The sequence below is a fragment of the Pseudochaenichthys georgianus genome, chromosome 7 (genome assembly GCF_902827115.2).
Source record: "Pseudochaenichthys georgianus chromosome 7, fPseGeo1.2, whole genome shotgun sequence".
Taxonomy (NCBI): domain Eukaryota; kingdom Metazoa; phylum Chordata; class Actinopteri; order Perciformes; family Channichthyidae; genus Pseudochaenichthys; species Pseudochaenichthys georgianus.
The window spans coordinates 19,410,235-19,632,746 of NC_047509.1; the positions used below are offsets into that span (position 1 = coordinate 19,410,235).

Consider the following 222,512-nt stretch of genomic DNA (forward strand, 5'->3'; position numbering starts at 1 on the left):
TTGTTATATATGTGTGTGTACAATGACGTTTCCACATGAAATAAAAGCTGTTTTTGCATGTTGTACTTTAAATGTAATTGAAATAAATAATATGCAAAAACCGATAAAGAGTGTATTTCATGTTATCTCAATGACCAACATCCTACAGATTTATGAAATAAATAGGGCCATTCATAGCTAAATATGAAAAAAGCCTTTTATATAGAGGGATGTATAACTTTGAGTGTGCAGAACATGTTCCTCTTGAACCCTTTTCAAACTAAAAATATAACACTATAAAACTGGCGTGTTCCGATGAATAGGCCTTATATTCCTTACAAATATTATTTGGAGAAGGACCTTTTCCCTCCAAATAATATGAAAATCCTGAAATAAAGGATTATTAAATAATTCTGACATATTTTATAATCCACAGACGTTCTGATTTGTGTGGGATTAGTTAATAAAACACACCACCCAATATAGTATACAAACTCTTTCACACACAAAATCTGCTTTATGACACATTCACACTTCGACTCAGCATATAGCACGAAAAAGGCATGCACATAAAAACAAATTATATACCACTTTTCAAGAAGCACAGAGCTCGAAATAACAACTATAGGCCTACATTTCAAATGAGACGCAGAGAGCATATGCCCTGCTATTATAATCCTGCATGGCGGGGCAGGTAAATAGGTATTATTATACCATGCCTGTAATGACGAGTGGGACAGTATTCTTGTTGGAATTTCACACACATGAGAGAATTAGAGAATAAATATGGCGATGTCGCAGTAGAGTGTGTGTTGTGACGGCACATTTAGTTTAGTTTCAGAATGTCCGTCGCAATTACATAATATTGTGATGTCACTGACCGAATGTATTGGCATTGTGAGGCCTCAGACGTAGGCGAGTTTGATATTTATCAGTATTGCCAGTATAGAATAACCATTATCATGGCACATGCATAATAAAAGAAGGCATGAGACTGTAACACGCACACGAGATTGTGTATCGGCAATACACAAAGTATTATGACACAGGGTTGAGAATAGCTAACAGTTGCTTAAAAAAACGACTTTGATGGTGTATGCTCAATAGCGGGCAATTCGTGAATATATATTTGAGTAGATGGGGCTTGTTAGCTCTACAGTTGTATATGATGAGTTATAAAAACAACACGGCTCTTCCCAAACTATAGAAAGGTTTTGACTGAGCACACAGCTTTTTTCTCCATTGTACTTCAATCATTGAAACACAAAGTCATGTATACCACAAGTCCATTCCTACACAATTCGTAATGTGTTTTCCTTGCAGATGTGGTGTTCAGTAAGCGTTAAGTAAAGTTTAACACACACACAGACACACACACACACACACACACACACACACACACACACACACACACACACACACACACACACACACACACACACACACACACACACACACACACACACACACACACACACACACACACACACACACACACACACACACACACACACACACACACACACACACACACGACTGTATTTTACCACGGTCTTTACACTTGTCTAAAGAGCCAACACTTTCGCCACTAAATTGTCGACCAATTGATTGCAAACCTGGAGGCTGTTCTTATATTGCAAACAGGTATGGGTGTTGAATGCTGCAGGGTAGAAGGATGTTGTACTAATCAGTATCCACTGCGACACAACAAATTTGCTCCTGCATGCATGGCAGCCACTTTGAGATATATTTGCAGTTGGACGTGAGGAGGTTTTGCTTTGTGTCCTTTTTCATGCTGTTGTCCACTCCATGCACAACTGCAAATGTATGGTGCCAGAATCATGTAAGTTCTTAATTAAAACCCAGAGTGGTAACCGCCTTTAAAGTAGAGCATAGCCTACTACATTATTGCCACTGACGACCACACCAGATACACACAGCAGCCGCCATATCTGACTTAAAACGTACACAAATTACAGTCACACTAAACTTGGTAGCAACCATAAATAAATAGAAGCGTACAAATGCACCAATGTAAATTCAAGGGTTTTGAGTTATTTGGTTGCAGCAATAGCAGGAGCTCGTTTTACAGCGTCGAACTGTTTTATGGCCCTATAGAACAGGATAGGTGCTGAGATGCGAATAGTGTATAAAACCATTCAATAGCCTATAACCCTTTTGATTAGGACGCGTAGAGAAAAATAAAGGAACACCCCTACATTTACAACACAATAAAAAAAAATTGAAATTATAACCGATGAATAGTTTCCTCAAATCAAAGAAATATAAATGTTACAAAAACGAAAACACTTCACATGTTTGCAGATTCCCCCTATAATCTACCGTCTTTTGTATTTATTTTCGAGATATTTTTTATATTTTAATATTTATATGTATATAGTTTATGTTTTGTATGTATATTTAAACATTTGGTTTTTTCTATTGCTATGGAAACAAATTCGTTTTTATATTCAGTTAGTAGGCCACACGTTTATAATTCTTAATGTTGCCATACCATTTTTGTTATATTGTAAATTATCTTACACATTTCAATATAAATACACACCTTTCCCTTGACTCAAAAAGCACATATGTTTTGTTTATAGCCTAGTTAAATTCCCAAATATAAAATAAAGTCTTATTGATAGTTTATAGCATCATATCGAAAACTGAGATTCTTTAAAACTATTCCTCAGATTTTATGGAGCTGAATCAATCAATTTTCCTTTTGCATTTTAATGGCACCAGGCTTCATCTTTCCCTCCTGGCTCGCCTCATCTAAACACACCGCCATTTTCCTTCACCACCCCAACAACTAAACAGGAGTGATCTCATGAGCTGCATTCCAGCAGAGTGGACTGTACTTCTGTCACAAAACACACCTCGAAGTGAGTGTTTCGAGGACTAATAATACTACTGTGATGTCACCGAGGCATCCATCTCAGGAAACACTTTCAAGATCCCGTTGAGGAAACAAAACAGTGCAGAGGCCGGGATACTCCTGGCCCTCGTGTGGTTGATAGACAACATTTGCAGGAGCCTCTGCAGCCTTATACATTAGTGACGTTGTGTGTTGCTGACACCTATAGGCTACAAATTACCCACGTCACCGTCCCAGGGCCAAGGTTGGTGGGTCTGGCGAAATGGGGGCTCCTATAGCCTTGATCTCTGCTAGTGTGCATCGCCTTTCTTTTGTCAGAACAGCCACCTGTCCTTCCTGATATTACACCGACATATGCAGATTGAGCCTAACCTTAATTCCTGTAACATTTCTGCCAGGTGTTCATTAATGCATGCACTAAAAGGTGTGTATTACGTGGATATCCACCAGTTTTCTTTCCCTTTTATCTTTTCTTTATTTGCATTAAAATAATGTAAAACCCTTGGCCAGCACCTTGACCGAGCCAGATCTAATTAAACACTCGGAAGTAAATAGAAAGCCATGCAACAGTCTGCGCTGTAAAATCCACTTGATCCATGCACAGCAGCATGAGCAGGTTTCACATCTAAAGACAGATATCAAAGGATAGGCTGACTCACGTATACCCACGCACGCACAAACCGTCATGTTTGCCTAGGAACCACCCATTATGACTTAGCACGGTGCGACAGACCCACAACAACAACAAATTGTCTTTAGCAAAACAAATATCTACAGTTTACCAACATGTTTTAAAACGTCTCATGCGTGAAAACGTATACATTTTACAAGGACAATAAAGTGTATTTACTGGGCGTGCTAAAGCTGGCCAAGTTACCTGTTGTAGTTTAATGCGAGGGGTAAAAGTTGGGCTCTGTACACATTCCATTTTCTGTTCCCACTCACTCCCATTGGCCCATTCCGCTGCTGCACACATTTCCGGGCTAAAGGGGCTCCTTGATTCCACTTTATTGCAGCGGGTTAAAGGTGAAGGCCTTGACATTATTGAAGTTCAAAGACTACATTTAATTATAAATTGTAGTTAGTGCACACGTGCAATCATCATGCACATATGTTGGGGAACACATAGGATATACACATGCGCTCAACCCAAGGGACACACGCACACATATTGCATAAAAAGGACATGCTAATTTTGATTGCCTTTCCCCTCGCTATCTCGTTTTAGAACTTTTACTACGTGTTCCAATTAGTCGACAATCATTTATTCATAGCTGGTGTGTTGAAATAGGCTGAGGTTCGATGTCAGCTCAGAAAAATAGGCTACTATCTCAAATGCGTGGCTGAATCGGAGCAGCAAAATATTACACAAGTACACGAGGTCTCTAGGCCAAATCCAGATAATTCAATAAATAAATAAAATTTACTCAATGGAAAATCTGTCCTCTGCAAACACTGGATTTGCCGCGGTTGTCCAATATTGAGATTAGAGGAATAGCGGATATGCATGGCGGTTGTGAGCAGAGGGGGTTGGGATGGTTTGACGTTACAGACTACACAGACCTAGTTCATGTCGAAACCTCTTTCCCCCCTCTTGGACATCCAGGGTTGCTTGTTTACTATTTACTGCGGAAGTGGACGCCATGTCCTCCGAACAGACGGTGCAATTAAGAGAAAAAAATAGCCATTTAGTGCCTGTCTTTATGGCAGTGTCTAGACTACAAGAGTGGCGATTCCATTTAGTGGGCACTAAAAGAGGTTATCATTCTAGTCTATTTCTCTACATTTCTAAGATCTGAGCTCTATCTATAAATTTAAACATGATCTTCCAGAGTGTTGTTATCTTAAAATCGTCGAAAATCTGACAAGTGTATAGGCCCGCCGGACCTTTTCCTCAGTTTCACAACCGCCACCAAATCTGCCACAGCAAAATCGTGTATCGCCATGAACTATCCTGAACACAAGTTTAAAGTGTGCTATTGTTATGAGGGCCAGTGTTAAGTGAAACAGTTATGAGGCAGTTGCTTTTTCCAAAAAGCTCCGACTCACGAACGAGTAAAAGCAGCGAACATTTCGTGCTTTTATGAATAAATACATATTGTAATTGCAATTATGATGGCACAAAAAGCACAAAGTCGTTGAGTTTTGCCTATATGTTTTTGTTTATTTCATAGGTATTATATTAATGATACACAGGCCAATAATCTGTTGCTCCTCTCTGAAATCCAAAGCACCAATGTTTAAGCAAATAATGTAACGAGTGTTGGCGTTAAAGCTGTTAAAGTTGTATGGGCAGTGTACTGAAAAATAGCAGCAGGGATAGGGGAAAGGAGATTCAACATATACGCCTATTTACAGTCACCAATGCACATAGGCTACTATGTACAGGGGGATATACTTTCACAGATTGGACGTCACAGTTGTTAAATGGTGAAACAAATGTAGCCAGTATATTTGCTATAACTTGTTCATACTCTGGTCAAGAAATAATTAGATAATGATATGCTATACATATACCAGAGGGACGGCGAAGAGCTAAAAGTTGTCTGCGCAATAAGGATTTAAACTGTTTGTTACATTTGATATTTTAACAACAAATATGTCTATATGAACAATATAATAACACAATAAAGAATCGTGATAAATAGAGAGACATATTCAAGAACAGCATAGGTATAAATGATTATTCTAACCATGTAGGCCTTTCTGGGGACCAGCAAGAAATGCACCGCCGCCCATGGGGCAATAAGAAAATGGCGACTTTATCCCATGCAGGCTTATTACTCCCACTGTCCACTTTAACATTGCACTGTTGGTGATATGGGCTCCTTTATAAAATGGTTATGCCCACAATTACAATTCAACGAGATAAGAGTGGGCCTCAATGTCACTGACAAAGATTGTGACACGTTCTGCTCCTGCTCACAATAGGGGGTTTCCAGAGAAGTACTGGAGGCGATCTCTGCTCAGCTTCTTTTCTTTCATTCTTCTATTCTGAAACCAAATTTTAACCTGACGGTCGGAGAGGTTTAGCATTCGGGAAAGCTGAAGCCTTTTCTCTTTGTTGATGTAAACGTTAAAGAAGAATTCCCGCTCCAGCTCGCGAATCTGAAATTTAGAATAGGGACACCTCTTCTTCCTTGTGCGAGGAGTGCCTACAAAAAAAAAACATTTAAAAATAAATTATTAGTATTAATTGCAACACATCACAGGCATTAACGATAATAATATGTATACAACGTAGGCGACTTTAGGTCTGATGTGACTAGGCTCACCAGATGCATATATAATTCAGTTTCAGTGACATTCGTAATAATAACATTTCTGTCAACATTCACAAGGCAAAGTCGCTGAGGCTATCACATAAACCAGCCATAAAGAGTGTTAAATATCCGAATCGCTGAGAGGAAATAATATCAACTTACAGGCTCTAAGTACGTGTTTATCTGTTATAAATATACAACAACAAAAGTATTTCACCGCATTATGTCCACCACATTCCTCTGGAGCTAAACTAACTATTTACACAATCTTTTGGCAGTGAGTTAAAATGCATCACCAATGGTTGCAATAGCCTATGTAGACCCCTGTGGCCTTATAACTTCGTATCAAACTGGTGACTTGGGAAATAGATGGAGTTTTTTTATGTTTTCTGTGGGGAAGAGGGTCAGTCTCAGTTTGCTTGTGTCTGCAGCCTGGTTGGGCTAATGCAATGTCCATGAGACTGAACACCAATGTCTAACAGCTATTTAGGAATTTTTAAATTAAGCATAATTTTACTAAAATCTTGCCATTGAAGTTAACAGTGAACCCAGTTTACATCAAGGGAAGTCATATTGAATGGGGACATGGATTTGGAATTAAGATTTTTTTAAGAGGCTAATAATGTAATAGTTTAAATTGCAGACACATGCATTCTTCTCATGGACGATGCAAAACACTGGATTAACACTGATTCATTTAACCTACTGTAAACGGTTTCTAATCTGTCATTAGATAGATGGTTATCTAGATAGATGTCTATAAAAGGACGCATTTAACCGTAAAGTCAGTGATACACTGTGTAGCATTTCTTTTGCGGGCAAACCCAGTGCTAAAAGAAAATTCACAAGACGCCAAAAGCAATGTTCTGCCCAATTGGTTTTACTCTCGACAGCCCAACGAGAAAATCCTTTAAAATGCCCAACGCAAGTTCATGATCAAAGTTAACATTTGTCACAATAGCTCTCTCTTAAAAATTTCACAGACTCTCACCATAGAGGCGTCTGTGTATAACATCCTCTTTTTTTCAAAGCGCTTTCCCATCGTAAAAATTCTTCTCGTAGGAAGAAAGAGCTTTGTAGGGTTATAATAAAATCCTTTGAATGCTTATAAAACTCCACATAAAATCTGACCGACAAAACACCGGGCTAGTCCCCTTAACCTTCCCCCATTTTACAGCTTCGGTATACCTACTCGAGTGGCTGCTCTTGTTGGCGGTGCCGTCCTTGGTTGTTGCGGAGGAAGACCTGCATGAGCCTGAATTTGTATGTTCCTCCTCATCGTCTGGGTCCTTTTCCTGCTCCGGGGCTCCGGCTACAGAGGCTATGGGCTGCTCCTGCTGCTGCTGGGAGTCGCTTTCAAGCTTCCCCCCCTCGCCCTTTTGTAAACAATTGTCTGACTGATTGTCCGTGCTGCTGCAGTATGCGGTCTCAAAAAAGCGGTCGAAACCTTGCGGGAGGACGCTGTTTTTCCCCACGCCGGAGTAAAAACCCGTGGAGGGGTGATTGGAACCCGGATGGGTGTGATGGTGATGGTGGTGGCTGTACACACTCTCGTTCTTCATAAGCATTTCTGTCATGGTGGATGGTGGGAGACAATCCCTATGCACCAGATCCTCTCCCGAGTAGCACGATGCATAATTGCTTCTGTGGTGCCATTTACTAGCAGGGTCCAAGCCATATGAAACTTCCCGAACCGGCTGCACTTGAGACAGATTTGTAGAATAAGGGTAGCTGATTTGCCGGGACGGGGCCTGGGGAAGAAACGAGGAGACGGCTGAAAACTCCGGGACGTAGTAGGTGCAGCTGGGGAGGTAGATGTTGGACGCGCAGCCCGTCCTGTCCCCAAACTCGGATGTCCGGTCTTTGCGCGTCTGGGAGCAGAAGTTGCCCAGATTCACCGAGTTAAACATCTTTCTCTCTCTCGTACTCCGTACTATAGATAGATGTTTTGGATACGAGCTGCAGCAGAAGGGGGAAATTTGGGAAGGCGAGATGACGCGCAATCCGTCTAAGTCGCCCCGCAGACACGTGATCGAAAGTAGATATTGTCATATATCAATTTGGAAGAGTTGGATGTGTAGGAGTGGTTGGCTTTAGGTAAGATCGAGGAGGTTCAAACGAATAATTTTCAAACACCACAGGCACACAGAAAACCAGTAACAGATTCCTGCTTGCTGGGTTATGACAATTAGAGAGATATGTGCTGTGTTTATGTTTATGGGCTGGAGGTATAGGCTAGCTAAACAGCTACAGCTCCTTAAACAGGCATAGCACAAACTGCAGGGTGCACTCAGTGGCATGCATTTCATAGTGTTATGGAATTTTGCAGGTAAGATAATTATTATTACTATTATTAAATTAGTTTTATTCATTAATATTATCATCATTAAGATACATTTCCAAATCACAAACTATTGTAATTTCAATATTTTAATAATAGAATGAGAAATGTTATATGACACTGTTACGCACAGTACAACATATGCAGTAAGAGAGTATGGATTGAATCGAAGAATCAATGAATGTACAGCCAATAAAGTATAAGCCTGTTAAAAAAATAAATCCCAGGAGCCTCATCATAGTTTCACTTTTTACAAAAAGTTTAACAAATCACAGTGAATGTGTAAAAAGTCGTGTTCTTCTACAACTTTTTACACTGTGGTCTGTGAATATGCATGATATTTTTTACAAGGGTTATATATATATGTGTTCTCCTATCTCCTGTTATTCCCTATACCACACGAGTCTGCTGTACAAACGATTATCAATCAAATAATATGCAACATATGTATTAATCATCCGTTTTTCAGGGTCTTCTCTTTTACACTAAATGACACATCTTGCAACACTAGTTGTGTACAATTAGGCTGTGAAATTAAGTTGAACCAACGGTTGGGCAATGTAGGATGCACAGCATGCATGTTGACTGTAAATTAAAGTAATCGGCCAGTTTTCATTATTCCCTTTGACTTTGGATCATGACAGAGTCCATTGGAAACCACTGCGCAATTCAAGACCACATTGCAGGAGTTTCTGCCAGAGTATACTACCAGTGAAGCCCTGGGACCTTGTATCTCATCTAATGCACCCTGACGATATAAACACAAACTCAGAAAAACGTAATTACTCCCCTCAAATTGCTGGATTCAAAGTTATTCCCTTTGGAGTGGTTATTGACAACACCGCCCAAAAAATCTCCACCCTCTTCTTCTGAAAATATTCAAATTGATATGTTGGGATATGTCGTCTCATTGGACTCACTAGTTGATCTAAATTAAATGTTTTGGGTTGCATCTTAAGTCGATAAGCTTCAAAGCAGAATAACAATTAGTCTTCTTGTAAACGGCTACTTATACGCCACTCAGAATAGGCCTATTGAACAAGCACAATGAATATCCGACATTTGCCTCTAAAATGAAATAAGTCCGAGCTGATATTCCAAGCTGATGTGAACATTTTATTTCTATGGTATGTCTTTTGAACTTTTTTTTGTATACATTTATTTTAAATAAAATGTCATAAATTAAAAAGTTTGGTGAAAAGGTGCGCCTGCGTGTTCTTTCCTGCGTCATTGTAAACTTTTAATTGTACTGTTGAGGGCCATTTACGATTTTTTATAGACTAACTGATACTATCACAAGGTGAACTTAATATGATGGCCCATTGTTTATGATTATAGGCTATTTCCTAAATGTTGCAATAGAGTTTTGAATTATTATCCAATAGTTTAATAACACTATCGTGTTTTATTACAATCACTTATGATATGTGTTGTTTTAAAGAAAATGGAAACCAAAGTTTGTCGTCAGTGACTTCTAACAGCAAGGACAACAACAAGCAACATTATTAGACCTCAGGATTGGACATGAGAGTCCATTGCAGGCGTATTTGTGAAAAAGGTGGCATTGGCATTAGCTTGTTTACTACCTGTACAGACAAAAGGTTGTCTCACATGATGCATCCTGCATCCAAGTACAAAGAAAGCAGACAGCTGTCCAGACACAGCACTTGAATTTGACCACTAAAATCCTCTACGTCCACCATAAAACCCCGAATGGCTGTAGTAACGCTAAATCCCTTTGAATCCCTTAGAAAACCATAAACCTTGAGAATGAAAATCATTTGTATTTCAGCAACTAGATATTCTACAACTTTAATAAAAAAAACACTAGTCAGCTACATTTCCAGACCGAACAGAATAACGCTTTTCTGCAGCTGGGTTTTGAAACTATTAAAACTGTAGCGATTTTGGCTAAACTAATAGCCTAGCCTCAAATTATGTGTTTTGACATGTTTTGCATTGATACACATTTCAGTCGAATAAAATAAAGAGATCATGAATGTGACCAAGAATACGAAAAAAAACAAGAAAATACAAGTGTGTGCAGTGAAGCACAGCTACTGGTGTAATTTTAAGCAGATTAATAACCGCAGCTATATAAATATTTGTATAAACATTCTGGCCTGTGGCCTTTATGGACACATGCTCGACACATGCTGCGGCATTCGTGTTTTGTAGTTACATAACAATAATAATTGGCACATCAAAATGTCAGTTCCTTCTAACATTATAAAAGATAAAGTGCACTTTGTAATTAAAACAAAATAAACGTGAGGCATGCATTTGCAGAATTGAAAGGCCGCCATAATAATTGGCCTATAATTAAGGTTTTAAATAATGACATTTAAACGTATCAGTATGTCAACATTGCTCTGATCACAATCTCATTTGTAGAATGAAATACAAATAAAACATAACAATAAACATAAATTACAAACTTTTCTTCCAGCAGACAGATAGTCCAAAACCATTTTGTCAAATCATTTCCTCATCCTAATCATTCCAATTATGCGTATTAGCACTAAGTAATGTGAAGATATGAATAAGTGATAAACTAATAACATTTCAAAGTGAGGGCTTAATCAAGACAACTGAAAAATGCTAAAGAGAAGTTTAAAGGCGTACACAAGACGAAATAAAGCCTTTAAACGAATGGGAAATACCTGGCTGCCTTAAAGTTGCAGGGTTTGTCATAATGTGACAAAAATGACCAGACCAACGGCCATCACTTGGAAATATCCGCATTCCGCTGGTTTAAACACTGGCTATTTTTGTCTTGGTGCGCTCAGACCATGAGTCAAAAAATAAGGTTTACCATGTGTTGATTTCCTGAGATGGACTCGCAGCAGCTGATATTCTGCTAGCAGTAGGACCCAGGAAAGTTCAATTTGGTTGCACCAAATAAGCCGGCTAAGTATGCAGAGTTTGCACGCAAAAGTGGCTGCATCTATGTTAGAAGTCCTCTACTTATTATATTTTTAAATGACTCATACAGTGATAAATACTATTGTAAATGTATGTTCTGGCTATTCTAAGTAATAGACAAAACGTTCTGCGTTGTGCTCCAAAAAGAAGGTGTTGCAAATATTTACCATTCTTTGCTTGAATATCACTGTTGGAGCTCTAACTTTACGACTGTGTCTGTGGAATTCAAGCTATGGATTACCTAGAAACATAATTACAATGGTTAGGTGTCACCATCTTGTTTAAAAAAACCTCTGTTAAAAAATGGCGCTCCTTAATATTGCAGGGTTTTGGCTCCGTCGATAAATCCTGTGCCAAACGATATAACACTCAGCACACAAACACACACACACACACACACACACACACACACACACACACACACACACACACACACACACACACACACACACACACACACACACACACACACACACACACACACACACACACACACACACACACACACACACACACACACACACACACACACACACACACACACACACACACACACACACACACACACACACACACACACACACACACACACACACAATGGGTGCAGTTCACAAAGACACTGCTTCACAGTTAGCTGAAGTCAAGGCTAAATGCAGGAAGCCCGTGTAATCATATTACTGTCCCCTCATGGCCTAGATAAGTTTAATTGGATGTAAGTCGGGCAGTTAAACTTGGCTGTATGAGCTGCGAACAGTTTCAAGCAACACTAAAGAGCCCTGTTTTTTTATACTGAGGTCTCATTGAATGCACCTAGCGTGCAGCGACTGAAGTGGCAACAATAGCTTATAAGATAAGGATGTGTGTTGCTGTTACATTTAGAGCAATCTCTAGAGTGTATTTCTCTTTCAACCACCAGGACATAAAGCTTTCACAACAACAATGTGTTAACTTTTTTATTAGAAGTATTAAATGATATCACATCTCAAGAAATTTCAATAGTGCTGGCTCCAGCTCCTGTGTGTTATTTAGATGTCCTGGAAAAACCTGGAAGTCCTGGGCAAAGGGACCGTAAACACGGAATTCATGTTTGAACACGTTCTAGTTAACTAAAAATAAGCTTGTGTGTGATATTTCTCTCTAGGGGTTCTTAGTTCATGCTTAATACCACTGTGCAAAAGTCAAATAAAGAGCATTTTGTGCAGAATGTACTTCAGGCTATTGCTTGTCATGCCGATATATTAAAAAATATATTTGCGCTGCCTGTTTTAGACCTCTTTTATTTGCACAATTAATCTTCTAAAATATCGGAATCACCTTTAAAATCAGCAAGGATAATATTCCTAGTGTTTGAAAACAATTCAGGGTCGACTAACTATCCAAATTAAACAGTTTTTCCAATGCTTTGGAAATTACGCGTAAGAAGGCACAGCATTACGCACGAGCTGAAAACTATTACCCAATGTTTTTTTTCTTATGTGTTAACATACAAGTGATATAATTAGTTTAGTTACAATACAAAAAGATCACAACTATACTTTGATCATATTTTGAAAGTATTTTGTATGTGCAGCAATTCTACAAAGAGATTTTTGACGGGATCAAGCCTTCGCACCTTGATGGTATTTTTCTCCTTATTTGGTCAAATCTTGTCGAGGACTGATCAGGGTGCTTAAACTACTATAACGTGTTTTTATCAATGTGTATTATGAAAATATATTTAATTTGAGCCAAAGCGCTCACTGGTTGGTCTTTCACGCACTGGGGGTCAACATGCATTATTTTAGTTTGCGCTGGTCTTGCAGTGATGTGGACCCAAAATATATCTCTGAGCCTCACGGTACAGACTCAGGCGGTTAAACACACTGGGAAACTACATACAAAATGTTGGTATTCTTTTAGATCAGATAAACTGAAAGGGCAATGAACCGATACAGGATAAACTTGAACAGGTGGCAGAGAGTTTTTCATCTTTGTAAATAGTAAGAGCTTTTAGCAGGCAGCGCCAGTTGTGCTGCTGTGTGCTGCATACTTGACCTTCAGCGTCTTCCTGGAGGGGATAGCCCACTTCCAAAATACTACACATTAAATACAAAGTCCTATGTGCAGCAGAGGGAAAGGGAATTCTCTATTTTTATACAAAACATTGAAAACACGATTGACAAACTAAGAATAAATTAATACTCTGCATAATAAGTACATTATTTACACTCACTGACGAATGTCTTATATACGTTGTCAAAATGTGGCCACATGATTTAAAAAAAATGCTACAAAAACAAACACAAATGGAAATGGATTGATGTGCAACCTCAATCCATTTGAATCGATTCTGGACTCGATTCTAAAAAACGGATCTGAGAGAAGTCCGGCTCTTCAAAGGCATACATGAAACATTTACGCCCTGTATTAAGGGGTTGTTTGACGTGCGATGCTAAAACAAATTGATAAGATAGTACATTTCACAAAAATGGAGCCCATAGTGAGCGCATTTCAAATCATGTCAAAATCAATATATAACAGTTCTGAAAGAGAGAAACTATCTTTCATGTTAAGCTGCCTTCTTCTATCTTTCTATATCACATTAGCATTTTCCTTCAAAGCACACACACTCTACCCCAGACTCTCACGCACATCAACACACTCTACACCGCCCGACACAACACACTCACACTGACTTTAATAACATTGCTTTCTATTTCCCCAGCAAGCTTCGTACCATAAACGGCAGAGGGGTGGCGAGGGACGCAGACCACATGCCACACAAGTTCTCTGCGAAGGGCACTGTGAAGCTCACTGACCTTTGGGACGCGGAGACAGGCCGCCATAAACAGATTTAGCCAGTCTCAAAGTCAAAAGTGCTCAAGAGCAGTGAAAGACCTATTGTAATGACCTGCAAAGCCAACAGAGATTTGAATCCTGTTTTACAATCCAAATATCTCGAGGTTCTTGGCAATGGTTTCTTTGAGGTTGTTTTTTATTCCCTCCTTTATCCTGTAGAGTGAATTATACCGTTTATAATTAATATAATGCAGACAAGGCAAACAACTGAAAAATTATATTAGCTTTTACACAGGATTATTTCTAGATTTTGAAGAGAAGGGGTGGTATATGGAAAGACGCATGTGTGTTGTTGTATATAATGCAGTTGTATTGTTTGTTGGAAGTCTTTAAAAACGTTTCCAGCAGAAGGGTATTTGTCCTAAGCAACATGAAAGAGTATATCCCAATAAATAGGATCCAGCATAAAGTTTTCCTTAACATAGGAAGATAAATCTAGTTTGAAGTTCAAGTTAAAACTACTTAAAGGCAGACCGCCATGTTGTTCAATCCAAATAATCTCACCGTTTTACACAACAATAACCTAACTAGCCAGTAAAAGCACAACGAAAGTTTGTATCATGAAATGTAGGACGCGGTTCACGCTGTGTTCATTGTTGTGAGTGGTTAAGATGATTACAATAATTTCCTCGTTGTCAAAATACACGTGTATTAACACATTATGCACATTATTGCTGCTGTGTTTTTATGTTAACACTTTCCTCAGTGAACGAAACGCTAGAATTGTATAATAATATAGAAACAAACAAATTATGGATCCTGGATAATATATATCTCCCGCTCTGTTGTTGCACATCGCCAGATTGTTTGGGCATGTTGATAAGCACACAGGCGTATACAACTAGAAATATAAATAATTGAACCTAATTAAGTTATTACACATATTGATGTTTACATTGCAATAGCGTGTAAACGGAAGAGTTTTTTTGACAATATTATAAAACGTTGACCTTGTAGATTTATTTTACAAATAATGGCTGCGTTACAGGACAGCGTCATGGAGCATTTTGCATCCATTATTCTTCTCTAACCCATTTAACAAGGCAATACACACAAATAACACACTAGTCTATCTTTTTTATAGTCAACAGTGCGTTTGATAGGCTAAAAAGATTGGTGTTGTTATGAATGATGTCATCTGGATGGTCTAATTCAACACATGTAATTAAATATGTCCTCAATATTATTTCATAGTCTTGGTAATTATCATACGGTAGATAATACTTTGTACACTTACTGGCTATGCTTTTCATTAGCCGGACACTACTTTAAAACAAATGTTAACATAGTCTTTTCCTCGAATTAAAAACATTCAGACATATGTTGACATCGGTGCGTAAAAGGGTTAATATCCAAACATTACGCATGTATTTCGCTTATAATGCAGAGGAAACACCTGAAGATCCAATGCCTTATTTCCTCTGATATTCTTGTTCAAATTCCAGGATTTCATTTAGTAGAATGAATCTTCAAACCACCTTTAATCAGATGCGTAAATGCACATAGCGTTTTCCAAAACATATAACCAGCGGATGTCATTATTATATCCTGTCTCATTTTGACTATACGTACATTGTATGTTCAGAAATAATTTGACTTATTGCCATGATTTGTTTGGTATATTTCCATGCATTTTACAGTAATTTATAATGATTACTTTTCGGTATCTGCAAACTAAGGCATGTTCGAAAAGCCGCGCGTCCAGGCGGATTTTTCTCTGTCATGAAGGGTATTACGCAGTTTTATATTAATTCCATACATATGCTGTTCACAAATAACTATAAGGTATTATGTTGATGGATGGAGGACATGTGTAGCCTATTTGGGGAAGCTGCAGGTTTGGAGTAAGGCAAACAGTCACATATCAGAGGCCACTTATGTTACCATCAGTATGAGAGCACACTCAGCTAAAAGCCTCGCCGTAAAAACATTGAATCTGAAAAATATATATAATTGACAAACGTTCAATCGATTGGTTAATACAGCACCAAGAGGACTGTGTTAAGTAATGAGCTCACGTTGTCTTACATGTGTGCATTTGTCTTGAAGATCAGACAGACCAACCAAGGAAGGCCGGTTGCAGGAGCAGCCGTTCACAGTTCACTGAAAAGGCAACATCTGATCTCAACATTGAGACAGCACAAGAGTTTCCAGTTGGACCTATACTTTATCTAACTGAGAGTGGAAGCTGGTGAGGACAAACGCATTCATGGATTGTAAATCATATGATATGAAAACACCGCATAGCCCTGCATGACTTTACACTTCCTTGCCAGTATAGGGAGGGTTTTGCGGATTAATGAAAATAATCATGTGTAAAAATGAATTAGTGTGAAAGCATTTCATTCAAGTGTGTTAAATGACTGAGTTTTGATGTGCAATTATAACGTGTTTAAATCCCTAGTGCGAACCATAAGACACAGGCTGTACAGCCAGTCCAAGAGGGCTGACGGAGCAGTGTAGCCTACAGAGCTATTGCGTGTTTAGCTAAACCGTATAGGCTTGTAGCATAGCAGTGACATTGATTATGTTGAACTTCAAGGGAAACACCTTCAAAATACTTAAGAACATGTGAAAATAAACATGTTGCTTAAACCAATGTAGTTGTATAAAGTAGTAATAATATCCAATGCAAGACGGGGTTCAATATGCACCTGGCCGCCATTTTGCATGTAAAAATATAATATAGCCTATACCTTTGTATTCGAGCATATACAACCAACCTGTGTGGGCTCCTATTGATTGTAGTTCAAAGCGTGTACAATTATGTGCCAACAAAACACCCTCTCAAATACTTCCAAATGTCCCATTAATGTTAATTTCATTGTGTTGGACACATGTAGCCTGTTTTTAAACTGTGTTACAGGTCACTAATAAAATAATCCCACCAGTCAGCACTCAGAAAACGGATTTTTAAAGCAGGTCATTCACAGAGGCAACCTAATGACAGACTGAGGAACACCAATAAACGTTTCAATATTCTGTTTATTGAAGACCTTACGCATATACATTCATATCATTATTACTTTTACAAGACAATGTAGCAATCCTTACAAGCGCAAAGAAGGGAATGCAATGAGGGACGAAATGAAAGAACGACAAACAACTACTACACTGAAAAGGGGTTTGTTTAAATGCCATGTATAGTGACACTTCGTCCATACTATTTCTTATATCCATTTTATCATAGAATAATAGTATGATATACTAGGCCTACATTTCCAACCCTTACAACCACAAAGAGGTTTTATGGAATGCGATGTAAAAGACGATCAAAAACATAAAGCACTATTACATAGCGATAAGGGATCCTCAGGCTGGATGCAAGTAACATATGTAATTTAATTTTACAAAGTTATACACGAGTACAAGTTAATGAAAGAGACAACATTGAGCACATTGCAAGGAGCAAACATATAGGCCTAAGCCCTCCGTCCTTTCATCTTAATAATAATAAACATTATCATAATACATTCTTTGTAGACATTTGTGTCAAAAATGTTTAAGGTTTTGTTCAATTTTGGATTGTTTTCAGGAAAAAAAAGGTATAAAAAAGTCACCTACAGAAAAAGTGGCCCGCAGAACATGATTTATAGCTATTTCACATCAATAACATGCTCATAATACATTTCACTGTTATATCTTACTCGTTATACATTACAGATGATGCACTGCATTCGCCCAATATTAAGAGAGCACACACGTAGACCTATGATTAACTTTTTCTAAATGTCTAGCACCAAGTTTCAGAAATGCTCTCTCGGGCCTAAAAACGTATCCCCAACCCCAGTGCCCACTATATGCGGTTTCCTTGTTTAACCGAGTTGGCCTAAAATGTACTGCTGAACATTTCCAATACAGATCCTGGCGGGTTTAATGATTAATACGCTATTTTAACGGGGAAAATGGACATAGAATTTTAATAGCAGCTCAAAGCCGTATTTAAACGATGACCTCACTCAACTAAGGAAATACAATCCATGCAGGATTCTGGGATTGTTGTTAATACAAGGTAATACAAGGATGAACAAATACCTTTAAACTTGTTAGCACATGAGCAAAGTCATGGCAATTCATGTTTGAATGCGCAGTCATGACGATATTGATACGGATTACATTGCGGTGTTAGCCCTCCCTCTTCTAATGCAGACTTGCAGACTTCCTGCCCGTGACCGTGAACGTGCACAAAGCCTGGAGAAAACTATAGGAGGGAGATAAGGATTATGTTCCTCTTACCCAACACATTGTGGCAGTGGAAGTATTAAGCAACCGGGAGGGAGATCTTAATTATAAATTCATAACCTCAGAGAAATTATTGCGCGGATGCGGCTGCAACTGAGCTTCTCTGTCTTTCTGGCTACACTGTTATTTCTATGCCAATTTTAATTTTAATTTTACCAAGTTGCCTCCGTTCCTCCTAATTTCTCTGACAAAAAAAGTAACAGAAAGGATGTTTTCATAATTTGTCATCCAAAACGGAGCTATTGCCCCGACAGCATATTTCTCATGGTTTGCATGTGACTAATCTCTTGACCAATCAGGACAGGCAAGAGATGTATCCAATAACACATTCTCACATATTTGTGTGCGATTATACCAGACATGAAGGCAGTCTCATGACATGTAGATTATCGCTTTGACTGACAGATATTGGCTGTTTGTGGATTTACGCAGCCCGCACCTTTGAAAAGAAATAATATCAGAACATTTCGTAATAATTGTTTGCAATCTAAAAGATGGATAGATGAGTGCATGCATTGAAATAAGACCTATGGGGGCGTAGAAGGCTTTTACTGCCTATCGATTCTCCTTCTGCCGCATCTCTAAAAGTAGGCCAAGGCTTGCTCCCTCATCATGAGTCTCTTCTTCTTCATCCTGCGGTTCTGGAACCAGATCTTCACTTGTTGGTCGGTGAGGTTCAGACGGTCGGAGAGCTCCCTCCGCCGCTGCCTGGTGATGAACTCATTCAACATGAATTCACCTTCCAGCTCAGCTAGCTGAAGTTTGGAATACGGTTTACGCTTCTTTCTGGTCCGAGTGTGCATCGGGTACCATGGGGCACCTGGAGGAGAGGGGGGAGGAGGAGGAGGAGGAGGAGGAGGAGGAGGAGGAGGAGGAGGAGGAGGAGGAGGAGGAGGAGGAGGAGGAGGAGGAGGAGGAGGAGGAGGAGGAGGAGGAGACGGTTAAGTCACCACAGTTGCAAAATCACGGTCACCTCCAAGGTTACGAGGGGCCTATGGGGCGTCAGTTGTCCAAGCTTGGGTAACAGCCTTACTTTGCAAGTGAATTGAACATTAACTTGAGCAGTAAACTGGAGGGCAATATAACAAAGATATCTATAGGTCTGATTACATTATGGAGATAAAGCAATTCCTAAATATTTCTCAGGGAGCGCAAATGTAGACAGTGTGATCCCTGCCAAATATCCCAGATATTATGATTCAGAGAACTGACGCCCCTGGAAGCTGTCACTTCCTCCACACAAAGCCAAACTGGATTTGTTTTGGTCTCTGCCTTGACATATATGACATATCAAATGCATTAGTGCAACCAGATCTGGCCCAATTCTATGCATTTTGTTTATCATAGGAGACTTTAGTGCATTTTTCAGCTCTCTATTTAGAGAGTAAGAGTATATAACGACTTGTGTCTCAATACTTTTTATTGTAGTTAAAGTAGCATTAACCTGATAATTAAGCCTGCTTGCAAACACCCCTACTTATTTGCGAGTTTCAGAGGATATTAAATGACTCTTGAGTACACAGCGACAGATATTAATTCTGTTTACGAGTCATTAAAAAGAAAACTCTCTCTACTCAATGCAGTCAACCAAAGCGCAGCTCCTCTTTAAATCACAGCGCAAATTTGTTTATATAAAGTATAACAATTTACCAACCATATATATGCCTGAATCATATTTTTTTCGTTTAAGGGATGGACATGCAATGAACGGACAGATCATGTATTCATAAACTGGTGGGCATTATGGTTTGGTGAGATTATCTGTAACTGTATACAACCACATGGTGTGTGAGGCATTTTAGGGCAACCCCTAGCGGCGTTTGCACACCACGCAAGTACCCTGCAGACTAATCATGTTGCACATTGTGCATCAAGATAACGAGATCTAATCACGATGTATATGCAAGTGTGAGATATGTGTAAGTCTCTAATACATATTGTGAACATGCGTTTGTGATAATGTTGGTAGAAAAAAGGATCACCCACCTCCGCCTGCAGCTATGTTGCCTGAATGGCTTCCCGGTGACACCAGGGTCTGTGTGTCGGTGGATGGAGGCTTGCTGCCCTCGTTTAGCAGAGAGGAGCTGGAGTCGGATTCCAGTGACTGACAGGATGGCGGATCTTGTGTGAGCTGCTCGGTCCCATAATCGTATTTGGAGAAGGCGGCTGTGTTGCCAATTCCACTGTGCATCCCGTGGTCAGATGTTAATGATGATGTGTCTCTCGTCCTATCCTCTCGTTTGAGGCTGCTGCCACCAGAACAGGTCTCCCTGTTCCCGTTGCCGTTGTTATAATAACATTTGCCATCTTCTGGTCTGCTGATTTCACACGACCGATTGAAAGAGGGGTTGATAGAAACGGGGCTGCCAAAGTAGGATTGAGAGTATCCATTGCACGGCTCCGAAGGATTCCACGGGAGGGAGCAAACATTGTCCCTTCTCGGGTAGGAGAGCGACGGTAGCCCCGCCAGTTGTCCCCCTGAGGCTCTAAAATTCGGAAAGTAAAATGTGTCTCCAGTGTGGATGTTTACCAAAGGTCCCACAAACCCTGGATTAAGGAGATTATGCTCGCCCATTTCCGCGGGCCCGACCAACAGCTTCTAGTTTATTGCAATCTGACATTTAACATAGTTAAACCTGGAGGGGCTCTTGATTGGTCCGCCCCAAACCACGTGTCCAGGCGAACTCCTGCTACACATGGTACCACCCACTCGGTCCTTCTCAGACAAAACAAAACATTAACTTCTGTAATACAGAGGTTTATATGCTTTTTAAAAATACTATAAACCTTTTATTAAAAATGTAGGATCTTGTTTTTCTGCACTTGAATCACACTGAGTCCAAAAGGAGCCCAGGCTGCTTCTCCCTTTTCACTCGTGGAACTGTCCATGGCCTCGTTTAATATCTTTATAAACTGGCAAAAGTTTTTAAAATGCTATTGCTTATGAAAACTATTTTTCTTGAAGGAGAGGTTGCATGTGACATCTTGTTTTCTATCAAATTATGGTTGAATCCCATGTCATATAAACCTGTGATGTCCCAATTTTACAAGCTTGTTTTAAGAAAAGACTGATGGTCATTGCCGCACTCTACTCATATTTACAGAAAGGGGGTCAGCAGGTTGAAGCCACTGGCTCTGTAAAAGTGAAGTATATTCTACAAGGTTACTTTAAGAGGGTATATTTCACATAATATTCCCTAGTACACCTCACATGAACAACTTTAACAGATACCTCCAATAAACGTTCACAGCCAAACTCTGGTGGGATTGTTATACCTCTCACAATTCTTTTATATGAATTTTACAAGCTATCAGAGGGCAACTAACTGATTCAATCAGTCGAGAGTCTCCTGCTTTATATCTGGCTAATTAGTTGATTTGTAGATGCAGCTCTGAAGACACTAAACAAATATAGTACACTGTAGTCACGCCCTTGTTCTGACAAAAAGGCCTCTTTTTACCAGACTTTTTTTTCAGGGACTACAGCACACTTTGTTTGCAGAAAACTTCTCCGTGATGTGCAAAGGATTCAGGCATGTTGCCAACAGCTGGCGTAAGAATTTCTAATGTGGTTTTTGGTCATCAAACTGCCCAACCATCCTCCTCTAACATATCCTTATGTCTGACCCTTGCCTTTTGCATTCCTCCCTCTACAGACTTTGCATGAAATGAAAAAAATCTTGGTTTTTTTCACCCAATCTTTATAACTTTCTATTATGTTATATCACTCCATATTTTGCTATGCCGTCCCTCTCATTTTAAATTCATTATTTAACACATCCCTCCTCTTGACTGCATACGAAAGACAATATCAATGTATTGATCTCAAAAGTTTCCACAACACAGCAGTGCAGTGCTGCTTATGTCTCAATTATGGAAATCAAAAAAAGATCGGACTGCGTCAAGGACATCAATGCACGGTTTCCCAAAGAACCATGCACACTATACGACTATGCCGCCTTCAATCCACCCAAGTTCACAACACAGTCACGGTGGGTTGAACTTGATATTGAACTCAAATATACCCCATTTAAATAAATGAAAGAAGAAAAATGACAATAAACAAAAATAAACCTATTAGTTTGTGGCAGGTTAAAGTAAGTGCTATCAGCACGAGTTAGGCCTATATAATATGAGTATATTCCAATATGCTCACCTGGCTATTTCACTCATTTAAAAAGCACATATCATATTCATGAACATGAAACTCTGAAAATAAAATAATTGAGAAGTTTCCAAGTACTAAAATTAAACAAGTTGTTTAAATTAAATATTAATGGATAGTGTGGAGTTAGGGATTACAAAATGTACAGGGTTACAGCTGCTTGCACATGCGTGGTGACGGGCGATGCTGCGTGCAAATTCGCCAATCAAGTGTTATGTGAGTACATTCATTTAAACATGGGTTTGTGAACGATTTGCAAGTCAGCCGATATTTGATAGCTGCACCCGTCACCAGTGACCATGTATCCTGTTTACCCAAAGGCACCGAACCTTGCTCCAGCCTTAAATAGAAAGACAAATATCAAATGTTTAAACTGGAGAAGCTCTCAGGGATCCATTGCAGCTTCTTTCTGTCTCTTTGACTCATTGCCTCTCATATCACTTCACATTCTTGCATCTAGAGCCTCGCAATGCAGTAACAACAATCCAATATAATATGTTGTGCTTTATTATGAGGAGCAATGGGGTGTCGTGGCAACACTTATCGTGATATTATAACGGCAACTACAGCAAAGCATTGCAGTGTGATATTTACAACAAAATGACCCGGATGCTCATCCAGTGAATCGCCACTTTACCTCGGAGAAAGAGGCCATGTGTTGCGCCTCCTTGTCTCGTCTCCCCACGCCTCCGATCCAGTCCCACAGATCCGCATTTCACATCCAAACAACTGATCGTCTGTTCAGTGCGTCTTTAGCTCAGCTAGCGATTGTCTCATGGGGTATTGTGGTATCATTTAGCAAAATCAAAACCTGCTTCTTTTAAAAAAAAGAGTTTTGTAAAACGAGCACTGTCAAGGTCACTGTCTAGTACATCGTCTGCTCGATATTGAAATTACCCTCCTGGAATCCACTGGTCCTGTCCAGACAGGGCAATAGCCTAAACAAAGGGCTTTTATTTCCCTATTCTCTCTTTGATTCTCTGCAGGCAGGTTGCCACAGTTATGGCCTTGTGCGACCCTTTTAAAGCTTCCTTCAAGGAAAACACACCGCCCAGGGAAGCTTAAAGAAGCCACAAAAGTGGTACCGTTTAAGTTGAAAGGGTTGGCTGATCTTTTTTATTTGTTTACAACAGACAATATTTCATTCGGCAGGAAAAGTTCAGGAAAAAACATAAATGAAAATAATAACTGTATATAATAAAATAATATACATGTCTTAAATGTCAAAGAAAAAATTCAAATGTCATAAATGAAAATAGCCCCTCACTTTGTACAATTTCTATGTCTACATGACAATGTTTATAGGCTATGCAAAATATACATAGCAAACTAGCATTAGTAAAACCTTTGCGTCATTTGAATTGGACGGTCCTTAAGTAAGAACACGTTATGCCATGAGCAGCGACAAGATTTGCCAACATATTTAATTTACTTTATTAAAAAAAAAATCCAATTCCAGAATTAAAAATGTGTGTGTGTGTGCGCGCGTGCGTGCGTGCGTGTGTACACGTGTGTGAGCGTGTGTGTGTGTGTGTGTGTGTGTGTGTGTGTGTGTGTGTGTGTGTGTGTGTGTGTGTGTGTGTGTGTGTGTGTGTGTGTGTGTGTGTGTGTGAGCGTGAGCGTGTGTGCTAACTGTTGTCCAGATTGGATACGTTTTATAACCCTTTCACTGTCACTTTTCAAACTACAGTGTTTTCAAATGTGTTAATTATACGTGTATGACCTCAAGCCAGCTATACGCAAAGACATCAAGGAAAAAAATCAAAACATAAATAAATCAAATTTGAAATCGTTGTAATCTGTGTTCCCTATCTCCGACATTTGATCCCACAATATCGGATATATTTCCACAGACCACCCATTATATATAAAAACAATGCCTTGATTGCTATAATGTACAATTAAATATAAATAAACAACTAATTGAAAACATTTTAGGACTCGTGTGGTTTCAGTTGTAATGTATGTATTTTCTGTATCATACACCAAGCAGGCCTTACTGTAACCGATGTAAAACACTTTCAGAAATTATTAGCATTGTCAACTCCATATTTGATTAACAAATATATATTATCAAAGGCACTGGGAGAAAAGAAATCCACCACTGAGCTTAATGAGTCGTAACAATGAAACAACAAATCAACGAAACGACAACATCCCCAATTTAGAGACTGTTGCAGCACTTCCTGATAGTTTCCCCTGGTCACCACCAGAGGTTATCAGCCCCCCGTCTCATGCGTCTGCTCACAGCGGCCATAACGCCTCCACACACACAGCCAAAAGCAATACAACTCTTCACACATTTTACATTTCAAGGTAAAAATCAGCAGCTGAAGATGCGTCCAAAGAGTCTAAAAAGTTGTGTTAATCTTGTGTTTGTATTTGAAAAGATGCTGTCCAGTTTAGCATGAATTCCGTGTTTTCTATATAGTAACTGTTAATCCCGGGAAAGTAGACCATTTCCTTATTTTAGGTGACAGGATAAACCATTAAAACATTACTTTCTGGAAACTGGATATTGCAGTGCTGGGATAACGGAATATAATTCTATATTTCCTTTTACCATTGAATATAGAACTATTTTAAAGATGCGTATTTGGATATTTTTGTGATAACCCGTTGTGAAATGTTACATTTCTAAATACATTTCAAATTTAAATGTAATATCCATTCAAATTTAAAATGAAATGTGACATTGTAATTATAAATGAAAGATCATTTGCATATTCTTACAGTTTTATCTCATTGTTTAAGATTATTAATGTTATGTGGCAGACGTAGGTCATGTTGGACGCCATAAACACAATTATAATGTATGCTCTAATATCGTTAAATGTAAGGAGTTCAATTGTAATTAAAGTAAAAATATTTTTTTTTCTCAACTATCACCGCATCGCGCTCTTTACTTTGACAAAAGTAATCACTTCTAACATGAAATACAAAATATTACTCTAAATTAGTTTTGTTTGTTCAATGAACAGCGAATTGTGTAAGCTAAACAGCCTAAACAGCCAAAACTATCCACGTAGGCCTACCGCCAGTAGGAAGAAAACGGCCATACCTTTAATCGTTATATTGTGGCGACGTCGTATTATAATTTCCTCTCGCTGTGCAGACAGTATGGCTGCTTGCTGTGGGATGGTGTTGGTGTGAGACGTCAAAAGTCCTACCTGTCCTCCGTGGTCAATAACACACACCTCACGATGTGTGCATGAAACCATTGGCGGTTCCAGAGTGCATGGGCCACAGCAATAACTTTTTGGCAGACTTCTGCAGAAAACACAGAAAAAGAACAGAGCCCAAATGTTAATGCTCTGAGAGATGGTCAGAAATGCAGGTCAGAGGATATCGCTACACTTCCCCTTTTTTATGTATTTATGGCATGTCATTAAGCTTGGCTGTCTAGACAGGGAAATAACACCTTGTTTGCCTACAAACAAACCGCCAACGTTGGTGTCCAGCCCCCTATTTATTATTCACAATCTGCTGTGATGTCAAGGTCAAAGTGACTGCATAGTCATGGTCAAGGGTAAATCAGGAGACCCAGAACTTTCCACAATGATTGAAAACCCAGAAAGCAGACAAACAGAAACTTGAAGTCCGACGGCTTGGATTCTAATCAACAACCTCCGAAGAGCTGGACAAAGTGATAGGCCTGCCAAATACTGACCTATAGAACAAATTAAACTACAAAAAACACCAGCACACTTACATATATATTGCAAATGATACTGTATGATGTTTTCGAAAAAAGCTACAACATTAGACCTGTAGTATGGCTAGGCCTCAGACGTGATTCATTTTGACAAAAGCACAGGGGCCGTATTTATTTTTATTTACATCTAACCTTAAGACCAACCTGCGTTTATTAGAAATGGAAACAAATTATTGACTTGAGATAGATAGTCCTATAGTCGGTTAAAATGAACCATCTTGAATTTGAATCTCATTTTTAAATGTAAATCCTATATTTATTTTTTAACGTAAGTAACCCAACTTGCCTTTAGGACTATAAGGTCTTAATACTCAATAACACTGGTCGCATGCATTCAAAAACACGTCCCGCAACCATACACACACAATCTTCAAATATTAAATACACTATATCTCTAAACCAAACTAGAAGCTCAATCTGCAGTGCTGCTTCGGACCGATATGTGTACTCAATGTGTGCTGTATCGTATGTATTTCCGTTATTAGGTGTTTAGATTATTACAAATAAGGGGTTCATAAGATTATAAAATGTATCTTCAAGTTCATTGCTAAACTCACCTGCTTTTTAACAGTGATAACAGGGTCTAACTTACATCCAAATACGTTCGGGTGATGCTCCACCACAGGCATTGTGTGTTTCAAAATGTATGAAAATGCTTTGCCATTTTAAATTGAGCATTAATTGTTTATAAATGCAAAAAGCAGAATCAGCTAAATATGTGTGGGCCTTAAAGCGGACAGGTAAGTGTAAGGAGAAGTCCACGTGGAACTCGTGTATTGTGCGGGAACAATTCTCGTAATTTGAACAAATAAATTGTACCTATGGAATATCAGAATATATGAAAATAATATTGTGCGGTCACAAGTTACACGTTTCCGTGATAGCGGACAAACCCGTCTCTTTTAATTTTGGTTTGTTTGTGATGATTCTGAAAACTGCAAAGTATCCGAGCAGGTAAAACACCTCTGACATTCACTTGAATAAAATACGTTTGGATGTCAGGGAGGATAGATTCGGACAAACAACACGAGTTTCTCTCAGCCACCGACTGTGTTCCTCTTAACTGATTATTTTTGAAAGATCCAACCCTACAAGTCTTCATATATAATATCTGGAATATAAATGTAATAATACCACCAATAACAATAGGTTCCTCGCACTTCGTGCTAGGACGCCGTTGGGTCCTAGCGCTCCGTGCTCGGGCCCTAAATATTATGATCCATTTTGTATATTGCAATGTGAGAAATGCCGCCATGCTGTCCACCAACGACGCGCAATTACTACATCGTCTACTTTCGCCATTAACAACACTCCAGGATGCCCAATAAGTCTTAATCAAGCACTCTGCAGCATAAAATCCGCACCCACCCATCCGCTGCTGATGTTATGAACCTGAAGAGCAAAGACGACATTACTTCGAGCTTCTGCTGCTTAATGACACCAGTGTAACTTGAAACGAGAGGAAATGCTGCAAGGATGGTTGATTGACTTGAATATTTAAGCATTTTCATAATCATCATTTATTTATGAAACACGTTACCAGTACGTAATTCAACACCACAATACAGTTCACATACTGCACGAAAGTAGAAATAGACAGGCTTCGTACACGGCGTGTGATCAGCTAATGCTACACTAACATTAAACAAAGACGAAAAAGTAATAAAACGATTGTGCATTTATGTGTAATACTCACTGACTTTTTAATGGTTTACAATCATTCCAGTTGCATGACAGAATCCTTCACTGATAAAGGAAACACATACAGGTCTTGGGATATTCCAGTTACAGTTCCGCCATACAAGATAATATGAATTAAATAAAAAGGCATTGCACTATACAGATTAACAACATAGGAGCCTTTGTTTTATCACAGGCTTATTAAATGATTCCCCCACACAGAGAAACATAGCGTTTGAAATTAAGTAATATTTTTTAAAGAAAATCATTCTCTCTTTCGAAAGTCCTCTTTGTGAGATTTTTGTTGAAGAAGTCTCAAAGTCAGCGCGTCATTGCTCCACAAATTATGTCCATGTGGCGATTATCTTTCTAAAATGACAGCAAAAAGTCTCCTCTGTTCTCATATACTCATCGCAAGTTTAGAAATCAGTCCTTTTTTGAGATTTGGCTTGAAGAAAAAAGAGAAGAAGAATAACACGCAATACTTGTCTTTGAAATACAGATATCGTTTTAAATATTATATATTTATATATGTACATTCATATAAAACAAATGTGAAATGGATTTTCAATATTTTCACAGTTTTTAGAGCATGTACTCTAACTTGAAAACAGGGGACGTGGTAGCATGGTCGATGGAGATGACGGAAGTTAAATAAAAAAGCACTGCCAAAAATGTTCTTCAGCCACGATTTTATATGCAAGAGGTAAATATATGGCATGATGTTGGAAGGTATGAGTTGCAGTTTCAAGAAGGTCGATGATCTTATCAAGTGGTGTGCATGTGATTGCTTTTGGATTTACTGACAAATTTCTTCTCCTTGACTCGCCGGTTTTGGAACCAGATGGTAACTTGACGCTCAGAGAGGTTGGTGCCGGCCGAGATGCGCCTTCTCTTGTCTTTGGTGATGAACTTGCTGGCTGCATACTCTTTCTCAAGCTCCTTCAGCTGCATCTTGGTGTAAGGGACACGTTTTTTACGCCCGCGGCGGTAACTGCTGACCTCAGGCTGCAATGGCACAACATCTAGAAAGAGGGAAAATGCCAAGCAAAATGTTAATGTTGCGCAAAAACACCGCAATGTGCAACTTCACAACATCAGTAGACATTGTATTTGACAAAACTGGTCTATTTCTGAACAAACAGGGTTGATATATAATTACTGACTTTAACTGATAATAAATAGGAAACTAGTTGCAAGGCAATTCAATTTTCAAGGTCGAAACTCGAAGGTGTGTGCGTGTGTGTGTGCGTGCGTGCGTGTGTGTGTGTGCGTGTGTGTGTGTGTGTGTGTGTGTGTGTGTGTGTGTGTGTGTGTGTGTGTGTGTGTGTGTGTGTGTGTGTGTGTGTGTGTGTGTGTGTTTTGGGGGGAAGGTGGAGGGGGTCATAACCAAAATGCAGTCAGGATCTCAGGTGTACTGCACCTGACATGTAAGAGCACAATTATAGAATCGTGGCATAGAGTTCACTATGTAAAATATACTCTTTTGTTGCAGTGTTGAGCAAGCCTATTTTCGTACATGTACAATCAGTATCATGTTATAGCCACTACCATTGTCCTTCGTTTAAAATGAAAAGTGATCAATGTTGTTCCTTAGGTGCATGTCGATACTTAATCTACTATTAACTATCTACTACACAACCATCCTTGTAAACGCTATCTTAGGTCAATCTCTCACATGTGTAATTGAACTGGGTACGATTGTGCAAATATAAACTGCAATAAGTCTCAATGTGGGTGCATTTCACACTAAAAAACGTTTTGAACCATAATGCATTTAAAATGTGTTCTCTGAATTGTCCTTTAAAAAATAGATACATATTTACATACATATTTTGTTCCACTATGTGTTTTAGAAAGCCCCAAAACCGTCTGGCAGTGGCAACGGTTTTTGTTCAAGTAAAGTTCTGGGATTACACCCTTTCGCCAAGACTGGAGTTTAGTGCAAGACAGCCAATGAAAAACAAGACAGGACAAGCATGGCAATACCTTGTGAAATAGTGGCAAGCTGTGACTCATTAGGCTTTTTAATCCATGTCATTTTAAATTCAAGAGTTGTGGATATTTCACCAGTTTGTGTGAATACAACATTATGGAAGTTCTTGATTTGGTAAATCATAATTCAAATATTATCTTCAAGATATTCTTATTGTTCTTAATTTAGTTGTACGTACGTTAAGGATATCTGGGTTACCGTTTTATTATCTTAAAGCAAAAATAGTGTAGGCCTATGTCTGTTTTTGTGTATGTGGTTTGTGAAGCAATTCAGAAATACATGGACAGCGCGCTCTTGTGTTTTGTGCATGTGTGCGCGCGCATTTGACTGCGTGCTCGTGCTTTCGTGGCTTGCTCTTGTGTATTTTCAGGGCAAATGTCGTGTGATAGAGCCAGTAGAGGTCTGAGAACTTCCCTGTTGGAAATAAAAATTCCCACAGATTTCACATACTTAATAAACCCTTGTGGTAAAAGAAGCAGTGTAGTAAAACTCTGTAAACTGCATACTGACCGGGCCTGTGTGTCTATTAGCATATATCGTGCATGTATGAAAGTAAGCAAGGCAAAAGGAGAGCTTGAATATCAAATATTAACTGATCAGTGGTTGTGAAGTACTACAAAACTGATGTCTTTGCAATGCAAATATTGAATAAATGAATCCTTATACAAGCAGAGGACTAAACAGGTCGCTGAGATGCTTGGTACCACCCAGTCACTATATTGTCAAACAGGGGGCAAAGGTATGCACTGTTGTACCTTCATTTTCTACGTGACTGAAACTATATTCATCATATGACTTCCGAAGAATTAGAATACAGGCTGTCGAAAGGAAATGCTCCGTTAGATGTATTATAAAAAGGGGCCATTCAACTGACATTTCCTTTAACTCACAATTATGATTTTTACGCACAGTTCTAGTAGAATGCATATTCGTTTAATGTTAAATGTAAGAATAACATTACCTCTCTAACAGAGTAGGCATGGACATATGATAACTGACATACGACTTGACAGCTGTATTTGTATTCAGCAAACGTATAGTTTCCAGGGAGGTATTTCATAAGTAGATATTGGCCCTTTTACGCAGTAAAATAGATAAACTAAGCAATAACATCAAAGCGGAAAAAAATGTCTAACTACATTTAAATGGCTATTTGGACGTGATGACACGTGTATTAAAAGCATACACGCGGTGGGACTAACGTGAATAACAGCCTAAAGACAGCTTTAAATAACTTAACTGAATTTGTACATACCTGGAAAGGGTGATTTCCAAAGATGAGATGACTGCGTTTGTTCTTTGGAGCAGTACACCTGCCCATCCCAGCCATTGGAGAGAGCCCAGTGTTGGTAACCATCCATGGGGATCAGGGCGTCGTGCCTTGGTTCGGGGTGGGCACTGATACCGGGGACCACTGACATGTCGAGATATCCAGGGACAGCCTGATATGAGCTGGCGAAACTCGGGTAGAAGGCAAACTCTTTCGCCCTGGTGGACAGTTCTTCCGTGGGCAGCGCTGTGCTGGTCTCGGCATATTTATCTGCGGGATGGTACGAGCAGGGCTTCTGCTGCAAGTTCACGTTGTGCGAATGAGACAATCTACAGCCGTAATATGGGTTTCCAAACGGATAACCGTAGCTCAAAGATGCACTGGATGACGTTTGAGGAGCGGGACACTGACGGCCGGCGTCTGGAGAAGAAATATCCGAGTAGACGGAGCCCTGGTGGGTCGCTATGGAGCCAGAATGTCGTCCCAGCGCGGGGTGCGACATTAGGTCCCTGCAGTGGGTCGCAGGGCAATTACCGCTCAGTCCCTCCATTGTTTGGCTTTTATTCTGGTTGTTTTCATTCGGGCTTTTTTCATAAACGTACATCAAGGTGTCCGCCCAGCGTGGATGCAGAACCAGCGAAGTCGTCATATCAGGGGCTGCCGATGCTTTTTAAAAGTCGACTACTCCAAGACGGACACCTCATTTCCAACTACATTTTACACCAAGCGCATGCGCACACAAGACCCCCGTGTGTCCACTTCATTAAGAATCTGGCACGTGATACGCTAACAAGTCCTACGAGATCGGGCTTGCGAGTTGGGGCAGAACAGCCCTTTAAAGACCCACTGCCTCCCATGTCACCGTTTTTTCCTACAGAATATCGAGACATATCATTGGTTTAAATCACCTAGACCCACACCCTTAAAGGGGAGTATATGGACACTTTTAAGATCGAGGCAAACTAAAACAACCTGTGAATTTTGGCCGACTCCGAAGACTGCCAGATAATATGATAACATATGAGACATGTTAGTTGTTACATGGAAAGGAGAACAAATAATATATTTCAATTGAATCGCTCAACTGAAATATGCATTTGTGCAGGCATTTTGTGTTTCACTCGTTACAGGGATATGTTCGGCTGAGCTTAAATTTCACTATTTCATATTATACATATAACGTGATTTAATCTGAAATGCATGCAATGTAGTCAATTGGATGTATATCATATAACAAAGTATTCAACATTAATAAATACAGTGCTCTCAACGCATATGTATCCTTCCAATCTTATCCAAACTCCTTTTTGAAGGACGCATTTCCTTTAAACCCGTAATACACTTCCATGGGTCAACTATTAACATCCTGAGATGAGATTATGTGACTATTACTTTTCCAAAAGGACTAATATTTATGTTTTCTACTAATCTTGCCTTTCAGAGGTTGATATTGTGTAGCCTAAATATAGCGGAATAAAACTCTTGCAAGTGTAACCATTCAGTCAGTCAGAAATAAAATCTACTTAGTATCTACAGGGTGTATGCGTGTGTTTTCTGTGGTACAACCAGAACTAAGACTTTGACAAAGATAACTGTGTTCAATGGTTGTCGTTGCACCTTAGCATTAACAGCCACAGGACGAGGTGAAAGCTCAGGTAAAATACTGTCATTTTTATTACCGTTCAGTAGCCTACACAGTATATTCTGTGAAGGGATAATTACAGTAATCAGCTATGAATCATATATTCTTCTAGTTTATACAGGTTGCATCTACATGTGAGCGAAGACATTTTCAGTAGTATTCTCGATTAGGCCCAAAAGATTTTTCAGCGACAACGTGACCAATTTAAATGAGGATAAAACGACTTCATGTGATGTTTTTGTATCACTAAGCTATTCATTCATAACATTGAGTAAGAGGACGCTCTAAGGCGAGAATAAGAACAATGGTCGCTTTCAGCAGGAGTATATTTACAGATATCACTCAAAAACACTTTAATTGAAATGCGGACCTGTTTTCCATAAACTCCTCTTTTATGCACGCATCGTCCTTTAGATTTTAAAATCTGGTTATAGCTCTATTTTGAATCCAAAATGTATTTTTAGTTCATCTAATTTCAGGGCGTTGTATCACAATGGTATATCCATCTCCTTTTACAATAAACACTATAAGATATTATTTAAAACTGTATTTTTAATTGAAATTATTAGATTGCACAGGCCCAGTTGTCCGTCAAATTGAGTTTTAGCTATGCCTATATGAGTCACTCATAAAGCATGCCGTGCGAAGGGTTCCTAGTTTATCAACGTTATTGCACTGCTGAGTTTCCTTGGGAATAATCAGGCCACCGTTTGTGTACCAAGGAAGCTAGACCCCTTTCCCCCCTCGGACAGAGACTATAGTTCTTTTGTCTCAAGGAAATACAACTAAGAAGGGCTCATCCAAACGGCAGCTGCACGGAAGTCCAAGGTCAAGGTAAAAAAAAACGCAGACAAACAGGGTCGTAATCAGAGTCTAGACAGACAAGAATGAACTTCACACTAGAGTATGCATGCAAACTAACTGTTATTTAGAGACCCTTACTCTAAAATATCTTCGGTGTGTGAAGAGAGAGAGAGAGAGAGAGAGAGAGAGAGAGAGAGAGAGAGAGAGAGAGAGAGAGAGAGAGAGAGAGAGAGAGAGAGAGAGAGAGAGAAAGAACTCTAAATAATGCCTTGTGGTTTGATTTTTTCCAAGGATCAGGAATTTGACAGCTTTTGTGCTGCAGGAAACCGTGGCTCTTTCAAAACGAACATTTTCCATGAAAGCTCAGACCTCAACACAAAGTTCCATCATCGTTTACCAGTTTTTAAAATGATAGTAGGCCTATATTATGTTTAGTTTGTTGCATTTTTTCATTCAGCTTAACTTCCACATCAAGCCAAAGTGTCTGTGGTCATAGTTTCCCCCCGTGGGATATACGGACCATGAAGCTTTGGTCAAACAGGCGGCATAGTCTTAGTTATAAAGTTGTTAAATAAAAATAAATACCAGGATTTGATTAAGTCAATTGTAATGTTGCAATGATCATAAATGACACGTCAAACGTCTTTAGGAATCTCCAAATGATTGAAAATATGGATAACAAAATACATTCTCATAAATTATGTTTTACGAAAGAGAAATACAAAGAAAGTACTATCTAATATAAAAGGGACAACTAAATAATTCACAACGAAACATTTTCTATTTTGCAATAATTAATAGACTAGAATTATTCGCGTTTGAGCCAGAAAATTAATAATTAGCCAAATATGAAATATTTAAGCGTCTGGCGCATTTCCACATTAGGCCAACAGCAAAATGAGCACTGCAGCGGCCAAATCTAAAACCAAATATATTCATGCGGTGCTATTATCGAATACACATCCTGCTAAAAGAAATTCACAATTAATTATAATACATCCAACTAACTACTGCTAACGTTAATTATTTTTCTTCATTAACATGTTCAAGTCACACAGGTGCATTCTTAAAGGATGTTTTTCTTTTCCAATTTTCACATTCCAGGGCTGTTTTGTATTTTAATGTTACCACCTATATACTGCCTATCAGGATGGTATTTAAAAATAATCCACCTAACAGCCTATTGTTCTTTTAAAGGCAGCCAATGGATATGTAAGATTATATTTTCTAACCATCTAAACTATTTATTGATGCAGCGTTGGATGTTGGGTGGTGCCTTTGATGTGTATGAATTAAAATAGTATGATGCGTAAACCGAAATGTTATTAATTAGAAATAATTTGTTGGGTTTACATTTAAATGTATACACTGTATACCAATTCCTAACACTCAAACAAGTAGCCATGGGCGAAAGGACACATAATATTCGCGTGCAGCTGTCAGTATTATTTAACCACATTCGAAAATCCAAGTCCACTAAAATCAACCAAAATCCAAGACAGGAAGGAAAAGAACTGCACACTGTTAGCCTGCGTAATTAAAGGAAAAATACATCACCGACAGATTTCACATAATTAAAAAACACTGCTGCAGTGTCAGTTTGTGCATTAGAAGTGTTCAAAACGTCAATTTGTTTGCTGGTTATTACAACTATTCATACAGTGCTCTGGTAAAACTTTACTGGAAAAGGATATGCTTTTAACGAATGTGTTCACATTTCACTGTTTTACGCTCTTAAAAAGCGTAAAACAAATCTACCAAAATGATTACTTTTTCGCTGCAGTTTCACTTATTTCAGGAATTGTTAATTGAAACCACTACCAATATCTCCACAACCAGCCATGATTTGCTGCTTTAAATATCTTGACAACCAGACATCATGTCCTTCCAGACAGGCCCTGTCAGACTGAGAGAGAGAGCCCGTCTGAGGCGGAGGTTTGTGGGGGAGGGGAGAGCACCAATCCCCATACAAATACTGTCTACCTGCGGCTTCCGCTCTCAGGAACTGACTGCATATGCACATGAGTGAGCCGATGGATTTTATGTAATCAAAATATGCTCTTCTATACACACAACGTGTATACAAGTAGCATCTGCAGAAGCCTATGCTCCACCCTATTGAAATCATTCAAACATAGTTCCTCTTTTCCACATTACTACAAAAAGACTCCAATGGAAACTATTCAACATTGTCATTTCTTTGCCTTAATTTAAGGGAAACCTTTTGGCTACACTTTCTGCTGTGAGAGCCCTCCATAAAAAGGACTCCGTGTTTTGTTAAACGCCGCTAAAATGCCAGTAAAAAGCAATACTATCACTTGTCAAACATTGTCTCACCGGTCTTGAGAATGATGCAAATCCCTGGGCATAAAACAGTCTTTGAAGAGGCGAAGTAGCGATCCAAGAATGTGTTGACAGCTTGCAGGTAGACTCTGCGCCATGCATGCTGAAATCAGGCTGCGTTTATGTTTACGAGTTTTCAGCCAGCTTCAGGCTTAGCTATGAGAACTGTTTTTTTATAATAATCAAAGTACACCAAGTGGTAACATTGACAGTGGACAAAGTGAACCAAAGAAAACAAACAAATATATTCTCACAGCAGTATAAAGGCCAAGTGTATTTTCAAAATGAGAATTGGAAGATTTAAGTGAATGAACATGTCACATTCAATGGAATAAACTTTGGACCCATTAAGTGTCTGAACTAATTAAATGGACACACATCTGACTGTAGTGCATATATAAATCTCATAATAAATCAAGGCTGATTTGAAAGTTGCGCATGACTCATGTGCGCATGGTCTGGCGTAACATGTATTTTGCATTTTGGTTCATGTCCTGCAACACTTTCCACAGCAAAATATGAACTTTCGCTTCTTCATACTTCACGTGGCGTCTGTGTGCGTGTGTGTTTTAAAAACAATTGGCCTGTTGTCCAGCACGACGGAGGGAGAGCAGAGCAGTCCACTGTCATGAAAACATTCCTCCAAAACTAAACAGCATCTGAATCTGGTGTTTTCCCTCCGCCTGGCTTTAATTTACGATCAGAAATGTTCATAATTGCATAAAGCAAGACCACTTGCCTTCAATGCCAGCCGTCAGGGTATACGATGTTGGCAATAACATACTAAAATGTTGTCTAAAATATACATAGAGCAGTGCAGTGTTGATCCGTAACAAACAAGAAGAAATGGCTTCAACAAGAGAGGGACATTTCAACACAATCGTTATGCGTAAATAGAGTACTATGGACAGTTCTGTTTTCCATTTCGGCTAGCCACAATCCTAACGTATTTTCTAGTTGTCACTTTACTCACAGAATCTCACTGCATCTGCAGGAACGCATTTCCAACTCAGGACTGACACAAGCATGCACCATTTTGGACTATTATACAACAGAAACTAGAGCAAGGCAGCCCTCAAGTTAAACAAAAAACATCTATTGCAATTGTGCCACTGGTTGAAAGCTGTGTTTGCAAACCACACCGACATTATCTTAAGTATTCGTGAAACGACATACAGTGAATAGGGGACACAAAAAGTATCGAGTTTTAGCGTATGGAGGGAGTAGCCCCCCTCACACTCATTTTACACCAACACTTTCTTATGTCACTCTTCTTAATGTCATCGAAGATATGCAGTGCCGCACATTTATCAAAGTAGATGCTTTAAATTAAGACATTAGGACTCCTTTAAAATTCAGGAGATTTCTGGATTGTTTCTGTATGATAATCATTACGAGGTAAATACATATTTTCTTATTTACCACTGATTATATATATTAGTCTATAGCTGTTGAAAGCCATGCATGAAATAGATTAACTCCAATACTGTTTAAGGCTAATTAATGTTGGATTAACTTTGGATTTGACTCGTTTAACCTCATCCATGCAGGTAGACTAGAGGATGGCTATGGCTAAACCGCAAAATGAAGCAGGCAGGCGGAGTCGCGCCCACAGGACGGAGGGCAGGCTGGCACCGCTGCAGCTAGGCCAGACTGGATCTACGAAATACAACACATGCTTTACAGCTTTTATATTCAGTGCACTTATCATATTGTTATTACACCGTCAGTTGGTCGTTACTCGATGCGCACTGCCAGATTTGTACCAAATTTGAGAGGAAAATATCTATGTGCGTGTCTGGTGGATTATAAAGTGGAATATCACAATTTCGAGTAATATTAAATTACAAGCTACTAGAATAGAAGTGCGGATCACTGGCAAGCATTTTACTCTCTCACCCTTGCAATTAAAGCTTACGTAAATAAATGATTGACTTTAAGATGAGTCTTATTACAATTTTTAGACAGCAATAGACAACTTTAAACAAATACATATATTTTTGTATCCTAACATGAAGTTGGACATGCGCGACTGCATGAGATAATATGCATATGTTGGTCACTAAAGGACTGTGCATACAATGTTCATATTCTAATGTTTTGAGGTTGATACCTTATTACAATATATTTACCTTTAATAACATTTGAGGCCCTAGCAACAATTGAACAACTAATATCTTGACAATATTGTGTGCCTCAGCATACCCGATCTAATATCTTATCAATAAAGAACGTGGCTTCTTATTGTTTAATGAAATGGGGTCAACACGTCACGTTATCCTTCTACAATTAGTCATAACGCAGAGGATTATTCTTGCTGCAGTTCGGTTGGTAAACTGGTGAGAAGCAGACAAAAATAAAACCACAGTTGGACACGTCTCGTCGGAAGTCCAAGTTCAAGTTAAGAGAGGCGGTCGCTCCATCCGTCCAGACAGCAAAACAAAAGACCCACACGTCCATCATTAATCATCTCACTTCTTCTCTCACAGAAAAAACAACCCTTTCAAAACTTTCAGCGCATATTTCAGACAATGTGCATGCTTGCCTAAACGGTACAAACATGCGTTGATGTGCATTTTAAAAGGTTTTGGGCTTCAATGGAAAACTTCTTGTGATGAGGATGTATTTCTAGAATTAGTTTGAAAGTTATTTATGGGATAACATGTGTATTTTAAATGTGATTATCAGTTATAAATTGATAAACACAGGGTCATTTAGACCATGTGAATGTTGAAGGTCACCCCAGTTTCATGCGTGAGGAAAAAAAGTCCCCTAGAAAATACAATCTGTATCACAATAATCTTCTTCTAGGATATCTTCCTAAATCTCACAGCTTGAGTTTGGGTCATATTTCAACGCCACTTAATGTGAATTACAGCCTGTAACACAGTGCAGCTTTCAAATGTTCACAAATAGAAAATGTGTCAAAATGCTGAGGACACGCGCTTTGCATCGTGTGAGCTTAACACGTCGCTATATCTCCAACTGAAAAACTCTTTGGACAATAAAGTTAAATTATAAACTTGTTTTATTATAGTATTAAGTACAAAGGGCAAATACTATACGTTTAAATCATGCCTGAAAAATGAATGTGTATGCATGTGAACGAACTTCAATTGCAGCATTACCACAATTCTTTCTCTATAATGACTAAAATTAAAATAGCACATTTCTCGACTCGTTCCTGAAATCACATTGTAGACGTATGGCAGGCACATTTACACCATATTTTATCTTTAAAAAAAGAAAAAAATGCGTTAATGTTCTTTACATTTAATCAGGCCAAATTAAATTTACGTAAAGATTCTAAGGAATCAGTAAGATATATTACTTTCTTTACACTATCCTTAATAGTTGTTAATAGTGCAACACCTATACGAGCTGTTTTGCTGTTTAAAACGTAAATCATGAAGCTTATATACTTGGTTTAGGAAAATGGTTTATTTATATATCCGACGCTGTTAAGACCACTCTGCTCAAGGACCTCCGAGAAATGTACAGAAAGTGAGCTTAAGGACAACAACTTCCTCATCCTGCAGTGAATGGAGAACCTAAAGTCAACACGTTTTGCAGGGGGGAAATGCAACAAATAGCTAATATGAGAATCTTCGAGAACACACTCTGGTGCAAAGAACAGCACGATAGGCCACATCAATGTTTGGAGCTTTTAGCAAAGCAGCCATGTTATGATTTAAAAGATTATTGATGTATTTGGTAAGTAGACATTTCCAATCAAACGGATCAGAAGAGCTGCTACTGGAACTTGCGGACCGTGCCTTAGCCAACAAAGTATACCATGGTGAAACAAATACAACTCTGGGGCGATGGGGGCTCTAATGTATATGTTGTAAACTGACAGTGAAGCTATAAGCGAAGCTGAATTCAGTCAGATGAACATTTTATTTTAGACAGAGTCCAGAAACAGAAGTAACGGCATGTGTTCTACACTATTTAGTGAAGAAGTTTAGAGATGGCTGCGCTATTAAGTTGATAATGTAGGTCTAGTCCACATTGGAGGGTTATTACAAACAATAACAAACAGTTTGACATAGCTCCAGTACTTTGTGTGTGCAATGTGATATTTCTCAGTGCACCTATACCTGCAATCAAACACATGTGGTACTTACGCAACGATTGGCTCAAACCTGTAAGATCACGTCACCCGCAGGATGTAAAACCAAATATTTGTATTCATGCATGTTCAAACATTTGCCAACTGCTGTCCTCACATCGGCCCATTGATGTCGTTTTCACGCGATATTTCCATCAGAAAAGGTATTGATGTGAACTTGCAAGTATTGCAAAGAAGTCAAGCTTAATATGAAATACAATACATGTAATGATGTGAAAATAGCATTAAGTGAATCCTAATATAATGAACACATTTTAGAACACTTATTGAAAAGATACAATATTATTAATTGTGTACACAGTTTCAGCATATGTTAGAGGTATTATTTCTGGATTTAAAGTAGATTTGCTAAAGTGTAAATTACTTCCAAGTCTAAGATCCCTCCCATGGTCTTTTTGGACCTATTACATAAACACGAGTTCTTGTCCTGAGGACTGAGTTTTTGGCTTAAAAAGCGAAAGCAAACATAGGCCTTCATTCTTCCGTATTTTTCAAATATCTCGTTTAAAAGTCGCCCGGGTCACTACTGTTACGCAAAAAACAAAGTAGCCCAAAGCAACCAGAGCTCGAGTTAAATGAAAGGCCGAGAGGAAAACCAAAGTGGATTATGGTGAAGTTTGTGTGTCGCCTGCTCTCTGGTGAGTCACAGCTCATTCTGCTCTGGATGTCTTTTGGTCTAAATGAACGGAGATTGATAGGCCAACGAGGCGCGTTTCACGGACTATAATTAGTGCAGGTTCACTTGTGCCAGTGAATTGCAAACATTATGAAGATGAGCAAGGCGAAGTTCAAGTTCAAAGTCGCTGCTCAGACAGAGCAGGGTGAGCAGAGGACTCCCCTCACCTCTCTCACCTCGGCCATAAATCGAAAACAGTAGCCGTTTGCAAACACGGGGTCCAAATCCAATTCTAATGAAAAAATAGCCGAGACTCCGATTCAACCTGTGAGCCAACAACGAAACATAAACTGTGAATAGTCTTATCAACCTCTCCAGAGCGAGTTCCAGTTACTGACAAATCACCAGGCATCTTTTTTTTCAATTGACTCCCCATGAACCAGCTTTACTTTAATCTATACATAATAATGTTAAAGCAGTTGTCTGTCCACAGATCGGGCTCTTTATTAACACTGCGCGAAGATGCGTATCTGGTCTTGTGTTTATTTAATTGTGAATGACACATCAAATATATAATGTGTGAGATTTCCTTTACTCGGGAAAAACGTAAGCAACAAAGCATTGGTTTATAAATCCGATTAATTTATATTTGTATATCTAAGTGTTGGTAGGCCAACCCAAACTATTGTGTGTTGTTGATCACCGGAAGAAAGGGATGTGAAACTGCGGCTTGACTGTAGATTTTCCTCTGAATTATTAATACTAATGAATTATTAATATTCATATGGATCTGGACACACATCTGCCACACATCAATGCAAGAAAGACACAAATTCAGTATTTTGTTGTTGTTATTTGAAGCATAAAAATTAATAGAAATACTCCAGATTTCCAAACCGGTCCCGGCTGTTCCGTGTTTTCTATTTTGTTAGTGCTTTTGAAAACCTGTGCAGGGTTTTTCTCTGCATATTATTCTATAAAGAACACTTTAGTACAAACCAGCACTTTTATTAACATATTCAGAGGAATAATAGGGCGATGAAAAACCTCATTCTCTTATTTTTTTCTTCGTGCGTGGGATTTTATGGAAAAGCCAACAAAACTCCAAAACTTCAGACCCTGACTTGTGATAGGCTACTGTACCACCAGAAAAGTCCATCGGCGCTTCAGAGATTTCATTAATTTTCTATATAATTGCATAATTAACGATTGAAGGGGCTGTAAATATTCCGCATCGGAAAAATATAAAATGCGTTAGAGGGTTTTACATGAAGTTATGTGGCAATCTTTTTTAGAATAAGGTACAGGGTACAAATTAATAAGCAACATCGAGCAATCCTGACCGGACTGAACAAGACAACAAAAACGCCTTTATTAAATAAAGTCAGATATATCAATATAATATAATATATAATAATAATAATAATAATAATATAATCAGTACATTTCTAGTGGCATAATACCAATCAAAATAATACAAAAGACGAATACTCATCATCAAATGAAGTAGCCTATATTTACACAACATTACACAATTTGAGGAAAAGTTTGAATTATTGACCGTTTAGACATGCTTAAATAATAACAGTGCATCTTTTAACGGGAGATATGTTGCCATGTTAAACACATTTTTTTTACATCACTACAAACAATGTTTCATATACTCGATAAATCCTTCTTAATGTGAGAGGTTGTTATAGTTGTACATTTTACCATATGAATATCCTAAATGGCTAGGTGTATATTTTCAGATTAAAGGGTAATTCAATATAATATTTTTGCATTTTTGCAGCAAACAACATATCTAAATGAGAGCAGCTGCATAATTTGATTCAAATCATCTATTCAGGGGTCTTATTAACATTTAAACATTACATTGACAAAGTAAACACTGTCACAAAATGGAGAGCGAATACAGAACCTTAAGTAGATCAAATGTTTTAATAAATCATAACCTTTTTAAAATGAATACTGGAGGTCCACAAAACACCTCCCTAGCACAACTCCCATGACCGTTGTGGGATCCGGGAAATATCCAAGTAGAAATATTTGCTCATGACCCTGCTTAAGGTCACAATTAACACAAAAAGACCATTTAACTTTTGCAGAATTGGGCCAAGAATCTGGGTAAATCCATTCCAAGAACTGGTAGAGTTGGGGGGGGGGCGTTTTAAGCTGGAGCCAGATGTGACCCGCAGGCTGCTAAATGAGCATCACTGTTTTAAAGCAATTATGCTGCAGTTTGAAGCATTAATTCTCACTGCAGTTAAAACTATGTCTTATATCTATAACAGCATTTATTAAAAACACTATTAAGTTGTGTTGAGAATTGTGAGTGCACATGAAGAACCTTTCTGCTGCACCCAGACCCAGTATAATTTCTGTAGTTTTACATTTTTTATTTACTTTGTTGGGAGTGCTGTATACCTGGCTAAAGTTATAAAGTAATAAACAAATCTTGACCAAAATATGATGCGATGTAAACATGTCACCATGTTTCTCATAAAAAGGTAATCATCATCAAGGCAATCAATCTGTTTTGCCTTGAGCCTTAACGTTATGTCTCCTGCTAATGAAAGACAGCAAACTCATGAAAGACATCACATAGGATTCAGTTCAATAGTGAGCATATAGTTAATTTGTTGGAGAAATACTGTTTTTTGTCGCAGATCTGGACTTTGTTCCTGCATCATCTAATTAATGCAACACGCGAAACTGAATGAGGAAACCTATGCGAGACAAACAAATATTTGAAAAATGTTTCTTTAGTGTTGAAAATAGTTTCCCTGATCTGGCATACTGGACGCAACATCTTTAAAAAACTAAACCCTAGGTGCCTCTAGCTGCATCCAAACACTCTCCAGCACCATCATCATTAAAGACGTATAGCAGAAAATGTGAAATTAACTTCAAGTTTTAGCAAAAGATTAGAGCAGCAATTATATATCACAAAAGAAAACAGTCTATGAAGACTAGTTTTTGTATTTAATGAATCAATTCCGCACGAGAGAACTGATTTGTGAATGTAGGTCAACTGTTCACAGGAACATCTGTTTTGTTGCAAACTATTTACTATTTTACTTCTTGTTAAATCAAACATTTTCAGAACTTCTATAAGTAAAAGAGAGGATAATTATTTTCGGAAACTGTTGTCTACAGTCGGATATCAGATTTTAATTCAATAAATTGATGACTGTCTCTTTGAGGTGTGTTGCATAAGCATTACAGCACATTGAAGTAATTTCTTCGAAAGACAACTAATGGGATCTGCATAGATTCTCAGTCATCTCTTTTCAGACTACGCTCTCGTGCAAACGCATCGACTTGACTCAAAGCAGTTTTATGGAGAGTGATGGATACTCTGGGCAGAAAGATTTTGTTTGTGTTTATTTATGCATACTTAGGCCACTGAGCGAGGAAATGTCACTTTTATAACTCATTCCCATAGTGCTTGTGGGTAAAATAACCGCAAGAGAGGAGCTTTTCCAACACCGGATATCTACCAATTGGAAAAAGTCTCACAGTCTCAATGTCTCTGAACATGTGCGATTTTCAAACAGCCGAGCAGACCAAAACACCACTTCTTACAAGTTAGGACCAAACAATAGTTTTTACCCATGATTACTTTTGTCCGTTATATTTTAAGAAGATCAAAAATAAGTAATTGTACTAATGAGTTCAAGAAAAAGAGGAATTATTTTACACTTTAGACAAAAACATTTGTATATGTCTTGTTCATTTCCATCCTTCCCATGTTTCATGAAACTACTATATCTCAATCTCAATCTTTATTTATTTATAAAGCACATTTAAAACAACTCAGTTGACCAAAGCGCTGTACAGGGAATACATATAATATAAAATAACACAATGGGAGTAAAATAACAAAACAATGATTAAAAACATGATAAAAGCACAATAACTAGAAACATATAAAAACACATACAAATGTTCAAAGTTCAAGGTTCAAGGTTCTTTATTTGTCATACAAACATAGCGAGTAGTTATGTCGATGAAAATCTTAGGTCACAGGCTTCTCCAACAGTGCAACACAATAATACAGAAAAATATAGTGCAAGTATATGTTATGTTCAACTAGTGTTAAAAGCCAGTGCAAAGAGGTGCGTTTTTGGCTGAGTGTACTTTGTACATGATTTATAAATAATCCTTTTTTAAATAATTGTTTTATTATATTACAGTAGGAGTATATATTTTTCGAGTCTATGTCTGTTATTCGCTGCTATAATTTATTTTCAAGATCATTCATGTTACATCTCATGTTTTTTTATGATTTGGAAACTATATATAGTCTATCAGAAGTTGGGGGAAATGAACTTCTAGTTGCATTTCACTAGACAAATTACATCAAACTTTTAGGTACTACGAGCCACGCTGAGTCAGGCTCACTGACAACAACTTTCAAGTGGCTACAGCATGCAGGTTTTACATCCATGTTATGGCTAGAAGGCAAATGAATCCTGAATGATTTTCCCTTCTCTTCACCTTTCCTCCTAATCCTTACTCCAATGCTTTGGATTCTTCTCTCTAATAGATGCAGATGCTTCAAGCTTGCAAGTCTGCCTTGTTAGCCACAGCTTTTCTGGGCTGTGGAGTTTAAGGGGGGGATTTAAAGACATAGCTTTTACTACTAAAAGAATACCCCAAAAGTAGAATTCTAGCCACAAAGTGTTTCTAAATCCAGGACCCTGACTTCAGAAACTGTGCAAAAACTCAAAATGTTTAAATTAAGTGGCTTATGCTTTACGTTAGTGTCTGGAATTAAACAAATCAACAATTTATTTCCACTAAAAAAAGAGATATGAACATGAACACATACATACAAAACTAGAAGTTATCGAAATTACGCACACTGAGACCTTAACAAACTTTTTTTTTTCTGAGACTTACCATGTAGTTACACCAGGAGCAGCATGTTTCATTCATGTGATTGAACAGAGGGAAAAAAACACATAAAAAATGAATGAGAACATCTGCATTAATCCGAAAGAACTATCACTGGATTGAAAATAACTTAATGGTTATAATTTAAAGTAATTTCAGAGGCAGTTACCTGCAGGAGCTGATGGGAGACTGCACACATGGCGTCCCAGATGCCCATGACTGGCCTTGGACTTCAGCAATAACATCAGCAGCTAGGAGACAAAATCAAGAAATTATTCAATGAGTACAGATTTATATATTTAGATTCTTGAACTACTGGGATCCAAAAAAAAGGAAGACAGATATGAACATATGTGTTTGTTTGGCCTAAGCAGAATTAATTTGCAACAAAAAAAGGGGCAACCTCAGCAACTGGAAAACAACAACTAAATAAAGCAAATAAAAATATTTTAATACCAACAAATCATGTAACACGCTAGAGGCACCTAGGGTTTAGTTTTTTTAAAGATGTTGAGTCCAGTATGCCAGATCACAGAAACTATTTTTAATACTAAAGAAACATTTTCAAATACTTGTTTGGCTCGCATATGTTTCCTCATTCAGTTTTGCGTGTTGCATTCATTAGATGATGCAGGAACAAAGTCCAGATCTGCGACAAAAAACAGTATTTCTCCAACAATTTAACTACAATATAAAGTAAGTAACTTAGAGCAGTACAACTAAAACAAATATACAAAAAATACTAAACAGATGACAGCCAATCGGCAGCGTCTTGACTTATGGTATATGGACATTCTCCTGGCTTATTCACTCGCTATTCATGGGCATTTCCACTGTGCGGGATGTACAAACCAACAATATAAGGTTTCTGCTGCAGCAGGACTGATGCCTGAAGGTGCCCGTCTGCAACAGAGCCTTTACAGACTCATCTGTGATTTGGATTTTATTTTTTTCACTCTTTAGATGCTGTGCTGACATTTATCTAACAAACAGGAACCTCAACATGATCGCCCCTTTTTCCTGCGCCATCAGTGCTGCAGTAAAGCCAATCTATTAAACGCGGTTTAAGCGTGCCGTGCCCAGCCCGTTTTTGGTTGCGTTTCCACTAGGGGTAGTTCCGGCTAGCGGGTACTTTTTCACAGTTTTCTGGCTCTCCAAAATCGAGGTTCTTTCCGGGCCAACAACCGGCCTGAGTATGCTAAACTAGTGAGAGAATCGCTGGCAAGTACAACAAAATGAACATTTTTACCGTGATTTAATTGTAATACACGTTTCAAAATGATGCCGAAGTAACAACATACTGATACCGGTTAGTAAACACTCCATGAATTAATGCTTTGACAAGTCTGCAGACAAGACAGCAGGCGAAAAACCTTTTAAAATGCGTGTTTTCTGAATGGAGCTAAGCTAACGGAGTATATGCTCCGACCGTCCACACTCTCAACAACGGCCTATACAGACATAAATAAAGCAGCGACTGTATTCGCCATGACACAGACAGTCTGTGGTTTGTACTTGATTAACTTTTGTCTAGTTTCTGAACAGATATGAGGAGCTGTGAGCTCTGAGGGCTAACAGCTAACGGCTGATGTTGGTTTTGTGTTTCGCATTAAAGATGACGTCACGGCTCCGCCTACACTGCGTTCTATTTTGTCCCTACTGACCGCCAGAGGCTGTGCTTTAGCACTGGATATGTCCATTTCGCGCATGCGCAGCTCGAGTACCAATAACAACAAAGTCACCTTTGACCCACGTGACACCAGCTATATCAGCCGGTGTCGTCAGAGGATCTGTTCCTTTCATCTTCTCGCTGCGCGAGGGTACCGTGGCTACATTTTTGTAGCCTACAGCGTTCAAGTTTGAACGTTTGATCTGAGGGATTTCTCTGCAAGCAGCTGGCCGCGTGCAGCTTCGCGACTGACAGTCGGAGCTACGGGTCGTTAACGCGTCCTCCAGGAGTTGTGGCCGGTTGTGCGCTGTGCAGAGTCTCGACAGACCGGTTTGTGTCAACTTGTTGCTGGTGATGACTGTATCCCCGCACCCTCTCCCAGCCAAGTTGTCCTGATTGCCGTCTTATTTTTTGTTTGGCTTAGACTTTTTGGTGACGACAGTGTTCCCGCTTCCTCTCCCATAAAGTTGCCCTTATGCTCTTTTGAAAGTTCTGCTTGTGGCGTTGCGCCCGAGCTATCATTAGCATTTGAGTCCCAGCTAATTATCTGGTCTTAACATTTGTGTTCTGACTTGGTTGTTTGATTGTTAGCAGCAGCCGCTTGGCTAACACCTTGCATGTACTGTTAAGCTTCATTATTTAACTCAGCCGGTGAGGGCAGTGCTCTCGCTCCCGCTCCCGGTAACGCATGGTTTTGATTGCAGTAGCGCTATATCGTTGTATTTACTGCTCCTAGTACTAGACTCCTAGCACTAGGATGATATGCAGAGAACAATCTTCACTGTGTGTGCTGTGTGCTCTGCATGTGTGGCCATTAAAGAGGATTTCATCCTCCCAATATTATATTATCTAGTGTGCAGCCGTTTGGCTGACACTTTTAGGCACCGGCCACAGTTGCTACTGTAACTGCGGCTCTATGCTGTGTAAGTACTGGCCATAGTTACTACTGTAACTACGGTTCTAAGCCATGTAAGTACTGGCCATAGTTACTACTGTAGCTACGGTTCCAAGCCGTGTAAGTACTGGCCAGAGTTACTACTGTAACTACGGCTCTATGCTGTGTAAGTACTGGCCATAGTTACGACTGTAACTACGGTTCTAAGCCGTGTAAGTACTGGCCATAGTTACTACTGTAACTATAGGTTACTTACGTAACCCCAGAGTAACATGAAGTGAGATGTCTCACTATGGGATGCGCCTCAACGCGTATGCAAACAGAAGCATCAATCTCATTACGCCAATCCTGATTGGCTGGTGATCTTGACGTCTACGTCAGGGAATCCACCCACCCTTTAAGTAGCTTGCGCTACGACGCAGCGTCATTCAAAATAAGCACCTCTTCTCGCTTCGCCTTAGCAAGAAGGGCCATCTGGTGAGACATCTCACTTCATGTTATTCTGAGGACTGGGGTTACGTAAGTAACCTATAGTTCTCATTCATAACACTCCGTTCGATGTCTCACTATGGGATATTGAAACTCCCGTATTGCTAGATAATAATTAGTTTTCTTTGACTAAAATAAGACTAAAATGCTCAGACATTTAGTCGACTAAATCTTGACTAAAATGTTTACTGTTTTAGTCGACTAAAATAAGACTAAAATGCTCAGACCTTTAGTCGACTAAAACTTGACTAAATAAAAACAGGACAGTGACTAAATATGACTAAAACTAAAAAGAAAATGTAACACAGGACTAAGACTAAAACTAAATAAAAAAATAGCTGACGAAATTAACACTACCCAGCACTGCGCGGGCCACACTTGGAGCAGAGACATCTAGCCTGTAAAAGCGGACAAAAGTGGGCGGTGAGGACCAGCTCGCTGCTGCACAAATGTCTTGGATGGAAACACCCTTGAACAAAGCCCAGGATGTAGCCAGTCCACGAGTAGAATGAGCACGCAGGCCCGTTGGTGTCTGCAAACCCTGACTCGTATAAGCCAGAGCAATCGCTTCCACAATCCAATGGGAGAGCCGTTGCCTGGTAACGGGCTTGCCCTTCTGAGGGTTAGCCCAGGATATAAAGAGTTGGTCATTACAACGAAACTCTTTTGACCTGTCCGTGTGTAAAGCACAAACTGGACACAGCAAATTTGGCCGCTGTTCCTCAGAGGAACACAGCGGCGGAGGAAATGCCACAATGTCAATGGGGGTACATGAGCCAACCACCTTAGGTATAAAGGCAGGGTTGGGCTTCAGCAACACTCTCGTTTTCCCCGGGCCAAACTGAGTGCATGAAGGATGTAGAGAGAGCGCATGAATGTCACTGACTCGCTTGGCAGATGCCAGAGCCAGTAACAGCACTGTCTTCAGTGACAGGTGTTTCATGTCAGCTTCTTCCAGGGGTTCAAATGGAGGTCGAGTGAGCCCATCTAAAACCACTGCCAAGTCCCATAAGGGCAACAGTGACCTGGAGACAGGGAGGAGCCTGCGAGCCCCTTTCATAAAACGGCAGACCAAAGGATGTTGGCTAGCCGTCTTTCCCTCAAAGCCCACATGGCATGCAGCAATAGCGGCCAGGTACACTTTGATCGTAGAGAAAGCTCTGTGTTTATCAATTAAGTCCTGTAGAAATGATAAAATCACCCCGACAGGACATTGAAAAGAGATGTGTCCTTTTTGAAGGCACCACTCCTCAAACACCCTCCACTTACAGTCATAGAGAGACATGGTGGAGGAAGCTCTTGCACTCTGAATAGTGTTTATCACCTTCTGAGGGAGTCCCACTGTATTCAGATTGTACCACTCACGGGCCAGGCCCATAGTGCCAAGCGCTCTGGGTGTGGGTGAAAGATCGTCCCCCCCGCCTGAGACAGTATGTCCCTGCGTAGTGGGAGCTGCCACGGCTGCCCGCACAGCAGCTGATATATCTCCGCCAGCCAGTACATTGCAGGCCAGTGCGGAGCTATCAGGATCAGTGTGTGGCATTGTTCTCTCACTCTGGCCAGAGTTGGGGGTATCAGAGCCAGGGGTGGGAATGCGTACAGAAGGACCGGAGGCCAAATGTGCGCGAGCGTGTCCACGCCTAACAGTGCGTTTAAATCGCGCATTGAAAAGAACAGCTGACATTGAAAAGAACAGCTGACATTGAGCATTTTCTTTTGATGCGAACAGATCTACCGCTGCTCGGCCGTAACGCACCCAGAGCTGACTCACAACCATTGGATGTAGAGTCCAGTCTGCATATAGTGGTGCACCTCTGGACAGCAGATCCGCCCCGAGGTTCATCACTCCTGGTACGTGCGTCGCTCTCAGAGAGAGGAGACGTCCGCAGCTCCATAAAATCAGTTTGCGTGCCAGCATGTGTAACGGGAGAGAACGCAAACCCCCTTGGCGGTTTATATACGATAGTGTGGTTGTGTTGTCTGTCCTCACGAGGACATGATGTCCTCTGAGAAAAGGCAGAAAGCGTTTCAGGGTGAGGAACACCGCTAAAAGCTCCAGATAATTTATGTGTGACCGTTGGAGGTCTCTGCTCCAGAGACCCCTCACAGGTCGACCTTCATATATACCCCCCCAGCCCGTCAGACATGCGTCAGTGGTGACCACCTTCCGCGATAGGACAGCACCCATAGGCACGCCCCGTACTAGAAAAGTCGGGTGTAGCCAGTGGCGCAGTGCCATTACGCATTTCATAGTGACCATCACTCTCCGCACGCCATGACGCGCGGGGTCCAATCTGAGAGAAGCTACCCAGTGCTGAAACTCCCTCATGTGTAAGCGTCCCAGTCGTACCACCAGAATGGCTGACGCCATGAGCCCCAGCAACCGCAGACATGATCTGAAGAGAACATATTTGCGTGGCTGGAAATGAGCGAAGCAAGTCCTGAAGGCTTTCACTCTCTCTGCTGACAAGCGGGCTGTAAAGGGCACCGAATTCAGGCGTAGGCCCAGGAAGAGTACAGTCTGGGCTGGAGACAACATGCTCTTTTCTGTGTTTATTACAAAACCCAGGTCGAGCAGGTGTTTTACGAGGACATTCGTCTGCGTAATAGCCTCTTGCTCCGACTGTGCGAGAAGGAGCCAATCGTCCAGATAAGTTGCCAGGCGAATACCCTGTTGTCTTAACGGGGCTATCGCGGCTTCCGTACACCGTACAAACACTCGCGGGCTGAGAGACAGACCGAAGGGAAGTACTCTGTACTCGTAACAGACACCCTGAAAGGCGAACCTCTGCTGCTTCGGTATCTTGAACCGGGCAGGACGTGAGGCAGCTTGAGTGAAGGACTGGACCCTTCGAGGGAGACAGAGCTGGAGAGCCTCGTCTCCCTTCCTTTTTGATTCGCATCTCAGCTGCATTGAAGCTAGAGCAGAGCCAAATATGCCCTCGGGAACAATAGGCATGTCCAGAACATCCTCTTTTTCCCGGTCTGGAAGGTTCGTCAGGTTGAGCCACCTGGCTCTCTCCTGTACCACCATAATTCCCAGTACTTTGCCCGTGGCTTGGACTGCACAGCGCTGCACACGGAGGCAAATGTCGCTGCGATCTCATCCCACACGGCAGGCTCAGGTTAGCTCGACAAGTCTTCGCAGAGCTCCGCCTGGTAGGCGGTCAGCAGCGAGGAGACGTTGAGTGCCCTGGCGGACAAAGCTGCGGCTTTATTGGCCCGTTCGGTCATCGCTGACTGGAACCGGTCTGCCTTTGCCGGTAGAGTGGGGTTCCTGCTCGGTGTCGAAGCCAGCCTCGGTTGGAGGTGGGCTGCCACCAGCGGTTCCATGGGATGTCCAGCCTGGACGCAGCGCGTTGACACATGGCCTGCAAGTCCATACTTAGGAAGGGCGAAGCTGGTGTGCTTTCGCCCGTGAGAGCGGACATCGCTCCCGGCTTTGCAGCCTGAGCCGATGAAACGAAGATGTCATCCTCATCCGAGTCGGACAGGAGGAACTCAGAGGTATCCTCTTCGTCCTCCATATAGTCCAACTCCAGGACATCCTCCGCGGGTGGAACCATGGTGAGGTCCAGTTGGGAGCCCCAGCTTGACACAGCGCGGAGCTCCGCTCTCGCGGCTCTTGCCGCCACCGGGCCCCAGCCTGACACGGCGTGGGGCTCCGGTTCAGCGGCGGACGCCACCATGTCTTGATTGCCGGCCGGCGAATCATCGGACATGAGGGGGTCCTGTCCCGACAAGCTAGCTTGACGTGCTAACCGTCGGCAGAGGCTCTTAATTGTGAAGCAGGCACAATGCCCGCACGAGCCGGGGTTATCGATAGCCTCCCGTGCGTGTTCCAGCCCGAGGCAGGACCTGGTGTGAGTCTGTGCCTGAGATCTTAAACCCGCAGCCGCATAGCCGAGCCTCCGAGTCCCTGACTCCTCTGGTGTGAGGGAGAGAAGGGTCCATCTTCGTTCGGCGGGGTGTCGGCGTGGAGTGGACACGCTAGTAACAGGTACGTTACTGAGAAAAAAATCCAACCTTGCCGTTAGTCCGAAAGGAAAAAAGCGACGGTGTAGATTTTATTCTTTAAAGAATATTATCTGGTGTGTTAATACTTTTTTTTATCTCCGTCTCCTCTGGTGTGAGAGAGAAAAGAGAACGTCCTCGTTACCGTGGTGTCGGTGTGGAGGGAAGAAAAAACTAGCAACAGGTATGTTACTAGCTTGAAGAAAAAAATCAAACCTTACCGTTATTTCGACAGAAAGAAACGGCGAGGCAGATTACAATATTAACTGGTGTGTTAATATTGTTCAGTCTTCTTGCAAAGCAAAAAAGTAACCGGTAAGCGCCCGTCGACCGAATGTTAGCTTTGGGTTCAGTCTGTGGACCATTAAGCTAGCCCGGCTACTGATAATTCGAGATGTGCTCTGAAGCGAGAAGAGGTGTTTGAATGACGCTGCGTCGTAGCACAAAAGGGTGGGTGGATTCCCTGACGTAGACGTCAAGATCACCAGCCAATCAGGATTGGCGTAATGAGATTGATGCTTCTGTTTGCATACGCGTTGAGGCGCATCCCATAGTGAGACATCGAACGGAGTGTTACTCTGAGAACTACGGTTCTATGCCGTGTGAGCACTGGCCATGGTTACTGCTGTAACTACGGCTCTGTGCTGTTCTCTTCTTTAGAAGCTAGTTATCTGGTCTTAAACATGTGTGTTATTTGACTTGATCTCGCTTGATCGTTAGCAGCAGCCGCTCGTCTTGCGTGTACTGTGTACTGTACTGCTTCTTTATTTTACCCAGCTAGGTGAAGGCAGTGCTCTCGCTCCCGCTCCCTCTGCCGGTAATGCGGGTGTAGCTACATCCCTTTTTCTGTTTGGCGAGTAGCAGCACCGCTCTACTCTTCCCGTTCAGCAGGTAGCTGGTGAAGGCTGTGTTCCCGCACCCGCTCCTGGTTACGCTGCATCTGGCATTCGTCTCTAACTCAACCAGTGAAGGCAGTGTTCTCGCCCCCGCTCCTGGTAGACGCGGAACTGCCTTGTTTTTCCGTTAAGCAGGTAGCTGGTGAAGGCTGTGTTCCCGCTCCCGGTTACGCTGCATCTGGCATTCGTCTCTAACTCAACCAGTGACGGCAGTGTTCTCGTCCCCGCTTCTGGTAGACGCGAAACTGCAGTGTTTATTAATCCAGCCAGGTGAAGGCAGTGCTCTCGCTCCCGCTCCCTCTGCCGGTAACGTGGTTGTAATTACATTCCTCTTTCTGTTCGTCGAGTAGCAGCAACACTCTACTCTTTCCATTAAGCAGGTAGCTGGTGAAGGCTGTGTTCTCGCAGCCGCTCCCGGCTACGCTGTATCTGGCTACCTACATAATGGCTCATTCATGTAGTGCCTGTATGGCTTCTCTTGAGTCCGAGGACGGCCACGACCGCTGCCCCCTCTTACCTCGGCCGCAACATTCGAGTATCTGAAGTAGGTTCTCACGGTAAACGCCTGCATGAGCTGTAGCTGCATGCCTCAGGCTCTCAGAGTGGCTAGAATCACTGTTGGCTGCTGCCAGACGTTCCACCTCAGACATCTCTCCTTGTCACATCCTCCTCCAGATCAGTTCGGCCGTTCCCGGAGACTTGAGGGAGCGATGGCTATGGGTGCTCCCCCCAATAGGAGGACTAGAAACAGGCTGTCCTCTAAAGTGGATCAGCTAGCTGCCGATATGGGCATGAGGAAGTCGCCTCTTGGCCCTTCAGCCTGGGCGCGGTATAGGGGCTGCTAGCGTGCCGCCTGCCCCTCCTTCGGTTGACGCCCCTCCTTCGGTTGTCGCACCTCTGTATGAGGACACCTTGTCGCTAACGGCTTCGGCTAAAACTCTTCAATGAAGAGATGGAGGACGAGGTCCGGCTCGAGGAGGCTTCCCTCTCCTCTGCTCAGGGTTCTCTGCAGGGCGTGGAGGAAGACTCCATGGCGGCCACTATTCATACGGCCCTGGCGCACTTGCAGATTCCGGTTCCGCAGGCCGACTTGGCTCAGGCTAGCGCCTTGGGTCGTATCGGCAACTCCCTCTCCCATCTAATGCTGGCTGTCTCCACATCTCTGCAGCAGGCTCCGGCCGAGCCTTCTTTGCTGGGCCTCAGTGAGGCATCACTGCAGGCCATTGCCCTAATGGCTAGGGAATTGGGACGAGTTATGTCCTTTCTGGTTCAGACTCGTCGCCAGGTTTGGCTGGCCCAGTCACCACTCATTTCATTTCATTTCAAACCTTTATTTATACAGATAAATCCCATTGAGATCATTGATCTCTTTTTCAAGGGAGACCTGCTCAAGTAGTTCCACATGAAATATAACAACATAAATAGAACAACAAAAGGACATCATACAGCATCATTTACATAATTATCCACATAAACAGGTACCAATAGCTTCCGATTGACTAGCATCCAACCGAGCTTTAAAAACATTTAGTGGCACCAGATTGTTCAGTTTCCATTTAATTTGCAGACTATTCCAAGACAGAGGAGCTGCGCATCTAAAGCTGTCTTCCCTAAGACAGTCCTAGCAGTTGGCACATTTAATAAAACCACAGCATTCGATCTCAGGCAGTAGCCACTTACAATTTTCTGTGAGATCAGGGAGCAGATATAAGATGGAAGTTTCCCTAACATGGCTTTGTATATAAAAATGTACCAGTGACTGAGCCTCCGTACAGTAAGTGAAAGCAAACCAGCCCTTGCATACAGGGTACAGTGATGGGTTAATGCTTTACAGTTTGTCACAAATCTTAGTGCACTGTGATACACAGCATCTAACTTGACCAGACAATTGGCAGGTGCATTCATATACATCAAATCACCATAGTCCAGCACAGGTAAAAAGGTCACAGTGACTAGCCTTTTCCTGGCCTCAAGCGAGAAACAGGACTTGTTCCTTTAGAAAAAACCTAGTATAACCCTCAGTTTTTTAAGCAGGTTATTGACATGAAGTTTAAAAGTGAGACAATCATCAAGCCAGATACCAAGGTATTTGTAACAGGTAACCACATCAAGTTTTATTCCTTGCGTAGTTACAATATCTAAAACAGGCTCTGGTGTCTTTTTAGCTTTAGAAAAGAGCATTACCTTGGTTTTCTCAACATTTAAAAGAAGCTTTAGTTCAGAGAGCTGAATCTGAATAATGTTAAAAACAGCCTGTAATTTAACACCAGCCTCCTTAATGGAGGGACCTGCACAGTACATCACGGTATCATCCGCATAAAAATGTAAAGTAGCTTCATCCACATTTTCACCTAAACTGTTGATGTAGATGGAGAATAAAAGTGGACCTAAAACAGAACCTTGGGGAACACCATTTGCAATGTTCAACCACTCAGAAGACAGCCCATCAAAATGAACACATTGGGACCTTTCAGAGAGGTATACAAACCACCCTACTGCATGGCTGGACATGCCTATACTGGCTAGCCTCTGCTTTAAAATGTGATGATCGACTGTGTCAAACGCTTTTGAAAGGTCAATAAATAAACCACTAACGGAGGCATGTAGGAGAGTCCTCCATAGCGTACCAGTCGAGCCAGGGGAGCTGTTTGGGTCAGCTGCCCTGGAGGCACTGGAGTGTGCTGTCCAAGCTAGGCAGACCAGGCAGCAGCTCTCGGGTCTTCACAGACCTGTGCCCACTCCCAGCACGCCCAGGGGCCGCTCTAGCAGCCGCCGGATTGTCTCTCAGGGTGGGGTGCAGTGCGGCAGGGCAGGACCGTTCAGGGTCAGCGGTCTGCCCAGGAGGGTGCGTGCCATGTCAACGTGCTAGAGCTTCGGGCTGTGCAGCTTGCACTCACGCACTTTCTACCCCAACTGGGGGGCAAGAATGTGCGTGTTCCTTGGGACAGCATGTACGTTGTTGCTCAGACAAGTGAGACAACAGTCCCTTCTAGTTAGTGGACGTTCTCACTCCACTCTGAATTTATGTGGCTGCTTTTTCTGCAGGACATGTTCGGGTCGACAGCGCCACGGCGGGGTGCCATAGGTCGGTGTCCCTCTTTATGAGAGGGGCTTTACGGCAGCGTCCCCCTAGCACCCCGAGGGCTCCGGCTTGGGACCTGCCCCTGCTGCCGGATGCCCTATCATCTCCTCCCTTCGAGCCCCTGGCCCAGGTGGGGCTTAGGTGGCTGCCCACGAAGGCAGCATTTCTGCTTGCCATAGCCTCAGGGAAGCGATTTGGGGAGTTGCATGTCCTCTCCATAAACGATACATTCCCGAGGTGGAACTCTCAGGTGTTGCCCTTTGGGCAAATGTGGCATTCCTGCCCGGGGTCCTTCCACAAACCCACTTCAATCAGCCTGCCCAGCTGGCACGCTTTGACATTCAGGAGTACAGCACGTCGAAGTTGCTGTGCCCTGGGGGTGCCCAAAGGGCGTATATCGAGGCTACTGCCTGTATACGGCAGTAGGAGCAACTCTTGATTTTGCCATGGCGGCACTAAAGGAGGTTATGCCCTCTAACCAGTGGCTGCCCCACTGGGTATTCAATACCATCTCACAGGCTTATCGGGCTGAGATGCCACTCTACAAGGAGCATCTCAACATCTTGGGCTGCCCTGAGGGTGGTGCCCCTGGAGACCATCTGCTCCGCGGCGTCATGGGCGTCTTCCGGCACATTCTCCAGTTGTCATCAGGTTAATGTCGCCACTCCCCATTCTTTGGGTGTGGTCCTTTTTCTGAGCTCCGCTGCTTCCAGTGGTGAGTAAGGGCTTGGATTCTTCATGACATGGTTGGTATAGGTCATCCAGTGCTAAAGCACCGCCTCTGGCGGTCAGTAGGGACGAAATAGAACGATAGTTACGGCTGTAACTACGGTCCTATGAGTCCCGGATGACCGCCAGAGTTTCCTGTCACTCAGAATTATTGTGTGCTCGCGAGAAGATTCTGGGAACAGATCCTCTGACGACACCGGCTGATATAGCCCGTGTCACGTGGGTCACAGGTGACTTTGTTGTTATTGGTACTCGAGCTGCGCATGCATGCGATGGACATATCCAGTGTTAAAACACCGCCTCTGGCGGTCATCCGGGACTCATAGAACCGTAGTTACAGCCGTAACTATCGTTACTATAGATACTACCCCAGTTCCTAAACTGTAATGGAAATGCAGCATAAAGTGAGCCTGGCCTACCAAGGCTCAACTATACCGTACTAAGCCATGTGAGGCCCTGCAGTGGAAATGCGCCATTAGTAAACAGCACTTTGGTACAGATTGAAATATCTCATCAGTTATCAGATGGAGTACTATGACATTTGAAAATAGATCCACGGTATGGAGCCCTTCAATCACTCTTGTGTTAGTCTGAGTTTTCATATAGCCCCAAGTTTTGAATTATCCACTGAAACATCTCAACATGCTACTCAGACAATGAATTCCAATAAATGTTAGCTCACGTTTGCTTTAAACAACTCTGCAGATAGTGGTCCATAAATATTATTAGAGAGCATTGTAATAAAATAAATTTAAGCAGTAGAAGTCTATATTTGTCTATTATTTTGGTCAATACATCTCCACTAATACTACCCACAAACCAAGAGGAGTTTGTCAGCTTGGCATTTAAATGTTTTCCAAACGGACACCACTATCATTCCCAATTTCCAATATACTGCAAGAACATGTGCTTGGTGATAATCCTTTTTATTGGCATTGGAAGTGTTTAAAAAAAACTTGGCTCCACTTTGGTTACCACATATATCCCATAAAAATAATCAAACATTAAGATCATTTGCATATCAACCGTTTTCACCACACTTTAGGATTTACTAAATAAAGTAAAGACACTTGGCAAGAAGCGCTGCAACTATACATTTATTAATCTATTAGTCTTTAAACATAATACATCTGCATCTTTATTATGCATTAAGTATTGGAGTCACTTTTCAAGTTAAAATATGTACATTTAGTTGCCTTTCACTTGTTAAGTAAACCAAATTCTTCTGTTTAACCTGTTAAGCACTGAGCCTGTTTTTCAGGTCTCAGGCTCGAAAATGACATTTCCAGAACAAATGACCATAACTACACTTCTAAAAGGGGAAAATTAATAATCTTTTTTCTCAAAGTAATGATAAACCTGTGAGTTGGATGTAGAAAAGTCAGAATCAATATAGATGTTTTTTATTTTAAAGAAAATTCAGATTGAACATAGTAAAAAACTGTAAATTAGTGTGCATCCAAACATTATTTTTTTACTTATAGTGAAAACTACCCTTGCATGACAGTAAGGTAGACTAAAGGCTTTAGGAATCCAAAGTACAATATATAATAAGTACCCTGTATCAAGATTGATGCAAAACAAGTGACATTTGACCTTTTTAGAGAGGTTTAGCTAAAACAAACTCCACCTCTGAGGTGATTTGGGTGGAAATGGCCGTTTTTACCGTTTCTCTGGAACCCATTGGTCGATTTTGGTTATTTACATCTCTTTTTGACCGTTAGAGCCAATAGAATGAGGGGAATTTCCACATACACACACATGGTAAAAAAAAAGAAGGTGGGGGCCAGAGATGGGGTCGTTACTAAAAAAAAGTAATATATTACATATTACATATTACTTTAAAAAAAAGTAATATATTACACTACTTCGTTACTATCTACATAAAGTAATTCGTTACTTTACTCGTTACTTTACTCGCAGGGCCGGCCCGCCCCTCCCTACAGGCAGATCACGCAGACTGCTAAAGTTTCAAATGTTCTCTTTAGTTCAGTTTCCATTGTCGCATAAGACTGATCCAGATAGCTCCTGAATGTTTTCCTATCTGACCATGGCTGTCCTCTGTCTCCTGCTATCTGACCGTGGCTGTCCTCTGTCTCCTGCTATCTGACCGTGGCTGTCCTCTGTCTCCTGCTATCTGTATATTTTGCGCAGTCTATCTCTGCTCACACTGTTGCGTCAGCGTGTTCTCCTGCGTGTTGGCCATGTGTTGCACTGGAGCCAGACTTCAGCCGAGCACGTACGAACTGCGCATGCGTGAGTGGCAATAACTCTCCTTACCAGCAGGCAGCGGTAGTGTGTATTCGTCATTCAAAACAAGCAACAACCGGAAAACAGAGAAGAAGAACTACGTGTGTGTGTGTGTGTGTGTGTGTGTGTGTGTGTGTGTGTGTGTGTGTGTGTGTGTGTGTGTGTGTGTGTGTGTGTGTGTGTGTGTGTGTGTGTGTGTGTGTGTGTGTGTGTGATATAAATAAACAACAGCTATGTGCGTTAGCTTCACCTAGCATGTGTTCTTTGCAGGTGTTTGTTGAGGTTTGATTATGACTGATTTTAGAAAGTAACGAAGTAACGCGTGTCGGGGCAATGTTAGTAACTGTAGTGTGATTACTGGATTATAAAAGTAGCGCGTTACACTACTCCGTTACCGACAAAGTAATAGTATTACACCCAACTCTGGTAGGGGCTTTGCACATGCAGGTTTGCATCAGAGCGAACCTGCTGAAGTTAATCCATAGGCAGGGCCGGACCTAGACTTTTGGGGGCCCTAAGCGAGCTTTGGCTTGGGGGGCCCCCTCACTCTAGCGCGTTCTCACTACACACAACACGGAACCAACTTCTGTCTTATGATGTTAGCATAAGCACACATATTGTATAAATAAGCATGTAAACACGTGGACCTAACCTCCTCTAGGGGGGTCCGGGGGCATGCTCCCCCGGGAAGATTTTTTTTTTTAAATGTGGATTTAGCAACATGTAGTTCATGTAGTTCTCCATGTCCACTTGTTGCTGATGATTGTGGTAGAGGAGCTGTAGATGTTGCACTAACATCTGTAGCAGCAGAGGTGGGGCTATGGCTTCATCGTTATCAGGAAATGATCGTATAGGACGTACACACGAAGCCGTTTGGCCCCCCCAGAGCGTTCCGTCCGCAGATCTATCCACCTTGGGACCCGTTATCGTTTTAGGGGTCCGTTTCCGCGGTTCCGTTACGGCCTTGTGTGAACGAACGGGCTATACGAAAGAGAAAAGTAGCGGATACAACCCGTTCCGTTTCCGTGTAAACAGCACCGTACATGCATAGAGCAAATCTTTAACTCTGTCTCGCTTTTAACTAAAGATTAATGCATTGAAACAATTACTTGATCAACATTTTATGGTCCCCACATCGAGGCTAGCACAAGCCTTTTAGATGTTAATTATACACAATCATACAACTTCAATACACTTATAATCTTCTGTCTGGCGTTTTTTGTAATTAAAGTCTTTATGCAGCCTTAACAAAAACTCATTTTCATAAACAGTGCTGCTTCAAATGATCACAGCAGACAGCCTTTTGTATCTGATTCTACAGGAAAGGCGAGAGCCCCGCTGTTGGAGTAATACTTTGTAATGGTATTAGGAGGGCTATAAAAGTGTCGGAGCCCTGTAAACAGGCAATAAGAGAGTGAGCCATGGTCTGTTGCTTTTGCAGGCATCAATCACTAAGTAATGTATATGAAGTCTGAAAAAAACTGCTGGGCAATTGGCATAATGTGATAGGACTACTTTGTTTGGTATTACTAAACAGTAAAACTCTTATTCGCATAAATGCACAAGCATATGTGTAGATAACTATGACCCAGAAAACAAGACATCCCTACAAATACTGATATGAAATTCGGAAGGAAACCGTGTTATCTAGAATTCTTGCAATTCCTTTGCCTTACGCAACACATTTATGAAACATCAAAACTGATCAAACAAACAATATTTTTATATCTAAAGATTCACCGTTTCTTGTTTGACTTGCAACAATTTGGATTTGAAATGAGAAAAAAGCAATTACATTGATGAAGTATATCTAGCTGTGTTTCCGGTGATCTTTCACAAGGAAATACAGTATAGAGATATATAACAATAGAGATAGATATAACAATATTTAAGCTGCAGGGGAGAATTCAGAAGTGATACGAGATAAGAGCACGGGATGGGGATGATAAGAACACCCAAACCGGGACTTTGTACACATTATGCCAACTGAAATTGAAAACTGAATTTAACTAAGTATGCTACTATTTAAATGATCCTTTGCAATCACTGATATTGGATTTTCTTCTCTCATTGTAAATAATTAGATAACTGTTTCTTAACTTCCATGTCAAACACTTTGGTTTATTACTAAATATCTGCAACATTAATGACATTCCCATCAGCCTCAGTTGTTTTTGTGTTGCCAATTAATAAAGGTTACCATGCTTCCATACTAACTGATATGGTTGACATGCTAAATGTTATTCCTGCTTAACATCAGCATGTTACCATAGTCATTGTGAGCATGCTGTTGTGAGTATGCTGTGCCTCAGTACAGCCTTACAGATCTGCTAGTGTGGCTGTGGACTCTTTGTGTTGTTAATGAATGAGGCAACATCAGACCTGTTTATTGGGCAAAGGAGATACTGGAATTATGAGTAGAAGCACTTTACTATTCTGTAGCGATGGTGCTAGCTCCAGTTGTGTAAATGATTTGTGTGCTCCACGCACCTCTGACTCAGTGATGCAGAGGGTGGGTTGGCTGACTCAGTTTCAGAAGTTATGGAGGACAAGACATTTCTTGAAAGGTTTCAGACCACCCAAAACATAAATATATCTGAAAACAGGTGCTTGGGCTGCTGAAGAAGAGAAGGAACATTGTTCAAACTACCCATGTAACATAAAAGGTACATACTTCTAGCTACAGTGTGTCACTCCTATCGATTCCCTTTGTGTCTTATGTCTCTTTTCTAAAGATGGTAAACAATGGATCTTTGAATAAGTCTTTGAATTGCAATAAAGTGAAATGCAATAACATCAAATGTCCAATGATCCCTTTCAGACACTTTCTATCAGCTTTGTTCATTTCTGCTTCTCTGATGCATGCTTTTGAAATGAGACAAACTTTTCTATTGTATCTATTGAGTTTCCTTACATTTTTTAACTGAAAAGCAAGTGTACTAAAGGCAATACTTTGATTATTTTCCCACATTATTTTTTAAAGGCTAGTTTTACTTGAGTATCATTATAATTGTTTTAACTGTAAGGTCATAATAGACAGCTCTAGTTTGAGTACAGAGTTGAAAAAAAAGCTGTATCTAAAATGTTCTTACAATGCTGTTTCCGACCATATACCAAACCCACAGTGGAAGATCTGAGTAAACGTAAGGGCACATTAAGTTCAAGGAATCTGCAATACAGCAAAGCAGGGCGATCATGAGCTTTACTGTATGTACACACAAAATGACTACAAAAATAATGTTTTTGATGTAGTTCAGCTGAAATGGCAGTGAATAAGCTGTCTTTTGTTAGTTTTAGTCACAAGTCTAGCATCAGAATATCTAATTAGATGTAGCCTCTTAATATATCTTTAGGAAAACCAGTGAATAAAAAGCATAATATATATAAAATGCAAGACAAGAAGATTTTAATCAGATTCCCTGCATCTTGATGGCGTAGGAATGGCCGTGTGGTGGAGCTTAGAGCTAAAAGCTAATGTCAGCATGGCAACAATGTTAATGACGCTACACTGATGTACAGCAGCCATAATGTGATCCATGTTCCCTTTCTTAGTCAGGATGCTAGCATGTTTAACCAGCCATAAACAGTAACCTATGGATTGTGCAGAATTCCATCGTAAGAGTAAACGTGAATAGCCTCAATGAGTGGCTTAAAAAGCTATCTAGCTTGAAATCATGGAAAAGTAGAGTACAATTTTATAAATAAAGGAATTATTATGTACCAAAGCACAGACTCACACAATGTTGCAATTTTTAGCAGCCACAAAGGCGATGTGTATGGGCTCAGAACACTCAGTCTCATAATACACACATGCACACAGAAGGATTCACACTTGTATTTCATGATCCGCAAAAGGATTCACACTTGTATTTCCGGATCCACACTTGTGTTTGTTAATGCACAAAAAAAATGTCATAACACAATTTCCCGATTTTGGATCAACAAAGTACATCTTATTATCCTATACTAACAGAACTACACCATAAATGTGTACAGCGCCCATAAACTATGGCGCACCCCCCCCCCCCAAAATCAAGTTGAACTGCCCCAGCTCCAGTAAAAACCAGGGGTTTATGTGAAATTGTTCTTTTTTTAAATAATGGTTTTAGTGTGTAATTATAGGTTTTAATTTTGTATTTGTGTTAATTTAAAATAAATCAAACTCCCAAAAAACGTATACAGCTTCTGTGTGCTTTTATTAACATTGGAATTTACGGTGTAAGCGGCCGCAGGGGGGAGAGCTTTAGAGAGCTCTCTCCTGAAAAACTGAGAGGCTCTGATAACCTCAGCTTGAGGTAAAGGCACACCTTTATATGATCATTATAGTAATACAAAAATAAGAGAATAGATGAAAAACAGGTATAAAATATTATATGACAGTACAAAAAAAAAAAAAGGGGAGTGATTTGTAAAATATCCATAAAGAAAGATAAATCTGCTTACAGTTCTGTTTCATATGGATGTTGAGAGATGTATCCATAGATCTCCTAATGTTGCTCTCAAAGTGCACCAGATTGATGCTTTTAACTTCAATATTACAAAAAAAAAAATGTATCCGGGGGTGCATGCCCCCGGACCCCCTAGAGGATGTTAGGTCCACCCCCCACTTAAATCATGTTCACATGGATAGGATACTAAATACAGTTGCACACATCTTGTGTCCATATATTTCTGTTTTGGTGGTCATGCCACAACCGTGCATTCACGAGTCATAGTGAGTGTCTGCATTTGGGGGGGGGGGGGCTAAAATCTTGCCTAGGGCAGCAAATTGGTCAGGGCCGGCCCTGTCAATGCACCCACAAATGTGTTCCGTTTCATATACATGTAAATAAAATCCAACTACAGAAAAAAGTTTTACATAATGTATTTTTTATCCTCACAAATTTGTTTTCCGTTTAAATCCCCTGAACCTGCAAACACAAACCGCTTTCTGTGCACGGATCGCTGTGCATTCGTTTGTGGGTTTTTTGAGACTCCCCTGACAGTCACCCGATTCGTACTTGTAATTGTTTCTATCTATAGCCAATCAGATGTCTCCTTCATTCCAAGCCAATCACATGAGCGCGCCCCCACGAGGGTATGATTTCTTGCGTTTATGACACACATGTAGCATTTTGCGCTGTCCGGTCAGCTCGCTAAACAGAGGGCGGAGCATCAGGTGATTATGCAGAGCTGCGTGTCTCCGTCAGACTCAGCAGCTGATCTGATCTCTCTCTCGTCCGGTTATACTTCACTCGCGTTTATGTCCATATCGATCAGATCCAGCTCTCCTGATCGGCCTTTATAGAGAGCACCGATCAAACTATTAAGAGTGAATATCGGCCCATAATGACCGGCGGGGCTTCCCCCGTTGACAGTTCACTGTCTAGCACTGGCTTCGTAGTGCACTGATCGATCGCGGGGAGATTCCCAGTCGATCGCGAGATGTGTCTAAAAATAGAACAACAACATTCTGTTTTATCGTTAATGTCCTGTAACATAATCTTCCTGTGCCAGAATAATGCACTTGAACGCATCAAAGCTTTGTGATTGGCCGGCGTGACCCCATGTGTCGGGCCGTGGCTGGTGGGCGGGCACTAGTTCGCTGACGTTGTCCGTGTCAACAGGAGTGACAGTCCGCACACACACAAGACCGCAATTACGTCAGAAGCAAAAAAGCCCAAAATATATAATTTTGGGCAGCTAAATGCACAGTAGTTCATTTTCACCAGGCCAGGCATCCTATTTTAAAAAGGCATTTCTTTTTATACTCTACTAAAATGCTACAAAAAAGGGTTTGATTCTATTAATTTTGTCTTTTTTATTGCACTTTGGCAGCAGATTCCTGTGTAGCTTCAGATCTGAGTTGTCTTATTAGTAAGCCTAATTTATACTTTTGTAGCAACACTATTGTTATATAATGGCAAAGAAAGTTGATTACAAGCGGCCGAGATGGGTTTTCCACACAGCAGCTTCAGAAGAAACTTCCACCGCTTCCAACGCTTCTCTGCCCATTGACTTTGAATGGGGATGACGTCACTTTGCCTCGCTTTTCGCCGAACTGCATTGTGGGGGAGCGAAGCGAAGATTTCCAGGATGTCCAGGATGTCCAGGATTCAAAAGTTGAGCAATGTTCAACTTTTGAAGCTGAGCTGGAAGCGCCAGCCAATCAAACACGTTTATGCAAATCTGACAGTAGAAGCGCTAGCCAATCAAACCGCGTGTAAGCAGGGAGAACCAGACCGCAGTTCATTTCCTCATATTCCAAACGAGAAATTACGGTAGCAAATCACCCGGTTCTTTACGACCAGAACTATTAACGGGATACAAACCGGAGGAACCAGACATGGAGGGAGGTGGCAGAGACAGTGGGTGAAACTGGTAGGTTTTCGCCTGTTTGGGGAGTTTATATATATATTGCTCGCATAAAATCCCCGGGGTTTTTTGCTTTGTATGTCGGGGGCGGGAGATTCATGTGATTGGTTGTTGGTCGTATTGCTCGCAAAAAATCCCCAAGCTGTCAGACACGCCCAGCTCCAAGATTTTCAAGATTTTTGAAAAGCTGCTGTGTGGACATACCGTTAGGCATAAGGTGAGAAGTTCGGTCATCAGGGAGGGACTCGGAGTTGAGCCGCTCCTCCTTCGCGTCGAAAGGAGCCAGTTGAGGTGGTTCGGGCACATAGTTAGGATGCCACCTGGGCGCCTCCCTAGGGAGGTGTTCCAGGCACGTCCAGCTGGGAAGAGACCAAGGGGTAGACCTAGGACCAGGTGGAGGGATTATATCTCTTCGCTGGCCTGGGAGCGCCTTGGGATCCCCCAGTCAGAGCTGGTTGATGTCGCCAGGGAAAAGAAAGTTTGGGGCTCTCTGCTGGAACTGCGGGAGAAGATGGATGGATGGATGGCAAAGAAAGGGTTCAGAGTCTTTTCTTTTTTCCCTGTGTCATATGTGGCAGCACTGTTCAATGTTTCTTGAAAACATTACCCACTGTAGTATGTGACGTGTGAATAAACTCCAACTCTGTATCAACAACACTGTTGTGTAACTTCAGTTAAATACTTGTATGTGTGTAGATTAGAAAGAGGTAAGATAAAGGATCTGCAGTATTTTATGAAGTATTAATCGTACAAAGGTCAGTTTTATACAAGTAGAAGTGTGTATTTACCTGGTAGTAGGCTGTCAGTAATGGCTACGCCTCTATATGGACTGGTAGATCTCGGCAGACTGGTAAACTTTAAAAGTAGCTCTCGGGTTCAAAAAAGGTTGGGCACCCCTGGATTAGGCTAAACTAACCTGTAGCTGCTCCCTCCACACTCACAACAACTTCATACATAAATAAAGCAGCTGTATTCGCCATACAGGAAACACACATTTAAAACGGTTTTGCCTGCCGTTTTTGTGTACACAAGCATTCATCAATGGTTCGGAAAGTGGCGCTGTACCTTAATAATATAAAGGCTTGTATTTGCGTGCATTTCCTGTTCGGAAAGTGGCAATGTACTGTGGACTATTATGTACTAATGACTAATGTAATGTAATTAGTCTAATGGACTAATGTACTAGTGGAGGTATCCTGAGATTAGCGCCTGCAGGCAGGCTCCATGGACCTGTCAGCTCCGGACAGCGCAAAATGGGTACATGAAGCGCTACGTCATGAACGCAAGAAATCTACCCTCGTGGGGGCGCGCTCATGTGATTGGCTTAGAATTGAGGAGACATCTGATTGGCTATAGATAGAAAAAATTACAATACAAGTATATCGGGTGACCCTCAGGGGAGTCTCAAAAGACCCACACACGAATGCACAGCGATCCATGCACAGAAAGCGGTTTGTGTTTGCAGGTTCAGAGGTTTTAAATGGAAAACAAATATGTGAGGATCAAAAATACATATGTAAAACTTTTTTCTGTATTTGGATTTTATTTACATGTATATGAAACGGAACACATTTGTGGATCCGGAAATACAAGTGTGAATCCTTCTGTGTGCATGTGTGTATTATGAGACTGTTCTGAGCCCATAGGTGTCGGTATTGTTTTCAGTTTGTGAGTCATAGTGGCAAAATGTGGTCCTGGAAGCACCTCCTGTAAACTGAACTACCACCGCAGCCTTGTTGAGTACTTTGCCAGGTGTTTATATTTCAGTGTGTGGAAAGATGTTATCACCGTGAAAGCGTCCCAACGATGCAAGCAGCAGTCCCAAAACACAGGCGTGTAGTTCAGATCAAAATGAAGGCCGAGTTTTAAAGAAGGGCATTGTCCCAGCAAGGGGGGGGGGGGGGGCATTGCCATCCTTCACTAAAATTAATGTTCTCTAAAAAAAAGAGTGTCCCATCTGTGATACATAAAAGTATTTGTTCCTTAACATAATGTAATGTTAACCAAGCCGTTAACAGTTTATGTTTTTGTAATTTGAGGCGTTGAGTTCAAAGCATAATACTACAAACTACACTTCTTTTGGCAAGGACAATAGTGACATGAACATTTTCAAATTATCTCATGGCTCTCCATCAAAAATCATCAAGAAATGTCACTAAAAGCCAAAGAAATCATTTGATGGTGGTTCTAGACATTAACAAAAATCACTAAATTCACAAGGAGTCTCAAGGACTCAGAATTTCACAGTAAACAACTTGATAGTGGTTAACATACAGTACTTCAGTCTGGACCAATGGACAGACAGAGCCTTCACTAGAGCCATGCCACTTGTATTGACAAAACTCTAGAGCTCCACACTGCATGTGAAGGATTCACTTATTCACCTTGTAACAAAAGAAAAGTGTGTGGGAGAGAAACTCCCTCTGGAGCGGACTTTGGGATTTTAACCTTTGCAAACATATACAATACATTACAGGAGAGGGAAAACCCTGTAAAGCATCATAGTAGGGACCGTTTAAGAGGAAGAGTTCAACATTTTGGGAAACTTACCGACTTGCTTATTTATAGCTTGCTAGAGATCGATGAGAATTCAATGTCATTTTCACTCTCTTTTGGTTAATTGGCAGGTTAGCCGAGGATTTTTTTAAATGATAAATGCATCTAAAATCATATTTAGTCTGCCACATCACTGGTACAACTATTACATCTGAAAACTTTTATTTTTATTGTAATGGATGTCACAGAGAAGTAAAATGTGGGTTGGAGTAAGTCTTTTAAAAAGATCCCGACAAACGCAACAATTTACCAAAAGACCATCATATCGCCATATGGGCCAAATAACAGTAGTGCCAGTACTTCAAATGCATACATCCAAGCAAGACTACATTATAGAAACAAATCAAGACATACGCACACAAAGCAAGATGCCCATAAATGCACACAAGAGGACTCAACCGCAGTGACAATCATAAACCAAGAAGAATGATTTAAATGGTTTGCAGTACAGATAGCAAGACATAATGAGATCAAAGAAACAGATATGGAATGAATGAACTCCCTATTTTAAGGCCAGTTTGCAAAAATATACATTGGCTAGCTTTGTAATTTAAATGCTACATTTATGAAAATGGCCACTCTCAATTTTGAGAAGTGATGCCGTTGCAGAGGGGAGGAATCCCAAAAATAACAACATAATGCAACAAAATACATTATGATCCAATTTCCATGGAATTTATTAGATGGAAAGGTTACGTTTTGGAAAGAAAATATGCTTTTTAGTTTTGTTTATTATTCACATCAAATGAGACTTCTTAAACCAAAACAAATAAATGTTCTCTGTTCGTACTAGCCTAGGTCTTTAGTTGTATCTTTCTAAATGAAAAGTGCTTATTTTATGTATGTCTATTTATTTCTATAATACAAATGAACTGAGCAATTGGTGGCATATGTGCAACTGAAACACAACACTGATTAACATTTCAAACTTAAAGCATCACATTCATTGCCAACTGGGTGCTTTTCCCTCAGGTTTGGGATCAAGAAAGTATAAATTATCTTATTTCTCTTATAGGTTTCTGTATACTTAAATGTCTACGGAGAAGCACAATATTGTCTTCTTCTGCAGTGATTGAGCAAATGCTAAGGAGTCTATTTGATTGACGCATACATGGAGTATAACTTGGAATATGTGTTTTATACGTGTTCTCATTTCAAATTAGGTGTAACAAAAACTATTATACAAAGCTTGGGCTCAAAAGTTGGCTATATTATGAGTATTTATAGATATTTCATGAGCCATAGCTTTTCACAGTTTTTTCATCACATCGTAACTCAAAAATAAAGGTCTTCTTTACTAGACCTTTTACAATCAATAAACAGTTTTTTTTAATCTTGTTTAACAGTCACTTTCTGTCAGTTTTTGTATAAAGAAGTCAGGCTGTAAATTTAAGAATGAAATGTACTCAAATCGCTTGTTTTAACTTTCGGTGGGAGGTTGTCTGTTCATTTATGATTGGAGTTGGCACGGTTCCTTAAATAGTCTACGACTGCAGAAGCTGTGACTCCGATTCACTTTCTGTGGTGCATCGCTCCCAACTGCCACTGCTGTACCTCTACAGTTAATCACATACGGTCATTTGACAAGGTCTTTAATTCCCTTCATCTAAGCAGTTTTCCCTCTACTTCTCTGTTTTCCATGTCTGCATGAGCACACACCCATGTCTGGAGCCTTAGTGTGTCCCTGTGAATAATTACACGAGTATATGCATATATCATTGTCATAAAATCCTTGCAAAAGGAAAAAAGTATTATTTATAATCAGACCGCAAAACCCTTTGCTCTGCATCAAAAGGAAGGTGGAGTATAGCGTGGCTTTTGGGACTTATTTGGTCATGTGGGTGGAGTTCAAACTGCACTACAGAAAAGGAGCCATCTTTTCTCGTCCCCTTCTAACCAAATGGAAAAACTATCCCTCTGCACAACATGGCTCCTCCTTTCCTGCCTTCCTTAACAAAGTTTCCATATCAATTATTCATAAATGTTTCCTGTCGTATTGTGACATGAAGGAGTTCAACCTCACATTCCATTAGGGCAATGACAGATACTACTTAATTACACTTAACATGTTTTCAGTTACATATGCGGATGTCCCTCTTCTTCACTTAAGCCTTTAACTCTACGTCTCCACCACCATGTAGTATTTCAGATCCACATAAAAGCCATTAGGTGGCCTCTCCTCAAATAGCCAAAAGCATTTGTCCCTATTCATTTCTGGCTAGATATTGAATGGGTTCCATGCAAGGACTGTACTTATAGGTTATAGGGCAAAATATTTTGCAAAATGTCAGAAAGTGTACAAGTTTCCACCAAATTGTACATTTAAAAAGTCCTTATCTAAAGTATTGTGGATCCCATGAACATGGTAATTTAAAGCTTGAAAATGTTACTGTTTTTCAGTTCTGATGGATTTAAGTGATGTGATTACATCTAGGAAATGTTTTATCTCTCAGCAGCTAATGTTTTGTTTGAATCGGAGATGCTTGTCTTAATCCTTTTTCCACATGTTAAGCTTTGCTTAGGTACTGACATCTGGGCATTTATAGTGCTGGCAAGTACTGGCTGCTGGCTGAGGTTGAACATACTTCAAGCCATACCTTAGAGGGCTAAGCAGGGGTTTGCTCAAACAGACGGATATTACAGCTCTAATTTGAGCTAAACATAAGCCAAAGGTTTCCCAGTTTGAAGTAAACTGGTTGAGATAACAACCATGTAGTTATTGTGCAGAGGTCTTAGTATGGTCTTTGAAGGAATTGCTTTAACTGTCAAAATGTAGAAATATCCTTAGTCAGCAAAAAGACTATGTGGATTCAGCCATATATTCATAAACATTAGAGATGCTTGTGTCACTTTGTCATCAGAGGGAAAACTATATTTGTGTTACTTCAAATTCAAACTTGGTATAGATACAAAAGAAACCCTGTATTACACAGTGCAGTTGAAAAGAACGTACCTCTGATGAATACTAACTATCCAAGCTCATTCTAAGAGCAAGTCATATCATTGTTGGTTTAAATAATTCATCAGAATTGTGGCATTGGCTTTGCATCTTATTTTAAGGTGTAACTTAAATATCAGGAGATGAAATAAAAAAGACAAGTATTTGTCAGGGGGTACAAAAAAGTCGGTGTGTAAGGGAAGACTTTGTGTGACTCATTTGTGTAATTTGCTTATATTGCGTCAAGCTTCTGTATTCCACCACATTGAAGAAATAAATCCTAAATGTTGAATAAACTTTGACACAGACAAAACCATCATTTTAACAAAGATGTATGTTCGCTCTAGCTTTTTGTCGGGTATAAAAACCCTCTTAATGGCACGACATTCATGCATAGCCTCTCTACTGTTTTCTTTATTGTGGTGTCATCCCCACAAGTGTATAATATAACAATAAATGTGTTTATGGCAAGACATAACATTTGAATGTATACATGTCTTGGCCAAGTTGGCCAACACACAAATAAATGGGTATGCCAGTTGACCAACATATGCAACTAATTATGAAGTCTTTTTTTGTGTGTTTTAACAAGAAAGTGAGGGAGGAGAGGAGAGATGAAGGGGGACACGACAGTTAATCTTTCGCTGTTATTTTACTTGGCAGTAGTTTCAATGTCTAACATGTGCATTCTTACAGAAAATAGAAAGTAAAAAAGAAGCAGAACGATGTGCACGCAACTTAGTTACTGTGATATTAAATAACTCGGCATGCAAAAAAGATGATGCCGTGCAGGAACCTCCACATATTCTTTCATTTTCATATACTGTTTTATAATTACCCTGACAGCTTTCCAAATCTTACTCTGCCTCAATGAGAACACTTTGTTCCTGTGTTTAATCACTGGTAACTGGCAGCGAGAGACGACTGTGGTTGTAAAATGCAGCCAAACATTTCAGGGAATGCACCAGTGAGGAATAAAGGCTTTAGACACTCTCCTTATTTTACATGTTAACTTCAACGGTATTCAGATTCCTTTGTGCAACAAATAACCAGTCAATCATTAATGAGATTACAAACTCAATTTTGAGACTTCTTTGGTGGCTGATTGAGTTGTCCTTGGTCCAAAGAAACAAAAAGACCTAAGGGTGAGCAATAAATCAATGCAGACCTCGTTTCCCCTGGGCTATTCAGCCACTTGGGGTGTAAAACACTCAAAGGCAATGAACACTTGAAAGTCTGGAGCTACGGCCAGTTTCTGCCCAGCAATTATCCTGTCGCCGTGCCTCCTAAACACTGCATACCAGATATGTTTGGGCCTCTTCAGCAACAGTTCCAGTTATGGAGACACAGATACTAATGACACCATATTTTCAGAGCTGCAGAGACAGAAGGCCTCTGGCCATCACTTCTCAAACACATGCCACACAGCCTGCACCACCCACACCACACAGACCTGTTATTGATGACCATTGACGGCTCCTCTTCACTTGACTCAGGGTGGCCGCCATAGGCAACAAAGCAGTAAATACAACTTGTCTACTAGGTAATGCAACTTATTCGTGACTGCTTATCATTTACTTACACGTGTCTTGTTAGTGAGGATAGATATCCTATAAAGATGTGTTTCTATTTTGACACATTAGCTCTTGTTTTATTACTGTTGTGCTGTCTAAGACTTTGTGTTTCCTTTTTGGGATGCTGCCCAGTAAGAAGCAGACTGACAAGCACCTGTCACATGGATTGATGTGTCCAGCTGGTGAGCGAGAGGTGGGCTAAGAGACACAGGAGCAGCACACATTAAATGCGATGGCCGAGACCAGAGGGGTGTGGTTCAGGCCCAAGCAGAAGGTTTGAAGGTGATAGAAATATGAGGTAAGATGGAGGGGTGGAAAAGAGGGAGGGGAGAATCAATGAGGGAGAAGTGACTCTACCTTGGATACCTTCAAGGTGACTCAGTACGACAGAACATTCCCAAGGGTTTACTACTGCAAAGAGAGACAGTCAGGGAGGGACAATTTCAAGGTGCAAAAGCTCTTTGCAGATGTCCAAATACGCAGTAAATCACTCTAAGGACCTGAGGGTGCTCAAATGCTTTTTGACTGAATCTGTCTCCCAGCCCAGCGGCTCCAGAATGACTAAAACATTAACAGGAGTCTTCAGGGTAGGGGTAGCAGCAGCAGTCCACCCATCCCCCACTAGCGCATGCACAATCCCAAGGCTGTGCAAACATAAGGCCAAACCAAAATGGCCTCCATTCAGATGTCCAAATGCACTTTTTGTTTGAAACCAAAGGATTGCTCAACAAGAAGATAGGCTAGTACACAAACTAGCTATTTAGCCGTGTGTCCCCATACGAGTGAGTCATAAAGTTGCCCCTGGCATTTGAGTAGAGAAGTCTGTGTGTCGAGTTACAGGTGTTCTTTTTAACACGGTTACTCGAAGAAAAAAAAGATTTATGACTTTTCTTCTATGGAGGGCTGAGGAAACAGAAGTGACATTGGGCTTGAAAAACAAGTTTAAGCCTGGGATATAATCAACTTTATAGCACAATAACAGATAGACCTGCACAGTGTGCTATGCAACCATACTTTTGCAATGAAAATACTTTTCTGCAAACACCCGCTGAGCTAAAGCAGCACATTTTTAATCGCACGGACAGTCAAAGTGCTGAGAAGCAGGAAACAAATGACTTGTGAATAAAAACAAACAGCAAAAAATTGTTTAACTATGTCCGATTACAAAACACATAAGGAAGCATTAGAAGAAATATAAATAAGGTTGCTTTCAAAACTTCATCATTAGTGGCCTGGAATCATTACTTGGTTTTACTTTCCTTGGTTTTGAATAAAAGGAAAAAAACAAAAACCATTGTGTGAATGTTCAGGCAGAAGTTTAGTACAGCAGCATTATCCTTTGCAATAACATTAATGTATCTATTTCGTATTGCTCATAAATGGGCCGTGTAGAGAAATAAATGAAATTCTTTTAACAGTTTTATGGGCACAAAATTACAACTCCACATTTTGAATTCATTGAACTGTAACTGGCAAGCTTACTTGGGAGAGTGAATAAATGTTCTTTTTATGTACGCCGTTTACACTTTTTAAATGCTTTAACATTAATATGTAATAGTCTTAACATTTCCTTTTTCACCAGACATCGTCCTATAGATAAGAACTTTTCGCTCCATACCTCATTTTGCCTCCTCTGACCTCCAAAATAGAAAATGACTGACATGATTTAATGCTAATGAAGAGAACATTAATGGGGGATATAAACCAGTGAGTGCTTATAATTACAGCAGAGCTTAACAGAACTATATTCACGACTCAAAATAATAATTCAAATAGCAGCAATAATCTCAACAATGATTCATACAACATTACACAGATATGCTTAATTAGCAACTTGCTTTATCTTCTGATAGAATGACAGAAAGAGCAATCTTGCCACAAAGGGAGAAAAGGAGATCTGCAGAGGCAGGACTCTCTCACTCTCTGCTGCCTTCGTGTGTGTGCTCGACTGCCCCCTGGCAGATGCAGCTGTCATTGAAAACTAACATTTCACCAGAAAGAAAAACCACTCCCTACAACAGAAAACCAGAGAAAAATGCTGCTGCGCCTTCTCATTTCTGCCATCTGCATTGTTCGGAGTTTGCTCCTAGAGACAACGCAATTGACCGATGATCCAAGAAAAATGCAGGGAAGCACCCTAACACTTTACTCAAATAAAAAACATTGAGCTTTCAAACATTAGTAACCGAATGGTATTCAGAGCTTTGTAAAAGTGTACGCTTAAATGAAGGCCAGTATGTGGCAGCTCCCTCTTTAAAAAAACTACACATTTAGGCTGAATGAATGACAAATTAAATTAATGCAATTTATGGCAAATTTCCAGATTGTTGGTCTTGTGTAATAAAACATCAAGGTGATCCACTGCTGAGCGTAGCATTTCCTTTACATTCTGACTTTACTAGCAATGGCTCACCAGATTTTGGCTGGTTTGCAGTTACACAGTTTACATTAGAGAACAGTATTAATATGAGCAAAGGACCACTGTGTATCAACTTTGTGGAGAAAAGAGCATTTCCACACATTTAGCAGCAACACAAATAGATAGCAATAAGTAACATTCCACGGGTAAAAAAGAAAAAGACACCCATCAACACATATGTAAAGCAAAGTATGAGAATGGTAAGGGTAAGGCCGTATAACTGCCTCAAATGCATGGGAACACAGCACTTCCTCACGGATATCATGTCTAGTTTTTAAACATTAACAGAGGGTAGAAAGCCTAACCGCAATTGGACAGTATATTTTTGTAACAGTCCATTTTACATAAACCCTGCATGTTCACTGGTGCAGTAGCTTTAATGCAGTAAGGTTAGATGTGTTGTTAAACTACCCTCTGTCACAAACACATGCTGTGTGACTGAACTGCAGAGCAGCCCACCAAAACTGACGTGAGGATTGGATGCTGCATTACAGTACCTCAGTCTGACTACGGGTGGCAGCACAGCCCCTACACAAGCCTTCGCTAACTTTGATCAGAGAGCATTGCATGTCTCAACATTAACTACCAGGACCACAGAGTAACTTCGGCAAACAAAGCTGGCGTTGTGGCAGTCCCAAATGAACATTATAACATAATTTACTCATCAGAATTATTACGACTAGCTCTGTATACTTAATCAATTGTCCACCACTGCCACCATTTTCATGTGAGAAATACAACGTTGCCACTTTTCACTTATTAAGGGCTGCTTTGTGCTCAGTAACACCTTCCCCTGATAAATGGACACAGGGCAGGATATACTGGAGGGGCCACTGCAGATGAACATGCATCACTGCAACCATTTCGCAGTGCTTATAGTCTGCTCAGTGCAGAATGACATCAGTCAACCAAGACTGGAGCCGAGGCAGAGCCTGTAAGGCTATTCAAATTAATTAACAAATGACCTTAGATTAAAGGGGGAGTCACAGATCAGACAATGAGGGCATTTATCAATTCAATAGGCAAGACTATTCTCACATAATACATTTATATCATTCCTCCATGCTACAAGCTAACACTCCTTTGCACTGAACAAGACACTCACACACACTACATTATAGTAAAAGCTAAAAAATAAACAGCTATGTGGTATAATCAATTTACGCTTGCCTCGCAGCCACTTCAATGAATCTGCCTTGTATTCAAATGCCTTTGGATAAAAAGAAATATCACCGGTTGTTTTTCTATTTGGAGAGGAAAATGCCACAATAAAGAAGCAACCAGGAATCATGTCACAGTGCTGGCTGATAAAGTGTGAATTAAGCGTCAGCCCAAATGGTATTTTCTTTTATTTCAAGTACAGACTATATCTGAACCATCTCACAGAGACGAGTCAATCTCAAGGTTTGCTAATACAGTCCCATGGACAGGGGATAAATCCATGGTAGGCAACAAAAATCGGATCAATAAAGAAAGCATGTAAACAAACCACAGTGGAAATGAAGTTGAGATGGATGGAGAGTGGGTTAGTGAGGGTGGCCAGCATATGGCTGGGGACTGAAAAAGGGAATTAAAAAAGGGCAGAAAGTCAGAGAGGGGCATCAGGTGGGGGAGCAATGGGAGTGCAAATAAGGAGAGAGAGATGCACGGCCATGAAGGATAAAAAATAAACAGTGAAAAAGGGAACGAGTGGGTGAGGGAGATGAGGGAAGCGAGAAAATGAGGGAGAGAGAAAAACGGTAGTTTAGAAGTGATTTATGCTAGTTGTATAATTTTCTACAACACCCCCAACCCACCCCCACCTTCCCCAATGGCTCTCCTTTCCTTCTCAATATCCAACCCTCCCACCAGGGTGTGCTCCTCCTCACTGTCACACCAAGGAACAGTCCCTGGCCACACCAACTAGTGATTAAGATTCTGCCGTGATGCGACTGCAGCACTTCGCAAATGGAAGACTGGACATAATTTCCCTAAAATGCTGTTTTTTATCACCTATTTCCCCTTCATCAGCTTGCCGCACACGATTGATAGCTGATGGCACCTCTGACAACTTAACGTTTTTATGGCTAGATTTATGGGCTATCTGCTCCTCTCCTTTTACAGCTCAAACTCTGTAAAAATGCTTATTTCTCAGATAAGGAGAGGGAGGGTGTGTCTATGTGCATGAAATGGTATCACACCCAACTAAATGTATGTATGAGAGAGAAGGGCCCCCCTCACTGCATTGCAGTCCAGACCTTTGCTAGGCTGCCAGGGCTTTATAGCAACTGAGACTGAAATTACCTCTGCATAGCACCATGGATTAAATAATACTTTTCACTCCTTGGATCGTATTCCACCAAAATGTCACGATCTCCTTAGGATCAAACATTTGCCTTCATCATCTTTTTAGGAAATACTAAACGGATAGTCCTCTCCAGGAATACAATGTGTAATAGATTTCTATACTCTCCCCTACAGATATAGGCATCATTTCAATTTGTTTTTACAATAGAGAAAAAAAGACACATCGGCATAAGGGATCGACAACAAAATAACTTCAATTTCATCTGCGAAACATGTTTATGCCTTTCCTTTATAGAAAAAAGATGTCCTGTATACGCATGCTGGTTGATTATGTGAAAGAATTGTAAAGCTATAGAATGAGAGCTCATTATCACTCTCAGGATAAGACAAGTTTAGCTAATTGCAGTGACACTAAGATAGTTGAGCTTTACTGGCAGTGAACACCTGGGTGAACACTACCTCTGGGAGTATTTGTTGTCATGTGTGTCTGCACATGTTGATGCAAGTACGAGCTTTTCAGTGTATTAGGGCTTCTGGACTAGCTGGTCTGCAAATGTGGCCACTGCAGGTTCTCCTCCCTCCTTGGTCAGATTTACAGCCAGGACGGACTCCCAGTTAGCTTCTCCCCTCCTACACTGATGATCCTGGCAGATCCCAGACAGACGCCCCAGGGGACTGGTGTGTGACAGGGAATGGGGGAGGGGAGTGAAGAAAGGGAGGAGAACGAGAGATATGTGAAGATTAGGTAGGAGAGAGAAGGGTAGAGAGAGAGAAGGAACCCGTCTGATGAGATCAGTGATTCATAGATACCCAGGAGGACACACCCTGGAACGGGGTAATACCACACATGTTTTAACTGGGCTGGCCCATAATTCATTAGGGTTACCAAGGCTACAAGAAGCACCTAAGAAGAGAGGCCCCAGAAATCATCTCTGCATGTTGTTAGATGCAGCCCGTATAGGGGATGGGGGTTGGGATTAATATTCAGGGCTACAGTATGTTCATCTCTCAGTGGAAAAACCAATCTGTTGAGTAGGGAAAACCAGCCCATTTGATGTCTGCATATTTCCACTCCATGTTGCTCTGAATTTACCCAGAGTCTTTAAGTCTTGGTTCCGTGTCTGCATCTGAGGGTGTCAGTGGAAATGTTATGACGTAAAATACCATATGTAACTGGAAAAAGTACAGCTATAATGTGCTTAAATACAGAATTCCTCCCGGCGCAATAAACCCAGTATGGTGCTTACCTCTTCCAAAATGTTAAAAGTATTAAATGTTGCAAGTCCCATTGTGCCCCATGCTTTATAAAGGAGATAAATATAGTAATCACTGTGCAGTGTGCACCATATAAAAAGAAGGCTGGTCCTGATTACCAAGTAAAAGGGAATTACACACCATCATCTTTGTTTATAAAGGTCTTCTAATAAAGCAGACTTAGTAAATCACATCTCTTTTTAAATGTAAAGCTACCACACCAAATCTCCGGACTATTTATATCTGCACAAATAGATACTGAGTTAGTAAAGAACGGCTCCCTAATAATATTCTCTTAATTCTTAAAAATATTAAGTCCACAATGGATTTAACATCTTAAACAAGTCATCCTACTGTGGGATCCATGTTACCGAGAGTTTCCCCCAGGTCTTTCGTTTCTTCAATAAAAGGTTTTGTATATGTCTGGATTAAGGCCATTTTCAAGGATCTGACGATACACATCATATTACAGGGTTAGGATTCATTATATTGATATATATATATATACGTTTTTGTTTTAGGAAAACTACAATAGTATATAGAAATAGAAATAAAAATGTGGGATCTGCATTTGCGTTTATCCCAGTCCCTTTAACAGTATATCAATATTTTCTTACACCACTAGTTGGAATTACACCAAAGCACATTATAGTGAAGTGGTGGATTCATGAGTAAAACTGTGAAGTACTTCACCTAAATTCAGAGTAGGTGTGATACGAGTGCTATGAGTGTGAACAAAACACTGTACTTCAATAACACCCATTCAAAGCCTTTTCCCATGAGGCCCAAAACAGCCTTCCGCTCAGAGCTTAATTATTCAGATTCTTCCCTGTGATAGCTGTAGCTTTCTGTCTTGAGTTTTAGGAAGCAATTAACAGGTATGGTAAGTCAGTAAACACAGGTCAACACATAAATGCCCCACATTTTAGATAAATGTATCATTTATGTATCATGCTTTGGTTCACACATCAAATTAATTCCTCATGTTCATTTACCTAAAACAGGATAACGCACTAAAAGATGGCGATAGTGAACGAGGCCATTAAAACATTACTCGTCACCTGGGAGGTCCTGTATGACTATACTGCTCTGAGGTTTATCATCACCTGTTTTCTACCACAGCATTGCTGACATAATACTGTGAAATTCTGAACATATGTGAAGTACTGAAACAAATTGAGAAATACCAGGTAACAACATGACCTCAGTGCAGTCATAAAGAACTCTTCATCTTCTAAATACAATTTAATAGACGCCTATTAATCACATAATGTAAAGCACGGTCTCTTCTAAAAGTCTACAAACTGGGTTATCCATTGAAAAATGGTCCCTTTCTGATTAAGCAATCACATTGCAAGCTCACGCTGGCCAGTTTTCATAAATCACTTAAAACATACATGGCATTTGATTAGAACCCATTAGCAATGAGCAACAGTGTGTGTATGATGTGTATGTGGGGAGGCATGCGCATGCTTCTCATCTCACATTTTCCATGGCCTGCTCTTTAGGATGTTCCTCATTAGTGTGAATATTAATGCGACCAGAAAGGGGGAAGAGAGGAAGAAAAATGTATAAGGAATTTGGAAGAGCTTTTTAAAGGGGCCATTTCATCAGAATCGTTATTTTTTGCGGTTCTCTGAAGGCTCGTAACTGGCGGTCTATGAAGAGAGACATGCCGCAGTGGGGCTTAATTTAAAACCAGAAAGGTCACTGTGCTAAGAAAGGTCCTCAGCTCAGCCAAAAATATAAAATGTGGAGGAGAAAGAGAAAGCAGTGGGGGAGGAGGAGTGGGCCAAGAAAGAAAGCAATATGAAAGAACATCAGAGGATGCCGATTGGGAAGGGGGGGCCCAGGCGGGAGGAAATACGTTCAAGTAATTTGGAAAGACAGTGTTATGGAAGAGTGTACCAAAAGGCAAAAATACTGAGGAAAGAGTAAAACAGAGAGGATAATGAACTGAGTTGCATTGAACTGGAACGAGCCTAGCATCAAAACAGATGCAAGAGGTTTTTTGTTTACTTTAATGGTGTTTTTGCAAGTAATTTGTTATAATGGCCAACAATTTCAGTGGAAAACACTGCATCCATACACAGTGAAGGATTTCCAATCTGTCCGACAATCTGTGTTGGCATAAACACAACCCTCCCTGAGCCTTTGCAGAATTGTGCTTGGTACTGGACCAGAGTACTAATGGTCAGATGGGAAATTAGCTTTGCCATATCAGCACAAAATAGGTTCAACTTTGAAAACAAACAACAATTCCCCAGATCGGTCGGTGTCATGTGTTGGACTTGGACTTGTTAACAATAGTAAAACGTTCAACAATGAAGTTACCCTCCCCCAACTCTACCTTACATTCCACAAACGAACATCCCTGTCTTCAATAATTTGTTTATCTATCAGCTCACTTTAATTGTCCGCTGGGTTTTTGACTGCACCACATTACATAAAAGCACACAGGAGCCTCATGGCAGCAGCACGACAGCCTCTGATGTAAAGCCTCACGCTTTGCACAGATAAGACGGGTTCAATTTTAATGTTGCTTGCACACCGAGACGCACCAGGCTCACTTGTAAAACAGAATGCCCCCTTCGCTTGTAAACGCAGCAGCCCAGGAGGAGGGGAGAGATGGGGGTTGGGCCGGCTGAGGTGGGGCTGAATTAAAAAGGAGGAGAGGAATTCCACTTGTCCAACTCCTGCAATCCATCCAGTGGATCAATTTCTTCACTCAAATTCCCAATCCATTCCCCATCTCTTTTAAAAACGAATACCCAATTCCAATCACAGCTGCAGTAAAGCATATCTTGTAAAAGGTCATAGTGTGACCTCTGAGTTCTCTAAATTGGATGCTGGTTGGCCCACTTTCCTTTGAAATACTGCACAGCCTGAAATAAAAAAAACGGCCATGTTCACAATCACACCACCAGTGGGACCTGCATCCTGCCCATCTGTAGGTTCATGTTCATTTTGATGTGAAGTGTCACAGCACAGGCAGTTTAACAAGATATTGGTTGTCTGTGTTGAAGGGAAACAGGAACCAGAACTCAAACCTAAAGTAGAGCGTGGGGACCCAGGGATGATTTTGGGATAGGTATATCTGTGTTTGCTTGCCATAGGCAGCAGTCATATAGTGGAGCATATCTCCTGCAGCCAGCCAAGGGAACTGATCAGATGGACGATCAAACACTAATCATTCCCTCACGGCCCATACCGAGTAAAGCTGTCATTAATTTTGCGGAATTACATCAAATCTGAGACATTCTTTATGTGGCCCACGGCCTGTAGACAGTTATACGACAGGGACTGCTGCGCTAAGCAGATGGGGCAGCTTGGCCGTGCATACTAAATACCACCGTCCCCCATTTCTCCATCTCCGCCCTCCCAACACTCTGCTCTCCTTCCAGGCACTCTGCTCCCACTCCCTCTTTCTTTGTTTTCTACCCTTCTAATGCCTTTCCTTGACTGGATAGTCACACATCCCTCACTGCTTACATCACTCACTACGATGATGGGTAATATTTAACTCAAAAGTGCTCAGATTGGTTTAAACAATATATCCATCATGGGAAAATTCATATCTAAAAGCTCTGTTTACACACTAGACACATTACACTTTAATTTATAATGATGAGAAAATAAATTGTTTACCGACATAAATCTTTTATGTTTGTCTCTTGGAGGTTGACAACTTTAACAGTTTACTTGCCTACACACAACAGAAGGTCATAATCCCATTCGAGATTTCCTTGGCAACTGATTACTGCTGAAGGCAAGTTACAATTTATGACTAGTGACACATACCTGCCATTCCCTTTGAATGAGACATGTGGTAAGCTATATTCAGACAGACCACCTCAGGTAATAAAACTGCAGTAGCACTCAGGGCTATACCATTTTCTTATATTGAGAGGAATTCCATGCCAGGCTGCTAGAAATCAGCAGCCGACAGGGATTACATTTGTGCGGAGTAGTACTGCAACAGATAAACAAACAGCCTGCAGAAGCTTTTGCCAGAACAGTTGTAGTGGGTTTTTCCAAGTAATGCATACAAGTGTTGATATTAGTCCAGCTTACAGTTTCCAAACTAAAAGTATGCATCCATATGGTGTGTGTGTGTGTGTGTGTGTGTGTGTGTGTGTGTGTGTGTGTGTGTGTGTGTGTGTGTGTGTGTGTGTGTGTGTGTGTGTGTGTGTGTGTGTGTGTGTGTGTGTGTGTGTGTGTGTGTGTGTGTGTGTGTGTGTGTGTGTGTGTGTGTGTGTGTGTGTGTTCCTGTGTGTCTTTGTGTGAATGTGTGTGTTTGCCTGTGTGTGTCTGTTGGGGTGGGGGGTTATGACAGACAGAGGGGCCATAACAGCAGGCAGCTAGGTCAAGATCAAGCAGTTTCATGGACAATCCACTTTGAGTCTAGTCTCTATTAGGGTGAAGCCTCACATTCCTTCAGCACAGCCATCTTCTAACAACTTCAAAGTCAAGGCTAACTGAAGTCTGCCTGCCATACCATTTTCTAAAATGACAGTGGCAAAAATAACACCAAACAATTAGCATAACAGGAGCAAGAAGAAGACAAAGTATAGTGAATCATTATATCGGTGTTTAAATAGTGATGCATACTGGTTAACTGAAATAAAAGAAAGAGCAAGACACTTATAATAAATCTTTTGCCACAAAACTAAAATGAAGAGTATTCTTTTACATGTCCTCACATTCTAGCCCTAAACACATATGCAAACAGTTGTCACTGGTCTGAATAAGCTAGTCATTGCGGTACAAGCTATTTAATTATCCTATTGCATAGAGAGCCACTACTTCCAGCACCGCTTTGCTCACACAGGCTCAGCACACTATTAATCCACTTAAATACAATTTATAGGGTCTCAACATCGACTGTCCGTCGACATAAAATTACATGAAGCGTCCTTATAGTGTCTTCAACAGACCAAATTAGCCAAACTGGACTTACTAATTGAGAAGAGTAAAGTACTATGTGACTGGATGGACTCATCAATGAGCAGAGATAAATAAAAAGGCTAGGGGAAAAACATCAATAACTTCAGTAATTTAGGATGACCATTATTGAAACTGTGGTTACTGAGGCATTATAACCTTAAATCTTAAATACTCATTTAAATGTCCACCTCTATGATGTTGGTTCCTGCAGCCAACTGACTCCTATTGAGTTCACTGCAACAGAGATGTGTGTTGACTCTCTTTATCAATATGTTTGATTTAAATAATTTTAAATATAATGTGTGTGTGATTAAAAAGCCATTATTTATAGTCAATACAAACTTTTAAAAAGAGTTCCAAGACAATCAATTAAACAAATAACTGTAGTAGTAGTATATCACTAAAGGGCTTTGCAGGGATATTTCCCTCATTCTGGGCTACCCACTTTTACTTTTGCTGTGCGGTTGCAATATTTGCAAAACCTTAGACTCCTCCAGAAGCCTGTGGGACAGTATGAGGAGGCTGAAGATCATGCACTGTGTGTTATAGATGCTAAGAAATATATGCTGCAGCCTGAATGTAAAGCATAGGATTATCAAGATGGTATACTGCCATCTGCTGTCCGGAGCCCAACCAGAAGCTGAATATTTGTACCCCCACATGTTATGAGGCAATGTCTCTCCAAACCCATTGCCAAATTGTGACTTTCTTCTTTGAAAAAATGACTGAACATGACTAATACCTGAAGACTCCATCAAATGCAGAACATAGTTTTGTACAAGATGAAAATGTAAGGTTATACAGGTAATCAGTGGTGTTAAGTAACTAAGTACATTTACTCATTACTGTACTTGAGTCCAATTTTGAGGTATTTGTACTTTACTTGAGTATTTCCATTTCATGCTACTTTGTACTCAGGTAAATATTGTACTTTTACTCCACTACATTTATGTAGTAAGTTAAGTTACTTTGCAGATTAGTGATAAACAATATGATCAACACTTAAATTAGATTTGAGTTACATCTATAAATTATCATTCAACCCAGCAGTAAATAAAGGGATTCAAATGAGTTCCACCTTTACAAGTTTTATAAACATATGAATACATCAGTAACTATAATTAAAACATATCATATATATATATGATTGCGAAACGGGCCAGTCTCAATAATAAGTACTTTTAGAAATGTAAGTATATTTAGATGCCAATACTTTTATACTTTTATATGTAGGCCTACAGGACTTTTACCTATAGCAGAGTATTCCTACACTTTGGTTCTACTATTATTTAAGTACAAGATTAGACTTCTTGAACCTCTGCAGGCAACTATGAAAAACCTTCATAATTCACTTTTACAGAACATCGATTCATATGTTTAGCAAACATTTTAAAATAAAAACATTACATTAAATACCAGTCGCAGAGAACATACTGTGATTCAAATTAAATAGCCTTATAGTTGAATAGGAAATTTGCGAAATAATAAAGTTAACATTCAAAAGATTCTCTGTAATATATGAGATATAAGGTTGCAACAACAACAACAACAACATAAATGTAAAGGATCTGCTTGCTCTCTCTCATACTGCTCACATCCGTTTAGCTGCATCAACCGCTAATCGTTGTTTTCCTCATTGCAAACCGGAGATACTAATTCCCATTGGTCAGTATGCACAACTCTGTCAGACAGCCAGTGGCTCTCTGAGCTTTGACAAGCGATGAGAAAAACAACGACAGTCGATGAGAAGCATCATATTACGTCCAGTACGACCTCTACTGTTCTGCTCTGAGCCTGGGAAATGTAGTTTAAATTCGGTGTTTCAACGTACATATAGCCACATGATGAACAACAGCTCCCATAATTCCGTAGTGGAAGTGAAGCTGTCATGCTTGTGTTTTGCTTTGTTTTTTTTGTTATTGTTTCGGGTTATTGGAGCAACTGAGCCTGAAGAGGAAAGTGCGTGTGTATCGCTCATGTTTTTGTTGTTGTTTCTCCCACATTGTGACTCCTGTATCTAATAGAGAGACGGCTCGTCTAGACTGTTTACAGAGACGCGAGGGCGATAAAGGTAAGCAGGATAACCGGCCGAGACGGTGGAGCCATAATGTGCGCAGATGTCTTTGTAATTAACAAAGCCTGTTATTGTCTTGCCTGACGTGCACGCACAGCCCACTAACTAATGATACGTCGATAATAATTGCGAGTAGGCCTCCAGGTTCAGATCCACCTTTAGCTGCTTTGTTGACATGTTTGTCTTCCTATGTTTTCATCGACGTGCACGGACACTGTTTTCACTACATGTGCTGCTACTGTTGGGCCTCGTGCCCTGTAATGTGAACCCTCCGAAAGCTAGTGTATATTTTTGTCACCGATCCATGTTTTTTGAAGACATCTGCAAAACGTTTTTTGAAACAATAAAACAATATAAGTTGTTTTCCTTATTGCAAAGTTTAGGAAGATGCATTACAAAAATAGAAACTGTAGGCTACACCTCTATAGTTATTTTTGGCTTATACAATACAACACAGCTTAAGTACAGCTTTAAGTACTTTAAAGCCTCCACACCAAAGTGATGTAGCCTACAGAGAAACAATTAAATGAATAAAATACAAAAATCTAACAGCTCAGTTCCCAAACCATACAAATAAGTGAAAAACTAAATGAACAAGAATACAAATTGATGTAACACGAGAGAGAAATATAAAATATGGGAAAGGTACAGTTAATCTACAACTGCAGCATATGTACACTTTAGGCCCAAATAGTGCCTTTAGAATCCCCTCTCAAATTTAATTTATTTGCAATTGTTGTCACCTGAATGTCTGTCAGGATGACCGGGCGCATGCAATAGTTACTCACACTCAACATATGGTGTGTTGAACACCCCACACAATACTAAATGAATAAATAATGCCTTCTCTGAGCCACAAGTGGTTTAATGGTTAACTGCAAGCAGGAATTCCTCAAAAGTGCATTTGCCAGTGAAATTTGAGCCCTATACAAGCTGAAGGTTCTAGACACCTTGTCCTTCATGCTTACACGTGCACGGTGTACAATAGCAAATTATGTTGACGATGACTGAAATAACCCTTGTGACAAACATGTAATGTCATGATGCTCAACAGCAGTGCTGTCACTGAGGTTACATTCTAATGTTCTCTCCTCAAGTTGGCACAAATTAAGGATATCCACTTACACTAAATACACGTTCACAGACTACAGGCTCTGTCTTGCTTGTCTTCCTAACAACATTGAACATTGTGGTTTTTTTCCTGCATGTAAAAAATAGCCTGCCTTCCTTTAGTGTTGCCATGGAAAACACTTGGCAGGTCGAGTTCAGAAACGTGGGCTGCAGTTACTTCCCTCAGAGCAGAGTCGATTGCCACTACACACTGAGCTCACAGCACAACTGGGCCAGCAATGACTGGATAGGACTCTTCAAGGTACAGTTATCCTAAAGACTGTCAGAAAAATAATGTGGATGAAGAGTATTTAATGGAAAATAACATTGTGCATATTTTGCTCCTCAGGTGGGATGGCTGTCAGTGAAGGACTACCACACCTTTGTTTGGGCACTGGCCCCGGCTGACTATCTAGAGGGCATGGATGTCAACTGCTGTGTGCACTTCCAGGGTACTCATGCCCTTTTTTTCTAATTGTATTTTATTTCCCATAGTTAGCCAGAATCTATACTGGTACGGTGCTTAGATCCGCATATAAAACCTTCACTAGGAGATTGATGTTTCTGTAAATTGAATTTCTCTCTAAGTCACAAAAGGCTAGCTTCTACTCTATGGAGTGGAAGAAAATGTTATTTGTACCTTTTTAAAAGAGTGTTTCCACTGAACTTATCCTAAACAGAAAACAAATATCCCTCAGCTTGGACTCTAACATGGGACGAGGCTGTATCATGGTTACAATACTGAGTTATTATGAGGATGACAAGCACAATGCCTCTGTTGAAGCCTGCTCTAACTACTACTAAATACTGAAGAAAACTCTTTGTACCGTTTATCAAAGGCAGCTGATAAGCCCATTCAGCGAGGGCCAGATGTACAGCGGGTGCAGCATTGACAGCATTTTCACTAAGTTAAGCGTACTGCCAAGAGCAGAGGGAGAAAAGTATAAATAAACTTCAGATGTTTCCTTATCATCAGCATTGTGACCTAAGCCGGTGCTGTAAGATATAATACAGCTCATAAACTTTGCTGTATGTCATTCTTCCTTTTCTGTTTTCCATCAGGCCCTTTTACTGTACACATTTTGTAAAATGGCAAAGTGTAGATCATTCTAAACATGAAGCCTGTGTTAGATAAGGATACTATTATCTTAGCTTTATGGCCTGGAGGAAGTCAAGCTGGCTGGCTCCTTACATTATGCAAATAAATATTCGTGCTTCAGAGCAAAATTAAAAATAGCATAATTTTTTTGAAACGCAGCGTGTGGAGGCTTCCTCACAGCCCTTTCGCTCTAGGCCCACCTTGGGTTGCCTCACGGGCAGCGGTGTGGCTCGTCGTCATGACTACCACAACACATCTCGAGCATGTGCGGCCGCCCTCAGTGTTTCTCAGAGTGGCAGCGCGTGTGTCTGATGGACAGATAGATGAGCAGGCTGATCAGCAGTTTGCCTGCCCCCCCCCCCCCACAGTTCAATGGGAACATCCCGGGAACAGTGTCTTGCGCTCTAGTCAGAGCTACGGGAACTCCTGTTGAAAGAGGCTATTTCCAGGGTTCCTCAAGGGGAAGAAAATCAGGGGTATTACTCCCGCTATTTTCTTATCCCGAAAAAGACAGGGGGAATGAGACCCATCCTCGATCTATCAGCTTTCAACGAGGCGATAATGAAAAGGCCTTTTCACATGCTGACGATCAAAAGGGTGCTAGAGTGTGTTCACCAGGGAGACTGGTTCACCTCTATAGACCTGAAGGATGCATACTTCCACGTACCCGTCATCCCACAACACAGGAAATTCCTGCGGTTTTCATTCCAGGGAATATCGTACCAGTACAACCGTCTGCCGTTCGGTTATTCCCTGGCTCCTCGCACCTTTTCAAAGTGTGTAGAGATGGCATTGCAGCCTCTACACAGAGGAGGGATGAGAGTACTGTTTTACCTGGACGACCTGCTGCTGATGGCTCGCTCCAGGGAGGAAGTGGCTTTACAGACGGTACAACTCATATCGCATCTGTCAAAGCTGGGTTTCATAATAAACTGGAAAAAGAGCTGTCCTCTTCCCAACCAGTATTATTTACCTGGGTGTGGAATTAAACTCAGCCCGCATGAGAGCGTGACTCTCACGGCAGAGAGTGGAGACACTGACAGCTCTCCTTCGACGCGTCACACCCCGCAGCGTGGTGACAGCCCTCTCTGTGATGTAGCTGCTTGGCATGATGGCAGCCGGTCACGTGGTGATTTCCCTGGGTCTCCTTCACATGAGGAGACTCCAGAGGTGGTTTATTCGCCTACGCATCGACAGAAGAGACGCATGGTGGCCATCCCTCCTTCCGTGGGTTCAGACTTAACCTATTGGAAAAATCCCAGGTTTGGAGCCGGTTCGGGAGGGCAGAGGCGGATCTATTCGCCGCACGCGGGAACGCACAATGCACCCTCTGGTTCTCCCTGACAGCGCAACACCACCCCCCTCTGGGGGTGGACGCGTTCGCACATCGCCCATAGCCCAGGGGACTGTTGTACGCTGTCCCACCAGTCCCGCTGATCCCTCGGTTCCTGGACCGAGTGCAGGAGGAGCGGCTGTCAGTGATCCTAATTGCCCCGGAGCGCACGGGCGCTTCCTGGTTTCCATGCCTACAGCGTACGCTGTAAACGCGCCACTTTAATGTTGCGCTTCCATTACAATTTAGGAACTGGGGTAGTTACTATAGTAACGCAGTGTAGGCGGAGCCGTGACGTCATCTTCAATGAGCGCCCCAAAAAACAACACAGCCGTTAGCTCTTAGCACTCAGAGCTCACAGCTCTTCATATCTGTTCAGAAACTAGACAAAAGTTAAACAAGTACAAACCACAGACTGCCTGTGTCATGGAGAATACAGTCGCTGGTTTATTTATGTCTGTATAGGCCGTTGTTGTGAGTGTGGACGGTCGGAGCATATATAACGTTAGCTTAGCCAAGCTCCATTTTAAAAAGGGTTCTTCGCCTGCCGTCTGTCTGCAGACTTGTCAAAGCATTAATTCATGGTTTTTACTAACCGGTATCAGTATGTTGTTACTTCGGCATCATTTTGAAACGTGTATTACAATTAAATCACGGTCAAATATGTTCATCTTGCTGTAGTTGTAGCCCCCTTGCCAGCGATTCTCTCTCTAGTTTAGCATACTCAGCCCGACTCAGCCTGGTTGTTCCTGGCCCTAGAACCACGATTTAGTCGGGCCAGAAAAAAGGTGAAAAAGTAGCCCCGGGCCAAAACTAGGTCAAGTGGAAACGCAACCAAAAACGGGCCCCGCACAGCTCGGCACGCTTAAAGTGAGCTACCCGCTGCAGTGGAAACGCGCCATTAGAGGGGTTGGGTCTCTCTCAAGTTGTTGTACGTACCATTCAGGGAGCCAGGGCCGCGTCTACCAGAGCGTCATACACAGCCAAGTGGGCAGCGTTCCAGCGTTGGTGTGTAGAAAGAAGCCTGGACCCAATTACGTGCCCCCTGCCTCACGTGCTGTCATTCCTCCAGCTGTTGTTGGACAGAAATTTGGCTTTCAACACAATCAAGGTATATGCGGCTGCCATATCATCTTGTCACGTGTGTTTCGGGGCTGGGACGTTGTTCAGTCACCCCCTGACGAAGCGTTTTCTGCGAGGAGTACGAAGACTCAGACCGGTATCACGTGCACTGGCGCCTCAGTGGGATTTGGCTTTGGTGTTACGAGCACTAAGCAAAGCCCCATTTGAACCTTTCGAGCAGGTTCCCCTTAAAATGTTATCAGCCAAAGTAGTACTGCTTTTGGCAGCGAAAATGTACTTATTGTAAGTCGCTTTGGATAAAAGCGTCAGCTAAATGCAATGTAATGTAATGAAAAGGGTGAGTGATTTGTCTGCTCTCTCTGTGGCTCCGTCATGCCTCCGGATCCAAGGAGATGGCAGTTCGGCTGTGTTACGCCCTAACCCAGCCTTTATGCCAAAGGTCATCACAAGCTCTTTTAGGTCAAGAGTGATCACCTTGGATGGGTTTTTTCCGCCGCCTCACAGGTCGGAGGAAGAAGCATCATCTCCTCTGTCCGGTGCGCGCGCTGTCTTGCTATGTGGCGCGCACGGCTGCCTGGCGCCGTTCTCAGCGCCTGTTTGTGCACTATAGAAAGTGCTCGATTGGGCAACCTCTGTCTGCACAACGGCTGTGTGAGGCGGTGTCACAGGCATATGTCTCCTCTGGGGTGGAGCCCCCGGAGAACATCAATGCGCACTCCACCAGAGGAATTTCCTCCTCCACGGCTTTGCACGGGGGAATGTCAGTGGAAGACTTTTGCACTGCTGCATCTTGGTCTTCCCCCTGTTCATTTATTCATTTTTATTTGAGGGATGTCTCCCATTCCTCTCTGACACACTTTGTACGGAGTGCCGGGTCAGAGTGAGTGACGTCAGGGATCCAGCGGGACGCTCTCCTACCTGTCTGACACACAGAGAGCTGCTGTTCCCCCTCTGGTCGCTGGGCAAGGTGGGACCTTGGTCTCTACTTTCTCACAGCGGCTGGTATGTATTGTTCCCAGCCTTCATCCCTTCAGGGAACATAGGCATGTTTTGCTTTGTTCCAGGTACGGTGATGCGCCATTACGCATGGCACAACAGGCATGGGGTGTTATTGAGCAGGTGCCTGTGCTTCTAGTGCCGGGCGGACCACAGTGGGGCGCCCGGCGCTTAACCCAATAGCGATAGCCTAATGGGGCATTTCCACTGCAGCGGGTAGCCCCGTTTAAGCGTCCTTAATCGTCCTCAAGCGGCCAGGCCAGTTTTTGGTGGCCTTTCCATATAGCATAGCACCAGCTAGCGGGTACTTTTTCCGGCCCCATAAAATTGTGGTTCTATCAGGCCAGGGCCAGGGCTGAACTAGTGACGTCAACACTCTCGACTATTGATTGGTCAGAGAGAATCGTCACAAGATTGCGCACGAGATCATCCCTAGCGTCGCATATATATCTAGAAGCATTTTTATACACAGCATTTTTATACACAGCATTTTTATACACAGCATTTTTAAATGAATCGCTTCCACATCCTCCATTGTTGTGTGTTTTGTGAGTTGTGTCGCATTGAAGATGACGCCACTGCAGTTTTACCCAGCGTCACTCCGCCCAAAAAGCCGAGATGGGTCTGGCTGCAGACCGCAGCAAGGAGGCGGATCGTATAGGGGCGTTTCCTAAAAATCTTTATCCAATAGAATAATGACACTCAGCAGAAATACATAGGCTACTGTAGGTGGCAGTAATGCAACTTAAGGGATTCCATCTGCTTTTATAAATCCTCGCAGAAGAAGTCATTCGTTCTAGAGATGGGAATTCCGGCTCTTAAGCCGGATCATTTGGCTCGGCTCACCAAGAAGAGCCGGCTTTTTTGGCTCCCAAAGGGCTCTTCAGTTTACCACATATTATACCTTTTAATTTAATCAAATGTAGCCCTGTTTCGACTAATGATTTATATGTGTACACATATATCACTTAAATTATTCAATACATCCTTTGTACTGAAGTATTCAAAAGTAAATATTACATGTTTAATATAAATTATTTGCTGTGGCCAATTGTTTTCATTGCATTTACCGACCCCTGTAACTCTCTGATACCACCCAATGAATGCATTGACTTGCTTGTAGAACCACGCTACACAAAACAGATAGCAACACCTATAAAAACTATTTTAAAAAAGGGGCTACTGTATCAACCTATATAAAGTATATAAATATAGTTTTTCTCCCTGCAGGAGAGGGGAGCGTGCTTTGAGATCAGCTGCTAGGCTGCAGCGGGGAGAAGAGGGGGACAAAAGAGATCTCCGTCCTCCGTGTTTTAGTCTTATAGAAGAAGAGAAGTAATGGGGCAGAAACCCTCATTTTTACGCAGCGGTCCAGACATAGACATCAAACGGCGACACATATTCAGTTGCCAGTTACTTTTGGCATTAGGGCAGGGATATCTAGATACTTTCCAAGGTTTGACATAATGAATTGTGCTACTTTTAAAGCAAGCAACGATGTTTTCAAATCTGTAATCAAAAAGCTCCTCAAAAACACTATAGAAGCAGTTCCTGCCGTTGTTACGTTAGTTCAAACAGTAACAACGGACTACTTTTCTTAGCGGATGCATGTCAATTTAAATCAATACATAAAACTATTTTTTAAATCAATAAAATATTTTTCTAAATCCATAAAAGCATTTCAATTATTATTGGGAGTCATGTCGTTACTTTGTTGAGAATGTGGCCATGTGTAATAAGCGGGATAATGTCCACATTGCATAATGTGCCTTCATGCCGATCTAGATCCCTCCGCAAAAACAAAACAAAAAACGGCTCGTTCGCGGGCGAGAGCCGGCTCCCGTCGTTCACTATAGGATCCGCCCCTATACGATCCGCCTCCTTGCTGCGGTCTGCAGCCAGACTCTATTGAAAAAGCCCGCCTACACTGCGTTGCTACCCCAGGTCCTAAACTGTAATGGAAATGCGCCACAGCCTCGGACGGCCAGCGAGGCAGCCCGAGGCCTGAGCGAGGACGCTTAGGGACGCGGGGCTACCCCGCTGCAGTGGAAATGTGCCATTAGAGGGCGAAGCCATATATGAAATAGAACTGAAGTTACCTACTGTAACTCCAGCTTCTATGAGTATTGGCGAAGCCCTCTAAGTGCTGGGCCCCACTGGCTCCAGGAATAGCTGAAGAAAAGTTATTTTGTATGGGAGCAGATTGTCGGGCCTCCTTCCTATTTATACCGGAAGGGAGCCCGAGGGTGGGGCCCACCTTGCGGGTGGGCGTGGACTACAAGTGTTTCAGTGCTGCGCGGGGGCGCAGGGGGATTACTCAATAGCGATAGCCTTAGAGGGCTTCGCCGATACTCATAGAAGCTCAAGCTGGAGTTACAGTAGGTAACTTCAGTTTTGTTTAGATGTTTTGAGGTACGCAAAGGCGCGTCGTGACACAAGTGACGTTACGCAATTCAAAGATTTTTGCCGCGCATGCGTACCTGCGTACCAGTTATGTGCACCCCCCTGGCTATAGACAAACATCCGGTGTGTAGGCCGCTCCTCAGATCACCTGTCCTCACAGAGACGTGTTTTACTAACTTTATGAAAGATTAAACTTTATATTTTCATCTAAATTAACAGACAGAATAAACTCTCATCTGACAAAATGTTAGTACTTTGATGACAACACCTGAAACAGCCCTCAAACGGGACAGATTAATGTACCTGCATAGGGAAAGCTATCTGCGTTCATAAGTATAATAAAGGTAAAAGAAAATGAAAACGTACTCAAGGCAAGGTAGACTTCTTGAAGATATATCAGGATGGACAAAGTATTTTCCAAGTCGGTGATCAATAACAAACCATCGGTTCATTCTAAAGGAGCCCGCTAAAGTGTTTGCGAGCGTTGTGAATCAAATGTTTTGCTCTACGCCATTTATTTTGGCGCTCACCTGGTCTAATTGACGGAATGCTGCCGCTCGTGGTGGGAAGCTGTATTGCAGCAATCTGCTCATGAATCAATGTGGCGATACAATACATTTTTTTCTTTTTAAATTGCATTAGTAAATGATTTGTTTTATGCGTATACATTTACATTTAAAATCTAAACCCTTTAAATCATGTTATACTATTTTTCATAAAGACTGTTATTATAAAGGAGATTTGCTCTCCCAAAATAAGAGGGAGTTAAATTATCTAGCCATCTAAAATGCATTAAGACTCCTATGAATATCATAATGGTAAAAAAAAAAAAACACTGAAAACTGAAATGTAACATCTCATGTCTCATCTTTTTACCACCACTTCTTAGCCTCCTACCTACCCAAGACCAGCTCCCAAGATTATGAGTTTGTATACATCGACGCAAAGGGGGAAGTTTGCTCCCGCAGCTCCACATTTAGTTTCTGCGCTCCAAAGCCCCTTGAGGATCTGGTGACCTTTGAGGAGGAGCCCCATGGTGAGGAAGGAGGCACAGGCATGCTGCTGGTAGTGCCCAGGGCTGAACTGCTGCAGGTGAGCATAACAATAATAGAATATATTTACAAAATAAAGTAGCAAAGTATTTTTGTTTTACTAAATTAATGAGTGATGATAAAACAAATATGCCGGAACATTTAATTTTTTATTTCCCATCCGCTTCCTTCTGTCTCTCGTCAGAGTCGACTGCAGGAATGTTTGCGAGAGCGCGCTGAACTGCTGCAGGCGCAGGAAGCAGAAAACAAGCACAGGGAGAAAGAGATGGAAGATTACAAGAGGGCCAGGGAGGCCTGGGACAGACGACGCAGAGGGCTGGAGAGTGAAACCGCCAGGCTGAAGGACGAGCTGAAGCAGAGTCAAGGGATGCTAGAGGAGATGGAGACGGAGCACAACGTATGTATAGAGCTAGGCAAATGACGAGGGAAAGTACATTTGCTTATGACCGATTCGCTTTTGGACGTTTCCATATTTTTCTTCTGTATCTGTGCCTTTATTCTCAGATGCAAAGCATGTCTTTGCTCAAACGATGTCATGTCTTTTTCAATTTTAAGTACTAATGTAATTTAATAAAATGCCTGGGCTGTTATATTAAAATATAAAATGTAATATATTTTTATATGGGTTGCCTAGTGTATGTCATAATAAAATACAATTCCTCGTAAAAATTAAAAATGCCTCTGGTCTGTTAGGAGAAGCAGGCTTTTGGAGAATCACTAGCCCAGGAGAAAAGTGCTTTATTGGATGCGAGGGAGGCGAGCAAAGTGAGAATCAAAGAGCTGGAGGAGGATATGAAAACCCTGACACAGAGAGCCGTGGAAAGAGAGACAGAGTTGGAAAGGTATGACGTTTTTTTCCGCTCTGTCGCTTCTACATTAAGTTTTATGTGGGTTTCATGAGTACTTTTGATCATCAGTAACCAACTCTATGTGTGCAGGATGAAGGAAAGAGTAAAGAGGGCAGGAGCTCAGAAAAATGAAGAGGATAGTGAGAAAAAGAGCCTGCAGGTAATTTCAATGCAGATGAATATTGCTGTACATCATAATAAAAGCGGTGTCTTAGTTGTTCTTTCTTAAACATCGCACTCTCTTTCCCCATCTGTGTCATGTTTTTCCTATAAGACCAAGCTTGAACAGACAGAAGGTGAACTCCGAAGTCTGTCGAAGGAGTTTCAGGTGCTGAGGACTTCGCTGGCTCAGAGAGACACGAGTGTTCTGCAGCTCCAAAACAGCATCACCACCCTCACCCAGAAACTCACCACTGCACACAGGAAAGAGGTTGGAAATGAGGGTTGACAATAATATACGGTTTGATCATTAAAGCTGGAATCGGCAAATTTGTATGCGAGGGGCATTAAATTGTCTTTGTGTTCACAAGACAAGAATAATGCTTCACTGATGTTCAAAATACATGTTGTCCTTTTTTAATGCATCACCTCCTTTAAGCACCGGCAAACCAAATGTATCTTAACACATGGGCTCAATTACCTATTATATCTCAACTTATACATGGGTGCATTTCCTAATTAACACACATAGCTTTAAATAATAATGAAAACATCCTAAAGTTTTACCAGACATACTTGAAGAACTACTTTGGCTTTTCATATTCTGTATTAGTTATAACCCCAACTGGCATTATTTGGGAAATCATCTTCAGATATGGAGCCAACATGCTTTCTTTTCCCGTTATTTCCAGGCAGAGAACGAGGCAACACTGAAGGAGATGTGGAGCCTGCGGGAGCGTCTGAACATGAGCGAGCGCGCTGCAGAGGGCTTAAAGAGTGATCTAAATGCCATGGTGGCCCAGAGGGATCATGGGCAGGCGGAATTGCATCAGGCTCGTCTGCAGGCTGCACAGCTCACACTTCAGCTTGCTGATTCCAGTCTGGCCATGAGAGAGGGAAGAGCCCGCTGGACCCAGGAGAGGCAGCATCTCCAGCGCATTTCAGAGGTACATATAGCTGCTAGAACTAAAGTGCAGACTTTAAATCATTTGTGATGGGGTAGAGTTAAAGTTTGAATATAACTTCAATAGCAATGTTTTAACACAAAATATGATGTATTTAAGATCTAAATGTTCTTGTAGTGACTTTTTAACCTTATCTATACTTAAGCCACTGAGGGATGGGAACGGGAGAACTTAGTTCGGACGCGTGTTCCAGATGATAAAATAATGTCCATACGAGTGTATATCCTTGATTATCCTTTATTTTGTGTTCCATATATTCACCATATTGATTGTATCCATATTGCCTTTCTGTTACCATTCAGATGAACAATATGCCTGCCAGTCACGCTCTGATACATACAAGTTAACACAGCTCATATCAACACAGCTTCTGCCGACATGGTCAAAAATAGTTTGCTTCTGTCCCACACACCTGAATCCCATCACCCATTGATTACATATATATACACTCACAAGTGAATGCTCCATCTTGTGTTCAATGTTGGAACTGCATGATACATTCAACATGCAGATAAAGTAAAACAAACAAAATACATTACGGTTCCAACAGTTCCTTAGCTCATACATGTTCCAGTGAACCAATGAAGAATGTTATATACTGAGAAAGTGTATGTGTGCTCATCCCTGACAGAAGAACCACGAGAGTCTGGAGAAATACAATGCTGAGATGCAGAAGATGGAGGAGAGGCTGCAGGACGAGAGGATGGAGAGAGTGAAGCTGGAGGTCGAGCTCGGCAGGGAAAAGGATTGCAACCGGGTGGGAAGACAACTCGGAACTTACTGCATTCAGGGTTCCTTGTAATATCTGGAGGGAATGGCTGTAGGGGTTCCTGTACACTTTGGCACTTGTGACTTTTAGGACTGTGTTTTATTTTGTCTGTGAGTGAATGTCCTTTTTGTCTGTAACTTTATTTTGTATTGCTGCTGTTTCTTAACCATGTTTCTCTTTAGCATCAAAACCTGTGTCCCAATAGATTACTTGTATAAATAAAGGTTATTTAGCTAATATTTAAAACACTTTTATTTTGTGTGTTTGCAATAAACACAACGACATTTACCATGAATCAGTAAGATATTCTTATTCATTAATTTCTAAGTACAGAAAACTTAAGCTATTCTTTATATATATATATATATATATATATATACTTTGTTTGCTACACAGTTTTATTTTGTAGAAGAGTATTTGTTTTTTCTGACATACCCTGTCCTGTGTTCTCTGGCCTTGCAGGTTCAGCTGGGGGAAACCCGCAGGGAGCTCCAGGAGCTGAAGGCCAGCCTGAGGGTCGCCCAGAAAGAGAAGGAGCAGATACTTGCAGAGAAACAGGTCAGAAACTCACTTTAATTAAACATAGGGGACAACTTAAAGCTGAAGCCTACCGAATATGTCCAAAAAGGAGAAGCTATACTGTTTTGAAAACACGTGCCTGTATAGTGTCACAGTTACTAACTATATGTGTGCTGTTCATTATCAGCTGACAAGGTCTCAAGGCCAATAAATGGCTATGGTATGGTATAGATTAACAAATAAAGTGTAACAGTGTTATCCTAATCAGCCCATAACTGCAGTACTTTAGTCATTATTAGCTTTAAAGTTAAGTTACAATTTGTACCTCTCTCCAGCTTGAGTGCATCTATAAATACGTTTTTATTCCCTAAATGCTCGTTATTATTAATGTATTCATATCCTAAAGCTTACCGATGTAACATATATGCAAGTATAGGGATTGTGAATGTCCCAGGTGTTGGGAATCTTCGTCTGTTGTTGTCTTCTTTGTTGTTATTGTGCAATATAAATGGTTTATAGCGTAATATAAATCAGTGGATTTCAGAGCAGTCAGTGCTGCCGCTGTTAAAGTGCCTGCAGAGTTTTTGTTGGATAACCACCATCACAATAGCCCGCTACTGGCAGAGTAGATAGTCAATGTTTTTAAAATCAGTGTCCAGCTTAATTTTAACATCCGCCACATGGGAGCGAAGCGGCCAATCTGGCACATGATAAATCAAACTAATGTTTAAATGTTTATTGAACAGAGATAATGATATTTATATAATAACAAGTGTTGCGGCTGTGCATTTTTTACCAGTTTATGTGGCTTTGGCTGGAAGAAGTGGAACATCATGAGGGTTACGAGGGTGATGGCTGCTGAAGCCACGATGAAAGTCCTGCCCAGGCGTGTGATATGATGGCTGTATTTTCCACTACAGGAGTTGATGGAGTACATCTGTCAGCTGGAGCAGAAGATGGGAACAATGGTCAGAGCCAAGTGGAGTGCTGCCCCGATTGCCTCTACAGGTGAATGGAGCCACACATTAATCTACTATATGCCCTGTAGATAAAAGTGTAAACCATCATATAACAGCAGCGCTAAATATCCCTCCGAACAGCCTCTGTAGTGGGGGCGACAGGAGCAGTGCTTTGAGGAAAACTGAACACTTTTTCTTTGTCAATTTCTGTCAATCTGGCAGGGCGGCCTGGTAGTGCGTTATCCGACTCTGAGGACGAAAACCCAGAGGCTCTGCAGCCCCTCCGCCCAGCAAGACCTCTGGGTCACTACAGGTTGTGTGAGCAGGGCCAGTCAAACTTCCTGCTCCTTGCCCCCCCTCCTTCCTCCCCAAGGGAGGCAGAGAGTTGTGCGGTGGTCATCAACCAGCCAGCCCCGCTCTCCTCGCCACACCAGGCCGACGCTGACACTTTGCCGCACAGCTCTGATTCGGTGAGACACGCTATTCGAGCCATTCAGCGTCAACATAGTATAATTGCATGCAATACTGAAAATGAGGTATGTCTTCATGCTGATAGGCGTGCACACCAGTTAATAATGGGCAGTGAATCGTTTGATACGGACATTATCTCCTCAGAGCAATTAGGCCGCTAGTGTGCCAGGAATTAGACTGTAATATCTGCTCTGTGTGTGTGTGTGTGTGTGTGTGTGTGTGTGTGTGTGTGTGTGTGTGTGTGTGTGTGTGTGTGTGGTGTGTGTGTGTGTGTGTGTGTGTGTGTGTGTGTGTGTGTGTGTGTGTGTGTGTGTGTGTGTGTGTGTGTGTGTGTGTGTGTGTGTGTGTGTGTGTGTGTGTGTGTGTGTGTGTGTGTGTGTGTGTGTGTGTGTGTGTGTGTGTGTGTGTCTTTGCGTGTGTTTGCTATGTGTGTGTATTGTTCTCTGGTGTAAAGGAGGAGGAAGCTGATACACTTCAGTGCGGAAGGCTCAGCTCTGAAGAGGAAAGAGCACTTTTGCTGCCAGAGCACACTGCCACTGTTATCAGGTAAAACACACACACACACACACACACACACACACACACACACACACACACACACACACACACACACACACACACACACACACACACACACACACACACACACACACACACACACACACACACACACGGAGCATTACCAATTGGTATATACTGTAGGTATTGCTATTAAAAGCTTTAGGGAGAAAGTTATTTTCGCCTGTGCTTAATATAAATGATTTAGTACAGTACAGTTTTAAGGTAATTGTGCTTTACTATTACTATTAGAGGGGAGGACATTGCCTGAAGCTTCCACTTAGTGTGTTAAAGATTGTCAAGTGGTGTTAATCAATCCCTATTCACTTGTGACCCTTTTAAAACAAGCAGTGTTTTGCTGAGTTCTTTAGTAATTGTTTAAATGTCTATAGTTGTCTCTGAGCCTTTACTAGTAATGGAATATTTGTGTCTTGTTTAATTGGTGTTGAAATCTAAATGTAGGTTTTAAGTGCTTCCACCAGAGCTACTTATAACACTGTGACACATGCAAGAATCAAATGTTGCTAGAAATGTTAAAGCTTCTACAAATAAAAATATATATTTAGATGGGCACATTCATATGAGACTAGTTTTAGATAAACAGGTTGTACTGTAGGTAACGCACATCCCAAAAACTTTAAAGGTGCTACGTTAAAAAAAATCTAACTATGGCATGAATCAGACAAAAGATTAAGCTTCCAGAAATTTAAATTTGACAAACATTTGATCAAACAGACCAAGATCTCAGTTAGATCATAAAATATCACAATCAAAATAGCTAGCTCATAATACAGTATGCATATCTTTTTACCTAATAAATAGACTTGTCTTCCCTTGAAATATATTCTAGGATTCAGGTTAGATTAATGCAGGGTAAGGCAAGTGACGACAACACAATTCAGCACAGCTGAAGATTTGATGTTCAAAGATGGGGCTCTGCATTACTGCCTGCATGTTAAAAGGACATTTTCTTTAAAGGCCAAACAAGCTGGTCTTAAACTCTAGCAATGCATCATATTTTATGAGCTCATGACTTGATTTGTGTGTACAACCTTACTCTGCAGAGCAATTAGTGAACACAGCAGCCAGATAACTGCAGTCTGGCAAAAAGTGTCATATTTCTTTCTTAAATGCAGAGAAGTAAAAGCCCAAAGTATTTCAAAGAGAAAGGAATGAAGTAATTGTACTCGTGCATAGCACCTGAGTGCAGAGTTTCCACTTCAGGTCTCAAAGAGAAATGGTTTCAGGCGCACACAGTGAATTCAAAGCTTACTAATGCACCCAGACACATGTGACCAATTATTTATGGTGACAGGGTGAGTATGGCTGGAAGATGGAAGTTTTGAATATGTGGTCGTAAAAGAAGTTGAGTCAGGGTGAGGCGGGGGGGACTGTGTGAGACAGAGCTGTGGTGTGGGAGGGGCGAGATGGGAGGACAAGGGGACAGATAAGTTGACAGCAAGCTGTAGGAATGATTTACCTGAGGGTTGTACTGCAGTCACGGGCCAATTTTCAGCATCATTAAAGCTCTCTCTCTCCCATTCACCCGCTCCTTCAGTCTAACCTCCTTTTTCAACCAGAACGTGTGTTTTCTTTCACCTTTTCACACACACACACTCTGCTTTGTCTCATCCTGCAGTGATCTGGCCGACACCTCGCTATGGTAACCAGTGGACACTAAGCCAAGGCGGACGATCAAAAAGAGAAAAAGGGTTTTTATTTGAGTTAATGTGGTTCCACATTACTTCCACTAACAAGCACATATACAGCTCACTCACTACACACACAAAATGTTAATATGCAATTATTGTATCTGCAGTGAACCTTGAGTTTCCCCTCTTAGACTGTTGTGTTATCGCCCTTGCTGTTAGTTGTTAGGAATGACATAATGCTCGTGGTGGCAGGTCAACACCGTGTTTATGACGGACATAAGGCTGGTGCACAGTATGAAACGGCGTGCTTTTGGGCTCAGGCGTTTGAGAGTTTGCAGGCTGTAGCAGAATGATTTCTGTTGAATCATTGCTATGTTGAGGGCTTTACGATGGATGTTATGTCGTTTTTATGACTTTTGTGATCAGGAGTCATGACAGGCACTGTAATTATGATGTTTTGTGTGGGCCCGGCTCCTCTTGAAATCATGGCAAAACTCTCTTCCAGCATTAAATTCTCCACAGCAGCTTTGAACGCTATTCACGGCAGCATAAAGTTATGATACAGCATCGTGCCAGAATTATATTGCAGTAATGTAGGTTCATGGCATCATATTTCTCCTCCATTTACCCAGAAGTAAGATTTTATATGCACTTTCTTGTACGCAGTAGAAGTTGATTGTTTTCATGCAGATGCAGTTAAGGAGATATAGTGATGCAGACGCGCTGTCGGTGGAGATGCATTTGAAATAGAAAGCCTATTGAACAGATTGTGTTTAAAGTCTATTAAATAGATGCCAGATGCAACTTTCTACTTCAGTACCTTTATTTCACCATTATTATAATATTAATGCTCATAAGCTCTTTACCATTTATCAGCTGCTGTTTTTACTTTGTAATGATCTTGGATTCCGTAATTATTTAAATTAAATGCTAATTTACTAGCTGGCCGTTTAGATATTTAGTGTTTGTATTGTACAGAAATCATGCAGTTCTAAATTTGTGCCTAGAATAATTTTAAAAATAATCAAGAAAAAAAGCTTTATAGATCCCGACATCATAACATGGTGTTGGTATATTTCCCCTAGCCCTATGGCAATATACTGCCTAATAAAAATCGCTGCCTACCTTTTAATCAATACTGTATACATTTTTCATGATTTTTCTATTTATAATTAACTTGGGCTATGCTGCAATGAAACTATGCAGGTTTAGTTTGACAAAGTCTTTCACGCAACTCTGTGCAATGTGTGAAAAAGTTTTCCATGCTTGGCTAAAAATATTTGCTAGACACTTTGATGCTTGATGATTTCATCAGCTAAATTTGCACCCTATTTTTACTATAGAAGAGTTTTTAGATGAAAAGTAGATTTACGGATACTTTATATGTCAGTCGTGTGTCCTTTCATCATTATCTTAATCATTACCATTGTGTGTTGTGTTTACGTATATTTTATTTACACATTCTATTCTTGCATTCTGCTTTTAAAAACGTACTTTGACTATAAAGATTTGAGTTATATTGTTTGGAGATATTGGTGCTAATGAAAGGGAATGAAACCGGCATGTTGAGTTTAAAGTGGAGGAAATTAATTGATTGATTAAACAGGATTATGAAAGTACTCGAAAGGAGTTCATGTCTGTCCAACCTCTCACTTACCTTGTGTCACTGTGTACTCTGGTGTTGCAGTACATGTTGATTCTCCTTGTAAAGAAGTGGGAATGTTTTAAGGAGCCTGGTGTTCTTTCCCAGAAGATAGCACACTACACTACATCTATCCTCCATAGTCCTTGTTTGTGGTTGTAATCTGACTTTATGTTTTAGGGAAGTTATTCTTTTGTTATCCCACTGAGAGTTTAAGGGGCGAGTGCTCTTCATCGGGACACGTCTCCGGTTGCAATAAAGGTTATGGTTTGTTTTGAAGTTTTGTGTGTGAAGGTTATCCCACATGTACATCGCTGTGTTTTCTTATCAGTCATGTACCGGGGTTTGGGTGGGGTTACGTATAATAAAGAGGTTTATGTATCCATTATCGTGTCTAATGTGTCTTTTTCTGGCCAAAGATCATAGCAATATTTGGATCCTCACATGACATTTCACTGGTAATTAACTATGCCATTTCTTTTCACACAGCTATATAACCTATATTCCCCTTTGGCTCATTGCCTGTTTCACATTTCTCATTCTGGATTTTCTCTCCATTCACCTTTGGCTCTCCCTCACTCTCCCCTCAGGCAAGAGCTCCTCATCATCTTCATCCTTGTGCATGAACACTCCTCCGGCGGTTCTCCCGCTCCCTCCACCACACTCCCTCCATCTTAAGTCTGGGGTGACGATAGCTAATTATAAAATCAATGATGCCGGGCTGCCTAGTTTACAGCCCCCTAAAACCTTAACTGGAAATCACTGTGGGATTGATGACTCCCTCACTCTTTATCTCTTTTAATTAGAAATGTAAAAGATATGAAGACCCAGAGGCCAGAACACATCTCCGTGTTTTTATGACTCTGACACCCGCCTTCCACAGCTCTCGCTTCCCCTCCCCAATTCACTCCTTCCTCTACCTGGCCTTGTTTATTCCCTCCTCCTCCTCCCTTCTGTCCCACCCTCCATTCACACTCTTGTCACAGATACCTTTACCCGTTTCTTCATCACGTTCTCCATTACCCTTCCTTTAAGATCGCCCGCCTCCCTTTCTGTTCGCACATTGAAAGGTGTTATAATTGATGGTCTTTGCACTTGAAAACGTTTGTCACCTTCCCTTCACCTCTTCTTTCTTCCCTTGACTGATTCCCAAGCCTCCATTGATTTACTGCATATGTAACAAATGAGGAAGATGTCCTTTTTGTCCGTTCTGACCCAGGTAGGAGACAAATAATGTGCTGTGTGGCCCCGCTTCCAACTCCATGCATCCTGCACATGACACGTACGCCTCTCTGTCTCGTATATAGCTTTAGGTCCACGTTATCACATCAAACCCAGGGCACATGCACCTCCACTCTCTGTTTTTATCACACCCTGAGCCCAGGCTCTCCCCCCCTAACTGCTGCCAGGAGCACTTGGGTTCAGTGAGCTGTATCCTCCCGATCACTCTGAGGAGCGAACCTCTCCTGCTCCATTATCTCTCCTGCGTGTTGACAAAGGTACCGCTGCAGTTTGCTTATGTTCAGAGCAACCTCAGCAGATGTGCTCTCTCTATGTTTAAATATTCAAATGAAACTATTTGGTATGCCACACTCATGACCTACTTCATAGATTCTTTACTATTTTATTTGAATAATTGATATATAAGTATATTACATGAGAGATTTTTACCCTTTTATTTATTCATTCAACAGTTATACCTTCTTTTCCAGAGGCCTTTCATTACATATTTTTTTTAAGTTCTAGGGAATAAGACTTCCTTACTCATGTAATTGGTTAATCCAGCATCATTGATGTGGAAGAGTGAGTATATAGAAATCTGGCCTGGCTCCTTTAAATTCCCCCAAGCACACCCAAACCCTCCCTTGGGTTCCCATGGCAACACCGTCCAGGAGCTCAGTATATGGGGCCATTTGATTGTTGCTTGTAAAATAGTGTATAATGTATGGACCTTATTTTAATTCCAGTCTGCCGTTATTGATCTGTTTTTAATGATAGTTAATTAAAGCAATCATATAATTGATAGATTATCATCTCTGTGTATCACCCTCCTCTGATTCTCTCTCTCTATTCATAAAATCAAGGTGAGGCAAAGTATCCCACACTGATTCGTGTGATGAAGAAAAAAAAGAAGCTGTTCAGTATCAGTGTTCTTTATCAGGATGCCAGGAGAGCTGCTCTTATCAGTGACTGATGCACTTGTGATAATAAATGTTGGGACAAACGTATAACTCTAGATTTGTTGTGACATTTATAAGGAATCTGAAATATGTGTAGGGTTTTTGCTTATTTTATTAATGTGCTTGTTTTAAATGAGTTAACTTTGAGTTGTGTTAACAGACCCAATTCAGTTTTAGATCTCTTTTCTATGAGATCTAATATGGCACGAGTCCAATACATATTGCGGGCATGTTTGACCATGAACATGTAAGTGTTTATCTGGAAGCATCACTTTCATTTTCCTTAGCAGAAGTTCAATATAGACATGACTAATATCTTGGGTTTATCTAACGATTTTCCAAAATATCAATTCATCTGCCAGCTATCTTCTTGATTAATGGCTTAGTCTATGAAACATAAATAATTGTGGAAAGTCATTTGCACAGTAGGAGAGTATCTTCAAATCTCTTATCTAAAAGTCGAAAAACAATATATATTACCTTTACAATAAGATGGAAAGAAAACATAATTTCTACTTGAAAATGTATTTTTAATTGACTACTTGTGTACTATTTTTCATTCCTTTTCATGTTTCTTTAAATGAGATACAATAATTATATCTGATCTTTTTGTTTTCATTTGTTGTGTCGTATAAGGATTTTCTGATTAGTCTGATTTCTCAGTTCTATAAATAAATCAAAACGGAATGATTTACATTGAAATTGAAAAACTATAGGTTCTTTACCTCCTATAGTTTACCTCCAACTGCAGAGTGAACAGACCTTTATCTGATGTCCTTGTTCAGCAGCAGGCTGTAATTTATTGGCCTCTGCACCCACAGCCCCCCGTGACCCATCAGGCCCTGCTTTCATCCTGCATGCACGGTGAACACCGCTGCATGCAGAGCTCCCTGCAGTCATGGTGCAAGAGCTCCCTCTACTGATACATCTGGTACTGCATGGTAATACTCACTCAAAGCTACTAATTTACTGTGATTGCATTCATATCACCTGGTTAAATAAAGGCTACATATTTGTTCCCTTGCATGAGTGGCAATTCTGGTGTCACTTCTGATGCAACATAGATTATTTTAATGCATGAAAATAGACTACACTTTACTTACAACCAACAATAAAACGTGATGATTAAGGTTGCTTACTCTGGATGTTTCAATGTGCGGAGGCGTGCATCAGAAAACTCTATGTATGTTTATGAGCTATGAAATATTATATATGCATTATAATGCACTTTGATTACCCTCTTATAGACAATGTTACCAATATTTCTGCAGAGAAATGTAATTAACAAAGTCCAGTAATCTCGCAAAAGTAGTTTATTGTGCCTCTTACTGTTTATATGGCTTTTCTTTGTATGACAAGAGTTGACATAAACAGAGGGTAGACAACACCTTGGCCATGTTGAAAAACAAAAAACATGAAACAACATAATCTCAATGTTCTGCCTGAATTGACATCATGACAGGTTAGCAGAGAGAGAGAGCGAGAGAGCGCGCGCGAGAGAGAGAGAGAGAGAGAGAGAGAAAGGGATGAGGTCATCACAAACGATCTTCTGTGGGACAGCACCGTGCTGAAGAAATTCACACAATGACTCACAACATGTTAAAGCATTCACACACGCACGCACGCAGACATACACACACTGAGGAGACCTGCACATATTCAGAAAATGGGACCTCTCACCGCTACAGAAAGAATGTTCATATTGCTTCAAAGAGAGACAGAAAAAACCCTCTGCGCTGTAAAGCAGCCAAGCTCCCACAGCTGATCGCCTACTGAGACATTTTGGCAATAAAGACAGGATACATGAGAACTCGTAATCCTCCATAGCTTCTTTAAAAAGAGTTGACGATATACACAAGAAGACAAGATGATATAATGGCTTTTGGGATGAGAAGGCAGTTTGTTTGCATGGAAGCCAGCGCGAGCAGAGGCGGGGCAGTGATGATGACCATGATGATTCGTCCCCCTCTGGGAGAGTCACGCTGGCCTCCATGCTGTTTCTCAGACTTGTCACCTTCTATGTACACGCAGAGGGGTTGAGCTGATAAAAACAGAGTCAAGAATACACACATAAATATTGCCTTTTTCTAGCTGGCTGAAAGCAGCTAGGGTTTGGTCCTTACTGAAAAGCCCTGAGTCTGATTCCAAAATGTCTTCCATAAAGATTCCTGCTTTTTTTGTCTTGCATATGTTTTTGTTTGTTGTGTTGATGCATGATGTTGCTACTGGATGTTTTTTTCTCCGTGCTGTAAGTGTGCATTCTTCTATTGACATCATCGGGGAGTGCTCTAAGTTTGATTGTATTCTGTGTGTTGATGTTGTCATCAGTTTGGACATGCTAATGGGAATATTGTAAGCTCACAGACAGTTCACTCTCAGTGGACAGGATGTGCCTTTCATTGAATTGAGGCTCACAAAAGTGCTACATATACGGTCTAATGTAAACCTCTGATGATGCCAGGTCGGCGCATCTGCTACAGCTGAGGGTAGAGCCAACGGAGTGTGTGTATGCTTGTGTGTGTGTGTGTGTGTGTGTGTGTGTGTGTGTGTGTGTGTGTGTGTGTGTGTGTGTGTGTGTGCGTGTGCGTGTGCGTGTGTGTGTGTGTGTGTGTGTGTGTGTGTGATATCAGGGTGTGTTAGTGCATGTTTGAATGAGCGCGCTGCTGTGAAGATTGCTGGATCAAGGCTGGTGTCCCTGCCAGTACTCAAACTCATGCTCCAAAGATGACTTTTCCTAACTTTGGCACAAAATTATTTCAGCATTGACAGCACAAGTCGGCTACAATGAGAGCTTAATATAATAATGCCAATTCCCTGATAACAGAAACTGATTAAGTCACTGCAAAATAACAATAGTCCTCTGGGTTGATTATCATTGACATCCACATTGAGCCATAGTGCCCCCAAAAGCCCCAGCTAAGCATATGTAGCTGATGAGGAAGACCCAGCCAGTTCAGATTACCCTTCTTTCTTTAAGAATATCTTCTCATGAAAGCTCTTCAAAGAAAACAATGTCTAAAAGGATTCATATATAAAAAACCGAATAACAAACAAAGGCAAAAATATAATGGTATATAGATATGTATGGACTTATTCATAAATTGAAACAAATAAGAAAAGTAAAACTGAAAACAATATTCAAAAGCAATAACCACAAAAACAAAGGTTAGCATACTCGATTTGGTTTTGCCCTGTACTCTTGTTGTCTTTTGAGAGATGTGCTTGTTGTAATCCATTGGAATCAACTGCTCAGTTCTGGTGTCTGGTTTGGCCGTTCCCCTATTCAGATACAAACAACAATAGTGGGGAAAAAACGGCATTAAGCTTTCTCAAAAAGATTCTGTTCTTATTGTCACGTTAACTTCCCTCTCGGCCAGGAGTTCATATGGTCTACTGTCATCTCTCCTTTCCTTTATTTTCTGTAGTTCAGTTGTCATGGACCATGAGGCCTGAGTTAGAAGTGTCTGTACACATAAGGCTCTGCTGTGCTCCGCTGAGGAGGACACAGTGATGTGCAGTAAGGAGAGACAGGGGGCGGGCCAGCATTTTGTTGAGGTGGAGAGTAGGTGAGGTCGTGTTGTATGTCTCTATGTATGTTTGTGTTTTAACCTGTATGTGCATGTGTATATGTATGAAATGCTTGGTTCACTGCGCCCTCCCAACAAGGCCTTTCCTCGCCCCATCGATGGCATCCAGAACCCCCCAGGGCTCCCCATCACTGTCCGAGCCCCTGTCTCGATCTTCATCGTCATCATTGTCTTCGTCTTCCTCCTCCGGCGATGGCTCGCTGCCGTTCTCTGTGGCCCAGCTGTCGTCCTCATCCTCGACCTCCTGCTTCACCTGGGCGGGCGGTGGAGGTGGTGGTGGCGGAGGAGGGGGGGGGCGGGCTCTCTTTGCCCTCTGTTTGGTCTTCAAAAGCCTCTGGGTTCTCCAGCATCTCCCTGATCAGAGGAGGCATTGGCCCTGGGATCTCCATCTTCAGAGTGATGGCTCTCTCTGCACCTGAAACAAAGGGCATGGCGATGGTAGATAATAAGTATCTTGTCTTTAAAACAATGCTCCCCTGCTACAAAGAGGATACAAAATAAACACCAAAAGATTGAATGTGGTATGATTAAGTTTGATTCCTTAAATCTTTCTAGGAACAACTCTCTTTAAACTTACCCTTAGTGCTGATGCCCCTGAGGTCGGTGATCTTCATCAGCATGCGGGGGAACATGTGGAGTTTGTTGGGGCGACGGCGCCGGGCGTAGATCTTCAGAGCTTCAAGTAGAGGCTCTTGCAGCTTATCTACTTTCTGTGGCTCCTCTAGATCCATACGGTCTAACCAAGAGGGCAACAAATATATATATTTATCAGAAAAGTACATTTTAGTAAAAAAAAATGTAATTCAACATTTTTACAAAATCACAAATCATGTCAAATCAGAGACATGAATGCTGAAACACAGATTTACTAAACCCACTTCCTCTTTATTGATATTTGCACTGTGTATGTGAATGCTGCAGTACCTCCACAGATGAGGCAGATGGCGCTGAGGAGGCCGGTCTCTGTGTCGTCCATCTCCAGGGGTAGAAGCTGGCCAGCGAAGGCAAACACCAGGTCTGTGAGAGGTCCGAAGCCAGCGTTGTGCATCTGGGTCCGGTTCAGAGTCAGGCCATCTGAGAAGGTCATAGTGTCCTGTTCTGGGGTGTAGCGTGTGCAGATTCTCAACATCTGTGAGCAAAACAAAAGGGAAAACAATGTAAGCATTTAGCAAAACATGACATAATGTTGATTTAAGGTTTTCTACAAATATCTTCAGTAGATAAACACATGTACTTGAGTTATATAACTAATCTCACACAGCACAGAATAGAGTGGCAAAGTCACGCCCATCTACTTCCGACCCATGGGACCTTATTTCGGAAAAATTATGTATTGAAGTCAATGGGAAGAGAAAGATTATCTTTCGATCCCGTTTGAATTGTGCCACAAATTACACATATGATGTTTGTCAATCTTAAAAAATAATTTCCATGTCAAAAAAGTCACAGTTTGTCGTAAAACTGTTGAAATATAAGACTAAGAAAAATACGCAACTAGAAAGACTACAAATCCCAGAATCCCGGTCCCGCATAGTGGCTCTTACGGAACCGACTAATTCCCTTTTGTGTAGCTCTCAACACGCCCAGACTTGGAGTGATTTTCACCTCGTTTTATACTTTGCCTCATTCTGAAAGAAAGAAGTGAAATGTGCCAACGTGACGGAGGTCTTGGTGTGTGGTGCGAGACGGGAGAGGTAGTTTATTGAGCGGTTTCACACAAAAAAAAGTGTTACTTCACATTTTTACGACACAGTTTTATTTTTTTGACTTGCAAAATTATCTTTTAAATTGACAAACATCATATGTGTAATTCGTGGCACAATTCAAACGGGATCGAAAGATAATCTTTCTCTCTCCATTGAATTCAATACATACTTTTTTCGAAATAAGGTCCCATGGAGGTCCCCCGGAAGGGGAGGGACTTCGCCACTCTATAAGGAGGCTTAGTTGTAAATTCAGCACTACCTGTTTTCACCACCAGAGGCCAGTATTACCTCATGTGTCAAGTTGTATTTGTAAGAAGTGAAGAGGACAAAAGGGAAAAACAAAGAGCATAGCTCCTCACCAATATTTCCAGGCAGGCCGACTTCAGTAGAGTGATCTGGTCAGCGATGGTGAGGGTGGTGAAACCCGGCAGACGTTTGGCGAATTCCACAATCTTGATGATGCATTTGGTGGAGAGCTCACTGAACTTGTCCCATAAACCCAGATCCAGCTGGACACGGGTGTCTGAGCTAGAGTTCTGAACACACACAGAACAGTTTGTTGGTACAAAGGTGGCATGCAACCCTGTTTGCATCAAGGATGAGCGTGTCCGAGCCCCACAACACATTTACATTTTACATCAATCAAGGAGAAAAAATCCATTTACATGTTACATCAATCATTCAGAGGCCACACAGATGGCTTAATGGGGAACTGAATTAGTTAAACCACCACTATGTTGGGAAAGCTACGGTAAATGTACGTCTTTGCATGCAATCTGGGAGACCTTAGTGACGGCATAGCATGAAGAATGTTGCCACATTGTGTGTGTGTGTGTGTGTGTGTGTGTGTGTGTGTGTGTGTGTGTGTGTGTGTGTGTGTGTGTGTGTGTGTGTGTGTGTGTGTGTGTGTGTGTGTGTGTGTGTGTGTGTGTGTGTGTGTGTGCGTGCGTGTGTGTGTGTGTGTAACTTACGGTGTGGTATTTGCCCAATTGGATAAGTGACGGGAAGGTTTCTTGGTGAGCTTTGCTGACTTTATTGACCAACTCCTCTAGCTCTCCACTTAGCTCATAGCTCTCTGGAAGCACCAACTCCTCCTTCACATCCTTCTTCTTCTTGTTTCTGTCATTACGCACCGCTTTAAAAAAAGAAAAACAAGATGCTACACAGATCAGTTACAGAAAGTTCCTCTTCTCTATCTGTGATCACATGAAAAAACATCCACAGCACTCATGCTCTGTGTCTTTCACCACTGTCAAGGACATTGTGCACGCTAGTGGAAACCGGGACACGGAAACAGCGGAGGTTTGCTCTTAACAGTATTAACATATTTCCTCTAGCATGGGACGGACACTAGCAATCTCTTTCTTATCACCCGTCCTCTTCCTTGTCCATCTCTCTATCCACTTGACCGGTGCACATGAGCCAGTCTTCCATTCGCTCCCTCCTCTCCCTCCTCCTCCCATACTTTCCTTCCTCTCAGGATATCCAGTAATAGCAGAGGCACAATGTGATCCCGGTCTTAACACACATCCCACACAAACATTACACCCACATACATGTCCCATGGGCTCTGTGAAGGGCAAGAAACTGCCACTTACACACACAAGGTCAAAGTAAAGAGGTCACAAAGTGGGTTGGATTAAACCCACTGCATGAATCCTGGCGCCATTAGTTTTATCAAAACCCCAAATCTTGTTTTGTGCTTGGTTGTCTTTATCAATGAAAGCAGTGTCTGTGCTGGCCGGAGGGGCGAGGCACTGTGGTGAAACATTATTTCGTAAAGTGATTAGTCATGTGATTGGTACAGTGCCCAGCCGCGCCCGGATCACCACCCCTGGTAGGCTCATCATCTGCTCGCGTCTCTCTGCTGCATAGTTTCCCAGAGTCTCTGTCGCCGAACATTAATAAATCAATACGTTCACCCTGTGTGACCCAGGGAACATCCATACTTTGGTGGTATGTTTGGAACTGTTTGCCATTTTCTCTAAGGCATTCTGGTATATTATACTATGTCTTGATCTATGTCTGAAATATTTGAAGGCTGCCTTGTGATTGTTTGTGTGAGTAAATATCCATGTTTTGGAAGTGGGTCACTCCAGTGTTGGAGGGCTCACCTTCCTTGGACATGCCGACCTCAAAGCACTTCTGCAGCCTGCAGTACTGGCAGCGGTTGCGAGTGACCTTGTTAATCTGACAGTTCTTGTCTCGGTGGCAGGTGTACACCATGTTCTTCTGGATACTGCGGCGAAAGAAACCCTGAAGCACCAGGAAGAGAGACACAAAAGGGGAGAGGGCAAAGAAAGCATGTTTTAGTCAAGTCATCAAATGTAGGATGTGACTTTTAGTTTGTGTTTCATAATCAATCTTCTTTCCTCTTTTTATACAAGCTTGAATCAAGAAGAGAAAAGCATAACATTTTAACTCTTTGCGTTATTATGATTAGACCTGTTCACTTTATTGATTCCATTGTTCACACTACGATCTAACCCATGTTGTAGAAGTAGCCTGCCTATTAGGCTCCTTTACTCTCACCAGGTAACTAAAAGTGATTGAAACCCAGCATTTCCCCCCAAATGTATGATATGAATTCAGACAATGCAGAACTCAAAATGCTATGGCAGGTTCTTCTCACCTTGCAGCCCTCACAGGAGCTGACCCCGTAGTGGTACCCCGAGGACTTGTCCTGGCACACAAAGCAGGGCTTGTAGACACGAGGTGGGGGAGGTGGAGATGGAGAACTGGGTAACATCTCCTCTGAGCTGGTGCTCTGGGTCTCCACCGCTGTTGGAGAAGAAGAAAAAAGACAGCGGAGCACATGAGCACATGATTTGTGACAAATCACTGTCCTACGGCTAGTCAGAAATGTCAAATGTCAAAACATGTAGCAGATGCGGGTAATCGAGACTTTTCAACTGTATTCAAACAGGACATGACAGCTGACAGCATTTGATTGTTCCATTTGAGTTGTGAGGCCAGCAGGAAATGCTGAGTATTGGTTGTGTTCAGTTTGCCTGGAGGTGGATTTAGATTTCTTTAGCTTCTCTCTCTGTGGGACAGAACTGATCACATAAGCGGTGAATAGAGTATGAACAACACACAACTGTTTCTGCTTGCAGGCAGCAATTACCAGGAGCAGCATTCAGGTGACTGTTTGGTTAGATTACTGTTTAGTGTGACACAGACACACAAAGGAGGTATGACTGCCTGACAGCAGAGACAAAACTGATTTTTACAGCAGCAGCTCCTGATTGACAGCTTGTCTGATAAGGCCGGGTTACAGAATGAGCTGCAGCCAAGAGTCCAAGCTGGCTCTTCCTCATTCCACAGACTGACGGCAGCTCATGATGACATCTTGCACGCACAGTAGACAAATGTCAAACACACATGCGTGCAAAGCCCTCCTTCTACCTATCAAACTGGAACTGTGATGTCAGCGCAAACTTGAGTCACATGCTTGCTATGGTGCATTAAACTTCACTTTATTCCTAACAGGAACACAAACGGGCTCTTTTGGACTTTTAAGTGTGCTGTGTATGGATTCCATACTTCCCCTGAGAAACATAAGCTGCCGCACACACAGGACACACCAGACCCCTGGACACACATGCTAGCCTGCACAAGTTCATAGACACACATGTTGCTCGAGGTAAGTATGGAATCCATACGCTGCACACTTGAACATCCACTTACCCAGCAGCACCTCTTTCAACTTTCACCCTTAGTTACCCTCAAACCTCAACCCCCAACTCTGCATCCCCTGACACACAAACCCTATTTTTCTCTTGTTTCCTGGCCCTAAATTCCTCAGTGCAGCCCTGCCAGGTTTTAATAGAGGCCTATGCTCATAAGGCGGCCTATAAAGGCGGTCCCATGGCTGGACTGGAGGCCCCAGCCCGGCTGGCCTACACTTTATTGGGACTCGGTCACCTTGGGCAGCTATTCACACCACCAGCTGTAGCTCCCAGCCCGTAAAAAAAAGCCAATCATAAAATAAAAAACAGGGAGGCTCTAAAATTCTAACTTTTACTACCCCCGCCTCCCCCCAGCACCTTCAATGGAAAGCACAGAGGGCTAGCCTAAACTTAACCTACACCCCTCCTCCTCCCCTCTCTCACACCCAAGGCTGAGGCAAAAACCACCAGCTTGGCTTTTTACAAGAGAGGGGAGACTTCAAAAAGAAGAAGAAAAAGAAAAAATAGGGGGCATATCAAAAAGAGGAATTTGATAAAAAACAGAGAAAGGGGCAGAGGGGGGGGGGGGGGGGGGGGGGGGGGACACAGTTGCTCTTGAGGGCAATTCTTGTTCAAGACCAAGATGACCATTACTGCCATTTCCTTCTACAGCTGCTGCGACTGCCCAGCGACGGCATTTTTCATTAGTTGCCTGCTGCTCAAACATCTGTTTTTCATATGCATTTTTATATTTAACTATTCAGAATCCACATTCAAATTCCTGCTTTGAAAGCCTAACTGTGCTGGAGGCGAAGATGTTTTCCATTCGTTTTTTAGGAGCGATCTCAAAGCCAAATGTGCAAATCAATCTGAAACCTGACGTTTACACCCGCTGAATGTTTCCCCAGTATCTTCCTGGCCAGAATGTAACAAAGCAGCAGGGTCAGTGGGAGAGCAGAAACCCTCTGAACGTGCCATGAGCCTCTGTGTTTATGCAATAATAACAGCGGCAAATGAGGCTCCAGAGCAAGCGCTGACAACCCCTTAGAAAAGGACAAACCATATGTGGCGTCAAGTAACGAACACTGACTGACAGCGTCTAAATGGAGGAAGAAAGCTCGCCAAAGAGAGAATGGCCATCCCGAAGAAAACTCGGACAGCGGTGAGAGAGAAAATACATCAGGCTCCGTCAACACGTTGAACCTGGTTCCTGCCAGAGAACATGACTCCTGTACCCGCCTCCCAGACCTCACCTCTTTCAGCCCACTCCATCCAAATCCCCCGCACCCCAGGGCGCCAGAGTGAGAGGGCCCATTCAGGCAGCCCCTTTCCCTAGTCTCCTCAACTCAGCTCATCACTGTTTAGAAAACAAAGCCCTGTGAAATGAGAGGCCCTCCTTATCAGTGCTCCGAGGCCCGGGGCACCATTTGCATGACAATCCGCCGGCCAAGGCCTGTGAGCCGATGACGGACAGATGAGAGGAGAGGAGTGGGATAGGTGGGTGGCTGCTGTTGTTGGGGGAGGAGAAAAGGAGAAGAGAGGCAACAAGGAGGGATAGTTGGGTTACCAGTAGCCACTGTTCGTTTCCTGCCCAGTATCAGTTTACTCCCTAATCCCCTTCTCTCAATGCTCTCTGTACACAAGTGGCCCAGCTGCACTGACCAGGCCTAATCCCCCGGTCATATACACACGGATACTATTCAATGGCTACACACTAGCAAACACACTCACATAACAATCTGCCCTCCCCTACATTACACTAAAGTGCTTCAGCGTGAGTGGGATCATTCTCCACAACCTCATTAGATCTGAAATGTTACTGCACACGACAGAAATAGCTGGTTAGCTGAAGGTGACTTCAACTAGGTCAATTACATTTAATTCTAGGTCAGGTCAACTGGGCCACTTGACGTCCCTTTAGGTTCAACAGATACAGTGCAATAAGAGAGAAAAAGAGCGAATAGGAAGAGATTATAAAAATAAAACACTAAAGCTGCCTGTTGTTCACTCAACTGGAAAAGGGAGTGCTCCTACAGTAATGTATGTGAGTAAAGGCCGTGACTATGTGGCTCGTGTTTTGTGTTGCAACACACTCCTTTTAACTGAGCAGCATAGGACATTCTGGCAGAGTAACACGTATTCTTTCACAATAGGCCTGCAGAATTTGTCTATGTGACTCGAGTGTGATTGAATCTTTAGAAGGACACTGTTCCAGAAGTCTAGTCTTAACATGTGAGTGAATGCCCAGGCTGTGTGAGGACAGTGTGTGTTCAATACAGGACGTAAGGCTGAGACATGTCTGTGTTCACGTTGTGTGTGTAACTCCAGCCAGCGCCGCTTGGCCACTCTCTGAAGCCTCGATTTGATTTGCAAATGCAGGACTGTTCATGGTAGTTTGTATATTGAGCCTTACTGTTCCCCATTAAAATATCTTCTTGTCTGCGTATTTCTTTTCCTGTTCATGTTAAGCTGCAAGCAGGGGCATGTGGGGCCTTTGTCTGTGTCTCTACCTTCATTAAACAGCCTGTAAAGCTTGCGTGTTCTTGTCAAATGCACTGAGCAGTAAAAGAGTGTGTGAGACTTGGAGGCAGTGTGTGAGAGAGGGCCACACAGTAGGCCTCACTGTGAAAAGAGGGGTGGGCACTGGGCAGAAAGCAGGGGCAGAAGGGGAGCAGATTGAGAAAGGATGGTGAACAGTGGGCTGGAAGACTTGCTGGCACACTAGGAGGGGCGCCGTTGGCCCTCTACCCCATGGCAGAGGCTGCAGCACTACAGGGAGCTGACTGAGTGACCAGCAACACACCGAAAGCTTTCTGTGAAGAACTGGGTTTCATGAAAGAGGAAAAGAAAGTACCACACCCTTGACAGTAGTGCCAGCATGTTTCACTCTCCTTCTCTGTTTCTCTGCCCACGTCTTCCTCTGAGGCTTCTGCTACAAGGTCCCACACAACACGCTCGTTTCCTTCCTCTTGTCAGTACCAGTCTTTCCGGAGGATCTCCGTCACTGCTTTTGTGGCCACTTCTCGAAGTCCCTCGCTACTTCACCTTTCTTACGTATGCTGTAATTCCCCACAGGACGAGTGATACCGCTGCTCTGTTCAAGCACTGTTGCACACAGTTGAGTCACCTGCCTTTCGGTGCGAGGTCTATCAAGTCCCCATTGTGTTGAGTTACACAAGCACTCACCATGTAACCTGCCCACTACGGAGAAAGAAATGGTTTGTATGGTGGGGAAGTCGAAAGCTGGGAGGAATGTGTGTGTGTGTGTGTGTGTGTGTGTGTGTGTGTGTGTGTGTGTGTGTGTGTGTGTGTGTGTGTGTTGACAAGGAGGGGGGGATGCTTTCATTAAAAGGTGCTGAGCAGTAGCAACGCCTTTCAACAGCTGTCAGAAAGCTCATTACCTGGGCTCCTACAGACACACACACGCCTGTAAAGAGGCCCCGCTAAGCTGCCTTTAAAACAAGGTCTATGGTCAAACTTGGCCGCCGACCAGGACACACACACACACACACACACACACACACACACACACACACACACACACACACACACACACACACACACACACACACACACACACACACACACACACACACACACACACACACACACACACACACACACACACACACACACACACACACACACACACACACACACACACACACACCTCCAGGAATTGACACCTTTCTGTCAGAACCAGCAGAAAGCCACAGAGAGAGATGGACACATGTGAACGCGCATGATGCAGGCCTGAGGGATATGGTGAGTAGAACATGTTGGCATGTGTTCATAGCTGCCACGAGTTCTAATGAAGAAAACTCTTTTGAGGGTGACACAACGTGACATGTCGCACAAACTCTTGCCAACACACACTTCCCACTTCTTCATCTATAGTTCCCCCCCGAAGAAAGCGTACAAACCGAGCAGAGCAGGAAAGGCAGCAGGTGGGATAAGCCTGTATCCTCAGGGCACATTTTAAAAAGTGGAATTACCCTTGCAGTCTGGTGGCGCTCTCAAAACGCCCTTTCTTCTTTACAGCACCTCATAAAAGGGCCTTTTGATATTTTCTTGATGGAGTTGGCCAAGCTAGCATTTGGCAGCAAGCACTCCCCTTTTCCTGCACCACACAACCCTGTCAAGACACACACAAGTTGGCTTCAAACACACAAGCTTGCCCACCACGCTGCCCGTCCCCCATGAACCCGACAAAAAAAAGGTTTCCTTCAAATGTCCTTGGAAGAAACCTGAGGAAGGAGGTTGTAAACTGAGAGGGGAAGTTAAAGGAAACGTATTTCCAATGAAGAGATTTTAAATGGTGGCCCTTTTATGGCTAGTGCAGAACAAATCTGACAGTCAAGTGCAGATCTGTGGAATAAATGTGCCCTCTCATCCCTGTGGCGAGCTCCAGCTGACTCTTCATCTGCCCACCAGAAGACAGAGAGAAACACAGCTCTCTTCCGCTGACTGCAGAGTGAACCCAAAACCTGGCAGTCTGGCGAGGGCCTGGGCCATTGATCATGTCAGGAAGACAGAACAACTCACGGTGGGCAGGCGAGGAAGCAGACAGAGAGCGGAGGCAGGCAGACAGCCGAGGTGAGGAGAGAAGAGTCATCGAGGCAAACCCTGAGTCCTTTGATCCTCAGGTTGTTTCTCGTCCTCCCAGACTTCCTCTCACCATCTGTAGCCCGAGCTCTCACCTGTCTCTGGCAAGGCCACTAGCGCTCGTTCAATTGCTATTGCTTCCTCCCCGCAACAATAGAAACCTACAAAAGTAGAAGTAGCCCAGCCCCAGCTGCAGCCTTACTCTGTCAGAGGAAGTGAGGGGAAAGGAGGATAACGTAAACAACAACAGTAGTATTCACTCCTGCTCATTGGGGAAGCACCGCAGACCAGAGCGTAAAAAAGCAAACCTCTTATTGGAAGGAACAAGCACACCCACAAGTAGTAGCACACCGTTCATTCCCACTCAATATGTGAACGCACAAGCATCTGCACACACTACGCGTTTCCCTTTGCTGTATTCCTTGGCCGAGCCGTCTGTCTAACGTTACAATGTAACTATTTTGAATTTCACAGCAACAATTTTCCTTTATATTTTGACTTCAAAGGCAGCACTATGAGAGACTGGCTCAACAAAGAAAGTGAGTGTGGCTTCCTGAGAAGTGAATGATCACAGTGCGAAAGGATGTGGTGATATTTGTAACACTGGTACACTCCCTTCGACAGATACACATTCCCCTAAACTGGCACAAACTCACAGTCATACCAGCGCTGAGGAACTTCTGCTTTTAGTGTTTCATGGAGCAATGATGCATATCAGAGTTTTTCACTTTTGCCTGGCAACCGACCACAAACAGGTTGCCCAACTCTGCTTCTAGGAGGCTGGGTACTGAGAAGAAATGTAGATTAGGGGCCTAGAATGATTCATTTGCTTCTCTGTAGGAAGTTCCATTTATATATATTAAACAATGCGTCATATTTTTACATTTACACTATAACCTGTTAGAGGATACAAATATGTCACTTAGAGAGTAAGCAATGCCCATTCAGCCCAAAGCAGAAGTGCACCCTGAACTCATTCAGCATTCCAAAACAAGGCATAAATCATCCCGAGCAGCCCCCGACTCCTCGGCCGGATTGCTTCCTGTCTAACCGGCTGTCTGGCTGGCTCTCTCTCATGTGAGGTGCTCAAACAGTGGAGAAGGAGCTGATCAATCCAAGCCTACTGACAGGAGGACTACAGCTGACTCTCATTCAATCACAGGACATGCTACGGTGAAGACAGGGACATACTATCTGCTAATGAGAAAAGAGCTTTGGTTTCATGCATACTGTGTGTGTGGCGTGTCAGGGAGAATTCATTGAAAAAGTGGGTGTTTACACACACTTCAGTAACCTGGTGATTGTGAGTTTTCTGAAGTAACCCGATTTATTTTCGTTTACAAAAAAATGATTTAATTTCCTTCATGTCTAGTGAAGGGAAAACTGATTCCATAGCCGTGTTCACATAGGTTTGTAACAGGGTGCCCACAGGAAAGAGTCAGCATCAGGAAAGTATCGCTGTGATTGCAAAGCTATGGAATAAAAGAAAGGTCATTACTGCAGCTGTTTATTCCTTTATCCGACATACATACAACATCTGGCTGAAAACAGAAAGCAGTATAAAGAAGTCAGTTTCCGAAGGTGTACAGTCAAATGAGAAAGTGTGGTCTGAGTCTGGGTTCAAAAATATGGCCATAGGTTAGATTGAAATGTGATAACTGACCAGCTGTATGTAAGGTTTTTAAGATGTGAACAACTTCTCCTGTTTCCTGTCTTAACCTGATTCTCCAGTAACCTGGTTTTATGTGCGCGTGTAAACATGCTCAGTGAGTAAACACAGAGACACACACAAACACAGACACCCATGCACACAGGGGCCTCTGTGAAGTTCTTCATGGACATTTATGTTTTCCCTTTTAAAACTGTCGAACATTGCACCTGCTCCCTTTCAGTGATCACAAAATATGCACACAAACAAATGGATTAACAGAAGTATATACAAATGAACTGATGTACATATTTCAGGAAGAGTGGACATGGCAGTTGCACACATTGGCAGAATTTGACTAATGTCCAAGTGAAAACAACACCAGCGGGAGTCCGCCCCCCTCCCCCTCCCTCGGACAACTTCTCTTCCATCACTCTCCACCCCTGAGCCCAGATAATAGCTGCACTTCACCAGCCGCCCACCACTCCCTGCCAAACACTGTCGGCTGCGTAAACAGAGCCCATTCACACATACACACAGGGAGGACAGTCGGGCTCGTCTGGGTTTCTAGTCCCGGCTTGCCTGTCCGAGCCCTCCGCTTCTCATAACAGTCAGCCCCTAGCAACCCTCGAGCCAAGCCGTCAGTCAATAACATGGTGGTACCAGAACTGCTATCTTCACACTCAACTCACACATGGCCCTGAGCTGACATACACACACTCCTATATATACGATACACAAACACACATGGGCAACCGTACATTGCGTGCTCACCAGTGGAATAAACTCTCACAGGTGCATGCACGAGTACAACACGCACACACAAACGCCAAGGTGCGCACACATAAATACACTCCCTGCCAAAAGCCCACGCCTTTGCATCAGGGAAAATGTGCCTGGCAGGCGAAGAAATGTTCTCAGTAAACACTTACACTAGTAGCAGTCAGACATGAGTGTTAGGGCGGGCAGCCACAATACCCCTGTCACCAGAGAGCTATTGTGAAAGGACTTACGAAATTCCATTTGTATACACTGCTTATGAAACAAATGGTTCATCTTGTTATGCGTAAGCACTCTTGTGAAATACCTACTACAAATCTCAAAGATGGACAGAAAGTCTGAGGGGACAGATTCAGCCGCCACATGGTGTTAGGTGAGTTTTATTTACAGTGGTGTGACTGACGCTGCCGAGGGGCTATAAACTGCTATTAGAGCAGAGCTGGATTCCAACACAGGCCTGTGGAATCCAGCCGGCACATTGTCCGTCTCTGGCTTTGACACAGCAGTCTGGGTGCCCAACGCCAGCCAAACAGGCACGCAAACACTACATACATTGACATATAGGAATTCACATACAGACTCCACACTCGCAAGCGCTGGCTGACATGCTCATATTTATGTACAAGCAAAACCACGCATGAAAAGAGGGCTTGTGGAAATAACTTTAAGCAACTGCAGGGATTCAAATTGTTTATTTATAGGCGGCACTGCCTATTAATGGGCTTGGCTCTTGCTGCAGAGCTGAGACGGATCTGTTAGCAGGGAGGTGTGATACTGCAGCACAGCTCGTCCCTGTACTGAAAATGGCTCCATGCTATGAAAATGTTTTCCAAGGTATAATGTAATATAATAAGGTAAATATCTTACAACTATTATATGGTTAGAATTAACTTCATTTTCATTTCATATTCAGTCATATTCAGAATTCAAGTATGAATAACTACACCTGTCCTCATTGCCAATTTGTATTATCAGTAGTAATTATTATAGCTAATTGTTATATTCCTGTAAAACAAGATGCTGTCTGAGGTACTGCAAACTAAATTATTAAGATATAAAGTATACACAGACGCAAACAAACACACTTTTTATTCTCTACAGATGTGCATTGTTTTGTAATTTATTGTATGTATGCGACCTGATTTTATCTGTGTAAATAAAAGGTAAATTAAATAAATAACAAGATTCATACATATCAGCTTTCGCATACACATGTATGCATACACATTCCTAGAGAGTAATGCATATTTCCCAGTAAGCAGCTTAACAAAATAGGGCTTCTCATCCATGAACTGCACTCTTTAATGAAGTGCGTTTTGGATTACAGTTTGGAATTAGAGAACAGAAAAGGTTATTCTCATGTTTTCAAACAGCTCATTTAGTTGCATTGGCATAATTGTTTTCAGAGACAAGTGAAGGCCCTTCCCTCAGTCGTATCAATTACGATTCACTGACCTTGGACCAGCTGACTACTTAAGCCTTTTAACTTCAGCACATTCATTTGACATGATCTTGAAAGGATCAACAAGGTGTATGTATATATAACAGCACTGACAAGTCCTCGATAGAACTGCAACCGTGGTGCTATAAGTCTCCTTCATATTCACACACACACACACACACACACACACACACACACACACACACACACACACACACACACACACACACACACACACACACACACACACACACACACACACACACACACACACACACACACACACACACACACACACACACACACACACACACACACACACACACACACACTACATAAGATACCACTATCTATTCCCAGTCCTGCCCCCTCAGGCCTTCTAATCTTTTAATTGAATCTTTTGTAATTATAATGAAATAACTGCGGACTTCCATCAGAGGGAAAATGATCGGGGGCCAGAATGTGCCAGCGGTCACTGGAAGCTCTTACTTCTCTGCCGCCGAGATATACCCCCATTTTCAATTAGCCCCTCAATTCACATTTGAACAGCACATTAAGGGAAAACAAAGAGAAGAGGCGTCTGTGTGTGTGTGTGTGTGTGTGTGTGTGTGTGTGTGTGTGTGTGTGTGTGTGTGTGTGTGTGTGTGTGTGTGTGTGTGTGTGTGTGTGTGTGTGTGTGTGTGTGTGTGTGTGTGTGTGTGTGTGTGTGTGTGTGTGATTGCCAAGTGATTGATCACTCTAGCAATCTCTCAGTATGATGTCACCCTCTTGGATGTATCACTTGCAACATCACAATTAATATCCAAGCAGTGATCCAAGAGATTGAAAATAAGAGTGTATTTTGGTGAGAAAGACACTCTTCTCCTTCTCCTGACCCTGGAGAACGGCTAAGCGTAATTGCCTCATTCTTCTACGTAAATGAACATTGACAGAGGGGGGATCGGTCTGCATAGGCTCTCTGAAATGGCTTCCCTGGCAGTTGACTAATTCAGTTCTCATTGACGTATGACTAAATCAGTGTCCATTATCCTTACGCGCAGGGCAGCTCGGATGCAGTACCAGCTCCGTGGTATAAGGCACTTAAGGGCATTACACAAGCAACGCTGGTTGAAAGGGTCTCCTTTTCAGCACGCTGACAAGGCCGCCCGCCACACATGGTGTGGATCTGACATTGGCCAGGCCGTAGCCTCTCACTAACCTCTGACATTGAGGTCTCCCACTGGTGAACAGAAAAACAGGAAAACTGACCACACACTTTCAAGTCCTCGGACTGTCCCGGGCTAATGGCCAACAACAGTGACACTTATCACCACGGGAGATTTACTGCCACGACAATAGGATGTACTCATTTAGTGGAAGATTTAGGGACACACACATTTTCCAGACTTCTTAAGAAATAGTGTCCGTTTTGATTTATTTGACAAACATTCATGCTTTCACGGAATTCCCCTCCAACGCACATTTTCCCACACTATTGAACTATTGTTTCAGACATTAAAAGGCGTAGCTTGACCACAGTAATTCATTGTTGCGTATCATGCCAGAGCCAGGTGACTATTTATTAACCCTGTGGTTATTTTGGTGTGCAGAGTGCATGCTTGTGTTAGCGCGTCTTTAGAAGCGAGACAGGTCCCTCTGTTGTGCAGCTGGGGCGGCTTAATGAGATATCAGACTCAAACATCAATTCATCAGCCTCATTGATGAGGACAATGAGGGGCAACTGCTTCTGCAAAGAGAGGCATTATGGCTCCTCATGTGGGGATAGGGCTGCCTTGTTTACAAAGGTTATTGGGCACAGAGGGCTTGAAACAGTACACCACGCCAGCCTCCACTTTGCTCTGCGGTTAGTCTCGGCTCCCATACCCTCGGGGCAGCTTCTCTGGACTTTTTTTAGCTCTTTGATTTTTTTTGAAACAAAGAGCCAATGGAAAATGTTCTTCTGGAATCTAGAGGCCTAATTTTCTAAATGTGTGTGAATGGGCTATAAGGAGAGGCCATAGAAGTGTGATTGATTAAATAAATAAATCTCATCTTGTTATCATCAGGGCTTCCCTAGCTAACAGAGCAGGCTGAGCAGGCTGGAGTCCCCCCTGGCCTCGGCCTCCAATGACAGGGCATCTGTCTTCATTAAAGCTCAGCCAGTGTGCATGACAGCCACTGAAACGCTGGTGTCTTCACGATTAATGAAGACAGATGACTCCCCCCGAGAGGCAGCGAAAAGGAACAAAAAGCAGGATGACGAACAAACAGGAAAATACCAAACAAAAAATTCAGAACTAAATTCAAAAGTCTTTCCAAAAACAACAACACAGTCGTGCTGTTATTCCCACTGCTCTATCTCTTCGTGTGTTCTTGATTGTTTTTCCACTGTCATCTCTGGCTTGGCTCTCTCCACCATACCATGCATACACACCCCCACTCCTTTTCTACTCTCACACGCTCTCTCACAACAGTTGCGGCCCCCTGTAAGTGTATGGAAATGGACCCCAGTTTTGTCTGTCCGGAGACAGGCCTGTTGTTAGACTCAGAGACTTGTCTAAAGTCAGAGGCGGAAGCAGAGCCAGGGAAATGAGTCTGACAGAGAAAACTGGAGAAAGAAAAGCTTGCTAGAATATCCCTCTGCTTATTTAGACTACATTTCTAATTTATTCATTTATACTTTAAATAATTCATCTACTTATTAATTCATGGCTCCAGAGGAATATCATTATCCATCTTGTATCCAGAAGCATAAACAATTCTCTGGCCTATGAGGACTGCGGCAGGCTGAACAAAACTTTCAACATCTGTATTATTAAACAGGAAATATTTGCTAATAACTTTTTGTGAGAAATGAAAAGGAAACCAAACTTTGAAGTGTCAAAGATGAAAAGATGAGCCAAACCTGTTTGTGTATACGAAACGTCAGTGTTTTCTCATCCTGTCACACACACATAACTCTTTTACTCTTTCATCTGGGTACACTCATAGTTTTGTTTTTAGTATACAGCACCTGGCAAGGTCAAACCTCAGGTGGCTTCACATTGTCATTGAAACTTGACTCCATATGCTTAAACCCAGAAGACACACACACACACACACACACACACACACACACACACACACACACACACACACACACACACACACACACACACACACACACACACACACACACACACACACACACACACACACACACACACACACACACACACACACACACACACACACACAACACACACACACACACACACACACACACACACACACACACACACACACACACACACCACACACACACACACACACACACACACACACACACACACACACACACACACACCATATCATAGCAGAGTTTCTTTCAGATGGCTGAGCAGCTCAAACTGGCTTTGGGGTGTGTGTGTGTGTGTGTGTGTGTGTGTGTGTGTGTGTGTGTGTGTGTGTGTGTGTGTGTGTGTGTGTGTGTGTGTGTGTGTGTGTGTGTGTGTGTGTTGCGGGGGGGGGGGGGGGCTTGAGGAGGAGAGGAGACTGTCTGTCCCAGTCTTTTCCTGTGCTGCTCTGTAGCCCCTGACAGCAGCCCCCCTTGGTTGAGCCCTGAGGGGTAAGCAAGCCAGCAATAAGGCAGAGAGAGAGAGAGGAAGAGCGTGTGTGTGTGTGTGTGTGTGTGTGTGTGTGTGTGTGTGTGTGTGTGTGTGTGTGTGTGTGTGTGTGTGTGTGTGTGTGTGTGTGTGTGTGTGTGGTGTGTGTGTGTGTGTGTGAAAGAGAGAGGGAAAGACAGAGAAAGAAAGACGTGACCGTGTCATACAAGAAATCCAAACAGGATGCCACTTACACTGAACACTGGCACTGCCCGTCCAGGCGAAGGGGTCCAGCCCGGCAAAGAAGGGGCTTGCCTTCCGCAGCATACATGCACCGCGGCTGGTGACATCATAGAGCTGACGGGGACCCATTCCCAGAGCCTCCATACAGTCAAACATGGCACCCCCCCCCCCCCCGCCCTCAGCAAAAATCACTAAGAGCCCACAGTCCTGCCTGCGTCCTGCCCTGCTTCCAGCGCTCACGTCACTCGCTGAGGCAGTGACAACAACAAACAGCAGCAGCAACAGCTAGCCGGATCGGCTACCTTCCCTTCCCTGCCTCCACTTATCTGGCTGTCACTCTCTCTGCTGCCCTGTCCTGCCGATGCTGGAGTTTCCCCTCTCTCCCTCTCAGCTGGAATGCAGATCTGGTTCCTGCCTGGCTGAGCGGAGCGTTACTCTGACTCTCTCTCTCTCTGACTCTCTCTTCTCCCCCTGCCCTTGGGTGAGCTGCTCCCTGTGTGCTGTAACAGACCTAAATAACAGCCTCTCACAGCTCTCGCTGAGCCCCAGACACGGCGGAGCGAACCAACTGCCTCGGCATGACGCTCTGAAAGGGGGTGGAGAGAGAGTGAGAGAGAGAATGCCAGAGAGGGAGGGCCAGAGAGAGGGACCCAGGAGGAGGTGGGGGGAGCAGGGAGGGAGAGGGAGGAGAGGGGGCCAGGCCAGCAGAGCCTGCACTAGAGAAAGAACTGATCTGGTTAGAGGACAAAACTCTATTGCTATTCTTCTTTTGCTTTTTTTGTCCGTGCTGCTTTTGTGTTTCATATTTCAGCACAGAATGCAAACAAACATGGTCCCCCTCCCCTCGTGTCCCATTCAGATCTGGTCCCTGTCTCTCTTTCCATCGCACCTCCCCCAATTCCCCTGCAGTAAATATGAGCCCCCTCCCCTCCCTCCCCTGAGCCCCCGTCTCTAATCATAACCATATTAAAGTCCAGCCACTGGCCGGGTGAGTATGTGTGTGTGTGAGAAAGAGAGCCGGAGAGAGAGAGAGAGAGCGAGACAGAACATTGTGTCGTGGTTGAACCCAGAAACCAGATGCCAGGGTAAATCCCTCCTCCACTCACTCTGTCTGTTCGAGGGAACAGAGGATGGGCAGTGCGCTCAGTCTCTCCCCTGGAAGTGCTTTAACAGTGATGAATGAGGGCTGCCTTGCTCAATCCCAAAGACAAATACCCCCAATATACAAACACACCATGTGCTGGACACACTTCTCACATGTTCTCTTGACCTTGTTTGTGATAAATCTCTGAGCAACCATCATGAGGAAATACAGATGCAACGATGTAGATGTGATGTTGTTGTGTAAGTATTCATTTGAATGTGCCCCCTTAATGTATCATGGAGCCAGAAAATGTGCCCTTCCACATTTAGCCCTTCTTTAACACAGGCTGTTCTTTGTATATCGAAAATAATTCAATTTAAAACATAGCAGTGGCGGTAAATCAAAGGAAATCAATAGGCGGTCTGCGGTCAATAAAAACGCCTGCCACTGGTCCTAACTGTTGCTCAGCAGACGGATAGACTCTGGCCGGGCTAAAGCAAACAGCTTGATACAATGGGAGATGTATGATAATAGAATGGCTTTGGTTTGTGTGCCTCCCACATTCATCTCCCCCTGTCAGGCAAGCACAAGTGGTACAGCCCAGCAGGCAAAAAAGACAACATTTCCTGTCAATCTGTGCTGCTGGCTACGCTCTCCATAAACACACACTGCCCTCCCTCTTCCTCGTCCGTCTCACACTTCACTCTTTTTCCTGTCTCATGAAAAAAACTGTGCCTTCGCATTTCGGGCTATTTTGAAGGATTTTGATCAAAATGTTTATTGACCTTTAAGCTTTTGCTTCGGTTGGGATCTTGTGTTTATTTTGTTAGGCTGGCACACCCATACACACATTCAGGTTGATACAGCTCACACACTCACTCACTCTTTTGTTGCATCCAACAGTAAACAACATCAGTAGTTTGATGTGTTTCTTCATACAGCTGTCAGGTCATAAAGAGGAAGCTTTATGACAGCAAGAGAGAACAGTGGGTCAAGAAAACAAACCGTTATCTATCAAAGATGCCCCTGCTAACAGTTTGTTGCTAAAGGTTACTCTCTTCCTTTTCGCTCTCTACCCAATTACACAATCATTCAAAAGAATGATCTTAATGCATTTCAGATTAAATCATCACTGCCACGAGTCACATTTTTATGATCCACGGGAATTCTTCTCACACTCGTCTTTCGTCTGTTTCCTGTGTTGTTTTTTTCTTTCTTTCTCGCAGCATCCTGGAAATGTTAAACTGGCTCATCCCCTGGTGTTCAAATGTTCCTGTTGTTTGCCAGGGCTGCTCTCTGGACTGATGAGGCCAATACAATCGATTTATAATATCACGTATTTACACTTGAAAATTATTTAGTTTTTGGAGATTTATGGATCCGACTCTCTCGTGGTTTTTACATGTCATTGTTACTGTGTTTGTAATTCAGACCACTAACCCCAGGTGTCCCTCTTATTGGCACAGCACTGTGAGCCGAGAGTCTTCCAGTGCTTCAGAGGGTTTGCAGAGTAGGTTTAGACATCTAATCTACACATACTCCATACTGCTGCTGACCCAGGCCGGTCCCTGCCTCCCCTCCCTCCTCCTCTTCCTTCCCCAGCCAGAGAGGTTGAACTCTAGAAGAAACCCCCACTGGGCCACTAACTTTCCCCCCAAACTTATCCTGCCCTCCCTCCCTCCCTCCCTCTCTCGCTCACTCTCTGTCTCACAAGTCTCTCCATCACTCTCCCTAATACTCTCCCCCATTTCATCAAGTTTCCTATGGCCATTTTTTACCCATAACAGCATGATTTGTTTTAGTTGACAAAATGCTCTGCTTTTGTTTCTGCTTTTGGAAATGTTTCATTTTCAGTGGCTGCCAACTCACTGGCCCTTTTGTGAGACTGCTGCATTTAATCAAATGTAATTGCTCTGATTAGACCAGACTTCTGCTCTCATTCAAAATATTTGAATGTTTCTTTTGTGATATGATGTTTCATGTCTTTATCTGTACAGTAGATAGCTCACTGAGCTGCTCCCAGACTGCTTATAGTTCAACGTGGGCTGGAGCCCTGCAGGAAAATAAGGCTTTACTACTGTCTGACACTCTGATGCCGATTACAGATAAGAGGTATACAACACATTGTTGCCACTTCCTCTTCTAGGTTCTAGCCAGGCAGTCAACAACACAGTGGTGTGTGAGGCAATAAAGACTGCTTGTTTATAAATGCCTATGCGCTAAACGCAGCACGGTGATTTTGAAAGGAATGTAGAGCTTTTGCAGCGCTGATGTGAACATATGTGCAGTGTGTGGACGTGCTGAAACAGATTGCCGGTGATGATAGAGACACTGAACACCAGCACAGAGCGCCTCTCACTGCAGACAGTTTCAGGTTACTCAGGAACACAGGCAGAGGTCCTATACTGTATAGGCTGTGCTTTCTAAACAAAAAGAAAAATTAGGTCCATACACCCAAAACCAATTGCCGTTTTATAAATGATGAACCTCTTATGAAGATGAGTTATGTTTGTTGTAGCACAATCCAAGCGTTCTCACTCATCACATCCATCAATTGCTCGACCAGCCGCGGGTTTTACACATGTTCAGCTCTGACAAGACATGTAACCTTATCCACTCATCTACGCACTCACAATCTCAAATCTCTGAAGATACCTGATGTGTCACAGATGAGGGATGAGAGGAAGGTGAAGTATGACATGGGGCGGCGGCCATGTTGGCCTCTGTTCAGGTGCTGGTCCCAGCGAAGGCCTAACAGAGCTACTTTTCAGAGCTCTATCACTCTTGGCCATCTTTCAGAAAGTGTTTTTCACTCTCTGTCCCTCTCTCTCCCTCTATCTGCACTGTCATGACATTTTGCTACCCGTGTTTTGTGGGGAAAAAAGAAAGATCTGTCAGTTGTGCGGCCAACAATATACCCAAGCCCCCCCCCCCCCCAAACCCGTCTTGTTCTCGTAGGCCCGCCCTGTGCCTATGCGCCCTCCCACGTCTTCTGAGAGACCACCCCTCATTTCTCTCGCCATTCCGTGCTCTTTGTCTTGCACGTGCCCACGAAGACACATCTGAAAACAGACCCCTCCCACTTTTAATAGTAGCCTCTTTATCTTCATCTGTCATCATGTCAGAGCTGTAGTAAACTCTGTGGCCTCTCCCTTACCAGCAACCTTTGCTGACTTTCCACACACGCAGGCATGCAAGCACAAGCAAGCGCACGCACACACACACACACACACACACACACACACACACACACACACACACACACACACACACACACACACACACACACACACACACACACACACACACACACACACACACACACACACACACACACACACACACACCCACACACACACACACACACACACACACACACACACACACACACACACACACACACACACACACACACACACACACACACACACACACACACACACACACACACACACACACACACACACACACACACACACACACACACACACACACACACACACACACACACACACACACACACACACACACACTTTCAGAAAGTTTCCAGCACTTAGGGCAAATTGGCTCAAACTTGCACAGAGGGATAACGAGAGGAAATCCAAGGTGGAGGCTGAGGAGAAAGAAGGTATGAGGAAAGAGCAAGGGAATTCAAGAGAGCATAAGCCTAAAGGGTTTAGGTGGATATCATCGGAGGAGCAGATATTCCACCCAGTTTCACAAAACCTCTGTCAGTTGGTGCTTTAAATTGACTGGGAAACAAAGTCAGCCTTTGTGCTCAGCTCATTCCCCCCTCATCTATTGAATCAAGGCCAGTGCTAGATACAAAATAGAAAAGAGCAATGTGAGGGGAATCGATTTCCAAAAAGAAAGGGGAGCGCCTTGGAGAGCTGTCATCTTGAAGCGAGCAGTCGCCAAGGGAGATGAAAGCGGTGATGTCAGATGATGCAGGGCTGTTTATTAAAGCAGTGGAGGCTCCGGTCTCACTGATGGATTAAGCCAAACAAGCGCTGAACGTGCTGTCATCACACACAAGTACACAAATGGTCCAGTCAGCGATGCTAATTTGCTATTTGGATCATGGTCACAGGAGCAGAGGTGCCAGCGAGCAGATGGCTCCTTATTCCTTAATGGCCCTTTTTTTTACTAATTATGTTTTTGACACTCGTAATGATGTACCAACTGGATGGTTCATCATTTAATGTAGTAGTATCTTTACATTGATTCAAATATACAAACCCGTTGAAGGATAGAGATTATATTTGTAGTCTTATCCACAATTGTACCTATACAATAAATCAACAAATGTATGTATATACTTTATATTTAGACTAAAGATGTTGTTCTTCGTTAAAAAGAAATACAACATTGTTTTTATTATTATTAATCACTTCCAATGTTTTATTTCAGTCTTTTAAATGATTGTTATCCATATGCAACGAGAACATAATAGGCTACTATTAATCCCAAATATATTTCTCTCATTCCTGAAATTCTCCTGAAATTCTTTGAAATCCAAAATGTTTTCACCCCAGGCTCACGCCCCTTCAATACATCGAACAGAGATCACAAATGACAGAGAGATGAGGTCAGAGATGGATCGGCAAAGTCAAACTTTCAGGTGTCTCTGAGGGACTTTCACAGTTTTTAAAAGAGCAAACGGGGAGAGAGAAAATTAAAGAGGGACTCTTTCTGTGCTTGTACGGAAGCTTGTGACTTCAAGGAAGTGAGGGCCAGCAGGGCTGAGCTCCTCATTTGAATATCCATACACAGCTCACTTTCTCTTTCGTCCCCCTCCCTGCCTCAAATATACAGTATACCCACACTCACAGTCAGTCACGTACCCACCGACAGCACCTCCATCGAGGCTGGGCTGAAACCCGGCACTTCAACCTTTATGAAAATAAATACAGCCGTACAATGTGCTGTTTGTGCTCTGCCCATATCCAGCGGAGAAGGCTTCACTCTGCTGGTGTCCCTATCCTCCATTTAAAGTTTCGCTTTAACATTCCCTCTCATTCCACATTTCCCACCAAAATGGCTCCTTTACGCAACTCCCCGAGCCCCCTAAGCCAACATGACCTCCTTGTGTGTGTGTGTTTAAGAATGCAATGAGTGTTTTTAATTATGTCATGAGGATATTCTTTTCTGCTGGAACATCTTGGTCCTTTTCATAGTCTGTCTGACTTATGTGTGTGTGTGTGTGTGTGTGTGTGTGTGTGTGTGTGTGTGTGTGTGTGTGTGTGTGTGTGTGTGTGTGTGTGTGTGTGTGTGTGTGTGTGTGTGTGTGTGTGTGTGTGTGTGTGTGTGTGTGTGTGTGTGTGTGTGTGTGTGTGTGTGTGTGTGTGTGTGTGTGTGTGTGTGTGTGTGTGTGTGTAGATGCATGGCTCAGCAGCCAGCATGCTAATGTTTGTGTGCGCGAGTGTGTGCGTGTGTGTGTGTGTGTGCGTGTGCGTGTGTATAGATGCATTTGGCTCAGCAGCCAGCATGCTAATGTGCGTGTGCGTGTGCGTGTGTGTGTGTGTGTGTGTGTGTGTGTGTGTGTGTGTGTGTGGGTTAAATCCATTCCCAACACACACTGTACATAAACTAAACATATGTTCGCTTTATCTCCAGCAGAGGCACCACTGAGCAGACTGATGCAGCGTTTACACAAGTTTCAACATGCTATTCATTCCTATCTATTGATACAATGCTTTTAATTTCATCTCACTGTGATGCAGCCAAAAACGTTCACAGCTGAGCCCCTTATGAGTTCATCACTCAACATAATGCGCACAATTGAGGTCTGGATGTGAAGTCCAAGCACAGAAAAGGACTGCAGATTTTGGTCCAAGCCATGTGGGCTGTAGGAAATGACCTACTAGCTTTTCAAAACATCCCTGTGCGTGGCTTTGGGGCCAGGGCTCCGGCCCTGATTGGTGAAAGCTTATAGAGGTGTTTCAGGGCTCAGGGGTGATGTTATCACATAGTAAGTGGCCTTAATGGACTTCCAACTGTTTGTTTGAAGGGCTCCCATAATGACAGGGATCAACTGATAACAGCCTATGCTACACACAGAGAGCCGTCAGACCCTCTCATGGATGAACAAACTCCTTTGAGAATTTATAAAGACATGGGTGGTAAGGGTGGGAGTCTTGCAGGACACCCACATGGTCAGTGAACCTCACCCACACGTGTTGAAAATAAAGCACTAAGGTTTTCTAGGGCCACTTCCTCCATGTATGCATTAAGAATAAAGACAAGCCTTCTATCTCTTCATGTGCAAACACAACCATCCCTCCCCTCTCCTGTCTCTTACCACCTCTGTGCAAAACAGGTATTTCCAAAGACACTGTGGTGCCAAAACACAGCGCCGCCGTGGGAGGCGCTCCAACCTGTCGGCACGCCCAACAAAGGTAGGTGTCACCTGGGCTGCCTTTCTAACAAAAAATTACGCAAAGAGCCCTGTAGCCGGGCAATAATGCAGTCCTATTTACTGCACACACACAAACACACACAGACAGCCCTGACAACAATGAGCAGGCCTGTTAACTCATGGAGAAAAAGTAGAAGGAGAAGAAAAACAGGGCCTGGGGAATGTCCAAACCAAGGCCTTTTGTCTTCCCCGCTAACGTTTAAGAGAGTGGGGAACAAGACTGCTGTCAGTAAAATAACTTGTAACATTCCTCTTAAAGCGATACACCAAAATAATGTTTTAAAAAGGCGATACTAACAGCTAATAGTTTTTGGTCCACTGGCCAAACCCAAACTAATATTCACACATATTTATAATATATAACAGCTTTAGCACAAAATAAGCTGTGGGCATGTTTAGTGCCAAACAGTTATTCCAATAACTGGTTATTCCAAAATAAAAAATCTAAAAAGCGTTAAGAACATCATTTTGCTCTGTGATCTTGCATGTCTCACTATTTCTTAAAAATATTATTACTCCAATAATCAAAACAGCTATGATTAAGAACTTATTAGTCACCACTCTTGATATATTTTTTAGAGGTAATTAAGTGTGTAAAAAAAGATTAAATTAGTTATTTGAGACTTCTAGGAAAATAAAACTGTCTTTATATTCACAGTATAATATAAGTCCAATATTGACATTGATTTGATCAGCCAAAATAGAGGTCGAACGAAGAAAAGTCCACTACAATACACACAGATAAAGCTGAGTCATCACTAATTGTTACTATGATCCAGACTTAATCTTTGACCCCAGCCTTGTTTAAGCTCTGACACAGAACTTAAACCAAATAATTGCTGTCTTTAACCCTTGTGAACGATACTACTGCCAGCGTGGATGTGTCAGTACAGGCAGTCATGTGTGAGGGCCCGGTGCAAGTGGTTGCTTGCATCTGTTTATGCTTTGATGCTTGTTTTTGTTTTAACTCATTCCAATGTAAAAAACAAAGATAATCCATCTGTCAGTGCAGTGGGGTTTCACTCAGCGTCAGAGGTATGTTTCTAGTCTTTAGATGAAAGAAGGGCCCTATTAGTGTACGGGGGGGGGGGGGGGGGGGTGTGTGTGACGGAGGGACGGAGAGAGACAGAGTGGGAAGAGTCTCTGGTGGTGTGTTTATAAGTGTGTGTCTGTGTGTTTTCCTAGCAGGGTGTGTTCTTGGATTCCACCACACTGAGACATTACCTCTAGGTTCTCTCTCTCTCTCTCTCTGTGTGAAAATACCTTGAGGATTAGGTGGGCAGCAGCGACGAGGAGGAAGGGGGGGGGGGTGAGGTAGTGATTGACGTCTGTAAGGCTGGAGAGGTGCTCAGGCATGCTGTGGTAGGGGAGAGAGGGGGACTGCACACACAGGCAGGGGGGCTCTCAGGATCTGCACTCAGCTGTTGCCACCCACACCCATTATAGCCCCTCCACCACCTACCACCCACCACCACCTGCCGCCCCTTTAACACTGCGCCCAGATAACATTTCAAATAACTTCCTGCTTACCTTTACCTCACACCCTAACCTCAACGAAAGTCTCTCTCTTTCTGTCTCTCACCCTCACAGCCTCAGCAGCAGTGGTTTTATGAGAGGATACTCCCTGACCAGAATCCTGATGCTGATCGAAACACTGCCTTTCGAAACTAGCAGGTGTTTCAAACAACGAGCAATGTATGTCCGCAATGTGTCAAATCTGGCTAGTTTATCCATGATAGAAAAACGTTCTTCTCAGTTGCCAACAATCTCCTCTTTGTACTCTTATAGTGTGTAACTTCCATCTTCCCTTTCTTATACTCTCCCCTTTGCATACAACAGTGCCCCCTGTGGTCAGGTCTGAAACAACTAGCCTGACACTGCTGAAGTTTGCTGCTGGTTCGTCTGGTTGTTTGATCTCACATTTCTTTCTATAATACGGTGTGGGGTATGATCATTTCTGAATGAACAGTCAGATAAGTCTTTGAATTGAAGTAGTGCTCATTTTCAAATATTTGTTGATGCTCAGAGCACTCATCACCTCACACTGAAAGAATGTTGTTTTGTCTAATTGCAGACGTGTGGGTTGACTGTCTCACAAAAGCACTGTGAGAGGTCGAGATATACACACACACACACACACACACACACACACACACACACACACACACACACACACACACACACACACACACACACACACACACACACACACACACACACACACACACACACACACACACACACACACACACACACACACACACACACACACACACACACACACACACACACACACACACACACACACACACACACACACACACACACACACACACACACACACACACACACACACACACACACACACACACACAGAGCCTGAGTGTGTGGTCATAACCACACCATCTACGAGCATCTATACGGAAACCACAGGAGCAGAATAATCATTGTATTGATGAAAGTGGCCTTTTTTCTTCATGGTCTTTTGGGGGATTTTTTATACCACTTTGTCCTATATCACAAACAGACCCTAGGGTTTTCCATTTCCACAGAATTACACATAATGAAGTGCAATTTCAATAGCAGTATTTCCCTTTTCCAGTGCTTGTTTAAATTGTATAATGTGGCTTGACTTAAAGGGAGGTATGGACCTATATGAAGTAAGGGTTGAATTAGAAAATTATATGTTAGAGGGAGGAAAAGTCAAACACACAGAAAATCACTTACAGAGAGCGGCCATCTCTTTAGGCAGGTCAGCACCGAATCTCCCAAACAGGCTGCTGTTGGCCAGCAGGTCGAAAGGGGAGTGGCTCCTCATGGAGTTGAAGGCAAAGGGGTAGACAGCAGGTGGGAAGCCAGTCATGTGACCCACCTGCTGTTCCCTATTGGTAGCCATGGTGACAGAGCACACCCAGGGGTCCGCAGCAGGCCGCTGGGTGAAAGTAACAGTTCTCACGACACCTGGAAAAATCCCCGAAAAAAAGCTGAAATCTGTGTCCTTTAGTAGATTCTCAGGACGTCGGGAATGGATGAGTGATGAAGAGGCCTCTGGTTTTAGTGTCTCTCCTTTAGAAGGGTCATCCAATTCAGTTGTCTGCAGAAGAGAGGGCAAAGGGATGTGTTACCACATGTGAGTTGGCATGATAATACAATCAGAACAACAAACACAATTCACCTCATTTCAACTCTGAGACTGTGATCCATTACATTCTGGGATAGATAACAGTTAATCTACCGCTCTAATTTAAGAAGGATGTGCAATTTCATAGCATCAGGTATGAGAGAATGGGATGGAAAGAGGAAGTGAGGAAGGGCGGCGAGAACCAAAACAGATAAAGACGTTAGAGTAAAAGAATGAGTGAGCTGTGAGAGGAAAAGCCAGAAAAACTGGGACTGGGCGAGGGGAAAAGAAAATAAGAAAGAAGTTTGGAAAAAGTTATAACAGGGAAGAGCGGGAGGGAGGCAGGGAGGGGGGGAAAGTGAGAGAGAAAAAAAGAGAGAGAGCTCTTGTTCTTGCAGTTTTGAAGAGCTTCCAGACGTCTACAGTGATTCCAGGCTATGCCATATGATTTAAATCACCAGAACTCTACTATAAAGAGCTCCTCTGTTCCTGCTGCCAGCCTAGCACAGCAGCCTGCCTCTCTGCCGCTCTCCCCCAGGACCAGAGGCCCAGACACGGGGTCCAGAGCATGGAGAAGGGGAGGGGTGGTGGTGATGGGGGTAGAGGGTAGGGAAAATGAGATCCACTGATTGCTAACTGCTGCTGTCACTTCCAACTATCTTCTCTTGAGGCTCCCATCCCACAGAGTCGTGTTGGCCCTAACCTCCTGCAGCCCGCTCCTCACTTTGACTCCACACAGTTGGCACGGACAGGCTTACGTGTGGACAAGGCTGCAGTTATGCCCCAGTGTTGACTGTTAAAACAAGAGGGGAACAAAAATCCCAGAAAAGCCTCCCATTTTCTTTTTCATGTTTTCTTTTTTTTGCCTTTTGCTTTTCTAGCGTGATTTCACGAGTGGGTGGTGTGATCTGCTTGTTTTTTAAATGTGGCTTTTGAAAAAGAGCAGAGCCAAGGAATTTGGAACTGCTGTGGCTTGTGAATCCGGGAGAAAAGACAGTTACAAATGTTGGTAATGAATTCGATATAAACAAAGAAATGAGGGGGGGGGGAAATATCTAAGGCTGAACTGGTGAACTGCTGAACTGAGCGAAAAACGCACTGAGGAACAGTGACAGGGTCTGGGCACTGGGGGGCACTAAGAGGTGGTGCCGTGCCCAGGAAAAAGAGGCAGAACTTTCCAAGATGCACACATATGAACCTCATGGTTTGAAACACATACACATGCAATCAGGGGGAAAAAAGAAAAACCTCTACACATGTGTGAGCGCACACACACACACACACACACACACACACACACACACACACACACACACACACACACACACACACACACACACACACACACACACACACACACACACACACACACACACACACACACACACACACACACACACACACACACACACACACACACACACACACACACACACACACACACACACACACACACACACACACACACACACACACACACACACACACACCTCTCACCCCTTGCCTTTTCCAGGGCTCTGGCTCCCTCACTGCCTCGCTTTCTGGCTCTTTCTCTTTCAACAGAGCCAGTTAATTACACCCTACTGCTGCAGGCAGCTTCAAACCACCACTAATTTAGAGTTCCATTACAGTAAACTGTTCCACATGTGCATTCAGGGCCCAGGCAGGCTCGGGTGGCCACGTTTCAGGAAGGAGCAGCCGCCGATAGGCACCAACCCCCATCCTGCCAACACAGCCATGCTGCCATCTTTCTTTTTCTTTCCTTCTTCCTCTCTGCATTTCTTTCCCAATCTTATTCAATCTATCCTTCATCTAAACTACTTGTGATTTGTTTCCCTTTTCTGACCCACCCCACTATAATCATGTCCTTATACTCAATCCTTTCTACCCCACCTCCCCCAACCCACACCCCATTTCCACCTCTCTACTGCTTATACAACTTGTACCATGACCCTGTGCAGCGGTTCCACTGTGTGGCTAACACACAAAAGCATCACTAAAGATTTCACAGTGGGCCTAATGGGAGAAGAGGTAGAGACTGGAAAAACAAACCTGCCAGAAACTCAAAGGCTCATAATGTGGTGTGTGTGTGTGTGTGTGTGTGTGTGTGTGTGTGTGTGTGTGTGTGTGTGTGTGTGTGTGTGTGTGTGTGTGTGTGTGTGTGTGTGTGTGTGTGTGTGTGTGTGTGTGTGTGTGTGTGTGTGTGTGTGTGTGTGTGTGTGTGTGTGTGTGTGTGTGTGTGTGTGTGTGTGTGTGTGTGTGTGTGTGTGTGTGTGTGTGTGTGTTATGAGTATGTACTTGGCCAGCATTTGGCCCGTTTGGGTATCTGCCCCATGAACTCAAACCAGATCCCATAAAGGCAGCGCAATCTGTCCATGAGTGCTCAGAGAAGAGAGAAAAGGGAAGATGTGTGAGAAAAAGAGAGTAGCCATGTGATTTACAGGGAAACGACAGTATATCAATCAAAAGCAAAGCCTTTAATGAGTTCGAAAATCCTACCTCGGCAAAATAAACCGTAGTGCCACTGTACGTTCGCACATGTCATTAAAGGAAAGAATCGGAGGAAAAAAAACCTTAAGAGTACTGAGAGACACATTCAGCCTTTTAAAATAGAACCCAGTAACTTTACTCTCCCAAACACAATAATGAATTAATAAAAGAGTTGGCGCCAGTGTTTTTTAATGAGTCACATCAGTCCAGCAGCTTTTTACAGAGCCATTTATTTTTTATGTTGGGTCCTGTGGTAGGTTCACTTCGCCAGCCCGTCTGGGGCTATAAGGGGATAAGGGGAATTTGGAGTGACCTCATCCCCTGTTAGCGAGGACCAAATGGGCATGGAGGGCCTCCCCACTTCCCTTGAGCCTGGGGGGGCACACAGGAGGCAGCAGGCGGCCAGGCAGGCAGCACCACGGCCAGCTATGAGCGCGTTCCCGGCTGCCGCTGGGACTTTCCATCATTCCCTAAGAGTGGCGCAGGAGCAGTTTAAATGTACTTTGGTTGTTCCTGTAAATAGTGGAGTGTCAAAACTCACAGTAGTTCGTCATCTTAAAGCACCTCGTTGGTTTCTTGAGATAATCCATTGATGTTATCAGTACAAAACGCTGTGTAGCGAATGAAATGAGATCAATCACGTTGGAGATGGCACTACAAGACGAGGCACGCTTATGGAGAATGAGATTCTCTTGTTTGCTTAAGAGTTTAACTTTCAACATGAAGACGTAGCAGCAAGTAGAATCGAGCAAGAGTGAAAGAGACTGGAAGAGAGAGAGAGATTGAGAAAAGTTCCCACAGATTGAATGTCTGTCAAACAAAGAGTATCAAGTCCTCCGTGAGCCAAACAACAATTGTGCCTTAAACGTTGCGATGGAGTGAGGCCCCTCAAGCAATAAGAACTGCAGTCAAACATAACAAATAAATCACGGCATCTCAGGAAGCGCTGCACCACACAGCCGAGAAAGTCACTGTGTTTTTAAGCCAGCAGAAGAAACCACAGGTGATTACTCTGCGTATATGAGCAGGATTCTGGGTGCCATGGCCGACCTGGAAAACGTTTTCTTCTGTCAGTTACGGAAACATAACTTTCTTACAGTAACTGTCTGTGATGTTATATTGAGTTATAATTGTATGTTTGACTTTGAGGAAATGTGCCTTTGATGTCAAACTCTACTCTGACTCTTGGGAAGACTTTTATTTTTTCTGAGCTTGAGAAGGCTCACACATTTTCTTTGGGGTTTTCTGAACTCCCCAGAAAACCACAATTTGCAATTTAAAGACATTTACTGTGAGGTAAATTAAAGAATATGTGTCAGTCAGTGCAGGTTGAGCAACAAATCAAAGCCTTTTACTGGAAGGACTGAATTGTAAATTAACAGCCACCAGACAAATGAAGTGTACCATGCATCCTGGCAGGGGAAGCTTGGCAGAGGTTTCTCACTCTTTTTCCACCTCGGACTTGCCCACTCCTGCTCATATTTTGTTAGAAAACTGTGCATGACTTCCAGGCACTGTCCTTTAATTAACAACATCATAAAGTGATTTATTTTCAGCAACTTTGTAAAGGAACCGACTTGAAGCAGAGCAGCGTATGTTTGAGTTTTGGGTCGTTGGTGAAGTCATACTACCTCAGCAGTTTAACAATAATTCCACATAAATCCTAAACTGATAGACGAGCTTTTCCAAATGTAAAACACTTAGTGGCATGATCACGGCTTAACGTGCCGACAGCCATCAGAAACTGTTTGCGGACTGTCAAGATAGAGAACCCGAATATTCATATTGAAACATCAGGAGTGTTATCTGATGCCTGTGAAAACAATATCCCTAACACTATTATCTGATGCAAGGCTGACAGCTCCCAGTCTTTCAACAAGTGGCATGCTAATAGCTCTGTGAGAGACAACTAGTGACAGACGTCCAGAGCCTCCAAACAAACCGGCATTCCTTTGCCTCAAACCCGTTTGAGGCATGTGTTGGTGAGGTGCCGAGCGCATCTCACCAACACATATTTGCTCAGAGCACCTCTGTGTAATCATTTGTCACTTTAAGAGGTATTGTTTTTCATGAGTGCCACCGGGGAGTGTCACCAGGCAATCCTTGTTTTTGTATCTGTTAAACATCACACGTTAATCCCTAAATCGTCTCTTTGTTTAAACATAATGTCACAAAACTGTGTTGACTTGCAGTAGTGGAGAGAAGTATGGAAAGAGTGAGAAGTCAGTGAGACATAAAACACTTTGTGACATGATGAAGTCATCCTGACAGCTTGCTCTTTCCATGATGTGGTGCAGCTCTTTGGAGAACCCAACATTAAGACTTCAGCAGTGGGTCCAGCAACAAGAAAACAAGGCACAACAGGAAAAGGAAAAGGCAGAGGATGGCTAGACATTTAGAGAAACACATAAAGAGAGAGTCAGAGTGAAAGGACATAAAGCAAAAGAAAAAGTTAACAGTGTGATGGCTACTTCTCTAGATTTAAAAAGTGCAACTTGTAAGTCTTTTTTTGTAACTCAAAGAAGGGATTCTGACGGAAGGTGTTTCCATTCCTTAACACAGAGAGAAAACAATCCTTTCTCTGTATAAAGAGATGCATAATGTTTGGGATCATCACCGCCTATTTTAGCCTCAGGAGTCAAAGCAACACTCAGACACAAGCAGGCCCAAACACACACATGCAAAACAACCCACATTCAGTTTAACGTCGTGCCAAAACATTTAATGAGAGCTTGAAGGCAGGTTGAACATGTAAATCCTCACAATCGGAGCAGAACACCTGCAAAAATACACATAGGAAATGGTTTGCAGATAGTTTCCTTGTTAATTATAGAGTGTTAGCAGGAGAGCCCCTCGATTCTCCTAAAACCACCTGTCCAACCCCTCCCTACTGCTCGGCCTTAATTGCTATAGAAATTCCAGAAAAAGACAGGTATCAACAACTCCCAGATTTACAGCTCAAAGTCATGTCACAATGAACGACTGTTTTGCAATCCAGAAACTTTTAATGGGGAAAATGTTGTTGCAGTGGTTCCCACAAAGCCTCATACCTCTCTACACCTGGACAGTTTCATCACATAACATGCAAGGGATTTGCTATTTGGTTTAAAAAAAAAAATGTATGTAACAAATATATAACAGTGTTGTGATTTTTTTTTACTTTTATGGTATAATTAGAGAAACGAAATCGTAGAAAATGTAATAGTAGTTATTTGTCGTTGTTATTATAATCTTCTCCCGGTATTATTATATTGTGTATCACTATTTGTTTATGATATGTCTAAGACTTAGTTAAGGCACTGAAAAGTACCACTAATCACAAATCTTTTTTAAAACACTCTTTTGTGATTCTGTTCAAAAGTAGTTATTTATAAGATATTTAACAAGTGTAATATTCCTGATCTGTAGTCTGAGGATTGACCAAATCATTTTAAAGCTGGTCTGTTGCTTGATAAATATTTACAACAACAGACATTAGAGAATGTTTTTGGTGAGGCCCATAAAGCTGACATACTCATGATCACATGCATCATGATTAATGACACATTCCCATCTGGATCACATAACAGCAAGCACAAATAATAATTGATTCCAAACTGTCACAGAAGACAAGCAAAATGCTGTGACTGAACACCATGAAGGTAAAGCTGTTCTGCATGGACAGCCTGTCCTCGAAAAAGGGACCCACGAGTCTGGAGGAGGAGGACAGTGCAGTAATATTACTCAGAGAGGGGCTCCATTCCTTCCACTCCAGATGTCACCGACTGAGACGTGAACTGATGGACCAGATGACAGCGGAGGACGCCACAGATATCACTGTGGCCTTCAAGCCGGCATCCCTCACTCCACCGTGTGGGTGTTTTTTTTTTCAGTTCCCTTCAATCAAGCTGTCCCCCACACTTATGTCAAGTCCACCAAGGGAAATAAGCGGTGGACAGCAGGTGCAAAGCCAAGGCAGTCCAGCTGCAGCAATTTACCTACTGACCAGTCACTGCTGGAGCAATACACCAAAACACTGCAGAAAGCTACACTGTGACATCAGGCGCATGATCATTTGATATCCAAATCAAACAGCACTAACTGCCCTGTGATACACATGGCTGGAACAAGTGGAACCTGTTACCCTGGCACGTATGTCAGCGTCAATAAATAATCTTGACTGACACGATGCTTACTATGGGAACACAATGAATAAATGTCGATGTAAACTAAGACCAGAGTTTCGGACACACCTCACACCACAGGAATGAGACTCTGCTGTTCCAAGTGTTCAGATGTTGCTTATTAAAAAAAAAGGTCAAGGACTGGTGACTCCTCTGGTGATACATTCATACACATGCAAGTGTGTACACACTAACACACACACATATGCTAATAATAAAGAGCTCCACAGGCACTGGGTAACACTTGAAACACTCACTAATAAGCACATATGTGCACCCAGGCACACATGCTCAAGAATGTTTTCATATAAACTCAGTGTCACTCTCACATTTATAAATCAGAAAGGAACAAAAACACTGCATGCAAACAAACATGTGTGTTAGGACATTTGAGTGTTTACACGTGAGAATCTGCTCGGATTTCGGGGAAAACAAGGATTAATTGTCTCAAAGCCTCTCAAGTGTTTTGCACACACATAGTCTCTGTCTTCAATTAAAACAGTCGACCCCTTCCCAAAAAATGCAGTCTCTGTTTCTCTCTCTCTCTGTCTCTCTGTTAACGGAGAGGGAGAGGGACAAAACAGAAAACAAACAATGACTAAAGTTACAGTTTTTGAACTTTTTAAGCACAAATTACTCACCCCCTCTGGTGTTGATGAGGCCGACGGACAGATGAAGCTGCTGCCGGAGCGGTCTGACGAGCGGAGCTAGCCGGGGGAGAAGGAAAAAAGATGTGTACGTTCATCAGAGTCCTTCTGACAGCAAAGACAGAGTAGCAGTGAGCCTCTCTCTCCCTCTCCCTCGCTCCCCCTCTCGCTCTCTCCTCCTCCTCTTTCGCAGTCTATACCTCTTAAAATCACTCTTTCACTCCCCAAACACAGGCACATACTCACTCTCTCACTCACTAAGAAATAATTATACTCTCTGATTCATAAAGCCTTCCTTTGTCACGTGACCCAACACTTCAAATATACAGCACATTTTTTCACAAGCCACAAAATGCCTGGGGGGAGGAAAAAGGCCCAGAGAGCTTAAGTTTCTGTTTTTAATTCTCTCTCCCCTCTTTGTCTCTCGGGTGAAATCTTTTTCTCTCCTTCATCTTCTTGGCTAAAGAGTCGGTTTACCCACAAACTGTTTGCGCATGTCAAAACGCGGCGCCATGTTGTGATCCTTAGATCGCTCATGTTTAATCAAGGGATTCACAGTTTAATAGGAGAGGATATTTCAGTATCCTAAACACAAACTAGAATGTTTTTGATTTAACAAAGATGATGCTTTAAAGGGTTTATTCTGAGTATTTTCACCTAGTTACTTATTCCCAATGTGATCACTTTATGGATTTATCATAAAGTCATTTGTGTTTGGCATTGGGTTTAATTGATTTCAATGTTTGTGGGAAAATCTTCCCAAAGCTGTGGTAATAAATAACTACTAATAAATAACTACCATTATTATGAATACTGATGGGACTTCATATTAAAGAAAGTATGAGGACCCTCGTGAAAATAATTAAGTATTGGACACAAAGAGAACGGATACAATATGAACAACATCCTCACTGAGGATAAATGAAACCAGAAATTGGCATTCAAAGCAGGAATCTAACATGTCTGTCAACATCCTGCTAAACATTAAGCAGTTAGTAGTTTCTTGAGGGGAAATTCAAGCTTGTTTAAAAGAAAAACAGAAGATTTCTATGTCTAAAGTCACTTCAGTTCTGAAAATAGTAGTGGTGGCACAGGAAAGTCCTGTGAGAGATGGCAGAGCTGTGCAGCAGCAGCAGCAGCAGAGTTGGGTGTGCCCCGGAACGTGCCCCTCTCTCCATATGAGATCATAAGTTTCAGATCTGTGTTTATGTGTTTGTGTTTGTGGTTATGGGCGTGTGCCCTGCTTTTCTGAATGTAATGTTTCTCAAGTTGTTTTGGTTATGAAGTGCACCTCAAACCTCAGTACTGGGAGGAGAGGGCACACCTCAACGGTCACTTTTACCTCTGCTGCACAGGAAAGACAATACACCTTGCGAAGAAAGAAAGAAAAAAAGGTTAAATCCTGAAACATCCATTCTCACATAAGAACGATCTAGTCTTATTTATATCTAAATCAAGTAAGTGCAGCTTTTTAAAATAACAAGTTATATATGAAACTTCCTCTAAAACGTTCCCCATCTGGTAAATCGTTAATGCATCGCTACACATTAACCCAAATCTAACAGTCTGAGGCATCACTGACAAACAATGCCGCAAATACAACTTTACAGCTATCTGTGCCTTTAAGACCTGATACAACCGCTGCGTATTTTGTTTGTAAATCAGTTACCGGCCCGATTCAGGCAGAGATCTTATCCTCAAATACACTGACCCTAATATGTCTCCAGGATAAAGTCAAGCCATCATCATAATAAAAAACACAAGTGCCCGGCCCCGCTTCCTGTGCGCTTCCGATCTTTACTGCACATATGGTCAACAGTAGGCTACTGAAATGCTCTTTCATACATTTTTCAGATGTGGATTTGCTGGTACATAATCAGGGTAAATGAATGGATAAGCAGTGCTGCCTTTTTGTAGAAACCTTATATTCAGGAAGCACAGATCTAAGCCATACTGCAAAAAGCACTTCAGCTGATCCTTATCTTGTTTGCATTTGATTTATGTGTTGCTTATGAGGCCACTAGGGCTAATAGAAATCCCTTAGCTGTTTTCATAGCAGTGCTAAATCAGCAATATGAAAACAATAAGAAACAAGAAGCCATAGGACACGACAAACACAAATTAGCCATTAGAGTGATGAAAACTGGAAAGTGTGAAATTCAAATCAGTGTGATGCAATCCTTCTGACGGAGACCATGCATTTGTGTCAGGAGAATGTGCATTTGAGTGCATGATGGCAGTCGTGTGTGTCAGTGCGCAGGGGCATGCTGTGCTCCTTATTAAATTATGACAGTAAGCTTGAGCAGGGGCTTTGTGTGGTGTGTGTGTGTGTGTGTGTGTGTGTGTGTGTGTGTGTGTGTGTGTGTGTGTGTGTGTGTGTGTGTGTGTGTGTGTGTGTGTGTGTGTGTGTGTGTGTGTGTGTGTGTGTGTGTGTGTGTGTGTGTGTGTGTGTGTGTGTGTGTGTGTGTGTGTGTGTGTGTGTGTGTGTGCGTGTGCGTGTGCGTGTGCGTGTGTGTCTGTGCATGGATGAGTACGAGTAGGAAGTAGCAGTGAGAAGGTCAGAGGTTACTAGTGTTTGTGTTTCAGTGTCAGTGAAGTGTGCTCCAGGCAGAGATTTATGATCATTGTGTCTGGGAGGCTGCAGAGTGGGGGATAATGAAGATAGATCAGGGTGCTATCTCTCTCTCTGGGCACCACTGGAAACATGGCCTATGGCCCCGTCCGTTCTTGTATCATTAACTTCAGCCTGTGACATCATAACACACTGCCCTGACATCAATCCTGACACAGTGTGCTCTGACAAAAAGTCGAACGCAAGAGAGGCAATTCCTCCCAGGAAGTCATCCGGCAAACACAGGCATTGTTCAGCTTTGCAGCTTCTCTGGGTGTGTTTATGAAGATATGAAATATTCATGGAAACATCGTACTCAGTCGTGTGTTTCCACTTTAGATTCAACATATTTGCATTCACAGAGCCATGGAGTAGAGGCCTGAGGCTTACTGGCAGAGGAAAAGCATGCTAAGGAAAGGAAAGAGGAAAGGGGGGATGATGGTGGGAGCAAAATAGGGAGGAAGTGAGGTTACAGAGGTTAAAGTGAGATGGAGAGGGGGAGGAGGGTTTGTAGGCCAGAGTACAGCGAATGTGAGAGAAAGGGGTGTGAAATAGTAACAGGGAGGGGAAGAAAATCTGGGGGGTGAGATGGAGAGAGGGATGGATTGTAGGCAGAGGGAGAGGAGGGGGGTTTTGATGGGATTGGTGGTGGGGGCATGTGGCGGCAGGTTTTAATCAGATGCCGGTAATGAGATCACTATTTCCCCACATTCAGATTGATGTCATGTTAAGGTTGGTGCCACACTGAGAGAGGGAGAACACACACCCCACTAAAGACTCATTTACAAACACACACACACACACACACACACAAATATACACTTGCTTGCACTTTCTTGGTTACGGACTTAAACACACATCCTGTGAAATGAAGGAGCTCATTCATCCAGCCTGGCAAAGTGTGCTCATTTAGAGTCCAACTGCCTTGAAGTAAAAACATACACAGAGGAATAGTAGTCACAGGAAAATGAGTTACTCATGGCAAAATGGAGACATTTATGTGTTAGGGACCGAAGGGCATATACCACTATGTACTCTTCTAACAAAAACAAATGAGCACAAAGCTTGGAACAGTTAGAGCAAGAGCCAAACGCATTTTTACTGCTGAATAAACTAAGGGAAAACGAGAGGGGAAGAGAAAATAAAAAAGAGGAGTGTGTGTGTGTGTGTGTGTGTGTGTGTGTGTGTGTGTGTGTGTGTGTGTGTGTGTGTGTGTGTGTGTGTGTGTGTGTGTGTGTGTGTGTGTGTGTGTGTGTGCTCTTTTTTGTGCATATTTTGGGGTGCATTCAGAGGCTGTCGACACAACTACCATGGTGTGTGCCAGCACATGAGTGCTCTGCCTATTCCCCAAGATGTTTGTCCAATTAAAGGTGAACAGCTCTCCTGTCTATACTTTCCTCAAAAATCAGCCATGATGTCATCATGAACCCATCTTGAACCCACCTCTGTCAAAAAGCATTACGCCGGCCCTCCCTCTCGCTGCCTCATTTTCTGTTCCACCTCTCCCTCCTTCACGCTCCGTTCCTGCCTTTCAAATTCTTCACTGAGCTCCCATTATTTTGCTTTCCTCTTTTTCATATTTCCGTATTCTTTAACATTTCCCTTCTCCTGTCCATGTCTCTTTTTTCTCTCCCTCCTCTCTCACTGAAGCACACAAACTCTTTTCTTTTTTTGGCAAGCGTGGTCTAATTGAATCACCAAAGAGCGCAGCCATTTGCCAAAAGTGCCAGGATGTTCTGATTATCATAAACTTTGTTTAAGCTGTGGTTTTACAAAAAAATGCCCTGAGTGCATGAGGGGTTGCCAAAAAATAAAAGAGGAATAGGGGAGAATGTAAATGAAAGAGGGGAGAGGGAAAGAGAGAGGTGGTGGGGGCAGCGAGAAGGCAGCCAGAGAGCCACATATGGAAGTGATTCTGTAATTACTGCAAATCTGTGAGCTCAAAAGGAAAGGTCTTCTTTTCCATGCCTCCTTCCCTGCACATAAAACTGCCCTTGTGAGAAAGCTGGGCACTAAATCTGAGCAGGAAATATGAAAAAAAACTAAGTTTTCATTTGCTTTTGCTTTTTGGCAAGAGGTTGGTATATAAAGATGTATATGCTTAGTATGTTGGAGGCCATATGTTTTTTGCTATTTATCTGCACAGAAAAAGAAGGAAAAGATTTGCTGATCAGGTTGATTCCAGAACTCTACCATCATGTAAAAGTATCTTAATTATTAGCTAATTAACTCGGGATCCCTGAGCTTAATCCACCATCCTAAGATTTTCCAAAAAGAAACTGGAGGGTTCAGCCTGGAATAAAGTGAAGTCTATCAACAGCCACACACCGAACTGGCATCATTCACATAAAGCACACATTCAACAAGGTACGTGAGGGAGGGGGGTGGTTAGGGGATGGGTGACAGACATATGGAAAGACAGAAAGGCAGTGATGAAGACTGTCTTCCAAGCCTCAGGCAAAGCAGGGGTTTTGCAGGTGTGGATGTTGGCAACGACTTCTGTTCTGCACAGTCCCCAAACACTTTCAGCAGCCTGTAATTATCTCGTGCCCTGCCATAACGTGTTCTCATGATGAGTGCTCGAGTTTTACTCACACAAATACAGTAAACACACCCGGACTGACGCAGCTTCAGTTACGTTTATTCTTAGACACATCCAATTAATCAGGCCAGGAGAGGATTTATGTAAAGTACACAATCCTACCTTCTTTCACTAGAGAAGCGTTTGCCTCGGCTTCAGACGCGAGCTCCCCGAGAAGTTTGAAACATAAATAGTGGATGACAAGCGCACGCACAACGAAGTTTTCTGTGAAGGAGACAAAACAAAGTCAGGGCCAAACTCCAGAGAAATCATCAACTACAGAACAGCAGCTTGTAGACACTGCTCCATTTGGTTTTATGCTTCAGAGATCATTTCAGTCATTTGTCAGGTTACCTTCGTTTGTTGCTAATCCGTCACTGGGTCCCGGCAGCAGCTCAAGGGCGTCGATCATAGCGTCGATCGGTGCTACCGTGCGAGGGGATTTCTGGCACGGTGTCTCCCCCTAGTGACGGAAGGGAGGGCTGCAGCACTCATTCTGAGGAGAAAGTATGGGCTTAGATATGTCTCATAATTATTTGTGTGAACATAACAATAATTTGTGTGTAAATATGTGATTTGTAAATGTAAAACACCATCCACAAATGCATTTAAAAGATTTGCCAACTCACAAATAAATTTGCAAATGTAAAACGGATCTGCATATACGCAAAAATATGTTTACAAATAAAAAAAAGATCTTTGAATATCTCTTTAACATTTACAACTTTCGATCAGGCATTTGTGAATCCATTTTGTATTTGTCGACCCGAAATGCGCTTGTGGATCTCAAATCTCTGCCAGCATTCGGCGCCACTCGATGACGTAGTATACTTGAAATAGTGACTCTGCAGCAGGTATACTCGACATTGAGGGTGTTTCTTAATGTCGAGCAAGCTTGCTTGGTAGCACATGTCTTCTGAGCGTCTTGCTTCAGAAGCGAGGCAAGAATACTTCCTGGCATTCGGAAAACGAAGAGTGGAAAAGGCGAGCAAGTGTTTGTTTGTTTGTAGCCTTTATTTAACCAGGTGAAAGCCCCTTGAGATCAAAAGATGTCTTTTTCAAGGGTGACCTGCAGGACATTAGTTACACATGTAACATAAAAACAACAGAACAACAATAAGGATGACATACAACATAATGTACAGGGTACAGTTTACAAACTCTATTTACAGTGACAGGTACCATGAGTATCAAGCAGCATGTCACCCAGCCGAGTTTTAAAATGATGCAGGGGAACCAAAATGCTCAGTTTTAAACATGTTTGCAGACTGTTCCAATTTAGTGGAGCTGCATATCTAAAAGCTTTCTTCCCTAAGACAGTCCTAGCACTCGGCACATTTAATAAAACAACATCATGAGATCTCAGGCAATACGTACTTTCAATTCGTCGAGAGATCAGAGAGCAGATATAAAAAGGTAGTTTACCCAATATGGCTTTATAGATGAACATGTACCAATGACTGAGCCTCCGTACAGTTAGTGAAGGCAGACCTGCCTTGGCATACAGGGTACAGTGATAAGTAAGTGCTTTACAGTTAGTAACAAATCTCAGTGCGCTGTGATACGCAGCATCTAACTTTTCCAGGCAATGGGCAGGTGCATTCATATACATCAAATCACCATAGTCCAGCACAGGTAAAAAGGTCACAGTGACTAGCCTTTTCCTGGCCTCAAGCAGGACTCAAGCAGGACTTGTTTCTGAAGAAGAAACCTAGCCTAACCCTCAGCTTTTTAAGCAGATTAATGACCTGAAGTTTAAAAGTAAGACAATCATCAAGCCAGATACCTAGGTATGTATAACAGGTAACCACTTTGAGTACTTGTCCTTGCATAGTAACAATATCCAAAACAGTGTCTGTAGTCTTTTTAGCTTTAGAAAAGAGCATTACCTTGGTTTTATCAACATTTAAAAGAAGCTTAAGCTCAGCGAGCTGAGTCTGAATAATGTTAAAAACAGCCTGTAATTTAACACCAGCCTCCTTAATGGAGGGACCTGCACAGTACATAACGGTATCATCCGCATAAAAATGTAAAGTAACTTCATCCACATTTTCACCTAAACTGTTGATATATATAGAGAATAAAAGTGGACCTAAAACAGAACCTTGAGGCCCATCAAAGTGAACACATTGGGACCTTTCAGAGAGGTAGTTCACAAACCACCCCACTGCATGGATATGCCAATACTGAGTAGCCTCTGCTTTAAGATGCGATGATCGACGGTATCAAACGCTTTGGAAAGGTCAATAAATAGAGTTGCACAACTCTGCTTATTATCTAAAATACTCGTAATGTAATTCACCACTTTCATTGTCGCAGTGATGGTGCTATGTTGCTTTCTGAAGCCTGACTGACGTTTAGACAGGATATCATTTTTACATAAAAACTCCTTTACTTGTTCACTCACTAGGCGTTCGAGCACCTTCGCCAGAACTGACCATTTTGAGATTGGCCTATAGTTATTTAAAATAGTTGCCTCCCCTCCTTTTAGTAAAGGCAAGACATAAGCTGACTTCCATACTTTTGGAATTGCATTTGTGCTGAGGGAGAGGTTAAAAAGAGTAGTGAGAGGAAGAGCAATAAAATCTGCAGCTATCTTTAAAAAGAAAGGTTCTAAGTTGTCCGGGCCAGCCGGTTTCTTAGGATCTAGCTTGGTTAAGGCTTCATGAACAACATTGACAGTAAAAGGAGTAAAACTGAAAGGGTTTTCCAGACCACATTGTTCAGAGTCACGGATTGGGGTGTTCACAGAAGCAGAGTTAGAAACAGAATCAAACAGAGAACCACAGGACACAAAATGCTTATTAAAGCAATTTAACATGGTGGTCCTGTCCGATATAGTGCCAGATGCTGTGGTAAGGCAGGGAGGTAGCTCATTACGGATCTCACCGGTGGATATCGATTTTATGGCTTTCCAAAATTTCCTAGGATTATTTAGGTTTTCTGTGGTAACCGACAAATAGTACTTCGACTTAGCACTTTTGACATGTGAAGTGAAGCTATTCCTTAGCTGCCTAAAACGCAGCCACTCTACCTCTGAGCCTGAGCCTAGCCTTTGCCCAGGCCTTGTTTCTCTCATAAAGGAGACTAGACAGTTCAGCAGAAAACCAAGGATTGTCTCGTCCCTTTACTCTAAATGTACGCAGGGGTGCATGTCTATGAATGATCTCCATAAAACCAAGATAAAAATAAGACCATGCGGTTTCTACATCAGCACACAGATCAATTTTTCCCCAATCAAACCCAAACAGATCATGAACAAAACCCTGCTCCAAAAATTGTTTAGTATCTCTCTTTATGATAATACGAGGTTTAACCATTTGGACCTTAGTGTCCCTAATTGTGGCTACAACACAGTGATCACTCAGATCATTTTCAAATACTCCCACAGATAAGTATTTATAGGGAACATTAGTTAGAATGAGATCAATTAGGGAGGATTTATTAGGGGACTTAATGTTAGGGCGAGTAGGACTGTCAACAATCTGAGTAACATTCAAATAGATATAAAGGTTTTTAAAATCCTCTGACACTGCAGTTAACCAGTCCCAGTTAAAATCTCCAAGTAGCACTATTTCCTTGTAGTCTAGCTGCGATAAAAGATTTGCTAGCGAAGACAAGGAGTCCTTGACAGCTGAGGGGGGTCTGCAACAGCCCACCACCATGACCTGTTGCCCCTTTGCCACTTCTATATTTAAGGCTAAACATTTGAATTGCTTACTGATAGATTTGGAAATTAATGTGGTTACACTGAATTTATTCTTAACATAAATGGCAACGCCACCACCTTTATTAGGCCGGTCGGAACGATACACATTATAACCATTTAAGGCAATATCAGAGGCCAAAATAGATTTATTTAGCCATGTTTCTGATAAAACAACAATCTAATTAGTGTCTACAGTGTGTGCCTATTGAGCTGTTTTGAGCCATTTGGGACAAAACCCGATCATGCCCCTCCCTCTCACTGTGTAAGTGAATGGTGACTGTAAAAACTAATGTGTGTGGCAAAAAAATAATGACCATATATGGTGCACTGAGCTGCCATCCCCACATGTCTACCCTACTTTTATAATTTTCGAATCATAAATCTATCGATTAGATTTATGATTCGACTTTTGAAACTAAGAAGATAAGGAAACTTTTACAAAAAAGTAATAGAGATTTTTGTCCAGAGGGATAGGCAAATGGACTTCATCTTCAAGTCAAGGTAAGACCACCATTTTATTGAAAATGGGACCTTACTAAGAGAGAACAATTAAATATTGAAATGATAAAATTACATTTTTTTGGGTATCCTTTTGTTGAACTGTCTCTTTAAAATTAATCGAAGCATCAGACTAAAAAAGCTTTTGAAAATAATATATTTTGATTTAGGTCAAAATATAATATTTGTAAACCTGAAGAGTCAGTGCCTCGCCAGTCATGAACCTCACTGCACGTCACTGCAGAAGCTTAAATATAGACATACGTTGTTTGTGTCCCACCACTTTTGTACATATAAAACGTAAGAGCATGATGGTTTGTTTAATGCGCTGTTTTTTTAATGAACAGCGGAACGTTAGATGCATTCTATGGGTGTTGAGAGATGTATCCATAGATCTCTTAATTTTGCTCTCAAAGTGCACCAGATTGATGCATTTTACACCGCTCCACACTCGTTGCTTTGGAACAGCCCTCAATATGGTGGACCCTCCGCGTGAACGCGCAAACGGAGGGGTAGGGTGAGGGGTAGGGTGTAGGGGTAGGGTGTAGGGGGCGGTTTGGGAATGGGCCTTTGTCTCAAAACTCTGTGGTTGCGGTCAGATAATCAAAAAATCAGCTCCTAACTTCTAACCCTATCGTCTATCCCTTGACCTCTGAGTGAAACGTCATGGGGTTAAGGGATAGTGGATAGGAGAATTCAAAAGGTATATAGATTGCTATACTTTCATATGAAAAATATTCTCAGGAAAATGTATGGTACAATATGGTTGCCAGTTTGTATAAGAAGCTCAATTTCATTGTATCCAAATGAAACACTCAAGTTTTAATAAAAGGTCAAACTTTATTTTTGTGTCTTTCTTTTTTGTAGTTGACGGAATAAAAAATATAAATACGAAATGTAACCACTTTCAACTAAAAATTCTAAGTTAAATAATTGGGAAAGCAATTGATATTACACAATATTTTAAGTAAAATCAACTTCACATGAAGTGCATTGTACTTCAAATAACAATTAAAGTCCTTGATTAATTTAAGTTTAATTGACTCAAGTTTTCATAATGCTTTACTTAAATTGTTAAAGGCAACCACTTTCCTCAATTTTTTTAAGTAGATTCAACTTATCTGGGCTTACAGTGTAGAGAATCCGACTGCACTTTCACTATCCGACGTGTTTATGATGTGTCAGCGGAGGTCATAAATGTGCATCTGCTGCATGATGTAGCCTATAATAAGAACGAGGGACTACTGTAAACTCATAGAGACTCTGCACCGTGCTCTGATGCTGTTGCTTTATGCTTTATGAACGGACAACAGAGAAACATATTCTTCATGACCAAAGTTGGAATTGAAATAAAAAAGGAAAGTGAAACTTATGCTCGTCACCCTCTCCCTCCGGTCCACATTAATACAAATGATCCCAAAGATTGTATGAACTATGAAAAGATCTTAAAATCAATACAAATTTATTTATTTATCACCATTCAAACATCTTTTAAAAGTTGAACAAACCCCACACAGCTCAGTAAAGACTGTGAAATGTTGACTTTCTTTGATAATTTCAGTAAAAACTAACGTTCATATTTCTCTTTTTGATTATAATACTGATGAACGTTCAAAACAAAAGCACTTTGGCAAGTTGCCACCTACGTTTTAAAAAGCTTAATAAGCACCGTAACTTTCATGATATCATTTCTTGGTCATAATCGGTTGTTTCCGTGAACGGCCGACTGTTGTGTGACGGCAAATGCTGCGGCTGCAAGGCATTGTGGGGCAGCATTTTCTCCTCTCCTTTCGGTGAGGGAGGTCCAGTGGTTCCTAAGCTAAAGGAGTGGAAGTTTGAAACCTCCTTTATATCATCTCTAGAGAATTCGAACGGCACTTATCATGGCTGCCACTGAGGGACTTCCAGTTAATTTCACTCGGTTAAGGAAAAATTGACTATTCGACTGCAGCCTGTGTGTGTAAAAAGACGATCCACCAGCAGAGATTTGAGATCCACAAGCAAAATTGTGAGATCATCCACAAGCGCATTTTTGGTCGACAAATACAAAATTGATTCAAAAATGCCAGATCGAAAGTTGTAAATGTTAAAGAGATATTCAAAGATTTTTTTTTTATTTGTATATATTTTGCGTATTTGCAGATCCGTTTTACATTTGCAAATTTATTTGTGAGTTTGCAAATCTTTTAAATGCATTTGTGGATGGTGTTTTACATTCACAAATCACATATTTACACAAATTATTTTTATGTTCACACAAATCATTATGAGACATATCTAAGCCCATAAGAAAGGAATCCACGAAAAAACAAAAACAAGTAACAAGTAATTACCAGAGGTGGAAGAAGTAGCCTACTCAAAACTATGACTTACCTAAATGGCTAATGCACTTTCTGCCCCCTGCAGTTTAAACGACTCTTGTATTCATGGTTGTGATTTATATATTTTCTATGTAGGATCGTGTATGTCAATTATTTATATGTAATTATTTAAGAGTGCAGGAATACTTTATTATAAGTACAAAAGTATAAGCATCAAAACATACTTAAATGACCCCAACGTAAAATCACTCGTTAAGCAGATTGGCCTATTTTAGAATAATATATTATATGTTTTGATTATAATTATTGATGCATTTAAGTTTTATCAAAGCTTGTAAAGGTGCAGCTAATTTTAATTACTTTATACTGCAGGGTAGCTTTTGAATATGAAGTTATTATTTAAGTGTTGATTATATTTAACATCATTAATCCAAATCTGCAAAGTAACTAAAGGTATAAAATACATGTAGTGAAGTAAAAGTACACGATTTACCTCTGATTTGTAGTGGGGTAGAAGTAGCAAGAAAATGAAATACTCAATTAAAGTACCAATCCCACGAAATTGTACCAGTACTTTAGTAAATGTACTTAGTTACTGTACACCACTAATTACCATGTATGTGTAAATAAATAGCTACTCATCCGTGTCAAATTTAAGCAGGATCTACTTTTTTGAGCTAATCAACTTTAAGACGTCTTTATACTGTTTAAATAAGTAACAATGACAAGGGGAATTAAAGAAATGAATTACTAGATGGAAAATAATCATGTACATACATTATTATAATAATAGAATACAGCTTTGTAATAAAAAACATTCATTTGGTTCATTTTAAGAATAACCTTTATACCAAAGCAGTGTATTTTTCAGTTGTATGCTTAACTCATGTCTTACTGTTTAAAATGTATTTCTGATTATCAGCAATGTGTGTTGAAAGTAAATCCAACCTAATGCAAGTATTTACAACATATTACAAATATTTCATGACTAAGACTAAATATCTCTGAAGTAACAACATTTAAGTATGCTCTTCCATTAAAACTTCATTTTTTTTGACAGACAGATCCTGTGTATGCGGCAATGCCATGAATGACCACTGGGTGGCGCTTTCTACACGCTGAGTATGAACCTGCATGTTACGCAGCAGGTTACAGAGTTTGTTGCTGACTGAATGTTATACAACTTAACTTTGGGCAAACATTTAAAATAAGGAGTATGCTTAAGTGAAATAAATATTTGTTTAATAATTCACTGTCCTGGGGAGAGTGGGACTGTTTTCACGAAACAGATACATGCTGAAATAATATAGGATTTGCATTTCCCAGCATTCAATATTTTATCCGCAATTGACTGTTTACGTACGGCTCGTCATATATTATTGTTGGCGTGCCATAGGGTTAGTTGCGCATCTACAGTTCCCTTTGGCACAGGGGCTTTAAACTTTACACTTGCTTGTTGAATGGCATGTCAGTGTTTGGCATGTTTCAGTGTTTGCCATCCGTTTGCAGGGCTACTTGTCAGAGAGGCAGCAGTCACGGTGAGCCACGCCTATTGTCCATGTGCTTCATCCTCCAATCTCTCCATCACCGCGCATCACACGCTCAGTATTCTTGCATAAAAAGTGTATCAGTAGGGCAGCGCTCTCCCCGGCACATGCAGGGCTCACATGTAGCGTGGCTTTACTGAACTCATGCACGGTCGAATAAACGCATCACACTCCCCTCCGCTCCAGATCCCCGCCAATGAAAATGCACAAAAGCGTGAAGGAGAGAGAGGATTCCGCGAGATACAAAGAGTGAGTCAAATCCCACACTAACAGACACAAGTTGATCACTCTAAAAGGCGGTCACATTTCACATACTCACCTACAAACGTGATAGATGTGGGTGTGTGTATCAGTGGGTGTGTATGTCATGCCTGACACTTAGCTCACGGATATGCTGATTTATCTTTTTTTTCTCATCATGAGAATCTTTTAATCTTCGCTCGTGCAACACCATACTCGCTCGCGTCGAGGCGCAGTATCTCAAGAACAGAAGGCATCCAGGTATCTTTGAGAAGACCAGTCTGTTCAACTCACCTCTGCCAGACCTGAGCTGAGCACCAAGAGAGACACATCTCTACAACTTACTGGGAGACAACTTTACGCTCACTGGAAACATTTCCATAACTTCTTGATATTTGTAGCTGTATGGAGCAGGTGTTTTACGCAAAGCTGTTTTTTGACTTCCTCACCTGTCTTCAAAAGACTTTAGCTCCAGTCTTGAGACTTTCAACTACATCTATTTTCAAGTCCGTTTGAAAGTGATAGCCATCTACAAGAGGAAATGGATAACAGCCCTGGTGGTGGTAAGTTTCACTTATCCATTATATAAGCAATTCTGAACTAAGATTGGAATTGGTTTGCAGCGTTTTCAATGATTTTGTTGCTAACAATCAATAGGGGAAAACTATTAAGATGTGTCTGACTCAATCTAAACCTGAAATAAAAAATATAAAACTTCAGTTTAAGTGTAAGAAATATTTAATAATAGGCTATAATGCAAAAAGGCATTATTTATTATTTGACTGAATTCTCTACATTTAATTTGTTGCCAAATACGGTAATTGTCAACCGTGTGCAATCTAAAGTGTAAATTATAATTATAGGTCAAACATTAGGTTCCAGAAATATAAATTTAGCAGGTTAGACTTATGAGTTTTTCTTTATTATAATAAGACTCGTGCGATTTGGTCTTCGGGAATTATCATGTAAACTTTAATAAAAGTACAATGCAGGAGGATTCTCGCAAACTTTGTTTTTACTTTTTAACTCAGCGGTGCCCCAGTTAGAACAAGATAAGGTTGTGGGAAGGCTGGACACTTCCTGTTACTCTCCATGAAAACAAACTCACGTGGAGCGTCAGTGCACTGGCTCTCACTGTATTAATAATCTTCCAGAGCTAGCACTTTATGTGCACTAACCCTTTATCACCTCACGTTGGAAAAAACAAAGAAAGTTAGGCGTAAAGGTCGTGTTTGTTTCTATTATCGGTGCCTGCAGGTTACATGATAACCATGAAGATTATTAGACAGGGCTTTCTCGAGGTCAGCCAAAGGTGCACATGCTTTGTGCTTTCCCTTGCTAATTGATGGTGAATCATTTACAACAGCGATAGTCACGTTACAGTACAGGTGATGGGTGCTCCCTGTAAACAGTGTCATCATGTAACTCTAATCTGAGGGCAACACACTCACCGAGTTATGACTTTCTATTTATGTGGATAAAGTAGGTCAGTGTTTGTCACGGAACAAGCAATGCCTTTAAATGTGTAATCACAGATAGTACAGATGTAGTATTAGCCTATAAAGATGAATACTGCATACTGGGTTTACTGGTTTTGTGTGATGTTTGAAGGATGTTATTTGTTGTTGAGGGGAAAATTGGTCATTTCAAGCTTTAATTTGATTGTCGATTGATATATTTTCAATATTTTTATTGTATTGCTTATTTTCTATTTAACTGGCAGTGCATCTTTTATCTCTCCATACATCTTTTGTTATGTTGTCTTCCTCTCAGCTTTCTAACTCTAAAAGAACACCTTGAACTGGTTTCCCTGAGCTTTAATGTTATTGGAATTCACATGACTTGATTTTATCCATGGGGTCAGTGTAGTGATCAGAGACAAAGCTAATAAACACGTACCGATCATAAAGTCTAGAAGATTAAATGATTGTGTGCATGTGTCTTCCCTGCAGAAATTATTGGGTAATTGGATTGAACAACAATTCAAATCCAAAACGAACCTAAATATGCAGTTATAAGTTTAACGTTTACATCAACATAACATAAGCATTCAGGATCAGTTGTAAGAGTTAATCCCATGTTTTGAAAGAAACTAAATCATTTAAATTACACATTTGTACATCCTCATTATGCAAGTTGCAACATACATCCTTGACATAAAGTGAAGAGGTTAACTTAACTGTACTTTGATATGACTGTCATTTAACAAGACAAGCCCCCTTAATCTCTCAAAGGCAAACACAGTATGGGCCACATTTAAATTAGTATTCTCATTACTTTTATTTGGTAATATTGCAACTTTTTAACCAAAAAATACTACCTGCGAAGCTTTTCTGAGTGGTACAGTTGACCATTTCCAATATTCTTATATAGGCCATTTACAATAATTAAATTAGTAATTAATTATCATTATAAAAGATGGTTTTACGAAAACTAGACCATCATTTGGAAGAAATAACGTGATTATTAGAAAAGTAGGTGTTCATATTGCATTTCCTCATAATTTAAACCTGGGTCTGGCCACATACTTCACATATTGTTCCTAACCTAGAAACAGCCAAGCTGACAGCACGCGCTGCTGATGCTGGTGCACAGACCACCCCGTCACATAACATGCTGCTCTATTTAATGTGGCTCTTTAATTGTGAAGCGCCTGGCGGGCTGTAGAAGCTCGGGCTTCTGGCTGGAGCGCAGATTCGAGTCTTCCCAGAGAACACTCCGTCAAAAAGCATCCTCACGTGGCTTCCCTCTCTGAGCCGCGTGCGACGCGTGAGTTTCCCGGGCCCTCCCTCCGCCACGTCCCCGCTCTCACGGACGCTTTTGTACGGATGCTGCCTGCGGCGATGGTGAGCCTGGTCAGTGGGTCAGCGATTCCATGCATTTGCTTTTTCTCTCTCGTCACGTTTTCCCGCCACATGCGCCGTTTGCTTGTATCGAAGCCCCCCCCCCCCCCCCCCCCCTCTTGAAACAGAGCTCGCAGTGCGGTAAGAGCTGACTTGATTTTGACTCTGCTACATCTGTAGCCCTACCCATCGCGTCGTTTTAGATCGGATTAGGGTGGGTTTCAGCTGGAAATTGGAACGTGACTCTGCTGTTAAACACAACATCTCTCCTCTCATCCGCTTCCCTCGCCAACGATGCTGTAACATATATCGGATTAGAAACATTAAGGCTGCATCCCTCATATCCTACAAAAGGATGTTTTTCAATCTATGTTGGATAGCGTGTATGCCAGGCATGCAGCAATTTCAGCCACAACAACTGTAAAACCCAGGGCATTAAGACTATATATTTCAAATCATATCCTGGTGTTTATGTATGATATCCTATCCTGTGATGCTCTGATAGCCTACAGTTCCTCATGGGCAGTGCATGAGCCAGAGTGTGTGACAGCATCAGAGATGCTGGAGGCACATACACAGAGTTCTAACAAGTTCCTGTGATATTGACCTACTTACACAAGCCTATGGAGTATACTGCAAACACCCAAGTAGTGCTCACTGTTTCGCTATTTTAAGTAGCACAACTCTTTATTGGCTTTTACATATAATACATATTAGTTATAAATGTTACAAGGGCAACACTTATTATGGTCACCTTAACTGTGGGTCTTCTCATGTCCTACATTATAAATTGATTGAGTGAAAGTAAAAGATAAAGGACAAGAAAGGAACTGCTGTGCCTGTGCTCACTGCTCACGTTTCTCTGCCTCCCACCAGTTCAAGTCAGATTAGGGTTTGCATGGGTAGACTAAACTTTACATGAGCATAAATAGATACATGTGAAACACTTGTATTTAGAAGCTGATTGATACTAAAGGCTGCCAATACTAAGAATATAAAGCAGGGCTGATGACACCTACAGCTTTCTTTGACTTCTTTAACCATATGTGGCAATGATGCTATGATCACAATACAACCACATTTATGAAGGGAGTGTGAAATGTTTATATATTAACCTTTTGACTATGGCACTTGACACATGGAGGTTTTATAGTATTTGTCCATCACTACTCGCGGATTGTAAAAGGGATTGTTCATTGACAGTGTTTACAGCAGGGCAGCTATCCAGGTAATTCATAAATACTTCCTGTACATGTGATTCAGGTGGACCTGCAATGTGTTTGGTTGCAGTGGGGGTTGGGCTATGTCTGAATGTAAACTCAGGAAGAGTTGAGGCTCGGGTCTGCTGGTTCTGGCATGAGTCAACAAACCGCCAACATGTGCTGGTTGAGGGATTATCAAAACATAAGAGCTAAAACAAATACTTCCGCCAGCAACACACATACGAGGTCTGCTGCACTTGTGCATGATTTAAAGGCGGAGTTAAACTAATGTATGATGGCACGATTTTGGATGCAAAGAATTCTATAGGCTATTTGAATATTATCCATATTTCATCATGGAAGAAGTTTTACATTGAAACCATATTTGTTTGTATTATTTGGAATATTACCCATTATATAATGTGTCATTAAACGTCACTCTGCTGGACTCTACTGTACACTGAGTTGTTAGTATATTATTACACCAGTCCAGTACAGCTGAGACTTTTTCTCTGCAAAAACGTGACTCACATTCTCCAATTGTTGGTGGTGCATGAACAGCAGTGGCTGAGATATGGTGCCACTTGACGCCCGGGGAGCTTCCCAGTCAGCTTGTGTTTGTAAACAACGATCTGACGTTTAGATTGTTGATGTGTATTTCGACACGAGACTGCGGATTTCAGTCAGAACAGTAACCGTGTCAGCAGTCCATGCATGTGAGGCGGCGGTCAGGTGTCGTGCAGTTAGCTGGCGCAGGCCACGGTGCCAGAAGCGCGAGGCTATTATTGGAGCGGAGGAGGCTGCAGACACGTGAGGCCGCGTCTCAGCTCATCCACAACGCATGACTACAAGACAGAGAGGGGCGGGGGGCGAAATGTACAACCATCCTCAGATGAACGACGAAAAGAACATTCCACATATACGGGTTCTTTATAAATAGCCTACTGCATGAGCATGACGCAGGAATTATTTACAAAAGGAGCCTTTCGTTGGTTCTCCTTCTAGAAGCCTGCCTGCTTTGTTGCTGTGCTAACAGCAGTATGTGTGTGAACTGTGAAGTCCACTGAGACAAATGTAACATTTGTGATATTGGGCTATATAAATAAACATTGGTTGATTGATTTTTAGCGCCTACTGTATCCGCTCGAGCGCAACATTATGCATATTGAACTCAGGACAAAGACACGGCAAATTAGCAGAGCTGTTCACTGCTGCCCAGAACTTGCGCGACTTTAAATCACGTTAAAAGTTATATAGTTGCTTATTTAAAAATAAAAATAGGGATAGCCAACGTAAAAATGTGTGATGTTGATTAAGCCATCACTTTCATATATATGCATATACAAAAGAATAATAATAAAACATTATTATTATTATTATAATAATTATAATATAATCTTAATAATAATATTTCCAATATCTGGATAATTACATTATGTGCTGCTTTAAGTCTAGAGCTTGAAATGATATTTTTGACCTGATCGCAAACTTTCAGCTCAGAGGTCTGATGTTCTCCATTCTGTCCCTTGTCTGCAGGCGTCATCTTGTACGCAGGGTCCTCCGGCAGCTCCAGCCCCAGCCTCGGCAGCCCTGGAAGCCCCTCCAGTGGGTATCTGACCCAGTCCCCTTCTCCACACTCCCAGCCATCATCTCCAGAGGAGGTGGTCTTCACAGAGATTGGGGTTGTTAAACAAAGGGCAGCTTCATGCAGAACCTTATCCTCCAAACTGGTATTCCAGTTTCCACAGCTCCAAAGTGCCCCCCCAGCGGCAGCCACTCCACAGCATACGTTTGCACACCCCATTGCAGGAAAGAGGCCATGCGGGTTCACAGGAGCTTTCACCAGTAAGTGTTTCCTCACTGTTGTTTTGCATTGAGATGTATACTTTAATCGATATTTTGCAGATGATCTAACAGTCTGTGAACCCTTCCTCAGAGACAGGTGGAATGGTCCTGCTTTGCAAAGTCTGTGGTGACATTGCATCTGGTTTCCACTATGGAGTTCATGCATGTGAAGGATGCAAGGTAAGACCCTGATAAGAAAAATCACACAGATTGATTCAACAATGTGTTCCTTTTCAGTGCACCCGTTTCATGTGATTTTATTTTTGTTTCAGGGTTTTTTCCGCCGCAGCATCCAGCAGAACATCAACTACAAGATGTGTGTGAAGAATGAGAGCTGTCTGATCATGCGCATGAACCGCAACCGGTGCCAACACTGCCGCTTCAAGAAATGCCTCTCTGTTGGCATGTCAAGAGATGGTGAGACATCCTGACACATTTTTCATGGGAGAGGCCTTTGTGCAGTTGTGCCAAAATGCCACAGTGCCCTGATTAGCCAAAGCATAGGGGAATTGGCCTGAAAGAGGCAGAGTGCTGATATCTAGGTCTGTGTGAAAAATGTAATGCGGAAAATCTTTTGAGGTCATCGTGCCAGTAGCTCAGCCACTAACTTAATCAGCAGACCTGCACCTGTCTTGCCCTTCTTTGTCACCGCACTGCCAAACACTACCATCTGGCCTTGTATCACTCTCTTCATTTTCTGTGTGTCTTTCTCGTGCCTTTGCAGCATCCTCCCACAATTTGCTTACCTCTATGCTCTTGTTCAGTACAGTACCTCCCCCTCCACGTACCCACCATCTCCCCTTCAGACAATGATTTATGAGAAGAGGAGCCTTGGCGTCCCCAAAGCTATCTATCATCCGGAAAACTGCAGCAAACACAGGAATTATTTTAGGAAATTGGAACAGGGTCAACTCGATTACCTTGTGTATGCCCATAGAACGTCTTACAGCAATTAATGAGGGACAACATTTTAGCAAGGGATGCAGAACAGCCAATGCGTGATCAGGCATGATGCTAGTTTTAGATCTGATTGCTGAACTTTGATTGATGACATATCATTACAGATTAAAAATACAGCTGGGCTGACCTAGAAAAACAATACAGAATTAGGCCTATAGTGTACTCGCACACCCTGACCTACTTGGTATAGTTCGCCTTCCTTCTTCCTCTCAGTATGGTTTCTGCTTATCTCCACCCTCCAGCACCCATCATTGCTTTATCAAGGAAACAGGTGGCTGTTATTTCTGCATGTGCTTGACACTTCTGGTGCACAGAGAATATAGGGTGTCATAATACGACTCAATAAGAAAACAGTTAGGTTGACCCTCATAGAGGCAAACTTGAAAATGCTAAATAACCACAACCTAGAAACCCATTTTTGCTCTGCTTCAATCATTACGAAAACAGGAAAACCGCATGCAACTGCCTGCAGCCCACAATAAATACTACACCCTGATTTCACACCGCGCAGCTGTGTGACTTTAGCTCTGCAGCATAGGCAAATGGTTCAGTCCGTTGGCATGATGGCACATTATTCTTCCTCTAACCAAAGCATTATTTTACAAGTGAATCACCTCATTAAATTCAACACTGCAGTTTTATGTAAATGTCATATGTTTAACATAATGGGAGTAACAGTACATTGCTTTGTAATAAAAAATATTTATGCAGAAGAATCTTTTGCTACACTTCCAAAAAAATACATTTAAACATACTATACTATAAAAATCATTCTGCAATCTTTAATCCACCAGCACAGAAACACTAACACATAGTGTTACCCATCAGTCTCTCACATCAGTCCTCTTCATGTTCTTAAAACATGTCTCTTCAAGCCCACCTCTCTCATCCTTCTCCCTATCACGATCTCAGTGCCGGTGACATCATGCTCACGTTGCCCCACTGCCCTACTTACAAAGGGAGGGAGGGAGGGAGGGAGCTTGAGAGGAAGGAGAGGGGTGGATAGAGAAGAGGATGAGGCAGATGGTAGCAGGGGATCTATAAATAGCCTCTCCAGCTGATGGTTACTGTGGGAAGGGGGTGAGGAGAGGAAAGTTTTATCTCATAACTTGGGATGTGACTCTTTAGACTCTTCCACAGATTCTGTGGTCTGTGTATAGAGGTTTCATGGGTAACTGGTTCACCAAGCTTAGTTGAATCTATAGCCAGCCTCTCGATCTTTAAGAATGTGTCTAAGGTTTTGTTTGAGAACTTGTCAAAATGTCATGTTGTTACAATAGCTGAAAACTGATCTTTTCTCACTGATTGTGTTTCACCAGCTGTGCGTTTTGGCCGCATCCCCAAAAGAGAGAAGCAGCGGCTCCTGGATGAGATGCAGAGCTACATGAATAGCCTGAATGAGTCAGCTGCCACAGAGATGGAATCCCCTTCAGTGAGGGAAACTGCCAGCTGCACAGAAGATGGCAACTCAAAAGAGGCCATCGGGGAAATCTCCAGAGCCTATCGCGACATCTTCACCAGCAGCAACAGCGAAGAGAGACCAACCAAGAGCTCTAACATCTCCTCCAACACATGTCCCTTTTCTCAGGATGCCAGCTTTCCCCAAGTGTCCTCTCACCCCGCCTCCATCCAGAGTTATCAGTCTTACCCTGTTGTCCCTAATGACAACACATCCACATTCCACAATGTTGACAACAATCGCTCCTCCTACTTAGTTTCAACAAATCAGAATCAAGATCAGTCCAACAGTACAACCTCTCAAAGGGGCAGCTCTGCCAATCATAACAGTGTTCACAATGCAGGAAGTTCCCAAAACCAGCCCTCCTGCCCATGGAAATTAGCTTCAGGAGCTAAAGTGCTGGTAAGTGCAGAAAGCATATGATCAGATCATAACTCTTGTGATGTGTCTTATTTGATCAGCAACTTATTAATTGTTCTATTTCTTTTGTCTTTTCTAAAGGCATGTCCCCTCAATGCGTGGCCTGTATCAGGGGCAGAGTGCACGAGTCAGCAGATATGGGAATCCTTCTTGCAGTGTTTTACTCCTGCCGTCAAAGAGGTGGTAGAGTTCGCCAAGGGCATCCCAGGGTTTCAAGAGCTTGGCCAACAAGACCAAGTCATGCTGCTCAAATCAGGCACTTTCCAGGTAAGGACATACATTTTTGATGATTATGATGAAATATGTAAGGCATGTGGCTCCTTCTTTGCAAGTCCAAATGTTTGCTTAGTGTACGTTTTTGACTCAAACGCATCTTTTTGTTTCTTGTGTGTTTAGGTTTTGATGGTGAGGTTCTGCACCTTGTTCAATACTGAGGAGCATACAGTGACTTTCCTGAACGGCCAAACTTACCCACTGTCCACCCTGCGGGCCTTAGGCATGGGCACTCTGCTGGACGCAATGTTTGACTTCAGTGAGAAGTTGGGCTCCCTGGGGCTAGAGCCTGATGAAATGGCCCTCTTTATGGCTGTGGTGCTGGTGTCTGCAGGTGAGAGAGGCACACTATTTACATAATGAAAACAGTGACAAAGGAGTAAAATGTTATTAATGAACCAATAGTGTAGTAATTGTTTCTGTCAAACACTGACCCTCCTCTGTGCTCCTTAGATCGTTCTGGCATCTTGGACATGCAGGCTGTGGAGCAGCTTCAGGAGGGTCTGATCCGTGCCCTACGGTCACTGATCACTCGCCGTCGCCCAGATGAGAACACCCTCTTCCCTAAACTCCTCCTGCGCTTGCCAGACCTGCGCACCCTCAGCAATATGCACTCCGACAAACTGCTGGCCTTTCGCATTGACCCTTAAGCAGGCTGCTTGTTCACGGAGAACACAGACACAAACTGTTTTACAGAAAAACATACAGAACACACACAATTACAGATATTATCTTCCATGGACAGGACCTTCTAGAAAATTGAAGAAAACGGATTTGTAAAACCTGAGGAGTGGTTTTCAAAGAATAATTGAAGGCAATAACAAACCTTTTGATTCACTATTGATTATACTTACTCATGTATACACATAAACCTCAACACCTCTTGAAAGACATTGTCTCAGTAGAGAAATGTATGACCACGTAGATTTAGTATTGCTGTTTTGGAGAAATTATGTGGGCACTTGCTCAATATGTCCAGTGTACCTAAGAATAAAATCTGTTCACTTCTGTTTATTCCTTATGCTGTGCAGCTTCCATCACTAAGCAGTAGCTAAAGGACAGCACTCACTTAGGGAACATTAGGGCTGACTGACTTTGTGGTTAAGGTAAATGGAACCTGTACATAATACATAGTGAAAAGCGAAATATTAAAAGGTAAATGTGTATCAATGTTTCACAAACATACCACCTGCATTACTCAAATGAGACCACTATTTTGGCACTTGTACACTTGTACACAACAGGATACATTCAGTCTCTTACTTTTTTGACAAATCTTCCAGGCGCACCTTAAGTCTAAGTTTGACTCCTTCATAAGTGAATGGCATGTTTTATTATTTAAAAAAAACCATTGTATCCGTGTCACTATATTGTATGACTGCTGGACTGGTCGAGACACGTCATGCATGTTTGTAGTTCCTTTGTTTATTTTTGATGCTGTAAATATTATATGACCCTAATGTCAAGGTATCAATGACTGATTTGATGTGATGGACCGGACAGATGAGTTTGGTGTAAAGAAGAATGTACTGACCTTCCCATAATAGGTTTGGGTTTGGCCATGCCAAGGGGGCTTTGCACAGGAGAATATGAGGTAGGGATTTTGACATGGTTTAGACGCACTGATGATGTAACCAACCAGCATAATCCCTGAAGTCACCAGCATTCACTCCAACGTTCACCCTTCCTCTGCCCCCAATGTTTGTCATACAAACACAAGAGATATTTGTGAGCAATCTTATTTGATTGGTCTTCTCACTGTTTGTTTGATTTTGGCTGATTGTACATTTTGTAAATAAGTATTCCTATATAGAAATTATATAATGATATAAAGTTCAAATAATCTATAAATCTGTTTTTGTGTCATTATTTGTATCCATTCAGGCAAAATGTAGTAAAGATGAAGTTAGAACCAGTGGTGGAAAGTACACTTATTCAACTATTTTAAGATCAATGTGCTGCTTTAATGCTGCTTTATTTTTTAGGACGTCTTAATTTAAGAGGGAAATGTTAAACTATGTACCGTAATACATTTATTTGACAGGCTTAGTTACTATTTACTTTGCCTATGATACTATTAGGCCTACATTATAAACGTACACATTGTTAAGAGTAAGGATCAAATGACTGGTTGTCAATCTCGTTAACTTTAACGCAAATTTAAAACAAATACATCCAGCATTAGAGAAAGGTCCAAATAATAAATAGCCTACAAATGTGCAGTGTTTTGTTCTTTCTTCCTCCCTCTCCAGTTATTCATTTTACGGCCTCGTATTTATCTTGCAACCCTTTGGAGGAGTCCGACCTAAACTACATATATTGTTAATATACTTTGTTAATACACCTTAATCAGCTTCGAGAAAACAATTTTGCTTTCACACTGACACATCTGTAGTGACATTTAATGCTGATATGTAACAGTACCAGGAACAGGGAACATTTTACTGCAGAAAAAGTTATTTCACTTTTGATATTTACTTAAGCAGGATTTTGGATGCAGAACTTGTAATAGATCCAGCACTTTTTAGGACTGTATGTATATAAGAAATGAGTAGCCTCGTGCAACTAAAAGTGTGCTTTGGCATAAATTAAGTTAGACGTACCTTGTCATTATATTACATAATACCCTTTGTGTTGTTTGGGTGTGCATTGTCGGGTTACATAAACGGGTGTTTGCCTAGCTAGAAATCTAGGTCAGACATTGGCTAGTTCATTGGCATTAGCCTTTAGCATGCTGTAAGCCTGCATATGTAGTCTGTGTGCCTATTTCACAACACGTTCAGTTTCTTTTACAAATAACACTTACTTCACATAACGAACTACCTTTAGAGTTGATAGGTCTGAGAAAGTTGCAAAACAGGAGGTCTGGAAACATGAGAAAACGTGTTCATACCTGCTGGAAAACAAAAGGTAAAGTAGTGATGCCATGCCACCTTGTGGTGAAATAAAATAACCCGGATCCCGGAAGTGAATAGTCTGTTTGCTACTCTTACCATTCACCACTTAGTAACATGGATGTATATGGGTTAATGTACGCCGTTTACTAATATGGGACCGACGTCAAACGGCACGGTAGGATATACCATCAAGTAACAATATATCAAAAACATATGGTAGGTTAGTTCCGCAAATTGTAATTGTATCTCAACGTCTGCAGCAGGTTAGCATGTAGGCTAGCGTTACCATAATAACGAAAGCATTTCGACAGGGTACATTCAACGTCTTAAAGTAAACAAAACGACATTTTGTCACATGTCTAACTTTCCGTCATTGATGCAGGTAACCAAATACACCACTACTATGTCTAGCTAATATCGTATTTGTTGTGTTGTTAACAAAATGTTCTAAAGCAAAAGCTTATTATCAAAGTTAGCAGCTAATTACCACGACGAATTACTGATTACTGATTCAGTGGCAATGTAAACGCTCTCATTTCTGTCTTTAATCTCCATTCTCCTGTCTCTCCACAGTTGCTGAGAAATAGAAAGAAGAGAGTTGAAAACACCCCAAGACGTCACGTTTGAGCCCAAGTGGGTGCAGTTTATCACACCATGTTGGTGACGGCATATCTTGCCATCATTTTCCTGCTTGCCCTGTGTGTTGTCCTGGAGCACACAGCACGCCGCCTCACCCCACCTCAGTCTGCTCCTACTGCTGTAGCCAACCCCGCGTTCCGTCGATTCCAGAGTATATTCCTGCGGGCATACCTTTTGGCTTTGTGGGCAGACTGGCTCCAGGGTCCTTACCTCTACAAACTGTACCGCCACTACAGCTTCCTGGAATCCCAAATAGCGATCTTATATGTGTGTGGCCTGGCCTCCTGTGTTCTGTTCGCCCCTTTTTCAGGCTGGCTCCCTCAAGTCTTGGGCCGCAGACAGACATGTCTTCTCTTCTGCGTATCCTACTCTGCTTGTTGTCTCACCAAGCTGTCCACGGACTACTTTGTTTTGATTGTGGGTCGGATCCTGGGGGGTCTGTCCACATCTCTGCTCACCACCACATTTGAATCCTGGTACGTGTACCGTCATGTAGAAGTACACGATTTTCCCAAGGAGTGGATCCCCAGTACCTTCACCAAAGCTGCTACATGGAATCATGGTCTCGCCGTGGGAGCAGGGCTGGTGGCTAACTTGCTGGCTGAGTGGCTCCACTTGGGGCCGGTGGCTCCCTTTCTCCTGGCTGTCCCCTGCTTGGCGTGCTGTGGCTGGGTGGTGCTAACAGACTGGGGCAAGGAAGAGGCTGAAGAAGGTCTTGAAGGGGAAAAACAGAAACTGCCTCTTGGCACCCCAAATGCAGGGGTAGCCCGTTTGTCTGCAAGGGCCCGATTCTCACGCAGCTGCCATGATGGGTTGCGCTGCCTGCTCTCAGACAGGAGAGTCATGCTCTTAGGTGGAGTGCAGGCTCTGTTTGAAAGTGTCCTCTACATTTTTGTTTTTCTGTGGACCCCAGTTCTGGACCCCCATGGGCCCCCTTTGGGAATCGTTTTTTCTTGCCTGATGGCTGCAAGCATGGCTGGCTCCTTGCTCTACCGCCTGGCCACCTCCACCCGTTACCGCCTGCAGCCGGGCCACGTTCTCTGCCTGGCTGTGTTGATGGCCTTCTTCTCTCTCTTTATGTTGACCTTTTCCACCACCCCTGGTCAACCTAGGCCACGTGAATCCTTTCTGGCCTTCCTGCTGCTGGAGCTGGCCAGTGGGCTCTACTTCCCTGCAGTCAGCTTTCTCCACGGCAGGGTGATCCCAGAGGAAAAGCGGCAGAGTGTGCTGGCCTGGTTCCGGCTGCCTCTCCACCTGCTGGCCTGCTTCGGGCTGCTGGCTCTTCATGGGGAGACTGCAGGAACAGGTGGAGGGGAGGAGGGGAACGGCACCAGACACATGTTTGGAGGATGTGCTGTTTTGATGCTGGCTGCTTTCATGGCTGTCGTCAGTCTGTTCACTCTGGGTAGAAATGACACAGATCTGAGACTGGAGGGAACCAGAGGGGAGGGGGAGATGGAAAACATATTCAATTATGATTGACTGATTTTATATAAAATGTGCCAGTGACTGGCAAGTAGAGAACTTGTGTGTTTCACTTAAAAAGTCATAAAACAATATTTTGCCAAATTACAGCGGAGGAAATCAATGTCTAAAGGGGATATTTTGCTAATTTGAAATACATTTTCATTTTTACATGTTGCCTTATTACTGTTTTTGTTGTTATTTTTGGGAGATAATTTTACATATCCTGTCTGTGTATGTATGCTTTGCGAACATGGCTGTATTAACTTTAATTTGTCAAGTAAACTGTTGGAATATCTTAAAACTTCTATCATTCCTTAACCAGATATCATGTCATTGCATCATTGTCACCATCTATAGGGAACAGACATGAAATACTTTACAGAGACCTCAATACAAATCCAAAGGAATGTCATGACTGTTAGTTCTTCCAATATTTCTGTATGCGGTTTTTTCCAACATCTTTTTAATTTTATTGAAAAAGAATCTCAAGTTGATCCAAGTTTGAATGTTTCTTCTGCACCATTACAATATCTTCTCTCTGCATTACCTTAACAGTTCTCTGCTCTTTACACTCTGAAATAAAGGTGTGCATATTGTACATAATGAAAATGTTGTTAATTCAACTGGAAATATTATCTACTATTTCGTAACGTATTAAGAATTCATAATATTTATTCAGTATAAAATGAATCCAAACTTGGAAGTACCAAATGTCTACTTGTATATTTATGTTATAGTAAATGCTGCCCTAGTTACTTGAAACTTGTTTTTGCTTCAATTCATTAAACAAATGCTCTTTAGCATAAAAGTCTAATTTGGCACCAATCATTTCAACAAATATAAAACATTTATTATAGTGAAAATGAAAGTGAGCTGTAAATTGTTGATCTTTACTTAAAAAGAAGCCACTTGTTTTATGTTATTCAAATGCAACAGGCCTTTTTACATTTACTGAAAAACATTTAAAACATATTTCACTTTCTCCTAGTTGATTCTGCAGGCCATTCTTCCAGAATTATCTGGATTTCACTTATCACGCACCATGTAGGCATCCATCCTCCCCTTTTTCCCTTCTACATTGGTACAGTCCCAGCTTTTCTCTATGATGCAGCTTCACCTGGATGCAGCTAGAACACCCATCAGTGGGTGAGGGAGGGGTAACTGCACAAGCCTTAACTGCGTTGTTTTGGTGGATTACATCACAAAATCGTCACATGGTGTCCAGTCTGAGCAGGCAAGAGGAGCATTATTAATCCACGGTCCTCTCTCACAGCTGTCAGTACTCTGGCCAGACACTGCAAAAAAAAACTTAAAGAAAGGAGACACCAGAGCCCCATTGACTGGTTGGACTACTGAACAAGACAACAGGAAAAACAGACAGGCATCATGACACAGGGCAAGGTATGACTATGCTTTAATGACTTTCAGTTGCTATTTCTGTCTTATGATTGTCTGAGTATTCCATAACAGTCACTTGATATGCTTGTCTCTATCCATCCCTTGGTATCACTAATGCTAAATTATTTTTGGTAATACCACCTATTTAGTTGTGAAGATCACCATAATTAGTCATTTGAATCAACTAGAACTTGAGGTAGTGGATTTTTAATAAACAAGTATAATTCTAGCTGATTAATTTAGTGACCTTGTGTTTTTTTTAAATAATTTCTGCAAATATATTTGTTTATGGTGTGCAATGCGTAACAGTTAAGTATTATGTGTATGATATAATGTATGAATGAAGTGCGTCATGTTGTTTTGCCATGTTGCGTCACCATCACAACACATTTGTTTCTGTAGCTCTGGAAACCAATACGTATTCCCAGTGTGTGCCTCACATAATTTTCTTACAGCTGGTGAGAATAGTATTTAGAGGGTTTTTGAAAAAATCTGCGGAACATAGATAGATGATTTTAAACGACCTTCTGGCTTTTATAAGCATAGCCGCCGGCTATTAGCCGGTAGATTATCTTCCAACGCAGTTGAAATCTGATGCTGTGATAATAAATAATGTAGCCTATTAGCGTCAATGACGTGCAGTGAGGGCTACGCAAGCTAGTCTGACGTAGTGACGTGCAATTCCAACTGCGCACATTTCCACTACGGAATCCTATAGTTAAATCCTATTGGCAATGATGATGAACATGCTTTTAATTGTTGACATACATAGTTTCACATCAGGGTGAGAGTAATAAACTGAGCTCTATGGGGGTCTTTAAAACTAACGCGTGCGCGCACACTCAAACATTATACACTCAGCCATTTTTTGTGTGTCATTTTGCTGGATTTCCATCCATCCATCTTCTCCCGCTTATCCGAGGTCGGGTCGCGGGGGTAGCAGTTCCAGCAGAGAGCCCCAAACTTTCTTTTCCCTGGCGAAATCAACCAGCTCTGACTGGGGGATCCCATTGCGCTCCCAGGCCAACGAAGAGATATAATCCCTCCACCTGGTCCTAGGTCTACCCCTTGGTCTCTTCTTTGCTGGATTTATTTGTCAATATTTATAGCGTTGCTGACCATAGTGATATAGCCCCATAGTTGAAATCTACTACCCCAAAATAAACATATGGACATGGGTTACTATTTTTTTTTTTTAAATTGCAAATGTATTTAGGAACCTATCCATGTGAACATATTTTAAGTGGGGGTGGACCTAAAATCCTCTAGGGGGGTCCGGGGGCGTGCTCCCCCGGTAAGATATACTTTTTTATTTGGAGTTAAATGCATCAATCTGGTGCATTTTGAGGGGGAATGTTGAGATATAACATACAGAGACATGTATAGTGTATGACTCCATGTATTACTGTGTACCATATTGTCTTGTAGCTGCGACTACTACAGTGTTCATTGGTTAGCGCTGTACCACATGATTGATGATGTCACTACCTGGGGTATAAGACCGTTGGAAGTCACGCCCCTTCTCTCTCTCTCTGTTCTCAAGTCTCTTGAGATGTGTGCCTATAATAAATAACGCCGTCATGAATGGCTAAACTTGAACTGCTGAGATTATTCACCTTTCTGCTGCAGGAGACAAAAGGTATAAGTCTAAATCTGCTAACAGGGAAATAAAGAGACTAGATCTATGGAAACACCCATATGAAACATAACTGTACATTTAAATAGTCATAAAATCATAAGAACATGGAATAACCAATAACATACCATATTCAATATTAAAAAACATTGAAACTTGTTTATTTATTTTCGGTTCATTTAAAGTTGCGAGTGCTGGGCTCCTGAACCAGCTAAAAGAAGGGTAGCAAGTTGTAGTCGTTTTTGAAGAAGACAATGTGTCAGTGCTCCCCTCTGAAACCATGTAAAATATCAATTGCCATGTTGATGGGTGAAAGCAGGTGACATGTGAGTAAAAGTGTAGGCCTGATGATTCACCTTTAATTGCAGCTTATTTATTTGTGATCCCTTGCATCACAGATGTTCACTTTATTTGATATTTTGTAGGGATTTATTTCCGATTAAAATCTTACTCTCAACTAAAATGTGAAACACACTAAATGGAACGTATAACAAATTGTTCTTTTTTTGTGCTATTATATCAGCTGTTACTTGCAAATAAGAGCGCCAATGGCAGTGGAGAAGTCTTAGTGGCGCCAATTCCTCCCAGCTATGAGGAAGCCACTGCAGGTATACCAACAACTTGTCCTACTACATTTACTCTTACTGTTAGTGTCGTTTTCTTTTCTAAAGTATGGTAATGTTTATCATGTTAATTAATTGTTTTTCTCCAGGCACCAGTGCGCCTTGCTACAATGATTGTGAGATGCTCACAGAGTTCACCTGGGATGACCGTAACATCCGGAGGATCTTCATACGTAAGGTATCGAAATCTTTAGCATTAAATTGATCTCAATATTACATAGTGAATGCTGTGTATCACTCATAATTTACTTCATATTAACATGTTACCCTTAAAAGACCCAACCTGCACATATCTGTACATTTACCGTTATGCAAATGTTTTTATTTATAAGGTGTACACCATCTTGATGATCCAGCTTTTGGTCACTCTCTCTATTGTGGCTCTTTTCACATTCTGGTGAGCTTATAATAAAAATGTTGAACAACATTAAACATGTTTTTCTTGGTAGAAATCTTACCTAAGACTGTGTTCTTTTTAGTGACCCCGTGAAGGACTACATTCAAACTAACCCTGGCTGGTATTGGGCATCTTAGTAAGTAACAGGTTTATTTAGTAATACACCATTACTCTGTCGGTTTTGGTTCATGTCATTTCTATCTAGCAAAAATATCTAACTATGTTTTTGTTCTTTAACAGTGCTGTGTTCTTTGTCACATATCTGACCCTGTCCTGCTGCTCTGCACCAAGGTAATGTAAAGGTTCTGAAGACCAGAAATTGACATCCTTGATTGATTCTCAAAAAAGTTAAAATAATAACACAAATCACTTTGACTTACTCTTACAGGAGACAGTTTCCATGGAATCTGATTCTGCTTGGCATATTTGTAAGTGCAAGGCAAATATGTATCTTTACATAAATGTTGTTTTCTATATTATAAATGTTATTCCAAAATAAATGTATGAATATATTATATGTAACAAATGCCATATTTTTCACATGACTATCATGTCTTTTTCAGACCCTCTCCCTATCATACATGACAGGGATGTTGTCCAGGTACACTTCTATATTTTATGCACCATTTTATGTAAATGTGTTCAACCTTGCATTATGTTTTGCTGCTTCAGTCTCTCTTCTTAGTTAGCATGATGGCTTTGCTTTCAGCAATGTACTTTTCTACGCTATTTGAGGTTATGTGTTTGGTTTGACATTTCTTGAAACATTTTCAGTACGTTTTGTTTGCATGTTTCTTTTTTTAATAGTTTCTATAACACCAAGTCAGTGGTATTGTGTCTGGGCATCACAGCAGCAGTCTGTCTCCTGGTTACAGTCTTCAGCTTTCAATCTAAGGTGAGAAAAAAAACCATTTTCCTTAACTGTATATCATATATTATGTGATATACTGTATGCATGATTAACAGTAAAAATCATGTCAAGTCAGCTTTTCACATTGTGAGAATAACACAGGGTTGATGTCATGTGTTTCCTCCATCCAGATTGATCTGACATCATACCAAGGGGTGCTCTTTGTCTTCTGCATGGTGATGTTTGTCTCCGGGATAGTGCTGGCAATGGTCCTTCCATATCATTATGTAAGTACGAGAATCCAAATAGAGCCACTACACCAGTTATTTATCAGGCAAGACTAAAACGTGCATTTTGAGTCGACCAAGATAAAGTTTGATCAAATACAAATGTTAATTTAAAGTCTGAGATTCACATAAGACTAGTGCAGACTTGACTAAAAACGGATATCACTGAACAATCATATGCTTTCAAATATGAACGAGTGTCTTTTGTGTGTGGTGACCTAAACACTGACATTGCATGTTTTTCCCATTTAGGTACCCTGGTTGGATGCCACCTACGCTGTCTTGGGAGCAATACTGTTCACCATGGTAAGAGTAATGATGCCATTAGGCTATATCTAATATCAACTAAATAACCAGATCCATGAGAATCAAAATAACCAAAAAGATGTCTTGCTTGCTGTTTTTTTTTCTGTTTCAGTTTTTAGCATTTGATACCCAGCTCATCATGGGTAACAAACGCTACAGCATTAGTCCAGAAGAGTACGTCTTTGCCACTCTCAACATCTACCTGGATATCATCTATATCTTCTCCTTCTTCCTCCAAATCTTTGGAACAAAAAATGATTAAACCATCGGCCCACCTTATACAAGAGATGGGATTTTAGGTGGACAAGATAAAAGTATTTTGAAGGTTTGTGATTTGTGGTGACAATGCTTCCAATTGTAACAACTTCATTTTTTTCCTGATCCTGATTAGGCCACACATAATTTGTTAATCTTATGTACAGCTATACACTTACATAGATATGTGTCAGTGTTCAAATCCAAAATGTCTACAACCTTTCCCTCTTCTCTAGCATGTTGTAAACCTCCACCACATCATAGGCTTAGCTTACTAGCTTTTCCAGCAGGAAACAATCATTGATCTTCCTCCATTTTAAATAGATAAAACATACTGTGAGTGTTCATATAAAGCTGTATTGGTGTCTTTATGTCCATTCCTGCCTATAAATCAAATGTGTATTTCACACAATAGATGTCAGTGCTCTTCAATAGGTATGTGATCTACAATTAAATATGCATGGCTCTTAAAAAGCCTTAACTTTGGCAAGATAGTCATCCTACCATTTGGCTATTGGGGGAGTGGATTTTGTGACTGAAGGCACACATATGTCTTTAAAAAATACTATTTTTGTGTTTCCAAGCAGATCCAATGTTGTCTGAATACTGTGAATTACAAGAAACACTTTCACTCTTGACAATCTGAAAATGCTATGTATTTGATTTGGGATGTTGCTTCACTTCTGCCTTGATTTGTTACCCATGTTTACTCTGTAGTAGTCCATGTGTTTATTTTCTCATACTTTTATTCCACCTAACTTAACTCTGAGGCTGTCATTTATTACATTCACATTGTTTATTATGTAATTTGTTTAATATGTATGTTTGAATCTAAAATGTTTTGAGTTAAATATATTTAGTGCAAAAATAGATATGTGGCATTCTGGTCCTATTTATTTTTAAGTATTTCATTTGTTTGAAGTGGTGACACCTGATAATTAAATGAAACAGTGCCATACATGCATGTAATCTCATGTAACTTTTGATAAGGCCTGCAGTTGTAGAAAGGCTTGAATGCTGTATTTCATGACATTTAAAGTGTATTTTTTATGACCGAACGAAATATATATTTCACAAAGTGTGAGTTTAAAACATGAAATGAATTCACAAGTCGTCTAAAGTGGCCTTGTACTATCTTTATTTGATGATATTGATGAAATATATTGTGTTAAGAGCACCCTGCATTTCATTGAAGCATTGGTGTTACTGTTTTTAATTTATTAAAGAGTGGATGTGTATGAATGAACTCTCTTGGTCTCTATCATTTAACCAATAATACACCTCTTTAACTGATTACCTTTATTTTTAGTCTGTGTTACTCATGTAACTCCATTTAAGAAATTAAGGTATTGCTAAAGTTTTGTACGATAACATAATCTATACATCAATACATTTGGAATGTATTGTTATGATCATAAACATTCTTAATAAAACACAGAACAATAGAAACACTTAAGATGAGTTATTGATTATTGTATAGTGCTGATAAAAAAATCATTAGATTAATAAGGACATATTAATTAAAAAAATTAAAAGACGCGAGATGTGAAGATGCATTAAGACTAAATGAAACAATAGAGAGAAAATGAGTTGTGAACCTAATGTGAATTATTAAAGATGTGTTCCATACCGCCGGGTGTGACGTGAAGTTAAATGGTCTCCACCAGTCTGCCTTCAGCCAGTAGATGTCGGTTACACTGGGGTTTACAACACCCTGTCAGCCAATCACAATGAGCGATGGTTGAGCGTCCTTTTCAGCCATGTTGTGGTTTTGAATGAGGAAGAAGCGGGAGATAATATTTTTCAACGAGTTTATATACAATTTAAAGTATCGTTAAATATATATAAATAAGTTAGGGTGTAACTCAACATGATACACTTTTTTCCGAAGGCGTTGTTTGCGGCTTGTCGCATTCCTGTTGGAATTTAAACATACTTCAATAAATTAGCCGTTTAGCTAGCTCTGTTAGCTAGCGGGGTGGTTAGCGTAGTGGGCTATCTAGGCAACTAGCTAATTCTCAGCTAACTAGCTAACGGTTAGCTCGTTTCGTGGGAAAGGAAAATGTTAATTGTGAAGAGCGTTAGCCTTTGAAATAGCCTCAGCTTACCTGCGTTAATTGAATGATGCGCGTTAGCTTCATTTTTTTGGAACTATATTGACAGGTAGACTGAAAGCAACTTTAGCTATTTATTTTCAAACCGGCGGTTATATTTCTGCAAGCCATGTTGAATCAAATATACGGCTGGATAGAAACAAGCTTTGCCAATCTTCGCAACGGTGTCCCAGCTGCGGAGCACTCTGATGCTCACCCGGCACAAGCAGACGGTCCGATGAGGAGGAAAAGACCAATTGAATGGTACGAGCTACAACCGCAATATTCCCATGTGTAGTCAAAAGTCAGTATGTTTAAAAAGACCGACCCGAAATTAGTTTTCTGTTATATTATGGGTGAACTTAACAGTTTCTGTAGAGCTGCCATTCATTGTCTCGATTCAACATTTGTTATGTGAATATTTGTATCATCACTTGTCTAAATGAATGTGTTATTAACTGTATACCGTCAATCTCTTTCCCCTTTAAGTTTGGAAGATGGGCATAACCTCGATGAAGATAATGTAATCAAGAAATCTCGAATGGGTAAATAATAACTCACTTTGCTACTTGTTATGATGTCCGTGTATGTTGAATCAGTGTTATGCTACTTACAATCTTGTCCGTCTGATTTACATTTCTCTAGCAGATATTATTGATACAGTAAAGGTTGCAGCTGAAGGGGTTAAGAGTCACAGCTACAGTATAGCTACATGGATGAGGAACAATGTGAGCCCTGCTCTGAGAGATATACCTCCTGCCACCCCTGGTCCTTCACCTCAAGATCCCCAGCCCTCAACATCTGCAGCAGTCTGGGCAGGGATGCCGGTAAGGATGCTCAGTCTTGGCTGTTGAGATTTGATAACATTTCACGCTTTTAATTAAAGATTTCCTATATTCTTTTGGTTTAAGATTGTTGAAAGGAACTGCCTGGATGAGCACTTCGCTGCTCCCTCGACCACATTTGATTGGAAAGCATCAGGTTAGATGGTCACTAAGAGCATTCTATTGTTATTAGAATGAAGGTTGGTTTGTGCAGACTTAGAGAAGTTCATTATTGTACTGTTTTCTTTCAACTCTAGAATGGTCGCGCAATGAGAAGACCAATGTGGGATTCAAAGTCTGTAGGCGACAAGTGTGCATGAGTCCTACACATCGTGAAGTGCCAAAAACAAATGGGCACTCAGTCAACTTGCCAGCCTCCATAACTCCAAAATGTCATCCCTCTCCACGGCTCGGCAGGCCCCTAAACCTGCGACCATATGGAACACCAAGGTATTTCTTTCACCTTTTACCTCAAGACAAAATAGTTCAGGGCTCAACAATAAGGATTGCTGTTGCTTTTTGTTATATGAACTTCAGTAGGTAGATGATTATTATGCTCATTTTGTCTTTGCAGTTTTACTGGAGTGACAAGCAGCTCCTGCACCAGCATGTATGAGAAGAACTTTCCCATCAAAGTGGTGCAGAGCCCAACACACAGCAGCTCATCTGGGCGCCTTCACAATGCCCGGACCCACTGCACAGCACAGGAGGTCAGACATCCGGACTGTTTTAATAACTTCTAACTCAGTTTGTGTGTTTTTTGTTGATTTATTGCTTCTCCTTTGTGTTTGTGCAGTCTGTTTGTGAAGAGGAGAAGGAGGTCTACAAGCAGCTCCTGACCATGGTCTCGGGTGGTCAGTCATCTTTTCCTCACAACTGGGGCTCACACGCCATCGTGAGATCACACAGAGATTTGTACGCAGCCATACAATGTAGTAGACTTGACCAGTGTCATATTCAAACTGTTAATAGGTATACAAGTGAATACAGAGTAGGGGGGGGGGGTGGGGCACAGCGGGAAAGTTCTGTCAGAATTCAGTCACAGGCCAGTCGGGGGCTTCAAAAGCAAATAAGGTCAACCATGGTATTCTATCCAAAATGTGTTTTTTTTTGTTTTTTTTCTGTTGCCAACAGTGATTCAAGCATGCTTAAGGGGTAGTCACATCTATGTTTTGTATTTGGAACCGGCAGGCAAGGAATACAACTAACAGATATATCCATCTATCAAAAACTGAATTTAAAAAATGGATAAATGGTAATAGTTCCATGTCTATACTTCAGATCTGTGTTCTGGATGGTATCTTCTTCTTATTCCTGTCACTTTCTCATCAGTTCCAGCTTCCTCATGTCCAGCCGCAGAGTGCAACAGTTCACTTCCCCTAGCTTGTCAGCAGCGGGGGAAACTTCAGAGGGTCCGAGCAATCCCCCCAGCCCCAGGGGGACGTCAAGCCACAGTTCCAGCAACCTCCCGAGCCCAGGTGGGGCCTCCAGCAGGCCAGGGGTCCAGACATGGTCTTCGGACATGGACCCCTGTTCCAGCAGAGCAGCCACTCTCCCATCAACGCCCTCTCCATCTGCTCTGCAGGATAACTCCTCTCAGGACACACAGTCATCAGGTACCATTGCTACATTTTAAACAAGGCATCTTGATATGGGATGTTCATAATAAGTTGAATATTAGCTTGCTTCTGTATTTTTTCCTTTTTGCTATAACAACCTTTTCTTTTCTTTCAGCTCATGACAGTGACTCTGTTATTATTGTTAATGAGAAAAAGGGTAAAAAGCAAGACGGCTCAAGGTTAGTATTTATTTTCACTAATCTTTGCAATGTTGTTCCTTGTGTTGTTTCGTCACCATAGGATTTCACTGTAGTTAGTAGAAATGGAACGAGTAATATCATTTTACGTTATCGAAGCATTTGGTGCTGTTAATTTAGAAAGTGTAAATGAGTTTAGTACCATGTAAAGTCTGCTATACTTGGTGGAGTAAAAACAGTGACTAAAGTCAACTCGGGTGTTAGGATTGTATGCACAATAACACATTTCTATTCCTTTACAGCCTGCCATGTTTCCAAGCCGAGTTATGGATAAAGGAATTGTAAGTACTTTCCAATGTGTTTAATTATTGATCCAGTATTCACTGATGTTATGATTGAACAGAGGAAACATGAATCTTTTTTTGGCACTGTAGGACGAGTATGTATGACTCCCGTGCCAGAGAGAGGCGGAGACACATTGAAGAGCAGGAGGCGCTGACGGGCCTGCTGCTGCGGCAGGTCAGTGCGCACCACTGCAGCTCTCTTTCAGATCCATTTATCAGCTTCTTCTCTTCCCAGTAACGTATGTTGTGTTGTTACTGGTTCCCAGCGCCTGTCTGAAGAGGGGCAACGCAGCCCAGATGTGGAGGTCCACGTTCGAGTTCCTTTGGAAAAGGAGGTTCCTTTGACTCGTGTGATCGAAGAACCAAAGCCTTTGGAAGAGAAGCCAGAATTCCCTGAACTCACAGAGGTGAGGACTTTTTGTACGACCTCAAGCTTTATGAATTTGGGGACAAATGTTTATATATAATAATACAAATATAGAGGTTAGCTGAATACTTTGCTTTCTGCTTTTTCACTTGTATGCTCTCTGTGTGTTAAGGAAATGGATGATGAGGTGAACGGGGCGCTGGACGGAGCTCATTATGAAGTTTTGAGTGAAGGTTTTGGTCTCAGTCTCACCCGCAAAGACCTGCAGACCCTCAGCGACCTCAACTGGCTCAATGACGAGGTGAGTGCACTTTATTCCAGAGGTCAGATCTGCGTGTGAATGATCAGCAGGCTGTCCTTTTATTGGCAGATGTGTACATCAGATATAAAAACAAGATATACGACCATGATTTTATTTAAGCAATAACCCACTAGTGATTTAAAAACACCTGAAGGGTGTCATTAGTTAGTTTCTTAATGCTTTAATGAAACCATCTTTATCAAATATACCTGGCAAGGTTTCATAAAAAGGAACAAAGCCAAAATAATTGTTATAATAATAACAATGTTCTCTATTCTGTCCCGCTAAACAAACCACTTCACAATATGTGACTAATGGTGCAGTGAAACAATTGTAATGCGATCACAGCTGTTTGAACAGTATTTAACATTGGACTGGAACTATCCTTTGCGTCTGTAATTCATGTAGCACAACTGAGCCTAGAGTTGTGCTTGTTCAGTGAATTGAAACTCTCCCTCCTTAATGTCTCAGGTCATCAACTTTTATATGAACCTGCTGGTGGAGCGCAGCAAGGACCCAAAGCTGCCGTCGGTCAACACCTTCAACACGTTCTTCTACCCCCGGCTGCGCAGCAGCGGCTACTCTGCCGTGCGCCGCTGGACTAAGAAGACAGACATCTTTTCTAAAGACATCCTTCTGGTTCCTGTCCACTTGGGGGTGCACTGGTGCCTCTCGGTGAGTTTTTTTAACATGATTTTTAAACCTGGAAGTAACAATTTGGGGATTTTGTCTTGCAGTTTGTTTACTGTGCAACTCTCTCTCTCTCAGGTGGTGGATTTCCGCAAAAAGGCTATTATGTACTTTGATTCCATGGGAGGAAACAATGACGGCGCATGCCAAATATTATTGTAAGTTTCAGTATCACATATAAGAGTTTTGTTGAATGGTATATTTTCTGGGAGCTAAATGTAACTAATGCTCATTGTTTTTCATGTGCAAAAAAAAAATAGTATAAAACATTATCTGTATTTGTCTTGCCAGAGACTACCTGCTACAGGAAAGTAAAGACAAAAAGGGCAAAGCACTGGATACCTCAGACTGGACTCTCCACAGCAAAAAGCGCAGTGTAAGTCCTAAACACACAAGGGTGCAGAGCATGCATTCGTCTTGCCATTTCATGTTGTGTTTTCAAATGGCATGTGTTTAGGAAGTTTGGCATAGGCTAATTGTCAACACAAAGCTCTGTATACTAGCTTTAGAAAATGGCCAGCTCATTCAGGTTTGTTTTGCACTGCAGCGTTATAACCCAGTGAAGTCGTTTTTAATCATCATGAAATTCAGGATTCATAGAGGTGCTGGAAATCCTTTAACACATTCATTTTATTGTGGTTTTTCAATGATTTTAAAAGTAGGTTTTCAGATAAATCATTGGGTTTGTAGAGGGGGAATGTCAAATAACCTCTTTATTTCTCTTATGCCCTCAGGAAATCCCTCAGCAGATGAATGGTAGCGACTGTGGAATGTTCACATGCAAATATGCAGATTACATCACCAAAGACAGGCCAATCACGTTCACACAGGTAATGACAAACAAAGATTCTGGTAATCATCATTTCAGTGGCCTCAAAATGACGTGCTCTTTCTTTTCTTTTCAGAAACACATGCCCTACTTCAGAAGAAGGATTGTTTGGGAGATTCTGAACCACAAACTGTTGTGATATCAGTTCGAGGCTTATGAACTTTGATAGTCAGTCTCGAACGTTGAGAAGTCTTGGCGATGGCTGAGCTCAACAGCAGGATCCACTCACAGTGGTCCTGCTCTGGGAAAGACATGCAGACCAGCTGAGGACATCGGGAACCAGCTCTGCTTCCCTTCATCCCCTCCTGCCAATCCAAACCCTCAGCTGCAACAAGCCCCGCCTCTCAGTACTCTACTCCACTTTGTTTATGTGGTGCAGCCGAGCATCAGCACAGCAGGTGAACGACACACTGCTGGTTTTGTAACGCCCAGCAGAAAACTGTACTGACTCACAAACCATACTCTGAGCTGCAATGTTTGGATGCCGTCATACGAAGTGTACTCGTTTTTGTCTTTACAGGGAGAAGAGCGCATTATGGTGTATCATTTGTTTAACAAAAGTAATAGTACATTTTGGTGTCTCAGTCATTCTTTAATACTCATAGTGCGTTCAAAGTAATATTTCACCTTATCATGAAAACTAAGATTTAAACGGCATCTAAAAGTCTGTCTCTGTGTGTTTTGCATCAGTTTTTTTGTTCATCATATGAACATTTCAGAAACGGAACTATTTTTGTAATTTTTTTTATTAAAAGGCACAGAAGTCTTCAAGTATTGCCTCAGACTATGATTTATAGTGATAATAAAATGTTTCCCATACCACAGATTTGCTAAAACAAGTCTTGGTCGCACCCTAAAACAGCAGGGTATACCATCCTTATCTGCTTCTCTTTATAAAAGATGTAAATTGAGGTTCAAAGTCTATTTTATGTCATTATGTCTCTTCTTTTACAACTTTTGGGCATATTCAGTATATTTTCAACTTTGTACATAAAACATACAGCATCTTGAACAGTGTAATATACTTTTTCTTTACATTTTTCTTATCTATTTTTTATTTAGATGCAAGTGTGTTTTAGAAATAATGCTTATGTATTGTGACCGTTTGTGTATTACCTCAAACTATCGGGTTTTATATGAAAACTGCCACATTTGATAAAGAAGAGAGAACCTGGTCATGTGTCTTGGCTTATTTGAAACGCTTCATGTCTTTTACGAGGAATTGTCGTGTAACAAAAAATACAAACTACAGGGGGAAACAATTTTTTTTCTTTTTTAAATGACAAGTTACAAATCTAAACAAAGTGAAATGTTTAATAGCTGTAGGGTTTTATTCTATGAAGGAGACCGACTGAACATTTACTGAGAAGAGGTTGGTGGATGCACACTACAAACAAAACACACACACACATCTCTGAACATGAGTTACAAACTGACCCCATGTGACTTAAATGTGATGACCTAAACATTTCTACTTGCAGCAATAGTTATTTACACTTATTACAATTAGCCATCATTACATTTACTTTTAACATTTTGGATGCAAATATTTGAATGATAGTGGAAACGAAGATAGTAATTTAAAAATGTTTCTATGTTGCTTCATAGATCCATGTTCAGAGAAGTTTGATATGACAAACTGTCTTTTCAACAATAGTGCATGAAATAAAAACAGCCCTCTGAGTAGCACTTCACTAACCCTTACAGTTAAATCTAAGGCATTTCTGTGAAGTTTAATTTTCTCCTGCAAATGAAGCCATGTCACCTACTAAGCAATTTGACTAACAGGACCAGATTGAAAAAATGTAACCAGAACATACAAAATGCTACCTGATGGAAGAATGAATTACATCTTCATGGTGTTCATGTAAAATAGAAGTTGGCTAGATAAGTGGACGACACCTGCCATTTTTATATTTCTTGGAGTTCCTACTTTTTACAGTCATTTAAACAACAACCAGATTTTGGATTGAAATAGTTCCCTTTTAATGCAGCAATTGTACTAACAGTTAATGAACCAGACATGAATGTGTCAGTCAGAAAGCAAACAATTCTTATCAAAGATAAAATCAGTGAGCCAGAATGTGAAGTCATATTGTGAGGTGATCACTTTCACGATGTAAGGGATATCTGGAGTATTGCATTTGTAAGGACCATAAATTAATTGCATAGATCGTCAGACCTTGGGAGTGTTTCCAAACAATGGACGGAGGAGTTGGAAGAAGTGGACACAGTACCAGCTGTGAACAGCCATGAGACCTACTGTTGTTGGTTATTGCCTGTGACCCATGTACACAAACTGAATATACGTTTCTCTGGCAGGATGAGATAAGTCGAGGTATTGAGCAGGTATTTCTCTAACATTGTTCCCAAATGCTTGGGGAACAACTCTGTATCTGAACCTAGCATATGTAACTATCAGGAGTAGTGCCAACATACAGAACTGAAATGTCTTTTAAAAACATTGAAGCATCTGACAACAGAACAAGAGATGTATGCACACTTAAAAACAAATCACTATTTCAAAAAAAGATGAAAACATCTATTTCACACTATGTGAAGCACACAACACACTATCAAAAATAAACACACAACTTCTTTGAAAAATAGGAACGAATCTTAAACGTATTAAAACTGAATTAAAACAAAACAAGAAAACCTTTAAATAAGAAATGTAAAAAAAACACGAGGGTGAAAAACAGAAATGCAGTAAGTAGGTAGAAGTAAGTAAGCAGATGCAAACACAAAACAATGGCCAGTATTAAAATGGCCATAATAAACCTTGATAGTGTTTTCTGATGGAATAACAGAGCCACACTTTAGCAGTTGTTTTCCATGTCCATGTAATAAGAACTTCAAACTCTAATAACAACATCTAATTCTTGCTTCAGAAACATTTTGGGATGTTGTGGAGAATCAGCTTCCCCTCATACAAAAAACACAGCAATACATACATTGCATTGTTCAGACAATTTGGTATAATATTGTTATTAAAGAACTGAAGCATTACTAGACGGATGATAGGAAATCAAAAGAAAGCCTAAATACATCTAAATCTCTTATTTACAGGCAGCTCTGTGTGAGATGTAAGAAAACTTTGGAGTGGAGCAGCTCATCTTCCTGGGAATAATCTCTGGAATGCTTTAATCTAGCTCTTTAAAAGAAATCCTCCTGTGAAATAATCTCTACATGTTGTCTTTTTTGTTATCTTATGATTGTCTGCAGCTTTATCGAGATTGTTGGAACTATAAATTATTTGAAGTGCCAAAAAGAAGCGAGACCACCTCAGGTAAGGTTTCATACCTGATCAAATTGCTGTTACTTTGAGAGACGTCTAAAGCGTGAGCTTCTGGAAATACTTCTCCTTTTAGCCTAGAGAGCCCTGTATTTATACATTTGCATCAGTCAAACTAGGACACATGAAGCAAGAAGCACACCAAAACAAAGAGTTATGTACAAAAAGGCAGGTTCAAAGCCTGAAAGCATCAAACTAACAAAGTAAAATCGGCATGTCTTACAAAAAAGTGAAAAAAACATGACTCAAAATAAAACATGGTGTTGAAATGGTGTATTCCTGGTTTCATTCTAGCTCCCCGGAGTATTATTATTAGTAGTATTGACTGTGAGTGTCTGTGTTTGACTCTTTTCTTGACCTATATCAAAATAGATGCATCCTTGTTCTGTTCTTCCATTGTCTGCCATCCTCCAGCCGGGGTTGTTTGAAGTTAAAGAGTTTGTTTTAAAATATGAGTTTGTAGAAAATATATATTTTGTTGTCCTTTCTGTGTAACAGTCCGTGTTCCTCCCGAGTGTGTCTGGTGCCATACGTTCAGAGTCGTGTGCAGAGTTTCAGCACTTTGGGCCCCTTGAGAGAGCAACTCCGGCTCCAGGAGAAGATCTGACAAACAGTAACATCAAAGTGAAGCGAACATTTATTTTTGGATTATGTTCACATACACAGACACAAAACAAGCAAACAACAACTGATTAAAACCCACCTCTGCCACCTCTTCACTTGTTATGCTGGTAGGTGTAGGCTGCGTGTTCTGTGGCTGTCTCTATGGCAACAGGTGGCTGGACGGCACTTTCCTGAGGCAGGAAACAATGATTAATGTTTGTGATTATTTAACATAACACTTAAACTGTTCTCGTGAGGACAGATATAGGTTGTTACCTCAACTGAGATGTTGGCGGAAGGCACTTGGGTGTACTGGGGGATGTAGGTCCCCTGCATAGACGTGTTAGCAGGCATGTACTGCAGGAGAATAGAGAGGATATATGACCATTAGACATTGTCAAATGAAGCTGTACTAGACCCGATGTATAAGCAACATTACAACTGTGTTTATCAGCCAAGGTAGCAAAGCTTAGCTGAAACTCAAGATAACATTCATCGGATTTTAACTCATTTGATTGATCTAATTTGCCAAATAAAAGTCTTCTTCATTATATGGATTCGGCAGATCTATAAAAAGAGTCAGTGAATCCTCAGGAAAAGTTTAGATTATTGCTTTTTTCAGAACCTTACTATACACTTATGTAGGTGTCTGTTGATTGTGTATATAGGTTTATACATATTTCTATATATAATTGTATTTTGTATTCGGGATTGTTGGGAAACGGTATTTTGATTTCTCTGTCTGTACACACAAACTGAAAGATTGACAATAAAGTTGACTTGGACTTTCTTGTATAACACAATCATAGACTGGTTAAACTATCTAACAGCTGAACATCAGCTAGCTAAATGATGAAGGTTCTGCTCTGTACTGACGGTGCCGCTGCTGCCCATGGAGAGGTGGCTGAGCTGCTGCGCCAGGGGCCCCATCATGGAGGTGGGCTGGATGGACATGGTGTGGTCCATTCCTGGCGTCAGGACGGCTCCCTATAAAGAAAACAAATACAGCAGGGTAAGCAGTTGCCGTTAAAATAAAGACACCGTTAGTCAGACAGACAGAGTGTGAAGGCAGCAGAATATTAAAATGCTTCTCCTGCAACAAAAACAGGAAGGAAGGCTAAAGAAACCTGATACTCACTGTGGGCGGCATGATGTAGGACTGGTGATGTAGCCAGGATGGGTTGTGTACCTGTAGGAACAAGAAAAACATAAATAGTTTCAACAAAATAGAAAATAGTCAAGAAAAGCCCCATGCACTGTTTTAAAGATTTCAAGCATTTTTGGCAACTCGTGTTTTACAGTTTACGGGAATTTGACAGCAGGCCTGGGTCTGATTAAGCCACAGTTTAACATCTTTAAAACATATATTTGATTACCAAACAAAAAACAGACAGCATAGATATTGCCAAATTTCAGAATGTGAAAAAATAGTACAAAATTACAAATACAGATATAACATACATACAAAAATGTGTCTTAGTTACAATTAGATTGTATGCTTCTTTTATGTTCAATAACTCATTTCTGAAATCCCTGTGCACTGTTTATTGAATCAACGTGTCAGTTATTTGACAAAATGGTATGACTGTAAGTCAATTAAGAATGTCTTTTGTTAAGGACAACTTTAGTTACAATATATAGATTTAGTCAGAAAGTCAGCAGTCAAGTTGACAAAGAGAACTGTCCCCTTAGGTATATTCAGGAGAAACAAGCAAAGCTTCTAGGCATTGTTTTTGTTTGCCAGATACGAGGATAGTAAGTTATTTTTCACAGAGGGGAAAGAAAAAAGGAATTAGCATCTCAACTAACCAACAGCCCAGCTCTGAGGGTCTGAAAGTACCTGGTAGGAGGACATAGGTGAATGCATGTATGGGGAGAGGGAGGTGGGCCCCATCATCCTGTTGGGGGCGATGCTGTATGGAGAGGAGTAGAATCTGAAGAAAGAGACATAACGTTATTAGTCACCACAACATGGTCGCACTCCCTCTGGGTTTTAAAGGGTTTGTCTTAGTAGAAGTACTGACCCGTTCTGTAAGGCTGTGGTGGGGTCATAGGTCAGAGTCATTCCTCCCTGCAGAAAAGGGACAAATGACTGTGTCACAAGCAAAGTTGCATACTAAAGTGTTTCCACGGAAGACATTAACACTAAGAAATAAACTCACAGTGTCGCCATCTCTCGCCCAGGGCCGGCCGTTCTGCAGATATTTTCCTTGGCTCTGACGCTTCTTCTGGCCTCCGTCAGCAAACTTACACAACAGGGGCTCTGGTGGCACTGGACCAGCGAGAAAATATTATGTTATTTGAAGATAAATATTCAGTACACTAGTAAGAAAATATTATGCTGTATGAAAACATATATTCAGTGCCAAGTAAGAGAATATTACTTGTTGTGTATCATAAATACTATACTCTTTCTTCCTATTATTTCTTAATAATGCTATATTCAAACAAGATGTCATATAAAAGAAACCTCACCTGGAATTCCAGGAGGAGTCTTAATATATTTTCCATTGAAATGTTGGATGATAGCTTCACATTTCTCTGTTGACTCCATCCTATAGAAAAAGAATATACAAAATTATTATTTTGTTAACAATAGCAGGTTACAAGATATCGTGCTGAGTCAATATATCCAGTTGGAGATTGGCTACCCTCACTGGCCACCAGAGGGCTCACTCAACATGAAAAATACTGAAACTGGATATTTTCTTCATGGCTCATGAGACTATGCCATCATTAATCAATTTGACCAGCTGTCCTAATACATGTAACTCAATAACCAAAGCTTTTAACCTGGCAAAGCCCACTCCTCTGCTGGTTCCGTTGGCGTCACGGAGGATTCGGGTGGAAATGGCCTGGCTGAAGGGCTTCAGCATGCTCTCCAGCTCCTGCTCGTCCATGGACATCGGCAGATTGGAGATGTATAAATTGGTGGGGTCCTGCTCTTGTTGCTGAATGGAGAAAAAAAGCCACACGGTCATTAATGCACGACGAAATTAAGCTGACAGAGCTCTTATTTTTTCCTGCATGGCAGAAACCCAAATTAATTATGATGTCAGGAGCCCTTCAACAATCAAGGGCTACCCATTAGCTGCAGGCTAAAGAGAATTGATATAGCGTTTAGAAAGTGTGTAAGGTGTCTGATATTTAGAAGGGTGGCAAGACAGTTAAAAACTGTGTGAGAACGACAGTGGAGTGTCTGGAGTTGATATCAATTTAATTTTGGCGTGAGGTCTAAGGAGAAAAGAGAAATTCAGAGATGGTGGAGATAGTATTGGCGCTTCAGCTGAACTAATTTCTCTATTTCTGCCTCTACTTTTACTCTTCCAACTTCTTTACTTCTGCCTGCTTATCTCTCATACTCCATCACCCCACGTTATGCCCAAAAGGGTATCACAGGCTCATTATGAGAGACTCTTTTGTCAGGATCCAGGTATTGTAACATCAAAGCATAATTACATTTCATATGGCTCTTCATCCATGGATGATTTAAAATGATGATGTGCTCTCGCTCGGTGGAGAATCATAGAAGAGACATTTTTGGACAAAGACCTTTGGAAATGATCTGAAGAGCATCTAAAGCATTATGCTATCATCGTCCCCACAAGGCTAACATTGTCATCCTGTTTCCTAGGTCATGGTAATATTGTCGCTTGCATTCATGCAGTAATATTCATGGGGTAATCCCGACCTTGAATGCAGGCATGAGGCCGGCACCGTCGGCTTGCATAAATCAGGAATATTATGCAGGTTTTTGAAAACTGACTTGGTAATTATTAATGAACAACATGAAAGAAACTCCTAGAAGTGCTTCAGTTTAGTTTTGTGCATTTGAACTATTTTGTAGGCTTCGTATTTCCTTTCTTTCTAACCCTAACCCTCCTGCTGAAAATTAGATTTGAACAACAGCATCTTGTAAGATAACCAATCTGTATCACCCTCTAACCATAATGCATATTCATTATCTCAGTGCAGATGTGATTAAACCTGTACATGCAGTGTGAATTAATTTCCACCCCATGAATAATGCATGCAATAGCTGCGACCTGTGCTGAAGGTGATTTCTCCTTCACCTCTCTCCTCCTCTTCCTCCTCCACAGCAGTGTTACTAGGAGATGAAGCTCGAACCCATGTGAGCAAAGAAGACCTGCTGTGTATTTCAACCGCAAATGAGTCACAATGAGTCAGAGAGAAATCTGACTCAAACATAAGCCTCGCTGTAAACCCGGAGAGAGGAGGTGAGTGAAATCAAGTTGTGAGCAAGAAGCCGTATGAGTGTCAGTGATCCAGCTTACAGGGAGATCAGCTTTCCCAGGGTGTTGGTGGTGTGCGTGGCTTGTTTGTGTGTGTCATAATCCGTTTGAGGCAAGGCTGGTGAAGTGCATGTGTATGTGTGTGTGTGTGTGTGTGTGTGTGTGTGTGTGTGTGTGTGTGTGTGTGTGTGTGTGTGTGTGTGTGTGTGTGTGTGTGTGTGTGTGTGTGTGTGTGTGTGTGTGTGTGTGTGTGTGTGTGTGTGTGTTTGTGGACAGGGCGGCTGGCTGGGCACAGGGCCCTGCTGACTGGGGAGCTGCTCAGACACTGAGTCAGATGCCACCAGGGAGAACACACAGGTCCTTTGTACAGGGGGCAGGGACACACTCCCCCAACACCGTCCCCACTATGAAGCATAACCTGCACACGCACACATCATGTACACGTGCACACACATACCTGGTTGCATCCATGCACTCTTATTTGTGCACACTTATTCTACAGTGCAGTAATACCCATAAATACACTCATTTAAGCCTACACCCAGTGCACCGCCCAGCAAACACACACACACACACACACACACACACACACACACACACACACACACACACACACACACACACACACACACACACACACACACACACACACACACACACACACACACACACACACACACACACACACACACACACACACACACACACACAGACATGCTCATACTGAGGCTTAATTGGCTTATATTCCTGAACCGTGGCACAAATAATAACAAAAAACATGGGGAGAGACGACAAGTTGGAGAAAGAGCTTGCGACAGCTCTAAAAGAGACTTTTATAAGCAGCAGATAAGACAGAGGAACAACCGCTCTTCTACTGGTTAATAATTCAGCAATTCATTTTTTATTTATAATTAACCCTTGAACTTTTGCTTAGTCACTGTGAACATTTGGGAAAGTCGGATTTTCATGTGCTTATACTTTTACTCCACAGACATTATTTGATTAAAGCCAAAACTAAGTCGTAAGCAATGAACTCTAAATATTAACATCTCAAATGGTGTTTTTACCTTGGCCATCTGAGCCTGCACTCCTCCCGCCTTCAGCGCTGTCACTGCCTTCTGAGCTGAGCCCGAACTGTCAAAGTCAACAAAGCCATAGCCTGCAGGGAGCGATACATACAGCAAGACATACACGTTATGACAATGACATGCATACCGCAGGACTCTGTGGACACAGGCGTGTAATGTGAGCTCATGAAGCTCTTATAGTACGATTGAATCTGAAAAGACAGCCAGTTAGGTTTGGACTGTGCCTCTTCACAGATAACGTTTTACAACACACAATACACACCTGTAAAGTACATATAGTTGTGAAGTTTAACAAAGTACACCTTTGGCAACGAAATAAAGACTTTAAATAGCTTTATAAAGAAGAAAGAAGTAGCAATGTGGTGTACCTGCAGAAGAGATGGAAACTATTTAGTGTTGCGCTGATGTAAGTTTCACCTTGTTGTGTTGTAGTGAAATTAGAACGTGATAATATAGGGTGGTATGAACTTATTTACTGACTATATTAAAGTAATAATCTAAAAATTACAAAATGGAAAAATGCCTGCTGAGGCTTATCCTAATTGAACAATAGGAACTGATAGGAAGTAAAACATAAATAAGTTACACAAAGGGAGAACGTTTTTTAAGAGGGAGAGTCATTTACAAATGCCCTTTGGCTTAACTGACTGTCATAACAAAAGTAATGTAAATGAAACTTTGGCAGGCATTTTTCCTGTAAAATGGTTGCAGTCAAAGTAATTGTGAAAACCTCAGACAGTTGTCAAAACAAATGCTACAGAACCTCTGATTCCTTTCCAAGCCTTTGTGTCTTCCTGTGACTTGGGAAGTGTTGGTGTTTCTCTGTCTGAAGTTACATGATTGTAATTGTAGTCTTTATATAACAATTTACTTCAAGTTCACTTCTTGTACCACAATTGATTTGAACCTGCTGAGGCCTTTACTCTGACCTTTGCACTTGTTGGTAGTCTTGTCCAAAATGGCCTTGGTGGACACGATTTTTCCATACCTGAAAAAGAGTAAGGTTCACACTCAACGACTGGACTGCACTGTTTGCTGAAAATAAAGCCTTGTTTACATTCAATATTAGCATTGCAACATAGCGTGGTTTCTCTCTAAACTCAACACACCCTATGGGATTGTACTCCATGATGACTGAATTATAATTCACCTGACAGATTCAATGCAGTGACACTGAATACAATTACACCATCTTATAATAAATGATGTGCATAGGGAAATCTTTAGAGAGGAGGTGGGACATAAATTAAATGAAATAAGAATAATGTCACGTGGGTTTCTGCATGCTAGAAAAATATAGATTTCCCATATTTTATTTATTCCAGGTCTCACAAAGATGTCAATAGGGATCGTAACTCAAGGGGAATCCAACATGACGTGAACATATAGTAAAAATAAATCCCTCTGCTGCACTTTCAGATTGCTTCATAATTGTACTATCAATACAAAAATCCTGCATTATCCATCCAGCTGGCCAGCTAAAGACACTGCAGATGCATAGGATAGTCCCTGGCTTAGGCAAATGCTTGTGTGCGGCAGAGTGTCTATCGGTTCCCATCTCTCCAGGCATGTGCATGCAGTGTAATCTGATATGCCTCTCCTTGGCTGTCCTGTCCAATGCTGGCTTCCAGCCATACTCTCATTCTACTAACCAGCCTCTCAGCAGCGCTCTGCCCTCCACTGGGTCTTAGTGCCTCTCACAAAGCAATCCAGCTTTCATTCACTGACACTGCAACACTGCCACATATAATCCAGGCCAAAAGAGTCAATTTTTAAATATACTCGATTAGTAGGGATTATGCAATGACCTGCTAAAATGTTATTCTGACAATTAATCTCTGGGATTACTAAAAATTGGATATTAAATTGTTCTAAATGATTTAAATGATGAGATTTTCATCGAAGTTCGACTTTCTCTTCCTGCTTGGTATGTCAATCCACTGAAGCATGTTAATACTCAGTGGCTTTAAATAACCTCAAACGTTCTGTTTATCTTCATTCTTGGGTCTTATCTGTGTTTATCCCCTTCATAAAACCTCTTCGATATGTTCTCCATTTTTTCTTTTCTTCCATAGACATTTTATTATGTCACTATTTCATGGAACATTTCTGATTGTAAGCCATAAAATGCCACTAAATTGTCTTAGAATAGTTTCAGATGCATCATTACTGGGCGCACAGCAATAACACCAGTCCAAGATTTCACATTATTTCTAGCATTCAAGCCGTCAGTTCTACTCACTCTACTCTCCTGCTTACGAAGTTGAGATAGCCGTTTAATGAATTGCGCTCAGAGGTCTTTGACTTTGTGATGCAGAACGCAGAGAGGGGCTTGAGACTCAGCCATGCGTGAGGGAGCATACTCCAGCCCCATGTCCATCCATGGTCAACCACTAGATACAGACTAGGGCGGCAGCGAGGCACCCAGAGAAACTACTGCAGGGGCCGGAGATGGAGAACCAACCCCCATCCCGTCCTCTCATCCCTCGCTCCCAACACAGTACATCTCAGAGCGAGCATACAACAACTCTGAGTGTGGGGGAGGGGAGCTTTGGGTGTGTTGTGTCCTGAAACCATGCCCACATTTGCTGTTCTAACTTGAGTTAACTAAGTCAAATTGTCTCCATCACTTGTATTCCCTACTGCTTTACATCCTCATCGAAAAGCATTTTCCCAATTAACTATTATTGGATACAGTATCCTCTCTCAGTCTAGTTTAACTGAGAGTTACATTGACTCTAATGTGTTCTGCTAAAAGGCAAATGTCATGCAGTGATTTTATCTGCTCTGTTAAAGCAGAAATTTGAGAACTACCCCTACAGAACACCACCTGACACACAAACCCTGAACTCCATCCACTCCTCCCCCTCTGATTCTCTCCATCCACCCCTTCAGCCCCCCTTTCTGCTGTTGCCCTTGTTTGTCTTTCCCTTTCCCCTGGGCTCGCCGTTTCCTGTAGGGTTGGGCAGCCTCATGTGAGCCATATCTTCCAGACAGCTGTAAAATAGCAGGCCTCTCCCTCCCTCTCTCCCTTATTCAATCCCCCCCATTTTCCCTCCTTTTCTCTCACTCTGCTCTTCTGGTCCTCATCACCAGGCTCCAGAATTCAATTACGTGAGCCCAGACCATTCATCTCAGCCCTACTTGTTGTGATGTCCTTCCACTGAAAGCCTTACAAACATATCAGATGGATTCGATGATGCCGTTGTGTGATGTGTGACTACATGCTGCCCACAACAGAGTTTTCAAAGACTCACAGTCACACTGATGAGCAACATGAGTGGGTTATTTATAGTGCAAAATATGACAATGAATGAGTAGAGCATAGTATTATTCACATCATACTGTTTGATGCTAATCTACAAGACTTAAACACAGAGGAGAAATAACTTATGTGGGAGCAAGAGGAGACATACAGAAAGGATTAGCGTGAGAGAGGGAGACTAAACATTCTGTACCTAGTTGTTGGAAAGTCTGTGCTTAGCTGTGCCAAAGTGAAAGGTCTACGTTTGCTGCCAAAATGATTGTTGGTTTTTCCACAGGGCCACTAGATGATGGGCTTCAAAAACACGCGGATGAAAATGTGACCCTCTTATTCGCTCCAGAAATACCTGCTAAGGCTTAGGCAGGTAAGGAGGAAATGCAATACTTGACGCATTCAGCCGGTCAGCCATCTAACCATGCACCCTGAACTCTGTTCCATCTTAATCTAGTCTGCAGCTATAACCTGGTTAATGTTAGCAGCCAGCATACAGAGAGAGAATTATTGGATGTGCATGTGAAGTTGGAGCAATTGGTATTTGGGTGACTTACGGCTGGCAGAGTTTGACTAGATCCTGGTCGGTGGTTCCTGGGTGGAGTCCGCGGATGTACAGGTTGGTTTTGCTCAGCTGCTCTCCCCCACTGCTGCAGCTGCTGCCATTGCTGATGGAGGTGGTGTTGCTATTGTTGTTGTGGTTGGGGCTTGGAGGAGCCATGTGATGGTTGGAAGGGGACACATACGTCTGCTGGAGAACAAACACAGGGCATAGTAAGATTTGGTATTGTTCAAATAACACAAAGCAGATGTTAATTTAGTTACATGGAATTGAATGTATACGCCAATGCAGTATCTTTCTGGATGTGGAACAAGAAAAATCATTGAAAGGTCAAACATACAAAATATCTTTGCAAGTTGGTGTGATGATTTGTAGACAATCAATCAATACATTTTGTTTGTACCATGTATTCATAAGGTACAATTCCAGTCAAATGTTATCCCAAAAGTTCATTACATTTTTTGTATATAAAAGAGTTAAAATGTATTAATGGACTACAGGCTCTTAACGTGCCCTGTTTTGAGATGGAAATCATATAAATCAGCCACTACAAGGTTATACAGACACTTCAAACATTTACTGGTAAAATTAACTGAACTCCTCTACAAGCAGCGACATGTAAACTGTAATACTGTTTAAAATAAATGGTTGGAATTAAAGTTGCTTCGCTCCACACTGCTACAAGAGAGGCTTTTATGTTGTTGGATGAAGCTGGACTTTTTTTCATTGGGAGCATTTGAAACAGTTCCAATCCAAACTGTTCACAGGGAGAACTGTGGATTATCAACCGTAACCAGGAAATTGTTTCCGGACAGAAACTTTTATATTGGCTTTTTTAGATTACGTTTTTCAGTGCTTTGAACAGCAACAAAACTAACTCAATTTAACAGTATTGTCTGTATTGTTCGGGTGGCAAAGCTCTGTGTGGCTACATACTAAATGCTTTTTGAATGACTTGAATGAACTGGGACATATGAAGTATTCTGAAGGTCACATATATTTATCCCAGTCTGCCTACTGTATACATCCACAATGTTATTTGTGTGCCTGCTGTTCTCAATAATCGCATTTAAAAATCTTTGAATACTACAAAACATGGAATAACTAAAACTGGATGTCAAATGTCAGCTAAGTTTGGCCTTGGTGTTGCCTTCCTGCCAGTGCTGGTGGATGAGGAACTGTTTGATTAGTAAGGGTCAGCAGGCTCTGCCCCAGGGAACAATGGGATGGCTTGTTGGACACCACAAGGTCAGCACTGGACCACCAGCTTATTAACAGAGAGGGAGCTGTCAAAAGACTGCTAGAATCAAGCTAATGGTCAACTACATAATACATAATATTCTACCCAGCTAGCACATGTTGTATTTGGGAAACACTATAAAAACTATAAAGTAACAACACATTTTAAGAAACTAACAATTGAAAGTTAAAAAAAATACATGAATTTATTTTTCAAACTCACTATGGTTGCAGTATAATTCCTACATTGTTGCAACATTCAAATCAATTCTGATATTCATCAATTAAAATCTGGTATGAATGTGATAACTGAAAATAACATTAAAATATAAATATGACATCAACATTTAAGGAAGAAGGAAAAGGCAGTAAATAGGCGAACATCTCTGGGCTGGAAGTAAAGAAAATCAACCAATCATGCCAACATACCACAACCAATCAACTAACAGAGCTGTTGCTATTCGCATTTGTATTGGTTACATATCAAGTCAGTCAACATCAGAGGTCAATACAAAAATTCTACAACAACGCTAACTAGATATCAGGGAAAGGGCATGAAGCTGCATTAAATTAAAAGTAATCAGGTTTGTAAGCACTTCATTTTTGCGATGAGTTATATATAAACTCACAAAGGTGTTCACGAGCTTTGACATACTGTACTTGTGCAGAAGAAACATTTTGAACATTTAGCGTTAGCTAGTTAGCTGGATGTCATGCAATGGAAGGTGCTGTTTTTAAAACAAACGTAATAGCCTACGAATAATTACATGGAATTATCTCTGGGAAATCTCAAACTTTGTCCCACATAAAGTTAAACTTTAAGCCCTTACCTCATCTCATAGTTTAAGGAAACTACTTCTCAAGACTTTAAAACTGTGTTTCCGAAAACTTTCTGATAAAAGAAAGAGTCAAATACACTGCGTTCACTCTACATGAATATGAACATTAAACCGTGATCTAAAGCCAGCTGATGATCTACAGGCAATATAACTAGCAAAATGTACATTTTATGCAATATTTCTTAATACAAAGTCATTTTTACCTGACAGCTTAACACCGACTTCAGGTTAAATGTGTACTCTGATAACTCGTATTACTTATGAGTTTCATATAAAATAACTAACTAACATTACTAGCAACAACAATAACTCTTGCTGCTTTATTTATCCAAATTACCTGATTGGCTTCCTGATGTTTTCCAAAGTGTCTAGGAATCAGCCTTCAGAACTTACTCCCTGTCTTTTTAGTCAAGCTTATAAAATCACAGTGACTCACAGAGCCTATTCATCTCAGCCCTCTTCTCTAATCTCCTTCTCTTCTAAGCATCAATAGCACACTGTTTGCTTTTCCACAATGACAGCCTCTTCCTGTGCTTTCCCTTGCCTTCACTGTAGGTGGCCCGCACACACTATCAGGAGGGATGCACCTGCAGAGGCCTGGTGAGATAGGATCTGACGGGAGACCGAGTCCGGGCCCTAGCCGGGCTACTGAGGCCTGTCTAATTAGGATCTGAGCTTGTTAGCGGAAAACACTAATCCCTCTCATGTGCTCTCTAGTCAGAAGGTAGTGTCTCATTAAGATCGCTCTGCTAGGCTCCTTCTGAGGAAAAGATGGCAGTGATTCAGATCCACACCTACTCCCCATCTGCCCAGAGCCCAGCTCCAGGTGTTTCACCTCCCATGTAAGGTAATGCCAAATGCAGGAAAATGTGCATTCAGAACAAAAAAGAGAAAGTCGTTAAGTGTCTTAAATGTGCATGATAGGAGATCACTTTTTTTTTGCTTTTAAGGTTGCAATTCTGTTCAGTTTGTCTGTGCCCATAATCTGACCTCATCTTTCTGGTTTCCTTCCTACTTTTTACTTGTCAGTCCACAGCCACACACTTTTCTTTACACTGTTCTTGACATGCACCACAGTGTCATCTCTGAACATTCCTTACATTCCTCTGAAATTCCCAAATGTTTATGTGTCTCTCCTTAAAGTGAACGGACATGTTTTTTATTTAAGATTATGGATCAAGCTCTCATCGTTAAATTGAACTACATTCCTGAAGGCACAGCTCTCTGGGAACTGATACATACAGGAAATCTTCCTGTACACATACAACATGTGCACATGTACAATTAACAAATGACATGATAAATGGATAGAAAATGAGATGCATTACTTCTATGTATAATAACAAATGATTCCTATTCTGAACAATTTATGCTCAGTTAATTCAAGCAAATGTAGTACTTACTGTACAGAGAAACTAGACATATATATTTATATATATATATATATATGTAGAAAGAGTCCTCACATCCCAATTAATATCAGAGACTATGGAGTATAGTTGCAGTAAGATGAATTGGCTCTTTGTATTATTTGTACAGTTGTGAAAGAAGCGTAACTACAGTAAATGGACAACAACGTGATGCAGAGAGAGGCAGTGTGCTCTCAGCAGCAGCTGTAGACTGATGAGGTGATTACAGTTGGGGGGCAGGGGTGATGCCTGTAGGGAGCGCAGGTGACTCAAATACTTTTTCATCCAGGATAGAACAGTGAGTGCCAAGTGAGGCATGGTGTATGCATTTAACTCTTAAGCTATAGCTTAGATACTAGTCTGGTTGTCTGACGCATGAAAAAGGAAACGTCTCTCTGGCAACACAAATATTTTATGCAACTGATAAGGAAAATAATGCAATTAAACAATCTAACAAAATGTTCTTAAAGGTCACATATAGTTCCCATCTAATTATCTTTATCTCTAGGGAAATAATAAAATCAATTAAAAAGTAAATATTAATGTAATACTAGCAATTAGTTAAAATCGATTACGTTTGCTTACTTTCAACATAACTGCACTTTCTATAATCATACCATAGCATTTAAAAAATGCACAAATTAACAGTCAAAGTCATAATCTCCATATTTAGAAAACAGTAATCATGCTATGCAAGAATATTTTCACAAATACATTAAATATTTAATCTTGAATGATAAATATACAAAAGATGAAGTCCTACCTGCGTTGCTAGAGAAACTTTAAAAGGCACTGTGGAAAAGATCATAGTGTAACAGAATACAAAGTCTTTATATTATATCCCTGCAGCTGCAAGAAAAAACGTACAATGTGGAATAAACCAAATCAGAAAATTAATGAAAATCCTTGGCGTCCTGTGGCTAAAAGGTAAGAACTCTCCTTGCACTCCTTCTCCAGTCTCAGTCTAGTTTTATTAAAAACAACAGAAAAGTCTCTACAGACAACTAAAAACGTATTTTTCAACAGGTATCCAACACCCTGAAGACAGCAGAGATTCGTCAGTTAGGAGGAATGTTCAGGCTCTGTTCCGTGTGAACAGAACCACTGACAGACAAGAACTCAAGGTATGTGAAACACACCGGGGAGAAAGGAGAAGGACGCGGGGAGTTAATCGAAAGCAGAGGAAAGGGGGGATGTCTAAATCCTTTTCTTTTTCTCCGCCCTTTTTCTCGTAGTAAAAGACACAGACCAGGGGTTAGCACTTGACGTTGGATTTACAAGTCTTTCCTCTGTGTGACTTTGGCGCTCTAACAATGCAAAATGTGTAGTAAAAAAAAACATGTGTGCATGTCTTCTTTCAAGGAAAAGGTTTGAGTTTGCAGAGCCCCTCTTGAAATGAGCACATTGTCTGAATCCAGGATTCCAGGAATTCCAGGTCATTAATCTGAGCAATCTGAATTCCTGCCAGCCGCAAGGCAGGGAAGGGAATAACACAGGGAAGGAGGGAGGTATTTGATTTCAGTATTGTTCTTGTGTTTTTCAAGAAATGTTGAGTCAGGCGTCGACATACTTCTCTTCAAACACATTTTGGCATGAAACCTTAGTAGTTTAACTATTTATTTAAGAATCACAAATCAAAATGCTCCAAATCCATACATGACTAATACGTTTACACTGTTTGTGGACACAGTCTTCTGTGATCTTGTAAAACCTTTATCCTAGAATTAAAAAAAATCTATATAGTCTACACTACAGGAAAGGTGGTTGAACAATGTCACACCATGAATTATTCATAGGAGAAGACAATCTGATCAATACAAGACCTTAGATATTGATCCAGCTCTGTTGACAATGCTCTATAACTGATCTGCACATCCCATACAGCCACATATGTTATATTAGTCTTATTACATGCTCTGTAACTTTCCTATTTTACATAGTGCCATGCAAAACCCACTCAGTCATCATTAGAAGGACCGAAGGGGTGGGGCATATGGGTACGCGTAAAAGAGGAAAAAAAGACTTCGCTAACTTCTGGGTAATTCAATGAAACATGACCTAAACATTACGCAGTTGATTCAACCCCCACGAATTCACATTAAAGTCGAATATAGTAAGCGTTTATTGGCTTATTCGCAGTCAAACGAGCATCTACAGCGCATTTATAAGCGGTTCTCTGCGTGCAGGCTAGATGTAGGAAGGGAAGAGCGAGCCTTTCGGGAAAAAAACGAAAGCAAACTGTTGTAGTAATCTCCAGGCAACAATGTAACGGGACCCGTGTTAGTTTGTACAATGTGGCAACAAAATAAAAAAAGCTCAGAGCAACAGCAAGTAAGAGAGTTTAAACGTCGCCTGTGATCCACTTTCAAGGACACTGCAGCTTAAACAGCCGAGCAGCTTTTAACTGAAGGGCTCGAACAGCACCGCATCGAGAAATGACTGACTGTTAATGAATAGGAGAGGGTAAAAGTAGGCTGCATGTGTTCTTATTTACCTTCTTGATGATTGTGCCGGTGTAGCCGTTGTACGGGTTGAATCCTGTCCTTGGCGGCACAGAGAGCAGCATTTTTACGCGGCGCTGTGTCCGGAGGAGCGGAGAGCCGAGCAGTCAGCTGACGTCAGCCGGGGATATTCAGCCGGGAACAGCGGTGGGGATTGGAGTCGCTCTTCCCAGCACTTTGATGTGCTCTACACACTCTACACTGGTTATATGATATTGTGTGTCATATCTCACTTTATCTCAGGGTTTTATGCCTGCAAGCCTCCTGTCCAACATTTTGAGGGTCATAAAGGAAATAAATAAAAGCTAGAATGATAAAATCCCACTGTACAAGTAATCCAAGTCACCTTGGATAATTTAGAATCAAATTATTTTTTTGGATTGTCCCACATGGATACAGCACCAAGTAAAATGTAGACTCTGCATTAAACCCACTTTAGGAGAAGTGGGCAGCTATTATTATTATTATTATTATATATATATAGAGCGCCTGGGGAACAATGTGGGGGTCGGATGCAGGGCCGGCCCTAGACATTATGATTTGGTGCCCCCCCCCCCCCCCCTCTATAGAATATATAAAGCAGGGGTGCCCACACTTTTTCAGCATGGGAGCTACTTTTAAAATGACCAAGTCAAAGTGATCTACCTACAGGGCCGCCCCTGCCCAAAATTATGTGGTAAAGCCCAGTGTGTCGCGAGGGGGTGGGGGGGCGGGGGGACTGCGAACACCGGAACCTCGAAGCGGTGGAGAAATTGTGGCGCGCTTCCACTCATTGTGCCGCATTTGTGCTTCAGATGAGGAGGTGAGGCCCCCCTTATAACCTTTCTTTAATATAATTGTATACATTGGAAGGCTAACTAGATAATCAGCTCGCCGGTGATTTGCAGCTGGCGCGGTTGACCCTACATACGTGGTGATCTGCGTGTTAGAAAATATGAGATTTCAGACTGGCTTACCTGTACGGCAATCAAGTGGCAAATGCCATAATAAGGATGGATGCCAATGCCAATGCAATCTACCCACACTAGCCGGTCGATCGCGATCGACGTATTGGGCACCCCTGATATAAAGAATAAATGAAAAATCTCTACAAAAGACCAATACACTACAAAAACTGAAACGTATTGACATGTTGGTTGTATACATTGTTAGGAGATTTAGGTGGTAACTAGGCCGCATTTCCAAATCTCCTCGCGTCCCTACACAAGCCGTTATCTTACAGGAAGGAAACCCAAAGCATACAAGTAACCGTTTAACAATAATCCATTTTAATGGTAATATACAATGCAATACAATCAAGTACAGTACAAATTAAATACAGTTTATCTGTGGGATCCCATAATTACCTGTGCCAGCGAGAGGAGAGAGAGAGAGAGGCACTGCTGGGATTCCTGTCTAAATACTTCGCTGACCGGAGGAGGAGTTATCTGCGCCCCCCTTCCAGACCAGTGATTGGCTGCCCAAATTAGTATCAACAGCTCACATCTTAAATTCCCCAATCCCAGTGGCTCAGCTTCCTTATCATAGGGATCTGAGATGACTGTATGTTAACTCCACACCTTCCCCCTCTTCCTTTTGTCCTCACAAAACCAAATGTTCACAGGCCCCACAAACAGTTCACAGTTTTCTCACCCAAATCATTTTCCAGCTTCTTCACAGTTTGCATGAATACATACAAATATTTCCTTACAATTCCCTCTTTTGCACTCTTAAAAAAGAGAGTGCAATTTACACAAGGCACTTGCAAAAAACTGCATCCTTGTCTGCTGAGTCTCCATACTTTTTATTCTCAGTGTCCACCGTGAAGGGCACTCCGTCCAGGCTCTCGTTGCAGATGACGCAGCGGAAGCAACCGGGGCGGTAAGACTTCCCCAGGGCCTGCCGGCCTGCATGTCCATGATTAGATGTCCACCTGCGTTGCACTTGTCTGCAGACTGCTGGAACCCAGAGTACAGAAAGTCCTCTTCACAGAAAACCCTTCCTGCGTCATAGTAGAACGCCTTCCCTACTACAGGCGCTGCAGGTGAAGCAGCTGTCATGGTAGAGGCTGCCTATAGCTTGGCAGGCCTGGCTGGCTCCATACACCGTCTTGTTGCACTTAACACACACTCCTGTTTCAGCGGAGAGTGGAGTCCCCTGTGCCATCCTGGCTTGCCGTGTCTTTGTCCCCTCTGATCCGCTGACGGCGGCTTCTGGGCTGCCTGCTAGAGAGATGTCTTCCTTCTCCTCCGGCTTGCTGATGGCAGCTTCCGAGTCGATGCTGAATAGATGTCCTCCCGATCTTCCTTCTCCGGTCCGATGATGATGCCTCCCGGGACGACTGCTGGATGGATGATGGATGTCCTCGAGGTCCTTCTCCTCCAATCCGCTGATGACAGCATCCGAGTCGACCTCCATGACGAGAGCCAGATCTGTCCTGATGTCGTCTAGGGTCCTCGCAGGTGTTTTCCCCGCCGCACACTGGCTCCCGTGGTACCAGTTGTCCCCCTTTCCTTGTAGGCGGACGGCATGGGATGTCCTCGGGGTCACTCGGTCGGGGCCGGAGAGCCTGGGGTTGACAGTCAGCCTCCTGCGTCTCGGGTCCCCCTTTCGGCGTCAGCAACCTGTGTGGAGAAATCTGATACAAATCCCTCAAGCCTACGCTCCGGGCTCTGGGGCCCTCGGCTGTTTGACCCACCAGTGCGTGGCAACTTGGAGCCTGTTGGTGGGGTGTCTTACAATAACAGACGTCTGAGCACAGGTTTTCTAAATTAATTGTGCAGCTTCAGAATCTTAATACTTGGACTGTGCCCACTAAATAAGAACCACAACATCTTTAGGTAAACTAAATAACATATTTCAATAGCTCTGAATTTCTGACAAGCATCTGTATTTATTTAAATGAAATCCCTGAGATCCCATTAAAAATCTAAAAATATGATTTGAACTGCTAATGTTTCTGGTAAAGAAACACACTAATCTTATGGATTCAAAAACAACCAAAATCACAATACTAACAAAGTGAATGGCTTCCTGGTGATACTGCTTCTACCCGTCAGGTCTTAGATATTATCCTACTAAAAAATGAATACAAAATTCCTTACAATTGTCATCAAATGTCTTTCTATTACAAATGTAGATGAAATGTATATCCCCATAATGACCTAAACAATAAAGTCTATGGCTCTTACTTCTTTACCAGGCTAGTTACATGATGTTGTCTGTTGAAACATTACTCACCGGTCAGTCTCTCCAGTATTCCATTCTGGACTTACATCTCTCTGGCAGCCCCTTGGCCACTGATTCTCTATCTGTGTCACCTGCTATAACTCAATCAATACTAGAGACATGTCAACATTCATCAAACAGCCTCTTATCCCCAGATATGGAGCAGGTCAATTCTAAAACTGTCAATCAATGGTCAGATTGAACAATGGAGTTGGGCAGCAGGTTCCTTTCAGTCCCTAAATGAAAAATGTACATTGTAAAGTTTACACTCCCCCTTTTTTACACATTCTCTCATGTGTAAACAAAAACCTGTATGGGAAGAAAACCTTCAGGTCATAATGGATTATAAGACAATACCAAACATTTTTCCCAGTAAACACTTGAGAGTGTTTCTCTCCATCATTCAGTCCTAAAAGAAACAGAATTCCAAATGTCATAGTTTGAGTTTCACATTCTTCAAACCGCCACCTCCTGTGGGAGTGAAACATCATGAAGCAGATTAGATACGGTTTCCCCTTTTGTGCAATGTTAGGAAACCTCTCATTTCACACATTATTATCACACAAAAATAATGTGTTAGTCCAAAACATGCTTGATTAGTCATCGTTTTAAATCATGCAGTTGCACTGATCAGGTGCAGACATACACACACTCACACTGTCAGGTTGTAAAGTCAGGTTTGGTCAGGTTCACCGCAGAGTCAGTCATTGACAGTGCCTTCCCAAGTTACCCTGTCGGTCAGTTGGTCTCAGTCTTTTTGGCCATGTGTCGTGCCCTGCAGAGATGTTCCAGCACAGGCCAGCATCCTCCGTCTATACAAATCTGTATATATGGAGCGCCATCATTTATTAATTCACAATTACAACTATAATGTTCAAGATATCTCCAACCCCTCCTTGCTGTTTCCCACATTCCCTGAAAAGTGTCTAGCCAAAAAAATGTCACTTCCTTATTGTACTATTACTATTACTGCAATTCATTTACACCTAATTAGTATTAAAATGACTAATAGATCTATTTCAGAAACATGTGTACATCACTATCTTGTGTCAAAACATTACTAGGATCTGTAAAGATCTGCTATGTATTCCATAACTCATTCTATCAATTTATCTTCAATTCTGGTGCACTTAAAGAACAATGTTACCCTCTTTAACAGTGCGTGGAACTCTGGGTGTCTGAACATGAAACCAGTACCTCAAATTGAAATACTATATTTTGTTTAGAACCAGCTTTCCCTTCAACATGACCTATATAAATAAATATTTATCTGATCTTATAGAGCTGTTACTAAAACTCTCCCTTTGAACTGATCAATACTGTAACAAATTAAAACACTACCAAATTCACACACGAATAAAAAGTCCAGTGCATACTTCCTTCATGCCCCCCCCTTTTTTTTAATCAGTGTGTATTAGACTGATTTTCCACTTCCCTTTAATAGTTCCCCTCTTTTCCGCTATTTTTATTTACCACTTGACTAATTTATGGTCCATACATCTTCTTATCTTCACTTATTTATCAAGGCAATTCAAGTTCTTTACAATACATTAGTAGATACCTTGTGGAGTATTCACAATAACTAATCCCCTCTAGGATATGAAATCCATTCATCTTCAAGCAGATACTATGTCCTTATTTATGTTTTGTTCACGATAACAATGGTATAACAACCACATGTCATCAATTCTGGTCCACCTAAAAACCAATGTTAAACTCTTTAGCAGTGTGTGGAACCCTGGATGTCCGAACATGCAACCATTACTCCCTCCTTTATCAAGGATTTAAAACAGAAGTCATTTCATATTTCCTATGGTAATAACTATGCTACAATGGTGAAATCAATTATTTAGATTGGAATACGATATCTGGCTTGGCACCAGCTCTCCCTTTAACATTATCCATACAGATAAAGATTTGTCTTATAGAGTGGTTCCTAAAACTATCCCACTACTTTATTCACACGTGAATAACAATGTCAAAGAATATTTTGTTAACCTGATGAAAAGATTGAAGAATATGGTTGTACTCTGAACCCTCAGTGTGTTCTCATTTTACTCTAATAGTTTACTGCTATTTTTAATTTAATAAATCTTTCTGTCTTTACGTATTTATGCTTCAAATGTGCGTTTTGTGAATAAGTGTGTTTATGTGTAAACTCACTCATTCCCGTTTTCCTTTTCTCCTCCTCTGGTTTTCTCAAGCCGTGACCCCGGCCTCCTCACTTCTAATCGACCATGCCAACTCCTCTGATTCTGTGTTCTCTTCAGTCCATCAGCTGTAACTTCATCCGCTGTCAGCCATTGGCCCAGTTACATCTGCATGCCTCATCATGCTAATGTTCTTGCACTGCTTCGCATTTCATCTCCTCCTTTACAGTCTCCCTGCTGTTTTTATGGAGGGCGGATTCTGCTCTCATGTCCCACACTTTGCGCTTGTGCTCAGCTTGGAACTTCATGGTCCCGTCTGAGGGACTGATGAGCGTAGATCTCTGCCCGTCAGCATGCTGTTTGGTTCTGGATGCCACAGGTGGAGATAGTTCTGGCTGCAGTCTTGTTGTTGTTGTTTCAGCTCTGGTTCTCTGTCTGTTCGATGGAGAAGGAGGAGTCTTCCGTTGGGTTAGGTCTTTTGTCTGCTTGGAGGGTCGGGATCGTAGCCTTTTCTAACTCAGAGGGGGAGTCCAGGTCTCGGGACGCATTACCTATAAAAAATCTAGCACACTGAGGTTAAATAAATCCAACCCTTTCCACTCTGACTCTTTGTAATCATACTTTCTGTCTTAATTGTTAAATGCCATCTAAACAACCTAATTGATGTCTACAAATGATATTACAAAAACTCACTCTAAAAATTGTTTCATCCATTGCTACATATTTACCCAACATAACTCTTTCAGGAAACCATTTTCTCCTATACATTGAAAAACGTACATGTTTCCAGCATCACATATTCCACACACTACGAAAGAACATCTACATATTTTCTCCAATATTTTAAGCTAGTTTCTATAGCAAGATTATCATGTGTGACATAATAATCAGATGTCTTGTTTGCTAACCAAGAATATTAAACTTTAAAATGTCTTTTGGCCAGTTGAAGTCCTGCTTACTTCATCCTTAAACTCTTCTTTAATTTGAAACCAAAAAAGGTCTTCCTTCTCCACCATGATCCTATCTCTATATCAAAGTCCAGACAAACTGATGATTTATCTCTATAAACCATGAGGAATGAAAACACTATTCTCCCTTACTTCAGTTCTAAATCAAATGAGCCAGACAGAAAACCCCCTTTAACCACTTGCTTATCCTATTATTTTGATCAAAGTTGTGTTACAAGCAGGTTAGATCTGTAATGAATTAAAATCAATATTTAAGGACGTAATATAAGTTAAATATATTGTTAAGCCAATTGCTGTTTTATTGTGAAGGCCTCTCTGGCGAACAGCGGCCTTTGGCTTTTATTTTGAAAGGCCGTTCCGGAACAGCGAGTCCGAATCCTAGAAACACGGCAAGTTGACAATCGTTCTAATGCATTAACTATAGTCGTGAAAGAGACAAGGAGGGGGAAGGCGTGTGGAAGCAAGCAATGAACTGAAAATGCCACCAATCCTGTTTTAACGTGATGGCGCACATTGAAAACCTAAACGCCCTGTCATAACTGACAAGCGTTCAAAAACCTTTCTGCTTATCCCTTAGGCCACTACTTTTTGTTTTATTCATAACCTAAAAATACAATTGTGATGAATAGCTTGCTTTTGTATCATTACATTTACCAACATAAAACAAGGTCTGTACTAATCAACAATGACAACCTACAGACAGGTCATTTAGTTAAATATACGCAATATATTGACTTCGCTTTTATTTATCTGACTTAATTAACGTGCTTCCCCCCCTTTCAGCCACTAGATGGCAGCAGCAGAGCACAAATGAGCTTCACTCTTCTGAGCGAATGTCTGATTATCACAGACAATCGGTCACACAGGTTATTTGGGTAAAAATCACACAGATTTATTCCCCGTACAGTTTGTCCGGCTTGATAAAGTGCTACATATGTCGTCACGCAGGACTCTCTGCCTACCTTGCGATCAACGTTATGTTTACGTCAGCCTTTCAAATTAATTTTTACAGACAAGGGAAACGGGAGCCGGTCTCGTCACAATGTAGGTGACGTTAGCGCTCTCTCCCAAGGATTTAACAGATAACAGTCCACTGACACTTTCGCTTATTCGGTCTCAGACTGCTATTTTACCCCCAGTTTTAAACGGCGGCTCGATCTGAAAATATCGAGCGTCCAGGTTTCGTCGTGTGGGACTCACACCTCACAGCCCACGAACTGCACCGCTTCCACGCCACTTCAGGACTAAACTACCTGAGATCCACGCTAAACTGCTTTAATTTCTCGTCACGCAGGACTCTCTATACCTTGCGATCAACGTTCACGTGTTATATATAACTTTCCTAACATGGTAAAAAATATGCATTGTATACTCCATTCAAACTTCAAAAACACTCTGAAACGCCTACAGACAATCCTACAGGGCCCTGCTATTGTCCGAGGCGTCTAAAAGTGCTTGTTCCCGACCCAGTGTGGTCGTCTGAATCCTTCCACAGCTCATGTTTATTCAGAAACGTCGGAGGTCACCATTTGTTAGGAGATTTAGGTGGTAACTAGGCCGCATTTCCAAATCTCCTCGCGTCCCTACACAAGCCGTTATCTTACAGGAAGGAAACCCAAAGCATACAAGTAACCGTTTAACAATAATCCATTTTAATGGTAATATACAATGCAATACAATCAAGTACAGTACAAATTAAATACAGTTTATCTGTGGGATCCCATAATTACCTGTGCCAGCGAGAGGAGAGAGAGAGAGAGGCACTGCTGGGATTCCTGTCTAAATACTTCGCTGACCGGAGGAGGAGTTATCTGCGCCCCCCTTCCAGACCAGTGATTGGCTGCCCAAATTAGTATCAACAGCTCACATCTTAAGTTCCCCAATCCCAGTGGCTCAGCTTCCTTATCACAGGGATCTGAGATGACTGTATGTTAACTCCACACCTTCCCCCTCTTCCTTTTGTCCTCACAAAACCAAATGTTCACAGGCCCCACAAACAGTTCACAGTTTTCTCACCCAAATCATTTTCCAGCTTCTTCACAGTTTGCATGAATACATACAAATATTTCCTTACAACATAAATAAGGTTTCAAATGTATTCATTATTGTAGAACATGTTCTAATTGGGGGGTGGACGTCACATCCTCTAGGGGGGTCCGGGGGTATTCCCGCCCGGAAAGATTTGTTTAACATTTTAAAGTAAAATGCTTCATTCTGGTGCACTTTGAGCAGTATTACTAGAGACTAGATCTAGGGGGTACAACTCTAAAACACCCATATGAAAAAGATCGGTTTACATTTTAATAATCAAATAAGTATGTGAACCAGGGCAGTTTCTTCCTATAGGCGGACTGTGCGGATGCATAGGGCCCCTGTGGCCACTAGGGGGCCCCCAAGCTGAAAGTCCAGGTTCAGCCTCAGTATATTTGGGTTAGGGTTTTGGGAGCACAGGCTCTCGGGTCAATATTTTGTGTTTAAAAACTCCTGTAGTAAAACCAATACAAGTTTATAAAAGCCCTGTTTGGTCTGGGTTAAAAATGTATTAAAAAATGGAATGAAAGGGATAAAAGAGAGCAGTGGCTGCAGCACAGAGCGTCAGTGTTGGGTGTAACGCGTTACAAAAGTAATGGAGTTACAGTAATATATTACTTTTTGCTGTAACAAAGTAATGTAACGCATTACTAATGAAATATGGGTAATATATTACCCGTTACAATGCTCAGTAACGCAGTTACAACACGTTTTAACCCGAAATTAAATGGTGTTTTGTTTTTTAAGAATTTACTAACATAGCGAGACATTCCGACACCAGAGACACATTGTGCGGGTAGATTAGTAAACCTGGTGTTTACCCTTCAGGCTTCGCGTCGGGATCTTCGGGGCAGTTGAATGTTATGCACCCTCTATTCAAAAAAGAGAACGGAGCGACAAATACAAACAACAAATTGTGTCAGATGCGGGTGACCTGCTCCGCTGCGCGTGCATCATTTCCAAAGTGCTTCCATAGCAGTGACACACATCTGATCTGTGGATAATCATTTATACAAAAATGGTTAAAGCAACCATCACTAAACGCCAGTAACACTGCATCTACTGCAGACAGTAGCAACAGGTCAGATGGGGACATCACGTTACCCTCTGTTGTGGACACTAACTTACTCCCGCCTGACTCGCCGGCCCCGGAGCAGCAGTCTTCGTCGCCCGAAACTACGCCGCCCCTCTGCGGCCCGCAGGTGCCAGGATACCACGGCAAAACAGAGCCTGCCCAGGTATATCTAAACAGGTACCCGCCTGTACAGTGGGGTAAGGCGGTCATTTTGCAGCTCGTGGTATAAAAATAGACAATGGCTAGAATATTCATGTAAAAATAGTGCCATATTCTGCCATGCCTGCAGAAATGTTTGGTCAAAAATAATGCATACAATAGCACAGATGCCTTCACCACGAATGGCTACAAGAAGATCTCATATCCCAAGCTTATCAACAAGCTAATGTTGCAGCTGAAATGTTCTCCAGGTCACAAAGTGCACCTCACATGATGACGTGATACCAGTTTTCAAGCACATATTCTCTTCCCAGAGTATATGATGGGACCAAGGTGATGATGTAGTACATGGTTTTAATAATACTTTTGCTTTTCAATGTTTGCCATTTCAAACCATGAGCTGGTTCAAATCATATTTGCCTTGATTTACAATATCTTCTCATTTGTTTTATCAGTACAGTTTTGAAGCTTTTGTGCAAAAACAGTCTTTGCCACAGTCTACTTTGGACTATATGAAATATTTCAGGATTGCACTTTTAACACACTTGAAATGTTCTCACTTGCTTGGTTTCAAAACATAACAAATGCAATAATCTATTCATTGGGGACCATCAATGCTATTTTTCATTGCTGTTGCCGGCCACTATTGCTCAGGTAAACCTACTACTGCTGCGCCCCCTGTAATCTCAGATGCACCCTGAGTCATTTTGTTCTGGAACCGGGCCTGTACACGGCCATATACTAAACAAACTACAGAGCCCATTCCGTGTCTTGTTATTGTTTACTTCCTGTCTGCCTTCTTCTGGTGATTTATCTGACGTCCAGCACTCCGTCTTTTAACCTCTTTCCCTGTCTCCTTCTTGATCCTCCTTAGCAACCTTCATTATAGTCCTTGACAGTGGTCTTTACTACTGTAATAACAACGTGTCACATGTTAAGAATTTAAGATCAGAATCGAGTATTCAACTAAGCTGTGTAATACAAGTTGTTAGTAGCCTTAAGGGCCTACACAGTTGTTATGCTATACCACATTCCCCTTCACTGGATGTATAATGAGCTGCACTAAACTACATTTTAGCATTTAAAATACCTAGCTATTCTTTTGCGGTTATTTTGGTGAAAGTAACTAAAAAGTAACTAAAGTAGTGTAACTCATTACATTTCAGAGACAGTAATATTGTAATGTAACTTATTACTTTCAAAAGAGAGTGATAAGTAATATGTAATATATTATATTTTGGAAGTAACTTGCCCAACACTGCGGCGGGGTTAAAACCTGTACTCCTGGGTCTCCCCCGGTGGGGTGTCCGAGGCTGCGTCCCACAGCATCTGGTAAAAGACCTGGTAAGTGGGTTGAAAAACATCTGGACTGAGGTTGTCTTTGTTTAAAATCGGCATGCAGGTAATTAAATAAGTACTTTTAACAATAAGTGCTGGTAATTAAAATCACATCAACCCAAAATGTTAAAATATGTATAATATAAAAAATATATGTAAAATATAAAATACACACAGGTTGGGCACACAGGGAGGGGAAATATCTTAAAATAAAGTCAACCAAGTGTCCCTAAAAGTGTTTAAAACCCAGGCCGAGGTCTAGAGAGGTGGTGCAGGTGAGACATGGGACACGCCTCGGATGATGTTTAGAAATACTTTATTAAGGTGTTATTTAATTCAATGGAGGCTCCAACATCCATTTAAAAATGGAAAGTAATAACTAAAATATAAATAAAACAATATAAACAATATTTAAATAGTAAACGGGGGATTAATAATATATAAAAAATAATAAAATATATAATCTCCTCATTTGGAACCTAATGACATAAGAAAACATGCAATACTCAGTATATCCACTTCAAGACACTGGTACTTGCTTACCATGCTGTCAATGGATCTGGCCCTTCCTACATCCAGGACATGGTTAAACTGTACACCCCAGCGTGTGAACTACGCTCTGCATCAGCCAAACGACTCGCTGCACCCTCGCTGCGAGGGGGACCCAAGTTCCCATCAGCAAAAACACGTGGGTTTGCTATCCTGGCTCCAAAATGGTGGAATGAGCTCCCCATTGAAATCAGGACAGCAGAAAGCTTGCACATCTTCCGGCGCAGACTAAAAACTCATCTCTTTCGACTCCACCTCGAGCGATAGAATTACTAACAAAGAACTGCTAACAGAGCACTAATATACTAATAAAGGTCTGGCTTATCTATAGCCAGTTGAGTAGCACTTGAAATGTTTGGCTCTATGAAACCTGATGTACTTATATGATTCTGTTTTCTTCAAGGTTGTGTCTTCCTGGTCGAATGTACTTATTGTAAGTCGCTTTGGATAAAAGCGTCAGCTAAATGCAATGTAATGTAATGTAATATATTAGAGTTAGGGTTAGCAATGATAGCAAAGCTGTGGTTTTTGGAGATCAATAAAGTCCAAATCATCGTTGGGCTGTCAACCAATCAGTGACATCTGAGGAAGATGAAACAAGTAAATTATACATTGTTGAGAAAATGCTGCATCTCTTGCATTTATTGACGTAGAGGAGCCTTATTGTTTACCTTTTTAATTACTTTTGTGTAAGTTTCAATTGCTTGGTTTTCCTGAAATTAGCCTGTTTTCCTCTTAAAGTGTAACAGATTTATGCATCTCCACAGATCATCTTAAAGGCTTCGGAATCCCCCCATTGTAGTTAAAAACTGTAAAAGCTAGGGCCCCCAAACAGCATCTTGCATAGCTAGAAACGACCCTGATGTGAACATAACCAATAACCTTCCATAGCCAATAACAAATAAATGTAACTTATTTTATTTTTGTTGTTCATTCATATCTTATTTTACTTAGTAAACATTTATTTATTTATGCATTTTTTTTAATATCTCCAGTTTTAAACGATTTGGTTACTGTCCTATAGTATACATTGGAATGATTTCAAACCTGTTGTTATTTATCCTAATAATTATAAAGGTGTTCCTTGGAAATATTTGTCTACATAAATTGTGACCAAACCGTTTGAGACCCACTGAGATAACTTAGACTAAAGTGAACTATCTAAACACTTGAGTCCTTTACCTCACTGAGCTTTAGTTATCAGCCTCAATCCAACAACAATCCACGGTACCAATGCGCGCCCTCTCTCTACTCTCTCTTGCTAGCTCGGAGGCTCTGGCACCTCTCAAAGTACCAGTACTTGCTCTGTTCGTTGGATTTTGGTAAATAAATGCAGAAAAGCAGATATTTGTACAAGTCAGCTTGGGAATTGTGATTGTGAAATTTGTGCAAAAGCATCATGTTGACCCAATCAGTCGATACTTTAAGCAGCTGTTTTAGTGTAAATGAGCTCCAACTCAGGAGATGATAACTCACCAGAAGTGAAAAGGTAGCCTTCTACTATTTATAAGCAGACATAGTTAATTGAAACCTGGAAATGACTTCTAACAAATGTGTACGGTTTATACTGAAAAAGGCGGCATGGAGGTCAGGTTGATATGTTTTTTGGTTCCATCCTGGGCTCCTCCAGAGTTTCCTTGAGACACTGAACCCTGCTCGTGATGAGCAGGTTGGCAGCTTGCATGGTAGCCATCAGTCATGTGTGAATAGGTGAATGTTTGGATGCAAAGTTTGGGGTTGTCAGTACATCGACCATGTTGCATATATTTTTCCTTAATTCCCTTATTGGAATTGTTATTTGAAGTTAAAGGAAAGTTAACAGAATCAGTTAATATTTCTTGAAAATAGTTTTCAGAGAATACACTATATGAATATAGATGTAGAATGGTAAAATAGTTACTATTTTAAAAAAGTTATGAAAGGGTTAAAGTAAACAAAATAAAAATGTAAAAAAGTGAGATTGTTTGATTCCGGCTATTGCTAGCGTACTCTTTCATTTTGGCTTTTTTTTCAAACAAGCACAATCACCTAAGATTGGAAAAGCCTTGAAATGGCGCACTAAACAAAGACCATTTATCCATAATCTTCTGAATACAGTAACGGCCCGTCCACACTACAGCTTCGACAGCTTCAAAAACGGTTTCCAACGCGTCTGCCCATTCACTTGGGGTGACGTCACGTTGCCTCGCTTTTCGCCGAACTGAATTGTGGGTAGCATAGCGGTCCGTCTCCGGCGTCAGAAGTTGAACAATGTTCAACTTCTGACGCCGGAGACGCCGGAGTAGCCAGCGCCAGCCAATCAAATCATATGCCAGTACAAGCTCTAGCCAATCAAACCGCTGCTTGTGTGTCAGGGGCGGGAGATTCATGTCATTGGTTGTTGGTCGAGCTTCAGACGCACCCAGCTCCAAGCTTTTTTTGAAGCTGTAGTGGACGGGCCGTAAGAGAGAAACAGCACATTTAGTGTCCTAATCTAGTCACATTAAACTACTTTTTTGGAATAAAATCTGAAAGTAATGCTTTCCTGAAAAAATACCTTATAGTCGTTATGGTAGTTTATTAGCCTATTATACTGGAGCTTCAAGTGGATCCAGCTATTTCTTATATCACTTCTTATGGTTTTACTGGGAATGTTAATGGTGGAAGATAATGTCTGCAACTCTGCCAAAAAAATCTCTTAAGAAGATGAACTGTTTAACTAAGTCAGAAATGATCTTACATCCCTTCACTTTTGTTTTAATTAGTTGTCAAGCTTAAAGATGGCCCTCATCATGTGAATTCAAATTGTGTTTTCATCAACAGAAGTTGCCTGGCAACTAAATCCCATGACCCTTTTGGTTGTCTAGCGTACCCTGACTGATGAGCACTCAAATGTGTAGAAATTGTTCATTCAGCCATACAGTGTGCCATAAACTATACCTTTTTTGACATCACAATACAATTCAGCAGCACAGAAAGAGCGGAAAGGCCTTTATACTTATGTTGCTCTGGAGGCACAAGGGATTTCATCCAGATTTCATCATGACGGTCTAGTCAGACAGACAGAAGAGCCTCAGCTGAATTCCTAATCTGTATACCTCATTCACTCCAACGCAACTCCGGTTCAAGCTCCGTGCTTGAGCTTTTCAGGTTCAGAACCGGTTCTTCGGTTTAGCGGAGGCTCTTTTTACACCGCCCAGAGTCCGACTGGTGCTGCGTCATTGCGTCATCGTTTGCGTCATGACGTAACCGTTTGCGTGCCTTCTTCATAAAGAAAAAAAACGTGCGGAAACCCCTCACAGCTGACACCGACAACAACAACAATGGCCGATTGTGCTCCAGCTTCCTCTGTAACTCTTCGGAAGACCAGATTCCCAGTAGGTAGCTGGTCTCTTCAGTGGACCACTGCTGCTTGTTAAGTTTCTCCATCGTTGTGTACAAGCTGGATACAACGCGGGCTTCTTGTTGTTGTTCAGGAGTTGATCCCGCCCCCGCCCCTGCCCCCGCCTCGACGTAAGCGTGACGTATGTGGTGCTTTTGCTCTGGCCGGACAATTTTTTGGTGCTTGAAACGAACCAGATTCCGGAGCTAAGAGGCTGCTCCGCTGCGGTGTGAAGAGGAAAACCCGGTGCTTTTCAAGCTCCAGCTCCGAACCGGCCCCGAAACACCGTTGGTGTGAATGAGGTATGTGTCTCTCCCTCTTTCCGTCTCCCCCACACACAATATCAAAACGTAATGCTTTGGTTTTATTCGCATTAAAATAACAGTATTCATATACGTTACTCTCTATTGCCAGTTTTTGACACTTTTTCAAGGTGGCCTTTTTCTGACCACAATAAGCTCCCTCTGAGTTGTTCACTCCCCCCGTTTAATCTATGCAATGTTTTGATATGTGTGTTAAAGCCAGATTGGCGTGAATTCCGCAGAGCTCAAGGACCGTTTGGGGAGTGACTCAACACTGTGAACTCACCAGTATCGGGAATAGCAGGGCCTGCTGGGAGTATTGGGTTTTTGGATAGGGTTTCCTCCACTATTGGATAACTGAAAACAATCTTATGGGATTGCAAATGTTTAATAGCATTTTGTTGATCAAGCATTTTAATCTAGAGGTGCAAAGTCGGTGTTCTGTTTGAAAAATAATAATAGAACACCTTCATTATCTACAAGTCTAAGAAGCCTGTGAAAATGTCACGCTGAACTTTGTGACTGGGGCTCTGGCTAGTGGGTTGTGTGGGGGAGGGTTACAGATGGGGGAGAAGTGAGTTGGGGTGAGTGATGAGGGGGGTTAGGAGAACACAGGCTGCTGGTGCATGCTCTGCATTCCTCAGGTGTTGTCAGCATAGCTTGCTCAGTAATTACCTCTCTGTGAAAACATGCACAAAGCCACACTTCACTAGCAGGCAGCAACCAAGAGAAGCTGTTAGGGTACATGTCAGAGACAGATGAGAGTACATTTATATTCTCATTTAGGCGTAATATGAGTTGAAATGGTTATTTTTCAAGAGATTGAGTGTGCCAAAGTAATATCTGTTAAAAGATCACAGGCATGGCGTACTTCATGCATGCAGTGTAGTTACAGTGGGGCTGTGTGAGAGTCAGGAGTTTGATTTATGCAGCAATCCATCTTCTCTCAAGGATATTGGAAGGTTGGGTAATTATTATAGCCAAGCAGACTATGGTATGTTTATCCAGTGGTGTGATACAATCGTACAGTTGCGGAAAGATAGATTGCAAGGTTGCATGCAGGGAATCTTGTGATCCTCTCTTTGCATGTTTCTTTTTTGTTTCTCTCAGATGCGTTCCTCATTTCCTCACCAGGAAGCAGGTTCTCCCTGTCTGGGAACTCTTCTCTCCCTCCTCTCCCTCCTGTGCCCTGATCTGTCTCCTTGGCTGGCTTGCTTAAATTGGAGGGATTGTGTGCAGATGTGCCTGGAGAGAGTCCAGCCCCTCTGCCCTGGGAGAACATGTGGTTTGGGAGTGTTTACGCTGGCACTCTCTCAAGCTGTCTCCCACACAGCATGCTGGCGGCTGTCTCTCCTGGGTGACAATACTTAACCCTGCTCTCACAAAGGGGGCATTCTCAGGTTGAGGTGACATCATGTGGATTTATTGACAAACAACAAAGACAGCAATGTAAATATAGAGTAAATTAATTTGATAAAATAGTCTTTTGGATTAGCTAAACTTGAACATACTATCGCCCCTTTGACCTTTCTTTGCATTTATATTCAGTTTTGATGCTTGGGGTGAAAATACGTGTGGATTCGACAGATATCCAGACACCTCAGGCCTGTTTTTCACAGATTCTCGACATACTTCACATTCTCCCCTGTGATTCATGGCTCTAGGTAAACATCTGTAAGCTGAAATGCCCTGAAAGGCACGCTTATTCGTAACACCAGTAACCAGCAAGGTTACACCGTGTGTTTTTAGTACCCAGGTGGGAAAAGGGGAGACACACACTGCATAATGCCATCAACTTTCAGAAAGAGTAATTCATGTGCGTTTCAGTTACAACTGACTTCGACTTTGATAGAAGCAAAGTTCCAAGATTCTCGATATAACCAAATGTCTCCTTTATCAGAGCTTCCTCAGAGGTTGTGCCATGTAAAATGTACCAAACATTGCATTACATTTGATCATTCGTTATGTTGTGTAAGTGAAATGAGTAACAGTCTACATTTGTCTTTCTGTAAAATAAGTATTCAGTGCCCCCTGCAGGATTGGATGGTTTATGAGTACCCATCAAAGCTCTAAAGAATAATTTCTCAAATAATTGACATTGTTAAGTTTGCACTTGTCTTGAGGAAAATATTTTTGGCTAACTGGTGACTCTTGAATTTGTATTAAAGCCAACTATATTTTCCTGTAAGGGACATCCTTTTCTTAATTTATTCATATTTTAAAATACAGATCCAGCTATCTATAGTTTGCTTGTTTTATACTCAAACAGCGCAACATTACTGGATAAAGTGGACCTTAACAAACTTTAAAAACAAGTATCTAGCTTATTGGAATAATGTCTGCCAAATTGTAGTCTGAATGTTAAATAGAGTGTGAATATACTGTAGGTGAATTCTTTATCTGACCTACAGAATCATCTTTTTTTAAATCTTAATTTATAACTTGTTGGGCAATTGTATTTTTTGCTCAGCCAAAAACATATCCATATCAAAGCAATCATACCCTTGTCACTTTTTTATTTACCACCAGGGGGCATGATTTAGTGAAGAATGCAGAGGTTGAAGGGCCTGGCTGCCTGCTATCTTGAGCAACTCTGAATGCTTGAGCATGAAAATAAAACCATTGAATGCCAGAATGTATTGCATGCCTTCTTTATCAAATGTGATTCAAAATAATAACATATACTAGTAGAGTCATAATTCATCATGTGGATTCCACAGTAAAAAATATGATT

The 222,512-nt window shown here is 41.6% G+C and overlaps 10 protein-coding genes across 18 annotated transcripts; 5 read left to right on the forward strand and 5 right to left on the reverse strand.

Moving 5' to 3' along the window:
- Window positions 1-5,782: 5,782 nt before the first annotated feature.
- Window positions 5,783-8,175, reverse strand: hoxc11a (homeobox C11a). Its single transcript, XM_034087023.1, is given in 3 exon segments — window positions 5,783-6,015; window positions 7,316-8,046; window positions 8,048-8,175. Coding segments are annotated over 3 exon segments (1,092 nt in total).
- Window positions 8,176-18,981: 10,806 nt separating this feature from the next.
- On the reverse strand, window positions 18,982-21,044 carry hoxc12a (homeobox C12a). Its single transcript, XM_034087034.1, has 2 exons — window positions 20,456-21,044; window positions 18,982-19,289 (listed from the first exon to the last, which is right to left on the reverse strand). Exons 1-2 carry the CDS (start codon window positions 21,042-21,044, stop codon window positions 19,051-19,053), a joined length of 828 nt encoding a protein of 275 aa, XP_033942925.1. The 3' UTR covers window positions 18,982-19,050.
- A 7,753-nt stretch (window positions 21,045-28,797) lies between these two features.
- On the reverse strand, window positions 28,798-31,944 carry hoxc13a (homeobox C13a). The gene is made up of 2 exons (XM_034087032.1): window positions 31,281-31,944; window positions 28,798-29,054 (listed from the first exon to the last, which is right to left on the reverse strand). Exons 1-2 carry the CDS (start codon window positions 31,942-31,944, stop codon window positions 28,798-28,800), a joined length of 921 nt encoding a protein of 306 aa, XP_033942923.1.
- A 54,041-nt stretch (window positions 31,945-85,985) lies between these two features.
- On the forward strand, window positions 85,986-104,166 carry calcoco1a (calcium binding and coiled-coil domain 1a). 2 transcript variants are annotated; one of them, XM_034087003.1, is made up of 15 exons: window positions 85,986-86,157; window positions 87,379-87,532; window positions 87,620-87,722; window positions 95,074-95,276; window positions 95,421-95,633; window positions 95,930-96,078; window positions 96,175-96,244; window positions 96,359-96,514; window positions 96,936-97,190; window positions 97,840-97,965; window positions 98,440-98,535; window positions 99,417-99,504; window positions 99,678-99,925; window positions 100,381-100,472; window positions 102,124-104,166. In XM_034087003.1, exons 2-15 carry the CDS (start codon window positions 87,401-87,403, stop codon window positions 102,149-102,151), a joined length of 1,959 nt encoding a protein of 652 aa, XP_033942894.1. In that variant the 5' UTR covers window positions 85,986-86,157; window positions 87,379-87,400; the 3' UTR covers window positions 102,152-104,166. The 2 variants fall into 2 exon arrangements, with proteins under 2 accessions (XP_033942894.1, XP_033942895.1); XM_034087004.1 differs by having other exon boundaries at window positions 87,394-87,532.
- A 3,087-nt stretch (window positions 104,167-107,253) lies between these two features.
- On the reverse strand, window positions 107,254-150,806 carry rarga (retinoic acid receptor gamma a). Its single transcript, XM_034087009.2, is given in 12 exon segments — window positions 107,254-109,810; window positions 109,812-109,960; window positions 110,123-110,281; window positions 110,470-110,674; window positions 111,611-111,787; window positions 112,223-112,386; window positions 113,366-113,507; window positions 113,884-114,032; window positions 137,432-137,798; window positions 145,120-145,185; window positions 150,441-150,542; window positions 150,672-150,806. Coding segments are annotated over 9 exon segments (1,521 nt in total). The 5' UTR covers window positions 137,601-137,798; window positions 145,120-145,185; window positions 150,441-150,542; window positions 150,672-150,806; the 3' UTR covers window positions 107,254-109,603.
- A 7,701-nt stretch (window positions 150,807-158,507) lies between these two features.
- Window positions 158,508-169,455, forward strand: nr1d4a (nuclear receptor subfamily 1, group D, member 4a). Its single transcript, XM_034087006.2, has 8 exons — window positions 158,508-159,195; window positions 164,214-164,522; window positions 164,614-164,702; window positions 164,795-164,939; window positions 166,802-167,343; window positions 167,443-167,628; window positions 167,758-167,968; window positions 168,088-169,455. The coding sequence occupies exons 1-8, from the start codon at window positions 159,174-159,176 to the stop codon at window positions 168,282-168,284; spliced, it is 1,701 nt and encodes a 566-aa protein (XP_033942897.1). The 5' UTR covers window positions 158,508-159,173; the 3' UTR covers window positions 168,285-169,455.
- A 1,132-nt stretch (window positions 169,456-170,587) lies between these two features.
- On the forward strand, window positions 170,588-172,960 carry mfsd5 (major facilitator superfamily domain containing 5). 3 transcript variants are annotated; one of them, XM_034087012.2, is made up of 2 exons: window positions 170,588-170,747; window positions 171,105-172,960. In XM_034087012.2, exon 2 carries the CDS (start codon window positions 171,186-171,188, stop codon window positions 172,650-172,652), a length of 1,467 nt encoding a protein of 488 aa, XP_033942903.1. In that variant the 5' UTR covers window positions 170,588-170,747; window positions 171,105-171,185; the 3' UTR covers window positions 172,653-172,960. The 3 variants fall into 3 exon arrangements, with proteins under 3 accessions (XP_033942903.1, XP_033942902.1, XP_033942904.1); XM_034087011.2 differs by having other exon boundaries at window positions 170,588-170,706; XM_034087013.2 differs by lacking the exon at window positions 170,588-170,747 and adding an exon at window positions 170,768-170,913.
- Window positions 172,961-173,769: 809 nt separating this feature from the next.
- Window positions 173,770-179,631, forward strand: LOC117449380 (protein lifeguard 2-like). The gene is made up of 12 exons (XM_034087035.2): window positions 173,770-174,038; window positions 176,195-176,279; window positions 176,384-176,472; window positions 176,627-176,691; window positions 176,774-176,827; window positions 176,932-176,982; window positions 177,080-177,119; window positions 177,255-177,292; window positions 177,499-177,586; window positions 177,733-177,828; window positions 178,081-178,134; window positions 178,247-179,631. Exons 1-12 carry the CDS (start codon window positions 174,024-174,026, stop codon window positions 178,394-178,396), a joined length of 825 nt encoding a protein of 274 aa, XP_033942926.1. The 5' UTR covers window positions 173,770-174,023; the 3' UTR covers window positions 178,397-179,631.
- A 435-nt stretch (window positions 179,632-180,066) lies between these two features.
- senp1 (SUMO specific peptidase 1) lies at window positions 180,067-186,767 on the forward strand. Of its 2 annotated transcripts, none has more exons than XM_034086996.2 (18): window positions 180,067-180,746; window positions 180,972-181,027; window positions 181,128-181,309; window positions 181,394-181,463; window positions 181,564-181,756; window positions 181,881-182,016; window positions 182,103-182,221; window positions 182,639-182,922; window positions 183,041-183,104; window positions 183,365-183,403; window positions 183,497-183,581; window positions 183,673-183,813; window positions 183,946-184,074; window positions 184,546-184,749; window positions 184,843-184,922; window positions 185,056-185,140; window positions 185,499-185,594; window positions 185,670-186,767. In XM_034086996.2, the coding sequence occupies exons 1-18, from the start codon at window positions 180,613-180,615 to the stop codon at window positions 185,730-185,732; spliced, it is 2,160 nt and encodes a 719-aa protein (XP_033942887.1). In that variant the 5' UTR covers window positions 180,067-180,612; the 3' UTR covers window positions 185,733-186,767. The 2 variants fall into 2 exon arrangements, with proteins under 2 accessions (XP_033942887.1, XP_033942888.1); XM_034086997.2 differs by having other exon boundaries at window positions 181,131-181,309.
- A 133-nt stretch (window positions 186,768-186,900) lies between these two features.
- LOC117449371 (RNA-binding motif, single-stranded-interacting protein 2-like) lies at window positions 186,901-204,763 on the reverse strand. Of its 5 annotated transcripts, none has more exons than XM_034087018.1 (14): window positions 204,632-204,763; window positions 198,646-198,836; window positions 195,762-195,820; window positions 194,812-194,903; window positions 192,285-192,442; window positions 191,967-192,046; window positions 191,654-191,763; window positions 191,516-191,562; window positions 191,332-191,425; window positions 190,630-190,680; window positions 190,368-190,478; window positions 189,768-189,848; window positions 189,592-189,682; window positions 186,901-189,491 (listed from the first exon to the last, which is right to left on the reverse strand). In XM_034087018.1, the coding sequence occupies exons 1-13, from the start codon at window positions 204,701-204,703 to the stop codon at window positions 189,605-189,607; spliced, it is 1,224 nt and encodes a 407-aa protein (XP_033942909.1). In that variant the 5' UTR covers window positions 204,704-204,763; the 3' UTR covers window positions 186,901-189,491; window positions 189,592-189,604. The 5 variants fall into 5 exon arrangements, with proteins under 5 accessions (XP_033942909.1, XP_033942910.1, XP_033942908.1 ...); XM_034087019.1 differs by having other exon boundaries at window positions 189,592-189,667; window positions 198,646-198,839; XM_034087017.1 differs by having other exon boundaries at window positions 198,646-198,839.
- Window positions 204,764-222,512: the final 17,749 nt, after the last annotated feature.

Coding starts and splice junctions, on each gene's coding strand:
- hoxc12a (XM_034087034.1), bottom strand. CDS start 21,044: ATGGGCGAGCATAATCTCCTTAATCCAGGGTTTGTGGGACCTTTGGTA. Junction 19,290..20,455: donor CAACATAGCTGCAGGCGGAG/GTGGGTGATCCT, acceptor CCTCTCCTCCAG/GTGCCCCATGGTACCCGATG.
- hoxc13a (XM_034087032.1), bottom strand. CDS start 31,944: ATGACGACTTCGCTGGTTCTGCATCCACGCTGGGCGGACACCTTGATG. Junction 29,055..31,280: donor TTGGAAATCACCCTTTCCAG/GTATGTACAAAT, acceptor CCCTCTTTCTAG/ATGTTGTGCCATTGCAGCCT.
- calcoco1a (XM_034087003.1), top strand. CDS start 87,401: ATGGAAAACACTTGGCAGGTCGAGTTCAGAAACGTGGGCTGCAGTTAC. Junction 96,245..96,358: donor GTGAGAAAAAGAGCCTGCAG/GTAATTTCAATG, acceptor TTTTCCTATAAG/ACCAAGCTTGAACAGACAGA. Junction 99,505..99,677: donor TGCCCCGATTGCCTCTACAG/GTGAATGGAGCC, acceptor TCAATCTGGCAG/GGCGGCCTGGTAGTGCGTTA.
- nr1d4a (XM_034087006.2), top strand. CDS start 159,174: ATGGATAACAGCCCTGGTGGTG. Junction 159,196..164,213: donor GGATAACAGCCCTGGTGGTG/GTAAGTTTCACT, acceptor CCTTGTCTGCAG/GCGTCATCTTGTACGCAGGG. Junction 167,344..167,442: donor CTTCAGGAGCTAAAGTGCTG/GTAAGTGCAGAA, acceptor TCTTTTCTAAAG/GCATGTCCCCTCAATGCGTG.
- mfsd5 (XM_034087012.2), top strand. CDS start 171,186: ATGTTGGTGACGGCATATCTTGCCATCATTTTCCTGCTTGCCCTGTGT.
- LOC117449380 (XM_034087035.2), top strand. Junction 177,293..177,498: donor ATGACAGGGATGTTGTCCAG/GTACACTTCTAT, acceptor TTTTTTTAATAG/TTTCTATAACACCAAGTCAG. Junction 177,587..177,732: donor TCTTCAGCTTTCAATCTAAG/GTGAGAAAAAAA, acceptor TCCTCCATCCAG/ATTGATCTGACATCATACCA.
- senp1 (XM_034086996.2), top strand. CDS start 180,613: ATGTTGAATCAAATATACGGCTGGATAGAAACAAGCTTTGCCAATCTT. Junction 181,464..181,563: donor ATTTGATTGGAAAGCATCAG/GTTAGATGGTCA, acceptor TTTCAACTCTAG/AATGGTCGCGCAATGAGAAG. Junction 182,222..182,638: donor GTGAGATCACACAGAGATTT/GTACGCAGCCAT, acceptor CTTTCTCATCAG/TTCCAGCTTCCTCATGTCCA.
- LOC117449371 (XM_034087017.1), bottom strand. CDS start 204,703: ATGCTGCTCTCTGTGCCGCCAAGGACAGGATTCAACCCGTACAACGGC. Junction 190,681..191,331: donor CACCTATGTCCTCCTACCAG/GTACTTTCAGAC, acceptor TTGTTCCTACAG/GTACACAACCCATCCTGGCT. Junction 190,479..190,629: donor CCTACATCATGCCGCCCACA/GTGAGTATCAGG, acceptor TTTTCTTTATAG/GGAGCCGTCCTGACGCCAGG.